This window comes from Cheilinus undulatus, linkage group 9 (genome assembly GCF_018320785.1).
Source record: "Cheilinus undulatus linkage group 9, ASM1832078v1, whole genome shotgun sequence".
NCBI lineage: Eukaryota > Metazoa > Chordata > Actinopteri > Labriformes > Labridae > Cheilinus > Cheilinus undulatus.
This window is the reverse complement of record NC_054873.1, coordinates 11722329-11938687: the sequence shown is the minus strand read 5'-3', so window position 1 is coordinate 11938687 and position 216359 is coordinate 11722329. Positions and strand designations below refer to the sequence as shown.

The window sequence follows — 216359 nt, the reverse complement described above, 5'->3', positions numbered from 1 at the left end:
TTACACCATCAAGCAGTGTCCCTAATGCATTGTGTGCCTTTGGTAGAGTAGTGCGGAGAAAAGATTATCCCAGCAAACCCAACAATTAACACAAACACACACAAAAAATATCTTAATATTAAAAACAATAATAATGATATAAAATGGCTCTGAAACAGGATCCGGATCTTGTTATTTACGTAAAAGAGCCGGCTCTTTGAATCGGCTCATTCATGAGTGACACATCTCTACCACAAAGATAATTTGAAGTGCCAGATTTCACCCCTTGGACTAGTCTTGTTCACACAGTTTTTGATTGGCATGCCCCTTAACTAATTGTTGCATTATGTTGCAGCCTTTGTTTTATCACTCATTTTACATAGTGTATAGGCTATTACAGACATCTAATGTTAACCTGGTCAGACTTCTAATCACCAAAAATAGTAAAAGACCTTGTTAGTGTTTTGTACTTGGAATGCAATCATCATACAACATATTTGGTTCTCACTGAAGGACGAAAATTGGGTTACTTTTAAGATGTGTCATCATCTGTAATTGAAAAGTCAGTCATCTATTACTCATAATATGTGCAACTGATAGTCCTCTGGGATGCCATTGGTATAGAATCAGTTCGGCTGCTAAGGTGGTAAATGTCCAGCAGAGGTCAGTCTTTCCTTTAGGCAAGTGCAACTAACCTTTGTGTTCCTCAGCAAAAGCACCTTAGAAGTTCAGCAAATCTAACCAATCCCTCTGCTTAATTAGAAAGCTCTCGTTTGGCTTTGTCATGTCTTTAGCACATATGCAACTACAAGAACTGAATAACCATTCAAAAGCAAGAAAGAGAGCCATAAATATCTGCTAAATTCAATTAAGCCCTGACTTACCAGTCTGCTGGTAAGATTTTAGAAACAGGAATGATGTTTCCAATTCACAAGAGAAACAGGGATTAACTGCTGTTTAAGCTTTCATTGTCTTGAGTAAATTTAGATAAATTTAACAGGCCCTTATTATTATCTTGCACATTTGCCCTAGATTTGTTTTCTTTTTTTTTTTTTTTTGGATATAAAACATACCCTTGGTTGTTATATACTTGCAGTACACACAAAAGCATGTTCATTTTAACTTGAAACGTGTTACTTATGATTTACAGACATATAAAGTACTCTGGTAAAACTTATCCTGCTGAAATATAGATAACCATGAAACAAAACCCTGCCTATGTTAAAATATTGCCTGTAAGCAGTACAATTATATTTATTGTTTTGTTTTTTTTTCTCACATAAGTCAGTGTAACTTCAGCGCTCATACAATCCTGTTTCATGGGACTGCTCTGATCTTTATAAACATTCCAGATTTGCTCCAACATCCTCTGGTCTACCCCGTCATGTCTAATTCTTGATGTAAACAGCTGAAGTGTGGACAGTAAAGATAAGACTTTGTGTGTTTTGAACTGAAGGCTTACTGTATCTTCACATTTTATCTCTGTTCCTTTATGGAATGCTTGGAGGTTTTTCATCCTCCCTCCCCTGAAACTGTGTGCAACCTGAAACTGATGAAAAGTTTCAAGTTGGTTTAGTTGTCCTGAACTGTTTCTACTTTTTGTGAATTATTGTGAGGCAAGGAGTTGATGTAAAGTTAAAAAACAACCACTCTTCATTCAGAGGAGCCCAGTAGATCTGCAGTAGCTCCTGGGATGAGTAAGAGATTGAACTTACAGGCACTTTCATTTTGTTTTTCTGGCCAGTTATAGTGATATGTGGAGCTAGTGAACACTTATTACACTTACAGTTTGCCTTTTAATAGGAGAGTGGATGGATTAGGGAACCAGGGTGAGGGAGGAGCGGAGAATGACAAGGAGCCAAGAGTTAGGGTAAAAAACCCAGGCCCCCCGCTTCAAAGACTAACTGCTAGACCTATTCTGATGCCTTCAAGAGGGATTTTTTTTTTCAGTGTAAAAAAATCACACATGTAGTACCCTAGAAGGAAAACAAATCTATTTGGATTGTGCAGTGATATGAGAAGCAGAAGTTCTTAGGAGGAAGCTCCCTTTAGATACCTAACTTTTTGAGAAAACTCAAAAAGAGATATTGATTGTTTTCCAGTGCGAACCATCTTCTTTTTGCCTCTGAAACAGATCTCAGTCGGCCCCAGTTACCAATTGCTTCACCTCAAGTCAGGATGAGAATGATGCTTAAAGCTGCAGAAAGAGGATACACATTCAGACGTAGAACAACAGCAAACTGCACCAAGCTTCCAAACTTTCTAGTGTGCTCGTGCTTGAAGATGCTTTATATGCTTTCTTAATCGGATCTTAAAGACCAACGTGAAATCAAAGCTGTGTCTTCATACGCTAGATATATCTGAATGCAGTTGCTCTAAACAGGTGAAAATACCGAGATCTATGTGTCTTAATTACTGATTTAGACCATTGGATGGTTGTTCCCCTCTTTCCTGGCTTGGTTTATTTGAGCAGGGAAAATACAGGAGCCCAAGATGTCATCGGTCTTAATGACCCCGCCCCCCTAAGGTTACAAAGATATAAAATCACAGGGCAGTGTAGTATGTCAATATAGTCTGTTGTTAGCTGATGTCACTGCCTTCACTGGAAGTTAACAGTAATATACATGCAGGGTTTTTGTTTATTGTGAAGTAAATTTACAAAATCTATCAGCTACAGAGGCCTACAGACCACTAAAAGCATCGTAATAGAGGGATTTGTACCAGAAAACAGTAAATGTAATCCCCAACTTCTGTTTCTCTGTCTGGCAGAGAACCATGCAGTTGCACTCTGATAAAAAGCTGTTGTTGTTTTTTTTAATTTGAGAGGATTGTATTTCTCATGAGTGGGTGTGGCTTTGGCTCCTTCAACCAACACGCCCACACCATCCAAGAGGCAGATTTTACTGCCACATGTTACATGATTTTGAAGCTTAACTTTTTTAAACTGTGAGATGTTTTTCATGATTGAAATTTGGTCTGGTGGTTCATAACACAGCGTCCTGGCATACAACAAACCTAAAGTGATGATTTTCCATTGCTTTACAGGGATTTTAAGACAGAGGAGATAGTGGAGCCTTAACGTAGGTGTCACCATAACCCTTTTGTCTTTATTAATAAATGCTTATAAATCCAAATGATGCCATTTGTTTTTGTTTCCACTATGTTTATCACTTACATTGTTGTCTCAATTTAGTCATGAAAAAAGCATTTCAGCTTTTTTTTTTTTTTTTCCTGTCAAAATGTTTGTTTACAGAATCAACACAACAGCGCAGCCTGGTGTCAAAACTAAGTATTTGCCTACAACACAGTCAGGAACACACTCCAAAGTGTGAGCCATGTTTCATTGTATTTTTGTAATTTCTGCAGGCCTATTAAAAATAGACCATGGGCCGTAGTTAGCCCGTGGTCTAACCCTGAACTGAGGTATCAGAGCATGCTCTGCTAGATAATGTATACGTTTCTTAAACCACCAGCATAATCCGAGATGTTAGGTGAATTTTACCACCTAGTTGACTAGGGACTGGATTGAGCTGCAGTAACAGTATTCAACACCAAAAAAATGCCTTAATTTGAGGTTAGTACTTCAAAAGTACAGGGGCATTTTAGTTGGGGCTTGAAGTGACTAACATCCCTGATTTGTTGAGTATATTTGCAGCACTTTTTCCGTAACCATTTTTATAAATCTGCAGAAAACAACTTGAAACTTTTAAGAGATTGTTGTTGTTGCCTTGTGGCACATAATCACACATGGACTTATTTGCCCTAATCTTTGCAGGCATCAAGGATATGCGGTAATTTAAGTTAAAGAAGTTCCTGCTACTTTTGATGGAAACTAGACTTTTTCAAAGATTACAAAAAACTGAAGGGCAACAGTGTAAGTCATGGCATTTTCACTTGGTATTTCAGGTTAATGAAGACAGCAAAATTCCTCTGAATGACATGAAAAGTGTTAGAAAATCTTCCATTATGACCTGTGGACTCCTGTTACTGTATATGGATCAATATCCGTCTTCCAAAGTGGCCTCATTTGGATCAGCTGGCTTCGCCTCTTCAGCTTGTTGCCACAATATGCAACCTGAGGCTCTTCGTCGTGGAAATGACGTGTGCCTCCGCAGGTTTTGGCGAGCCCATAAAGGATGGACTGTCCTCTCTCACTGTCGCACTAAGACGAGAGAGAGCTTTCCAACGGAGAGAGCAAGTGGGGCCAGAGGAGACCAGCGAGACGCACCGGGATAGCAGCCTGTAGAGGAAGATAACAAAACCGTGACATCCCATTTATTGGACTGAAATTTTGGAGGACAAACTAGGAGACCACTCTCTCTCTCTCTCTCCCTCTCTCTGTCTGTGGAAACGGAGCCACTCAGGGGACATACAAATGTGAGCGACGCGCACGAACAAGACTCAGGTGCAGAGAAACCAAACTGGCGGCGCACTTAGGATGCAGAAGTCACCAGTGGAAGATGCCAACTTCCTCTCCAAATTTTTCTTCTGGTAAGTCTGGTCTTCATCTTTTATCTGTGGGGACCTTTGAGCTCAGGTCTCAGGATGGCAAGGTGCAGGCGCAGCAAATTATACCCTGATACTCACATCATAAAGGGGACCGGAAACTGCTGTTAATGCACCAACATGCCATCTGTGTGAACTAATCACTAAAAGTTACATTGTGTGTGATTAGTTTTTTCTTGCCTTGATTATGAAGTGAGTATCCACGCGCACCACAAGGCAGGACGCTGCAGTATGAAACCGTTAAATGTGATTTTCTTCCACATCAAAAGCGTTAATGCTGTCATGCTACGGTCATGTTACTTTTTTCTTTTTTATAAAGATATTACATAAAGGTTCAAATCCATGTATGCCAGAGAGAGTGTGAGACGTCTCCTGTGCCTAATGCGTAAAATGCGCACCTGACAGATTGTAAATGTGCGTGAAATGTGAGTTTTGGTGCAGTCAGATTTGTTCCAGAACTTGCTGTCAGGTGGGAGTTGGGGGGGGGGGGCACTATCGGATTCGCAAAGTAATGTTTCAGGAGCAGAGATACAGTCAGTATATATGTAAATATCTTCTTTCTCTGATTCATCAAATTGCATGCCACTATTCTCAAAATCTTGACTGAAATTTTTGCCAAGGTTCAATGTGCAAAAAAAGAATGAAAAGAAAAATCTGCCTGCTTTTGTAAAACTTTGTTTCTGGCATTTATACTGAAATTTTCACGGATTTAGATTTTAATCAACATTTTGACTTTATCTTTCAAGTTTGGCTTAGTTTTTAAAGGTTTATTCTCCTTTCAACTCAATTTTATTTGTTAAATTTCAACTTTAATCTTGACATTTTAAATTGCTGTTAAATCTACTTTTTGCCAATAGTTGGAACTTTTTATGGCTTTAATTTTGCAGCTTCATTCTTTAACACTTTATTGCAGTGTCTTCCAACCATTTTTCCTCTAAGCCCTCCTACATGCACCTAAGAAAAGTGGAGCCCCCCCCCCCCCCAGGACCCAAGAGAGAAGAAAAAATGACATACTGCTGCCAACAATCAACAGATTTTATTTGTTTCACTGATAAAACCCTAAAACAGGCGTATGCATGCTTTTCTTATCAACATACCTTTGAATAAACTACTTAACTGCTTTATTATGGTTTTAGACTATATTTGCAAATCTTATTTTGGCAACCTCAGAACAGACAAAGCCTCGCGCCCCCCACTAAGATCTTTGGCACCCCTCCATGGGGGGTCCCAGACCCCAGGTTGGAAACCAATGCTTTATTGTATGCCTATATTCATCTTCATTCGTATTATTGGACTTCACTCCTCACATTTATTCGATATTCTTAATTTTATTGTTTTATCTAATCCTCATACAAAAATCTCTTATTTTCCCAACTGCCCCCATATCCCTAAAAAGTCAAACTATTCCTTTCAATAGCCCTTGGTATTTGGTATGGTATGGTACTGTATGGTATGGTATCACTGTAGTTTACTTCTTAGCTGGCAATATCTTTTTGACACGTAATATCCTCAACCTAAAATTACAAACACTACAGGCTCTGTGTCAGTGCTCTCTCCTTGCACTAATGAGAGGTCCTAAAGAAGCAGATGATGTAAACTTCAGTATGTCACCTAGATTGGACAGCCCTTCTTTAAGTTATAGTTAGAGAGAATGGCAAACACCTGACTTAATGTCTCTTCTTTGTCACTAGATGGACTGTTACATCTCAGTGATTACTTATATTACAACCCATGAGTTTACACTAAAGGCTGCAGACTCTACAATCCTGCCATTAATGCCAGAGTTTGATTTTCTAATCACACAAACAAATACATTTGAGGATAAAAGTGTGCTGAGATTCATTCTCTAGGAATTCTATCTTCAAACAGCTGGTATCCAACAATATGTCTAAACTTATCTTTGGTTTTCTTTCAGGTGGACATCACCACTGCTGAGGAAAGGCTTCAGAAAGAAGCTACAGCTTTCAGATGTGTATAAGGCTCCATCTTATGATCTAGCGGACAACCTCTCTGAGAGGCTCGAAAGGTTTGTGATACCTAAGTCGGTAAAAGTTCCAACCTGCTGTGGGTTAATATTGGCAGTTTCTGTAAAGTGTGGAGTGCTTTATATTCTAATTGATAGTAAGCAAATGGTATATAAACACCATTATGTAATAGTGATTTAGATGTAAACACAAGACTGTTATGTGTTTGGTAACAGTCGGAAATACATTAGCAGGTTTTTGTTATAACAAGCATCAACCTTAATCTTGGGCCTGCTGAAGTAATTTAGGGAATTATTACAAACGATATTTGTACTTTAGATATGCAGACCAGCAAAGTAAGTAGAGAGCTAGTTTTAACCTTTACATTTTTTATTGCCCCAAAGTCAGAAAAATGTCTTCTCAACACAGAAACTGGAATGATTAAAGAAGTATGAAAGTGCAACACAAACACAAGAGCAACTGTAAGCATTTTGAAAATATGTGGCAAGAAATCTATGTTATGCTCTTATTTTGAAGGAAATGTCTCGGTGTCTTTTGTCCAATACATCTTTTGCTCCATTTAAAGTCTAATATGTCCCATTGTTTGAAAAATTTGTTTATAATTGAATAAAATGAAATAAAAATCGGGTCATGATTTATCATTAAGGAGGTGTTGGTGGGTCCTGACTCCAAACCAGTTGAGAACCACTGGTTTAAAGAACTTTGTTGTTACGACTCTCTCCATACTTCACAACTATCACCATAGGGCAGTGATCATTAACTGGTGGCCCAGTAGCCATATCAGGACTCCCAGAGCTCCCCATAAGGCCCCCAGAAGATGATAAAGCTACCAAATCAACTCCAGAACAATCAAGAATGCATCAGTTTTATCAGAAGTGACTGAACGTTTGATCCAATTTTTACGGAAATCCACCTGTCAGCCATAGAGTTAGTTCTGATTAAATCTGTAGTTTTCTGACATCTTTTTACTTCAGGCTCTTGGAGAGTGCAATTTTCCTGCCAAAGAATCAAAACAAAACACCTGCTTCCCACTTTTTACCTATTAGGGCACACCACGTTACCGTCATACCCAGCAACGGACAACCTGACAGCTTTAGAAAAAGAAATAAATATCTATTGTATTCTAATTTAGTTAATTTGAAAATCTGGCCCCAAAGAATCTGCCAAGACAAATCTGGCTCTACTACAAATGTAGTTGATGACTCATGCCGTAGGCTGAGAGCTCAACTACTGTACTGTTAGCTAGCTAGCAGGAATGCAAATTTTGCAAGGCATAAACAGAGCTACACAGAAACTGCACGTTGTACGAGTTTTTAAACACGACAGAAAACGTCGCAAAGTCAGTTTAGATATTTTCTTATTTTTTGGAGACCTCCCCAAAACAGAATTCATTTTACTCTAGAGCAGTGATAGTCAACGTGTGGCTCTGGAGCCCCATGTGGCTCTTTAGTGATTATTTGTGGCTCTTTTACGTCTTAATTTTACATATTACTCCCCTAGAAAACCTTGAAAAAGGGAAACTTTTTGCCCTTTTTAACCATTTTTTTGCCACTTTTCACCCATTTAAGTTAACTTTTGTCATTAAATACCACTTTTTTCTACTATTTGCCCATTTTGCCACTTCTTTTTGCCACTTTTTCCCCATTTTTGCCACTTTTTTCCAATTTTTGCCCTTTTTCAGCATTTTTGTCTCGTTTTGCCCATTTAAGCTACATTTTGCCATTAAATACAACTAGTTTCCTATTTTATGCCCATGTTTGCCACTACTTATGGCCAATTTTATCCCATTTTTGCCCTTTTCAACATATTTTGCCCATTTAAGCATCCTTTTACCATTAAATACCATTTGTTTCCTATTTTTTGCCCAATTTGCCAGTCTTGACTGCTTTTTCCCCAGTCTAGTCCCCTTTCACTCATTTTTGTTACTTGTTTTTGCCACCTTTGGACCTTTTTTTGCCCCCTTTAACTCATTTTTTTGTAACTTCTCACCCATTTTTTGCTACTTTCTGACTTTTTCCTCTTTTTCTTCCTAATTTCGCTGATTGTCATCCATTTTTGCCATCTTTAACTTATTTTTATTGCTACTTCAAGCCATTTTTGCCACTTTTCACCACTTAGATTGTGGCTCTTGCAAAGGTATTTTACAACAATTTGGCTCTTTGGTTGAGCTGGGTAAAGTAACACTGCTCTAGAGCGATGCGACTAATATTGTGATATGCAAAAAGCGCGTATGGAAATGCTTTTATTTAGGAAACTATTTATTGTATTGCATACATGAGGTTGAATTTAATCACCTTTATGGAGAATGAAATGGCAGAAAAACACTTAGCTGGAAGCCTGCACCCTTGATGTTTTTTACTTTCGTGCCCTTTCCGTGTGTTTACAGTAGCAGTCCTTCCCTCAGACTGAAGTTTAAATATGGGCTGGCATTTAAATGAGACTTGACATAAACCAAGTGTGTGTGCCAAACAAACACCGAAGCAATGGATGATGGACAAGGTTAACTCTTCTCTCTTCAATTTCATTTTTTTTTTATCTTCATAGGCTCATCTTTCTTTCCTTGTCTATCCCTATCACACAAAACTACTTGCTCTGTCACTTCCTTTCCTTCAAAAATTCATAAACCATAACATTCCAGTTCTTTTTCAATCTCTTTCTCATCTTTGTTTTCTGGTGTTTTGTTCCCTCTGCCACTTTTACCAGCGTAACAATTATTATTTAAACTGCCAAGCAATTACATAGTTCCAAGTTAACGATCTGATGATTCTATTAAACACAAGAAAAAATATACAGTAAATATTTTCTCCTCCATTTTCTTTTTCTTTGGTGTTCTTTTGTAGTCATTTGGGCTGTTGTCTTTTTTCTTCGTCCTCTTCTCTCCCTTTTGACCACCTGCCAGATCTTTGACATATTCATGTTTTCTCGAAAGCAGTAAAGAGTCGGACGGTAAAGCCACAGTTTGAAGACTAATGTGACCTCTTTCTTTATGTAACAACCACCGCCTTGTCCCACATTGGCCTCAACCCTTGGTTACCCAGGGGCCCGTATCACACTGAATGATGCCAACAAGCTAGATAATGTAAACGGGTGCAAAAAGTTGACCTTTAGAAAAGGGCCCTTTGCCCACCGGGTGATGAATGGGCCATGGTGGGTGATTTTAACTTTCATTATTCCAATCAGGCAAACAGTGAGGGGTTTCTGGGAATGTGAACTTTACCTGCCATTAAAACATGCTGTGTACAGTCAGCCCCTTTATCACCCACCAACTCAGGTCATTTCAGTTCACAGAGCTTTTCTTTATTTTGTATTTCCTCTTCTATAAACAGTGCAAATATAGACAGAAACAGGATATACTGTCATATACTGTTCTATACTATACTATTATATGTAACTTGAGGATTAGGGAATAAGGCTACATTTAGAGCTTTGGGATGAACATATACCTTTTTCCTTTAAGTTAGGATGTCAGTAAACTTCTCTAGAAAATTGTATCCCAGTTTGATTGGCTCAGTTTCTGCTCTGTTGCCAAGTTGATTGACTAATTTGGTTCATCCCTGCCTTGATTTATCCTGCAAACAAAATAAAACTTCCCGTTTTTTTTCCCTATCGCTCTTCCCCTAACACTTTTCTTCTTCATTGGACTCTCCTGCGTCATTCTACCTCCTCAGTCATTCCCTTTCTTCCCCAATTTTTCTCCCATCACTCACCAGTGAACTGGTCAGCCAAATCACCCCGGTTATAAATGACTCTTGGAGAACAATGCAGCTACTTACGGTAGCTGTAACTGCTCACAGGGGCAATTGTGGGAAGTTAATCCAAAAGTGTCGTAACAAGGCCAACAAAATCATTGCTACACTTAGTGTTCTGCCCTCAGATAAAAAAAAACTGTTATTACCTGGATGAAATTTTATCAAAGTTGAAAAATAGCAATAACATTTGCCATTCCAATTATGATTAACAAAGTTCCATTAGATAGTCATCACAGTTTTTAAAAGATGATTCTTTTGGCCTTTATGCCTTTATTTGGATAGGACATCTGAAGAGAGAGGAAACATGGGGAGAGAGAGTGGGGGCACACATGCACCAAACAGCCCGGTGCATCGAGGACTATCGCCTCTGTAAATGGATGCCTGTTCTGAGCTAAACCATTGCCATGCAGTCATCTTTTTTTTTTCCCATCAACTTTTATGGTGCTATTGGCTGCTTTAACAACTTTTTGAATATTGTCATCTAATATGTTGCATTTCTCTTTGTCATTTGGTCTTGATATGAAGCACTTTGCGTTGCATTGCTGCTGAAATGTGCTATATACCGTTGCATCTCAGAAAAGTTCATTTTTTCCAGTTATGTAATTCATAAAGTGCAACTTCCATAAATTCTAGATTAATCACACACAGAGCTAAATATTTTAATAATTCTTTTGTTTAGTTTAGTTTTTTCAAGGTAAGATTTTTGTCTTAATATTGATGTTTACAGCTAACAAAATGAAACAAAACACTATCTCAAGACATTAGAATTAGGGCTGATATGATTAATCAGGTTAATCACAGTTAATCATGATCCACAATTACTGCACTATTTAAAAAAAAAAAAGCGATTAATCCCATGCTTTGAATAAACAAGAAAAAAATCCAAGGCACTTTCTACAAGCATTAAAATGCCTTTATTTGCATGGCATAGTCATGTGTAGACCTAAAAACTCACTTAAACGCATTTTGGCATCAAGTGTGTTTTTAGGTCTAGGTTTTTTGGACCATGCCGTGAAAATAAAGGCATTTTGATGCTTGTAGAGAGTGCCTTAGAGTTTTTTCTTGTTTATTTAATGACTGTAAATTCCTTTTCCAAAGAGCAACTCAAACAAACTTTTTATTGAGTCCAAGAAGCGCTCCTTCCTGTAGTTTTTTGTAAAATAGGTCCATTTCCTTTATTTATTTCCTTTTATTATTTTTCCTTTATGTCTCTTTTTACTTTAAGAAAATTACGGACAGCTCAGTGGACAAGTCAAGGTCATACTTTTTTCAATGTACTCTTATTTATTTTTCAATGCATAACAAGTTCCTTTTTCTGCAGTTAGTTCATGTTAAAATCTCTGATCTACCAATAAAAGTAAGTCTGTATCTAAACAGGAAGTCAATAGAAAAATGACACAGAAGCAGTTTGAAATGCAAAACACTGATAACATGACTTTTTAAAGGGTGTGGTTAATTGCAATTAGCTACAGAAATTCTGAGATTAATCACAATTAAATAATGTCATATTTTGACAAACTAATTAGAATATTACAAAAGACCATAAACTGATTATATACTGAAATATCAACCTTCAAAATTCATATACTTTGAAATACTCGATTTTTGATTTTTGTGTGCTGTAGGTCGTAATCATCAAGGTTTAAACATGAAAAAGCTTTGAAATGTTTCACTTTGTGTGTGATAAATCTATAATATAAGGAAGTTTAACTTTTTGAATTAAGTTATGAGGAAAAATGAAATTTTTGTGATATTCTTATTTTCTGAGACACACATGTTAAATAAAACTGGCTTGCCAAAGATGCTTTTCTCTATTAAGGTCTACGTCAGTGGTTCTCATTTGGTGGGTCGGGACCCAAAAGTGGGTCACGAAGCTGTTTCCAGTGGGTGGCGACCAGTGTTTGGGAAAAAACATGGTGGCAAAAGGTCTGAGAAGTACAGCAGTCTTAGTGGACATGCATTCATACATGTTACTTTACTAGGTTTCATCTTAATAAATGTTTTCTCAATATTTCAACTAATTTGTCTCCTGTTCTTGCAAAAACAACGTTGCTTCTCCCATGATAATTAGGTAATTTCTCAAAATCATTTGAAAAAAACCAAAACAAAACATATATTCATGGGGAAAATGGGGTGTAAAACATGTTTAATGTCTCTTTTTTGCAGTCATTTATTTGTTCTATCCAATATTTGTACTGCAAAATTATTTATTTAATAAAGATATGTTTGTTTTGTTTTGGGTCCCAATTTGTCTGTTAGGAAACTGGTGGGTCTCCAGGCTAGACCAGTTGAGAACTACTGTTCTACATGACTCTCCCATTGGTGGCAATGGTATTGTGTTAAATGCACTGCAGTTTCATATTGAGTGAACTTATAACAGGCACAAGTTGAAACTGAACCTTTAAAACTGAAGAGCTGGTAGCTGGTCTGCTTCCAGACTAGTAGTAAACAAACAGCCACAGACAAGTAGAACAGCCAAAGTTTGCTGGCATCTGGCTGCTGTTACTTAACTGAGTTGTAACTGTGTTGTTCTCTTTGCAGAGAATGGGACAGAGAGGTGGTGTCAGCCAAGAAGCAGCCCAAGCTGATGAGAGCGTTGGCCCGCTGCTTCCTGGGCCCTTTCGCCTTCTTTGGGGTCCTCCTCTACCTCGGGGTGAGTCTACCACCTCTGAAAGGAGGCAGATCTGACATAAGCAAGACTTAGGAAGTGTTGAGTTGCAGTTGTTGACTTCTTATCCTTGTACTTTATTGAAGTAATGCTAGGTATCCTTCTTTTGTGGCTATAAAGATGTAGAATAAAGCATTAGTTCATTCAGCTCCATCTGATTGTATACACATGAGCATGTGTTGCGATGGAGGGGATCAGAAGTATAGACTGCACAGCTCAAGTGGCATGTCGCACAAAAATCCCAAGCATGTGGCACCACAGTGTCGCAAAACCACCTTACTGTCCAAGACTTTGTGTTGACAACAGCCGTTGCGTCAGTTGGTACAGTTTGAGGTGGTTGTCATGGTGACAAGAATGCCTGTTAGATGTTAAAGAGGCTGTGTGGAAATACAGAGAGAAGGCTTACAATAGATATATCTAAATCGTTTTTATCTGTGTACATTTGTTTACCTTGTTATTAACACATGTCACAGAGAAACCCAGTTATAATCAGATAAAGTTCTTATTTTACCTTGTCATAATTTGTTTGGTCAGGGATAAAATGTAGTGCCTGTCCCCTTTAGTAGTTTAATCATTTGCGTTGAGCTGAATTACAAAGATAACAAAATTGCACATTTCCACATAACCATATTGAAATTACATAATGTTCTTTTTTATATTTCTAAGCTAAAAAATGTCATTGTTTGTGGTCCATTAACCCAAACAGAAGGGTACCAAAGTCTTTTACCAAGAATATGATTTTTAGACCCTACTGTCATTCTGTTTTATCCTTAGCTTGGATGAATATTTAGCAGAACCTTGCTTAAGGATAAATGCTCAAAGCGACGATATTGGTATTATTGTCTGTCTAGTGAAATTGAACTCAGCTTTCCAAAACTGTGTTTATGTTTTTTTAACAGAAAATTCATTTCATGATTTAATGGGCGGAGAGATTATTTTTTCACATAGGACAATGTTTTTGGATAGCTTTATTTCCTCATTTGAAAACTTAATTTTGTATTTACTTGGGTTATTAGTGGAGATGCTGAGTAATTTTGTCTAATTTCTAATGAGTCAAAAGTCATATTATTTATTCTGCTCATTTCCATGTTTCCTTGTATAGGAGGCTTCAAAGACAGTACAACCTCAGCTTCTGGGTCGTATCATTGCCTCCTTTGACCCTTTTCATGCTCCTGAGCGGAGCCAGGGATACTTCCTGGCCTTGGGTCTCTGCCTCCTCTTCACTGCTCGCTTCCTACTGTTGCAACCTGCCATCTTTGGGCTGCATCACTTGGGCATGCAGATCCGCATCGCCCTCTTCAGTTTAATATACAAGAAGGTGAGGAACTTTTAGAGCTCAGTTATGTGTCATTTAAGCTAAAGGCTTAACGTTGAAGTGAGTAATACTGTTCTTATGGTTACACGTGATTTCAACACTTGCTATAGTCCCCACACTCTCTGCTGTTAGATGGTCAGATTGTATGGTAGCTTTGTGTTTTAACATTTGTCATCTTTTAATCCCTGTATTGTATTAAATTTCTTTCGTTTCCACCCTGTTTAGTATGCATGAATGAACATTCCCGGAAAGTTTCTAACACGTGTCATTCCAGTAGGGGTGAGACACTTGGAGGAGGTGTGGCTGTATTGTTTCAAAGTGTAGCCACGTGTTTCAAGCTTCCTCTGTGTCAATTCACTTTCTCCCTATTGTTCTTCAGCTGACCTCTGATCTCTGACCTTTTCAGACCCTGAAGCTGTCAAGTCGAGTCCTGGATAAAATCAGCACCGGTCAGCTGGTCAGTCTGATGTCAGCCCACCTTAACAAGCTGGATGAGGTGAGGAAATTAAACATTCACTGAACAAATGCAGATATCAGAACTGGATTTTCTCCCAATGGGACTATCTTACAAATCTATTTTGATAAGTTCTGGTAATTTAGATGCTTGAAATACTAATGTAACTTACCTGGCATGCTGTCAAGCTAAGCTTTCTGCCATCAAAAACACAAGGGTTCTGTGAAATCTTTACTTTCCCATTTTGGGTTCATGATTCAGATTAGCTTATCTATTTTTATCTTATCTTATTAGATATTTTTATCTGTCCTCTTGACTTGTTGACAGTTTGTTACTTCCTTGTCCTGCTGGCTTTGCTAAGACATGACTGAATGTTTCAATTGACTCATTTTCAAAACGTTTTGTATTTTCTGCACATGAAAACTCAAAAACAGACACAGACAGAAGCAGAGAACAGTTACAGTAAACACAAAGACTAAGCACACTTTTTATTTATTTTATTTTATTATTATTATTTTTTTTTTTTGTTGTTTTTTTTTTACTGGATAGATCATTTGTTCCCCACCTTTTTTCCTTTTAACCCTACGTACTTGTACCTACAAAGCCCCATTGGGACAAACACAAAAAATAGTGATAATTTGTGGTCAAAATTAACATTGATTTTAATTTTTTTTTTTTTTGTTTGAATCCAAAGAAAATAACCGTAAACACAAATTGTCTTACCCAAAGACCGTTTTATAACCTATTAATAAGTATTTTATCATAATTTTAGTAAATATGTGCAACTCTAGTTTTAACAACCTCAAAGCTGGCAGAGCCCCCCCCCCCGCAATCTACAGCACCCCTCAAGGGGATCCAACTTATATTTTGAAGAGACCAGTTTTAACTAATACAACCACATTCATGCCAAATTCCATGATAATTTGAATTTTACAGTCAATTCCACAATATTTCTTGAAATTCCTTACATGTTTTCCCTTGAACAATGACCTCTTGCTGCTGTGTAAAATGTGTCTAAAATGATCTTCCATGAAACTGACAAAATCTTTCATTTTAAAACCAGTAAGGTCTGAAAATGTGAATTTAGTACACATTTTTGGCTTCAACCAAAGCAAATATGAACCACAAGGTGCAACAGGACCCTGCACACTCACGGAGGTGAATTGTATCCCATTGTTAAGTGCAAAAAACTCTTTTTTAAGTCAAATGAACAACTCAGTAGTTTTCCATTAAAATGAGGCACAGAGATGATGAAGGAAAGGAGGGTTTACCATTTACACCCTCATTCACTTTACTGAATCTGTTTTATTACCCGACACAGAGCTGTGTGTTCTTTATAGTGAAAGACAATCAGAGGACAAAAGATAGGAAACAGTACGGACATTTACAAACAAACACATGCAGTACTTCAGATAAGTAGTTTTTTTTAACTGTGGATATCAGTTTTTTAAAGTCAAAATAACATGATAACAAACACAACATAGCCAGGGGCAGCGTGTCCATATGCATGTGTGCATGTGTAAACTGAACTCAGTCTTGCCTTGGGTCTCGCTGAGGTGTTGAATGTGGAAACACTCTGCTACCTGCTTTGAGACAATTATCACCTGGCTCAGATTTGGCTAGGCTAATGTAACATGTTGTTTTTATAATAACTTATAGGGATTACCTGATCTAGTTGTGTTTGTCTATGTGTGCATTTGAACATTGTAAGTAATGCTGATGAAAGAGATCATTGAAGTAAGAATTGTGAGTATCTTACCTGATGTTCAGCACAGTACTAACTGAATCAAAGTGGATACTCGAGAATAAATATTTTGCTTCTTCAATATGTTAATTTTTTTGTCCTTGTGAAACAAAATGAAAATTTACTTTATAATTTGATTCAGCACTTTCTTATATATCTAGCTCAGACTCTTCACTTCATCTTAAAAGTTCTCTAAAGCCTCTTATCTCACTCTATGAATTGCAATAGCTGTGGAATGAAAATGAATTGATACTTTTGATGTCAGAGTAAACATTGTATCCCACGTATATGATATTCAAAAATATCAATACTTTGACAGCCTTTATCCTATGTGCACCAGATTCATCACTGTGTTCCCTGTCTGTTTACCCCAGAGCTTGGGCCTGGCCCATTTTATATGGATCACCCCCCTGCAGTGTATACTGTGTGTGGGTCTGATCTGGGAGCTGATCGAAGTGAACGGCTTTTGCGCACTTGCAGCTTTGACTCTACTGGGCATCATTCAAGCATGGCTCTCCCAGAAGATGGGTCCTCACCGGTGAGTAATGCCAGGACTATTTGTTACTGTAAGAAAGTAAGTTGTTTTGTGTCTCTAAGTAGTGGCTTTGTCAGCTGAAGATTTGAAATCCTGGAACACACAGGTATGCAGATACAATCATGTACATATGTTTTAGGCAAGTAAGGCACTAAGGATTCATCACAGGGCCCAATGTGCCACAACCTTGGATTGGAAAGGGGGGGTTGGGGCGGCCAGAATCAAGCTCGACACCTTTTGACACACGTGTATTGCTTGATGGCCAAGATCAACCTCGATGGCATCTCTTTTGTCTGGGCCTCTTCACCCATTGTGATACACCTGGAGATTGCCAGTGGTCTTTGGGCCCAGCATGAGCTGGGGCTTGTGGCAACCCTGCTACCTGGCCAGACAGTACTCTATGCCAGTGGTTCTCAATGTGGGGGTCACAAGACACTGGGAGGGGGTCACCAGATGCCTTCCAAAAACAAAGAATACTTATAAATGATTTCATATTGTATATTTTACCCATTTTTAAAGATACATGTATAAATATATGTAAACAATTTGTTAAGTTTTGGCCCAATCATACCTAAAATTTCTGCAAAGTACTGTACACATGATGTACAAATGCAGACTGTGTTCAGTATAGGTGGAAGCAAAAATATGCAGACAAATATATAAGTAAATACTCGCACACTTCAGTCAAAGCTTACAGAAATATTCCTCTATGCCTATGTCATGCTGCTGTGAGTTGGTTTTTTTAAAACTTCATTGTGTTGAAAGGGTGAAGAGAGCAGGGATGATCAACCGCCGCCTGGCTCTCACCACAGAGATTGTTGAGAACATCCACTCAGTGAAGGCGTACGGCTGGGAGGAGGTGATGGAAACCATCATCAAAAACATCAGGCAGTAAGACACCAGTCACACAATCTCTATCACAAAATGAAAAATTCTTACAAACAGTATATTTTCTCTTCATTTATTACCTGTTTTCCTATTTACTGACGTTCAGTCCTCTACACACATATGTAAAAATGTTGATGTCCTGCCACCAACTCAAGACCACAGATTGTATAGCAAATGACCAGTGTGATCTCCATGCATCTAATGAAACTCTTTCTCTGTGATGTGTTTCTATGTCTTTATGTTGATACCAAGAATAAATTGAATAACAGAAACCATGTGGCTCATGCTCAATGAGCAGCTGCCTGAAGCCTTCATTAACAAAGCATAATGTGTTGCTTGAGGTCTTCTGAACCTAGGAAATTTTGACTTAACATCGTCATTCAGTGCTGGATGTGATGGCACACACTCTCCCAGTGTGGCAAGCCTGGCTGTTGTAGCTAACAGCCAATTAGCCTGGTGTCTAGTCATTTGTAGAGGAAAATTTGTGTTGCTGCAGTATTTAACCTTCTTTTTACATAACTATTTCATGACCCATGTCCAACTCCAGACTTTCTGGTATTTGAAGAAACCTGATATAGTCCAATATCTTTGCTTTCTGTCTTGTTGGTAGCCAATAAACTTCCTCACCCAAATAACTGGTAATTTGTTTTGATCTGAGGTGTTTGCTGTATCATGCAGTTCAGCATCTGTTGCCACCTACTGGCAAAGAGCCCCATCCAACAGGAACAGTTGTACACTTTGAGATGTATAAGTTAACAACCAACCCAGAACGATTTCTGGGGCAGTCAAGCTGAAATTTTCAGAAGATTTAGTACAGCTGTTGTTTTGGAAAGCATTATAGAAACCTTTGTTGGGTCTTTTAAACCCTTAAACCTTCTAAATGGCTATAGCTTTCCATACATTTAACAGTATTTTTTTTGTTAAGCGAACTGTTTCCTTTCTTTATATTAGGTATAAATATTATCATATTATCTGTTATATGGTTTATAATTGATCTTGTATTAAGATCAGTAGTTTCCCAGCCCTAACGTATGTTAAGTATGATGGAACTGTAATTCATAGAACAGGGCAGGGAAAGAGGGAAGAAAAAGGCTGAGCACATCACAATTATTGAGCTTTGACTGCAGAATATAAATGGAATCAACCTGGTGCTAAAAATGAGACAGAGATGTTAAAATTTTTGATTAACCAGCAAACCCACACTCCTTTGAATGGTGGCTTTCATTAAACTAGAGTTAAGCTCTTTATCATTGGAAGTGCATCAAATGTAAAGGATGAGTTTTGGTGTCATGGTGTAGAAACATGTCGCGAGCTTACACTGAACCGCCAGGACTTCGCCTTTACCTGATAATAGCAGCATGAAAATCTGACATGCTGTTAGCCCAAACACCTTTTTGGTAATACTCAGTATTCAGAAGCATTGAGTCTGTGTGGTGTTGCTGATGTAAATAATGTGATGTGTATCAGCACTTTTCTGATACAAAGTACAATCTGATAAATGCATGCTAATGGTGTAAATGCCACTTTGAGTCTTTTCAAGGCTAAGTATAACTGAAAATAATGAGATCTAAACAATTATATTGGCATTGATGCATTTACTTAGAACTTTTTTCCCCTCTTTCTCTCCTACTGCCCCACTCGTAAGGGATGAGATGACACTGACAAGGAAGATTGGCTCTCTGCGTTACTTCTACAGTGCTGCGTACTTCTTTTCTGCCATCTTGGTCATTGTGTCAGCCATTGTACCGCACGCGCTCAGTAAGGGTATCATCCTGCGGCGTATCTTCACCACAGCCTCCTACTGCATGGTGCTGCGAATGACACTGACCCGCCAGCTGCCAGGATCCATTCAGATGTGGTACGACACGCTGGCGCTGGTCAAGAAGATCGAGGTGGGTTCAGAAAAAAGGTGGTTTATGTTTGATTGTAATCACTTTGATTTCATTGTGCCTTTGGTCATGAACAGATGGCAGAGTAAGTTTTAGGAGCTGAGAAAAACTGTTTTTTTTCCTGGTTAAAAGGAAGCAGTGGATGTACCTTTCTTACAGTGTACATGTGCCGTGTTCAGACTGGCTTAAGCAAACATTCCCACAACCCACTTTAGGAATTCCAATGCTTGTGTAATTAAGAAGAGACAATTCAATTTTGAACTGAACCTTCACATATGGCATATTGCAATCAAGAGATGCCAAATTCATTCACAATGTTGCCCTTGGAAGATAAACATGAAAACAGGTGTCAGGCTCTGATAAGGTAAATCTGTAGTATAGAATAAGGTGGTTGTGGCCACCACCAAATTTCAAATGCAGGAAAAACCCTCTGTAACAAATATATGTAGATGGGTTAACATCAATTTATCCTGCTGTGTATCTTGCTCTCTAGGAGTTCTTGATGAAGGAGGAATACAGAGTGCTTGAGTACAACCTGACTACAACTGAGCTGGAGCTGGTCAACGTGTCTGCATCCTGGGATGAGGTTTGTGTTGCTATTTGGAAGTCATATTTAATCATTTAAAGGTAACACCTCAAAATAACCAATTAATTTTTCCAGGTTTTAAACAGGAAATTATGGCAGCTGTCTTTACTGCTTACATCGGGACAGTTAGGTATAAGAATTTAGCTATTCATGCTTTCTGTTAAATTGTGGTTTGATTCCTAGTTTCTGCAGTCAATAAATTAAAGTGTCCTTGGGCAAGACACTGAACCCCAAAATTACATCATAGCCAGCAGTGTGTGAATGTTAATGAATGAGATTATTTTAAATTGACAGGCATTTTACATGGCATCTTCTTACATCATTTTGTGAATGAGTTAATGGGACATGGAAAATGGACTTGAGCTTGCATAGCACCTTTCTCTTCCTCTGACTTCTTGTTACACCGTAGGTCACACTTTCACACTCATTCACTCCAGATCCACACACCGATGGCAAAGGCTGCTATGTAAAGTGGCATAACAGTGGGCTATTCTTTTTATGGGGCCCACCCTAATCACTAATCTCTACCAAGAAAAGGTAGATTTTTTTGCATAAGATTATGCTAAGAGTTTTGCATGGCATCACACACTTGGGGCACACTATATCCAAACGCTATATCCTTTTTATAGTGACCTGTAGTATACAGCAATGCTACAGAAAAAATGATACAACATGTAGAGTATTAACTCTGGCAGTTACAAACATTTCACTTGCACTGCACTATCTTGGTCTCTTAAGTAATAACCTCAGTGTATCATCATAGGCAACTTGTAGCCTCTGCAAGCTTGTTTCTTATCATTTGTCCATTAGTGTCCATTATATAACGCAGTTTACTCACCCAAGTTCTGCCAAGTGGAAAAATAGGGCTTTCTTTTTCATTATTAAAAAAAACATTAGAAGTAATCTTCTTGATCTTGATCAATTGTTATCTGACTTATATCCAACATCAACGTCAGTCATACTGTGATGCATAGATTGTAGTATATAGAGACTGACATGTGTAATGACTCAGACAAGCCTTCAACCCACCATATATTACAGGCATAATTGTTTGTTTCTTACCATCATGTTGAGTGGGTAGTAAAATCTTATCTTTAGACAGAGGCTGTAAACTTAGTGAAAACAAGTGTGATTCATTGACCACCCAGTACCGTGAGAAAACAAATATCCACTTGTGGTTTTTCTCTCACTCTCTCTTTGCATAATTAATTATCCGTGTGTTGTCACCAAACTTTGCCTTTGCCGGGAACACTCTGAATCTCCCTTTTGAGATTTGGATTTGTGTTCATCACCTAATTCCTCGATTCTCCTCTTGCCTTCTCCTCTTCCTGGAATGTGCCATGCGTAGATGAATAGGAGGGGTGTTGCTTTTCTTTACAGCTGACAGCACCTACGTCAGCTCATTAGAATGAGAATTACACAGACAAACCTACACAAACCACGGCCAAGTCCCGGCATTAGAGGAACGGTGACCCATAAAATGTCACGGGGGGTCAATGATTAAACCGGCAAGTCAAGCAGAGTTCCCCTTTTCTAACATTGATGTGTCCATCGTTAATCTCCGCAGAAGCGCTGACAGATGAGGTGAAATGAGGCCATTGTGAGACTTTGGGAGGCTTCTTCTTTCTTTGATAAATCTCTTGTTTCTCACAGTAGTTTGGCCTGGTGTCACTGTCTGAAACCACAGCATGATGGACAATCACTCGGCCCTGAAGCTGGAAGTTTACTGGAAGCAAAATATCAAAACAAGGAAATGTTATGCACACATTAGCATAGGATGATGTTATCTATAGTACAGATTTTTAAAGCATTTTAAGTGTACCTTAAAGTACACTAAAGCATTTGGTAGTTTGTTCAATCGTCACTGAACTGATGTTTACTTGTTGAAAGGAAGGTCAAAATTTTTTACTGAAAAATTTTACCATCCATCACAAAACTCATCAACAGATGCTGGATTGGAAAAATAGAAATAGAGGCATACATATTTTACAGTATTTAACCAAACTGTTGCCTTATTATTAGTCTGTGCAATTAGTAACGTCAGATTTTTTATATTTACATTCAACATTACCTTTAATTGTCTAAATATATGATCAACCCAAATGCTCATATCCACTTTGTTGGATATCAACCAAACACTGTGTCATATAATCTAAAATGGACTGCAGCAGAGTTGCATATGCGTTTACAGCAAGTGTATAGAGGGCTATTTGACAAGTTGAACTCTTAAGGAACATTTTTATCTGGAAGTCTTGTTTTCAAGCAAATTGTGTTATTGTGCTTGTCAAAATGCAATACAAAATGGGCAAAGCGAGCTGGGTTTGGACCGTCATGAGACACATTCACGCTTCTGCAACATTCAAAATAAAGGCAAAACACCACAAAGGTGGCTTTAAATGTCACTGTGGTATGGGTTATAAACTGATTTCATTTGGAAAAACAACTAAATGAAAACTGTCAAAATTGAAGGGATGCATGCATATTATCAGTGTTTTCTATTATCTTTAAGCTTTCTTTAGTATTCATTCTGTCCCCAATCAGCAGTGAAGATTCTGATTTTTATTTCTCCTTCAGGGCATCGGTGAACTGTTTGAGAAGATCAAGCAGGAGAACAAAAAAAACGGACACCTTAACGGTGATGCTGGCCTCTTCTTTACCAACCTCTACGTCACACCTGTCCTCAAAAACATCAGCCTGTACCTGGAAAAGGGCAAGATGCTTGCAGTAGCTGGTTCCACTGGCTCAGGAAAGGTAGAACATCTTCATTTGAATCATGGGGGTTTAAAGGGATTTTGATGAATCTGCAAGATGCTTAAACTGAAACATTATATACTGATTTATTGTGAGTTAAGTGATATGACAACATGCTATTTTCTTGTCGTAAAATCTAATAAATTAAGGTGTGTTTTCCTTCTTTACCATCAGAGTTCTTTGCTTATGATGATCCTGGGAGAACTGGTGCCATCAGAAGGTAAAATCAGACACAGCGGTCGAGTCTCTTTCTCACCACAGACTTCCTGGATCATGCCGGGGACAATTCGAGACAACATCCTGTTCGGCTTGACCTATGATGAGTACCGCTATACTTCTGTCATCAAAGCCTGCCAGCTGGAAGAGGTACCTTACTCTTATCCTATTAGTCACCTCTTTGCTTCCCTTTCTGCTGTAGTTTTGTCCTTATAGCTGACTATTATTATTCATGCAAACTAGAAAATAATCTGCACCAAAAATATTAAATGTACTCCTTCAACAGCAGAAGATTTGCACTAAACCTCTATTTCCAAGAGCATAAATCAATGCGGTCAATGCTGTCAACCCAACAGCAATGTTCTACAAAACTCACCTGCACCACATTACCAGATGATGTGGTCAAGCAGCTGCAAACTGTCATATTTTCCCTGAAAATATAAATATTTAATTATTTGCAAAAATGTCATTTAATGTTACTTTGTATACCTTTATTTATTTCTAGTACTTTCTCGACTACTCTCATCCTTTCCTGCCTCTTTCCCAACTCCTCTCTCTTTCTCTGGGCCGATGCTCTGCTGACTTGTCTGTTTGGAGCCTCTGCGAAGCATCAAGAAGTTTCAGATTTCCTCCAATCCACATTTACACCCATTATATCCCTCACATACACACACACACGCGCTTGCACATTCTCTGTCTCTTATACTGATACACACACAGAGTTGAGGTCTCATTAGTCGCAGCGCTGAATGATGGCCCCTCAGCTGAATAATGTCTCCTCTGTTGCCATGGAAGTCTCCAGTTATGTCACTGAGATGGAATATGAGCTCACTGGTTCTCAGTGACAGATGACAAACTGTAAGGACTGTTAAGCCTGTGGGCCAATTTTAAGTTTTATTATCAAGTGATGAGCAGAAACAAATGAGTATTAGTTGTAACAGTTCTTCAGCAAAATAGTTTGTATTTTGAGGAACACTCAAAATGCACTCAGTGCATTCAGAAAGTATTCAGACCCCCTCCACATTTTATTTGATTTTGTTATGTTGCAGTCTGGTGCTGCGGTAAAAAAAAAAAAAAAATGAATAAAAAAAAATCCAAATAATCTCAACAGAGTACCCCATCACAACATAAGGACATCAGAATTTTAGGATTTTTAAAATGTATTAAAAATAAAAAACTAAAAACTAAAATATCAGACCCTGCAAAAATGCTTGGAATTTAGCTGAGGCTCCTCCCGTATCTCTGGATCTTTGCTGAGATGTTTCTACACATTGATTTCAGTCTTGGACATGACACCTGATGGTCACTCTGACTGAGCTCGTGAGATCCTGTGTGGAGATGGGACAAAATTCCAGTAGTGTTCATAACATTGATTTAACAGAGGGCTCTGGGGGGTTACACTTAGAATTCCTGCTTAGTATCATGGGGTCTAGGAATAAGGTGGATCAAAACACTACAACAATCATTATGAAGAATTCATGAGAGCACCTCATTCCTTGAGTGACAGTATCATACATCTTTACCGCCACTCCCCATCTCCTGTGCCACTGACAGTCCGTCACAGGTTTTGACAAAAACACAACATGTTGTCATAGCAAACAAAGCCGGCATGCAATATTGATGTCTCCATCGACTGCAAAAAAACAGCTTCCATTTTGTCTTTGAAGAGAGGCGTTAGACTCTGACATGAGGCGTCAACTAAACTCAAACAACAAAAGAAGTGTGGAGAGGTGTCACATCATCAGTGCTTTTGTGTACTGCACTGTATGGATATAAGAAGAGTGACAGGAAGTCTTACTGTGTGCTTCTATTGAGGGATTTTACTTCCCTCTTAGGTTTTAGTAAATTATCTCTAAAAATGACAAATTGTTAGAAAAGGAGCCCAAACTCAAACGGTGACATATTGTTTGGAGTCTTAAGTTGGGGTTACTAGCTGTGTTAAGTAGTGTGGCTTTTTGGACAAGTCTTAATAGTATAACTCTAGAGTTTCACGTGTTAAGTTTGCTTATGTCTTCCCATGTTATCGAAAAGCATTTTAACACAAAACATATTGTCCTAAAGGTGCACGATTGAGCTTAAGTGTATCCCTTTTTACATCGCTTACAGTCTACAAATGCTTATCTTACCAAAAGATCTTTTATTAAATACAGGACTGTGCAGAACTTTTAGGTGTGTTTGGGCTAAAAATCAAGGCTGAAGTTTGGCATAAATTTAGCATTTAAGCCTCCATAGAATGGGAAAGAGGATAGACACAACCCCAGATATTCTCTGGGTGTCCTTGCATATAACAAGGGGCATGGGAAAATAATTAGTTGAAAAAATAACAAAGTCCGAACCTTTAGGATGGAGTAACGGGTGGATGTCGCGATTAAGCACGGCTTAGGGTACCGTCCAGGTGGGTAGTATGGTGCCACAAGCCCCTGGTCATGCTGTGGATGTCCTAAGGGCCTGACAACTGCCGGCAGTCTCCGGGATATAACCAGAGTCAAAAAGGCCTGGATAAAAGAGCTGCTGTCAAGCTTAACTCTGGCTCCAGCCCCAGGATGTGGCACTTCGGGCCTTGTGATGAACCCTTAGCTCAGACCCTCATGAAATCTTTGATGTCCCCCATAAAGGGTCCCTGACCCCAGGTTGGGAACCGATATCTTACACCAATAGGCAGCCTTTTCATTCGGTTTCTGTTATACTAGAAAACAAAACCGAGGTTCTTAAAAGGCATACAATATTGGCATTTTTATCGGTTACAGTAAAAAAGCACAACCTGTAAACAAAGATCACAATCTCAGGGATGAACTATAAGAAGACAAAAAGGAAACTAGAACTAAATAACAGAAGTGATTTATTAAAAAGTGTATCAAAAGTAACTGTGATTCGTAGGATAGCAATGTGAATAAATGTGAGACAAATTGTCAAGATAAGTATAAAAAAATAATAATGCACAGGATATTGAAAAGTGGCATTGCACACAAGATTGCCAAAGTAATAAAATTATATTGCATAGTACTGAAAAATTGAAAAAACTGATATTTTTCCTCAGAGGAAAAATGTTATTGGGCATGATATTGAAAAAGTAATAAAAACCTACATTACAAACTATATTGAGAAGTTTTACTGACTAACCCCCTTTGAGTTTCTCTTTTAAGTAAAGCCAAAAAAACATCCAAAAATTTGTTACTGAGGAAATAGAGCACGTGATTTTGAAAAAGTAATACTTGATATGATGATTGGATACAAGGGCAAAAGGAAGGACAACACTACTTACCTTTCTAAACCTGTATTTATGATTAAACATTTTATATATATGGGTCTTCCATTCATCTGTTTACGGTTGTAGACAGACTTTTTCAGGGCATCATTAATCTGGAAGACCTGCCAAACAATTTAACAGTGATTTGATTTTAATTTTAAGGATGTCTTATTGGCCTAATTTCATTTACTCAGAGAGTTTTCAAACATCCAAGCATCACTGTAAAAATGCAAATAAAATCACACAAGTTTGTTTGTTAAAGTAGAACTCATAGATCTGTCAAGTTACCCCATAAAATCAACCAACAACTGAAGTACTGCATAACACAGAGAAAAAAACATTTTATACAATGGGATGAAAATACGTCTATGATAATCCATACATAAACACAAGCTATTTTAGTCTTTTCCCCATTGATATAAGGTTAACCTTTAAGAGTGCTCTTCTTCTGTTATATTTGCTGAAGTAAAATGATTGTTAAAAGTGGAGTCCTTTTCTTTTTGTTTTTTGCTTCACATTGTCTTGTCTTATAAGGGGTAAGAAATTACAAAAAATAAGGAAACAATATGGACAGGGTTTTCTAATCGAGGAAAAGTCCCCAAGGCAACCCTAACTCAAAAGAGGAAAAAACTAGAGCAGGTTCCTCCAGACAGAGACGAGGGCTTTAGTGGGCTTCAGACTGTAATTCCTCACTATTGTTACCCCCTGAAGCACCAGACAGACAGACTGCCGTGGGTGGTCTTGCCTCTGTAAACTCATCTTTTCCTCTCCCAGTCTCTAGCTGCTGGCCCGGCAGGTGCTTTTTGTTCACAATGAGACTCACAACATGTCTTTTTACTATGCTGCCTTATTTAACAAGCTGTTAAACAACATGTTAACTTGATTCCCTATGCGCTCCTGTTAGGACGGCGGAAGCTGCCGTTAAAAAGGTAGGAAGTTTTTAACGATGATAAACTTGTGCTGTCACTTCATCCCTATTGGTATGGGCATTTGTTTCCATTATCGATGACCATCTAAAGCACTTCAAGTCTCTATTAGTGACACCCTTCATGTCTTTCCCATCTGTGGTTTGTGCTCTTTGTGTGGTTTGAACAGCTGCCATAAATATATGACCATAACTACATCAATTAATTAGATTTCCTTTAATAGGTACACTTATATAACTGTCTTGGTGATGTTGTGTCAATGGGCTGTAATAATGTTCCAGGAAAAGATTTTTACTATTATGTATAACTTTTTATAGTCCAGCAATAAAAAAAGAAGCCAGCAATTATGCATGCCAATAATGTACTTATTTTATGAAACAACTTATGTACCATGAAAATAGCTTCACAATCAATTTTATCACAAACTTAAATAGTTTTCTGGTTGTTTTTCTGAAGACAGTTAAAGAGAAGTTAATATTTTGGAGTAATATAATTCTTTTATTTCAATTCTGTGCCATTAATAAATTTAAATATCCCTTTTCCATACTTTGCTTTATAGATATAAATAATGGTGTATCAATTTTGAGGTTGTATAATTGTTTATCAAAGGGGACATATTATGCAAAAAACATTTTTCAGGCTTTTCTAACAAAAATATGTCCCTCTGGCCTGTGCACAATTCCCTCATGTACCAGAAAAATCCACCCTACCCCCCTTATCCACCTTTCAGAAAATGTGTGCTGAACAAGCTATTCTCAGATTTTCCCCTCATGATGTCATGTGGCGAGTTAGCCACGCCCCCAGGTTTGGTTGGCCTGCCCCGCTTGGAAGAAAATCCACCCTCCTCTCCTGAGGGGGATCAGGAGAGCCACATCCGTTAAGCCACATCAATTTCCTGAGGGGGGCGTGGTCAGGGGCGGAGTCATACAGCTTTATAACATTAAAAGCCATAGACACAGAGACAGCTTGTTCTGAGCAGGGCTGAAACAGAGGCTTTTTTTAAGCAGCAGCAGACTTCACGAGCATGTTTTGGGGACCTCTGAGACGAATATAAAGTTGTCTTAAAAGGGTAAAATATATCCCCTTTAAGCAATGCATTTTTTCCTATAAGGAAAAAGTGACACTGATAATACCTTACAAAAAGATATTTGGGGAAGTTTAGTTTGAAATAGAGTAAGGATATTAAGATGAATCCAAAATCAATTATTTCATTTTTTATTTATTGTTTTATGATTATCTGCTTTCCTCGCATCTTCACTCCAGTTTAAAATCACCCTCTCTGTTAAACAAAGTGTGATATTTATGTATTTAAACTGATTTGAGAGTGTAAAAATGTTTCACTTAAAATTTTATTGTGAGATACCAAGGTATTGATACAATCAGTGTTTACCAGACGTAGACTGTGCTTGGATGGGCCACCAAGGTATATTTACAGCTACCAAAGTATATTTGCCTGCCATTTTTCCCCCTTTTCTTTTAAACTCATATGATCTGCATGCATGAGAAAGGTGTCAACAAGTAGATCCCTCCCATGAGTGCATTAATATCCTGTACTCCTGTAATCTAGGTTGATGGTTGCAATATGCTACCTCATCAACAATAAACTACTAAAATGGTACAAGATGTTATTTGATCGTTTTTATACAATGTACTGCTGATGAATACTATCGAAAGAGCAGAAACACAAAAAGTTTAACATCAAGTATGAGGCAGGGTGGGATGGTCTTTGCTACAACCCAAGATCAGTGCCATTCTGTGGGAAATGCATGTACATCTACTCATTAGGATCACTAAAATCAGTCTGCCTTTTAGTAACTGCTTTTATCTATTTAGAAAATTGGCACATTCTTGACTGGATTCTGCAAATATTTTATGCTATTTAAAGTTACCCCTGGAGAGCAATTCAGTCAATACTGTTCATTCTGTCAGCCCAGAAGGTGTGGGATTAAATAAGTTTGCACTACTTCCCACCTCTTTTCGAACACGTAATCTCGCTCATTAAGTGTTCTTGTAATTGTTTTGTTTCATCTCTCTCTTAAAAATTTGAATTTGTCTTTTGAAGGTATATGACCATTTTTCATTGTTATGCTTTTTACATGTTTGAAATAAACTTACTAATTAACAGATCACTTTGGAAAAAATTTCCAAGTTGAAAGATCCTGAAATTGACATTTGCATAAACAACATCTTTAAGAATAACTTATCTGCAATAAACAAGATATTAAAATAAAGTTAGCTCCACTTGATGGCCAACTTGTTGAAGCTGAAAAACTTTAAATACGTTGGGCTTGGCACAGTTCTTGCCTGTGTCTCTATCAAATACAGAATTTATTTTCAAGAAATGTCCACAGTGACTTTATCTCCTTAGAAAACTCAGTGGGCTTGGTGTCTGTCCACAGATTTTAGAACGACTATAAATATAATGTGGTCATTTGAGCTGTAGACTTAAAAATAAACTCTCTAAGATTGTGTCAATGGCAGGCGAAATAGTGGGCAAACCACAAAATCCCCATCTCAAATATTTTCTTAAAGGACAAGGAGGCTCTGCCAGGTTGATCCTCTGAACTCAGTGAGGTGTTAGAGGGTCACTTTAGCAACTGAAAATATATTTAAGAAGTAAGTCATATCATGTGATAAACAGTCCTATCCTTGCAAATGATTCACAAGATCCAAACCATTAAACTAGCTGTTTCTGAAGTTTTTAATGTGTAAATTTAGATTTTTGTGTTTGTCTGCCTGAATGATTTATCCTGCTATAATACCCATACCCTACAGAGCCTTTGGCTGATTTTCACCTGTGATTAACAGTCAAGATTTATTTATTTGTTCTATTCTAGCTTTAATAAAACAAGACAAGAGGCTTTTAGTCTTCTTCAGCTCATTAAAAACCTTCAGAAGGCAGGAAGAGTCTCTCTTAGGTCAACTTTATGTTGAAACTTTGTACAAAGACCTTGAGCAAGGCCTTGATACTCATCAAAAGCTCCAGCTAACAAGAGACATAACAACCTTTGGCTTTGCTTTTTTAAAAAGCTGACTTGCATATAGTAGATTTAATATTGAGTCCTTCGATGAGTCACATGCCATGCTTTGAACTTCTTTTTGATGCTTTACTCCAGTAGTCCAGTATTAATGTTGTGTTTTCATTCCAGAGTTATCTGAATTAGGAGATACAGTTTGTTCTTACAGTACATCTTAAAAATCAGTGACCTAGTTTCTGTAACTGTAACATTTAGCGCAAAGGGAGAGCAGCTTCCACCCTGTTTTATTTATACATTCAGCTACTACAGTGCAGGCAGATAAGCATGCGGTATGATAACTGAACAATTGAAGGAATATAACCTTAAAAGAGAGAGATATGTGATCCTTTTTACTTTTATGTAATAGTAAAAGCTTAAATGTAAAAGCTGGATCTTAAACATTTCTTAACATCATAGTTTGACTGCCCCCGTATCTTAATCCATTTCCAACTTTTTATCACATAAGTCCCTTATGTTGTTACTCTAAAGTCAGGCATATACAGTATTTGATGATTTGATGCCCTGTTTTCCTCTCCAGGACTTTGCCTTGCTGCCAGAGAAAGACAAGACGCTCCTCGTTGAAGGAGGGGTGACCCTCAGCGGTGGTCAAAGGGCTCGCCTCGGCCTGGCCAGGTAATTCCTCTCACACCTGAGCATTTCTCAGAATGCATCATTCATTTCCTTTAATCTGTCAGCACGGGACTACCTCTACTGATGAGTGATTACTGCAGTCTTTCCTCCAACCTTGAGGGGAACAGGCTGTTTTACAATGTAGAAAATAGAATTTGGTTTAGGAATTTAGTCACACTTCTTCTTTTTAACGAATTAAGATGTAAATACAGCAAAGCTTTGAGGCATGCATTTTTTGCATTGCTTTTATTTGGTTTGTAGAGATTGCAAAAGTTCATTGTTTCAGTCAGCAGCCTTAACATAGACCGTTATATCTGTGACATAATCTCTGTTGGATATTCATTTAATTATGGTACATTCACTTAAAGTTCTGGTTTTCAGTGCTGACAGGTTCATTTTTTTTTCTTAATGTCTGACTACTTTATGGAATATGTCCCCATGGAGAAATGCTTGATTTTATTTTTGAAATGGAATAGACAGCGTTTACATCACCCTCTTCAAAGCTACTAAAATACTAAATAAATACTTTTACCTCAGAGAACACTAGCTGCTTACTTTGGGCTGCCTAGACTGATAAATTTAGTTGTGAAGTTTTTATCTAAAGTGTTAGAAGTGCTTGGTGGGGCTTAAGGAGATGTTATGTAACGTATACAACCAGAACCACAAGACAACAAAAAAAAACAACTAAAAAGCATTGAAAACAACAGCAGACAAGCTGTCCTTTTTCATATTTTAGAACTTTTTTTTCAATGACCCTCATTGATTTTAAGAGAAATATTTCATAGGGCTGAACGATTTTGGAAAATAAACTGATTGCGATATTCTTCCCCAATATTGCAATTGTGGTCCAAAGTGGGATTATTTTGTAAGTTTCTAATCTTGTGTATTTCTAAACACACAAGAAATAAATCATTGTATTTTATAATAAACACAACATTTGGTAGATTAAACAAAGACTAAACAATTTAATTGTGAACATTTTGAGTCACCAATTTCAACGGGAATAATTATTTTATGTCTCTCTCATTTTGTATCAGACAAACACATACAAAAGAAGGAAAGCAGGAATTTTTGCAAAGTGTTGTATGATGTGTAGAGTAGCATCTCTGCTGCAAAACATTTATTAAACTGTTTTTTAACATACATTTCAGTTCAAAGAAATATTCCAACTTCTGTGTGTAGTATTGTGATTTAATCTAAAATTCGATTTATTGCTCTGCACTTATATTTATTTGCTGTTGCTGTCTTTAAAAAACATCCCATCCAATAAAAACATTAGTTGAATCATTGATATTTTTTTTCTGACCCTAAAACAACAAATTAAGCCTGCTTTTTCTATTTTCTGTATGTGTTTGTCTTCAGATCCCAAAGCTTGTAAAAATAGTAACCTATTCTTTAGGTTATTTCCTTTACTTTGACAGAGATGAAAAGGACTAAAATGCCATCCGTCCTCTAGTCAATCACAGAGCTTCTTATGAAACAGCAGCATTTTTACATTAAAAACCAACATGTTCACTCTTCTTGTCTTTATTGCTGCCTACTCTCTGCAGTTCACTTTGTATTTCTCAGTGAAAACAGTTACAACATGAATTTTTGACCATAAACCAATCAAGGTTACCCGCATCATTCTTCATAGGTCTTCCATGGTTAGCAGTTATACTCCCAGTGAGCAAATAAGATCATGTAATAACTGACATTTACAAGCACTGGAGATTTACTTTATTTGGCGTTGAAAGATACAATATTTGAAAAGAATTAACCCACATGTATATGATCAGAACCATCTGACGCTGAGATCTATCATCCATCATTTTTATCGGTTTCTGTCGACAGAGTAGCTAAATTTTGTGTTTTATGATCTTGTTTGTGAAAAGACTAGTGCTTTCCATGGCCTCAATTCTGCTTTATTACTCTATTAAATCTGTGTGTAGTCAGACACTCTGATCTTCCCATGCAATATTTATTGCTTTATTGTCCTGTCATCAATTATGCACCACTCAGTGGTTTTATACCTTATGCCATCTTTGTAAATATTCACTGAACTGATTTATTCCTCAAGGAACTCAGCTTCCTCATTTACACCTAATTCAAGTTTTATTTCTTTTTGTTTTCAATAACCTTAACATTTTTGTTCTCTCTGTTTCTATTTTTAAAGTCTCTTAGCCTATTTTGTTTTCCCACTCTCAGGGCTGTGTATAAAGATGCAGACCTCTACCTGCTGGATGCACCTTTCACCCACCTGGACATCGTGACGGAGAAAGAGATCTTTGAGAAGTGAGTCTTCAAACAGAGAGTCTTTCATGTAGGAGAAGGAGGTGGGGGTGGTTAAGCCAAAGTTTAAGTTCATGGTCAAGGTTATCTCTTGTTGTCTCAGGCACACCGGGGTTGGCTGTGGTGAGTAACAGCTGTGTCATCACTCTGTAACCTTCAGGAAATGTTTTTAAGTCCAGCCAAAGGGAATTATCATTCTGGAAAAGTCTTTCGAAGAGGATAATCAGAGAAAGTCTTTGTTAGAAAGAACGTTTTGGTTGTGTAGATAAGAAAATGTGTCAAAAGCAGGAGTTACAGTTCAGTATAAAAAACACGTACTGAGATTATGTAAGAAAGCTAAACATGTAAGGGTTTTTAGAAGATTGAATTTTAAGAGAACTGTCAACACATAAAGAACATGCTATCATATTCATTGGATCCAAATCTAGTCATCCATTTTCTTCCTCTTACTCTGGGATGGGTCGAAGTAACCACACACTAATTAAGCTGACCTAGACTCCCCTCCTCCCAGAAATGTTTTCCAGCTCCTTCCCATGGATCCTGAGGCATTCAAAGATTGATGACACCTTTAGCGAGTTGTGGGTCTATCCTGTAGTCTCCTCCTAGTTGAACAGACCTGGAAGACCTCCAAAAAGAAGTGAACTGGAAGGGGAGTTCACATGTCCCTGTAGACCTGGGAGCTGTGTTTTTGGGCATTAGCCTCCCGGGGTAAAGTCCGGAGAAAAAGTTTTTAAAAAATCCACATAAAAGGGCTTAGATGGCCTTGGGTTTAATCACCCCCCATGTACACTGGCTGCTTGGGTTCAAAATCGGCCTAAGGCATCTTTCCTGCATCATCATCCCAGTTTCAAAATCTACAAATTTCTCTATAAATAAAAGTTTAGTACACCAGAAATAAAAAAATAAAAGAATCTACATAAAATGACAGAAGGAAAACACAGTCACAGGAATTACAAAGTGGGCTGGCCCTCATTATCAGTTAGACGAGACAGGCATTGATTACTTTTTATTTATAAAGCTCTGTCTGGACGTCTGCCGTTATACCCCACCTCTTTATTGAACGTGTCCACTACCCATTATCAAATTCGTTCAAGTGACTGGATAATGCTTGACGTTCCAAGAGTAAACATTTAAACTGGAGAAACATCTTTTAGCTTTTGTGCAGCCCACACCTGGAATACTGTACTGCAAACACTACCACTAAGATAAGGTATTAACACAAGACAGTTTCAAAACATGATAAGGAACTACTATGTACATGATTGTAACTGTTTTTAAACTGTGCTCCATTTCCTGTGCCTATTCTTAAGTATCTATATCTATTTGCATTTCATTTTCTTTCTCCTTGCTTACTTATTGTCTTGCATTTATTGTTTTAATGTACTCTTGACGCCATTGCAAATCTCTTCTGGAAGTGAGACACTGGGGCACCCCCTTCAATCCTTTACAGTGAGCGTCTGGTGGCCAGGTTTTTTTCTCCACGGGGTCTGGTCAAGTCCAACGTAAAAGAACAATGGCATGGAGCTGCCACACTATTGTTGGCATGATATCTGTATCAGCAGATGCTAGCTTAAAAAGTTAACTATAGCTATCAGTAGATATGAAAATACCTGTCAGTATTTCTAACCAATATAACGGCTGTACATATCAGCAGTGTCAATCGTATATCAGCGTTAAATACAAATAAAAATACATACGTGTAGCATCAAAAATAGGTGGTTGTCTTGGGTGCCACACACTCAAGGAGGCACTATGCACCCTGAACATTTTAAATGAAGCCCCAGAACTACTAGACTGTCTTCTTCCTTGCTCCTCTCTCAGCTCCACTTGACTCAGTCTGTCTTTGCACTGGAGACCCTTGGTGTTTTTACAATCAATAAGTGTCTATATATCGGTATCATTATGAGCTAAAATGAGTTTGGAAATACATCAGATTGAATCCAATACCTTGCATCCCAGGCCACACTGTCACATAACAACCTACAGGGATGGACATGGGGTTATTTGTGTTGTAGATGGGTAGCAGGTAAAGTTGGTGGGTATGGTGTGCTGGTCCACAGTAAAAGACTGGTTCTCGGCATGTAGAATATTCATTAAATCTGAGAGAAAAATGTTACTTTTTTATGTAACCAAAACTTTGGGATCTGAGCAGACACGCTGGGAAGGGGACTTTCTTGGACTTGTTCCCCCGACTCTTCCCAACTCTCACTTCATCTACACAGTTTTCAAAAAATGCTGGTTCAGTCACTGCACCGAGCCTCTGATGTCTCCTAGTGTCTTAAAAACATTTTACAGTCTGGCATTGCTCCCGCCATCTCCATTACAGAGAGTTCACACATATGTTAGGATTATTTTGGGTCTGTTCCCAGTTATTCTAGGGAGATTTGATACCTCAATATGTCTTAAGTCTACTCCTTTTTATAGTCATAGCTAATCTCTTTGCTTTGGCATAGTCTCACAAAATAAGCATGTTTAAAGTGTATTCATTAGTCATTAGCTGATGTCTTACCACAATGTCCATTTTCTGTATCCCTGCATAGGTGTGTCTGTAAACTCATGGCCTCCAAGACTCGTATTGTTGTCACCAGCAAGTTGGAGCATCTCAAACGGGCAGACAAGATCCTCCTGCTTCACAATGGAGACTGCTACTTTTATGGCACCTTCTCAGAGCTGCAGGCCCAGCGGCCGGACTTCAGCTCCCTCCTCCTCGGCTTGGAAGCTTATGACAACATGAATGCAGAACGACGCAGTTCCATCCTCACAGAAACTCTACGTAGGGTCTCTATAGATGAAACTGCAGGCTTTAGAGGCCCAGAGCCAATGCGTCAGTCTTTCCGCCAACCGCATCCTCCAATAATAGTATCTGGACCCCAAGGCCACCCTGGAGGTGATGGCTACCCTGAAAAACGAAAACAGTCCCTCATCCTCAGTCCCCTCGCTGCCGCCCGCAAATTCTCCTTCATCGGAAACTCGCAGCAGACTGCAAACAATCCCCAGTCCATGATGTCTGAGGACGGAGTTCGGGAACTCTCTGATAGGAAATTCTCCGTAGTGCCTGAAGATGATCAGGTAGAGGAGGTGCTCCCCAGGAGTAACATATACCATCATGGGTTGCCACACCTCCATGGGCAGCGGCGCCAGTCAGTCCTGGCGTTCATCACTCACTCTCAGGGCCAGGAGCGCCGAGATCAGATGCAGTCCTCCTTTAGGAAGAAACTATCCATTACACCGCAGTGTGACCTGGTGACAGAGCTGGACATCTATGCTCGCCGCCTGTCCAAGGACAGCGTTTATGATATTAGTGAAGAAGTGGATGAAGAAGACATGGAGGTAGAATATTACTTTTTCTTTAGCTATGTTTTCAACATCCACATATGTAAACAAGCAATTACAAGGAAGCAAATGTGTCTTTACAGCAATGCTTTGCAGATGAACGACAGAACATCTTTGAAACTACCTCATGGAGCACATATCTGCGCTACATCACCTCCAACAAAAGCTTGGTCTACGTCCTACTTTTCATCATCTTGATCTTCATGATTGAGGTAAAATCCTTACCATTTAAAATTTTGTTTTATCATAAGAATGTTAATATTCATAAGAATCTGAATTTTTAATGGTGTTTGTTTTTCCTCAACACCAACAGGTTGCTGGTTCAGTCATTGGCATTTTCCTCATTACTGAGTAAGTGAAATTTATTGTCATGTTACCTTCGAGCAAGGGTGTCCAAACTATGGCCCAGAGGTCCACTTTTTTTGGCCTGCAGGCAATTTTAAAAATAAAATGCAATATGTCCCACATAAGCAAACAAAACTTTTGCTTGACTTTATTGTACTTCTTAGTTCCAGCACAAGGCAGTGCTGCCATACTAATTTTGTAAACAAACATTTTGATAAGAAGAAGTTATTGATGTGTTTTTTAATTTTTGATTAAACTAAGACGACAATGTAAATGGTAAAAATATTGGCAACCAAAATAAAAACGAAATCCTGATTTATAAAAAGCTGTTTGATTACCACAGCAAATAGCAGTACCATTAGCATTCCAGGTGCATAGACAGTGGTAGCCAGGGCCAACCAGGGTCCCGTGAAATCCGATTGCCCTCCCCAAAATCCTTAAATTGATTGGCTATTTGCCTTTTCTTTATGTGGCCCTCAGTGGAAAAAAGTTTGGACACTCCTGCCTTAGAGTAACAGCAGAAGGCATGAATACCTGTGTTGCCTCTGTCTGTACTAAAACAGCGCTCTGTTGTATTCACTTACTTGTAAATTATTCATGCAGTTATTGTACTAACTTTATTAGATTTAAGGACAGATTGTCAATTTCAAGTCAGCATACATCAGTCAGTCTTTTTTTGAATTGCACCAAATCATAGTCAATGTTATCTCATGACACTTTACAAAGACGGCAGGTTTAGACTGTGCTCTTTGTTTTTGTATTTATAATGACTGACCCAGTATTAATCTACCATCAGCTCAGCACTTATAGACACAAACCCCGACAGGAGAGATGCAGGTCGAAAGAAGAAGTAGATGCAGAAAGTGAGAGAACAAGCAGAACAACAATGAGTAAGATAGATTTTTGCCATAAATCCATTGAGAATCCAGAGGAACCTTAAAGATGTGGGAGCCCAGGAGCTCCCAGGAAGATGAATTAGATAGTGACATACTTATTCAAATAAGAAAAACAACCGTTTCTCCTTAAGTGTGTTGAATAAAACAATTAAAATTAGTTCACTATTTAAGTATTTTGAATTTTGTGCAACATGTGTACCATTGTTTGACATGATTCAAGTTTACTTTATAAAGTATTCCTTAATGGTAAGAGATAAGCAAGTTACTGAACTAAATCACAAAAGAGCAACATAATTCATCTCAGCCACCCAATGGAAGCAACAAAACATCACCTTGTAAGATAAAATGAGTTAAGGCCAATTAATGTCATAAAAAATATCCAGCATAGATCCTCGCAAAGCTTTTATTCTTCAATCTTTGCTTAGTTTGGGTATTTTGTATCAAACTTGCACATCCCTATCAGCTAAATGAAAATTAAAATTATACTTAGGCTGTGCTATTTTAATCTCCTGTTCATCTTTCTGACTGGCAGGGTTACAGGTCTTATTTTTCATTCAGGTTCTGTTTCTTCCTTCTTAATACATAAATTCTGTTTTATTAGTGAAATCTGGAGGGATGGAGCCAACCCTTCTTCTCCCAACTACATCGATGAACAGCACCCAAACGCCTCCTCGCCCCCCGTCCACTTGGCAGTCATTGTGACACCGACCAGTGCTTACTACATCATCTACATTTACGTTGCTACATCTGAGAGCGTGTTGGCTTTGGGATTCTTCAGGGGTCTCCCATTAGTGCACACATTGCTCACTGTGTCCAAAAGGCTACACGAACAGATGCTCAGCGCCGTACTACGAGCCCCCATGGCTGTGCTCAACACTATGAAGACAGGTGACTTCCTAAAAATGTTTTGTTTTGTTTTTTGTTTTGTTTTGTTTTGTTTTGTTTTGTTTTGTTTTGTTTTGTTTTGTTTACGAGCCATGGCAGAGAACATCTTTGTAAATGCTCTTCTTACTTTTTCAGGTCGGATCATGAACAGATTCACAAAGGATATGGCCACGATAGATGACATGCTGCCTTTGGTCCTATTTGACCTCATACAGGTATTTAACCCACATAATGAATCTAATGTAATTTTTTCTGATAACATACAGTCTTCCATAATAAAATTCCCTCCTGTGATGCAAATTTAGTGTGGTTTAAGCCATCAATTAGGAACCATGAAAGAGGAAAGATAAAAAATAAAATATAGGGGTGAACTTAGCTGACATTATATAGAAAAAATGAGACAAAAATGACAAGGATAGAACAAAACAGACACAAGTACTTTATTTTATTCATTCAGACTTTTCATTTGTAGGTATGAGTATTGGTGCATACAAGTTTGCTACTTCTCATCATTTTGTTTTTTCCCCCTCTACCAGCTGACTCTGATTGTCACAGGCGCCATCTTCACTGTGTCCATCATGCGACCTTACATCTTCATCGCTGCAATCCCATTGGCTGTGATCTTTGTGATCCTCAGAAAGTACTTCTTAAGAACAGGACAGCAACTCAAGCTCCTGGAGGCTGAAGGTAGGAGTTAGACAAGTCACGTGTGCACTACAAGACTTTTTGGTCCCTACCAGTCTTGGTGTCTTTCCCATTTTCCATCAGATGCGGTTGTCATGTTCACACCATTGGTCATGTTTTTTAAAAAACTAATGAACTTGTGCTGTTGTTGTGCACCAGGGCATATTTGCTTTTAAATATGGAGTGTATGGGCGAAAAAATGGCACGTTCCTATTTGGGAAGCTCAGAAAATAAATGCGCTTTATACCGTTGCTTCCCAATACGCTGAGGTTGTCAAATTTGGTTTGTATATATTAGCTAAAGACATGATAAAAATTAAATAGTTTATCAGGCTCTTGTAAATGAAACAATTGAAATTACTGTTAATTTTTTTATAGCAGTGTATCACTTCTTTGTAGCGTCTGTCTTAGGGAGGCTCACTTTTTCTTATATATAAATGGGGAGCTTCAAGGAGGAAATGTTGGGAGCCCCCCTCTAGAAAACATAAAATCTAATCTAAACTCTAAAGTCTGTGACACAATATATTATTGAAATTTAAAGGACGTGTTCGAACAATGAAGTTAGGGTTAAGGTTTTTATTTAATCATTTCTGATGTTGTAGGAATACTTCAGAGAAATATAATATAGATCCTAACAGCATACAACATGCAGCACACTGCTTTTACTCTGTGTGTTCATAGCTACAATAAAAGGATAACAGTTTAGAGAGCAAGCCTTTATTTTTTTAACCCTTTATTTTTTAAATAAAAAAAAATGTAAAATCTCCCGTTAAAATATCAATGCACCAGCCAGCAGGTGCAGCTTGCTCTTAAATGGAAAAAGACTGGTTTGAGAGATATTATGTCCTAAACATACGTTTGGATAAACTAGGCAAGTAATCCACCCTTCTTGGTCCCTGCGCCTGGGTTTGCGCCAGGATTGAGCGCCATCTAGATAGAAAAATGTACCTGGACATGCCCCAAATCATTTTGTGCAACACACTTTTTAACAAAGTGCTTTACGCTGTCAGAATAGGGCCCTTCGTGTCATAGCAAAGACAAATTACAAATAACAGGAGAAGTAAAGTAAATGCATTTTGGTAGAGTGGGGTGTTGTGCAAAGAGGCTGATCTTGTGTAAAAGAAAAATGAACACAGGCAAGTTGTAGATCCATCAAGACATATCAAACATAAAAACTTGCTGTGATGTGAATATTGAAAATTTTTTGTAGCTTTGCAGCTCAGAAAAATCAGCCTTTTAAACTAAATTTATTTGCAGATGTACTTTTATTGGTGCAAACAGCATATACAGGGCAAATAAAAGTGAAAACATGCTAGGAAAACCCAATTGAGTGAACAGAGGAAGGGAAACTTGTGGGTAGACGCCACAGTCATCATAACTGACTGTCTGCAGGCAGAGCTGGTGGATGGCCCAGGGCCAAGGGGGCAGAGATCGGGCTGAAGAACAAAAACATGACAGAGTCAGGGTCACAGGAGAGGACAGAAGGGCTGTCTCAGAGGGGCGGGAACAGTGAAAGGAAGTGAGGCGGAGGAAATAACAAATGTTATCGTCCAATCAGCAAAGAGCTTGGTATCCAGTCAAAAGAGTGAGAGCACTTCTAGAAGGCTTTACAGTTGGCACAATTGTTTTTGCTTGCTATTATACTCCCCAAGTGGGAGATTAACTTTAATTGATGTTCTTCTGTATTGCTCAGTCTGCTGTAGTTAATAAACATAATGAGTAACTTAGAACTGTGATCCAACCATTCAGAGCACCAGAATACTTTTTGTGTTTCTAAGGTGACCCAAGGTATCTACAGGATTTTAGTAAATTATTCCTTGCAATTTATTGTATTTTCTCTGCCTTGCATAACACATTAATATACTAAAAATGGGATTGTTACAACAAATGATGCAGTTAGCTGTTTCAGTACAATCAGAAACAGTCTGTTTTGAAGAAGTCAAATGAAGTCAGTGTGTGATAGCTGAAGGGACTGCTACTGCTTTTCACTAAGAGGATAAGAAAACAGGTCACTGGACTGCTTATGAAAAGGCCTTTCTGCGTTCACTGAACTTCCCTTTGATGAAAATGATTCTGTCACCGAATATGTGTTTGGATGATGACGCTGATGTCTAGTTTCCGGAGCTGCTGGTAGCACGTTAGGTCAGAGAGATGAGCTGAGCTGGGATTTCCTCCAACCCCATCCTGGTGTAACAAGTAGCATGTGAGACAGAATGCACTGAATATTATGGTCATTAGTCACACAAATGTATTGTGGAATTCTTTTGGTATTTGTAAGCATTTTTCCATTTACATCACTGAGAGATACCCCCAAGTATTTCCTTAAATGTACAGCAAGAGAGCATTATTCATACCTTTTATGTGACATCACTAACTCATGGAATCACCCCTTAGAAAGCCTCTTTTCCGCTTAACCTTGCGGAGAAGTTGACAGTCTGTGTTACCACCTACGTGTTTCAGTCAGCTAATTATGTTGTTAGAGTAATAGAAAGTTATTGTTCTACTGGACGCAATAACTTATGAGAAGTCAAGTCCAGGTTATACTTCCTCAGAGCCCCATTAGAGAAAGGAAATGAACAGGGGAGTAAATAGCAGACTAATGCTTTAAGACGCTTCCAACTTTTATGGTTTTACTGATTTAATTTAGGGCTGACTGACATGGGTTTTTGGGGGTGGATGCCAATATTAGGGAATAAAAATTTATAAATAACTACTGTATCGACTGGTTAAATTTATACACATTAAAAAATGAATTAATAAATAAAACAAATAGCTAGACTGTCTAAAACCTGATAATTCTTTTATATTTTTCTTATTGAGGTGGCAGTGGAAGTTGGTGTGAGGAGCATCATATTGAAGAGTCTGTGATATTTTTCCAACCCCACTCACATACACTAGATGGTCAAAATATTAGGCACACCTCACCATGATCTCCGTAAAGAAGACTGAATCTACTCCCTGACAGTGTCAACATTTACAAAGTCCCACAATGCAATGCACTGGAAACAACAACAATAACAAAACAGCCAGGTGTGGCTAACCACGCTAAAAAGTGGGTCTTTCATGTTATATCCCATGAAAATACCCACTGTAAACAGTATTTGGGTTTTGTGTTCCCCTCTCATAGTCGACCTAAAGCAGCAACAGGAAACTAGCCTGACTTTTATTCTTTATCATCTGACTTCAGTCTTGCTTCTTACTTCTTACCACTTCTGCAAAGCCAATTCTGTCTTTATGCTTGAACCTCACAAACTCCTATGTTATCTGTTTTGTCTCCTTTTCCTGCAGCTCGTAGCCCCATCTTCTCCCACCTCATAATTTCCCTGAAGGGTTTGTGGACTATTCGAGCCTTTGGCCGTCAGACCTACTTTGAGACGCTCTTCCACAAAGCACTGAACACTCACACAGCTGCCTGGTTCCACTACCTGGCCACACTGCGATGGTTCCTCTTCAGATGTGATATGATCTTTGTCCTGTTTTTCACCGCTGCTGCCTTCATTGCTGTTGGAACTAACCGTGAGTTAAGGAAATCCTGCGTGTAGATCAATGACTGGTTGAATGAATGGATTAAGTGCGCATTTCTGGATTCTCAGGCAATGTTTTTTACACTGAGCATGACTTATATTCAGAGTTTATATAATGTGTTTCAAGGGAGAAATAAATTCAAGAATAGGTGGCTTTAATTAGCCACTAAAAGGCATTTCTAATACTTAAAATTTTATAACTTACAATATTAAAGTACAGTTGTATGTGAGAAACCTTAAAACCAAATTCTAGACAACAACAAATTACACGTATATCCACTTTATTAGATATATGATCAACTGCTCATTAACACAAATATCTAATCAGCCAATTACATGGCAGTTACCAGCGATTTTAGGCATGTAGACGTGGTCAAGACTGTCTGTTTATGTTAAAACCAAGCATCAGAATAGAGAAGAAAGATGACTGAAGTGACCTTAAATGTGCCATGGTTGTTGGTGCCAGACAGGCTGGTCTGAGTATTTCAGAAACTGCTGGCCTATTGGGATTTTCACCTCAACCTTTTAAAGTAAGAGGAGAATGTTTTTGTAGTTTAGTTTATATTTTGTAAAAAATGCTTAGTTTTAGTGTTTTTTTAACCTTTAATATGGTATACTTGTCAGAGAAAAGAGCGAAAAGGATCAAAAAACATCAGCATCATATAATTTACACACAGCCAAGAGAAGTGTGGATATCCTCTCCCTCAGCCTCAAACTTTCAGCAACTGCTAGATTGTTGAGGATGTTGTTGGCGGGCTGAAACTGGCACCAGACATGCAGGGGAATTTCATAATAAAAGCATAGGTTAAAGGTGATGGTGTAGATGGATGCTTTGAATTACTATCGATCTGACCGGATACTTAATAATATACATTAATGGATCATTGCACCTCTTGTAAATACTCACTGTTCACTCATAAGACGGATTTCCAAGTTCTTGAAATAACATAGGCTAAATAATGAAATTGTTATTGGATTTTGTTAAAGAAAAGAACCAATTTCAGACTTCTTCAGTGAACAAGTTAAACCAGAATGTTAGCATCTAATGCAGTTTTAGATGGTTTTTGTAAAGCCTTGTTTTTATGTAAGTTTCAGCTAACAAAAATATTTTTTACATTTTAGGTTTTAGTTATTTTGTTAGTTTTAGTTCATTATTATAGCCCTTATTCCAGCTGAAAGAAAGGCAAAAACAACTCATAAAGTCACTCATTACAATGTAAAGGTATAAAGATGAGCATCTCTCAATGTACAGCACATTGATCCTTGGGCTAAAGCAGCAGAAGACCACATTGGGTGCCACTCCTGTCAGCTAAGAACAGGAAACTGAGGCTACAATTCAAACATGAGCTCATCAAAAAATGAACAATAGAAGATTGGAAAACCTTGCCTGGTCTGATGGGTCTCAGTTTCTGCTTTGTCATTCAACGGTAGGGTAAGGTTTGGTGTAAACACCATGAAAGCCAGCCAGACTAACACAAACCATGGCACATTCAAAGTCACTCAAATCACCTTTGCTCAGAACTTCAGCAGATCGTCTTGACTATGGCTATGTTCCTACATGCATTGCTGCCATGTGATTGGCTGATTGTATTTAGCATTGATGAGCAATGAACTGTGGCTGCAGCAAATCTGTGTAAAGCCTATAAGATACTAAGAGCAGCAGCTGCAGATGTAAATATATGAAGGAGGAACCAGCACAATGAAATTCCTTTAAGATTGTTATTAAACAGCTTATTATTTTCTCTGTACAAAGAGCATGAAGAAGCCTTGGTCTTATCTATCTGGGACAGTGTGCAGAGTCAGATATCAAGATCATAACACACAGTTTGTCTGTGAAACTGATCAAAACCTGCTGGAATGCCTCCGGATGAAATGTCATGTACAGAAGGAAGTGTGTGTGTGTTTGATTAAACAAATGGAAAACACAAGTACACACACAGACATACAAACATGTGTTGCTGCGTCATTGTCTGAGTTTATGTTGAGAGCAGATTAAAGGCTCATTTCACAGCTCATTAGTTTCCAGCAGAGCCTGTAGTAGAGCAGAAAAACCTTGAGTGCTGCTCTGACATCAGAGAGAGCAGCTATGATTGGACAGAACCAATGAGTGTCTTTTGTGTATGTGTCCACAGAGGACAAACCAGGGGAGATTGGCATCATTGTGGCTCTTGCAATGCTCATCCTGGGGACTTTCCAATGGGCTGTCATCACCAGCATCACTGTAGACGGACTGGTATGTGGTTCAATAACACACACTAATCGATCATCACTTGATTCATAGGATGGCCCAATTTTTCTTTTTCCATCAGTATTTTTATTTGACTTTTATACCCTTAGTTACAGCTTCTTATCCAGACACAAAGGTTGTGCTTTTATCAACAAACCACACATAAAAACACGAGTAACCTATGCAACCATGAGTATGGATATGAAATATCTACTGCATATAAAAGTTTTAGGTAAAATAACTTTGTAAAAGTTTGGAAACTACATAAAAATAATCACAATCAAATATTTTTTCAAAATCATGTATTATGTTTGTTATGATAAAGAATGATTTATTTGCTTGTGTTTGTTAAAAATACATGATAAGAAACTTAAGAACTATTTACATCTTGAATCACAATTTCAATATTGGGAAAAAAAATGTAATAGGATTATTTTCTCAAATCGTTCAGCCCTGCTTTGCATAAATGTCCACTCTGACTCAAGGATAAACTGAAGACATTCTAGAGGTCAAAGGTCAAAGACATTGTTCCTCATGAAAATCCCTTGCTTGTTAACTTGATTTTTCAAAAACACAATCATTATTGCATTTGTGATATCTTAAGAACACTCTGAGGGGATTTCTTCAAACTTTGCTAAAATGACCACACTGACTAAAAAAAATAACTAAGAACACATTTAGGAATTTCTATATATACCTCAAAGACATGTCACATTATACTTTAGAATATTAGGACCCCATTAGTTTAATGAGAGAACACAATAAAAAATATATATTTGGTCATAGATTCTCTAAAAAAAATTGAATAAAAGGATGCTACTAAGATCCTTTTTCTGTACAATAAAAACACTGAGAAATAAATCAAACTAATTTCATGTTATAAGTTATAATATCTGAGTAAATAAAAAAAACATCAGGGCTTTTAAATTTTAAATCATCTTTTTTGGCATTTATCTCATGATTTAAATAATAATAATGGTAAAAATAGTAATAGAGTATTGTCTTTGTTATAATATTAATGATTAAACGCTGGTCTATTATAATAGGCCACAACAGGGTGTGCGGTCTTGACCTGACCTCTTTATAAAGAGTCTTGAGATAACTTCGATTTTGAATTGGCGCAATTGATTGATTGATTGATTGGTTAATTAATTGATTTTTGCTCCATTTTGTATTTTTGTACAGTCTTACACTAAGGATAACTGACTTCCTGTTTGGATACAGATGTGCTTTTATTTTGAAAGAATAACAACTTTGGCTAGGTTGACATTATGACAACATAAGCACAGGAAAAGGAACTTTTTTATGGATCGTAAAGAGCATAAGGGAACATTAAACAGTAAATATTTAATAACACAAAGGGAAGATCACTTTTGACTTGTCACTGAGCTGTCTGTGAGTTTTTTATACTGACATGAGGAACTTAGGAGCAGAGGTGGACTAATTTTATATCACTGTGGCTGCAGGGAGACGATGCAGTGACTTAACCAAAGTGTGCTGAAAGGGACAATTAGGCATTCTATTAATGCAATTTTAAAAACCAGTTCATATACTGTGAACCTCAATTGCATCATGATTAATGCAATGTTGCTTAGACCCCTGAAAATATACATTCTTATTTAAAAGAGGAGACAAAATTAGCTGCTCAATAACAGCTCTAGTTTACAATATTTCTGTCTTTGAACACCACAAGCCTGTGTTTTTTTTCTGAAAACAGCTGTGCTAAGAGAAATGTTTTATGTTAACGAAATTAACTCAAGTTACTTGAGAAAAAACCTTCTCAAAATCTCATCAGGGAGCAGTAGTAGACTATATTTTTAAAGAATCAGCTCCAGTTATCTAGAGTCCCTTCTCGTCCTCTCTCTACTCTCAGATGCGTTCAGTGGATCGGGTGTTTAAGTTTATCGACCTGCCATCAGAGGAGCCACAGTGGCCGGGGAAGCCCGGCGGTAAAGGAGGACCTGACCTCGTCATTGACAACCCACACGCCCAAGACTATTGGCCCAACCGTGGTCAGATGGATGTTAAGGGCCTGACTGTTAAATACACAGAGGCTGGACGTGCCGTCCTAAGTGACATCTCCTTCTCAGTGGACGGAGGGCAGAGTGTAAGTTCTGAAGGATGCATAGAGTTTTTATGGAAACTGGACTGAATTTTGTCCACTTTTATATGATAAAAATATTGTGTTGGATTTGAACTTCCTGTAACAACTTGTAACACAATCAGTTTAACAAATCTAGATCTGTATTCTTTGAGGTAAAACCTTTATTAACTGAGTTATGGAAATATTTATTATATAGGAATCCTTTAGTTATTGTTGTCCCCATTCCAATAAGAATTTGACAGAATTAAAAAGCATTTTTACCTTTAGGTGATTAACATCCCAAATTTAGTCAAATTTGTTTAAAAATGGCAAGATTTTCTCCTATGTTTTTGCTTGGTGAAAAGGGTTTTCTGTATAATAATTTCAAACTCATATCTGAAATATCTCCCTTCTTAATATCCGGATTTCAAGTGCTTCATGCCGCTTAGTGGTAATGAGGGCAGAAGAACTCCAGCAGCAGTGGCAGAGAAAGCTTTCTGTCAAAAGAAATATTTGACTCGTGTCTCTGTCTCTCTTTTTGCTCCTGGCTGTAATTGCAGTCAGTATGAGCTCCTTATAATGAATCCTGGAGGATAGCAGAGCTTAGTAAGTGTCTGCACTTTAGCCTCATCACATTAGATTCTCTGAGGTCTCCAGATAACTGGGCTAATTGTAGCTGGGAGGATACAGAGGAAAGGACAGAGAGCTATTAGACTCATACACCTGGATGCAGTGCTCACAGTGTCATGAATATACTGTAGCAGTTTCGTACAGTATGCATTGTATATTGCTCAGTGTGTGAATGTGTGGTAAAATAAACGCACAAAAACTCGGAGATGCAGGGAGTTAAATGAGAAGCTGATAATAGTAAAAAAAGGTTAAATGTGTTTGTTCTGGTCTTGTTTGTTTGTGTGTTTAGATAGGTCTGCTGGGTCGAACAGGTTCAGGAAAGAGCACCCTGCTCTCTGCTCTGCTGCGTCTCGCCTCTACAGACGGCGAAATCTCCATAGATGGGGTCTCCTGGAGCTCCGTCTCCTTGCACACATGGAGAAAGGCTTTTGGAGTGGTGCCGCAGGTTTGTTTATGAATGCTGAGCCAATTTCTAGCTTTGAATATGTGTGGCGAATGCTGCTTTTTTATTGTCAACACTATTATGTAAAGTCAGTGGCTAAAAATAATTGTTTACTTAATGTGTTACTTGCACAAGAGATATAAGAAAGGAAAGTACAGTTTATACTAAATGACCGGCTATTAACCACTTTAGATGAGGCTGGATTATCCTTCAAATTGATTATTTTTTACAGACACACATGTTTGTGAATTAAATATAGATGCTTTTACCAGAATCAGAATTGAGTTTTACTGCCAAGTACATTTTCACATACAAGGAATCTGAAGAAGAATAAAAAATAAGAGGATAACAAAGATATTTAGAGGCTAATAAAAAGCCTCTAAAAAAGACCCTCTTTTTTACCCACCTGTGTGCCTTCACTGTTGAGCAATTGGAAATCTTGCAGAAGTACAAAACTGCCAGGCAGGAAAAAAGTCAACTCTAAATCCACATGAATCATATTTATCACATACTTATTATTCATCATGTTATTATGTATGTGCACTCAGACATATAAGGAGTAAAATAAGCTTTTCTCTGGTCTGCTTTGAACAGAAAGTCTTCATTCTTACCGGAACCTTCCGGATGAATTTGGACCCGTATGGACGTTACAGCGATGAAGAGCTTTGGAGGGTTGCTGAGGAAGTGAGGCTCTGTTTTAGCTTTCTCTTTCAGTATTGCACATTATAACTAGTTCTGCTCTACCTGACAGCTGGATGTTTGATAAAACAAAAGTAGAAGACTTTGTTTTTCCTTTACTATTATATAAAAATACAAGAGATTTATTTAGGTGCTATTTACATTTTTTTCCACTTTTCAATTATTTTGAAATATAACGGTTTTTGCCATCTGAAAGTGTTTATCTAAATCAACCAGCAGTGCCAAAAGAGAGAGACACTGTCTTGTAATCTTAATATGAATGTTTAACGAGTAAAGTGATTTCTAAAACAAGGTATGCCCCACTTTCCCTCTTTAGGTGGGTTTGAAATCAGTGATCGAGCAGTTTCCAGACAAGTTGGACTTCCAGCTGGAGGACGGAGGCAACGTTTTGAGCAACGGACACAAACAGCTGCTGTGTCTTGCCCGCTCTATCCTCAGCAAGGCTCGTATTCTACTGCTGGACGAACCCTCGGCCTACCTTGACCCCATGTCAGTATTAACACCTAACACCTCTGAATTCTCAACGTTTGGTGTGTGTCTATTCACAACATGATAGCCTAGTGTCAGCTTGATCTGCAACCTTAGTTTCCAAACTTTTAAATGGTGCTATTAAGACATTTAAGTGTATTTCAATGTCTATTAATGTCTTAAATGTCTGATAAAAAGGCAACCAGGTATTTTGGACTCTCCAGGGTCCTCCAGAATTCTAAATATTGGTTATTTTAGTAGTAGCTCTTGTAGCTTGTGTATCTAGTAGCTCTTGTTAAAGAACGCTATTCAAAGTGCCAGGACCCTAACTTGGTAGCTCAGCAGTAGGAAGACTTGACCATTAAAGGCTCTGACTCCAATGCTACTTTTGGGTGCCTTTATTCCTGGGGTGTAGTGTCTTTTGGGTTAATAGGGCACTGTGACACGGCTCTGACTGCACAAACACAAACACAGCTGAAATCTGAAAGTGATCAAGGCTCTGTGTGTGTGTTTTCTTTGTGTTTGTGGCACCCAGTGCAGCAGAGGTAAATCAGCATGTGTGGCGTTCCTGTCACTGCATATGGGGACAATCTAGAGTACTTACAGTAAATGTGACCCTATGTGTACGTGTGGGGAGGGGGGTCATTGTAAATGAAGCCTATAATGAGCAATCTAATTTAGCCTGAGGCCCGCTCTTTCATGATTGCCTCAACAGAAGCAGAACGCTAAGCTAATGTTTTAGCAACAGAAAAAGACAGCCTTTGATGGTGATGATGATCTTAATGATGAATGGTTTTGTGTGTCTTTGTGTGTGAGTAGAACGTTACAGGTCCTAAGGAAGACGCTGAAGCAGGCGTTCTCTGGCTGCACCGTCATCCTATCAGAACACAGAGTGGAGCCACTGCTGGAGTGTCAATCATTCCTGGTAAGTTTTGGATTCATTTTGGGATTTTGTTGATTATTTGTTCAGTCACTGAGTTTAAAAATACATTACACCTTAATTGGAGTCCACCTGTGGTAAATTAAATGGATTGGACATGATTTGGAAAGGCTTACACCTCTCTATAGAAGGCCTCATAGCTGAAGCCATGAGGTCAAAGGAAATCCCTGCAGAGCTCAGAGACAGGAATGTTGTAAGGCATAGATCTGGGGAAGGCTTAAAAAAAATCTGTTGAACTGAAGGTTCCCAAGAAGCACAGTAGCCTCCAAATTTTCAAATGGAAGAAGTTATGCATAACCAAGACTCTTCAAAGAGCAGCTTGCCCAGCCAAACTGAGCAATCAGGGGAGAAGTGGCTTAGTTAGAGAGGATACCCAAAACATCATGGTCACTCTGACTGAGCTCCAGAGTTCCTGTGTGGAAATGGGACAAAGTTGTAGAAGGAAGACTATCACTGCTGCCCTCCACCAATCTGGGCTTTTTATAGAGTGAAAGCCAAGTGGGCTCAAGGTGTAGAAACATCTCAGTAACCCTATAGAGAAATGGGAGGCACCTAAGCTGAATTTCAAGGGCTGTCTGAATACTTGTGTCATTACAAAACCATTAACCCATTTGAAATCAAGGAAGCACAGGATCCTACTCACTGAAACCTCTGAAGAGGCAAAGCAAAGTTTTGCAAATGGGCTGAACTGAACCTGCTTTTACATTTCTAATCTGACTTCTCAAAGAAAACAATCTCCCAGCAAAAATTTCTGCCGTGTCATATTACTGATGGCACAAATGAGAACAATACAACCTGTACCACCCACACACAGGCAGAGCTTGGTGTTTTTGTTGTTGGCTGCCGTTGTAAAATGGACCTAATGTAGCTCAATACTAAGGAAAGGTTCACTTTGTTCTGTGCAAAAACATAACCTACAAAGACAAACTCAGTGGTCACATCACAGCCCACGCATACACTGTGTTTTCACAGCTCCTGGGACTTTCAGATAAAGAACATGTTTCATGGTTTTTAAGGGTCATGTTTTCTTTTTTGGTGGTTTAAACAAAGACCAGAAGTTTTTTTTTCCTACCTTTAGCTGCTTTATTTCAATTAGAGAGACATGGTATATTTTAGGAATCATAAGAGACACACCAAATTGACAAAGTTCTCCCTCCCATTCTTGCAGATGATAGAGGGCAGCTCCATGAAAAGCTACGACTCCATCCAGAAGCTTCTAAACGAGACGAGTCACCTGAAACAGGCCATGAGCCCCGCTGACCGGCTCCGCCTCTTCCCCACGCTTCACAGACTTAATTCCAGCAAGAGGGCACCACCGCAGACTGCCAAGATCTCATCTCTGCCAGAGGAAGCTGAGGACGAAGTCCATGACACTCGCCTCTAAAACTGGCCAGGCATACAGACACATTAAACACATATTTACCTGTAACCCGCACAGACAATACCAGGGAATAATGCTGTGTTTAATACTGATTATATGAACTCTAGGGGGATAACTGAGGCATTTTTGATGATAATGAGCTTCATAAATCACTAAAAAAGGGAAAACTAGAATAATTTCCATCATATTAGTGTTAAACAAAATTAACCTGTTTTTAAGTGGTAGGTTTTCAGTTGAACCAGCACACCAATCAGAAGAGATGCATATCAGCTGAAGCAGGGATGACACAGTAAACAGACACAATTCAAACACACCGAAGTGCTCTGATCATTATAGATGTTTTACAGCGTTGAGAGAAAACATTACATGTCTGTAAAAGATTGGAATGTTTCAGTGGTAAGAGCCCTGCACAAAAACCTCAAGACATAAATTATGCATGAGTTTAGATCTCATGTGTTGGGCAATTTATGCATTTGTTTTAAATATAAATCACAAAATATATTTTAAAATATAAAATATGTGCTAGAGAGCAGACGTTACACACAGAAGCATGGCAGAGGAAGTTCTCCAAGTAAGAGGATCCTCTATAAGCAGGGCAAGTTTGCTAAAAGACATGTGCCATTGACATGTAATAACACATGTTAACATCAAGCCCTATAACCTCTGGTTCAGTCTGACTGGACACTGAGCTGATGTTGAACCATTTCAAGTGCCTTTGCAGGGTTTAGTTCATCAGTTGTCTTTTTAAGGACAGGACTACTCAGTTAAAATGCCATAAAATCTAGAATATGGGTGGCATCAATATTTTTTTCAGCATGATGGACCCATTGAAACCATGAAGTCTCTTCCAGCCCTGCAGCAATATTTACAAATATGATAAAGACAGAATAAAAAACATGTCTTAAACAGCTGAAATAATTCCAGATTCATTCATATTCTCACATCCATACTAGCAAGCTTTCGCTTTGGTTAAATGACATTTTAAAGAAGCTGCAATCACTTTTCTTCACATAGCCCAGACACATGCTCCACAAAAACACCATATGATACAAGAGAGAGGAGCCTAATTTAGTGTTGAAATTATTCCACATAATATATGCAGAAACACAAATATCAGTCTGACCCCATTCAGTTACTCTTAACTTCCATCCATCACTTGTCTTCCGCTTATCTGGGGCCGGGTCGTAGTGGTATCAGGCCAATCAAGTCCACCCAGACAGCTGTCTTTCTTGCAACATTTTCCAGCTCCTCTTTGGGGATATTTGGGTGTTCCCTATCCAGAGGAGATATGCCTTAAGCAAATCCTTGGTCTACCCCAGGGTCTTCTTCTAGTTTGACGTGCCCAGAAAACCTCCACAGGGAGGCGACCAGGAGACATCCTGGTCAGATGCCTGGACCACCTCAACTGGCTCTTTTCGAGGCGAAGGAGCAGTGACTCTATTTTGAGCTGCCTCTGGATGTCTGAGCTCCTCAGCCTATCTCTAAGACTGAGCCCAGACTTGTCTGCGCTTAAACCCACGATCTCATTCTTTTGGTCATTACCCAGAGATCTTGACCATATATGAGGGTTGGAACCAAGATTGACCAGTAAATTGAGAGTTCTGCTCTCAAGCTTAGCTCCCTCTTCACAATGACAGTGCAATACTACCTATGTTGGACCAATTGCTGTCGATCTCTATAGTCCATTCTACCCTCACTTGTAAACAAAAGCCCGAGATATTTGAACTCCTGAAACATGGCCTCAGATTTGGGGGTTTTGACCCTCATCCCAACTACTTCACACTTAGCTACCAACAGCCCCCACTCATGCTTCCACAGCTGAGGAAGCCAACAGAACCACATCATCTGCGAAAAGCAGATGGGAAATCCTGCGGTCACCCAACCACAACCTTGCTCACCCTGGCTGCACCTCGAGATCCTGTCCATGAAAATCACCAATATTGGTATTTTTAAAGTGATACAGGTTTGAGATCTTATTGTATGACTTAAGATTTTACACAAGAAAATACATTAGAAGAAGTCTGTTTTCAGGGCTCTCTCAGTAACAAAAGGTTCAAACTGCCTTCCTGCATGGTTTTTCTTTTGCTTTCAGCAAAGTCCACAACATGCAGAATCTGTGCTGCTATGTGGATCTTTTAGCACAATCTGTTCTCTCCATTTAGAGTTTGCACTCCCACTAGTAATGATATTATAGTCCAGCTCTTTACTTGTGATAGTTGTGAAGTTCAGACCCACCGCTCACGAGCCAAGCATCCCACCTCTACTGGTAATTTGTCAATCCACATATTCTGGACAGTATTCTACTGTTTCCTTTACAAGCAGAAAATGACCTATTGAGGGAGAAAAGCTGTTAAAAAGCTGTGTCTTCCCCTGCTGGTATTTGCCTGAAGAAGGCATGCACTACAACATATTAAAAAAAACATACATTTGAATCTGTTTTAATTATGGAACTGCTTTCAAAAAGGAGCTCACAGAGCAGTCACTGTTAAAGTCTATCATGCATAAGGTTGCCATCAGATCTGAGTTTCTGTTTTATTAATTATGATTTTTGCTCCACTATTGTAAAGGTACTTTTTAATAAAATAACTTGAACAACAGACAAAAAAATATTAAAAATGCCATCTAGTTCAAGCACAGAGAAGTTTCTGCTCAGTTATAACTTTCTGCTTCATGTACAGCAGATCATGCTCAGAGGATTGCACAATTTGTGTGCACAGTGCAGAGAGCTCTGAATTTAAACAACTCCATACAGTGTTTTCTCCATAAAATTATTTAAAAATGATTATTTGAATATTGTTGCAGGTGCTGCAATACTGACATGAACATTATGTAAGTGTAGAAATTATTATATTTTAGAAGACAAGAGGATCAGAGCATTGTTGATGAAACCTTTGTAAGCAGCCTTTTGCAGCAGAATATGACTTCTACAGTGGCTTAGCATGAATTATGCAAATCTTTTTGTTCAGTGCAAGATCTTTGGTTTGCTGTGGTCTTCCTGCAGAATCTTAACAGCATCAAGGGCACATACACACAAAAACACAAATATTACACCCCTCCTTACACGAGACGACTCAGATTCCCTTATTTTTCTATGTGAATGCACTTTAGAGACAGCCTGAGGTACTCATCAGCTTCCAAAGCAAGGAAAAAGTACAAAATAAAAGCTGCACAGTTATTTTCCAACTCCTCCATAAAATAAGGTGTAGTTTTAATGCTGTAATAACAAGTGATGCTTTCCACTTTGATTTTTCTGTCTTTTTCTTGATGAATTATTAAGAAAATCAATGATTCATCAAAAAATTCTGAATGAAATGAATTATATTTTTTCAGAGTCGCTGCTGTACAGATGCAAACATTTATTTAGCTTATTCTTTTTTATATAATTTTCCAGATTGTATCTGTTCTTCCCTCAGAAACTGGAACTATTTTAACTCTTGTTATTCACTTTATGTTCTTTGGTTGAGGGAAGCGTGTGTTGCTCCTTTCATAATAGTTTTGTAAAGCGGCGATGCAGAAATTTAGGGTACTGTGGTTTTATGCCTTGATATCTTAACTGTGATGACAGATTTTTTTACAAAGTAAATTAAGAACAAGCTGTTTCTTACTCATAGGAAAGGGACACAATGTCCAAAAATGTATAAATATATTTGTTCAATCAATTATATTTCCAGTAAAACTTCAGATTTTGAGAATCTCAGTGTGATTGTGTCATTTGTAAACTGGAGTCGTATCACTTTGTTCTACTCCCCCCAATCTCTTTTCTTTATAGGGACCAATTATTCCTCTTAGGTGGGAATTCAAAACTTTTGCATGATAAGTTCCTTTTTGTTTGCATTTTGTATCAAGACTCTAATGAAAACTGTTGTGCACACAAACCGTGCTCTCCAAGTTCCACTGCAAAAAATTTGCAATACAGAAAAAAAATGGTCTTATACTGCAAAGACAAAAAGCAGTTATGCTGATATAGTGATTCTTTTACTCAGCAAAAAAAGAAAAATCTGATGAAAAAAATTGACTGAAGTATCTGAGTCAGTGTGCAAACATAATTGACACGATATGAGGTTGTATTTCTTTAAAACAAGTGGTAATTTTGACTAAAAAGAGTGTGGAAAGGCTCCTGACAAACAGCTGCATCGTACAGGCTTGTAGTCATATCAGCCACAAAAATTCAAACCCCATACATTGTTGTTTCAGGGTCACAGCTTCTGATTGGCTGCTTGCTTGCACACTTTTTGTCAGTAAATCTAACTTAAACATGACTATATTTCATTTTATTTCTATAATTGGATGGCGGGCTGCATTTGGCCCCCGAGTCATAGTTTGGACACCCCCTGTGTTAGAAGAAATGTGGCTATACAGCAGATCAGTACAGTTTCTCTGTGTAATTCAGCAAATTTAATGTAAAAAGGTGCCCAAAAAAACAATGCTGTGTTCGGCACTATTTTGCAATGTGAGCTTCAGCTACCACCTATATGCTCTTCTGCCTCAGCATATCTGAACATCTGTTTGAGTCTGCAGGCTTCGTCAGAGGAAAGAACCAGTAACTTAGCTAAAACTAGTTATTTCAGCTCAGTTTTCCACTTTGACAGCTGACTCAGTGTTTTCACAAAGTTCAGCAGATCATACCGACTGTGGCTTGTCTTGTTATCAGCCATTAAAAGAATAAAGCAATGGCCATGAACTTACTTGGATGCCAAATATCCATTCAACCTTTCTGGTTGAGGTCGGTTTTTCCAGTTTATCTCAAAAAAGTTGAAAGAGGTGAAATATTGGCGTTTAGTAAGGCAGGGAACTCTGGATGGTGAGTGATGCAGGCTGCAGGCATCTGTGAGTTGCTATCCTCTGATCAGAAATGTACTAGTAGGTAAGCCAGAAGAAGTTCCTCTGAGTACTCTGGTTGAAGTATCCCCTCGTATCCACAGTAAATGGCACGTCATCATCCCTCGAGTCAAAATCACTCGTTTTAGTGTTGTTTTAGCTTAGCTTGCTGTTGTTTACTTTAGCAAAGCCCACAGACCCAAGCATCTGTTCAGATATGCTGAGGCATAAGAACACATAGCCAGCGGCTGAAGTTTGTATTGTACAAAGGTGTCAAACACAGAGGCTTTCTGGGTGAAAAATAGAATACTTACAAAATTTTGGATATAGAGTACAATTGAGTCAGCATTGTATTTTTGGCCCATTTTTACCTTATACTTGCTAAATCACATGGAGAAACTATACCAATCTGCTACACTTTATTGCTGGGGCTTCTGGTGCTTTAGCAGCCAGCCTCTAGTGGACACTTGAGAAACTGCAGTTTTTTTGTGCTTCAGCACTGGCTTAATTTCAACACCGGAGGTCGCTGCTTGATGAAAATCCTCTTTTGGGCTCAGTAAAAGACACTAAAAACAAATAAACAAATAAAAGAAGCAGAAAAAGGTCAGAGTAGATTTTTATCAGTGTCATTTTTTAATGTTTGTGCTTGAAAGACAATTCTTTAAACCTCAAACAGCTATCGTACAGATCAAAATCATAGGTTGACTAAAATCTCTCCTGTACATATGTATAGATATATTTATATTTATATATAAACAATGTCCGCTTGTAACAACACTTGTCCTTTAAAAGTAAAAACACTTTGAGAAACACAGTGATAATGGAAAGCAAAAAGAAGGAGGATGAGTTACAGCGTCAGGGCTCAGCTGGGGTTGAACAGAACGTGACTCCGGTGGGTTAAAGATGCTTTCTAAAATATTTATTATGGCTTACAGTTGATTGAGGACATCCTGTGTTTATACAGTTCTAGTACTTATTGCCACAGCGCCTTCACTTTGAAACAAGTGATGGGTTCAGAACCAAACTAGTCTTACAAACACTATGTACAAGTTTTCTTTTTTTAACGTCAGCAGTTTCGCTTTAAGGTTTCATCACTGTACAAGCGTCATAACCACGTACACCAATCTATAGAGCATTTAAACTTACTAATTCTTATTTACAAATATATTTGGTAAAACCCTGATTAATTTCAACAGTATTTAAACCAACCTTGCAACTATTTAAAGATTAAACACTTGAATATCTCAAAATACTTAATAGCAAAAACAACATAAAGAAAATAAAACCTGCTCGTCTCTTTCTTTGATCCAAAAACACTTTTAACTAAAAGGTAACACCTGTAAGTACCTTCAGTTACTCTTCAATGGCCTTATACCAGTAAGAGGAGTACAGTATTCACTTTAAGTACATTAAAACACTGTGCCAGTGCTGCTTCTGAGGCAGTTTCCACCACTCAAACACTGTTTTTTAATCATTCTTACACTGTTTATTGTCCCGTCGTTAATGCACTGGAATAAGGCAACAGCAAAGTAACCTGCTGCATTACCTTCTGTTGTTTTTTTTCCCCACATTAAATCCTACCAAAACCAAACAATCAAATACTTCAAATACTGTAATAGAATAAAACTATGGTCCCCAAGTACACAACTGCAGTACAGTGTAACAAGTACAGATAACAAGTACAAATACTAAGAGTCAAAGGTAGTCAGGTACCTAGTCTTTACATCATGGAGAGGGGGGCGTTCACAGCGGAATCATGGGAAGGGACGAGGGGGGAGATGTTTTAGATGTCTATTTGTTGTTGTTGTTTTCATGCAGGTCTCGGTGGAGGATCCAGATGTCCTCGTGCGATTGGTTGTTGTCAATGTTGTTGCGGTAGTAGTTGTTGTTGCTGCTGCCTGATGGAGCAGCCTGTTTCAGTCTGCTGCTGCTGTTGGTGGGGGTTCTGCCGCGGCTTGGGGGCGTCTGGGTTCTGCAGGAGCTACTGCTGCTGCTGTTATTGTTGCTGCTGGTGGCAGCAGGAGAGGCTCGCGTCTGCTGTCCCCTGCTGCTTGGGACAGGGAGCTGCGATTTGGCACGAGAGCCCGAGCGTCGGTCGCTGCTCTGGACGGCTGCCTGGCTGGAGCTGCGGACGGACTGATGAGTGACCGTCTGCGAAAGGCAGTAAAACAGAACAAGTTTGTCAATTTTGGCAAACTTACAAACCAAATTAGCCAACAGTAGAGCCCTGTCTGAGCTGACTGAGTCTATGTGCATGACACAGAAATGCTAAGATGGAAACTTTATTTAAAAAGTTAAGACATTAACATTTAAAGGCTAGCATTAATAAAGCATTGTAAAGCACCAGTAAATCCTAGGGCTGTCAGCATTAATGTATTAACTATGATCAGTTAAGGCCCATATTTATTGCATTTTTTTTTTTTTTGGTTGCATGCTTTTAATACATTTCAGCACACTTTGGTAAAGCCACTGCAGCGTCTCCCTGCAGCCACAGTGATGTAAAGTAAGTCTTCCACTGCTCCTTAAGGTCTCATGCAGGAGCATGTACCTCCTAGGTACATGCTCCTGCATGTACATATTGGCTTCCCTACAATACAGTAATTTCTGCTATTAGAACTATTGAGATAAAATTTTCCAGAATGTCCATTTAATTAAGTTGCTTAAAATGTTGGCAGAATTTGCTATGAAATTTTGAGGAATTTCCATGGAAATTTTAGGGAATTTGTTTGGGTGTTTAGGGAGATTTGATGGTATATCTTAAGCAAGTTCAAGGAAATTTTGAGGTTATGTTTGTATATTTTGAAGAATTTCATAGGAGGTTTGGGGGAAAAGTTGAAAAGGAAATTTATTGGCATTTATATATATATATATATATATATATATATATATATATAATTTGGGAATTTTGTTTTGATATTTGGGAGAATTTGCTTACATTTCTGAAGGTATTTTTATGGAAATGTTGAATATTTATTTGTTAATTTTGTGGAATTAGGGTGGATTTTTCTTGGGGGGTGAAATTTTCAAGAATTTCATGGAAATTTCTAGGAATTTCTTTGGATGTTTTACGAGATTTGCTGGTATTTTCAGGAAAGTTTAAGGAAATTCTGGTAAAATGTTTGTATATTTTTGAAACTTTCGTAGGAAGTTTGGGGGGAAAACCTGCTTCAATTTTTTTTTTCTTTTTTTAATTGTTTTTGGAGTATTTAAATGGGATTTGGGAAATTTGTTTTGATGTTTGGGGGAATTTGCTTTAAATCTTTAGATATTTTGATGAATATTTAATACATTTATTTGTGGTTAAAAATGATTGGGAATTTGTGGGGGGAGGGGGGTCCTTTGAAAATTTCAAAGCGACTTTATTTGGATGTTTTGGGGTTTTTTTTTAAAGAAATTTTAAGGCATTTTCATTTAAAATTTTTATTTAAATGCTTGGGAATTTGATTCAGATTTTTTTGGGTGGTGTCCTTTGAAAAATCCAAGAATTTCATGTAAATTTCAGGGAATTTGATTGACACGCTTGCTTACAATTCTTAAGGTATTTTAATGGAAATTTTGAAAATTTTGTGAAATTTGGGTGGATTTTTTTTGGGGGGTGGTGTCAAGAATTTCATGGAATATCAGGGAATTTGTTTGGATGTTTAAGGGAATGCTTTAATTCATTGTTTTGGAATTTGAAAGGAAAAAAAGAGAAATTTGCTTCAAATTTTTGGGAAAATTGCTTGAAAATTTTTAGGACTTTACATAGAATTTGGGAGGAATTTAGTTTAAATGTTTAGGCTTTATGATCAGGTTTCTCCGCCCAGGTCTCAGGAGGTTATAACAGTTGAAAAAAACCCAACATGGCACAAAAAAGCAGTTTTGAACGTAAAAAAAGAGAAATTTTAAAATGCATTACAAAGGAAGGGATTAATCGCAATTAACAAGAGAAAATTTACGATTAATTGCAATTAAAAAATGTTATCTTTTTACAGCCCTGACAGTCATTTTGAAAGGTGTAAAATAGACAATAATTTATCAATTAAACTGACTTTATTTTAAGGAGAATCATTACCAAAACTTGTAGCACCAAAACAGCAGAAAAAGCTCAAAGTCTGGCTGGTAGAGCTGCTGTACATCAAGAAGAACCTCATCTTACAAGTAAATCTGCAGTAATGACACATTGTACAGCAGTAAAGCACTAAAACTGCTGATAGTGGACAGCTTATTTATGAGGTAATGTCAAATGTACAAGACACATATGATTAAAAGTTTCTCCAAAACAAACACAAACTTTCATTTAGAACTGAGTCACCAGGCTGTGGCTCAGTCAGGTTAATCAATAGTGCTGATAGGAACTGAATGGAGGGGGGGATTTCTCTAAAATAAAAACTGAAAATGTCTACTTTTCTTGTGACGTTAAAATTCTTTTTTGACACTGTCACAAAATTTTTATATTTGCGCAATATTTTAGCTTCTTCTTACCGTCTGAGGTCGCTGCTGGACGGTGGTTCCCTGCTCAGCCTTGCAGGGGGGCGTGGCTTCACTAGGAGGGCTGGAGAACAGGATCAGGTCATCTTTGGTGCGAGAAATCTGCAGTGGAGGATCAAGAGTGAACACAATGAATATTAGTGAAACCAGGGTGCTCCTGCAATGCCAATCTGCACAAAAGGTGTTGGTATTCTAAATAAATCTCTGGCTGGAGATGAGTTTACATTACCTTCAGCGTCATGCAGGGCAGGTTTAACTGCATTTTAAGGTTTACCCAATAACATTTTTAATTGCATTTACCCATCTTTGATCACTACACTGTCCACTGAATGACAGATTCATGGGGTAATTTTCACTGACTGTTGGGAAACAGTAATAGAAATAATTCTTGTCAAGAAATATCTTAAGAATCACAAGTTAAAAGCCAGAATTATTTTGACTTAACGGCCCTGGAGCTACTTGAACAAACTGTAGATATTATTACCATAACAGTGCAGGGACTCTGACACACAGTCTCTATTTTTAGAGGGATGACAGTGAATAATTAAAGAGCGGTGAATGAGTCAAAACATGTGAGCTAAAAGCCAAGTGTTTGGTGTAATTAGGGCCCATGTGGCATCTGAATGGAAAAACGCTTCACTGAGATGTTGATGTTGTATTTTGAAAGACAGAGGCACACAGTTGGAATCCACATTTGCTTGGACTCATCCATCTCTTTATCTTGATCTAGTAATGCTAGATCTGAACATTTTCAGAGGGTTTTTTTCACAAGTTAAGTTCCAGAGCTGGTTTGACATTCTTGCAGCTGCAGGCTTCACTATGCCTGCTTATTTTCGTTCAAAGAAACTGTGTTGTCCCAGGGAACACTCTTAGGAAGTTTAGAATGGGACAAAACCCTGAACATGGATCTTAAGTTCTAATAAATCTCATCTAACAGTCTAACTGACTGTAAGGTGTATATTCCTTGTTTAAGTGTGACTGTACCTTGCTGATGTCTGGCTCAGACTTGCTGGAGCACATCGTCTGCAGCTCTCTGATTAAATCAGTCTCATCATCAGAGAACACAGACAGACCCATAGGCTCCCTACAAACACAACAAAAACACATTTACAGACAAATTTAAGGCTCATAAACAGGTATGTGTAACATCACAACACCTGCTTGCAAAAAAATAAAAAGCACAAAATGCTGTTTCTCAAGCCTTTCATTTTTAGCTGGCTAAAATATCTCCCAAAGTGCTTTATGTCTCTAAGTTCAGAACTACTTTTGTGCCATATAGACTTAAAACAAAGCTGTTTTTTATGATTCATTCTGAGAAATTACAGTTTCAAAGTCTAAACTTGTGGAGAAAGATTTTTTTCAAACATGTCAAGGTACAGATTTAGGACTTTAACCTCAAGTATTCATCTCTACTCAAAGTAAACCCAATGAGAATTATAATAATTTCAATCAGAGGTTAAATGTGCTTAAATTTATAAATGTTTTCTGGAAATAGTGGCTATTGTGATGTGTTTACTATAACCATCAGAGTATGGGTGCTCTCCGGTATCATCCACTAGACAGCTGTACTGCATGATACTATGATTATTTCTCTTCATAATAATCAATAGAAAGACACAAACCTCTGGACTTTGCCATTAGAGATGAAGCTGACATCAGTGCTAGACAGAGAACCTGCAAACACAAAAAAGCACACAATTTAAAAAACAAATAAATACAAATACAATTTAAAATTATTGATATAATTTGCTGGATTTTTTTTAAATTAATATTAAAACCTAATAAATCATTACAATTAATTAAGATGGTTAAGAATTTCATAAAGACCACCATTAAAATAGACCTACCTCTGCAGTTTACCACATTATTTTTAGGTAATGTAGATTTTCAGACAAAAAGCAGTGATAAATACGTATTTGGCATGTTGACCTGTAAAAAAGCTTTTATTAGACGCTGCTTACCTTTGAATTTCTAAAATATATAGAAATTTTCAAGGAATTTGTTCCCATGTTTGGGGGAATTTTTTTTTCATGTGACCTTGTAGGTTTTAGGGAATTTGCTTTGGGATTTTGGTAATTATTGGAAACTTTTCAGGAATTTAAAAAGGATTTGGGGGGAAAGTTTTGAGGCAAAATGATAAAGTTACATTGAAATATTTAAGGAATTTTTGAAGAAATTTTGTGGTACTTTTGTGGGAACCTTTCAAAAAAGGTGTTTAAGAATTTTTCATAGAAATTTTAGGTAGTTTGTTTGAAATTTTAGGGAATTTGTGTTGATATTGGACTTCCTTTTCAAAGTCAAGGCTGAGATTTTAAACTTATCAGGTACTACTAATTCCAAAAAATGGGAGAAAATATAGTTAGCATTTCAATAAAAGCTCAGGTCTCAGGAGGTTATTAACAGTTCAAAAGGAACTTTTAGTTACTAAGGTCTGAGGGTTAAAAAAAGACAATAAAGGCTGAGTTGCAGAGGAAACTCAGCTATTTTTCCACCTATACACTGTTTATTGATGACTGTCTTTCAGAATTAAAAAGAACTGAAAAATAAATAAATAAATATTTTTTTAATTAAGACTAAGCTAAGACAAGACTGAACTTATGGAATTAAGTAGTACATAAAAGTGTTTAACAACCTTTTTTTAAAAGAGCTAACAGACGTAGAGAGCGTCAGGTGTTCTGGTAGATTGTTCAAGGTGAGGAGTGAGGAAATGTCGAGCTGCCTCAGCCTGCTTGGTTCTGGGAACAGTGAGTAAACCCGTCTCAGAGGACCTGACAGGTCTGGATGCCTGATAGGGGACTAAAAGATCAGATAGGTTTTTTGGGCCAAGTCCTCATAGAGAACATGAGAAATTTCTTTAATCCAAAGTTTTGACATTTGGGGGCTACACATGAATAAAGGAAAAGGTTGTTTTTTTTTTTGTTGTCCATTTTTGTTTTTTGTTCATTATTGTGTGTCAAAAGACAGATTATTGCAGCATGCATGTGAAGCCTGTCAAACAACGCCCCCTTGTGGATAATAAGAGCTCAAATAAACCAGTATCCTCTCACTGTGAGTAGCAAACTGATTTTTGAGCCATTTTACAATGACAAATCATCACATTCTGTTTATTTGTATCTAAAGTTGTCTCATAATTGTAGTGTACTTTATATTGTCTCTTCATGTCTTTTATTTGCTGTGAATAGTCGCTGAAATCTTATGATTTATACTCGAAAAGTTCAGGAAAGTTTGTCATGAGTTTCTGTCATGAGTTGGAAAAGCACTTTCCTTTGTGACAGAGGGACACAGCTTTACTGTCCTTTCCTTTCCAATTAAAAGAAAACAGTCCTTAAATAAATCTTTAAAAAATGATAATCACTGGAATTTCACATCCACTTGAATAAGTGGGATCAGAGCAGCCATCTTACCCTCTCTAAAAGAGCCGCCAGAGCTCCAGTTTAAGGCGGGGCCTCCTTTCTTCCGAGGGCTGGTGTTGGATCGTCTCAGTTTGCCAGCGTCCCGTCCTTTCCTCCCTCCACGTCCTCCACTTCCACTGTAGGAACCGATGGCTGACAGAGGGAAGGCCCCGCCTCTAAACTCCAGCAGGTATCTGTCCATCTCTGCAGGAAATTTTGAAAGTGCTCACATCACTCAGTGAGACTGAATAACTGGTAAACATGAATGAACCATGGTCGCCCACTCACCGTGTCGAGGCAGAGGACAGCCTGGGAGAACGGCCTTGTTGACCAGGATGCTGAGGGCGGCCTTCACTACAGCCTGCTGCCCGGCGCTCAGCCCACAGTTGCTGGGAGACAGTCTCTGCAATGATGGAGAGGAGGGAGAGGAAGAGGAGGAGGAGGAGGAACGCTTGGCCGTTACCCGGGAGATGATGGCTTCTTCCACACGGGGGACGACCACGGCGTTCCAGAGCCGAGACAGCCATCTGAACACAGACACGAGGACAAACATTAGGTTTCTCCTGCTGCTCTGACATCATTTTGCTCTCGACACTCGAGCAGCACTTGTCCAATGAGCTGAATAAGAGAGAATTCATTACGAACACATGAGTTTAGAATAATTATTTACTTGTTTAAACCACATGCCGTTAACCTTCTGGCACACTGAGTCTTAACTTCTGGAGAAATGAGCGATTGGCTTTTTATTGAGAGCTTAAGATAGATATTTTAACATGAGTGGGCATTAAATTACAATTTCACACACTTTCTCCAATCCAAGCCCTTTAAAAACCTTGAACAAAACTCTAAAATTTCAAGCACTTTAAAAGATTTCAACAACCTGTGCAAACACTCACACACCAAGACAAGAAGATACACACCTGACGACTGCCTGTGTGTTGTTTGGGACTACAGGACAGGACAGAAAGTGCTGCGGGCCCAGCAGAGCCTCATGGGTGCCGAGACGGGACAAACAGGCATTGAGCTGCTGCCAAACCTGGCTGACCCACAACACCGACCGCTCCATGACGCCCTCAGGTGACCAAACTCCTGTCCCCATCTGAAGGAGAGGTAGGAAGGGATTAAAGCTTGGCCTTAAATGCTCTTTACTCAGTTTTAAAATAGTTTTCAATACATCACTTCACAGTCCTTTATGATTCAGTGCAATTTTATGATTGCTTTTTTAATTTATTTTTTATTTTTAGTGCTTTGCCTCTGTAAAGCACTTTGGATAGCTTTTATTGAATGTGTGTGTCATATAAAAGAATACTGGCCTTGTCTTTTGTCTGAATTATATTAACGTGATGAAAGATGCTGCAACATAAAGAAGGTTTACCTTTGATATTCCTCAGATTTGATTAATTGAAACAGTCGGCATTGCAACATAAAAGCTCTGGTTTAAAGTCAAAGTGCCAAATTATTTATATGGATTTGTTTTGAATAACCTTTATTCAAATTTCGTCACAAAAAAAGGTTTCTCATAATACTTGAGATAAAGAGAGTGTGATATAAAGTGTGATATAAAGTGACCTGAATAAATACTTAACAAAACATGTTAAATTCTTTATGGCAAAGTTTCTAACTTTTATTGAAAATGTTTTTTTTTTTTGTTTTTTTTTGGGGGGGGGTTTGGGTTTTTTTTTTTTTACAAGGATGGGTGAGGATTGTTGGAACTAAACTGCACATGCTGTAAGCTGTACATTAGTTACACTCTAATAACAAATGTTTTGCACAAGGACAGATTCTTCATTATTGAGGATACTGATACACAGCAGTGGGCATATTTTATTCAAAACTACAACTTTATTTATCTGTTCACAAAGACGAGCAGTGAAAACGACATCAACCAGAACAACATCAAGTCTCAGATGAAACTAAAACCTCTCTCTGACCTTGTGAAGCAGCTTCCTGCGGAGGTGCCTTCCCAGCATGCCGTGCAGCGGCTCCTGGTCCCAGCGCAGCGTAACCCAGCGGAAATGCTGCTGGAGGCGGAGCTCTGATCCCTGCAGGCGGGGCTTTGAAAGAGTGCCAATCAGGAAGCTGCCAACACGGAAATGATGGGGACCTGAGGGAGGGATAAGAGCAGTGAAAGAGGGACAGGAAGGAGGATCAGTTTTCATTATCTGTTAGTTATGCAGGTACTGCCTACAATATAACAGAGCGTTATTCAAATGACAGCGTAAGTTCTTAATGCAGGTTCCTTAAAGTTATAGGTATTAGATTTGACACACCATATCAGAAAACGACTAATATTGGCTTATGTCTTGCAGAAAAAATAACAAGCATGACATCATAAGCATGACAAAGATTTTCCAGACAAACTTTATTGTGTAGCTGTTTGTCACGAGGCTAAAGATCTTGGCTCCAAGTCGGTTTAAGGCTGCAGTTTCAACAGCCGTGGATTGGCTAGAGCCCCCTAGAGCAGTGGTTCTCAACCTTTTCAGCCTGCGACCCCAAAAAATAAAGGTGCCAGAGACTGGGGACCCCCACTATACCTAAAGGTGGTTGAACACAGCCATGCACAATTTGGAATAGTCATGTGCAGACAAGGTCGTCCATAAGGGGGATAAATGGGAGAGCTTTTTGGTGCTTAGCCAAACTGGGGGCCAATGGAGGTCAGCAAAACCATGGTCCATTGTAAAGTTAAGCTGTGATATCCATATTTCATATTTAACCTGAAAAAAAACAACTCTTATCAAAGAAAAAAAACTAAGTTTTAAATCATTACTGTAGTAAATAACCTTCTTAAAAACGTAAATCCCCTTTGTTTAAAAAAAAAAAAAATTAAAATGCTTTAAAAATTGCTATAATGGGTAAATAGTGGCAAAAAATGGTGGAAAAGGTGGTGAAATTGGATTTTAAAAGAAGCAGAAATAGAAGTGGCAAAATGGGTTAAAGTGGCAAAAATGGTGATAAATAGTGGTAAAAGGGAGTAAAAAAGGGGCTGAAATGGCTTTGAATTGGCAAAAATGGGTGGAAATTTGGTGAAATGGGATGAAAAATTGATATAAGCTGGCAAAAAAGGGTTAACCAAGAAAGAAAAAATAAGCAGATATTGGAAGAAATTGATTAAACTAGCAAAAATGGGCATATCAAATGGTGAAATGTGGTTAGAATGGGAAAAAATGTGCATAAAAAGTGGTTAAAAGGGGTTAATAGTAGCAATAATGGGTCAACAACGTTAAGCTTTAGTGGCAAGAAAGTGGCAATAAAAAAAGTTGTGGAAAGAATTTAAAACTGTTAAAATTGGTGGGAAAAAATTATGAAAAGGGGTAATGAAATTTGACAAAATTGATGTAAAGTGGCAACAGTGTTATTTGAAAAATATTCTTCATTTTTTAGGGCATCTGGAGACCCCCTCTCAGTGTCTGACAACCCCCAAGGGGGTCCCGACTCTAAGGTTGAGAACCACTGCCCTAGAGTAACTTGATGACTAACATCACTCAGGCTTTGTCAAAAACTTTCTGCAGTCTGTGCCAACCCCAAGTGAAGTTGTGAAAAATACCAAGGGAATAAAATGAATTTCAACCAAAAGTAAATGGTTCTGGTTTTCATGTTGAAGCCTGGCTCCTGTGAGTCGTACCTGTGTTAAGAAGCAGCGGTGAAGCAGGGCTCCTACTGTCCAGACTGTTACAGAGATCTCCCAGCAGGCCTGTCAGAGACGAAGCTTTCTCCAATCCCTCCAGCAGAACAACCACACAGTGACCACCTGGTACCCCAACAACTGAGCCCAACGCTGGCACCAGGAAACCTGAGACAAGGAGGCATGAGGTAACTGTAGGATCACTTCTTACAGTGAAAGTGTTATGAGCAAAGTAAGCATACTGTTTCTTCACTGTAATCATCATTGTTACTTTTAGGATATTCACACCTATTATCAGACATGCTAGTTAGCTTCTGCATATGGGCACTGACAGCCATCTTGTGATAGCTGACTTGCTTTTTGTATCTGTAGCTGAAGTTAAAAATTACCAGGACTAGTTGGCATGTATTTTACTTCGAGTACTTGTACACTTAACATTTTTCATTCTTTATACAATGTTTCTCCTACTTGCATGAGAAATTATGGGAATTTAAAAGATTCTGTTTTTGTTATTGTTAAGTAATCTCTCATTTACTACGTATGCTTATTTTTATCATCATAGGATCAGCCTAATCCTCTCAAACAATTGTCCTTTAATCATGCAAATGTACTGAAAACATCCATCACCATTTCCTTGAATCTGAGGTGACGAGTTAGACAAACTGAACTTAATGATGGGGCATTTATTTCTATTCATATGATCAAGAAAAAACATTTAATTTTCATATTGGAACCAAAATGGATGCTTCTTCTTTGCTGTTAGATTCCTGAGTCAACACTCCAGCTGAAAAGAGCCTGCTGCACCATCTTTTTTCTAGCTTGCCTATCAGAGCAACCGTTACTAAGGGGCGGGACTTTGTATTGATCAGGTTTGGATCAGTTTCAGCTCTGAATGACTGAATGGATACGACTGAGAAATCCAATTTCTGCTCGTGTGTAAGCCTGTATAAGCTGCTCATGCGTGCCTGTTGTATCATGAATGTGCTTACTGTAGCTGAGTGTAATTCTCTGTCAGCGTGTGAGCCATTCATAAATCTGCAGGTCTGTGTCTTTGTGAATACGTTTGTGTCCCTACCACATGTGATGAAAGTGTCCAGCAGCTGCCCTTTGGTCAGGCTCTCCTCCACCTCCACCCGCACCACGTCACAGCCGAGCCCTGCAGCCTCCTGCTTCGACTGGTGGAGAGAAGAGAGAGCGAGGGAGACGATGAGTGAAGAGAGAGGTAAGAAGGGAGCACGTTGTCATGGAAACAAAAGAAATCTACTACTACTATGCGCTGAGAGAAATGGAGCAAGAGCAGAATTTGAATGAGCAGAAAGGGCTTTTCCAGGCACGTCGCTGCTGCTGCTGTGAGTACAGAGAAGATACGGCTGTACAGGAAACGTTATCTTCTTTACTTCTTTGTACATTAAGCATAACGACACCAAACCTGCTGTAAAAGGTATCTGTGTCAAGATTAAAAGCACCAGCGCTGACATATTTCACTACCTGAGTTATCTTTGAGCAGCAGGTTTAGTGAAGCAGCACTGACCTGTCCAGCATGTGTGTAGACTTTTACATCATGTTACACTGACTCACTGTACTGGTTGCTGTTTGCATCCAGTTTCTGTCTCATTGCATCACTCTGTGCAACAAAGCTGCATTGATTTTCACAATTAAAAGGTCAAACTAGTGGAAATATGGAAAATATTTTGATCACAGACACCTGTGTGATGAAAAAAGGGTCCTAATTTAACCTCTCTTGTTGATACGAAGCAAGGCCAATGAATGAATCTGCTTTGATATGACTTTAAAGGACAGGTTTTACCGTGTGAGAGATGACTGACAGCTCTCTGCTCCACTCACACTTACATCACACCTCATGCTCTTTTCACTGATGGTGGGTGCCACACAGTTTTAACATGAAGGCCCCTGAAGTCCTGACTTGAAAGGCTGGAAAAGCCCCATCAACCCTAACATGATTAATGAAAGATGGCTGCCCTGTACAGCAATAGTTGTATTGCTTGATACACTCACACCACTTCATTCAATCCCATAGCAGCCACCAGTGCATGTAGGCATGCAGACATGGTCAAGACAATAAGCTGGTGCACAAACTGAGCATCAGAACGGGGAAGAAAGGTGGTTTAAATGACTTTAAATGTGCCGTGGTAGTCTGGCACACTTTCAAGTTATTTTACACCAAATTCAGAACCTTTCAATCAAAAGTCTCTGCAGAGATTGAGCCTCATCAGACCAGACTAAGCTTTGAGCCTGTGTGAACTGCAGCCTCACTTTCCTGTTCTTAGCCACAGGAGTGTCAACCCAATGTGTTCTGCTGCTGCAGTCCATCTGCTTCGAGATTCGATGTGATGTTTTTCAGCACGGACCAGTCTGGTGATGACCTCTGCCATCAACAAGGCTTTCTGGCCTAGAGAACTGCTGCTCAGTGGAAATTTTCTCTTGTTCAAATCAGTCTCTGTAAACCCTAGAGATGAAAATCTCAGTGCATCAGCAGATAGTAAAACACTCAGACCAGCCTGGCACCAATAATAATTATGTGTTCAGTGTCACTTAAATCACTGCTCTGGTCCACTCAAATGCTTGGTTCAAACTTCAGCATATCGTCTTGACCATATCTACATGCCTAAATGCACTGGTTCTGTCATTTGCTTGGCTAATCAGATATTTGCATTAATAAGAAGTAAAAAGGGTAAACTTAATGCACTGTTAAACCCGATAGCTCTCCAGACCTCAAATAAATTGAGTTAACTTTACTTGACTGTATAAAGTTATTACTAAGTTTTATCAAGTGATGTTTTATTGCAGGGCGAAGAAAAACATTCAACTGTTTTTTAAAGTAAATTCTACTTAAAGTAAGTAAGTAAGATCTAAGGGCTTGGCTGCCAGTTTGCTGATTCACACCACTGTCCAGTAGGTGGAGGTAACCAGGTTAAAGCAATACTCAAACAAGAAAGAAAAGAAAATTTAACAGTCTGAGCTGTCTTAGCTTGTGCTTGAGCCAAGTTTGCCCGTGCTGTACACAGAAGTGAGGACAACACAAAATTCAGTGATTTTGGGTACTTGAGCTCATTATTTTTATCAATTTTAATTAAACTGTTTGACAGTCATCCCTTAAATAACCAAAACAGCCACATCAGCCCGGTTCCTCACAGTTGATAAAACACACTTTTAGTTTTAAGTTAACAGCATTGGATCACTTTAAGTTTTTTTGCATTCTACTTATTTTTTTAACAATCATCTCTTAATTTGCTTAGTTTTCCCCAGAATGCCCTCAGGCATTACACACAAGTACCAAGTACTTAACAAATGCTGTTTTTCAGTGAGTATTACTGGAGTATCTTTAACTTAAGTGCAAAGTGCACAACACTAAAAAAAAGTTGTTTACTTTTGTAAATGCAAGTAACATTATCTAGTTTACTTTACTGAGGTCAAAAAGTTACTTTACTATGTTTTCTTAAGGTGATCTGTTTGCATGAATTTTTAGAGTAATATTTACTAACTTGATTTTACAGTTTAGAGTGATCAGAAACTGTTTATTAACCTTTCTGATTTACTGGGGTGTATATGACTCAGAATTTTATCAGTAAATTTAGATCTACTATGCAAAATAAAGAGGTGTTTATGATTCTTTACAGTTTAGAAAAAAATCTAAATTTTGCACAAGCCTATCCATCTTGTTTCCCCAATGTGTGCTGACAGGCAAAAGTCTGAACATCTAAAAGCTTTAACAGATACAAAAAAAAAAGATAAACAAGAGAAAATACATAGGAAGGAATAAAAATAGAAACAATGGGTCTAAAAAAGCTGTTTAAGTAAAGCGACACCATTGAGGAAGTGAATAGACTAACAATTAAATAAAGCAGTAAACATAATTATAAGACTAGAAAAGCACTCAGAGAGCGCAGACCTCCGCCATTAGCCCTATCTCCCAAAAGTAAAGAATCCTTTAAACAATTCCTAGATCCAGATGGTTAACAAACAAACTAACAAACCCTGCTGATCACATAACCTCCTTGGCGGAGATAATAGGGAGAATCAAAGAAGAATATTTCACATCAGAAGATGTGAAGCATATATACAAAAAAGAAAAAGTAAAAAAAGAAGATAAAACAATAAAGAAAGATAAGAGCAAGAAATCAGATAAATGTCTGCAGACAAAAAGAATAAGGGTGATCCAATCAATGAAGTAAAGGAAAACAATCTTTGAAAATGCTGTTCAATAGAAGGGACTCTATAAAAGTGAATTTTAAGAAGTAAATATTCGAAGAGGTAACTGCTTCCCATGCCTTATCTCCTTTGGAAGGTCATTTTCTAATTCTGCATAACGCTGCAGAAATGTGCATTAAAATGTATGCAGCAAATGTGATCTGTTCAGAGACACAGAACAAAATATGCCATAATGCACCCCTCTAACCCATAGGCAGTCATCTTATGACAATTTAGCTATTATCTATGTCTGTAAACAAACGCATGCTAGTTCAGCTAAAACCTGCTATAAGCAGTCATCTTTCAACACCAGCTCCATTCTCACTCCTTTAGTTCCTCGTCAGACTGTATAAATGGCAATGCGAGGAAAAGAAAGACTTTCCAGGAGGTCCTTTATTACTAACCTCAGGCTACTGACTGTTCTACAATGTGATTGTGATTACAGCTTCCTTGATTGGAGTTTTGCACTTGTGAACGTACCTTGATGCAGCGAGCAACCATGCTAGCAATGTACTCCTGACAGCTGCCCTCAAGCCCCTGAAAGATGAGGTTTCCATACTGTTCCACCTGCACAGAAAGAGTGACAAGGGAGGAATCAGTAAGATCAATGTAAACTGAGAATAAAGTTAATGAAGGTGCAGCTTCGTTTAACCCTCTTCAGCATTGTTTCATATCTTTATAGGCCTTATTTTGGAGTCAGAGAGTTGTGACATCTATAGAGAACAGCCATGTAGTTTAACGACTGCACTCTTTCACAGTCATTGAATAAAGCTACTGAGGAACTTTTAATTTATGACAATGCAGAATGTCTTGTCTCTTTGCTGATCTTGCTCTGACATCTGTACAAAGACATCAGAACTAATTTAGGTTTTCTCATGACAAAAAAAAAATCTCAAAGAGGATTTCAAGAGTAAAAACTCATGAATAAGCAAATACGTCTGAAAGGAGGAAAATACTCCATTCAAATCTCTCCTTTTCCTGAATTTCTTTCTCATAATTTGCTGTGCTTCCTTTTAATGCTTTTCTTTGATTGTCTTTTTGTGTTGTGATATTTACACCTTGCATATTCATAACTCCCAGGCTTCCTATTGCTGTACACTACTGTGAAGTTGCCAGTTTTTTATATTTAGTTGAATAAAAAGGAGTTGTTCAACTGGATGCACTAACTAATGAAGCACAAGCCTGGATTATACTTCTATAATGCCATGAGAGAAGCAGAAGGTGGTTTAATGCTGCTGCAGATGTCTCTGTAGGTTACAGCAGACAAAAGTACTGAATAATAGAAGAATTTTAAGATCAAATATTGTAAAAACCTGAGCAAAACGACTGTCAGAACACAGACTGATAGCTGACAGTGATATTTATACTAGTGTTGATCAGTTTATTAATTTATTTACTTATTTACTCTGCGGGAAAGTGCACATTAATGAACATGGACATGTAAATGTGCCAGATTGTAGCTATAGGCTACTTCCATCTGTAGTCCCTGGCAGGTTGATGGTATACATATTAAAGTGTACATCAAGCATGTGCATGATAAAATTAATAAATATTTATATAATCTGACAACACATGGAGACCAAACAACATAAACAGTACAAAGACCTGCAGATAACAAGACAGAGGGTGGCTATATGACTTTGCTTAAGACTGACCAGGAATAAAGTGACCAGCTCAGTTAAAGTACATAAGATGTGTGGTGGTCCGGAGGGTCTCCATGGATCAGCAGAGTTAAAAACATGACTCGAAACAACTCGTTACCGTCACACTGCACGTTCAATATTTGCAGGGAAGCTCAGACGTTTTTCACGAGTCACATAAGCACACTTTTGTGAAGGTAAGAACAAATAAAAGTTGTTTAGAGTCCCACCTTATAAATAAAGCAACTCCGATCTGACTTCGAGGTGTACAGGTTATGTCCTCACGTCAATGTGCATCACCATAGTAACCAAAAGCATTTAAAGAAACAGCAACAGAGAGGCGATCATTACAGGTGTTGAAGTTTATAAGACAGATGGTAAAGTGTTATAGTGCTGATGTGCTGATGTACTGCACATGGTTATAAATGTGCTTGAGGAAATTGCACGTTTTCCCTCAGCCTGTTTATTTAAAGTGCTGATATGATTGCACATGGCCCTATTGACAGAATGTGCATATATAAACGTGTTCATACATGCATTATTGCACAGGGATGTCATACACAAGTTATCTATGTAATTTTGTACAGAAGATGCATACAAAGTTGTATGCAAGTATGCACGCATAGAGATAGTAAAATGGTTAAACGTGGTCACAATTCTGGTTTGCCCTGAGCCACACTTTCAGATACACCTGAGCTAGTTAATGTTAGCTAATTAGCACTTTGTGATGAAGAATTTCTTGCCCTTCACTTACCAAGCAGCCGCATTATTGACTCGAGAAGACTGTGAATTTATAAAACTGACTATCATCCTGGCATCAGGTTTAAAGAGAGGGATCTCAGGATGCAGATGGCCTATTGGTTTAGAGCAGCCCATGTATGCAGGCGGCCAGGGTTTGAGTCCGGCCGGTGGCACCATTTCCTGCATGTCTCTCCCCCACGCTCTCATCCCTGTTTCCAATTCTATCCACTGTCCTTGTCTATCAATAAAGGCATAAAAAGCCCAAAATATATCTTAAAAGAAGAGAAGGATGTCCACTACTGTAGATATACCAGTAAGTTAACATCACTAAAGTGAAATTCTGGCTGGGACTTCTTTGGTTTTAACACTTAAATGGTGTTCTGGGTGCTGTGCAAAGGTGCAAAGAGCCCAAAACTTAGAATACAGTTTAATATCTGATTTTCTGCAGTTGTCAGGTGATGCAAACATGTGTATTTCTTTTTCAAGAGATGGAGAATTAATACAGTAGCTACTACTGTCTAGCACTTTTTGCACGCACAAAATGGTTTTGCAAAGTTTCTGAATTCTTACGTAATGCATTTTTTTGACTGCAGCATCAGGCTGCAACATTAAAAAAGACAAAAGTGAAGAGGGTGTGAATACTTTCTGAATGCACTGTAACCTGTTAATTCTCTCTCTTTAAAAGCTCTTTTTCTGACTTGATTTAAAAAATGCAGCATTAAAAAACAGCAACACAAAGCTGTATTCTTACTCTTACTTTTGACATTCACTGATTAATGGATTAAAAGGTTAATATTACATGAATTCATCAATATTACAATAGAGGAAGCCTAATTTTCTTTAACTGTGCTGCATGCTGCTGCAGTGATCCAAGCTGTGAAACATCTTTTACTGTACGAATGAAGAGGCTGAGGATTAAAGCTGCGGATCAGTGTCAGAAATGTAAATCAGTTATCAAAAGTGGGATTTAATTTATTTTTACAGACTGCTGGATAAAATCTCATCCCTACGGTTCTCTATGTACACTCTCATTGATGTTTGTCAGTATCTACATGTCCAATCAGGATCTATTGCTCCTAATATGACAATTTAGGGTGACAAAATGTGCCTCGATTTCCTAATGCTCTTGTGTTTTTAATCTCTACACAGCCAGCAGGGGGCGGTATAGCTGTTGGGAACAAATCACCACTTAAATCCTCTGTTTCCTTTCATCTGTCCATCACCTCGTCTCTCTCCTCTTCTCATCTGTACCGCTCTCTCGCTGCGGTCGTCGAGCTTCCTCTCTATTTTCCTACGTCTTACTCATCTAATCCCTCAATCCCTCGCAGTCCTTTGTGTGTGCTTGCATGTGTGTGTTTGTGCATACCAGGCGGACGTAGTTGTGCAGCAGCGGCAGGGGGAAGAGGTATTCCAGAGCCAACTCATCGAGACACGACTCAGACAGACCTGTCAGAGAAACACAAACACGCACACGGAGTGAGTTCTCACAATAAATCCTTGAAATCCGCTCCGGTTTACATGCTCAGTGTCAGCAGCTGTAAGACGCCACAGCTCCACAGTTACATCACACAGCTGAGGGCCTCAAGGTGCCCTTTCTGGTTCAGATTCAGACTGTCCTGAAACTTAAACGCCACAGGTTCAATGCCCACAACATTCAGCAGTACTCTGTCCTCAGCTAAAGGCCTGCCATGAAGAGAAAGTAATCACTATTGTCAGCTAATAAAGCAGACTGAGTGGTCAGACAGTGAGGTTGTTTACTCATTAAATTGCTCTCAGTGCTTCATATCAGAGAGGAGGATGAGTTACAGCTTTGAGAGGTTTTAATCTACTGCCTGAGGAAAAACATGCTAATGCCTGCCTCATATCAAACCTCTTTTAAAGTGATTACAGAGGACATATTTAAAATCATGGAACAAGATCATTAGCATTACATCAGAGGTGTTAATTAACTACATTCTTTGGTGCATGGCAATCAATAAACTCAGTCCAAGCTGTGCTTACTTAAATCTTTTCTTACAGTTTCAATATCAAAATACACATTTGACCAGAGTGCACAAGACAAGATCGAAACAAGACTATGTCCATAAAATCAATTTAAAAAAATCATCACAAGTTCAGACAGTAAAATTTAGTTAACAAATAAATTTGACAGCAAAAAACAACAGGTGTCTGCAACTCTGGTTTCAAAGCACCGCAATGCAAAAATCTCAAATTTATTTAACTGACTTCTAGTCAAAATAAATCCTTGTTTGTACTAAAAAGTCCACTGACAAGTCTGGAATTGTTTTAAATATCTAAAAATTAGATGTTTATCTGAATTTGTCAGATGATTAAGGCCTAAAATAAGAACTGAGAAGCATTTCGGACTAGAAATAGGAGTTGTAGTAGTTTGTTAAGATGAGTTTTTCCAGATGTCTGACACTTGAGACATTTCGATAGATTTCCAAGGAGGCATAACAACCAAGACCTAATGGCAGCTGTTTTAAGTTAACTCTTTAAAGCCTAAAACCTTAAATAATAGCCAGAGAATGTACATTTTTTTTTTAACTGAGATGTTTATTTTACCTTCTACTGAAATCCCAAATAAGAAAAATTTCTGTACAATCTCACATATTTTCTTTTATCACATTTAAGGCATTAGACATTTCTGGAAATTTTCAGAAGCCATTTTTTGATCATTTATCAGATTGTATACAAAGGTTTTTAAGGTAATTATTGATCATATTGATAAGACAGAGGTCTCACAAAAGTGTGTATCAATTGATATGCACTTTTGCACATCATCACATTTAAATATGATACAACTTGTGTAAAAGGGTTAAATTACAACATCAATTAAACAGGAACTGTTTAGCATTGCCTGAACAAAATTCAGTAACAAAATACTCAAAAATCAGAGCTCACCACCATGATTTAACAAACAGGTTTAGTTGCTAAAGACCATAAATATGCCCTCTTAACTCTCAGTAAAAACCCTGTAGCTTGAGACTTTTAAACGCCAGGAGACATCACCATCCCCTCCTCTGCGCTCCGTCTCTAACAGACACTAATGCTTACATTTTAATGTGATGCTAAAGGGACCCAAGACCACATAGGGACTTGATGCTTCAGAGCCACTTCAATACAAACAGTATGCATCATTATGTCAAGTTCAGATTGTTCTCTAAGTCAGTCATTCTCAACTGGTGGGCCACAGAGCTGAATGTGGGAAACAAAATCATCACAGTTTGTGAGGCACGTTTACATTTTTTTCCTGTGGTTCAAATTTTGACAGTAGAAAAGAAACCAAAAAAGTGTTTGACAGAATTTTTATTGTGGAGTAATGTGACATTTTTGGGGAATTTTCCCTGTAAACTGTTATGGGAAATTTAAGTAAGTGCCTCAAAAAGGTTTAAGAATTTTCTCTACATTTCCTGGAGATTCTTGTGGACATTTCCCAAGAAACAATCGGTAATATGCTCTTTACACTTTTCAAGTAAATCTAAGGAGATTTCAAAAAGACAAAGAAACTTCTAAGGGTTTTTAAACAGTAATAATTAATACTTTACACAGAACCATTCGGCAGTGGTTCCAGTAGATTTAAAGGAACATTTTAGGCATTTTTACTGGAAACATTAGGGAAGTTTTGGGAACCTTTACTGGAAACATTTTTTAATTTTATTCGTAATGTGAAACTTTTGGTTTATCTTATATGACACACTTAAGGGTATTTTCTTCAATCTCTTTGTTTTGTACTGTCAAACAGCCCTATGTTTCATTAAATACATCTGGCTGTGACAAAGAGAAAAAAAAAATTGGCTCATGAATGCGCATTGAGGAGTTGGTTGTGGGTTATTTTCAGTGTAACCACTGCGTCACTTTCTGTGCCTCTCTACCTGTACTCCTGAGCGCCTCATTGCTCCTCTCTGTCTCCTGCCGTGCGGCTCATCAGTTAGCTGCATGTTCCCACCATTTTGTTCTCACATACACGCGCAACCTACCAAACAACAAGATCTTTGACGGATGAGAGCTCATCGACCAACTAACCAACTGACCAGCCACGTGGAAGGTGTCAGCCCTCATCATATCATATCATACCATGTGACATAACACGATGCAACCCAATATGATGCAGAACGATGCAACACAGCATGATATGACACAACGGGATACTAAATGATGCAATGTGATGTTCAAAATGAAATGATACACTGCACTACGGTATACATGTGCAATTTCAGGAGATGAAACTACTACCCACTTCATTTACCTTGTTTTTTGTACAGCAATCATGGACCAGAATCATCTTTGGGATTGGTAAATTTCTACTTTATAGTAATACAGTCCTATTCTTTTATTGCCAAAATTAATGAAAAAGGGAAAAATGTGGAGGAGGGATATATGCAGAAAAAAAGACAAAAGTATAAAAGGCGCATCACTGTAGGACACTGGTATTGATGACATCAGAAGAGACACACAAACGATCAAATTATGAAGGAAAAACACACTGGCAACCTCTGATATTTGTCATACTGCAGTATTTCAATAAAAGACACCTACGTCTGCTTGAATGTGTCATCAGTGAATGACGCACATCAGTCTGATCAGCTATTCACTATCACTGTATGTCTTCATACAAATAACTGTTAATTCAAAACAACCCCAATCCAACGCTCAATACTAATGCTGATAAAACTTTCTCTGCTTTATTTCTATTTTAATGTGTCTAATCATGGACCTTCAGGATGTATCAAAATGTTTATAAAATTGCAATATGACCAAACAGCAACCTTAGTGCTGAAAAAGGAAGCCAATGCAGAAGTAGATAGAAGTAGACTGTCTGCTAAAACACAGTCCATGTTAAAATGCAGGTTTTTACATCTTCAATGAACCTGTTTACAGCCAGGTTAAAAAAAAGAGGCTGTGGCAGAATAGTTTCATGGTTTCATGGGTAGACACGGTATAGGGGGGATATTTTTTTTGTATTGTGTTTCAAAAAGAAAAGAGTTATGCATTATTAGGGGCGTAGCTGATATGACCTCAGGTCAGTATAGGGGAGTTGTTTGTCAAGAGGCTGAACCCCTGCCTCAGTTCTGCTTATTTGCATGTTTCTAGACTGAAAGTTAGTTTGAGACATTGCTTTCAGTTGGCTTCAATAACCACATGGCTGACATCATTCAGGCTTTAACCATTATAATCTACAGTCTATTCAGTGCCATTTTTAAAGGGCAAAAGCTGCAATTCAAGAGCTGTGATTCTTCTGGTTAAATATGTAAGAACAAAAACCTTTTATCACTTCTGCCAAGAGATGTTGATTTCTGAGTGTTGATTTGGTACAGATGCTGACAGAGTCAGATCACTGAGGACAGAGTTGCACTGGCATGTATGAACATGCCAATTCAGAGTTCCCATCCTCTTCTTTTTCCAGGACATTTTCAGTGATACTTTAGCTACTTTGATAAGAACACATTGTGCCCATACACCTAAACGTTCCTTTTTGTACAGGTCTAATTCAAAGGCTGTGCAGTCAATGGCTATAACCAGGAACTCAGATATACATTGCCAATAAAAAGTATTCACCCCCTTGGATGTTTAACCCTTTCATTGATTTATAAATCAATCATGGTCAATATAATCTGGCTTCGGGACAAAAAAAATCACTTTAATGCCAAAGTGAAAACAGATTTCTAAAAAGTAATTTCAAAATAATAATATGTCATGTAAAATAAGTGACCACATGAATATTCACCCCCTTTAAGTCAGTGTTTAGCACTTTCACCTCTGGCTGTAATCACAGCACTGAGTCTTTCTGGATAGGTCTCAATCAGGCTTGCACGTCTGGACACTGCAAATCAGCTCCATTCTGCTTTGCAAAACTGCTCAAGCTCTGTCAGGCTTCACAGGGATTGGATTGTTGTCTTTAAACTATTTCTGTGTAGCTTTCGCTATATGCTTCAGGTCATTGTCTTGCAGGAAATCTTCTCCCATAGTTCACTTGCAGACTGAATAAGATTGTCCTCCAGGATTTTTCTAGATTTTGCCGCATTCATTTTAAACTTCTAACTTTACAAGCCTTTCATTGCTGGCTGCTGAGAGGCATCCCCACAGCACGATGCTGCCACTGCATTATTTTATGTCTGCCAAACACAGGGGCAGATCCACTAAGATTTTTTGTTCTATGTCAATAGTGTGAACTTTAACGCCAGAATTGCACCTGCACCTATCTCGTCTTTTGCAACTTATCCACTAAAAAATTAGCACTGATTAAATGTAAAGGAAAAACTGCTACCAAATTTTGATTAATATTTGTTCACTCACTTATTTCAACTTACCTGTTTTTGTTTAATTGATATTACTTTGTAGAAATCTGTCTTCACTTTGACATTAAAGAGGGGATTTTTTTTGTAATTTTCTGGTCAAAAAAGCCAAATCACATTGGCCATGATTGATTTATAAAATAAATTAAAGGGTAAAACATCTACGGGGGTTAATACACACAATAATCTATTGCAGTTAGAAGCCTTTCTTGCTCGCAGGAGGCAGTTCCATAAGTGTGGGACTTACCAGGAAAGCTATGAATAACCCTTGATTATAACAGTAATAGTACTTACAATAATGAATTGGCATTTACAGTCTTTTTAGCCACTTATTTTCTCTGAAATCACTCAAAATCTCACTGTTCTTATATGTATTACCTATGTTGAATATTCTGTGTTCCACAGTGCATGTAAATATCTTTCTTTTTAGAGTAATTAGGGTATTATGCTAAAAAAAATGGTTGACTTTAACATTATTAAGCCCTTTCAATGTCATCTATTTAGGGGAACTCTGATAGGAAATTAGGAAACTGTTTGAGGATTTTTCAGGTCATAACTCTTTTTTCAATGTTATTCCTGATTGGAAAATTGATCAACTGCTTTCTAGGTCTTCCAGGAGATATTTTGCACAGTCATTCTCATAATGTACATGATGTCCTTTCTGAACATTTGAGAAAACTGAGACAAAAAGGGTAAAAAGCACAGAACAAGTAGAACATTCAGGTGTAAAGTATTTTTGGATCATATGTTATTTTTTTCTCCAAGGCCAGTGCTGTGCTGTGAGTGAGAGACAGTTGTACAAGTTGAAGGTGAAAGCTGAAACTCTGTTTTCTGGCTCTGAGCCATCACTGTGATGGTGGGCGGATGGACGGGCAGGTCGATACGGAGCTCTGAGTCAGGACATCACACAAACACACACAAAGATACACACTCATGCACCCCTATCCCTCTCCTATTTGCAAAGCAAGACGGTCAGAAAGACGGAGAAGAAACGAGCAAGTCGCAGAAGACGGAGGAAAATGAAAAAAAGAACAAGAAAAGGCGGGGAGGGGAGAGATGGAGAGTTTGGCTGCAGCTCTGCCTGATCTTCACAGTGCCAGACGATTGTTCACTCTTCTTTTTTTCCTGACTCACTGAGACGAGAAATGCAACCAGATAAAGGAATAGAAGGAGTGGAGGCAGTAACGGCAGACAGTAAGAAAGATTATTCCAATATCTGTGGAGGGCGACAGTCTGCTGCTCGGGGCTGCTGCTGAGACTCATCTATTATCATTAACAGAGCTGTCGGAGGACCTGTTCTGGATCCATGTTCAGCCCTGTTATGGTCCCAGGTAGGGCTTTAAAAACGCTGTAGAACAAAGATTATTTCTGGGTTACCGCTTCGATATCTCATCTCTAAAAAAAGGCCCCTGTTCAACATTGTTGTGGCAACAACACTTAACACCAGCAGTTCAACTGCACTGTAAGAGGAAAAGCTTTTCTATATCTGGGGATGCTTAACTCCAACAATCTCCAACAACACAGAATTTATGTACTTTTCTTTGTTTAAATAATAAAACTGGACCACTAGGCAATGTTCTCCATACACTTACAGAGAGCAGGGGCATAAGTTTTTTGTTGAATAATAATAAGAGCACTGAAAGTCTTTCTTTTTACTCTTTAACACCATGAGTAACCTCTACAGTCTCTGCTGATGACTCTTAAAGCAGGGGTCCTCAAATAGTGGGCTGGGACACGAGAGTTGGGTTCTGCTTTCAGTGGCTTCAAAATATAAACCTGGAGAAGAACTGCTGCAAAAAGTCTGTAAGGTATGGAAGCCCTAAGTTGACATGCATGAATGTATTTTAATTTACTTCACTTTGCTGTGCTAATGCGTACATTTTGGTTGTCCTTCTGGGATTTAGCTATGTTGTTATTTTGAGATAGCAAAGCTGATTTCTTTTGATACTGTGTTAAATTCAAATATTTCTTCAGAAACAACCAAAATGTGCACATTATCATGGGAAATGGAGTCAAAGAAAATGTGCACGTCCTCCATGTTGGTTTGTCTTGTCTCTTTGTTCCCTTTTTGCTCTAAGGTCAATTTTTAAGCAAATAATTCAAAATGGACAGATGCTTTTTAAAGATTTGGGTTGCTAATTCTCATTAAGGATGTGGTGACAACTTTCCTGTTAGCTGTGGCCACAGAAAAACCTCAAACTGAGCAAGTTTATAAAGCCTGGGAGGGTGCTGATGGTCCTTGCTGGACACCATACTGCCTGCAAATCTATCATCACCAAGAAAATTAATGATAGCTAGGGATGGACAATACCAGAAAGGATGCTGATATCAGTATTGGAAGATATTAGCATAAAACATTAAGCAGATATAAAAATGTCTGCCAATATTTACAAATGATATAATTTCTGCAAATATTGGCCATATCTTTGTGGAGTTTAAGCAGGACCTAACCTGACATGCCAGATGGACTGTTTAATCCATTGTGTGGATATATTTCACTTTCATCTCAACTAATTGCTCTCCTTTTCTTGCAATAACAAGAATGATAATGAGGTAATGTCTTAAGAAACTGTCATCATTAAATCATGGGGAAATGGGGTGTAAAATATGTTGATGTCCTGCCTCTTTTTTCACTCATATTTTGTTCCATAGAAGATCTAAACTGCAAAATTATTCATTCAATAAACATGGGTTCTTGATTTTTTTTTCAATGGGTTGTGATTTGTCGTTGAAGAAACTGGTGGGTGCTGAGCTAGACCAGTTGAGAACCAATGCCCTAGGCAGTGTTTCCCAACCATTCTTCCTTGGAGCCTTTCCTTATCATATGTCCAAGCTTAGCGCTACACTGGTGGCAGCCATTGCTATCAACTTACAGTACAAACCTCACCCGTAGCTACAGCCTAGGTCTCCTCAAACAATGCTGATCGGTCTGAACTGTGTTCAGTTCTGCACAAACAATGGATTTGCCTGATGACATCCATCTGCTATGCAAGGTTAACCCTGTCCTACTTCAGATGAAGTTTTCTTTGTTGATCCTTAGTCCTTAAACTTTAAAGTCTGTTCAAAGGACTGAAGTTTCAGGCCTAAGCTACTAATGATAGCACAACTGACTGACCCTACAACCACACAGCCAAAGCAATCAAGTCCATAATATGCCTGTACAATGACCACAACCATGGACAAGAGGATGAATGCCTTCATCAGAGTGTTCATCTACAACCACCTCATGCACAAGATACTGTGTTGATATTCTTGACTAAACTGTGGTCAACGAGGTTGCTGAGTCCTGCTCTCAAGCACAAAGTAAGGAAGGGGGGCAAGGTCAAGTACGAGGAGAGGTAACGACATTTCAGTGAGGAAATTCTAAATATTGTACCTTTAAGATATTCATTTTCATTTAAAGTTTTTTTCAGCCAATAAATAATAATTTTCAGCTTTTTTAAGGTGAAAGGTAAAGAAAGGGAAAGAAAGAGAAAAAAACTCACGGACTTGTCCAAAAGTAAATAAATCACTGATGAGCTAAATTTAATGATAATCAGCCGACTCTGCTAACAGTTTAGAACAGATATATGTCTCTCACTTTTACTAGACCTGTAAGGTATCAGTCCAATTTAAATCTCATCCCTGTTTATCATCATATTACATTAAAGTTTAGTCTTAGACATAAAAAGGAGGATAATTATTACACTCAGAACCTGACAGTGGATGCTAAATCTGATTCTGCCTGATTATCATCCAGTCATAACACTTATTCTGATAACTGTTCTGTCTGAAATGTTCATCATGCCGGGTGTCTCAGTAGGCAGCTCCTGATACATCACTGCCCACACTCCAAATGCTTCCAAACCAATTTGTCACCCTTTCATCCACCAAATGGTAATTGCTATGATCAGTGATGGTGGCTCTGATTTTTCTGGGTTTTGGCTCGGTGCTGCTGAATGAACAAGGACAACGGGTTGCCAGGTTTGTACCTTTGAGGCGGACGGTGATGCACTGGCTCAGAGGCTTTCTGACCAGATCCCAGGGTGAGAAGGGCAGCTCCTGACCTGGCAACCACTCAGTGTCTCCTGGAAGAAAGAAGAGGAGACAGAAAGACGTTGAAATGCAAACTAAAATACATTCAGAGCATACATAATTGATGATATATGCATAAGTTATATGCAGCACCATGTAAAATTTATCAGTCTGTACTTTACAATGTAGGACAAAGCTGTGCTCTAGTTAGTCTTGTTGTGTTTATTTTAGTCTTCCCACTTCAAAACCTTATGTACACATGTAAATAAAGCATAAATAAGTCATAAGTTTAATGAAACAATGTTAATTAAAATGTAAGCAATTTATGGTGCCCTTAAGCTTTGACTGAAGCTTTAGTGGTTTAAAGCTATCTTTTCTACATCAATATTTTCATGCGAACACCTTAAATAGATATTTATTAAACATATGTTTATCTGATCTAAAATGAAGACAACTTAAAGGTCTGCAGATGTAATGAGAGGGCAGCTAAGATATATACTCTGAGAGAGAAATGCTACACAGTCAAGGAATCACCTTTGCTCTTCACTGCACCGCTCAGAGTCATGTCTGTATTTATGAGTGTACTGAGGAAGGGAGAAGGTATTGAGATACTGGAGGAGTCATTGAGAGGGAGAAGAAGCAACCCAGTGCTCAAAATGAGCTTGCATTTTCTCATTCTGATGAGGCTGATCCAACCAGTTTGCCTACATTTAACTAGGCAAAGCCCAAAGGGAGCAGCAGAGGGAGTTCAAATCTAGATTTTACACAAAGAGGAATGGATATTAAATGATGAGACTGTGCTTTTGAGGATAAAACCACATGCTCTGTTGCTGTAAGTTTCCAATAAGTGGCATCTTTATTCACTGCTATCTACAGGCTGAAGCGCATGTGTTTTGCTAAGGCGCCAGAGGATGATTAGCTTCAAAGTTGAGCACCTCATGAGCTTGAAATTTTTGGTGAAATTGAACAAAAAAGCAGCAAATCTTTCTGTACATTAACTGAGGTGTATGAGGATCACTGCATGTCACATTCACATGTTTGAATGGCACTTAAGATTTTATGAAGGCAAAGAGGATTTCCAAGACGATGAATGTTCTGGGCGCCCATGCTCATCAAAAAAAATCTGAAAACGTTCCACGAATTGAACAATTTGTTCAAAATGATCAACGACTCAGAATAATAATGATAGCAGAAATGGTCTCCAAAACTTCTAACCCAAAAAGGAAAATTTGAAGCAAATTTGTGGAGACATTTGGAACAAACTGAAAAGAAAATTCTAGATGTGATTACATGCATTGAAAATTGGATCTTCCAACACAATCCTGAGACAGAACAGCAGGTTCCAGAAGGGTCAATGGTGGATCAACACGATTACAAACAGGTTCTAGGAAAACTGTGAGAGAAAGTCTAAAGAAAGAGACCACAATTGTGGAAATTTTTTTTCCCGTCTTCATCAAGACAACGTGCCAGTTCACACTGCGCTCTCTGCAAAGCAGTTTCTGTCCCAAAAACAAATCACAGTGCTTGATTACCCTCCCTACTCACCTAATCTAGCACCGTGTGACTTTTTCCTAAGATCAAATCTCTGCTCAAAGGTTTAGAGTCTGTGTCAGAAGTTAAGAAAAGAACCACAGAGGTTCTGAGACAACTGTCTGAATAAGACCTACTGCACTGCTTTGATCAGTGGAAGACACTGACAAGTGGTTATGTTCAATAGAATTGTTTTATAGCATTAGTCTTGTTTTTTTAATAGCCACATCACATTAATTAAATTTGATGATAGTTCCAAACTTGAACACCTAACAGTTTAAATTCTCTATTTTCTACTTAAAACTCTAAGAATTTAGCAACTGAAAAGGAAACAATGCACTTGAACGCCAAGCTTGTCTACAGTTGTGGTCTCATTCAGAGCAGAGCAAACAGAGCACAGCAACAGTAGGACAGTTTGGGCTTAATGTTTTTCTTTAAAAGATGTTAAAAGACAACTCTACCAGAAACTCTGCTGACAAGCCTCAGGAGACTCAGCAAGAGAAGAGCCATGACCAGTAACTGCAGGGCTAAAGAAGCTCTAAAATTGGATGATATTTCTAACCTTGAACACCTAAAGAGTTCAAATTAAGCCTTTTTGAATATTCAAGACTTTGTATGGCATTTAAACAACATAAAAGCATTCAAAGGGATGCAAAACAAGAAACTCAACACTAAACAGTAAAGACCAGATTTAATTCCCCTCCACTGACAGTAAAGCTCCTGCAGATTTCTGAAACTGGCCTTAAAGCTGCCAAACAACTGCTGCACTTTTGGTTTATCCCCAAGAGGAATGGCTAAGGCAGAAGTTTCCTCACTAATGAACACCAAACTTTCTAAAAAGTTAATTTTTGTATAAAAATGACAGAACTAACTTTCTTCCTTTATAGCATGTGTGTTCAAAGTGAGAGCGATGTAGGACAAGGACTCAGTTGTTGTTTTTTTATTCCCAAATGGAAGGGGGGCACACAGAGAAGAAATGTCTATGCATACATATCCTTACCATCATTTTAATGATGAACTGAGTGAAACTTTAGTCTGGAAAATAAGAAAAATATCATAATCATAATTTTCCAGAGCTGTCAGCTGTGCTTTTCTCTGACTAACAGTCCAAAACATTAACAGGCAGAGAAGATAGAGAAAACAGCAGCTATTACAAATAACAGGCTGTTAGCAGTGAATTGGATAGAGGCTAATTATTCTCTTCATTATCAACTTTTCTGCCAATAATCTTTGCACAAAATCATTTTTTGTTAAAGCTGCAAAACGCCAAAAACTGAAAGAAAAATCTTTACAATTTGCAGCTCTTTAGCTTGTTTTTGTCACTAAAATCTAAAATAATTCGGCTGATTGTATTGTAACAGCCACAAATAACGTTTATAAAGTGCACCCTTTAAATGTTTGAAATATTAGTTGAAACAGAAACTTCTGGGCAATTTATCATGAACTTCTGCAGCCAATCAACTGACTGTATCAGCTTAGATATGCCATAAAATGCTCTCTGTGCTGTCACTGTATATTGCATAGCATTAATCACAGTAAACTGTTTGACATTGCAGAGAAAAACATATCAAAAACTGCTGCAAACTGTGTCTACAAACCTATCAATTAATTGCCCACAGTGTCAGACTTATTATAAGAAAGCAACCATGTCGGAAGTAAATTGCTATCTCCAGGCTGCCATTATAAATCATAAATCAAATGTGACATCTCATCAAATATGAGCTTCACTGCCACTGAAATAAGAAATGTATGCAGACACACAGAGCTGGGACAAATGAAGCAAGTGTGCAGACACACAGACATAAAAACCAGACACCAAAGAGTGTCTGCATGTCTGCAGTTTGATCCCCTTTGACACAGAAGACAGACATTTTCCCCTAATTTGGCATCTCTCTCCCCTCCCTCCACCCGTCTCATCCATTATGCATCCATCCTCTGCTCCCGCTTTCTTTCATCGCCATGCCCTCAAAACCGCTCACATACCGGTCTCCTTTCTTACAGTGAGGGAAAGACAAAATCAGAGAAGAGGGCGAAACAAAAACGTGTGGCTGGACCGAAGAGGGACTGAGGATGGAGCAGACTTTGCTGTGTGGGGACGACAACTTTGAGTTCTTCTTCATCAGTCACAGACTCAGACAGACTTACACTGAAACACAAAGTCTGAATACACTCAGTCTGAAGACATGTAACTCTAACCCTAAAGTAGAGACACGGCTGAATACAGATGACATCTGATCACCAGGAATAAAAGGCAACATATGCACCGGTAGATTAATTATTAATCAGGACCAAAAAAGAAGAAAGAAAGAAAGAAAGAAAGAAAAAGAAAGAGTATCATGTGTATTTGTGAAACTCTGACCTAGAGCCAAACAAACAATTTCTCCTGTAATACAAAGTTCACTTGAGTAGCTACGATAGAGGTCCCATTTTTACTCCCTTTTTCATGCTGTTCACCTCATAAGAAAAATAATAAAATGCAGAGACTAGAAGTTATAAAACATTCAGAATTGTTCAGGTTTCAAGCATAGAGTCCAAAAACCATGCAAATATCTACCACAAATATGACATTTCTTAGGGACTTTATAGGAATTTTTAATTTCTTTATTATCTTAATTCTTTATTTTTTTATATTTATATTGCATCTTATATTTAAGATTTACCCTTCATGTATTCTGCTTGACAGACTCTGACGGCTAGTAGCTGAGGGCCTCTAATACAGCCCCCACCGCTGACCTTACATGACCTCACACAGTGTTTACATGTTTCATCCATTCATTTAAGAAGTGTTCAATTTACTCTACACAGCCAGGCACCTGCAACATAAACCTGCAGCTAAACCAGGCAAGAGAAAACAAGAGGGAATGGACGACTGCCAACAAAGTACACCTCATCCTACTCCTTATCACATTCAGGCGCTGTAAGCAGCTGTAACTGACTCGTACACCAACAGGTAGAAAAATATGTGCTCAATCACTTAAGGCTCCATCTAATGATGTAGGCGGGAGGGAAGGAAGACAGGCAGAATGAAGGAAAGAAAGAAAAACGGACAGACAGAGGCAGGAAAAAGGACTAAAAAGAAAGGCAGTTAGAGTACCATTTAAGAGGAAGGAACATCAGGAGGAAGATACAAGAAAGTTTCAGAGAAAAAGAAATAAACTAACAGGGAAGGAGGTTAAAAAACAACAACAGATGCCTAAGTGGGTGAGATAGAAAAATAAAGAAATGGACAAACATGAGAAAAGGGACAAAAGGACGGAGAAAAGCTACAGCTATGTGTCTCCTTTACCTATAAGGATGGAGGTGATACTGGCAGGACCAAGTCCTAGTGGTGGCCTTTGGGCCACCTCCTGAGCGGTCTGAGGTTCTCCACAGAGGATCTGGAGGTACGAGGTGAAGGTGTGGCTGAGGGTGGAGCGCAGCTGAGACCAACTCATCGACCGGTCCACTGACACTCTCCCCAGCACCACGGGACTGCTGGTGACGCCCGTTTTCTCCTCCTCCAGGGCCTCCACAGAACACATGGAGCCCGACAGTGCTCCGCACGAAGACTGGAGGCAAACCAGGACCCGATAGGAGTCTGAAGTGAAGAGTCATCAGTGAAGGGTCATCGCAATGTCAGTAATAGATAAAAGCTGAACATTTCAGAATTATATTAAAAAAGTTCAAAGACCTTTCAACAATAGCCTACATGTTACAGTAAAACCTCCTGACCTAACATAAAACCTGATTTACAATCAAAGTCAAAACAACTTAATAATAATTTAAAAAGAAATGTACGGGTGAAATTTTAAACTATTTCAATTTTATAAAGCGCGGATATTTTATGACCACTTAAAAACATGTGAGTAATAATTCTTGTTAGACTGGTCTTACTAAAGACAAATAAAACACACCTCTTCATTTATTAGCTCTCAATTTAGGAATTTACTCTATTCCTATTAGCCTGAAATAAGAAAAACGTTCTTTTAAATAAACTCCATTGAAAAAAATCTTTTGCTGGTAAGTGTAAATTTTTAATTAGTTTTGAAAACAAAAACAGGGTGTGTGACCTCTCAGAAACATTTTTTTAAGACCAAAACTTTAAATTTAGATACCATAGAACTGTGGGGAATCAATTCGCTTCTGATCCTTAATATATTTTCTATTCCCAGCTGTTTTTCAACCCTCTCAGGAGTAGAATGAGTTGGTTTTCCCCTTGAAAACATTCATAGAGACTATAAATACAAAAATATACACTCTATATTTAAACCATCCCACTTGAAGCATGTAACGGGGTCTGGCTCTGCAGACACTCTGCACTTGCTTTTTATTTTCCCTTTTGCTGTGCCCAGGATGTTTCTGGGAGTTGACATTACAAAACATATCAAGAATAACACTACTGATTCAGCATTCAACTGATGAATAATACATTCAAATTAATATGAAAGTTGTAGATTGTCGTTGTTTTTTTTTAAGATTTATTTTCGGGCTTTTTGTGCCTTTATTTGATAGAGGAGGACAGTGGATAGAGTCAGAAACAGGGTCAAGACTGGGGGTGAGACATGCTGTAAGGGTCCTCAGGCCAGATTCAAACCTGGGCTGCCTGCGTACATGGGGAGCGCCTTTAACCACTAGGCCACCTGCTCCCCTGTAGATTGTTGTTTTGACGCTACTATGGACTGAAAAGCTTTTAAAATGGATGTGATAGCTATTTCTGTTTAGTTTAATGAGATCAATTAAGACCACACATGATGACACTGTGCTTGGGTTATAGAGAAGGCCTCCCTGCACGTTTTTAATGTTGAACTATTTTAAGTTTCTGCTATTTTAAAAGTGTTCATAAACAGTAAGTTGTATTAAGACACTCAAATAGCATTATTAGCTTTTGGAAATGAGTACTGACCAATAGCAAAAAGCTGTTTAAAGCTAATTTTAAACATGAGACTTCACACATCAATCGGTGCATCTATGGGAGGGATGTGACACTTGATGTCTTTCCTGCATGTGCAAATAGTGGTGCAATTTTAGAAAAAACAAAAACAAAAAATAAAAAGGTCTGAAAATAAATACCAACACCAGAAGGCTCTCCATCAAAACATTAAAAGGAACCACACATGATCAGACAGATTCATCTTATTGGACAGATAGATATTTGTATCTCTTACATGTATGTTAAACAAAAAAACTTGCAAGAAATCAGCATTTGGAGTAAATCTGAACTTACAAACTCACGAGGAGTCCACCATGTTTTGGTCTTTGGCCTGTACAATCTATGCAGAAACCGGCAGTTTCAGACTGGCAGCATGATTTTGGAGAATTGAGGCCTCACCTTTATTTCCGCCTTTTTAGCGGTAATGGGCCAAATTAGACAGGAAATAGAGACCCACGTCTACCCTGTTGGGGCACATATGTACGTCCGCAATGGTAGAATATGTTTGCAGTTTGTTTCTTGACAACCCTAATGAAATGCATCTGTTTAAGGTGTTCTCTAAACTTAAACAATTTGTAAATATTTCTGTTTCCACCCTGGCACAATTTGTCACAGGAAAGAAAAGCTGTTTTTCGAACTAAAGCCTAGCATTTTTTTTTTCTGAGAAACTACCTTCATTTGTACAGAATGCTTTTATTTTGAAAAAGCCCCCGGCACGGTTTCACTATACATTGAATTAAGTCACCTGTTGGGAGCTTTATTGTGGTAGAACCTATGAAGAATCCCAGGGATTTGACAGCAGGGAGACAGGCAGCACACTTGCGTCTGGTTTGAAAGCTGTGATATTACATGTGGGACACGCACAGCAGATGCAAGCAGAGGGAGTGTTGTGGCCATATGATGTCACATGGCAGTTTCCTGGTGAGTTTATAAGCTAAAATTTACCCAAAATGCAGAAATTTAGTGAGTTTTTTTGTTCAGCATAAACATATATGAGATACAAATATCTATCCAGTTAGATAAATTTGTCTGATCATGTCAGGCTCCTTTTAACAAAAGATGAGTAGAGACAGCACCACTGCTTACTTCTTGTTTTAAACTGAGTACTCTGTCATCTGTAAGGTGTATTTACAAAACAAGGAGCCACCTTTTTTTTTTTCATAGAAGAATTTCACTTAATGAGGGAGAAAAGCTGTTAAAAGTACCTTCCTCATTCACACTGTGAGCTACTCTTGAATCGCTCTGGTATTGCTCAAAGCCTCAACCAAGCAGGCCACTTTTAACAACGTTTCTCCCTCCTTTGATGAAATTCATCAAAAAAATGAAGTCAGGAACCAAGGTGGCAGAGATGAGCATGTGTCTTGGCTTGACTTTGAAATGTCTAGTGGGGCCACAGTGTGACACTACGTGCAGCCAATGGAAGAGACCAACTCTAATCAATCACACAAAACATGAATGAAATACAGCAACAGAACGACGTCCTGTAGCACTCTTTGAGGTAACATCTAGCATTTTCGGGGTGGCCACCATAACAAGACAAGGACAGTTACAACTATGAAAATTAAGAATTTCCTTGGCTTTGAAAATTGTTGGAAATATTTGGAATAATGTCAGTTTGTAATATATCATTTTTTAAGTGGTGTAGACATTTGAACAACATATTTAACAGTTCCTTTTAAGACATGAAACCCAAACGACAGAGAGACAGACTGAGGGACAGACAGACTCACACAGGAGGCCACTCACGGAGGTTTTCAAGTAGATCTTTGCAGTCATCAGTGGCTACATCATGAATCGTGCGATTACACTTATCTCTCCTCTCGATGTCCTGTTCAGTGTGGCTGCACAGCACCTCCAGACACTCCTACACACAAACACACACATCACAAACAAAAACCGATATCATAACACTGCAAAAAAAAAAAAAAAACAATATTTATTTAAAGCAGGACAGGCAGCTCAGCTTTTCGGAGTCCTACTCAAGTGTAGGATATGTATTTGTAGGAAGGTGGGTAAAGTTTGAGTGTGTTTTTAAAGCATCCATCAGCGTGTGGCCCTTGTTTAAATTCAGGTCAGACACTCAGTCTAGTCTGCTCTGGTGTCTCCAGCACTCGTTTGAACCGATTGGGACGTTTCAGCAGCAAGGTCAGCCCTCCCGTTAGCCTGTCAATGCTGAGTCTGGCGCAGGGCCGGACATTAATGGAAGATAAAATGGACTGATTTTAATAAGTGTTGGTAGAGAGTCAGTGAAGTGTACATAAATATTCACAATCAGGGAAACATTTGAATCTGACAATAAAGACAGCAGACAGCGGTAGATTAGATGTGATAGCAAGAGGTCAGGAAAGGCTTTGTTTAATCTGGATTTAAATAGCCTGATGTGTCATTCATTATGTGCTCAGGGATCCTGAGACTAACTGCAAGTAAACTGAATATTTAAACACACCATTTATATGCAAGTAAACTTACCTTGCCGATAAAAGTATACCCCTCATGGTCAGTATAATTTGGCTTTTTTGATTTAAAAAATACAAAAAAATCTGTAATGTCAAAGTGAAAACACTTATACAAAGTAATGCCAATTAAACAATAATATGTAAGGTAAAACAGGTGATTGAGTGACTGACCCTAATTCAACAGAGGTCCAGCAAAGTGGTGCTAGAAGTCTCACAATTAGTGAACTGGGGATCACCTGAGTGCAGTGAAAGTGTCTCTAGTGATTGTAGTAGAAAGACACCTGTGTCAGGAAGGTCCAGTCACTGATTAATAAGTATTCCTGGCTACCATGACACCCTGAAGACAAAAGAACATGCCACGCTACTCAGAGAACGTTTACTAGCTTTATGGGAGAGTTGCAAAGAGAAGGCCATTGTTGGAGAAAGATCATATTAAATTTCGACTAGAGTTCACCAAAAGCCATGAGGGAGACTCCAAGGTTAAGTGGGAGAAAGTTCTTTGGTCTGACAAGACCAAAGTAGTGCTTCTTGCCCATCAGACAAGACCCAAGGCAGACACCAAACACTATTAACACAAACACACCAGCCTCACTGTGAAGCACAGTGGTGGCAGTATCATGCTGTGGGGATGCTTCTCGGCAACCGGCCCTAAAGGGCTTGCAAAGGTAGGCGGTAAAATGACTGCAGCAATATATAGTAAAATCCTGGGGGACAATCTTAATCGGTCTGCAAGAGAACCAAGGCTTTCTTTTCCAGCAAAACAATGACCTGATGCATCCAGCAAAAGCTAAATAGAAATAGGTTGAAGACAACAAGGTGACTGTTCTGGAGTGGCCGAGTCAAAGTCAAGGCTTCAATCTCATAGAGAATTTGTGGCTGGACTAGAAAGTGCTGTTCAAGCGAGCCAAATCATATTGCCAATGATTGATTTCTAAAACCATTAAAAGGGTAAAACATCCAGGGGGCTTTTTATAGACAATGTATCACATTGTACAACAGGCTGGGGAAGTAGATTTCCAGCAGTCCAAGCCTATTTTCAGCAGAGTCTGCTGCCAAAACATGTCAATCCAAATAGAGCAGACTGATCCATACAGGAACAAGAACACAAAAGGAATCTAGACAATTTCAAAATACACAATGAACAGACTCCTGGCGGTAAATCTTACCATTGCCTCTACATTACGTGCCATCTTGTGGCACAAGCCAAGTCATTAGTCAGTCAGAAGTGAAAGAGGTGATACTAGGCCATGGATAAAGAATCCTTTAGGTTACTTGTAGCACCTGATAGGAAATAACTACTCAATTTTAGACAGCAAGGAAGATGCAAGTTTAGAGTTTAGCTTAGTTTTTATATTTGTTGTTGTTAAACAGACATTAAACACCAAAAATGTATCAAATGAGAGGTGTTTGGAAACTGCAAGACGGACTCCTATTACTGAGCTGAGTCAAATGATCAAGATCTCTAAAAAGAGCTGGGATTTCCATGACTACATGCGAGGCTGGGCAGATTTTGGCTGTGGAAAAGCAAGCCAGATCAGGGTTTAGGGTACGAAACCATATCTAAACTGAATCAAACTAGATTGCTTGGTAGAACACACCATCAGATAGGTTACTCATTTTACTCAAACACTTTTAGCTTAGTCATGTTCATCATGCAGCTCATTCTCACCTTGAGGCCCAAGGCAGCAGCCATGTGTGCAGCCGTCCAGCCATCATTGTTGGCCTGGTTCAGCAGGGCGGCAGGCAGTGTCAGGGTGGCAGGGGGGTCAGAGCGCACAGTGGGATTGCCCTGACTCGAGTGGCAGAGGAGGAGACGCAGCGTGTCCACATGTCCTGAACGCACAGCGGCATGGAGAGCCGTGCAGCCGTCCTGCAGAGAAGAGAGAGTGAGTGTACATCACTGTAAACTCTGACCAATGTTTACTCAACCAAAATGAGAGATGTTATACAACAGTTAGTTCCACTTGTACATTCAAATATATATTTCATAAGTGATAATACAGAAACAACATCACAATATGTATCAGTCAAAATTTTTAATTTATACTAACAGAAGACAGTGGTCTTTTCTGTCAATATCATTCTTTAAAATCACACAAAAGACCTGAAATTGTCTAACTTGTTTGCAAGTTAGCCTTACAATCCTGATGTTTTTGGTGCATTTATTTTAAGAATTATTTTTGGGGTTATACCTTTATTTTGGAGGAGGACTGAGTCAGAACTGAGATAAGAGAGGGGCATTGACATGTAGGAAAGGAGCCACAGGTCAGACTATGACCTGGACTGCCCATGTACATGTAGCGCAACTTAGCCATAAAGTCACCAACTCTCTCTTCTAAACATTTCCTGTTCTCCCAAAATTTGTCCCTCATAAGGCAGATGCTCAAGATAGAAAAAACAGTTATTGTATCCATACTACTCATTCAGCTTGTTCTCTCTGACTCAGTTTAGACCTCTACCTCCTCTTTCATGTTAAACCATAAACACACTGGCCAACATTTCCTGCCGTCTAAAAATAAACCTGTGCTGAAGAGGTCAGATATGCTATAGAGACTCTGGCATCTCTGTGGCTCAGCAGGGAAGCCGGGTTAAATGTGGAACAAAGCAGGTAACTAAATATAGGCTCTCATCACATGCTGCCACGGCAACTGACAGAACCCCCTATGGTTGCCATAGGAAACCACGATGGCTATGCATCAATTAGTGTGCACCAATCAAAAGACGAAATTTCAAGATTGTATAATTCCCTCACATGAGACTAGAGAAGTGTGAAACAATGAAGAGTAATGTGACGAGGAAGAGAAGGTGAGAAAATGCAGGTAATGTGAGGAAACAACGAGGACAGATCTACTCGCTTTTGTCAATTTTTCCTCAGATTTTCCTCAGATTTTCTCTGAGTACACTATTAAAATGGGTTTAAGATGGACAACATGGTCAACTGAAAATCACTGATAATAGGAGGGAGGATTTATAAATTCTGAAAGGCGAGCTGTTACCACTTTATATTTATTTAAAAGTATTGCCTGTATCCTATCCCAGAATTCTAAGATTGGAACAAAGAAGATCCCACTATCAGTGTCAAATTAAAATAACATCAAATCAAAATTATGATCCAAATCAACAGATTTTACATCCAGATACATGCGGACCCGGTACCCTTACCATTGTGGTGCATGAGCGATCTGCTCCAGCACTCAGCAGGACCCGAACACAGTCCAGCCTTCCTGCCTCACAGGCCAGAAAGAGGGGAGTTTGTCCCCCTGCTGCCACCGAATCCACAGCAGCTCCTGCAGCCAGCAGCAACTCCACACAGCTGGAAGGAGGACAAACACATGCAGACCAACATACTGTTAAAAAGTGTATAGAACAAACACACATGGGTAAGACATATCCACTTAAATTCATGAAAATAAAAAAATATACATCAAGTTTTTCAAATATGTGAAACATGTTCCCTTAAGTCAAAAAATACTTTTTTAATGATGTGCCTATAAAAAGCATTCATCCCCTTCAATGCTGAAATTTTACTCCATTCGTCTTTGCTAAACTGCTCAAACTCTGTCAGGTTGCACATGAAACAGGCATAAACAGCCCCTTCTCAAGGCCAGCCACAAATTCTCTGTTGGATTCAGATCTGAGCTTTGACTCAGCCACTTCAGAACATTGATCTTGTTGTCTTCAGTCTACTTTAGTGTAGCTTCTGCTGTATGCTCAAGGTCGTTGTCTTTCTGGAAAATAAATCTTCTCCCAGGCTGTAGTTCTCTTGCAGACTAAATAAGATTGCCCTCCAGGATTTTTCTATATTTTGCCACACTCATGCTACTCTCTACCTTTACAAGCTCTCCAGGGTGGGCTACTGAGAAGCATCCCCTGAGCATGATGCTGCCATCACCGTGCTTCACAGTGGGGACGGTTTTCTTCAACAGTGACTTTCTCTTTGCCACTCTACCATAAAGCTTTGACTGGTGAAGAACCCAGGTAACAGTTGTTGTATGCAGAGTCTTTCCATCTCAGTTGCTGAAGCTTGGAACACCTTCAGAGTAGTCATAAATGTCTTGGTGGCCTCTCTCATTAGTCTCCTTCTAGCACGGTCACTTGGTCACACTTCAGTGCCTTGGATTTTTTTTGTACCCATCCCCAGACTTATACTTTTCAATAACCTTTTTTCTGAGATGCTTGAGGTGTTCTTTTGTCTTCATGGTGGAATGGTAGCCAGGAATACTGATTACCCAGTGACTGGACAAGTCATTGATACGCTTTCCATGGTAAGAGAGAAGAGATCATCAGAGAGAAACCGAGCTTGTGTCGTCAACATGACCACTGAGTCACAACCACGGAAAGACTTTTAACTTCATAAAAAAAAAACTCAGTCTGTACGTGTGAGTTTATTATGTGAGTATGAGCATGCCTCCTGCATATCCTTGCTCTATAAATAACGCTGTGATCAGATATTACAACACTGCACATTCCCCAGCTGGTCCTGGGCATCGTGATTTTGGCAAGCACACACACTCACACTCTCCCTGTAGCTGTCTCTTCTGCCTTAAGCTTCAGGGATCACATCAGGATCAATAGAAGTAAACAGTGACAGTGTGTGTAGTGAAGCAGCAGATGTTTCCTTCCTCGTTTATAATTAAAAACAGACGCTCCTGTGATGATTTGGGAGGAGAATCGACCATCGGCAGAAGTGAAATCAAGCTGCAAACAGTGACGACAGCTGCCCAGTCAAAGTCCCAAACAGAGCTTATTACATCTGTGGGCAATCTCCCCATAAAGCAGCGTAAGGCTCAACTTAACAGTCTACTCTGGAGTCCACAAAGCCCCGAGGCCATGCTGATGTGTTGACTGTACCAAGCAGACATGCTGGCACTGCTTTCTGCACAAAACCCAACAGGGTTACTGGGATCAGTCTCGCGGTCGTATTTCACACATTAGAGGTTACAGCTGTGCTAGTCTCACAGCAAAGTCAGTGTGATGACTCATCAATTGAAAACATATAAAGTACTTATGTGGCAGAAAGAGGGAGGTCAAGACCCACAAAGACAAGTCAAAATTAGTGCACGAGCTCTTAGACGACAGTCAACACCCAGAAGATGTCTTCATTTCATTCTCCACAGGTTAACCTTGAATACTGAGATTAAACTTCAGGTCAAATGCAAGCAGACTTTTGGGAAGATTAGATAATGGTTTAGAGCATTTTGATAGAAGCAATTTTAGGACAGGAAACTAGCAATTTTATTTATTTTTTTTAAGATCTCCCCATAGAAATCGGCGTTGTCTACTTCATTAGAGTGGCTGATTGCAGCATGGCATGCCATGGTATGTCCTATCACCAAACTATTGTTCTGTTTTCTTGACCACCAGGAAATTATCCAATTTTTATAAGAAAAAATAGCTCAAGATAATAAGATAATTTATCTACTATAATGAGAAACCAGCATTGCCAGCTCAATATGACAAAAAGAAGTTGAGAACTTGAGAAATTAACTATAAATCACTCATTATAACAAGAAGAAGGAGTGAATAAGCTCCATGGATTCCTCAACTGACTTTCAGCAGGCTAAGAAAGTCCACCCAGACATCCCTCTCCCCATTTTCTGACATTTTCTAGCTATTCCTGAGGCCAGATGGGATACACATTTCCTTCAGCAAGTTCTGGGTCTGCCCGGGGTCTCTACACAGTTAGACCCGCCTGGAAGACCTCCACATGGAGGCACCCAGGAGGCACCCCAATCAGAAGCCAGTCAACTGTCTCCTTTAAATGGAAAAAGAGCAGTGGTTCTACGTCAAGCTCCCATCAGATGTACAAACACCTCCTTGTATGAGTCTCATTACACAAATTTAGAGTTACATGTGGAGATTTTTTGGAAGTCGACACTTTAGGTAAAATTGATTTTATAGACTCAAAAATTAAATGTTTTGGCTCATGTAAATTTACAAGTTTTAAAGTAAAAAAAAAAATTTTTACCCTCATACTTTACAACTTTTTAAAATTGAAAATGTATAGTTTTTTTTCTTGAAAATGAACGGATCCTCTTTATTATTTTTTTAATTTTTAATTTTTTTTTAGAGTGGCCTGGATACACCATCGTTATAATAGTTGATACATCTTTTGTCAAAAACAAGTGTATGCAGGCCTATTATGTAGGCTTAGCATTGATATTAGTAGGGGGACCCTAAAGAAAAAGGGCTGGGAACCACTGGTCTAGAGCACTCATTCCCAAAGTCTGGGTTGGGACCCATGGTTAGGTCGTGGGACATTTTTTCTTGGATTGCCAAATGAGTCTTTAGACTTTCTATGCTACAGTATTTAATGTGAAATTTATGTCTGCTACATTGTAGCTAAATAATGTCACTCACCTTATGACACTCAACCTCTCCACCATAATAAAACACAAAAAAAGGCTCTACCAGCCACTGGATGGCAAAAGAGCTGAAGTCACAGTTATGGATACTAGACTATTAAAAAAGAAATGTTTTTTTCAGACCAGACTGCCACTGAAAGCCCAAGGGGCTGAACATGGGGAGAAATCCTACGTGACCGAGGTTCTTCCAGGCTTGTAAAACAGAAAAACCAGGTCAGGACCAGGGTGAGTCTGGAATTTAACATTTTCCAAGCCAGCACCAGCCATCAGCTCAACCAGCCAGCTGAAGACGGCAAAGAAGGCAGACTTGATAAGCAATAACGTAAAGAAAATAAAGTTGTTGGATCCTGATGGCTTGTACCTTGTACAAAGGGGCTCACCAGTAAAAAAGTTTGGGAAACAGAGACCTAAAGGGTGTGATCTAACACCCAATTTACAACTAGTAGCTCTTTTCCCACATGACATTCCCCACTGTCTCTCTCTCTCTCTCTCCTTGGTTTCTGACTACCCACGGTCCTGTCTCCTAATAAAGCCATAAAAGCCTAAAGATGAAAAACGGTTACCTTACCATGGCTGTGTTGTATCTTTGAGAATGAGCTTAATCTACATTGAATTTGCTGCACATCTCTTCCAGACTGACCTTGATAAAACAGTTTGTTGAGCGCTCAAATCCTCAGAACTTTGTCTGAAGTAATGAATAACTGACAGGGGTTTGAAATCCTTGACAGTGTCAAAACAGCTCCAATAAAAGTGTCTCTTTATTCCTGCTAACTCAACATAATCGTAGGACGACTTTAGAAGACAAGACTGACCCGACTGATGACCATTTTTACTGACTCAGGATTATGTGAGGTGAATTTAAGAACAAACACCTGACAGTTATCAGAACAACTTGAACTTAAGTTCACTTAACTTTTAGCTGCTCTATTTTTCTACCTTTTCTCTGCTTTATCTGTGCTGTAATTTTTTGGAATATAATTTTCCTCTTCCTCATCTTCTTCCCTGTTTCAATCTTGTTTAATAATTACCTGGTTATATTTTCTTGTTTTTAATCAGTAATGTATGAAACATGCTCTATAAATAAAGTTTATTAACACTAAGTGTAGTGTTCCAGGCAGACCAGGATTTAAAAAATTACAAAAGCCGGAAAAGTGTTTCCCACTCACCTGCTGTGGCCGTGGGCAGCAGCAAAATGTAAAGGCATAAATCCATTTTCATCAGATACATCAGCAGGCGCTCCTGAAGACAGCAGCATCTTCACACACTCTGAATAGAAAAATAAAGCGAAAAAAGACACGATCATGTAAAAGACACGCAAAAAGTTGTCACTAAAAACATCACAGGGTAGCTTGTGTTTATCTTCTACTAATTTGTTTTCAGATTCCTTAACCTTGAACCTTTTCCTTCAATCTTAACCCTCTTTCACTTTCTATGTGTCTGTGAAAAATGTATAAATGTGGCAGGATGAAAGAAATATGTAATGAAACTTGATGACATCTGTGTGAAAACCTGCAATAAAGTACAAAAGATTAATATTAAAGTTATTGGCAACAATCAAAAGTAGCAACTTCCACAGGAATTCATCCACTTTTTTGCCTTTGTCTTTTAGAACAAATCACTTGTAATGAATTTAAGAAAGATATCTTTTTTTTACTCAGTTGGTAGCACAGTTTTTATTCACTAGTTTCAACTAGAAAATTGATTTTCTCATCAAAAACATCTCACAGGATACCACAATGACAATTTTGTTCAGTTGTTAGGTTTGGAAAGGGCTTAAGCGCATGAGTAAAGTGAATTCATTCAAACATCGAGCTTATGGCGTTAATTCAGGCAGGCTACAGAGTCAAGCACTGCCATACAAACGAGATCAGCTGATCACATGCAAGCCCTTATCAGCTGATGGCCAGCAGATTCACTCTGAACATGTTATTGGCTAATCGCACTCATGCTACCATGTTTAAGTTGCTCTAGCCAAGCCACTCTGCAAGCTGCTTTTTTGCAACCATCCTCCACCCCAGCTCCTCCATTATGCTGCTTCTGACTAAATCAATGTCATTCTGTTGTCACTGATGCCTGCTCCTCCACCCCAGCTCCTCCTCTGTTCTGCTCCTGCCTCAGGTTTTCCTTGTAGACACAAGAATGGCAGAGCCATGCGCTGTTCCTGTTTGATGCAGGCTGGTGGAAGGACAGGGTGATCCCACAGCAGCCATACTGCAAGTTGGTTTAGGCAACAATACCTCACAATTTTTGAAGTTTGCTTTGCAGTTTTAGCTTTTGATTGTAATAATGTTTACCCGCTTAGCTACCCTTAAACAAAATGAACAAAGCACAGCAAACTCAAAGTGCCTGAAACCAGCTTTATGTGATTACCAAGACCTTCTTCTATTTTTTACATCAAGTCTTTTATCTTTTAACTTTACTGAAATGACAAGTCGTCAAATTTTCATCCTTGAATGATATCATTGCGCACCAATTTATCTAAGTACAAGAGCAGAAATCCCCAGGAATACGTTTACTTCCTCTCTGTGATGGATAACAGAAACCTTTTATGAGATACTACGCTCAACATTTCAAAGGCAGAGGAACAGCATTTAAAGCAGAAGTGGGTCAGGACTTCAGCTCTCTCTGCATGTGACATCAGCCTATACAAAAATAGTCACATATGTATTTATATATCAGTGAGCAGCAGGGGAGAGGGGTGCTGCTGTGAAAGCCAAGTCATTGCAACTGGATGTGACGTCAAAGATCTACTATGCTGCTAAAAATACTACAAGGGCAATTAACGGCTTTCTCTTATCTTTTGATTTTTGTTTGAAGCAAACAGAAGTCACTTAAAGTATAAGCTATCAGTAAAGACCTCCTTGAGTATATGCTCTGATGTTTGCCTCCACAAGTCAAGCATGCAGACTGATGGGCAGCACTTCTCCAGACTTGTAAAGTAGGTACCCCTATTCACAGGTATCAAAGGTGCCAAATATCACCAGTACAAGGCAGGAGTCATAATAGAGGCACACTAAAGGACTAGATACTGGAGGCAGAAGCAGACAAGAAAGCCAAAAGAGCCAAGGGGCTCTAAAAGTGGTCTTTGAAAATGATTCAAAAAGTGTCAAATGTTAAGAAAAGCTGTCTTTATCTAAAGTGATTCACTACTTTTGCTCATGTATGGTTTATAGTAAATAAATATCTGAGCCTTTAAGTGGTAAAAACAAATTTTCCTTTATACTGCAGCCAAAACAGACAACCTTAGACTGCCAATTGGCTGCCATTTCAAATATCTGGAGGAATTTCTGTGACATAAGATTTTAAAAAAATGCAGGAATTCCCTTTGAATGTGCAGCAAAAATTGAAGAAAAAAGAGGGAAATCAGATCATGTGCATATCAGGTGTTCTGTCCACACCAAAAAATCTAAAATAGCAAAGCTTAAATTAAAAATCAGAGCACTTTACTCTGTAATCATGGCGGGTTTCTAGCATGTCATGGGTGCGTACTGTACGGGCGCGTGCTCTCTGTGTAGGTCCACCTCTAAGCCCTCAGCACAGCTGTCCTTCAGCTGCTTTAGTCGTGTTCATGGATCAGCGCTCCTCCCCTGACAGAGCGTTACAAAACATCTCAGCAGGGAGCTAACCTTGATGGACCTGATGTGTGTCTAAGTGTGTGTTTATCTCCGTGTGCATATCGCTCTAAACGCATCAGATATTCTGCATGTGTGACCGCCTGTGTGGGTAATTTTGTGTGTTTGTGTGAGATGAACGAGCACACGGTTGACATCCTCGCTGAGGTTACAGCCCTGACATGACGGTCCATCTCATTTAATGGAAGACTACATAATGGGCTTATAGCAGCAGCTCACACAATTACAGGATTTACAGCCGAGTGTTTATCAGCAGCAGCTCTTTGTCCTCCCAAAGCATCTTTATCTACCCAGAAAAGGCTTATCCATGTAACCCTGCAGTATTGTTACCTTAAGTCTTCAGGTGTTAATATTATTTAACAAATAGCTATTTAATCCCTTTAGCCATTAGGAGGCACAGGAAACTCAAGAAGATGAAAAACAGGTAAAACAAAAAGAGGTCAAAGCAAATTTTATGATTATCAGTCAAACTGACCTCATGTTGTGTTTGCATTTCAGTTACAGTAAGTGTTTAATTATTTACTGTGAATTTAACCATAAGCTTCTTAAAAATATGATGTTATGTGGCCAAATATTAACACATCTATGACTGATTCTGTCGTCACACCATGAAAAGAAAAATCATTGTACAAAAAAGCTAGGACACTCTTGTTTACTTATATGAAGAGAGATGGAGTGTAAAGCCGATATGAATATTAAATCTTTATTCTCCTGAGGTCTGAGCGCTTGTTTAGAAAGCAGTTTTAGTTTCTACCACTTGGTAGGACATGATGAGTTTAAAAGCTCAAGCTTGTCTTTGAACAGGATAATTTTTTTAACCACATATGATATCCACAAATCTCCTGAAGGTCCTGTTTCTACAGAAAATGCAGCACTGGATCGATTTTTGAGCAAATATTTATGCTGTGTCATCCAGTTGGATCTTCAGTGAGTCAGAAATGGAGTCAGTCATTCAGAGAGGTATCAGGTCATTTTTCTTGTTTTTTTTTTTCATTATGGGCCACTAGGATTTGTAAAGGCCAAGCATGAACAAAATTTCCTATAAAAGTTCTGAATTTATTTGAAATGTGCCTTTCCCAAATCCACACAAATTCCCTAAAATTTCAAAGAAATTACCTAAACTTTTTGTGAAAATTTGTACACATATTTTAAAACTATCTCATAAAAAAGTGCCACAAAAACTCCTTCACACAATCCCCGAATGTTCAGTGAAACTTTATCATGAAGCCTAAATATTCATCTAATGAAACCCAAAAAATTCTCTGTGAATTCCTGAACTTTACAAGAAAATTCTCTGAAATTTTAAAACAAATTGTCCCTCAAAAATTCTCATCAAATTTCTAAAAACATACATTTCCCCGAATTATATGAAAAACAGAAACAAAAAAATTACACATAAATTCCTCTAACTGCCATGAAACTGTCCAAAATATACAAACATATCCTCAAAAATTCCAGGAAAAATGCTTGAAAATGTCCAAACAAATTCCTCAAAATATCAAAATTAATTCCCAGAAATATAAAGGCTCACCCAGAACATCTCATAACAAACCTTTTCAACATTTCAAACAAATTATTCATCAACAGGCATTCTGGAAAATTATCTAAAAAAAATCTAACAGCAGAAAGCTCAGTCTGAGTCTATTTATCAGCAAGTTTCACTTTCACACTAAAGAGCAGTCAGATAGCCAAAGGTCACCTGTTTGTGTCTGTGTGATAGTATGAAACACAGCAAAAAGAAAACAACTGTACTTTTTCCCCCTTAAGTTTTTTATCAGTAATAACAGAAACATGAAGTGAGTGTCTGTTTTGCACAGCATCTTCATTGGCCTGACTGGGGCTGGAGACAGTTTGTCTTTAGCCCAGGGCTGAAACGACTCATATTACAACAACTTAAAACAAGTGTTTAAAGATGTGTTTTTATAAACTGATGATTTTCTTGTTTTAAGTCCATGATGATTCAAACAAGCAGGCTGTGGAGGTAAACGAGGTCAGAGAAGCAGCTGTAGACTCTGCAGTAGCTAAACTTTGCTGGCTCTACTGCTAAATAGAAGTTAAAGCAATGACAAACATGGTACCGTCGACAAATCCTTCACAATAAAAGTTTGTTTTTCCCCAAAGTGCTGTTGTTTTGAAGGCCGTCATCAGGAAACGTGGTGTTGTCCCTAGCAGTTTGACACGCCTCGGGCAATGAGGAGTGAAACGTAAACTACAGGTTCAGTTTTAAAGACGTGAACAAAGAGAGTAATATAAACCTCTGTTGTGATCTTAAGCATCGATATGACTTAAATATGCCATCACAGGGTTGTTATAGAGGGAGAAGGGGGCTGTAATCCCTGAATGCATTTAAATGCATTACCTCTCCTTATTTTGTAATACAGGATATAATACTGTTACCATGATTGGCAAAAACAGTACCGTGATATGACATTAAGGCCATATCACCCAGGCCTTTCATAAGATGCATTCTTGTGAATTCTTCGGTGAGCTGTCTACGAGATTTTAAAAGTGAAAGATGACTTGTAAAGGCAAAGCAGTGTCCTTATATTCCTGATTATAAGAGAAGAACTGTGGTTAAACTACAGAGCACCTGAAAGGACAAAATAGCATGCAGTTAATGCAACTCAAAAATGTAATGTGTTACTTTAAGGCCTTCTTTGCATCCTGATAAAAATGTCAACACTAACAGCTCTAATTGAATTAGAAAGTAGAATTAAACAGTTTTCAATATGATCATACGGCAGTTGAGCTGCAGAACCAAAATCTTAAATTTGATAAAACTGCAACTTTACTCTATCTTTTGTCGAGCAAAAAAGAAAAAAAAAATCATTTCAGCTTCCTGGGTGTAAATTTTGTTGCTTTTTTATTGTCATCTTTGCTTCTTTAGTGTTTTCAGTAATGCTGTAATGATATTTGGAACATAATCTCTGACGGCGTGATACTACATGTCCCCCGTCTCTCAGCTCATGGTGCTTTTTGGCTTTGCAGGTGTAAGCAGCACGGCACAGCAGGAGCCCCACATACAAGCACACACAGCACCGCCCTCCCCTGCTAGCTCACAGGATCCTTTTTCCGGCTCCTCTACACCTCTGTTGCTTCTCTGAAGACGGCACAGAGAGGGATTGCTTTGTCCCCCATTATGTTTACAGCTCTGTTCATTGTCAAGGTGAAATCTCACATGGCTTTAAACATCACTGTTACAAGGCTTTTCTGATTACATAACCATCAAAGATCAAATTCACAGATCTCCCTTTTTGCTCAGTTAAAATGTGACAAGCATTAATCATTATGCTGTGATTTTAAATACTATAGTCCTGACTGCAAAAAGAGAGAAGTTGTCAGTTATGGCCCTTGTAAAGCCATCATCTGATTATTCTGATGACCTGCTATGTAGATGAAATCAGCTTGTTGATCTTTATTATTTGCTCTCCAGCTGTGCTGAGACCTGATTGTTTAAGAAGCTTCATTTGTCTAGTTATTTCTGTACTCTACCCGGTTGTTTTTTCATGATACACAGAACATCAGATGCTGAACTTTCTCAGAACTTTGGCCTGGTTTTTCTTCACTTTATGTGAAGCTGCATGAAAAATCGCATCTTTTATTTAAACTGACGTCAAAGTTAGCATCTCATTACTTTTTACCAAAGGCCTGTACAACACAAAATCATGTTTAATGTATCCTGAATCATGATCAAAGGCTGACACTTTCACTTATGCTGAGAAATACAGAAGAAAGGAAAGTTTTTGGTTTCAAAATGTTGCAGCTTTAATGCGTCTGTCTTTACGCTCTACCTTCTGAGATTTTCTTCATCAGCAAAATTAAAACCTGCAACCTTCAGGTGTAAGTCACACGGAACAACAGTGATAATCCACTTATAGTATTCTGTAGATTCCTCCTATTTTGCCCTTTCTATTATTGATGTACTCTTCATACCTGCTTTTCTGTTAACAGGAAGTCATATCCTTGTTTCCATTACTTGAAAACGGCCTTGTTCAATTTGCACTTTGACAGGGAAAACCATTTATGAGATGGTGTTAATAATAAATTTAATCTCAATTTACACTTATGAGGCTCTACTAAAGCTTCAAAATGAGAAGAATGATGGCAGAAAAAAAGAAACTCATTAGGTCAAATTAAAAAGGAAAAACAATCTAGTTAATAACTAGTGATGCAAAGATTTACTGATGTTATTACCAAACAATATCCTGACTGTTTCTTTGTTAATAAGCTTAATGTTTTAATCAATACTACAAAGTAATTTTGCCAATGAAGCCTTCCAGATGAATTAAACTGCTGTGTAAAATGGTTTACAAGAGAGTGATCGACAAAGAGTAGCTTTAAGGACGTAGAGACTGATAAAAACTCCAATTATCAGTCAGTTAAACAACATGAAGAAAAATCCATGTTTAAGACGATGGAATCAATATTTGACTTAATTCAGCTAAATTATACTTTAATTATCAAAATAAAACCTAGCACAAAAGAGTAAGGAAATTTGTTTGGTAGATAATTTCTTTGTTGTGACAATAACATCCATATGTGCCAAATCTTCTCTGCCAATGTCAAATAGCTTGTCTGCCATTGACTCTGTCAGTGGAGGCAGAGTGATGGTGGGGAACGGCATCTCCCTCACTGGAAAGACCAGGCTTGTCATCACTGGAGGCAATCTCAATGCAGAGAGATATCGAGATGAGATTCTGCAACCAGTGGCAGTCCCATGTTTCCACAGTGTGGGTCTGAACTCTGTCCTCCATGGTGACAACTCTCGCCCTCACAGAGCGGGGTTTATCAGAGACTACCTACACAATCTGGGAGTGGAGAGGATGGAATGGCAGCCAGCAGTCCTGACTTTAACCCCATTGAACACTTGTGGGATCAGCTTGGATGTGCTGTTCGTGCCAGAGTGACCGGTTGTAGAATAGGATGCCATCTCACAGCAGTGTGTGACCAGTCTGGTGACCAGCATGAGGAGGAGGTACCAGGCTTTTGTGGCTATATATGGTTCTTCCACATACCACTTAGGCTCCTGTTTGTTTAACGAATACACTGTTTGGCATTGGCAGAGAAAATCTGGCACATTTTCATGGGTGCAGCCCACATACTCAGCTCTGCTGCTCATCCCACAAATGCATGTTCCTTACAAAGGCGGCACCATTTAAAAGGAAAATAAACAGGCTTTCCAACAGTATGAGATTTATTGCCAAGAAGCATTGTTACAACTTAGAAATGACCTACAAAAGACAAATTTCCTTACTTTTTGTGCTAGGTTTAGTTTGTGATTAAATGGTTAACAATTATCTCATTGCATTTTACTACAGTGCTATTTGAATGCAGAAAAAAGGAACCATGAGTGTGTGTTTGCATACTTTCTGCTCATACATTGGGCATATTTTATAAATTATGCATTCACGGATTAACTTTTTATCACAACTTGGGCAGTGTTTTATAATACATTGTAAAACTGTATGTTGCATGGATCCAATGCTCATAAAACAATCGATCCTGTGCAAAGCCTTTGTTTGTATCTTAATGTAACGTCCTGTCTTCATCAGTCAATACTAATCAATAAGGGCCTTGAGGACTTCTCTTAAAATCAATCAACTGGTCAACCACTGACCAAAACTGTAGACACTGATCTTAACCTCAACGGCTTCACCTCAACTTTTAAATATTCATGCAGTAATGTCTATGGCCATGGTTTTTTAAGGCAATGAATTATACTACTTTTTTAAAAATAATAAAGGTGCAAGGAATTACTTTGATTTCAGCGCAAATCTCATCAAATTAATATTACATTTAACTAATTTCATGCATATATTTTCATCAAAAATTGGTCAAATATACAAAACATTCCTTGTTTCTAGAAGGCATCTGGCGACCCCCTCTCAGTGTCTCATGACCCTGAGGGGGGGGGGGGGGGGGGCTTGAATCCCAGGTTGAGAACCACTGCCTTAAATAAATCAACCTAAACGAGGATTAAAGGTCAAACATGTTACCTGTGTGTCCATTCTGAGCAGCAGCAAACAAGGCAGAGGTTTGGTTGAGGTTGTGGTAGAGGTGGTGGTCTTGGTCAAGTAGATTGGGCTTGTTGTCCGTTGAGTTGGTGGTAGAGTTGGTGGACGTGGAGGTGGTTGTAGTAGTGGTGGTGATGGTGTTGGTGGTCAGGTCTGGTTGGTTAAGCAGCATTGACAATAAAGTGACATTTCCCTGGGAAGCAGCTTGGGGTAGCAGGGGGCGCCCGCCGTCCAGGGCAGCAGGCCCACCGCCACTTAGAGAGGAGACTACGGAGGGACACCAGCCTGCAGGGGGGGAAGGAGGAGCAAGGAGCAGCACAGGTTAAACTAGGAAGAGGAAGAGCAGGAGGAAGAGGAAGCTTCTAGAAGTGCTGAGCATGGGAGAGCAAAGGTGCAAGTATTTGGACGAGTTGGAGAGGACGGAGAAAACACACTTCAGTTTAGCACACACTACGATACAGTCTCTTTTGTCCAAGCAGCAGCCAGTGAGGCAGTGCACCCATCCCACAGGTGGAAACAAAAGCAGTGGCTGTATTAACCTCAGCAGATGGCTGCTTGTTAACAGGCCAGTTAGCACAAGCTCGTGTCGTGCAGCAAACATACTGCTCAAAATCCTTGTACCTTTATTTAACTTTAAACAGAGTAGGTCTAAAATAAGGTAAGTCAGGAAAATTGGGCCTTCTTCTATATTTAACCTTTCTGTCTAAAATGTGACAGGGTAGCCATAACCAACAGAACAAAGAGTCTGTGGTTGGATCTTACCATCATATATTCATGAACATTGATGCTAAATACAAGCAAATGCACTTTGTAAAGAATAATAACGTCAGGGTGTGGAGCAAGAGTAATTTATGAACAACCTCAAATATATGAAGGCTGACTGTTTCAGTTGCATTTTCACACCAGGCAGAAACACGATGTCCACTGCAGCGTCCACTGCTTGCTTCTTATCTTGATTTAAAGAGTCTTTATAATAAAACTCAACTCAGTAAGAGGAGAACAAACAGTAAAGTTTTCTCTGTATGGATGAAGCAACACATTAAGGGAGAAAAGCTGTTTTGAAATGATGCCCCCAAGATATGATAGCTCACAGAGACAAGCACTTTTCAACAGTTATCCCCATCATTGTGTCAAAATTAATCATTTAAAGTAAACATTGATTCACCATTTTGTAAATTTATCATGTGAGGTGTGAAGCTATTTAGATTTAATAAGAAACCCTCAGCCCCAAAAGGTTTAGGGCTAAACATGACATATCAGTGTTGTCTTTAGCTCTTTTTAAAGAAAGACAAAAACAATTAAAATTTCATTATGCTTTCAAGCTTGTTTCAGCTGCACACATTCTGGATTTAGTGGGAAATAAAAGGGAAGGTTTAGACTAGCCGTTCTGCTAGTAGTGAGGGTAGGTGCTTTTTTCATTAACCACAAAATCAAATAACCTCTAAAAAAGAGGCTATCCGGTGAACTTCTGCAGCCCAAAGCTATTCTTGGCACAATCCCGTGTGGAGGAACGTTATTTTATGAACAAATCAGTGGGATTATGCATGGATTATAGTGGGATTAAGGGGATGCAGGTTATGCTACATACTAGGGTTTTGTTTTATCCTTAGCTGGAGCTCATCCAGTCAAACTGTAGTTAGGGCTTATGTTACTTAACTCCACCTGTAAGATCATCTTTCCTTCATATCTGCTACGGGAAGTGTGTTAAACTAAAGCTGTGTAAAATTTAAAGCTTGAAAGTAATAAGAGATTACAATTCCTTTAACCTCCTTAAATGTATAACTTTTTAAACTACAGCAAGCTAACTAAATTTTTTTCAGGTGTCTAGCTTTGCAGAAACTGTACACAGAATGCAGAATAATTTCTTCTGTATTGCATCACTTCACCATTTATTTACTGTATGGTTTTTCTTATCAAAAAAGTTAATTACACTAAATTGACCACATTTAACAGTTTGATTTGATCACAAATATGTACTGTATTGTGCTTTTTGTATGAGTGGGTCTCAACTGTAGGGTTGGCCTTTATTAGACATGCATCCACATATTTTATCTGTGATAACAGGTATATTTTGATGGTTTTGTCCACTTATTTATCTTGTAATCTTGGCATATTAAAACTGTTTTTCCAAGCTTAAGTATTCATTTCTTCATATTTCTAGAAAGCAACCAAAATTTGCAATATTATCAAAGGAAATGATACACCAGATTGACTGTTTTGCATACATTTCATTGGATATATTTCACATCCCTCCAGGCAACAGCCATTGCTGGTGTTTTGGAAGAACCTTTAAAAGCTCTTAAAGGATGACTGGATAAATTCCCGTCTGTCACGTTCATTACAGAGCAACAAAACATATGACACTGTAGGCGTGTGCAGCCGCCAAGGAGGAAACCACATAATGCATGCTTGGCAGATCCAAATTGAGGCATTTTTTGTTAAATGAATTTGAATGGTTGAAAATTTGGGAAAACTGGGTTGCCGTTTCTCATTGAGGAGATCCCGGCAGCTCCTGAGGCTAGACTAGTAAAGAACCACTGTGTTATGTTGTGCACATTTCCTGATAATTCTGCCTGACATTGCTGGCATTTTTGGAAACTTGGAGATCCCCACTAAAATCTTCAGTCTCTTGACAACAGTGTTTTTGCTGCACAGCCAAAGCTTTAAAATACCAAAAGTACCACAAGATTTCAGAGTTAAAAGTTAATCAAACGTTTCCTCTTGAAATTACACACCTATTTAAACGTCAAAGTGGCATACATCTATATATGCATCTCAAACATTAAAAATATCATGAAAAAGTTCATTTTTCCCTGTGATTTAATTCAGGAAGTGAAACTTCCTAGAGCCATCATTACAAAGGGAAAGACATTTTTTGTTTAAATCTTGATGATTATGGCTTACAGCTCAAAAAAATCAAAAATCCACCCTCAAAATATTAGAATATCACAAAACATCAATCCAAAAATGGGTTTATAATACAGAAATGTTGACCTTCTGGAGAATGATGCTCATTTATGCACTCTGTATTTGACTGGAGCTCCTTTTACACGAGTGACTGCATCAATGCAGTGTGGCATGGAGCCAATCAGTCCATGGCACTGCTGAGGTGTTATGAAGCCCTGGTTGCTCTAAAAGAAGCCTTCAGCTTGTCTGGATTGTTGAGTCTGGTATCTCTCATCTTCCTCTTAACAATATTCCAGAGATTCTGGGGTTCAGGTCAGACCAGTTGGCTGGCTAATCAAACGCAGTAATACCATGGTCAGCAAACCAGTTTCTGGTAGTTTTAGTTGACTCTGGACTTGATAAAGCACAGTGAAACAACAGCAGCAGATGACATGGCACCTCAAACCATCACTACTGTGGAAACTGAAAACACTGGACTTCAAGGACCTTGAATTCTGTGCCTCTCTGATTTTCCTCCAGACTCTGGAACCTTGATTTCCAAATGAAATGCAAAATTAACTTTTATCTGAAAAGAGGACTTTGGATCATTGAGCAACGGTCCAGTTCTTTTTCTCCTTAGCCCAGATGTGATGCCTAACACATCTGGTTCAGGAGCGGCTCAACACTATGAACATGACACTTGTGGTCCATTTCCTGGACCCGTCTGTGTGTGGTGGCCATGATCCACTGTCTCCGGCCTCAATCCACTCCTTGTGAATTTCTCCTAAGTTCTTGAATCTGCTGTTTGACAATCCTCTGAAGACTGAGCGCATCCCTGTTGCTTGTGCATAAATATGCTTTGATACAGCCTCTGAGAACAGCCTGCCCTTTCAGCAGTGACCTTCTGTGGCTTACCCTCCTTTTAAAAAGTGACGATGATTGCCCTCTGAACAAAAATCAGGTCAGCAGTCTTCCCCACAATTGCAGTTGTGTGTACTGAACAAGACTGAGAAAATGAAATCTCAGGAAACCTTTAAAAATCACTTTTCCACATTATTCTAACATTTAAGACAGTGGATTTTAGATGTTTGAGAGCCGTAATCATCAAGATTAAAAAAAATGTTTTGAACTATTTCACTTTGTATGGAGTGATTATAGAACATATGGAAGTTAACCTTTTACATGATATTCTGATTGTTTGAGATGCACCTGTACGTTGCTTTTACTTTTCCAGGAGATTAAATCAACAAATGAAGTTTGTTGCAGCCTGGACAAAAGAGTCTGTCAGTGATCAGACTAATGGCAACCTGATAGACAGCATTCATCTTTTTAGGACAATCACTCATCCACTGCAATCACAAATAGGACAGTTAAATCATAAATATTACTTAGAAAGGCGTTGCTGGAATTTAAAAGCATTATAAGAACATTTAGATGAAGAACAGAAACAAAAGCAATTACTAAACAAAACACCTTTTCTAAAACTACATACAGCTCTACCGATGCATGAGAAACTAAAGACTACATGGGTTTACATGGCTGATGTGTGCTGGAAAAGGTAAGAGAAGGGTTAGAAAAGGCAGACTGGAGAATTTCAGTGCAGAAAATGAGGAGAAATTTGTCTCACAGATTTGAGAGAGATAGGCCAACACAGTGAGGGTAAAAAGCAGCAGAGAACCTCAAGGATGGAGATAACGGTAATATTTCAGCCATTGTGGTTGCATTTTCTGTCTGGGTGGATAGTTGCAGGGAAAACGAAGAGTGTTAAAGGTCTTTAAGCCATCTCTTCCAGCTGACGGGTGAGATTGCGGACCTGTATTTGACACTGTGATAAATCTGTCAAGGACATCGCAGAATTTTCTGAAAGTTCTCCACACATAAAAGCTGGAGATCCATCACTTGCATTAAAATGGAAAGGTTGGAGGCACTGGTGTGACCCAGTTTTTACTGGAGAGCGCTGTGTAATAACTAAGATATTATGCATTTAAATTTACATAAGCCTGCATCTGCCCTTTAAAATGTCAGTGAATAACATATAGAGGAGCGCTCTTCTGGGACCGCTCAACATTTTCTTTGATGGGTGCATCAGCTGAGAAGCAACCGTATGACAATGAATAAAACACCAGATTAGTCTCAAGCGTTTTAACGGAAGAGGAACTCACTTTGTAGTTATTCAGGGTCTGAATGACAAATATTTACAAAAGGTTTTGGTATTTCTCCAGTACTTTTCAGCAGCTGACAAAGGTCTATCCACTATCCTCTAATGTGCTCCCTTTGTACATCTGAAAAAGTGTGTTTTTTAACAAACAAGCTTGTGTTAATACTCAAATCATCTAAAAACATCAGTGAGAAGATCTCTATAGAGACAAACATGTTTTGGATCTTTAAAGATATCAGTAAAATTCTAAAGATTATTTTGTAGAGGGAGTGGTGAACATGCATCTTGGATGTTTAAAGCTGTTAAGTTTCTGTTATTTTTCAGTTAGTGCCTTTAAAGAAAGCTTTAAAAGGGTCTTACCTCAACATAAGAGCTCTATACCTAAAGGAATACTTTACTGGCACTAATAATTACAATCTGAGCCTGCCAGAAGAACTTTAAGTGGACTCGCTTTAATGGGGGGCATTTCCCTTAAGGTTAACACTGTAGACAGAGCAAGGTTTATGCAGCAACTCGCTCAAGCAATGTACCGGAGAAATTCCTGAAGCTGTTGCACGCTTTTGTCATTTTCTCACTAAAATGTATAAAATTTATGTCCAGGCTTGATTAAGCAGGCTTTTACTTTGAAAAGGGCAGATTGGAAGTGATCTTCCCTGCCACATATTCTACAGATGTGGAAAAAGAAAGCTTTGTCGGCAGTGGAATTTTGGAGAACAACTTTAAGAGACCAATGCATTTCAGCTCTGGGCTTTCATCAGCGTCAGGGAGAAACACAGCACAAACATAATCTACTGATATGGATGTACACTTCTGCTAATCAGAGGTAAATATTACTTTTCATAATTTTGTCGTCTATTTTGTCAGAGATAAGCCTGCTGGCTGTTGACCTCACAAGACACATCTTTTATAATCTGATTTTATGCACCCTTACATGTGTGCTGAATAAATAAATACATAGAGAAATATTTGGCTTGCAGAAAGATAGATGACCTTTAATTCTCTAGATCCTTGTTCTCAAATGCTAGGTCAAGACCCAAAAGGGGGTCGCAAAGCCACAATGGAAAAAGACATGTGGCAAAAAGTCTACGACATGCTTTTATTTTGAAGGATATGTCTACCTCTCTTTGTTCCCTTGCATCTTTCGCTTTGTTTTAAATCACAACTGCACCATTTTTCATCCAAAACGTGATTTTGTGATTAAGAAATCTGGGTCGTGATGTTACATCAAGGAGGTGGTAATGGGTCCTGACTCTAGACCATTGGTGCCCAACCTGGGGCCTAAGATCTTGGGGGGGGGGGGGGGGGGGGGGCGGGTGTGCAAGGCTTTGTCTGCTCTGAGGCTGCCAAAATTAGGTTTGCAAATATTGACTAAAACCACAATAAAGCAGTTATTAAGTAGTTTATACAAAGGTCGTTTGATAAGAAACGCATGCACAGGCTTTTTAGGGGATTAATCAATGAAACAATTAAAATCTATGTTGATTTTTATTGGCAGTGTATCAATATTTTGTCTCGCTTGTGTCCGGGGGGTCTCCACCTTTCTTAGGTACATGTAGATGGGGCTCAAAGGAAAAAATGTTTGGGAAACACTGCTCTAGATTCTTCAGGCGTGAGACGCAGTGGACACACGAGCAGTCTGAAAGCCAAGCAAACCAAAAATCAAAATCAAGCCATAACGATGGCAAGACATAGTGACAATGCTCCCAGTCTGAAACGGGCTTTTGTCCTTATTTTCTTACAAGTAGGTCAGTAGGTAGGCATTCAGATTGTGAAAATTAGTTCAATACTGATATTCAGAATAACAATTTAGCTGACTGTTCGACTGATGTTTTTCCACGACTTCCTTTGGTGCTACACCCCCACTTTGCAAGCATTTTCCCTTCTGTAGAGTTATTCCAGCGGATGATTTCTTCTTCTAATCTCTTATTTGATCATAGTACCAAATGGCAGCTTCAAACTGACTGAACCCAACACATAAACATTGACAACTGATGTCTGTCCAGACGGCTGATGTTTGTAAACAGGGCAGATATCAGCTGATACCAGTGTTAAACAGATGCATCGGCGCGCCCCTATCAGTACGGGACCTGGGCAGTGTGGGAAAGAAATAAAAGCAGCAAGAGAATCAGACAGGTTTAAAATAACCCAAGAGTTAAGTTCAATTATTTTGACAAAATTTACTTTAATGTTGAGCTGAGCTATGGATGGGCAGTGTATGCTTTTTTTGAAAATGACAGAAGTTAACAGCTGTTTGCTTTCATAGGAGTTTGACTGACCTGGTGGGTTGTTTCTGTTTTACTAGACCCTGGAATAAACTTGTAATTCCTTAAATCATTAGAGCTAGAAATTAAAGAGAAACTCTGAAAATAAGACCAAAGCTTTCATAAGCTGTAAACTCTCCAGCACTTCTCAAAGCCCAGCACTAAAAGCACATCAAAAAAGCAAATATACTTAAAGTCATATCAAAGTATCTAATACACAAACAGAGTTGTTGATGACAAGCAGCGTAGACAGGAGGCCAGTGGGACGAGTTAATAGAAACAGGAAGAGTGCAGGCAGTAAAAGAGCGATCATGGCATGCTACATGAGGATGGAAAAGTGGGGGAAGGGGAGGAGAGAGCAACCTCTGGCATCAGCTTCAGAGAGGATAGGGGTTACTGGTAGGAAGACCTACAAACCCATCCGAATACAAGAGAGGTGAGACGTCTGGTGGTTTGCCTCAGTTCACCCTGACATGCTCCTGCTGTACCAAAGCTAACTTTTTAGTCTTTGGAGGACAGTAAGGCACATGTTAGCGACATGTTGTCAGTGTTCGCTGCTGGAGCTAGAACAGATGGAGCTAATGTGACAACATGTGAGGAAAAAGGTGTCCAAAAGATGGAAATATTAAGGGCAAAGAAAAGTAGAAAAAGGCAGTAACAATAAGAGGAAATTTATGGTTAAAGGGTCATACACTGAATTAGCCCATGTGCTAAAGAGGGTATGCACTGACGTCACTTACAGTGTGGGACTGCTGGGTTGAGTGGCAAAACATTCTAAAACATGACTGCTGAGCAATGGGAGATGGATGATAGGACTAATATCCACTTGAAACAGTGGTATTTGGACTCTAGAGAGAGCCATACTCTTTATTTAAGACCTAGTGGACCATGGACATTGATAAATTACACGTGTTATCTTGACATTAATATGGAGCTTTTCTGAAGTACTGAAAGCAGAGCCTGGAGGCACACATCAGTTAATCAGTGATGGATGTAAACTAAACTAATGTCAAAGATTTGTTTATGCCAAGCTTTAGACCAGTTGTTTCCCTGTATTTCAGGTGTTTGTTTATGTCCTTTTTCTTTAGTTAATCTGTATTAAGATCACTCTGTGGTTGTCAAATCGGTTTACTTCAAAACAAGATCAACATAACCCAACTGTCTTTAATAATCTTGTTAAATTTTAACACCAGCTAAACCACCTGTTTATGTCTGTAAAATTCATACAGTACAGCTTTAACTTTAATATGATGTAGTATAAGCTGTTATAGCATCGGATACACTTCATAAAATGTTAAGAAAAAAAAATCCCGTATTTAATCAAACAGAAATCACATTAATCTACACAGGCTACTTTATTAAACCCTCTGAGCCCTGAGCTATTGTTTTAACCATTGTGTCTCACCTAGACTTATTCTCTTAAAAAGCTTGTAAAACATCACCTGTGGTGCCCAGTCAAGCTCTGAACATTTTTTCAGGACAACCTGGGCATTAAGTGCATGTGGGCTGCAGTAATGTCACTTGAATTTTTAAAAAGTCAAGGGACAATAAAGAGTGGGAATTAAAACTGTCACTTCATGGGTGACACAGTAAACAATAATGGCTTTTTTTTTGCACAAGCTTGATCTCCCATCTCTTGGGGACCAAAAAGTGAAAAACATAATCATTCTGTGACAAAAAAGTCTTAAAAATATTCACATATTTTAAGAAAAAGTCCTTGCGCTTCATTGTATTGGCTGTTTTGAGCCATTAGCCAAAGCATTTTATATCTGCTGAGACAGAGAGGGCCACATCACGGGCTCTCTGTCTCTCCTTTACTCCATTATGAGCTATTCAGACCGTCTCCTCCAGGATCTAAGAGTACAGAAATGCACTGTTTGGCAAAGTATCATGTGACAACGGTACAGCCTGCTATTGGTTGTCATAGTCCTTTTGACAACCATTGTGGCAAAACAATACGAAGGCTGATGTTAAGCTAGCAGCAGAAATAATCATAAATGGATTAAAGAGTTGATAAAATAAGTGCAGTACTCTGAGTTATTGGTGTGAATTTAATCTTTAAATCACCTATAACCTGTGTCTCTTCTTGATGTATACGACTTGTCTTGTGGCTTTATCAATATAGCATTATATCTAAAGATATTTCTATGAACCTTGTTCATCAACTAAGGATCTGTACTGCCCTCGTTGAACACCATCAGGATATATTTATCAAAATGGCGTCTCCTTTCAGCAAAAATAAAGAAGCCGTTTCATGCTTACACCCTACTGGTTTCTGTCACCAGTCTGAAAATTCTGCCACTCAGCGCCTGGAACAGCAGAGACTCGCAACGCCAGTGATGTCACATGCATACCCTCTTTTTTGTAATGCATCTCTTTTATAAACCAGTTTCCCTGTCCCTGATTCCTAGTCTTCGCTATGCTATGCCGGCACCATGGAAAGACAGTTGAGGTGAAGTGGGGAGAAACTGGAGAGAGATGGAGTATGGAGGAGCCCCTTTACCTGATGCTGTTGCCAGGGGGCTGCCTGCTGAGGCACGGGGGCTACAGGAGGATGGAGCACTAATGGAGGAGGAGGTGGAGGGGGGGTTTATGGAGGAGGGGCTACTGACAGTGATGGCAGGGCTGATGACTGGGGGACACTCTGCACATGCTGCAGCCGGCTGCCGCTGAGGGCCCCGGCCAGGCCCCTGGGAGCGAGACGGGGGGCAGGCACCCACCTGAGAGGCCGTCAGGGCTGGGACCAGGTCCAGGGCGGGTTTGGGCGGCAGCTGGGGCGTGGCCGGTTTCAGCCCTGCCCCAGGGGAGCGGCTGCTGTCCCCCACCACCTTGATAGGTGGGTGAGGAGGAGAGGGGGTCTGGGAAAGCCCTGGCTTTTTGGGAGGGATAGGGGGAGGGTTTCCCCGGTCGATCCTGGCCACCGTGGGCGACTTCAGGCCAATGGGATGGCTCAGGCGGCCGGGAAAAGGGCCCCCCTCTGAGGCAGAGTGAGGCAGGCCTGGACGCAGGGGTCCAGCTCCTCCTGCAGGAGGGCTGGTGAAGCGTGAGAGGACCTGTGTGACGGTGTGGCGTGCTTGCTGCTTGGCGGCAAAGTTATCACGGTTGGTGGGGGAGAGGTCACGGGCCGGAGGACTCTGGGATGCTGTGCCATTTTGGTCCTGTTCCTGGAACTTATAGCGGGCCGCCTGAACGCGGGGGCTGACTCCGCTGGGTAAGCCATGAGGGGCTTGTCCCTCTGAGCCATTCTCTGTCTGTGCCAGTCCTCCTGAGCTGCTGTGGACGATCCCCCGACCAGCGGTCTTTGGCAGACTTAGGCCCACATAGTTGGCAGGGGTTGGTTTGACGGGTATGGTGAGGGGGGTCTTCTTGGGACCCTCCACCTCAGTGGGGGGAAGGTCTGTTTGGCAGGCCGCTGTTCGAGAGCTGATGGGCTCAGTCCCTACAGAAACAGAGGTCAGAGCTTTAGGTTTGAGTGGTGGGCTGGTGACAGCAGGAGGTTCTGCACCAGCAGCAGAGGCTCCATCCTTCCCATCACCCTGTTCAGTCCTGAGCCGCTCCACCTGCTGCCGCAAACTGTGGCTCTCGGTCTCCTCGCGGCCCAGCCTGGCCCGCAGCTGCTCCCGCTCTGTGTCGAACTCTGACAGCTGCTTCTCCATCTTTGCCTCCATCTGTTGGCTCCGCTGCCGTTCAGAGCTCAGCTCCTCCTGCAGCCGGCCAGAGGTGCGACTCTCCTCGTCCAGACGGGCCTGGAGCTCGTCGAAGCGCTGCGATTCCTCTACTACCCGTGTGGCGAGCTGCTTACACTCACGCACCAGCATCATGACAATGTGCTTGTTCTTCTCACGCTCGTCCTTCAGCTGCGCCGTCAGCTTGCGATGCTCCTGCTCTAGACTCTGGAGCTGCAGCTTCTCCATCTCAAGCTGGGGGAAGAAACACACAGAGTCAGAAAAAATGACTTCAAGTGTAACAAATCCACAGCTAATGGGTACTTAAAGATCATGACATTTTGGATTTTAGATATATTTAAGTTAATTCAACACTGAGCACTGACATTAAGTTATACATTTTAATCTAGGATTCTTTTCTTGAGTCATTTATATGAAAAAATGTTAAAGAAGCCAAATTTCTACAATCAGATACTTTTTTTAATTGCAAAAAGGACCTTTTCCAGCTTTTGGCTTTAATTTAAGGGCTTTCACAAAAATATAGCATTGACATTTAGTAACTAGTCATTTTATTCAGAGTACCTCCACTACCAGGGGCTCAAAAGTGTTTTCGGCAATTAACTGACAAGCACTGTCACGGCCTGGTGCATGACAAATGAGGCCGATAAAAGGTCTGAAGATGATTTCAACTGTTGAATTGGCATTTCTTAGCTGTTTGACTGCAGCTATCAATATGAAGTCCAAGAAAGAATCAATGCAAGTAAGGAGGCTGCAATTAGGCTGAATATAAACGAATCAGATCCATAGCACAGATTTGAGGGGTTTCCAAATCAACAATTTAGTTCATTCCTAAAAAGAAAAAAAATGCACTACCAGGCTCAGTGACATCACAGAAGACAAGTACAACAAATAATCACAGAATCCTTTAATTGTTGAAAAAAGATCATTATAAGTTTAATATATATAAAGAACAACACAAATGAAATTAGCAGCTAATACTGTACACATTTTGCTTGTAAAAATTATCATCATATTAACAGTAAACATAAACAGTATCAAATGTGCATTATCAAGGGTACATTGTTAACAAGGTTTGTCAGAATACTTTTTTACTACTGTGATACCAGGTCCTTTAAACAACACAATGTCTGTTCAGTCCAGGGCTCCTGATTGATCTAAGCCCTTATTAATAACAACAAATTTGACCAAATTTCTAGTCAAAACTGAGTTTTCATTTCACAGAGCGAAGACTGTAGCTTCCAGCACCTGGAATGAAATCACCCAAGTATGATGGAAGCAGATTAACTAAAGAGGCCAGAGGCCATTAGGCCTGTTTGCGCTGGTGCTGGCAACACGTGCACTGGAACCTGACTGGGTGAAGGAACGTTATCTTCAGTGATGAGTCCAGATTCTACCTACGACAGTTGGATCATAGGGTCAAAGTGCTGAAAAGACACAGAGAATGCTATGCTGACTGCTGCACCGATAGAGCAACATCTCCCTCACTGGAGAAACGAGACTTGTCCTCACTGGAAGCAATCTCAATGCAGAGAGCTATCACAATGAGATTCTGCAACCACTGGCAATCCCAAATCTCCAGCTCTATCCTCCATGATGACAAAACTCACCCCGACAGAATGGGGTTTATCAGAGTCTATACCTCCAGAGTCTGGGAGTGGAGAGGATGGAGAGGCCTGAGCAGTCCTGACCTCAACCACATTGAACACTTGTGGATCAGCTTGGGCGAGCTGTTCATGCCAGAGTGACCAACACAACCACGTTGGCTGACTTGTGGCAAATACTGGTTGAAAAATGGGATGTCATCCTGCAGCAGTGTGTGACCAGGCTGGTGACCAGTATGAGGAGGAGGTGCCAGGCTGCTGTGGCTTTGTATGGTTCTTATACACGCCACTGAGGCTCCTGTTTGTTCAATGAATTATTAAATTTCTGACATGCCTTGTTTCTTCGGACTTTAATTATCCAAACCACCAAACAACACCAAGCAAGAGTCAATAGCAGAATCAGCTGTTAGGCATCGGCAGAGAAGATTTGGCAAATTTTTCATGGGCACAACCCACATACTCAGCTCTGCTGCTCATCCCGAAAATGCATGTTCCTTACAAATGTGGCACCATTTAAAAGGAAAATAAACATGCTTTCCAAAAGTATAAGAGCTATTGCCAAAGCATTGTTACAACAAAGAAATGACCTACCAAACACAAATGTCCTTACTTTTATTCTAAGATCATCTATACTTTTCTCAAATTCAGCCAAATGCTGCAAAACTGATAGGTCGGCATTTTACAGTGCAGATGGATAATGACCCAAAGCAAAAGTAACCCAAGAGTTTCTGATGGTAAAGAAATTGAATATTCTTCAGTGGCCAAGTCAATCACCTGATCTCAGCCCAATAGATGTCCATGGGCTCCAGACTTAAGGACTGTCAATTCCTAAACAATAAATAACTTACTTCTGTGAAACCCCTTACATTAAAACAGAAAGTCTACACTTCAGTCACATCTTGGTTATTTTATTTCAAATCCATTTTGTTGCTGAATAGAAGCAAAATGATAAAATTATGTCCTGTCTAAATACTTACAGACTTATTTGTACCTCAGATGAATCAAAACAAGTATCCGTCACAGACATTTCACACAAACATCATCTGCAACCTTCATACCACCTGTCTATCCTGCAGTCCATCTGGGACATACTGCTAATCTTAGCATAGTGGACGTCAAAGGCATTCAGGAAAATATCATAAATCACCTGAATAACAGAAAAGTTTGAGGTCAAACAGAGTTTTTATTTAATCTGCGATTGAGGGTTGAGAGAATACATACGGGTTTTATTTCAGGGGTAATGTGACCATCCAAATCCTAACACTGAGTCACCCGTTAGTCACGAAGCTAAAATGAGGCGGAAAGATTTTCCTCGAGAAGAGCAGAGATTAATCAAATGAGCCAGACAAAATAGCTTGATTAAATAGACAGGCAAGATTATGGATGGGTGAGTGGATATTTACACAAATAGATGCTTTCTAAGTCCATGGAGTGGGTTTGGGATGGTCTTATTTATCCATTCAGAGAGACACATTGTCTGTGCATACGCTTGAATTTCGATGACTTGTCAAAGCCCTGGCCTCTAAATCTGGAGCATTGCTGCTATTGTTAGCTCGGAGTCTGTTCCACAGAGGGTGACAAGGCTTAACCGGGGCTCTCCACCCAATCGCTGAGACACAATCGCTCTAACAGGCCTCAAACAAAAGAGCTGACACCCTGAGACCTGTGTCCCAAGCTAGACCCCCTCCCTTTCCCCGATGTCCTCAGCTTCTACTGTTTGAAACCATCAGGGATTATGTATCACAACCAGCTGAGGCAGACGAGGAGCGAGGGGTTAATAAGCAATGGGGAGCGCAAAGGGAACTCCAGTTGCCGCTCAAAAGGAGGTGCTATGACTAGCTGCTAATTGGGTGAGGATTATGTCTGCTGTAAGTCGGCCTAATGCCTCTGAAGAGCAAATTTAGGGAAGCTGTGAAGGTGGCGACACTCCAGGCAGCATAGATAAAGATTAAGAAATGTTTGAAATATGTTTCTCAATGAGCAAAGAAACCATCCCAAATGTTGAGGTTAGGACCCAAATGCACTGCTGGGAAAGTAATTCTAAACATTTCAAAGTCTTAAGCTCTTAAAAGGCTTATGTGGTTGGACTGAAACTAGTTGGATGGTCAAAAAATGTTTAAAAACTGTCCACACAGTTGTGATACTGAAAATTCAGGGAGCTATGTCAACATATACTCCCTTGGTATGCTTGTCAGAGGCTAGGCAATAAAAGAAAAAGGTGTGTGCACCCCTCTACACATAGAAACACAATGTAAACATATTCTACTGATGTGGGTATGCATATCTGTTAAAACAGGGTAAATACAACTCTATCATTTTCTTGTCTAGTTTGGCTGAGAGGTGCACACAGCTTGTGGAAAAAATAGGCAAGCCTTTAGGAGACTGAATGTTTGCAATTGACTTTTTCATGGTAAAGTAAATAAGAACATGCAATCTCCCTATGTACGTCAATAAGATAGCTTCATTCTCTCATTTTTTGAAATGCAGTCAAAGATAGATTTTGCTACTTTTGGGGGTTTTGCACAAACAAAAATCATGATTCCTAGGCTGCATTAATCTAGCAGTAATAGTAATCATCATAAACCTTCAATTACAAAACACTTATATGCGTGTTGCCATAAAAAGAAGCAGTGTTCACTGATTAACTGCAGTCTTTCTGCACTATAGAAAGGGAAAAACACAGATATTAACAAAGTTTGTTATGAAAAAGAGGTTATAGTGTTATAGTGGAATACACAAAAAATCACGATAACACAAGGGTTGAAGGTAGTGCATGAGATAAGAGGAAGTCATAGAAAAAGAGTTTTTAAGTAAAGGAAAATCATAACAATACATATAGATGACTATCTTTTTAAAAACACTTTGGTATTGCTGTGCATTTTTCATCCATCCATCCATCCATTCACCCATTCATCTGATTGTCCATCCATCCATCCATCCATCCATTGATTCATCTGATTGTCCATCCATCCATCCATTCATCTGATTTTCCATCCATCCATCCATCCCTCCATCATCCATCTATCCATCCATTTATCCAATTGTCCATCCATCCACCCATCCATCCATTCATTCATCTGATTGTCCATCCATCCATCCATCCCTCCATCCATCCATCTATCCATCCATTTATCCAATTGTTCATCCATCCATCCATCCATTCATCCATCCATCCATTCATCCATTCATCCAGAAGAGCGACAGCATCGTTTTCTGTCACAGAAAGCTTTCCGAGTTGCTCTCAGCGCTAACTGTGATGAAGAAATGTGCTGGTCTGGCTAAGGCAGAGCTAACGTTCAGCTAGCAGCCGTTGTATATAAGCACAAAAAGTAACACTTTCCTCCTTTAACTATCACACACTCACGCTGAAGCTGTTTGGCAGAAGAGCAAAAACACCCTTTCTGTTACAGAAAGCTTTTTGTTTCGCTTTCTTCGCTTGTTTTAATTAAAAACTGTCCAGTTTTGACAAAGTACTGCTGTGACTAATTCAGGGCTAATCGCTCCATGAGCAGCCACTGAGCAGCATTCACACAAGTTGCCCTTTCCCCCTCAACTGTCACAGTCATGCCAAAGCAGGTCAGCAGAGGAGTGAAAACATCTTTCCCAACATGAAAAGCTTATAGGATTGTTTTTATTCTTTGTCATACAGAAACGTGGTCCAGTTCTGGTGAAACAGAGGCTAAAGCTAAATCTGAGCACTACGAGCAGTGGAGGCAGCCATTAGAGGGCTTTCAGCACAAGTAAACCCCGCCCATAGTACAACTCTCTATGTATGGCTCTAGTTAACACAGTGGAGGCAGACATTACTGACAGCATTCAGTCCAAGTAAACCCAACTCTGTCATGTTAGGGCCCTCAAAGTAGCATCACTCAGTCAGTCACTCCATCAGTCAGACAGGGACAGACCCATCTGTAGGACCGACCCCAGCGGTCAGTCAAAAAGTGGTGCTTTTTATCATCATTCAAGGACATACCAACAGGACACAGTTGCTAGCACCTGAAAAAAGTAGCTTCCTTAAAAGGGTGATTGCACAAGAAGTTTGCTCCCCCTCATTCGAAGACAGGGGTCTTAAAGGTGAACTCAGTGGAAAGACTTTCCATTAGGACTTGTCCAGCACATCATCCAGCTGTTTTCTTTTCTTCCTTAAACTCCGAGGTTTTTACTGATGATTCAATTTCTTCGTCATGTGAAGTGTTGTTTGGTAAACTGTTAACTTTGCATATGATCAAAGCTGAAAGAGAATCTACCTGGTTCTACTTTCTGCTGTAGAAACATTTGAGCTAGGTTCTGCATTTCTGTTAGATGAACTTCTTTTAATTATAATTACTGGAGGACTCGATTGAAGCAGCCACCCTGTGGTGCCAAAACAGTGGGCTCATTAAAATGGAGCAGAAGACAACACTGTTAAAAAGCAGTGTTTTTGTGAGTATGAATACAGAGTGAGAGTCCCACTCAATTTGATTTTGCAGAGAAAAATCTCTCCTGAGACTGTTTTTGCTGTTTGATATGATTAATACAACATAATAAAGCAGTTGACCTTCTTTATTGAGTGCATTCAATGATAAAACAATCAGAGTATGTTCAAACTTGTTATCAATATGCATGAGATGAATCCATAATCAACAGAGTGAAATGATAATGAGATAAACTGGAATTTTATTAAGACACCTTAAGGGCATGTCAGGTAGCTCTCCTGCTGCCTGGACCTGAGATCCCCTGCTGCTCAATGAAATATTTAAGCAAGGCTTACAAGTTGAGTCTTTGCTCAAAGGTCTAATGTTACACCTGAAAGGCTGCAGGACTGAAGGATCGGCTAGCATTGAGCTAGCATTGAGCTGCAGCTGAGGAATGGGGATGAGAGAGAGATGAACCAGAGGGAGGAGGCCTTAGGTCTATTTTCAGCACCTGCGGTCATGACCTAACCTCCAAATTCAGCTTCAAAACAAACATCAGCAACCCTTTGGCAGCGTGTTTACCCACAAAACCTGACAATTAGCATGTATGCATGTGTGTAGCATGTGGGGGTTCCTTCATTATGCCTATAAAGCGATTCAGAGCAGGTTACGTATAACCGCCTGCCCCGCCTGCAGCCTGCCTAAGACCTCATGGATAATTCAACGACCTACTCGCAGGAGAACGACAAGAGTGGAAGCGGATGGAGAGGATAAAGATAGCATTGGTGAGATTCACTTTACCCAGCAACCAGAAGATCCCTCTGAGAACACTGAGCCCCCGTCGGTTTGTTGTCTGGCCATTCCAAAGCTTCCAACTAAACCATTCATCCCAGCCTGTCAGGTCTGCTTCCTGTTGTTGACAATTTGGGTGCAAGCGTGCAATCACCGTGACATGGTGATTCATTCTGTGCTAAAAAAAAAAAGAAGGGTAGACTGCAGTTTTGTGGTGGCTCCCTCTTCTTTTACAAACATTTTGTGGATCAAATGAAGCAAAAGCTCGTGAGGTCAAAGTCATCCTGTAGTTTCTGTCAGTGCTCAGGATGGTTATAGGGAAACTGACACAACAGTAAAGCTGACAAATTTTAGATCCTTGAAAATTCCCCTTATTTTGGTTTGCACTAGTGCTCTAAATTTACAGAGGAACAGCTGAAAGTGAGATAAAGATGTACGGCAAGCAAAAGGACAGTCAACAACTTTCACAAGATAGTGTGCAAGTGTTGACTCTGACTGATCACCGTGGTTACCAGCGGGAAAGGGGAGACGTTTGTATTGTTTTTCTTATTAAAGTGGGAGCTATAGAAGCAGAAATAGAAAATCCTGCAGTGGACAGATCCTCCTGTTCACAGTTTAATCTGATCCTGAGGCTTTTTAAGGTCAAGCTTCTGTTCAGCTGAAAGCTCAATACCAAAATGTATTTGGGAGCTTCTGGATTAAAGCTTTTATTTTCTATTCCCTCTAATTTTAAAATACCACTGAAATGTTTCTGTTTCTGCTGATGTTTCCTGAAACCTCCATCAAACACAAACTGATATCACTGATATATGACTGGTGATCTTATATTTGTCCTTTACTAAATAAGGATGTTCCTAAGCATCTACTTCCCTATTCAGTTCATTTAAATTTGTTTAACCGACTAGTCTAAAGAGGAGAAAATCCCTAGAAAACAGTCAAATTCCTTACAGGGTCATTGTGTCAGCAGGTGTGATGTTAGCCTGACATACTCTCTACAGCATGGCTGTGGGGCGTGAGGTTGGCGAGCTCAATCCTCAACAGCCTACATACCACTTTATTTCCATTTACTACTTAAAAAAACGGTCACACCGTGCTGTTCCTGCTAACTGCTAAGCCACCACTGACCTTCTCATATTTACACTTACAAATGCCAGACAGGAAGGCAGCGGTTATTTACTGAAGCTACAGCGGCCTCTAGTGGCGGGAGCTTCATTACAGTTTAAAAGAGCTTTACAGACTGGGATTTCAAGCCTGTGTTTATAAAAAATGATAGGCGATTAGTTTAACTGACTCATCAATCCCGCACCGGCTAATTTGATAAACAAATTTAACCGTTCAATCCTAGTTATAACCATGTCACTGCTGCAGATGTGGAAAAAATGTAGTACACAACACTTGTTAATTATCAAACTCAGGTGTATCAATTAGACCTGTTGCCTCAGGTGTATGAAATCAAGCCCCTAGCCATGTCAAAATGAGTCATTCTGACGAGCGTAAAAGTTGACAATACTCTGCTGATTCCATAGCTGTAGAGTTCTGATCCTCCTCTAGCATTGATGTTAGCACATTCACTTTGTGGCGGGAGCTTCATGGAATGGGTTTCCAAAGCTGAGCAGTTGCATGCAAGCCTCACATCACCAAGTCCAATGCCAAGTGTTGGATTGAGAGGTGCAAAGCAAACCAAGACTGGATTGTGGAGCAGAGGAAACCAGCTGTGTTGAGAGATGAATCATGCTTCTATGTGTGGCAGTCAGGTTGGGGAGTCTGGGTTTGGTGGATTCTGGGAGAAAGTTAGCCTGACTGTATCGTGCCAACTGTGAAGTTTGGTGGAGTAGGGATAATAGTATGGGGCTGTTTCCATGGTTTGGGATAGGCCCCTTATCTCCAGTGATGGACAATCTTCATGCTTCAGCATACCGAGACATTTTGGACAATTCTTTACTTCCAATTATGTGGCAACAGTTTGGGGAAGGCTCTTTTCTATTCTAACATGACTGTGATCCAGAGCACAAAGCAAGGACTAGAAAGACATGGTTTGATGAGTTTGGTGTGTAAGAACCGAGCCCTGACTCAACCCCATCGGGCACCTTTGGGATGAATTGAAACAGAGATTTCGAGCCAGGTCTTCTGGTCCAACATCAGTCCCTGACCTCATAAATGCTCTACAATCTTGTGGAAAGCCTTTCAAGAAGAGTGAAAGCTGTTATAGCTGTGTTTGAATACAATGTTATTACAGTCCCTGATGGTGTAATGGCCAGGAAGCTGAATACTTTTGTCCATTTAGTGTTAATATGTATGTAACGACACTTTTTGTCATTTTCAGCCACATTTCACAAAGAAAACTTATCTTCAAAGATAAACTGGGCAAATTTACTTTAATGAAAACGGAATTTAACGTTCCCAAACTAAAGACACCAGAATATTTTAGTACTGGTACCCAGCAGCTCTAATGAAGTCCCAGGCTACAGTGATATAAGGCTGGGGCTCACTATAATAAGACTATATTGTTTCTCACGAGTAAATGCTCACCAAATCATAGCCACAAAATCCATTCAACCAACTTCCCTGTCAAAACAGCCAATTCCCATACCTCTCCCTTCCTTCCTCTCCTTTTTTTCCAAACCTCGTCTTCATCTGCGTATGTGTCTGCTTGTTTTTCCACTGGGCTATAAACTACATCATCTCTGTTATTTTTACTGAGTTCAGGGATGGGACAGACACACATAAACATTCACAAAGTATTTTCTTTATTACTCACCCACATTCACTTTGCCAGTCTCTCACCCACACACTCTCACATCCATATTCCTAAACTCAGATGGGGGGAGGGGGAGAAAATGGGGCATGGCCACCGCAGACATCTGGCTGCCCGGTTAATCAGGACCACATAATCCTAAAGAGACCAGGGACAGAGACTCGCTCATATATATACACACTCAGTCAAACATCACAAACAGAACTGACACACCAGGAGAGAAGTTCTCTCTGCATACACACACTGCTATTCCAATCTCCCAAATTTAAATGATCCCCATGCATACAGAGAAAACATTAACGCATAGAGACAAGCGTGCAATTTTCTCTCTTCCCCTCGCTCTCTGCAGGATTTCAGCCACAGAGATTAGAGTCAGGAGTAAATAAACACAATCTGTGGTCAAACAGAAGAAATCTCCCGTCCACATCTGCTCATGTAAACACTGCCATCTTATTTTCATTCACCTTTATTCAAATGGGACAACAGATGCACAGCAATTAAACTGAGCCACCAGGAATGATGCACAAAACTTACTGGAGGATATTTTTACAGCTTAGCTGAAGATGGGGATGGTCTTTAATCTGGAGCAACTAAAATTAATATCAGTGAATCTACACTAATTGAAACTCTTGGAGAAGATTATGATTTAAAGAAAATTATGTTTGTGTTTTGGTTTACAATAAATATTTCCTCTTGTGCAACAAGTCTACTGAACTGAGTGACAGTCATCTGATGAGACAGTTCAGTGTTTTTTTTTTAAATCTATCCCTGCTTAAATAACACAATTGAAACTCTGTTCATTTAAAGAGATCTCCTTTTTTGTAATGCATCAAATCCAGAAGCACTTTTAGTACCTATTTTTCACACAACACAGACATCCTCTACGAAAAGGGCCAGAGTCATCTGCACCTGCTGACGAGACTGAGGTCCTCTGGAGCGTGCAGGACTCTGTTGTGGACTCTTTATGACACCGCGGCAGCTTGCTGGGGACGAGGGGGGAAAATGAGGGAAAAAAGAGACTTAATAAACTGGTCAGAGGGGCCAGTTCTGTCCTCTCCTGGACTCTGTGGAGGAAGTGGTTGAGAGGAGGATGTTGGCTTAGCTGACATCTATCACGGCCAACCCCTCTCACCCTCTGCATGGCACAGTGGGGGGCCCTGAGCAGCTCCTTCAGCAGCAGACTGTTACACCCACCCTGCAAGAAGGAGCGCTAGCACAGATCTTTTATTTCAGCTGCAATCAGAATTTAACTCAGCCATGTACATTTTTTACTGCACCTCATATGGACATCGATCACCCCAGGCTTAGAGCTCAACGACCATACTGCTAGCTTGCTAGCTAGCAGAGGTGTAAATACTCAAAAGCAAAATTGATGGCAATCATCATGCAGGGAGTCAGTTTAAATATTTTTTCCTCCATGTATAACACTTACTACACTTCAGGATTTCGGCAACTGCTTATCCACAGGAGGGCATTTTTTTCATTTATCAGATTGTATTCCAATTTTTTTAAGTCATTTATTGATCGTGTTGATTAAATAGAGGTCTCATGAAAGTATCTATCAAATATGACACAAAAGGCTTTAAAGAGTTAATGTTTTATTATTCAATTTTCAAAAGTTAATCTTTTTTAAAAGAGATTTTTTAAAATGTATTTTTTCCCAGCAGCATACAATTAGAATTCAAATAAAAAATAATGAGAAAAATATGGACATATCTCACACTTTTACAGTATCTGTTTAACTCACTTTTAACCCATTTTGCCACTTTATGTCAATTGTTGCCACTGTTTTTGCCACTTTTCACCATTTTTTTCCCACTTCTTTTTGGCTTCATCCCAATTTTTTGCCACTTTAATGAGCAAAATATGCACATATTTCATATTTTTACAGTCCAAAAAAAGCTAATACTGAAACATAATTCCATCTCAATCTTCAGTAGGACTGGGCATTTAACTGAAATTTAGATTAAATGGAAATATCTCACTTCAATTTTTAAATGGAAGAAAATGCAACTTTTCTTTGACCTGACCCTGTAGCCGAGATGTTAAACTCCACTCATCAAGTGTTTTTTTATTCTAGAAGAGCTTGGAAAAAATCTATTTTTTCTTGTTTTTAAATGCTTGTCTTATTGAAAATTAGAATGGCATAAAATCGATCATCACCTTCAATACAAAATAATTGCAATTAGATGTTTTTTTCTAAATTGTTTACCTTAGTTTAATTTAATAAATACATTATATAATATTATATTATAACGTTATATTCTTAATAATCTTAAATGATCTATTGCTTGTTGGCTGAGAAATACATGAGATGAGGAAATTAGAGAATTATTGCATGTTAAATTACAATATTGGGGGGAAAAAATCCCAATTAGATTATTTTCCCAAATAGTTCAGCGCTAATATTCAGTATCATTTCTATATTAAAATCTTAAAATTATGTTGTGAAGGGATCATACTGTAAACCAAGCAGAGTAGTAGTAGTCCTGATTTCAAAGTTCCCAATAAAAAGTGATGTTTGTCCATGGCAGGAATGTTATTTTGGACTTTTCAGACATCCTTATCACTGAGTCTTCAATTTTACAGTTGAATTGTTTGTAATTTTTTCTAAACATGCATGTTATGGCAACTGTTTGCAGAAATTGATAAAAGATACACCTGCAGAGCCAACAAGCACCACAGACAAAAAAGACAGCAAAATTTGTCTTTATAATCTGTAGAATTATGTTTTTAATCAAGCACAACAGTAAAGTTTCAGTGTTATGTGAAGGGTATCTTCTATAAACTACAGTACGATAGTTGATGTGGCATACAGTCATCGACCCCTGGGCCTTTTCCAATTCCTACATTGTGAATTAAACGCACCCCTCCTTCCCAACCATTGCCCTTCGTAATTTTTTTTTTCCATTTAGTTCATCACCACACTAGACTCCTGTGTGAGCATTTATCTGAAATTCTTACAAAACAGTCTGATTTCAACTGCTTGATATGCTATCCCTCATCTGAGGCACCCAACGGAGAACAGACCACAGAAATCACAGCAGAACACTGCGTCTCACAGGACATCAGTGTTAGCTGTGACATAATATACAGCTCAATGGTTTAAAATTGGTTTATCTGACTTCACTGTCGGTCTCGACTAAAGCAAAGAGTATCAGAGCAGCAGCGAGACTGGAGTCGCATTTCCCTTCCTCTCACTGACCTCCATTTTTCTCTGCGTCCATCATTTGTGTGGTTTTCATTGAATTGAAGACTCAGTTTGAAATGTTTTTAGCCAGTTATCTGTTTACAATGACAGCTTGAAAATCCAAAGTGATCAGCTATTAAAATCTATCTCTGAAAAGACAAACAGATTCTCTTCAGGAGAAAGCATGACTTACCAGTTGACAACTGGCAAATCAAAGTCATAATAAGCAACATTTAGATGAGACTACAACTCAGAGAAAATGGCAATAAGGGTTTAAGGACAGAAATGAAACCATCAGCCGAGCCATGGCTCTGCACTGAAAACAAAAACCCTGATTTAACATCCCTCCTCGTGGAGTCTTACCCTCTTCTGACGGCTCTCTGCGGCTGCCAGCTGGGCTGACATGCGTTCCTGCATCTTCCTGCAGTGGGCCATGACGGCCTCCAGGACTGAGATGGGGCTGGAGCCCAGGGGCCGCCGCTCCTTGTCTCCTCCAGGGACCCCGCATTCAAAGTCCCTCTGAAGAGCGAGGAAGGGGTCTGTCAGACTGTAGTGACCGTATCGCTCCTGGAGGAACACCTCTTTCCTCTGAGCCTGGAGAAAGACAGAGAGGGGAGAAAACGTTACTTCACATGCTCAGTACACTGAATCTTAAAATTGAGTTTCCCCACATTAGAACAGTTTTATCCCCTACACATTTTAAAACCAGTATGTGGCAGTCAATTTTCAATACAGCTGAATAATCAGTAGACATCCATGCATCTATCTGCTGACCTTAAACAATGTTAGTGTTTTACCACTGAGCAGAAATAGCCAACAAAAGGGTGTTCATTAAAACTGAGTTTACACTTCTCACTGAAATGATTTCAAAGCTATAGAGGTGTAAAAACTATGCAGATAATCATGAAAAGAAAAATCTCTCCACGGCTGCTCTGCTCACAACTGATTAAGACATATAACGCTGATGCAATTTTAAAGCCCCTGAAAACTCATTTCTTGTCATAAAATATTCATGATTGAATAAAAACATCCCTAAGTACATCTTATTCAAAGGAATTCTTTACGCATTTGTTTCACATTGGTGTCCAATGAGTGCTGAGGGTTGTTTTAGTCACTTGAACACAATAAAGTCTTGCGTCAGTGCATCTTTGGCTGATAGATAACTTTTCCTACTCTCAGAGCTGTGCAGGCTTTGCCAACATGTTCCAGGATGCACTGCACCGCTGCAGAAAAGCCTCTGCCTCACTCCTCTGAATAACTGTAAACTCTGGTACAAAGAAACATGGCCAATCATCTCAGAAGACAGAAAACATTCAAATGTGTCCTTGTCCACAACAACCTTTGTACTGATAGTCTGGGTTGTGCAGCATAGATGTAAAGCTAGTGGTAATAATAAGCCAAGATGGACTTAAACAGCCTGCAGACTTTCAGGCAACAAAGTTAAAAGAGATTTGCAACTGAGCCCCAGAGAGATGACGAACATTAACAACAAATGCAGTCTTTTCCTCACAAACCATAAGCAGACCTACTCATGTTAAAAAAGCCAAAACTGTTTGAACTGAAACTGAGACCTAAGATTTGATGGCTGCTATAGAAAGGAATTTATTCATATAGAGTGAATGAAGCAACCATTCATTAGACCAGACCTGCTCACAGAGTGGTCCTGGCCCCTGAAGAACCCTAAAAAAGAGCCCTCCCTGATTGGGAAGCATTGATAGCATCAACGCATGTGTTTTGGATCAGTAGCTTTGGTGCCGGTGTCCTGGCTAACATTCGGTTCATTTTGGAGCATGTAAAGCTACTATTGGGTTCGGATGTTCATGTTTTCCACCCATTGTGCGTCTTCTTTTCATCACTTTTAACTCATATTTGCTGTTTGGTGTGGCTTTTTGCTATTTTTGCCACAATTATTTCCCGTTGTTAGCCATTGTGGTTTTCCATTCATTCTTTCTGCATTGCATTTGTGCTGCTTTTTTGCCAACTTTTGCCTCTATCAACCCATTTTTGCTGCTATTCAACTTTTTTAGCTACTTTTTTGCCACTTTTTGCCCATGTTTGCCAGTTCTTTTTGCAACTCTCAAAGCATTTCTGGTGTTTTTGCCATTCTTTGCCCATCTTTGCCACGTCATACCCATTACTGCTGCTTTATTGCCACTTTTTACCAATTTTGCCAATTCTTTTTGGCACATTTTCCCCTGTTCTAGACCCACTTATGCTGCTTTTTTCCCCCTGTTGCTATGGTTATTGCCACTTGATACCCATTTTTTGCAATTTCCATGATTTGTGCTGTTTAACGCCCATTTTAGCCATGTTTGACTAATTTTGCTGATATTCAAATTTTTGAGCTACTTTATTGCCACTTTTTTTGCCAATGTTTGCCACTTCTTTTTGACACTTTTATCCATGTTTCTGCTCATTTATGCTGCTTTTTGTCCCCTTGGCTACTATTATTGCCAGTTGTAACCCATTTTTTCTCAATTTTATTGTTTTTTTTAACACTTAAACCCATTTGTGCTGCCGTTCTGCCCATGTTTGCCTATTTCTTTGTCACTTTGATCACAATTTTGCTGTTTCAACCCCTTTTTTGCTTGCTTTTTTAACCAATCTTAGCCACTTCATGCCCATTATTGCCACTTTTCACCAAGTTTTGCCGCTTTGTCCCTTTTGCTACAGTTATTGCCACCTGTTTGCCATTTTCCATTCTTTTTGTTGCCACTTCAAAGCCATTTGTGCTGTTTCTTGCCCGTTATTGTCACTTTTTTGCCTCTTTTTTGCCACTTTTTCCCCAAGTTTGCCTCTTCTCTTTGCCTGTATGAACCCATTTTTGCTGATCTTCACCCTCTTTTGTTACTTTGCCACTTGTTGCCCATGTTTGCCACTTCTTTTTGCCACTACTAACCTATTTTTGCTGCTTTTTGCTATTAATCCTCACCTTTCACATTTATGTAATCATTTTACATAAAATTAATCTCAATCTTTTCTACTTTATTTTCTGGCATCCTGATTTTTTTTTTTGCACATCATGGCTTAGCTGCAAAGTCTGACATTACATTCTTAACCATTTAGTTCAGCGTCCTCATCCAAATTGTTAAGAATGAAAAGTAATGTTGTTTTAAGACATGTTTAAAATGTTATATTGTACTGCACAATAAATTACTTTTTTGTTACTTTGATAAGACTGGTGTTTATCCAAATTAAAAATTAAAAAATTCAGGGCTAACTCAAGCGAAGGTGTACTTAAACAAACAAACAGCACATATAGGATGACAATAGGAAGATAGACAAAGTACTTTTCAGTTCCTGCTTCTTATCAAGTCATTCCCCAGCTTCAAACTACAATCTATTCTGGCTTTCAAATGCACAGCTGCTCTACATTACACCCAAGCTGCATCTGCACCCTGCCCAGGTTTCACCCTCCTCCCCCCGGACCTCAACTCTGTGGTTTCAGGACAAAGTCCGATCCATCAAGCATGTCAGATAGAGTCAACCATAAAAACCCCAACAACCGCCACTCATCCCTGACCGCTGTGAGCCCGCCTACATGACTCCACAACCACCCAGCACCTCAGGAGGCTCGGCTGTTCTCAGGTTACAATGACAGATGTGAGACAGAGTCCTTGGAGGTTTCCAGAGGTAGAGCGATATCAGAAAAATGTAAAACCGTGTCATAACAAGAGTCACTATTTTCACACAGCACTTCAAGTGAACAATCCTGCCAAATAATAGAGTGAAGATGAGGGATTCTGGGTGATTTAATACTGTAAGAGGGAAGTCGACTGGCTATAAATGACAGAAATACTTCAGCTTCACAGCTGCAGCCTCTAATGTTTATCATTTATCTTCAAGCTTTGACTTTCAGGAGAATGTAAACAGAGCGATGCTCAGCTGAAGCCCAAAGATGGCAAGATCTGTAATGAGCACATGAGCAAAGCAGCGTTTTTATGTAATTTCTAAGAACTTTAGAATAGATCCAAACGTTTTCATGCATTTATACACCTTTAAATCTACTAGCCCAGTTTCTCTTATGTTGAAACAGGTTACATGTCCAGCTTTTCTGTTAAAATGACACCACAGGCTCAGATTCCCCCTCTGCCATGTTTCTGGAAAGGTAAATGATGTTAAATCAGACTTTTGGCTTAATGAAAAGCTGCCCTGAGGTCTGGTGTCACCTGAACTAGTGCTAGAATAAGAAGCTGTCATCAGTTGGGGTCTGGTTCTGTAACACAAGCTCCGTTAAACTTGTTCTTAATCAAATGGACCACAACCAGATGACCACACACAGAAATCCAACGCTCTAATAAAACCCAACCAAAACCCACTTGGCTTCAGCTCAGCAGCTGCAAAGAGACCAAACCCTCTGACCATAAGTGCTGCTGATGGATTAATGGCACGGAAACATCTAGAGAGAAACTCACACCAACAGAATCAGAATCCAGAGTATAGGAGGGTTATTAGGATCATAACTGTAGCAGAAATACACGGTTAATTTTATCTCCCGCAGTGTCAACGACAGGCACGGATAAAAGAGTGTTTAAAGATTTCAAAGAGTTATGATTCATACCCAGAAGGCTGGCGAGGGAGGAATCTTTAATAAATGAAATGTGGAGGCGAGAAAAAGACAAAGAGCCGCAGTGTGAGAGACCGAGGAACAGACAGCAGGGACACAAGGGAACAAAAGGCAGGACGGCGTTTGAGACGCTTCGCCAAAGAAGGAGAAGGAGTTTTGTAGAGTAAGACAACAACAACACACACGTAGGCACACTCGAACACAGAAGGGACCAGACTGACGGTGGATCCTGTGGGTAGCAACGCTGTAAACAGCTGAAAAAGAGCAGAGCAATGTAAACAGAGCACAGAGGCAAGGCAGGTGTTAGCGTCTTTTAAGGAGATGGATCACAGAAAGTTTGTAGAAAAAGACATTTTTATATGAGGGACAGACACAGTAAAGTATAAATATTCACCCCCCTTTAAAGTGACTGACTTAAGTCAACAGAGGTCAAACCAATCTATGCTAAAAGTCTCACAACTGTGAGTGCAGTGAATGAGTTTTAAGTGACTGTAGTATAAAGACACCTGTGTCTGGAAGCCCCAGTCACTGGTTAATCAGTATTCCTGGCTACCATTACACCATTAGGACAAAGAAAACTCCACCAGCAACTGATATTGAAGAGACTGCATGTAGCAACTGCCCCCTGTGTTCTTCAACAGTCAAAGCTTTGGGAGACTGGCAAAGAGAAAGCCACTGTTGAAGAAAAATCCTTAAATCTGGACTACAGGTAGCCAAAGAGCATGTAGGAGACTCCATGGTCAAGTGAGAGAAAGGTCTTTGGTCTGATGAGACCAAAACGGTGCTTTTTGGCCATCAGACCAGAAGCTATGTTTGTAGGACTTTATCACAAGCACACTGTCTCCACTGTGAAGCACAGTGGTGGCAGCATCACACTGTGGGGATGCTTCTTGGCAGTTTGGCTCTCTCCATTTTGCTCCTTAATGTAGATGGAAAAATAAATGTGCCAAAAATATTGGAAAATCCTGAAGGACAATCTTAGTCAGTCTGCAAGAGAGCATGGCTTGGGAGAAGTTTTATTTTCTAGAAAGACGATGATCCGAAACGTACAGAGAAAGCTAAACACGATATATGAGTTGCATACAGTTTCGGCACTTTTCCAATATCATACTCAAGACTTTTTAAGGCATTTTAATACCCATAAAGAACACTAAATACCATTATGATGATTCAATGATTTCAAGTTTTGCATGTAAAAAATATAGCAGTCCCTTGCTCTGTATTAAATTGCCGAAGGGGATTCATGTGCTTCAGTTTCTTCTTTGGATTTGCCTGTGAGATGAAGTCCATTGAATCATCTTTAAAAGGTCGAAGGTGATTTGCTGAGAGAAGTTGACTTCCATCTGTGGAGGGTCTGAATGACAAGAGACCCTGTTAAAACACTTTCTCACTGCATATCCTGTGCTATACAGATTATATCAGGCCCTCAACACCTTGTCTAAAGTTTAAAAGCTTCATTGCATATCTTACAGGCTGCTTCATTATTCTCTCATTTCCTGTATTTTCCCCCTTTAAGCCAAATCTCCATAAACCTGCACATCCTCATCTTCTTCTCGTTCTCTCTGGTGTTCATTGTTTGTTATTGCATACGTACTACACTGCTGTAAATGCTTTTAAATAGTGAATATTTGATATAACATCTTAGTGAAATGCAATCAAAGTTTAAGACAGTTTGCTTGTAATACTAAGGCGTTTTCAGATATTTCGCAAAATCCCATTTAAGACTTTTAAACGATCCATGGGAATTCTGAAGTGCCCAAATTCTGCTCTGCAGATTAATAAAACATTTCTGACTCCTGACAGAAAGAGGCCTCGGCTCTGAAGCTGTAACATCCTGCAGCAGTGAGGGGAATCCTCTGCAGACCTCCACAGAGTAAATAATAGAGAGTGTTGGGACAGCGTCTTTAAACTGGCCTTTAACACCCAGATCTTCCTGTAAATATTTACACAGAGCCGCGGAGCGTTAGCGCTCTCGGACAGCTGGCTGCTCTTCACTGACACATTAGGACCGGCCCTTATCTGACTGAAGGTTTAGGCTTGTTTAGCACTGTGCAGCATCACCCTGCAATATTTCAGCTAGTCTCAGTCGTATCAGTGCGTGACTGGGAAAAAGAAATTAGCCCTTACTATTTACCAGGGAAGGAAAGGGTGTGATTTAAACCCTTCTTTGCTGTGAGCTGCTGTTATAAGAAATTTCGCTCTCATTTTCCCTAATCTTACTTTTAAAGCAGCAATGTCACCGATGCTTAAACCTCCATTCCGACAGAAAAACAGAACATCCAGTGACTTAACCCCCCCTCTTTGAGCCCAGCGTGCTCCTCTCCCTGTTTCAGTCTGTGGAAAGGTTAATCAATTTTTCCTGGTTGTGAGGTTCAGGGTCATAGGTCACTCTATTACAGCCTTTGCGTTAAGGCTAAATCCTCTGAGATCTCATCAGCTGTCGAACGCTGAGCTCCCCTGAGGCGCTATTGATCCCACACACATCAGCCGTCTCTAGTGGAAAGCTGGAGTATACAGTGGATTTCATCTATAGCTGCTGTAGGATCGTACCGATCAGTTTCTGAGCTACCAGAGAAAATGCTCCACACTTTTTGTTCTATACCTTTATATGTCAATAATTCAGCTGTTTAGTGTTGCTGGAGAGAAAACTCAGAAATCTAAGCAACCTTCAGAATATGTGAATCTGTGCTGCCTTAAACTGAGTAATCTTTTCAGTCAAACCAGGACTTCACAAGTTATTTTGTTGTTTTACTTTAATGCACAAATAAACTGATGAGGGACGTCCCACTTTTTATAATAATGGTATTAAAGTTGTGGCTACAAGTCCAAGTCCCCAACGTAGTCTTGTTTTGCCTTTAGCCAGAAGAATGTTCCAACAAATATCTAGTTGTGATGATTTTGACTCATATTGCAAATTTGATATCAACTGCTGTATTGAAGAGGATGATCATTTTTTATATCAATCTGGTTTTAAATTAAAAAAACATATTCATCAGTAAAACAGGGATCTCTATTCTAAAAAAAACCTAAATGTTTGCATAATGTGCATTACATTTCTGCGGCAAACAAAATAAGTAATTGGTAGTCTGACACATTTCAAGAAATATGTAACCTGTAACCTTGCATGCTTGATTAGCAAGATCATGCAAGTTCACAAGATGAGGCCTCTTATCCTCCATGTAACCCACCACAAACAACTTCACTCATTCCTCCTACCATCACACGCTACATGCAGTTCTTTGATTGAGTTCTGGGTGATGTTTCATGACAGGGAGTGACAGAAGAAGATGGCTTGTCTTGTTTGTCCTGATTTAAACTGCAGGAGAGGCACACCATGTAAGTAAGGATGTATCTGGAACAGTTCACAACAGAGCCTTCACATTCTCAGTCTGAAATATTCATCATGGTTCAGTCAGACAGAGGATTCAAACTTCACATTTTAGTGTTTCAAAGTGTAAACAGCAAGGCCTCTGAGGCCACTGAACAAGGTTTAGATGTTTATCTTGGACTTTAAAGGGATGTAGTGTATTTACAAGAGGAGCAGCAGCAGTACTGTAGTATTACTGTATTATTTACAAGTACAGCAGTGGTGTAGGGCTCAAAGTGAGACTTCAGTATTATTAGCATCAACCTTTACAGGCATGCTGTACACTGTGTGAGAGGGTTCAGGGAACACAGCCAGACAGAAAGACAGGAGGACATTGATCACTGCAGGAAAGATGGAAGAAAGAGGAAGAGGATGAAAGAGAGAACAGCAAACGCTGCGAGGAAGGACGATAAAAGATATAAAATCAGAGAGAAGAGATGAAACAATGAAGAAACAAAGAACCTAAAAAGACATGGATGGCACTTCTAACTTTACATACTTGAGAAAAGAGCAGCGTTGATTCAAGGGTTTGCTTCATTCACGATCGTGTGAATGTAAAGTCAGTGGCCGTCTGCCAATCCAGCTCTGACACAAAAATGATCGGGTCCAACAGAGGAGCTGTTCATGTCCGGGAAAAACACAAGATAGTGCTGAGGAGGTTGCTGGAGGGCGCTTGATTCAAGTATCTGATGCTCGGGATGCTCGGCTTAGTGTCTCATAGAAGAGGGCCTGAGAAAGGGCTGGAAAATTTGGAGAACAACTTGACAACACCGAACAAAACGAACCAGAAGAGGCAGAGCAAAAAGACACTGGAGCCAATGTTAAGCTCATTTAGTAGAGAAATGCATACTAATTACAAAAGAAGTCTTTAAAATCAGCCAGGTTATCTCTTTAATTTCAAAGTGGTTATGAAATTTGACTTGCTGTGTTTGCAAATATTCATCAACAAGTCCTGCTGGATGCATTAAAAGAGTTCTTTTGGAATGAATTAGTCTAAAAGATGTGTCATCCTTTGCAGACACTGATTTATCACGCCTCCTCCAGCAGCCAGCTGTTCATCCCAGCATGGTTTTAATTTTCCAACAAGTCCAAAAATGAACCAAACATGCATGAAAGCTCACATGGTGATAGATCTATGAAGAGGAGAGTCATCCAGGTCCTTAAAATACATCAACCTTTCAATGATTTCACTGTACTTCAGAATCTTTGAGCAGAGTTCTTTGACTTATCATCAATGTTGTATGTCTTTTTGTGGATGTATAGCTCCAACCTTTTAGATCGGTACCCCTACAAAATGGTGCCAAAGTGGGACAATTTGGGTCGGTTGCTTTTTATAATCAAAACACAGATAAATGCATACTAAGCCCTAAATATTGTCAGTAGAAATGCACCATAAATGGTCTACATAAACCTTAATTAGCACTAATGGTGGTTTGGGAAGGGAGGATACGTATTTTGGAGTTCTTTCTTTTAAGTACTACAGTGCCTATAAAAAAAAATTTAAAAATTAAAAAGTATTCACCTCTTTGATGTTTTTTCCTTTTACTGATTTTATAAATCGTTCAATGTCAATATAATTTGGCTTTCTGACCAAAAAGCCCTCTTTAATGCCAAAAGGGAAAACAGATTTCTACACAGTAATGTCAGTGAAGTAAAATTATTTTTGGTAAAATAAGTTCCATTCCCTTTTTACAAAACAAGCTCAGTCAGATTGTACAGGGATCAGGCATGAACAGCCATTACTAGACCAGCCACAAATTCTCCATTTGATTGAGGTCTGAGTTTTGACTCAGCCACTCCAGAATATTTACCTTGCTGCTTTAAACCATTCCTGTGTAGCTTTTACTGTATGCTTTGGGTCATTGTCTTGCTGGAAAATAAATCCTCTCCAGCCATAGTTCTCTAGCATCCTCCTTCAAGATTTTCAGGGCAGACTGCCAGGAAGCATCCCCACAGCATGATGCTGCCACCACCGTGCTTCAAAGTCGGAATGTGGTGTTTGTCCAGTGTCTGATGGCCAAAAAGCTTAATTTTTGTCTCCTCAGACCACAGAACTTTCTCTCACTTGACCATGGATTCTCCCACATGCCTCTAGGCGAACTCTAGTACAGATTTAAATTAGTTTTCTTCAACAGTGTCTTTCTCTTTGCTACTACCATCTCAGCTGCTGAAGCTTATAACTCCCTCAGAGTAGTCATAGGTGTCTTGGTGGCCTCGCTCACTAGTCTCCTTCTTGCACGGTCACTCAGTTTGTGAAGACGGTCTGATCTAGGCAGATTTACACATGTGCCATATTCCTTCCATTTCTTGATGATGGATTTACCTGAACTCCAGGGGTGTTCAGTGCCTTGGATTTTTTTTTTGTATCCATCCTCTGACTCAAACTTTTCAATAACCTTAACTGTGAGCTTGGAGTGTTCTTTTGTATTCATGGTGTAATGGTAGCCAAGAATACTGATTAAGCAATGTCCTTCCAGACACAGGTGTCTTTATACTACAATCACTTGAGACACATTCACTGCACTGAGGTGATCCCCATTCCAATAACTGTGAGACTACTAGGAGTATTTCTATTTGTCAAAAAAAGCACAATTTGATTGACTATGATTGATTTATAAAATCAGTAAAAGGGTTAAACATCCAAAGGGGTGAATACTGGTAATAGGCACTTTATAGCTGTTGGCAACACGTTTCTCCTGAATCCAAAATACATTCACCAGCCACTTCATTAGGAACACCTGTTCAACTCTAAATTAGCCAAAATTTCGAATCAGTCAATCAGATGACAGTAACTCATGCGTACATGTAGACATGGTCAAGACGATCTGCTGAAGTCCAAAACTGACAATCAGCATGAGGAAGAAATGGTGGTTTAAGGGACATGCTGTGGAAATATATCTAACAAGAAAAGAGCCTTGAGGAGCATAAAATCACAAAGCCTTAAACTCCATATCATCAGAATAGTGCTTTACAGAGCCTCCCTGCTGCTCCTGGCTTTAAAATCAACATTTCCTGTCAGAGGCTGTGCTGCCGGTCATGCCTGCTCCACGGCTCACCAGGAGGACAGCCACATCAATAAATCGATCTTTCCCTCTGCGGGTTCTGGTTTCAGACTCACGGGGCCAGGTCATTGTGATGAGTGTGTCGACTACATCCTGCTCACCCTTTGCTGAACAGCAAGAGCAGCTCCCACAACAGTGTTGTTTTTCTGTCAGGTATTGTAATTTCAAAAGTAACACTGTATGTTACTCTGTTTTCCCATAATAATGAGTCATAGTCAGGTATTTTCTTAATGTGAAAACCAGCAGTCTTATCCCAAGATAAAAAGATAAGTATATGTGAGAGTTTCTGAGTTTATAAGAAGGTTAGTAGGTTACTGAATAACTTCCTGCTCTTAAAAATCTCTTATAAAGAAAGTGCAATAATGTGCCTAATCTAGTTACATGGGGAAATTCAGTGCACACTGCATCCATTCACTGTAACTTCAGAGTTCCTCCTTGCCTTCAGCTTTCTTTCAAAGTCTGGCAAAGAGAAATCTGTGCCACAGTGAGGGTAAAACATTTCAGGGCTCAAATGTGAGAAATTACACCTCGGAGCATCGACGAGTCTGCAGCTTCTCTGCATGATAAGCGACCTGATTTATCTTCCACTCCTGAGGTGGCTCCTCATTGACTCCAATCGAGATTTGGTTTTCTAGGTCAGAGCGATGACGAGCTGAGAGACATCATCGAGGAAGGGGAGAATTAGGATTGGCTGGGGGGGTGAACTTTTTGGATCCATTTCTGCTCCCTGGAGATACAGAAGCCTCTGAAATGTTTGAGTCTGTGTGTGTATATGCATGAGTGTGGGCGGTGGGTGATGGTCCCTGGGGAAACGCTGACCCTGAGGGTGATGGCGGCGATCTTGAAGCCCATCTGTCATTCACACACAAGCAGACCCACCAATTAAACCATCTCTGCTTCAAAGCGCTTCCTACCACATTATCACTGAGCTGTGAGTCTGCAGCGGCATTTAAACCCAATCATAGTGAAACATAAAACAAACCTCTGACAAGTAATGGCCTACAGCTCAGACGGTAAAAGATGGAGCTTAAAGGTCACATAACAATAAGGTTTGGGATTTTACATGAAGAAATTGTAACACTAAGCACCATCTTTCTGCCAAAAAGCTTGGCTAGCATTGCCTCAGTTTAAACTTGTACTTTTGGGTGTTAACTGGCATACAACCTGTGTAAAAAAAGACAGAAAATAGTGCAAGATAATCTAATTAAGATGTTCTGCTCACCATTATGGTCTTTAACACTCATTTGATGGTATTATAAATATATATTCAGCTCCATGTAGCATTGACATACAGGCTAAAGGCCCCAGAGATTTTTTCAATGTTCACCAAAACCTGCTGATTGAGGAGACAATGCCATTCATACACAAACAGATCTCTTCCGAATATAACTACTGCTCCTCGCCTCCAGATTCAGCATTCATTTGCATTGTATAGAGGTTTACTGTTTATAGAGATTGGGTCATCTGTGGGAGCAAAGCTCTTTGAGCAAGTTTTAAATGTGAAGGATGCCTCTCAAGCACATCATCAATCAGGACACAGCATGATGACGGCTGGCGGTTACCTTAACACTGAATCAGATCAGTCTCAGCAGTGAGAGAGAGACACTCACTGACCTGCCATCACTGGGGATTTCACTTTGCCAGGGGGATCAATACATGCAAAAAGGATTTGATTTGACAAAGAGGAAACAGATCCAGTAAGGACGGGGGAGGAGGAGCAGGTACAGTGTAAATTAGATTGAAGTAAAGGGGAAGAACAGAGAGAAGAAGAAAGGGCAAATGAGGAAAAAGCCCCAAGAGCGTGTTGAAAAGACAAAGGGTGGATGAAAGTGAAAGATGAGGGCGAGTGAGAACGAGGCGATCGGGCGATGATTGCCTCCTCTGCCAGGCTGTGTTCACTTACAGCAACGACCCCTCAGTGTTATGTAACATGTTGACAGTTTAAAGTGTCACTGGGCCTGAACGGCATCATCATTTATCACCCAAACTCATCAAAAACAGAAATCATGTGTCATTTCACTTTGTGGGATTGGCCGCAGTCCAAATGTTAACATCAGGAACTACTGAGCTCGGCTACACATTCACTCAGCTACAGGGCAGCAAGCAATATATTATTACTGCACAAGCCATGTGAAAAGGCTCATTTTGAGTGCCCACAGTTGATGCATTTAAATCACAGCAAGTTTAAAATCTGAGTAAACAAGATGTCAGATGTGCTCTGGTTTAGTTTGCAGCCTTGAACAATCACATTTGAGTAGGGGACATTATTTACAGTAGAGCCAATTCTACTGCAACAATGATAATCCTCTGACAGTGATGTTTAATGTCTATAAAAAGATATGATTATTAGATTAGATTAGATAAAATAAGACATAATACTCATCAGACAGTAGATGATGATCAGCACACAATGAATGATCTTGAACCAAATATACATCATCAGCTATTTCATCCACTAGCTATGACTAAAGCTGCTGCACATAGGATGATTTCTAGTACTGAACAATGTCAAAAATATGGAAGACCACAGACATGAAGATGGTTTTAACTGGCTTTTAACATTATAATCCTATAAGCACACTCAAGACCATTCTGCTGAACCACAAGACCAGACACATGACATTTGCATTTCACAGTGGAGACTTCAGAAGAAGAGATACAGATGATAGTTACGAGCAAAGTTATGAATGGAAAGCTGTTCCCTAAGACATTAACCACGCATGGAAACACTGTATGAGTAAATTAACAGCCTCATTCAACAACATTCATTTATCAATGTAAAGTAAAAGGGGTTGTTCTTAAACTACAACATTTAGAATTTTTACAATTCTACAGGATGTCTTTGTGAAAGAAACAATGACTCACATGTTTTGAATATTTAAAGAAGACATATTATACCCTTTTAAGACAAGCTTAAATTGGTCTCAGAGGTCCCCAAAACATGCCTGTGAAGTTTGTTGCTGAAAAAACAATCCAGTTTTGGATTTTTGTACCTTTAAAACCTCCTCTATTTCAGCCTCTCTCAGAGCCATTTCTGTGTCTGTAGTGTTAAATGGTAACTAGCTGTCTGACTCCGCCCCTCTCAGGAAATGGATGCAGTACTCCTGGTACTACAGACACTTTTATCCAAAGTTTAGACTGGGATTTGAACCATCAACCTTCCAGACCGTAGTCAGCAGGATAACCCACTGAGCTATCCAGCATCTCAGCTGGTAGTTGAGAGGATCAGTAGAGGAGGGAAGAACTTTCCTCCAAGTGGGGGAGGGCAAACCAAACCTTTAGCTCCTGGTAAGGTCACCAGGAGCTAAATCTGAGAACAGCTTGTTTCAGCACACATTTTCTGAAAGGTGGAGAAAGAGAGGGGGAGAGGGAATGGATTTTTCTGGTAATTGAGGGGATTGTGGACAGGCCAGGAGCACATATTTGTGTTAGGAAAGCCTGAAAAAGTGATTTTTGCGTAATATGTCTCCTTTAAAATCAAGCCCTACATGTGCTCAACACTGTGGCCCTGAAATGCATTTTTACGATAAATATTCCCTCTGGTGCAGTTAACAGAAATGCCAGTAGGTGGAAGCGAACAGTTAACTGCATGCTGCAGCTTACGCTTCAGATCAAAACAAACTACCGGTACTATGGATGAGAAAGTCTATTGGCTGTAAACAAGATAGAATGCAAAGATACTGGATACTGTTGGACATGAGTCCTATAATATGCTAGCTGTGCAAAAAAACAAGGTAAAATACTGCAGCAACACCAATCTTCATCTACACATGACAATACACCAGCGACATCAGCTACATCAGCTCGGTGCGTGACGTTACATCCAGCGTTAAATGACGCAGTAAAATCTAAATTTTTCTTCACTTCTAAAAGGGACCTGAACAACACAAGCAGCACTTTTATGTTTTATTCATAAAGGCTTGAGCCGTACAGCGTAGCTGATAAAGAGGACTTCAGGCAGCTTCTTACTGAGTGTGAGTCATGCTGTTTAATCCCCGCTCATTAGTTCATTACAGAAACTTTGGTGCATTTTTATGAAGATATAAAGCAAAAAGACGTTCCTGCAAAAACAAGTGAGCTCATGGTAGAAATCAGAATGTTTCTGTATGAGCATAACAAAACAGCAAAAAAGGGAGCATCATTTCAAGTTTAGACAGTGAAATACTAGTGCATTTTGAAAAGATTTTTATCTACCAAACAAAGGCCCAACAGAAAAAGTTTGGGCTTCCTCATGGCAGTTCCCTTAAATTAACAGATGGAGATTGACCCTGGCAAAACAGCAATTCAGAAATGTCATGCAGTGCTCTTGAAAACCAAGGAGCCATTCATTTTACCATTTCTGATATTTATTCACTATATTTTTTGTCAGAGATAAAACAATAATTGGTTGAACCCCCCCAGGGCTAAAGGTATTGAAAGCTGGATCTTTTATCTTGTGAACTGCATTATCTTTATGTCACTGTAGCTCATCAGAATAGAGAGAAATTAAACTCAGCTGTACACTGGGGGTATTTCACAGACATTTTTGCACCTCTCTCAGTTTCTGGTGTGCAGCACTGACAGACAACACAGAAATTTCTCAGTGGCAGAGGAAAAGGGGGTTTGGCGGATCAACAACAGTGAGTGACTGACCTTTCTGGACAGAGAAATGTTCACAGCAAGTGTTCAGGTGATGAGATGTAGCACTCTGAAGACTTTTCTAAAGCTGTATCAATGTAGAAATGGAAATACCAAAGACACAAACACAAAAAGTTTGTTGGTTCAAGTTTATGGTCCTGCAGAACTCCAGAAATATTACGAATGAAGCCAAAAGTTGCTGTTTTTCTGACCAATCATGATTGATTTTCCTTCGCATTAGTGGTCACACTCCACAAACTAAAACCCCCGGTGCCTGCTTGTGGCCTCACGTCTGACCCACCAGAGGAAGCGATTCCAAAATCCATCAGTCATTTTTCTCTTTGTGGTTGGTTGATGCAGAGGGGAGGGGAGGGGTAGTGTTAGTTGTAGTGTAGCCCCTGGAGGCACTGGTGCTGTCAGTAGAGGCACAGAGCTGACATCACTGTGACATCAGTGAGGAACCAGGCCATTCTTATATAATCAACCCACCAACAGGCAGAACAGCTCGCTCCGGGTGATTCCTGTTGAAATGCAGCATCCGAGGTCAACAAAGAGCACGACCTTCAAAATAATGAGGCGATGACGCATGGTGCATTACAATTGGGTTGATTTGGGGAAACAGATTAGGTTTTTTGGGTGAAATTAAATTAGGCAGTGCTCTTTGTTCTCTCAGAGCTCGGCTGATTATATTCCTAATCAGATAAAAAGAGATTTTCTTCCATTCAGGAAATAAGTTCACCATGTTGCAGCAAATACTTCAAGGAAAATCACAAACATTTCATCTGTTATAAAACTCATTAGTAGGGTTGTTAATTGCCAAGTGATTGAGGTTTTAAAATCAATGCATCGATGTTTTTTAAACTGCATGCTAATTTGTCCCTAAAGGTACACCGTAGTTCAGCTACCATAGCAGGGCAGCATCTGGATGCTGCTACCCTTAGTGACTTACTTAAAAAAAACCTGCTGACAGATTATTTTAACATTTCTCTTAGCTATTTTGATTTACTTTTCTCTCTATAGCAAGTTCTTTTTTCTGTGTTAAAGCTAATATCGTAACTCTTGATCCAACAGAAGTCTTTCAAAATAAAAGCTTTTTTAACTTTTGTTCCTTGAGTTTATAGTAACTGGAAACATGGTCAACTCACATTTAATGCTTTCTTAGCTCTGATATCCATAATAAATGGAAGCCATAAGAAAAGAACCCTTAACAGTGAAAATAGCCAATTAAAATGATAATTGGATTTGAGTGAGCCATTTTGTAGATGTGCTCCTATATATTTCTTTCTGTATTAAAGTGTTAAACTCTGTATTTCACAGATTAAGTGTTTTGAAGCTCTCCCCTACCTTTAAGTCATAGTTTCAGGCCGCATTGGTGTAGCAGAGCAGCATGGATTCCTGTAAAGTGCTAAAAAAACAACATATTTTGGGTTTTTGTACAATAGGCCTCTGTGATATGAACCACCAGGCCAAATTTCAGTCATGAAAAACTGAGCTGAAGCCACACCCAGTCCCGAGAAAAAGGATCCTCTCAAGCTTTAAAAAATGCTACACCCTGATTGGAGGACTTAGCATCTGCACTACTGGACCCATCAGCTCTCTGTGTCAGCCACCAGAGAAACAATCACATTTACAACATGACAGATTGGTAATTTAGCGCTAAATGTCTCCGTTTCATTTCCTCATCCTGTATTTAGCTCTTCAGGCATTCCTTGTATGTTATTTTCTGAGTTATGTGAAGTTATGCAAACAAGTACTTAGTTTTCTTATTCGATGACAGTAAGATTCCAACAAAGAGTTGCTCCCAGTTAAAAGTAAAGTTTGGCCCAAATATTTGTTAATTCTTTATGACTATCATGCCAGAACCTGTTGACTTTGGGACAAACCCAAAACAGACAAAAAATGATTGGCTTCTGGAAACCACAGTTCCTCCCAACATCTGGAAAAGCCTGAATGGTGAAGCTTCTGTGCAGGTGTGATAAAATATCAAATAAAACTCTTCCAGCCAAATGCTAGACCTCAGTGTTTTTCACATGTTTACAGCAGCCTTATTCCAACATATCTAGTGTGTTTGGACACAAAATTTTTATATCACTTTACAGGAACTTTAAATAACAATCCAGACACCATCATTATTACACACTTCTCAAAAATGTGAAAGTTTAATGAGTTTCTATCTTTTTATAATGTTTTAGAAATATGTGTACTTTTCTCTTTATCAGAATGTCAATGCTAAAGTAATTCCTCTACATATATTTAACATGTTATATTTTAATTTCATTGAGAAATTTGCTCAGGTGTAAAAATTTTAGATATTTTTCCATCCATTTTTTTCTACTTATCCAGGGTTGAGTCACTGTGACAGCAGGGTAAGCAAGTCAACCCAGACATCTCATCCCCCAGCAACATGTTCCAACTCCTCCTGTGGAAAACCTCCACAGGGAGGCAACCAGGAGGCATCCTAATCAGATGCCTGAACCACCTCAACTGGCTCCTTTGGACGCGATGGGGCAGCGGCTCTACTTCAAGACACTTCCTGTTGTCGAAGCTCCCCACCCTATCTCTAAGGCTGAGCTCAGACACCCAATCTTGTTCTTTCAGTCATTACCCAGAGTTCAAGACCATAGGTGAAGGCTGGGACGAAGATCAGTCAGTAAATAGAGTTTTGCCATCCGGCTCAGCTCCCTCCTCACCACGACGGTGGGGTACAATGTCTGCAATGCCGCAGATGCTGCACTGATCCACCTAACAATCTCACTTTTCCTTCTACCATCATGAACAAGACCTTGAAGTACTTGAACTCCTTCACTTGGGGCAAAGACATCCTCCCCACCCAGAGGAAGCAACCCACCATTTTCCAGCAGTGAACCATGACCTCGGACTTAGAGGTGCTGACCTTTATCCCGACCGCTTCGCACTCAGCCACAAACCGTCCCAGTGCCTGCTGGAGGTCCCCCGGCTGAAGAGGCCAACCCCACGTCTAATTCTTTTGGTCATTACCCAGAATTCATGACCATAGGTCAGGGTTGGGACAAAATCAGCTGGAAAATAGAGACTTTTACCTTCCAGCTCAGCTCCCTCTTCACCATGACAGTGGGGTACAACGTCTGCAATACCGCAGATGCGGCACTGATCCACCTAACAATCTCACTGTTCCTTTTATCCTCACCAAAGAACGAGACCCCAAGGTACTTGAACTCCTTCACTTGGGGCAAAGACATCATCCCCAACCAGAGGGAGCAACCCACCGCTTCGCATTCAGCCACAAACCGTCCCAGTGCCTGCTGGAGGTCCCCGACTGAAGAGGCCAACAGAACCATATCATCTGCAAAAAAAAAAAAGCAGCGATGGAATTCTGCAATCACCCAACCAAAAACCCTCCTGTCCCTGGCTGTGCCTTAAGATGCTGTCCATAAAAATCACAAACAGAATCAGAGACAAGGGGCAGATATTTTTACCCTTTTTAATCCCCTGTGTTGTAAAATGATACAATTCCTGTTATCTTATTGCTTAAGAACTAAAAAAGGAGACACAACTACATCTGCTTCATACAACAGGAGCACAGGAGAGTAATAAGTCCATTAAACTAAAAAAAAACCTCTGTTCACTATTAAAATAGCATATCAATAGCTTAATTTTACTAGTAATATATCAACATTGAAATCCTGATATCGTGACACCCTACACACACTCTGTCTGTGTGTTACTAAGCAGACTGCAGGCTGAAGGAGTCCTAACATGATGATATTTTTACCCAGAATCCCACGCGGTGGTAGGATCCACTCATGTTTAATGAGCTCAGCTGACAGCCTCAATGAAAGTTTGATGAAGTCCCAGATACTGTATGCCCACACAACACAAACGCACACACAAACACACACACACACACATACACGGAGAAAAACTAACATGGAAGAAAACCTAATAAAAGACAAAAAGACACACAGAGGAGAGAAAACAAACACACACAGTCTATGGAGCCATATTCTGGAGGCTGAGTTATCTGCTGTGTGATAAAGTAGCTTACGATCTAATGATAAGTAATCCTCATGTGAATGAGCACAGAGACCCACTTTAAACCGTCACATGATGTTTCATCACTGAACAGTAAGCCTCTCTCCCTCCCCATCTCTCTCTCTCCTACACGCAGCAACCGATGAAATCTTGATTCAACGTTCCCAGGGCTTCCTAACCCTCCTGTCCTAAATCTCTCGCTCACATGCGCACACAATGCAACACTCACAATACAGCAACCACAATAAATAGGAGCAGTTTCAGGCTCCTATGAGACTCTGGATATCAGCCAATCGCCCACTGAACAAGAAGGAGGTTCCTCCTCCACAGCAGCTTAAGGAGAATTTAAAACCTGCAATCAAATTTAATTTACTGAAGAATTCTTTTAACAGTGCATTTATTTAAATTGTCTTTCTTTCTTAAGAAGCGAGGGAATCTTTGAGTAGTCTGAATGCTGGTTGGAGCCTTTATAAAGTGCTGAAGTGAAGCCAGAGCTGAAGGAAACTTTATTGAGAAGACAGTAGATGACGACATGCAGCAAAGTGCCAGGGGATGTAGCTGAACCCAGGCTACCCAACTGGATGATGACAGCCTGTACATGGGGGTAGCCCCCAAGAAGAAATGTACTTGACTGAATAAACATGGATCTACTTACTGGAAGGACAGTAAATTTAGCTTACAGCAAAACAAAAAAATCTGAACTGAAAACTAAAGTGGAATTAGGCCAGCACAATGTGAAAAAAAATGTGCATTTACAATGTTCCATATTTCAATAATTATATGTTATATACAATAAAAGCTACAGAGTGCAGAAATACTCAAGTGCATTCAGAAAGTATTCAGACCCCCTTCACTTTTCAATTTTGATATGTTGCAGCCTGATGCTACAGTCAAAAAAATTCATTTTTATTCACTGTAATCTACACTTAGAAACCCATCATGACAAAGTGAAAACAGAATATTTGAAATTTTTGCAAATTAATTAAAAATAAAGAATTGATATATCACATTTATATAATCATTGAGACCCTTTGCAAAAACACTTGGAATTCAGCTCAGGTTGCTCCTATTTCTCTTGACCCTTGCTGAGATGTTTTAACACCTTGATTGGTAAATTACATTGATTGGACATGATTTGGAAAAGAACACCTCTCTATAGAAGGCCTCACAGCTGACAATACATATCAGAGCAAAAACCAAGCCATGAGGTCAAAAGAACTGCCTGCAGAGATCAGAGACAGGATTGTTGCAAGGCACAGATCTGGGGAAGGCTACAACAGCAACTACACTGCTGCTGCACTGAAGGTTCCCAAGAGCGCAGTGGCCTCCATAATTCTCAACTAGGACTAGGGATGAGTATCGAAATCCAGTGCCAACACAGTACCAAGACTAACTCCCCACCTTGAGGGCAGTCTACTGTTTACCGGCAGAGGACCATAACCTCGGACTTGGAGGTCATTATTCCGCTTCGCACTCAGTTGCAAACTGTCCCAGTGCCGGCTGGAGGTCCCCAGCCTAGGAAGCTAGCAGAACCACATCATCTGCAAACAGAAAAGAATGAAATTCTGAGCCCCCCAAACCAGGACCCTCCTCCCCCAATTGCACCTTAAGATCCTGTCCATGCAAGTCACAAACAGAATAGGGGGACAAGGGGCAGCTGTGAACATAGCACTCACTTTGGTCACACAGAGACCTGATGGCTCCCCGGTACCCCAACGTTCCCTCAGTAGCCCCCACATGACCCCTACCCCCCCGGAGTGCACCAATAATAAGTGGTAGCAAAACCATAATGGTATCAATAAGTCAGTAATGCCAATTTATTTGAGTAATTCAGACAGTATGCAAGACTTTTCTTGCCAATATTTAAAAATCAAAAATAAGGAAATTAGCCAGTGCTAGGTTCCTGGGACTTCTGTTTTTGTTGCTGTGGTATCAAAACAGTTTATCCTCCAATTTTATCAAAGTCTATAATTCTGTTATCATGACATGCCTTGTATAAATGCTTCATGTAAAAAAAACTGCATGATCACATTAGAAAATAAATCCTACAAATTGGGATGCATTCAGACTGGGTTTGAATCTACTGTACAGTTCATTATGAATCCTCTTATCACCATACTAATTAAATTGCATCTAATTACACATTTGAACCGACTCCAAATAAAAATCAAAACAGCTGAAATTAAATAAACAATAATGAAATGTCAGACTCTGACAAATCAACCCACTCAAACACATTCAGAGCCCACAAACTTCTCCATCCCTGAGCTATATTCCACTGTTGTTTTAAAAACATAATGCAGAAAACTAAATTTTAAAAAACATACTGAGGCAAACGCTTCAGAGTAAAACACACAACTTGGTCAATGCACACTAACACACACACACAGCATGACTTGCAGCTGCGGGCCGGGCTGTGCTGCCCAGTAGAGTCAGCTCCTTGCAGCCTATTTTTATCCTTAATGCCACAGTAAACCACCACAGGCCTGCTGCTTGATTAAACCTCACACTCCCTGTGGGCAGAGGCACAAAAAGAACCCCCCACTCAACATCTGATAGGGGCACAAGTGTGTTATTAGTTACTGTGTGTACATATGTGTGTGTCTGTATTGGAGTTTGTGGTGCAGTCATGTGCGTGCATATCTATTTTTTCTGATTAAATGTGTGTCAGCATTTTATATCCGGCTGATTTAACGCCATGTTGGAGAAAAAATATCCTGCCAGCAATATGAACTCACACACATTACACTCATTTACAGGAACACACAAATCTGGATTCCCCTGTTCAGCATCAGAAAGAGCACTCGGAAGTATACAAATATAGAAATTGGGCTAATCCAAGAAAGACAGAATGTTTGTTGGCTTTTCTGTGAATAAATATGAAGTTTAAGCTAAGAGGCTAAACCAGCACAGAAAGAGGGCTGGGTAATTAAAAATTCGTCAGTTTTGATGAAATGGTCAAGACATATCCAGATAATCCAGCTCCAAAAAGCAAGGATGTGACTGTTGAGCCCTGAAGCCAGGCATACACTGTGCAATTTCAAGCCGACTCTACAACAGTCACAGTGGAAAGTCAGCTCATACTGTGCGACTTAGGCCCTGTTTACACGACAACGTTTTGCTTCGTTTTCCGTTTTCGTTTCCAAAAAGTTCCACGTTCAGACAGCAACATTTTCAAAATGATCTCCGTTCACAAGAGACCACAGGAAACATCAAAAATGATGTAGTATACATGCCAGGCCAGTAGATGGCGGTGTGATTCTGCAATGAACCAAAATAAGCACATGCACACAGACACTTCCGTCCTCTAAACATAAGTAGGAGTGCAGCACTATCCCCCTACACTGGTGTCGGCCATCTTTGTTTTGTTCTGGACTTCCCATCCTTGCATGTGTTATAAGCCTACTCACGTATGGATATTTACTGCAGCTGCAGTGAGCATGTCTGTTTTCAGAAAGTGCCGTTTTCCCTGTTTACATAGAGACAGAGACGAGGGCGTTTTGAAAAATGTCCACTTTGGAGCCCGTTTCCAAAAAGTTCAGTTTTCAGGCACCAAAACGCCGTCGCCGTGTAAACGGACAGCCAAAACGCTACAAAACCTTTGCGTTTTCACTCGAAAACGTTGTCGTGTAAACGGGGCCTTAATTCCTGCTGATGACGTAGTGATTTAGGGCGTTATCTGACAGTTTTCAAAGGAGCCCCCATACCCCAAACTCCTGCTCAAGGCTCTGCTTTCGCTGCCGGCAGTGCAGGGAGTCCTAAGGCAAAAATATCAAACATGCCAGAAATCCATCAAACCAACATCAGGAGCAGCTGGTTGGGGCGTAGTCAGGTCATGGTCGGCCATTATATCCCCCCATTCACTGCATGACAAACGACACAAAAACCAACTGAAAGTCGGAGCTACTTCCCAGTGAGTCGTGCATCTCAAAATGTCTAGATCAGGTGAAATTTGCACAGCGTACACCTGGCTTAAAGAAATCCAAAGGCTTAGGCATGGGAGGGGGGTCGCAGTAGGGGAGGAAAGGTTAGGCTGAGGCACAGAGTCGGGGGTGGCAGTAGGGGAGGGATGTTATGCTTAGGCATCAGTTGGGGTGAGGAAGGTTAAGCTAATTCATGAGTGCCAGACGGCATTGGAGGAGGGTAGTTTAGGCTTAGACATGGGTTGGGGAGAAGTAGTAGGCAAGGGATGGTTAGGCGTAGGCATGGAGTGGGGGTCCTCAGTAGGGGAGGAATGCTAAAGCTTAGACGTGGAGTGGCGGTGGCAGTAAGGTTAGGCTTAGGCATGGGCTAGGGAGAAGTAGCAGGCAAGGGAGGGGCTAGGGTTAGGGGCTGAGGCAAGGGGCAGGGAAGGTTGGGCTTATTAATAGGGTGGGAGGAGGCAGTAGGGGAGCGATGGTTTGGGTTAGTCTTAGAGGACTAGGGTAAAATACAACCTCATTACCAGAGAATTGCCAAAATGTGACAAGAATTACTTGACAACCAATACATTATTAATAGGTGAATACTTCCTGAATATTACCAAGTTTTTTTGGTAAAACGACATCTTATTATAAGTTACTGGGTAATTAGGAAATAATGCAAAGTTGGTTTGAAGAAAGAGGCTGATGTTTGGTGATGCTGTTCACTGGCAGTCTTCGATATTCTTTGCAGGCTAACATCCCCATTCCTGTGTTGAATGATGCCCCTAATAATTCAGTAAATGCGACTTTAAGCTGCCACAGCCTACTGTATTTTCAAGATCAAAACAGTTCAACTGCTGTTACTGTGAGATGCTATCAATGCTATCAGTTTACCATTGTTTATATTGCGTTAAAGAGCAATACGGCAGCATGAAAGGAGCCATTAACTGGAGCTACAGTAGATACTTGTGGCTGGCAGCTTTGTAACAGTTAAGACATCAGTATTTAGACTGGGATCTTAGGCCTAAAATGATAAAAATGATCAAGATGTAGGTAAGCATTATATAAAGTGATGCATTTCTTTTTAAGATATATCTATGGGCTGTTTATTTAGAGAGGAGGATCATGTATAGGGTCAGAAACAGGGATAAGAGAGTGGGGCAGAGACATGCAGGAAAGGAGCTGCAGCCCAGACTTGAACCTGGGCCATCCGTGTACATGAGGTGCGACCTCACTGAGGGCCACCTGCACCACTATAAAGTGACACATCTCAATATTAAAGAGTCACATAAACAGGCCCACAAACATTTTTTTCACCCTGTCATACATATACACACTTCAGCATACACATGGTGCATGTAAACACTCACATGGTGAACTTGAATGTGTGTTTTACCGCCAGCTTGGCATCAGAGGTGAGATGAAAAAGGGCGAAGAACAAGCCAGAGGGCTGCTTTCCAACAGCTCCTCTGATATCACACATCGGTAAAAAAATCACAGAGCTCAGCAACCCTGGACACCTGACCACGAACACACACACTGGCTTATCACACACAAAGACAAATATAGACAGGAAAATGACACCATGACACTCCAGGCAGGAAATGAACGTGTTTGTCAGAAGGCCACAAAATGCCAGTCAATGCTTAAGTTTCAGGATTTTACCTCAAGTACACTGGTAGAAAAAGAGTACATCTTAAGGAAGGGTTATCGCCCAAAGACGGGAAAACAAAATGGCACAAAAATCTTTTGTTAGACATTTTGGTTGTGGTTGTTGGCCATTTATTAAATGGGAAAAAAACACTGTGACTGCAATCTAAGGAGGGGGGCATGATGGAAACAAGATGCACAAAGATGGTGGACAAAACAGAGTCTGATGACAAATTTTATCAATGTGCAATCAGCAAGCATGAAGTCCTGCCCTCCAACACCATGAGCCAATCACATTTCTTGCAGCTGCACAATGCACTAAGACATCTGGCTCATGAATCTCCATAGAACAGCATTGCACATTTTTATTTCCTGCAGTTTCAGTGAAATTTATACCATTATAACTTGTGCATGGGTTTGGTTTGGTTTACTTTTGTTATGCTGCTAGGTCTGCCTTCTCCTTTGACTCAAGTCATAGCCAATTAATACTGCAGCCTGCTTTCCATTTTCCTGTTGCGCTGTAACCTGACACACCAGATAGACTGTTTCATATATCAATTGCATGGGATACATTTTGCATTCAGCTGGAAAAGCTCCCAAACAAAGTGTCTGGGAAGGGCAGGACTTTTCTGAGGGTGACTGGACAAACTGTTTTTGGAAAGGGATGATATTTGGTAATGGGGGCGGGCAAGGGGGAGGGAAAGTTGGGCTTAAGGATGGGGTAGGAGGAAAGGGGACAAACTATCTGTCTGTTACATTTATTTTAGGTAGTCCAAGAAGAGCAACAAGACAAATGAGGTAGCTCTGGTAAGTAGTGGAGCTCAGCAGGCAGGCGAGGTCGTAGTTTTTGAGCTGTGAAACTTGTTGGTTGGTAAAACACATGTCGAAGCAGGCTGGGAGAAGAGCAAAAACATCTTTGCCAAAAAAGGCTTTCAGTGAGGTTCTTTGCTCCTCTTGCAATAAAGAAGTGCGGTCCAGATCTAACAAAAGTGCCACTAAAGCAACATCCGAGCTTTTTTTGCCTTAATTCAGATAGGACAGCTAAAAGAAAGACAGAAAATACAGGGCAAGAGAGTGGGGGAAGACATGACCCAAACAGCGCTGGGACCAAGAATCAATCCTGCGGCCAGTATGTCGCAGACTACAGCCTCTGTATAAAGGCGCCTGCTCTAACAACTGAGTTAAACCGGCTCCAAACTACCGGTATTGTTGCTCTTTGACAATCTGACATTAGCGTTAACTTTAATGTGTCATCTCCAGGCCTGCTCACAGAAATGTTTTGGCCCCTGAATAGCTCACAGAACAGGCTCTATCCAGATGTGATTTATCAGTGTTGGATCAGTAGATTTGGGGCACCTCCTGGACCATATTTTTTTTTTAGCTCTATACTCCCACCAGGCAGCTGGGCTCCAGAAAGTTCTCCCCTTTTACCCCCCGTATGGCAGCCTTGTTAGGCCATATTTACAGTCTGAACAAAAGAGCAGAGAAGAAAATGAGGTACTTTCATTGTATGCACAAAAATTGCAGTGATCATATTCCTATATCCTCATACCCTGACTTGCTGCAGAAATTTTCCAAGGAGGCTGGCATGAAAATGTCCGAAAAAGACAGAATCAAAGTTGGCAGCACAATCTAAATATTTCAGGACATTTTCAGGAGTTGTGTGCAAAGGGATAGGGCTATAAGAGGAAATGATTAGTCATCTTCAAAGAAAACATTAAGCTATTTAGAGAAAACGAGCAGAAGCTTGTACTATTGCATGGTTTGTTTCTCTTTTCTTTGCATTGCTTTTATATTTGCATTGTGTGGGTTTTCAGTGCAGTTTTTTTCTAGCTTTTTGCAGCCTGTATCTGTCCTTGTATTTGAACTTTTCGTGTGTTCTTGAATTTGCATAATTTCTGAATAGGAAACCAATCACTTAATGAAAACCTTTCTGTCCTCTGATGTGCAATTCCCTCGGTCTGCCACTGCATAGCAAGGTCTGATAAAACACAAATTTGATCTGAATGCAGAGGTTGGCAGCAAAGTCAGAAGGTGTGGGAAGAAAAGGTGCAGAAAAAAGGTTGTCAAGGCAAAGACTGTGATTCAGAGGGAGGATTGAGACTCACTGAAGAACTACGCACTAAGAGAAAGACAGAAAAGAGAAGGAGGTTGGCATGGAGTCTGATCAGTCCCTCGCAGCGATCAGCCGTGATCTGTCTGCAGCAACGGGTGTGGGCTCCTACTGAAGTTCCCAAAGACTAACAGCCCTGAGCAGACACCAACTCCACACATCCTGCCTCTACGCCTGCTCTCATGTGGACTGACAGGATAATCCACCAGCCTTTTACATCACTGCCTTTTCACTGCTTTTATTTAAAGTGACTCACGGGGGAAGACGACGGAAAGAATTCAGATTATTTGCACAGAGAAGTTTCTAGCTCTCGGGTCTGTTGGAATGAAGTCATATCAGTCTTGCTGACGGATCATTAAAGTGCCTGTTAAACACAGTCAATGAGTTACAAGGAGGAGAAAAGAGCAGCAGCATATCGTGGGCAGAGATAATGACTGAAATCCCGGAGACTTTTTGAACTCAACGTCTCTGTAGCCGTCTGCCCACTCGGATGAAAGAAAACAGTGGATTATGTGGTGGAACATTCACAATTTACAAACATAACAAAAATAACACTTCAAAGATAACCAGCTTTAAACGTAGAATCCTCAGTCCCCTATTGGTCCCAAAATACACATTTTTATCAGCACTCCTCAAGTGAAATTTCACTACTGTGCTAGAGCTGCAATTCATTAAAGCACATATTAGTGATTGACCTGAATTAAGATGGACAATTAAAACATTATTGCTCAATTAGACTTGCCAAGCAAGGCAGATTTCCGTTGCTGTGTGAGTAACTAAAAGGAATGAGAAAATGGCTTTAGATTTCTACTATCAGGATGTTGTTGTTTGGCCAGGATAATCCTGACATGACATTTTCATACCATCACTTTAGAACATCATCCTTAACCTGACGAAAATACTACATCATTACTTCAACAGTGCCTATAAAAAGTACGCACCCCCCTTAAAGGTCCAGTCACTGGATAATCAGTATTCCTGGCTACCATTACACCATGAATGCAAAACAACACTCCTGGCAACTCAGAGAAAATGTTATTGAAAAGGTTAGTCAGGGGATAGGTACAAAAAATGTCCAAGGCACTGAACATCACCCAGAGTTCAGTTAAAGTCATCATTAAGAAATGAAAGGAATATGGCACACGTGTAAATCTGCCTAAGTCAGGCCGTTCCTACAAACTGAGTGACCGTGCAAGAAGGAGACTAGTGAGAGAGGCCACCAAGACACCAATGACTACTCTAAAGGGGATCCAAGCTTCAGCAGCTGAGATGAGAGAGACTGCATACGACAAATGTTGCCCAGGTTCTTCACCAGTCACAGCTTAATGGGAGACTGGCAAAGAAAAAGCCACTGTTGAAGAAAACTTAGATTAAATCTCAACTACAGTTCGCCAAAAGGCATGTGGGAGACTCCATGGTCAACTGGAAAAAATTTCTTTGGTCTGATGAGACCAAAAGGGTACTTTTTGGCCACCAGTTTAGCAGACAAGGGACACCACAAACACACCATCCCCACTGAGAAGCACGGTGGTGGCAGCATCATGCTGTGGGGATGTTTATTGGCAGTCTGTCCTGGAAGGCTTGTAAACGTAGATGGTAAAATGAATGGGGTCAAATATCGGAAAATCCTGGAGGACAATCTTATTCAGTCTGCAAGAGAACTTCGGCTTGGGAGAAGCATACAGCAAAAGCTACGCAGAAGAAAACAGGGTGAATGTTCTGAAGTGGCCGAGTCAAAGCCCAGATCTCAATCCAATGGAGAATTTGTGGCTGGACTTGAGATTGCTGTTCATGCCCAATCCCCACGCAACCTGACTGAGCTTGAGCAATAAAATTGCAATGTGAAAGCCTAACTGAGATCTATCCACAGAGACTCAGTGCTGTGATTGCAGCCAAATGTGCATCTACTTAACACTGACTTGACGGGGGGTGAATATTTATGCAGTAACTTAATTTACATTACAAATTTTATTTAATTGACATTACTTTGGAGAAATCTGTTTTCACGTTGACATTCAAAAGGTGTTTTTGTAATTACTTTGTCAAAAAAGATAAATTAGTTGACCACAAATGATTTATAAAATCACTAAAAGGGTAAAACATCCAAGGGGGTGAATACTTTTCATAGGCACTGTATGTACCTCTGCATGTTCATAACATCACAGTTTGCCTTCAAGCTGCTCAGGAAATATAACACACTCTGGAAATACACCACCATACCATAGACTGGCCTGAGGATGCCTACTAATGCCACTAAGCAGAGAGGAGGAGTATTTCTATACACAGTCTCTAAAGTAAAACATTAATTGGTGAAAGTCGATCAAAGGATGGCTCCATCCAACAACCACCCCCCATTTTAACTCTTTCAACACTCTGCAAAATGCCTTCAGTCTGCACGCTGAAACCTAAACTCTTATCACAAGCATGTACAAGCAACCCTTAGTAACTCAACAGCATCAGCTCAGCATAAACATCCCCGGCCCCCTTCCAAAGCCTCCTCCCCTCAGAGTACCTCTTATGCACATACCAGGACTTTCCATAAAGAGACCACGCTGTAATGATGCTGCTCCTCCTGGCACTGTTAAAAACAACATCATGTCACTGAGCTGAATTAAAAACAGGCTGTGAAGGCCAGAATTAAACCAACCACAAAGATGCAGGCTTGTGGTGTAAACAAAGCAGTAAAAGGCCTAATCATAACCTGTTTAAAGGTCTTGTCCATTATTAGCATGATGGAAAACTATTAAATACGGGAAAAGCTTCATTAAATCTAAATATGATGTAGGGTTTCAAATTAATACAGCTAAAATCGAAAATACCAGATATTCTTAGAAATGTTGTTCAACATGCTGTTCTTCCACATTAAGAATCACTGATCAGTGCATCCTGTAATTTGTCTGCACCAAGTGAAGGTGTTCTGAAGTTATTACAAGACAAATATACAAAATCATTACTCTAGGGGAAAAAATGTAGCTATATCTGACAGGATGTCTTTAACTTCCTTCTAACCCTACCTTGCATGGGCCTGAGATAAGGGGTGGTATTCCTGGCTGGACAAGATTCTGGGCCACAGGCCATGTCAAGCCAGTCTCCAGCTTGGGCTGGCTTAATGTTGTCTTGGGCATTGATAGATCTCCATTTATAAAGTCAAAAATCTAGACTAACCTTCCTGTCTTTTGATCTCGAAGGATGGGTTGCACAACCTGTGTTTGTTTGACGCAAGTCCAAACTGAGTTGGGAAAGAAGGCTTTTAGTTTTTCTGCACCTTTTGCATGGAACAATCTGCAGACTGATTTTAACCAGCAAAACTTAGTGACTCTGAATGGTTTTAAATCTTTAGTGAAAACTCTTGAATCCAAACTCTCCAAATGCTGCTGTTTTAACTGATTAATCATTGTTGCTAACAGCTATTGTGTACCGTATGAGCTTGAGTGTATTTGTTGTTGAAAGTGTGTGCTGCTGCCATTCTTGCATTGCCTTAACTTGAAATATGTCAAAATACCAGTTTAATACATTAATTTTTTGCAGCAGCAGAGATTTTATGCACATTTTACAAACATCCAACTGTCATTTTTTTTATAAAATGGTTTACAGGGAAAAAACATTGGGAACCACTGCAATAGAGTATGTTAAGATATGATCAAGGGATGCACAATATTAGATTTTTGCAGATATCCAATATGTCAATGTTTCTGGATTTATTCAGGCTGATGCTGATACATGGAGAACACCAAGTGTCTCCTGTGCAAAGAAAGGCTGTCTGAGCGAAGCTAAGAGAGGAGCAGGGAAATAGACAGTCTGGTGGTTGTTTCACATTCAAAATGTTCCGGGCTCATTGAACCATCTATACCTTATGAATGATTTGTACATTTACAACCAAAGACTCAAAAGGAACTCCTGCACACTGTCCAACCTGCATGGAAAGTCCTTGATTTGCAGTGTTTTGGAACAGGACCTTCATCAGGTTGGATACACTTCTCTCCGACGCACCTGTCTTAAGAAATAGAAGTGCAAAGCAATTTTTCCTCTTTATTTTGTCAGTGTGTAAGGCAGATAAATGCTTTTTATGGCTGATATATGAGTGGTAAATAATGGCCAAAATGTTTTACATCTGCCAACACAAAAACTTAAGTTTTAAGCTAAAGTCTGCTGATACCCATATCATGCTGATACTATTGTGCATCCACAGTTTTATTCAATGCAATTTGATGGATATAATATAGGGATATAACAGGATATAATAAAATAGGATATACAATATTAAATGAAATACACTTTATTGACCATTTGGGGAAATTTGTTTTTGACATGCTTAGGCTGCTCCACAGTACCAATAAACAATAATAAAACCAAACATTGTTCCAAATACGACCGGAGGAGGACGTAGCAATGACAACCAATCAGCTGATCCTTGATTCTTGATTTTCTCTCATCAACCTCAATAATTCAGCATGACTGTTCACGTGTACTTTCCAGTGATTTATAGCACTGTATTTCCAGTTGATAGCCGATGCCAACCAGTCCATTAAATCCAGATAACTGGTGCCAATAATACTGTGAAACACTGAAATTATCCAAGATTAAAGTCAGCAAAAATCTTAAAATGCTTATGGTTCCTAGCAGCAAATCTATTATGTGTACTCTCTACTGTTGTTCAGCCAAGAAGTGTTTTAAAGTGTATTACTAAAACAAAAAACTGTCACATCTTAATTTTGGAGTTACGCTCCTTTTTCCACTTAGACTATAATTTTATGGGGTGAAGCTCTCAGTCCATAACAATGTAACCGAGTAATTATTTCTGCAGGATAGAGCTTTACTCACTCTACGCTCCACTGCTAGGAACTGGATGTCCAAACCAGCTCTGGCACACAGTCCGGTGCTGCCATGCGGCCGGTTGGCGAGGCGAGAAGCAGCTCTGGTGTGAAACGGAGGGTCACTGGCACACAGGCAGGGCAGAGCAGCAGGTACGCCCTTTACACCACGTCTGTCGTACAATGAAGAGCTGGCACTTCCTCCAAACAGTTATTCTGTGCCATTAAGGCCGCAGAGTCTGCAGGTTTTCATTCCAACAAAGCACCACGTGGCTGATTCGGCTGATTAGACGGTCTTCATCCAGAGAGGAGGAACTCATTAGTGAAATGAGCTGGATGGACTAAATGTCTGCTCACAGACAGGCCATAAATGTTACTGTCAGGATGACAACTACTGAGTCCATCCAACTCTGGATATTTCAATCATATATGTCATATTAGACGCCAAATAATTTACTAAAGAAGAACTTTTTTGACTTGTCATTATGCAGAAAGTGTCTTCAAATCTGCTTTTAGCATTACTGTTTACAGATGGAAGTACAACTGAGCCAAACATCCTTGTCATTTTGTTGTCATTTTAAGCAGCACATTTGCTCCACATGCTTTTTAAGGAGCCCCTCTCACTCAGTTTCCCCTCCTTAATCCTTATGCAACCAGGGACACCTGCATACTCTGTCTATTCTGTTTTTAATGCTGTGAACTTGTTAGAAATTGACTCTTGACAACATATCACTCTCTTTCCTTTCCAGTGCTTTTCTTTCACTTGCAGCAGATTTGGTTATGACTGAAGATCTGCAGAGTTTGTCAACGCTTGAGCAGTTTTTGATGCCATCGATCATGACATGCACCATCTCCCAATGCCCAGTAGTTCCTAGAAAACCATGATCTGGATTAGCTGATATGTCAGTGTTTCACTTTTTATGCTGAAGCCTTAAGCCTGTGATTTAGTATATTTCAGTGCTTTCGTGATAGTTTTAATGCTAGCAACCTGCTCAGGACTGCAGATTCAATCATTTTGAATGGACAAAATGGGCACATTTACATAATGGGCCCAAGCTTTCATATCATTTTTGTGCATTGTCCCTTCTTGAATGACTAAACACAGAAATAATGCATTAAAGCACCGAAACAAAGCGTCGGAGTCCAATACCTGCACAAATAGAGCAGGGCAGCTGTCTATTTACTTGAATTTGTATGAGATAGTTTGTTTTGGATATCTAACTCTGATCCATGCTGTCCAGCAGGTGTGACCCACTGTTCCCTGTCTGATATAAAATGCCCTCAGGATGAGCAGCTACCAGATGTAAGAGTCCATTTTCCCCACACAGAAACCTTGTTTTCTGCCTATATGATTAGAAACCGCCATCGAGGGTGAGAACAGAGCCGCCAGTGTTTCCAAAACTCAACGTCTAGACAAAGCCGTAGCTGTGTGGAAGCAGTGCTCACAAGCCCCTCGACGGCACTTTCTCCTCCCACATCAGTCACGACCTCCCACCTCCTCCCGGGACGGAGCACTCAGCCTCACCCCAAACAGACCAGCTGTGAGGATCACACCACAAGGAGAAATAAAAGTGAAGATGGAGAGTGGAGACAACAGGCTCTTGTCAAAAAAGCTGTTGTCTCGGAGAGGAACGGCGGACATGAGAGCAAAAAAACTCAGACGGAGTGCTGCAGTAGCTGCTGAATGCTTGTAAATTTAATTGCTTTCGCTACGATGCATTACTGTGAAACCAACAGGGAGAGTAAGTCGTGATGCAGAGAGGTGTAATCGATTAATGGCTGCAACTGAAAAGGAGGCAGAGGCCCTTATTCCCACACCGAGGCCGATAAAAACCTCCAGCACTCAGGAAAAATCAGGATTTGATGGTTAAAACAACTGAACTAGGCTGTTTTCCATAAGTTAATTAATGATTCACTTTGGACCATTCATTTGTTTATTAAGCTCCTTAATTAATTTATGTGAACAAGTGGATCCTTGCAAAAAGAGACAGCACTTAGTCAAGGCTTCGCTCCAGTGTCTCTTTGCATTGTGGGAACTGGAACAAAGATAAGTGCCGAGTAAATTTCATGGGAACTGCAGATAAAATCATGGGATTTAAGGGACTCTGTTTCTGATGAGAATAGAGGGAATGAAAAAGTGCTTAACCGAACATCTATTTTAAGAAATGATAAAATAAGACGAGTTGCATCAAGGGTGTCACAATACTCAAACTTTAACTTCATGCTGCAGTGATGGTTGTCCTTCTGGAACTGGCCTATCTCCACACAGGAGCTCTTGAGCTCAGCCAGAATGACCATCAGGTTCTTGGTCACCTCTCTTACTAGGGTCCGTCTCCCTGACCAGCGACCAGCTCTTGGGGGAGTCCTGCTTGTGCCAGACTTCTTCCATTTGAGATTATGGAGGCCACTGTGCTCTTAAGAACCTTCAGTGCAGCAGAAAGTTTTCTGTAGCCTTCCCTAAATCTTTACCTTGCAACAATCCTGTCTCTGAGCTCTGCAGGCAGTTCCTTTGACCTCATGGTTTGGTTTTTGCTCTGGTTTGCATTGTCAGCTGTACGTAACATATGCAATATGTCAAAACACCAGTTAAATACATTAATTTTTTGCAGCAGCAGAGATTTTATGCACATTTTACAAACATCGAACTGTCATCTTTTTCTAAAATGGTTTACAAAAATAGACCATTTTGTGTTTTATGTACGTTTTTCGTAATTACAACGAGGGACATGAAAACGATAATCCCCATTCAATAAAGCAATTGATATCAAATTTGCAATATAAGCAAAAATAATTGCAGTTAGATATATGTTTTTAACCATTCTGCCCTAGTTCATTCTATCTAATATTAATCAAGCTTAGCGTTAGTTCACATAAGTCATACCCCAAGCTGGGATTGGCTGATAGCCAGCTGACACCAATTACTGCCTCCTAGCTCCCACAGCCAATCACAGCTATTTCCCTGAAACACAGCGGCCCATTTAAAGATGGCGTACTGCTAACTCATAGCTGCTTACATCGATGCTGTTGGCAAAGCTGCCCCTCCTCCACCCCAGCTTCCTCCTTTATAGCATAAAGCTGGTTGCTCCTTCCTATTTAGATCCTCTGACTATGGATTAATTCCTTTGAACAATTTTTATTGTTTTCAATGCACATTGTCATAAATGCATCTATCCATATGGGGGGCAAATCGATCAGCCCTAACTCTAATCAAGGTACAGAAACATCTCAGTGAAGATCAAGGGAAACACAAGGAACCTGAGCTAAAATTCAAGTGTTTAGCCAAGGGTCTGATTACTTGTGTCAATGTGATATCTCAGTTTTTTATTTTTTATAAATTTGCAAAATTTTCTACAATTATGATTTCACTTTGTCATGATGGGGTACTGAGTGTTGATTAATGAGAATAAATTTTTAATTTTTTTTTTCAACTGTAGCATCAGGCTGCAACATAAAATTGATAAAAGTGAAGGGGGGTCTGAATACTGAATGCACTGTATATTACTGTATATTACATTTTTTGTGAGTTTTGACGTTGGGATCGTCAATAACACCAGATTTAAACTAAGGTATGACAGTAGCAGAAATCCAACAATATCAATACTTGTTTTAATACTATAGAAACAAAAATAGCAGTGTAAGACATCAATATTTGGCAATATCTTGATCATATTACCAAAACTTGCAACAACTTTAAGCAATTTAGATAGTGCTCTCTTTCGGTGCTTTTTTCATGCAGGGCAGCTTTTGGTAAAAAATAAAAAAATTCCTTCAAATAACCTCATCCTAAACTAAAATCTTTATACCAGAATTAACAGTCCAGGATGCCAACATTGATCATAACACACATTCTGATAATTAAGTCAGGATTGGAAAGGTGCACACTCCCCCATACACAATGTCTGATCTAATATTCTTAAAGGTTTTCTCAGTCCAGACCACAGTATCGAACTGCTGGCATGGCTCGCATAATTCCTGCTGTCCCTCCAGAGCTCTCCTGGCATGGTCCCACAATCCCTCGCCATCGCCACCTCACCCTGATCGGCTCTGTGCTCAGTAATGACTGAGAGTCCTTCTTTGACATTTAGATTGAAGCGTCTCTTCCACTCACAGCCTCTCACACTCCTCCACCCGTCGATTCACACGTGTTGGGAGCTCGGCCGCTATCTCTCTGTCACCATCTCGCATACACGCACTCCAAGAAATCCGCTTCCTGGCAAACCGCTCTGTGACACACATACAGAACATTCACCTGAGGTGTTAGACCGCACCGAGAGCTGCCGGGAGCTTCTCCCTGCAGCAGGTGGGTGGTTTGGATCATTTTGCTCAAGGGCACTTCAGCACGTAAAAGACTGAGTGTTTAAACGTGAGCCAGAACAGCTGCAGGCTGACGAGAGAGAACCTGGAGTGTCTGTTTCAAAGGTTTCGCTCTTCTGTTTATCCACTTATATCTAAGAAAAAAGTAATGATACTGGCTAAAAATAACTGTTTTAAAATTCTGAGGATTAGGGATTGAAAGATGCAATGAAACAAGAAGAATCAGCTGCTTATTTAGTTTTGCAAAAAAGGGCAGCAGCACTGAGAAGGTTAAGGCTGTAAAAGCTGTAAAAGCAGCTCTGGTAGTTTCTGTGAGCCGCTCATAAAGCTTTCTGTGATTGCTTGCATGACTTTGATTTAGAAACATTAACAAAGTATTATTTGAGATATCCAGAAAATTACATGGACATGCACTTTTGTTTAAAAGTTCAGGATGCATGCGTAGGGCTGGGCAATTAATCTCAAATTAGATTAAACTGCAATATGGACTGCTGCAATTTCCAAATCGCAGAAGGTGCAAATTTTTTTTTACCTGAAATTTGTGTCAAAATACCAGTTTAAAACTTTCTTTTTTGCAGCAGAGACATTAGGCATTGCATATCATGCAATCATGAAAGCGGCATATTTTTGGAATAGTGTACAAAAAAACATTTTTCCTTCATTTTTGTATGTTTTCTTGTTAAAAATAAGAAGTATATAAAATTATTATTCCCTTTAATTCAACAGTTCATATCAAATTTGCAAAATGAGTCAAAATCATCACAATTTTTCAAAATTGTTCAGCCCTAGTTTAATCTAATATTGTGTTGGCTATAGTTTAGAATTAATTATTGTTTATGTTTGTTTGAAAATACATGGGATGAGGAATTTAAGAAATAATCGCATACTAAATCACAGTCGCAATATTGGGTAAAAAAAAGCGCAATTAGATTATCTTCCCATATTGTTTAGCCTTAATGCATGGTCATGTCAAGAAAGTGCAGGGACCCATAGGGCAAAAAGAGTTTAGGACAGTACAACATAGGGGTGCACGGTATATGCGGTAGACGGTATAAATGATATAAATTTGGCCTACGGTAGAGATCTAGACTCTACCGACCTATCGTGATAACGCTTGTTAAAGACGTCATCGTATCTGCCTCAGTGTAAGTTAGCAGGCAAAAACACATGTTTTTTTTCCTCTCAAAGTCTGATGGCTGTACCGCAACTAAGTCAGTGTGCTGTCTCTGTCAGCCTGCCTGGGGCTGTAACACAAGCTAAGTGCTGCTTTGGCTGGTCTCAGAGCCCAGCACTGAAGCTCTTCCTCTTACAATGGCATAAACAACCGTTTAAAAGTGTATTTTAACTTATGACTTTCTTTTCTAAGTCCACAGTGAGTCAAAGATCCAGGCTGCGATGTTAAATGAGGTCAGAAAAGCTGCTGTAAACTAGCCGTATTCCCCGGTACGGCTGCCAAAGCTAAGCTAACTCAATGCTAAACACAATACTTCCATCACGCTCTTCAAAATAAATATTTTGAAGAAATGAAGAATTTTTCTGAAATTCTTTTATTGTGAACGCCTTCACTAGGAAACAAGCCCAAGTCATTAGCAGTTTAACCCACCTCATTAGGTTAGAGATGAAATGCGAAACTTGGAGTGCAGTTAGACAGAAGTCAACCTAGAGATACTTAAAAAAAAAATAAAACATGTTTTCTGTGTTCCTACACTTGGAGATAAGTTGAGTATGTCAGGCATACTCAAGGCTTGTTTTAAGGGGAGAAGGGGGTTAATAACAGTTGAATTTGGATTAAAAAGCATTATCTCTTTTTAATTTTGTAATACTGTGATATAATACCGTTACCGTCAAAGGCAAGGAAAATACTAATATGATTTTTAGGCCATATCGCCCAGGCCTAGTACATCAGTACAGGAATTTGAATTTCCTCTCTTTTCTAAATCATCTGACAACCACAGAAGACTGAGATAATTATATAAGCTGTAATTTTTGTCACACTGGAGCCTTAAACAGCACGTGGGACACTATTTGAATCACTAAACCAGAAAAGTTCTAGCCTGAACTTAGCTCTAGTGATGTTTACAAAATCCAACCACTGTTTTCAGTTCAGCCTCTTGTCAATTTTTGATTATACACTGTTCTAAGTTTTAAAAACTGTAATGTCAGAATTAAAGTTCTTTTAAGCTGTGAAATTACTTTTTTTTTTTAACATGGATTTACAACTTTTTAAACAGGTTTTCTCAGTTTGTTTTCTTGTCAATATCAATTTCAATATTTCACAGTTTAATATTTTTCCCCCGAAGAAAAATTGACTTTTTTCTCAAATAGAGCTCTGCACATCAAAAGGCTTGTCTATTCATCAGTTAGTATATCCAGTTGAACAACAACCTACTTTCATTAAGAGAGATAAATAAAACTGGCTAACACTTACAGGTTGCAACCTAGACCATAAACTTCCCTATAGAGTGAAGCAGTAGGGAGCTGTTCTCGCCTACAGGGGTCGGTTCCATGAAAATGATTTGAAATGAGTTTTATTTTGTTTTAGATCCATGTAAACAGAACCTACCATCTGCTCCCATATAGCAGCCACCTACACAGTCAGCCTGTTTGTCACGGCACGTAACCCAACTTCATGATGTCGTCATCAACATGTGATGATGCAAAAGACGGAAACCTTAGCTTTCTGCTGCAAATGTCCAACATGTTTTCAGAGGGCTAAATTATGTCCAATTATAATGGCAACACTGGCAGAAGAAATCAGCTTACATCAGCTCTCCCTCTTATTCTAATTAGCCTAATAATCATCATAGAATCATTTTAAGTGGATTTAAATCCATCTGGGAAAGGTGTTAATACATAAACACATTTATACTGAAGGCTTGACATTCAGCATGGCTTTGAAAAATCATTAAAGATTCGATTACAGCATCGTAGGTGCATTCATCTTCCTTTCAGAGTGACAACACTGGAGATAAAACATTGCTGTGGGTGTTATTCTTTGATTGTTCAATAATTGTACATATTCTTACTGCAACCAGTGCTAATGGGGGCTACGTTTCTATCTGCTGTGTCCTCTTTGAGCCTCTCGTCCTCTCCAGCTGCAGCTGGAAAACTCCCACGCTCCTCTCTGTCGCCTCTGGCTACATCAGCGGTGGCAGCAGGAGCAGGAGGACGAGAGAAGCAGGTCAGCAGGCCGAACACACGTCCACAAATATTATTTCATGTAGGGGAATATAAAGGAGAAGAAGAGAGGAGAGCACAAATGAACAAATTCAAAAAATACAAGGTCCTCCAGTATTTTTAGTCCCCCTCATCCTCTCTCTCTCTCTGGTAACCTGAAGTCGGCCACTCACAGCTGCTGCTCTCATTCTGCTCCAGCTGAACACCCACACTCTATTACATTGTGTGAGAGAGAGACACACACTCCTAAAGGCACTGAGTGTGCTGGAGTGAAAGAGTGAGTGTAAATGGATGACAGAGAGAGAGAGAGGGAGAGAGAAATGTGCATTAACATTATGCCTGTATTTAATAAGTCCAACATTATGTGGGTCAATTTGATTCATACTTCGCTGTGACTGTAAAAGACTCACAGTTGCGTCAGTTGAACCAAATTTGCAGAGCTGGGCACTCGTCTGGTGTGCTTTAATCATTCAGCATCAGCGATAAGGTTTTTAGCCTGGTTTTAGCATAGATGTTCATTTGAAAAAGGATCACTGAAACATTTAACTTCTGTTAAATTCAGTTATCAGTCACATCATTTTCTGAGAAAGAGTAAAACACTTCCTGTCCTTCAGAGAAATTTTAGAATAACCAGCTTGTCTCTGCTTTGGACACTTTTATTGTGAAATGATGCATGACCTAGATAAAGTTATGTACTTTCTGAGCTCCTCTGGAGTGTGACTATGTCAAAAAAGTTTATTGTGTTTAAGCATTTTAGACTTAATTGTTGGATCTTTATAAATGTAATGTATTTGGATTCAACCTTCAATTGATTTGGATTGTGGGACCTTTTCTGATGCAGTGAGATTATTTTAATGGAATACAATGATCCTGAGAGTAAAAAGGAGCTTCTAATGGTCAGTTTAACACTCCCTCTTTGTTGTAAGGATCAAATTATAATACAGTGAGGTTCGGTTAAAAGCCCTCTTCAGGTCCCTGAGCTCGCCAGCAAAACTCTAAATGTACTCTTTCCTTTGGAGAGTGTATGAATTTGTCGACAATTTGTATATCACAAGTGCAAACAATACATATCTGAAAAAATAATTTTTTGCAGTCAGCAGTCTGAAGGATGTGTTGACTGTAGCTGCTGTCTTTCTTGGGTTTTAAATGGTTCACATGGCTGGAATAACAACAATCAGAACCTTCTTAAAGGATACACCGAGTATAGACCATGTTGGCTCTGCTGACAAGCATCGGCCACCAACAAATACATGCCATGAATCAATAGAGATGTGAATCTTTAAAGATCTCACTCTCCGGTTATGATTCAGGGGTGACGATTCAGGCAATTGCAGGAAATTCCTGCATCACAAGTGTCAGACTTGTTACGAGAATTTAATAATTTGTGCACAATTGCTGCAACCTCGCACCAAAATTCCACCCATGTTTAACTATCTCGGATGTAAAACAAGTGAGACATTGGTTCAAACAAAACTTTAGCAGATGAACCACTTTGAGTGGAGAACTCTCTCTCATGGTACCGAGTCAAAGTATCGCAGCACACCTGACACACCTATTGTGATAATCCGGTTCGGGTGGTGCTGCCCTGCTTGCAACCTGGACTCCTGCTGCTGCTGCTGCTTTTAGCATTGTGGCAGACACCAGGATCCACCACCTCCTCCTTAAGAAAACTCCTAAAGAAAACTCTTGAAACCAAACTGTCTGTATTCCACTGTTTTAGCTGATGTTTTATTATTGAACTGTGTGAGTGTGTTTGATATTTGAAACTGTACTGCTGCCATTTTTTGACAGGTCTCCCTTAAGAAGACATCTTTGATCTCAGTGGGACTTACCTGGTTAAATAAAGGTTAAATCAAGCTAAGAGAAATCGCAACCCAAAATTTAGAAAAATGTTCAACCAATCAAATATATCTAATAAGAAATTAGCAGGTTGGACCCTAAATGGAACACAACCAATCAAAGAGCCAGGCCAAAATAAGCACTTTTAAAATAACATCATTACTGAAGGAAATGCATGCATGCATTTAATTTTACCTCATCTTCCCAAGACAGTATAGAAATTTGGTAATTTCATAAGGAATTTCGTTCATCAGCATAGGAAAACCTATAGAATACATGCATGTATGTGCCCTAAGGGCTTCCATATAATAAACTTTTTGCTTGATTTTTTTTCCTAGCACACATTTCACAACCTACCTGAAAGAGCTTCACAACCCACTTTTGGGTCCCAACCCACCAGCTCAGAACCACTGCTTTCCACGTCTGTGATGTTCACAATGAAGTGAAACATCTGACACGCTCTGAAACGGCAGTGAGAATGAGTCAAAAGAGTTACAAAGAAGTAATAAAAAATAAATCGATCTAAATTGTGGTACAAACAATGGTTTCTGTTCATATCTAGTTTCAAGAACTTCACTGTCGTCTTTAACTCATTTATAACCTGAATGTCCGATTTTTGACGGATTAGTCACAGCTAACGCTAGCAGCAGTGACACAGATTCTTGACTTCGCTCTTCAGTTAATTTGTTTTGCAGAGGAGGACACCTCTGTGAGTAGCAGAGTTCATGACGCTTTCAGTCCACATCAAAGAGCAGCCATGTCATCTACTCAGCTAACCAAGAGACAGGAACGGACACAGAGGCTCAGACTGATGGAGAGAGAGAGGCAGAGGGTAGAGAGTAACGCCAGGACTATAAGGAGTGGAACAGAGAGATTCTACACCACCACTTCATGAAACACTTTCATAGACCAGAAAAGTTAGAGTTAAGAAGTTAAGAAGGTTTAAATCAATCCTTTATACATTGTAACACTCTAGAACAGGGGTCGGCAATCTTAGGCACAGGCACTTGACAAATGGCACACTGGCAATATGTCTGAAAATTGATTTTGGGAATATTTAAATGCCCTTTAATTTACTGTTTGTTATTTACCTTCTGGTAATAAAATTTCCTGACCGTTTTGAACACATCCCATTAGGACCCACCCTACCCCGCCTCTTACCTCATAAAGTGCAGTTGGGAAATAAACAAACCGTTCTCACCAGAGCTCAACCTCAAACTACAAGGTGCAGGCAAAACTGTTTTGGACATGTACAATACATGGGCGATTTTTATCGGAAAGCTGACAACGTTGTCAAGCGACGTTGCTACTAACACTTTCTGCAACTTCGAACACCTCAAGCAGCTGTCGGTGCAGTGCAGTATCTGCACCGCTGAAATATGTAACTACATTGGAGGGCTTAGAGTCGGAGTTCTGACAAGATTCCAGGAATTTCAGCTGTATGGACCCATGTTTGCTTTCCAGTTCATCATGAACTGGATTTATCAGAGCTGGGCTGGCTGGACACACAGGACATGGCACTGCAGCTGATTGAGTTGAAAACTTCAACACTTTGGGTTGCAGAATTTGCAGAGCTATGGAAACAGCTGGAAAGTACAGCGGTGCATGATCACAGCGCCAACATCTCTGCAGGAGAAGTTTGCCCGAAGAACATTGCTCTGGCCTTGCTGACGGCGTTTGGCTCAATATAGCCCCTCCTGCATCCACTTGACAACCGACCACTCAGAAGCATGTGTGCAACTTAAGGAATGACTCCTAGACATCGATGCTCAGCAAAAGAAAGCCGTGCCAGGGATCAGATTGACGGGTAGGCTTCTGTTGAAATGTGCAGCATAAAACATTTTGAATAAGGTGATCTTTCTGGCTTATATTTTCAAATGCCAGACACTTATGTTTTCAAAAAGGTGGCAGGATTTTGTTTTGTGCTCACAGACTTGTTTGTTACACTTTATTCACCCCTTTTGACATATTCTGCCATCATAACAAGTTGTAAATGAGGGAATGTTGTAAAGCAGTGTGAAATGTTACCTGCATTATTTGCAAACTCTTGAGGAGAAGAGGAAAGTTTTAAGTTTATTGCTGTTTAATGGAATTCAAAATCCAACTCACATGAAAATAAAGATTGTTGCATTTATGTATGGTGCTGATCTCAATTTTGACTCCAAATTATTACCAGCAATGATTATTTATTGCTGGTAAAAAATGTTCATATTCAACTCAGCTAAATAGTTTTCCTAAGAATAAGACAGTTTGACATGAAGTGTGAAAGTAATTGCTGATTTCAGAAGGATGTAATGCTGAGGGGTATGCTAAAAATGTTACTGTGCATGTTGCCTTTATACAATGAATAAATAACAGTCGTTGGAGATTTGCTGTGGTTTTGTTATTAAAATTGACACTAACTCCCATGTTGATGTGGCACACTGAGCAGGAAAACTTTTTTTTGTGGCAATTCATATCGAAAAGGTTGCCGACCCCTGCTCTGGAACAAGAAAAACACAGTACAAAGGGAAAAAGTATAAGAAGCTTCAGCAGCTGAGATGGGAGAGGCTCTGCGTACAACAACTGTTGTTCAGGTTCTTCAAAGCTTTATGGGAGGGTGACAAAGAGAGAGACACTGCTGAAGAAAACTCGGATTAAATATGGACTAGATACTCCAAAAGACGTGTGGGAGACTCCATGGTCAAATGGATGACAGTTCTTTGGTCTGATGAGGCCAAAATGGTGCTTTTCATCAGAGATGACACTATGTTTGGTGCACACCACCACAAACACACCATCTTCAATGTGAAGCACAGTGGTGGCAGCATCATGCTGTGGGGATGCTTCTTGGCAGCCGGCCGTGGAAAAGCTGGTAAAGGTAGAGGGTAAAATGAATGTAGCAAAATATCAGACAATCCTGGAGACCAATCTTATTCAGTCTGCAAAAGGCAAATTATATTATGAGCACTGTATGTCAATTATCAAAAGGTACTGAGGACATTCATTTTTGCCAAATTCTCATTATGGGTATTTTGAGATTTTGAATTGATTGTAAAAACATTGAAAACAGAAGAAAATGTAAATTCTAAGCTTCCAAAAAATGTAGAAGGACAACAATTTGTCAGATTCCCTCCATTTACACAACTTGTGTCCTGCAGCACAGCAGTATGACAGCAACATTTACCACCCAGAGCATGATGTCTGAGCAAAATGTCCCCGATGAAAATACATGGACTTGATTATGACCGAAACTGACAGTTTTAGCCCTAAATTTAACAAATCACATCTCTTCTTCCTTCCATCTTCACACCCACACAGCAAATATCTAACAGACAGAAAAACTGACACTCCGTTCCTCCCATGCATAATTTTATTCCTGACCCAGAAACACAAAAACATACAGTACAGTCAGGTGTCCGACTTCACAGGAACATCCCACGTTTCTCTCGCGATGAAAACGAACAGAGCGGAGCATCATTATCAGGGTCTGAGGTTCGATTCCCACTGGGGCGACTGATGCCACAGACAGTCGGAGCGCCAAGCACTTAAGATAAAAGCCTCGACCCCTCAGCGCATGTTATATAATTGTGTCAAGAAGGAGGAGAGAGAGGGAGAGGCGGTTGTAGAGTGAAATATAGGCCTAAAAAAGAGAAGGGGGGGGTTACAGTTGGAGGAAGAGGATTAACAGAGGAAGAGAGTGAGAGGGATGGTTGCTATGACCTACTTCCTAAGCACTTCACCAAACGCTTTGTTTAACTGTGAAGATTTCTGCATGCACGGGACACACACACAGAGAACACACAAACAAGGGTGCTGTAAGAAGACAGAAGGTACAGAACAATGAGAAAACAGGTGAATTTAGTGGCAAAATAATGCTAACCCCATAAAACCTTTACAAAAATGAACCACAGACTACAAAAAAATCATCAAGCAGGGTTAAAAAGAGCAGGGAAAAAAAGAGTTAATTATGCAAATACATTTTTTAGTTGGGTATGTTGATGAATTATGCGTGCAAGTTTGGAGCTGAAAGGATCTCAGAAGAAAGCCATTAAAACAGATGGCATGGCCGTGATGAACGCCGCAAGGATACAAGAGGTACAGCTTTTATACACAAGGAATGTGAAGACTAAAGGGTTAAATGTCTTCACTTGTGCTAGCCTGCACCAGATTTACTCGTCAATTAGACGCCTTATAGGTGTTTTCTATGTTGGACCCTGCACCGGTCAAATATTGTACACAAACTGTAACAGCTAACGGCAAATTAGCCAGGGCTGCAGCCATAGGCCCCATTTACCTTTAGCACCAGAGATGTTTTTGGGTCATCTGAATACCATGTGGCTGCACTTCAGCACGCAAGTCCACATTAAGCATAGCGCAGTACATCTTCAGTTATAACCTGATATGGGAGCTCAGTTGCTGCCTCTTATGCAAACAACAGCAAACACATCTCTTCTGTGACTTGCAATTCCTGCATACTGTGTGCAGGGAGGTTGCTGGGGATACAAATGAACTGGGTCGAAATAGCCACAAGCTGAGTAGCTAGCTGTTCCTCTGTAACAGCTTTTATCGCTAAAACTTAAAGTTTGTTTATCAAATCAGCCAGTGCAGGATTTACGAGTTGGTTAAACAAATTACCCATCATTCTTATAAAAACAGGCTTAAAATCCTGGTCTGTAACGCTCTTTTAAACAGTAATGAACCTCCCGCCACTGGAGACTGCTGTAGCTTCCGTTAATTGCTGCTGCCTTCCTGTCTGGCACTTCACGGATGTAAACATGAGAAGCTCAGCAGTGGCTTAGCAGTTAGCGTGTAGTAGGAACAGCGCGATATCGAAGTTTTTAAAGTAGTAAATGGAAATTAAGTGGTAAGTAGGCTGTAACGGGTTGAACTCACGTATAACTTCCACCTGGAGTGAAAAGAGGCCACATTTCAAAGCATGATATTAATCTCCAAAGAGGAATGAAAGCTGGTGGTGCTAGCTTGTAATGTTAGCTTTGCTTTAGAGAATATATCAGGCTAACGTCAAATCCGCTGACACTATGACCTCGTGAAGAAGTTGTCGGTTTTTTACGGATTTTCTCCTCTTTAGACTGGTCGGTGAAAAGAAATTTAAATGAGCGTTTAGCCGAATATAGAAATAGACGCTTAGGAACATCTTTACTAAAGGCATAAAATCCCTTTAATTTAGGAGGCAGTGGATACTATTAGCATATAAAATTTGGTGGACTAGTTCAGGAGTCATGATGTGTGGTTTGTGGACAAGCCAGTTCTTACGCCTAACTTCCACAATTTACACTGATTTCCTGCTGAAATGTCATATATTATGCTCAAATCTTTAAGGTTTTCTTTCCTCAGTCACCTAGGAACATCCCTGAGATACACGCAGCAGGAGCCTCACAAAACACCCAGTCATGCACACACAGTGCTGTTCCACCCTGCTGGCTATGTCCCCCTATTACTCCTCTGCCTCTGCTACCTTCAATGGTGGCTCAAGGACATAACAACTCCACCCCACCATTCTGCCTCAGCCTACGTTTAACAGAGGCATAAATATTCACTTCCACTTTCTTCAGTGCCGTTTTAAAGAAGATCTTGAAGCTTTTTCCTCCAAATGAAATCTTACTTTTCTTCAAAGAACACAAGAATTCTAATAGATCTGATGCTGCTAATGGTAGCTCATTTTCAGCAGGTGTTTCTAGGCTGCCATACTGAGGACCTGGTAGGGCCTCAATCTTCTCTCACAGCTGTGTGCCTCTGTTTGAGATGCTGGAATAAATTAGTTGTCCTGATGCTTTTTGTTTCCACAGACTTCAGGGAAATGACACAGCTGACAGTGTTTTTCAGAACCAAAACACTTCCAGACAACTGTGGGGTCTTTCTTCATAACCTTTTTGCACTGTAGTGCATGCTGACATTTTGACACTCTGAGGGCATTCATGTTATTAGGAGCTACAGCTACAGCCCAAGGGAACCACTGGTATAGTCAATGACATCTCAGCAATTTAACTGTCCATTTCAAATACACTAAGTAAGGGGCTTCATGTTGTTACGTTTCATGTTGTCTGTCTGAATACAGCTTGAGTTCTGAAATATCACTAACTCCTTGATATTAATACTATCAACATTTTTCAACAAGTTATTTAAATTTCAAGCAAAACTGTCATACCAGGATCACTGGTTTAGCTCTGTCAGGTACTTTATATACTCAGGCTACAGTCCTGGACCACCAGCCCCAGGTTTGACTTCAGACCTCGGCCACCACTCACTCTCACTTTCACCCTGCAATTCCACCCTGTTTATAATTTTCATGAACATCTATTTGGGCATTTGGACACAAAGTTGGCTGCAATTCAAAGTGTACATTCACACAAGGCGTCTACAAAACATACACTGTGACAACCTACAATCTGAACTCACCTCTTAAGCATATGTCCCCCCATACATCATTTCTAAGGCTCTTACCATGGCTTGGTATCCCTGCCTGCTATATGCAGTGAGGCTTTTGGCAATACAAATGAATGGGGTCAAATAAGCCACAAGGTAAGGCTAAAAGAGCCTTTTTAACAGCTTTTCTCCCTTGTTTTGTCAGAAAGGTGCTTTGAAAGGACACAGTGATGCACTTGTAAGAGTTCCATTTTTGTTGTTTTAATAACAGAAAATGTCTAAATGGTACCAAATAAAGAGTCATTTGACCGCCAAAAGAACAGTTCCTATAACTGAGCAGGATCTCTACAAAGAGCCAGAATTTCAGTCTCTACAAGCAAGGCTTGAATCCAGCCTGTGCACTTTTCTGCATGTCTCTTCCCAGCTCTGTTGTCCCTGTTTCTCATTCTATCCACTGTTCTACTCTATCAATAAAGAAATAAAAAGACCAAAAATAAATCTAAAAGATAATTTAAAAAAAAATGGGCCAGTACACATAACATCTACACCACCAAACTAATCCACGTGAAGACGTACAAGACCACCTCCAAGACCCCATATGATGTCTGAGCTATAATATATAATATGCATATTATATATTATAATATATAATAATGTAACAATTCTCAATACAGTGTAAACATTTGGTGTAATAATAATTCAATCAGCACATGTGTATTGTGAATTTTCCAGTTTGACATATAACTTCCGCCCCTGTATTCAATATTTCTTTGAATTGTCTCTGTTTGTGTGTGCCTGTGAGTCCATGCACTGGGAAAAATAAGGTGAAACCAGCCAAACCATGACCAGTTACTGTGGTACAAATTAAGCATGGGCTGGCTGTATGGTTGCATCTCTAGTATGTTGACACCTTGCATTAAAGATTGCCCACTGTTATTATTCGTACAAGGAATAAATGGGCCCCTCCTGTCTCTCATCAGCTGTCCACTCATCACGCATCATGTGCCAAAGCAAAACTTTATTTTTTCAGATATATTATTTTCAAATCTTGATACTTATGAGACAAATATCATAATCAATTTATTTAAAATAACTGACAGACTTGTATAAAACAGCTATACATACATACTGTACATTATACATGCAAACACATACAAACAGACTCAGACATGCTCTTTCAGCTTTGAGACGGTCCATCCCCTGGGACCGGATCTGTCTTGTTCACTGACTGACAGCCCTTCAAAAACCCGGCCCACCCAGAAGATTAATAAAAAAAAAAAAAGAAAAAAATCCTCTGTCATAAGAAATTGTTCCTCCAGAGACGACCACAAGCAGGTCGTACCACTTCCTCTGATTTGGGGGGGGGTTGCTATGATGGTGGTGTTGCCGGCTTGAGACTGTGAATTTCTGTAGCCTCATTCCTGAGTGTCATGTCAGTGGGTGGCAGTGAAACACGAGCCTGGGAGCTTGTGAAGAAGGGTCCCGGTTGGAGGGGGGGGGGGGGGGCTCTGGTTGCTAGGCAGCCAACCGATCAGAACAGGATGCTGATTGGCTTGTGTGTGTATCTGGAGAGAGGGTTAACCCGAGAAGTGTAGACCTGATTTTGGAGCATGGAGAAGAGAGGAAGATGAGCTTTAAAGGGTGTCATACAAATCTGAATTAGGGATATTTTGCACTGAATTTGCATATTCACCCTCAAAGGGCCCAGTTTTTAATGTGGCTACACTTCAATGAGATCTCACACTTACATGAGTCATTTTCCCACTTCATTCAAAAGCAAACAGCTCAATTTAAGAGCAGACAGGTATTGACATCTTTAAGGTTGTCTTTTTAATTTTCAACATAACTTATCTTTTATTCTTGTTGCTCTAAATAAACTACGTGATATCTAGGATCTTAATCAAAGACACTGAATTATGTAGGGGCTGGGTAGTGGACTGCCAACCTTTGGACCTTTACAATACAACCCTGCCATTTTACAACCATCATTTCCCCAAAAATGTTAAATAATCAGCAACATCAGTTGGATAAAAGTACTATTGCAGCATTTCTGACACTCAAAAAGACGTCTTTGTTGTAATCTGGTCAGCCCACCTACTCTTTTGTGTACAGCTCCCTGAAAAAAGGCTTTGTCTCCTGCAGTGAACACTGGAAAATTCCAACTGTTTATCAACTGTAATTATGTGGGAGGATCAAGCCAAAAACTTGAACTCACATTGTCTTTGTTGCTCTTAATGATTCGTGGTATGCCAGGATCTAGATCAGTGCAAAACCTGTAGGTTCCATAGAGACAGGTTGAGCTAGGGAAGCCATTTTTATGAATATTTCCAATCAGAAGTGGGTGGAAAACAGCACCAGAGATCACACTGGTCTCACCAATATGAGGTACATTTTTAAGTGACGGTAACTGACAGCGCCTGGTATTTTCAATACAATGCTTAAATCTTTTAAGCCTCTGCACTGACAATAGCCAAGGCCGGAGGCATTATGTTTCAGGTTGTCTCTGTACGTCCATCCATTCAGGCCGTTCTTCTGAATATCTCAATAATTCTTTGAGGGATTTTCTTCAAACTTTGCAAACAGTCCACTCAGACTCACGGATGAACTGATTAGGGATTGGAAGGCAAAAGTCAAGATCACTGGCTCTCATGTTCATCTCTTCCTTGTGAACACATTACTTTTCTGCCAACACATTAAGGGATGTTCTTCAAACTTTGCACAAATGTCCGATCTGATTTAAGATTTTGGAGGTCAAACTTCAAGGTCATCGGGTCTTATCTCAAGAACAATTTGAGAGATTTCCTCAAACTTTGTAAATCCATGCACTCTAACTTAAGGATAAACTGAGTATACTTTAAAGTTACAAGGTCTGTGACCTAAAATGTATTGAATATAGCATTTCAAGAATGCATGCAGCTTGCAAAATTGTAAAACTTGATAAAATATAATCCCTAGCCCTGGGTTAAAATACATTGCCTATCATCCCTTTGAGTGTTTTACCCTTTAATTGATTTTATAAATTACCTACTAATAATTGAAAAGTATAAGGCATGTGTGAGACTCTATGGTCATGTTTGGTGGGCACCAATCACTGCACATCACCACAAAAACACTATCCCCACTCTAAGACACTGTGGTGGCAGCATCATGCTGCGGGGATGCTTCTCGGCAGCCAGCCCTGGAAGGCTTGAAAAGGTAGAGGGTAGAAATAATTTAGAAAAAAATAGAGAAAATCCTGAAGGACAGTCTTATTCAGTCTGCAAGTGAACTACAGCTTTGGAGAAGATTTATTTTCCAGCAAGATGATGACCGTAAACATAGAGTGAGTGGTTGAGTCAAAACGCGGACCTCAATCCTAGATGGAACTTGTGGCTAGCCTTGAAAATGGCTGTTCATGCTTTAGTGCAAGAAGACAGAGCTTGAGCAGTTTTGCAGAGACAATGGTGCCAAATTGTAGTCTCCAGATGTGAAAGCCTGATGAGACCTATCGACACAGATCCAGTGCCATGACAGCAGCCAAAGGTGCATCTACTAAATACTGACTTCAAGGGGGAGAATATGTATGCATGTATTTTAGACCAGTAGTTCTCAACTGGTCTGGCCTCAGGACCCACCAGTCTGTCTTACGACAGATTGTGACCCAAGTTTCCAAAAAATGTTCAACAACTCATGTTTAGTTAATTGAATATGTTGCAGTTTGGAGCATGATTGGACCAAAACACCTGATATAAAAAAGAAAAGGGACAAAAATGACACATTTTAAACCCTCTTTCCCCATCATTATTTGTCAATTTTTGCAAATTTTCCAGAGAACTTGAGGAATTTCTTCATTATCATGGGAAAAGTAGCCATTCATTGCAAGAAGAGGAGATAAAATAGTTGAAATATTGATCAAACATTTAAAACAGGGCAAAATTAAAGGTATCAATGCATGTCCAATAATGACTTCAGGACTTTTGCCACCATTTTTTTTCTTTTTTCAGAAACCAGTCGTGACCCACTGAAAACTGCTCGGCGACCCACTTTTGGGTCAAGACCCACCAGTTGAACTGCTGTTTTAAATGACATATTTTATTAAATTGACATTACTTTGTAGACATCTGTTTTCACTTCAACATTAAAGCGATATTTTGTCATTTATTTTGTCAAAAATGTAATCTACAGAGGGCTTTGTGATCTGCTGGGTTAAAATTAATATATACTGATAGGTGGGAGCCCTTTGCCAAAGGGGGTTTCACAGCAAACCTGCCTTAGCAACAGTAGTTTCAAATGTGCCAACACATTCTGAACAGATCCTGACATTAAAAGTTCTTGGTTTAAGGGATTTTCTCTTCCAGCTAAATCTACAAAAAACCCAAAACAAACAGCATCAGGTGGAGATCATTTCTGTGTATTTTTAGTTTTGAATATAATAAAAGATTATTCCCACTGGTCTGTGGGAACATGGTTTTAGCACAGCAAAATGATTGAACTTGGAGCTTTCTAGAGCATCCTCCTCTATGTGGGAGGGGGGAAATGGCATCTTTTTATGGTTCATGCTGATTTTTAATATATTTCGGATTAAGACTCCAGCCTAGAGTAGAGGGGAATGATACAGCGAGAGAAAGACAGACTTGCAAAAGATGCAAGAAAGACGGTAATTATGAGCAACCAGCTGCCAAACTGTCTGTCCAGAGAGATAAGAAGACAAAGAGACGAAAAAGAGAGCGGGAACTACTGCTAAAAAACAAAGACTTACAGGAACAAAAGGAGATGAACAGAGATGTAGAACAAGACAAATGTTGCTGTGTGTGTGTGTTTGTGTATGGGGGGGGGCTGGAAAAGCCCAGCAACAGGGCATGCCTTAAATAGCTAGATGGTCGGAGATAACGTGACGCTGGAGAAAGCCTGATGGCCTGGGGCATGTGCTGTGTTGTGCTAAGCATGTATAGCACTGTGCTGACAGCAGCTCCATGAGCTCTTAGTCATATGGGAGATCACATGACCACCCCTGGAAGCTTGTCTGCATGACGCCGGACGCTGCTGGGCACAAACGCAGACCACCCATCTGGATTCCCAAACACGGCGGCATCTGTGGGGATGTTACCCCGCTCTACCTCGAGAACAGCAGGCAGTCATTGAAACAGAGAGACACAATCTGTTTGTGGTTTATTCAGCAGTGAAAGCACTGCAGGTTTCTGCATGCAGCTGCTCTAAAGAAGAACCACCAACACTGACACTGATGCATCACTATATTTCTAAGTTCTGTTGGCACATTTACCCCCAGAACACTTCATGATACCACTATCTCTACTTGCTTTTTTAAACGTAATTCCTTGATTTATTTTAAATTGCTTAATCACCTTTTATTATCTAGAATCACTGCAACAGAAAAGATTATGTAAGTCAACAAACAAACAACAAATTCTGCCCTAAATCTACAAATGAATACTGAGACTGTTTTCACTTGTTCTCACAGTCGCTCCATGCCTCAGGAGTTATTCCAGCAAGTCACAAAACTCATGAGCCTGAACCTCAAATCTCAGCATTTCTTTCAGCTCAGTTGTTTCCCACTGCACAAAAGGTCATGATCCAAAAGGTGGAAACTTTAAAGATGTCCAGCTGTAAAGGACTGCTGACTTAAGAGTTCATGCATGAGAGTTAATATACCAGGATTTTTCGCTCTTTTTTAAAGTGACCTTGATTTTTTATGACTCCGTGGCATTAATGTGAGCACAAAATTTCAAGAACACTTTGAGGGATTTTCCTCAAACTCTGCACAGATGTTCGCCTAGACTCAGTGATGAACTGAATACAATTTGAAGATAAAAGGGCAAGGTCAAAAACCACCCAAGCCCTCCTTCCTGACCCCAAAAACTTCCTGGTACTTACATACAGTGTCGTGAAAAAGTATTTGCCCCCTTTCTGATTCCTGAGTTTTTGCATATTTATCACACTTAAATGTTTTGAATCATCAAACCAATTTTTATATCAACCTAAGTAAATAGAAAATGCAGTTTTTAAATGATGATTTTATTTATTAAGGGGAAAAAGCATATCTGTAGTGTGGCACAGATGATGGTTCTTGAAGGACTGTTACAGGCCCGCCTGAGGGTTGAAAATGCCTATTATAGAATGATGGATGTACATGGACCATAAGGGGAACTTTGTGCTCTGTTGGAGGGGGTGGAGAGCTTACTGTCACCTGTTAAGCTTGTTGACAGTTACAGAGCTCCTGGAATTGTAATGGTCTTTTTCTCTTTTTGCCCCTGAATGATGATGTACACGTTGTGCCCTGTTAGTTGGTCAATAAAGGGTCTCTGAAACCCAAAATCTAATGGCGATACTCTAGACCTGTGCCAGGCCCATGCCCTATCCCTCCAGGTATCCTTCCATCATCACATCGTCTGGACCAGCCAACGGGATCAGGCCAGGTGCCTGCAAAAGCCCAGCTGCCGTTCCCTTATCAGGCAGCTGACCCCTTCATTTGTTGGTCTTTCAGTCTTTATTTGGATAGGACAGCAGACGGAGTAGAAATCAGTTGAAGAGTGGTTGGAATAGACTTGCAGGAAAGGAACCACCAGATTCAAACCCAGGCTGCCAATTTGGAGGACCACTAGGACATCTGCACCCCAAAACAATCACTATTTTAAACTGGGGTTAAGGCGCTATAATTACGAGACCAATCTAACACCATAGCCAGCCAACCCTGCAAAGTTTTGTACTCTAGATACTACATTACTTGACCTAAACTGCACACCAGAACACGCAGAGAGAAGATGACAGAGATGAGGCTAGAGTGGTGACGAACCCTCACCAGGAACCATTTCAGGCATGCCAAGCTAGACAACATAACTAACATATCTTCCCAGAAGGCACAAAGTGGAAAGCTAAAAGGACTAGCAAGTAAATGTGAACATCCAGCTGCTGTTTCTCTTAAAATCAAAGACTAATATCACCTACGTTTCACCTTCAATGATAATCAGTCGATTGCTGACCATTTACTTCTCTTGGCTGTACAAAGTTCTGTCTTTGAAATATTGTAGACAAAAAAGCCCTTGAGTCTTACTCCTTTCATTCTCTATACAGTATCAGCACTGAATAGGCAGCACAATGGTGTCTTTGTCAAACTTTTTCTTTGAGTAAAGTGGCCAATTACTGCTGGCTGTTCGCCAAAGACGTAAATCTTTCTGATCCTCAGCCTGGCCAGTTTATCCACTTTAATTCAGGCAGCTACTCCATCAACCAACAACAAAATCCACCGTTTGTGAAACAGTGAAAGCAACTTCATCAGTTGGAAATACTCTTACACTTCTGAGTTGCCAACACAAATAAAAGAGTTTATTTCTTTCTCTGAGGGCCGGGTCTCTGAAAGGCTCTTGGCGCTGAAGAATGGGTGACTTGTGTAGCCGTTGGCTACGGTAATCATGTGATATCGCTGTCGTTTGGCTAATCTCCTTACAGCCCCCTTTTCTTTTTGAAACCTGATACGCCAGCTCAGCCAGCTTTAGCCACACGCTAATTAATCTGAGGCACCAAAGACTCCTAATAATACCCAAACGCCACAAACAATCAGTGTAGTCGTGCCAAGCTTTGGAAGTTTGGCCAAAGCGTTTGGTGAGGGGGCAGCTAAGTGGTACGGTGGGGGATTTGGTGGTCTAGAGATACAGGACCTGGACTAAAGCTGCCAAGGCTGAGGGTTCAGGTCCCCGCTTTGTAGCTTTGCCAATGCTATGCACTTTGGTGATACTCACTACAACAGCTGATTGGCTCGATTTAGGATCTGATTTTTTTCAACAGCCATCATTGTCCAGTTTCATTGATAACTGTGCAGCTGGTGGCCAGATGATGCTTTTCTTTTGGCTATTTCATGGGGGGGGGGGGGGGTTTGTGTAGAGAATTGGAAAGCAAGTGGATGGTGGAGTTGGCTTAATCCTCTCTGTCACACTGTCCCGCTTTGTCAGAGTCGATGTCAGGCCTCCATTTTTCACTGTATATCAAGCAGCCTGAATCCTCTTCCCTGTGATTCGAACCGACGAACTGGGCTTCCTGCTCTAGATATATCTCTCTTAACTGCGTCTCTCCTTCATTTGTCTCTCCCTCCTTCATTCTCTGTCTGCCTCGGTCTCTGTCTCTCTCTAGGATGTGGCTTATCTGTGACAGAACAAACAGGTCCATTGTGTTTTTGGAGAGCTGAGACGGGGCTTATTTCATTGAACCTGGGTAGGATATCCATTCACAGGGGAGATGAGGGCCTGCAGGGATTCTTAATGTTAGCTGGAATGCCTGGGTGAAGTGGTGCACTGCAAAGACCAATACCAGAGGCACAATGAGACTGAGGAGAGGGGACAGTAGAGCACAGGGTGTCCTAAAGTTTCAAAAAAAGGAGGCAGGAAATAAAAAAGACTAACACGGCAGACACCTAAATCACAAGAGGAGACAAAGAAGATTGCAAAAAGTTCAAAACAAAAGCTGAAATTACTGGTTGAGGATCCAATATGTAGAAAAGGTAAGTAAGGAAGTAGAGACATCCTCCCAACCTTAAAAATTAAAGCGTAGCATTAAGAGCATCCTTCACTTCTTGTAGTCCCAACACTGTGAATGTGTTGCACAACAGCCAATCAAAAAAGGCTGCCAAGGCTGTAAAAGTAGAACATGGCCAAACTAAGTAGAGATCTTGACCTATATACAGAGCTACAGAGAGAGGGAGAGAGAGAGAGAGAGAGGATGGGTTTGTTCACAGATAACTCGGCATCCCTGCCCCTACAGAGGATCTACAACCCGTGACAGTGGGACAGACGTGTTCTTCAGAGATGAAATCTGCAGCAACAGTAATCAGACAGTCAGCACAAATCCATTCAAATTCACCACAGCATTATCTCTCTACCAATGTATGGGCTGTACAACACACAAGCAAATACTGTCAGTCACTAAGACTAGGACTGTCAAAATGTTAAATACTTTACTTTTCCTACCATGTGATTAAAATGAGAGATTTGGCATTATTCAGTGATAAAAAGAAGGTAAGCATGATGTGATATAAACAAATATTTCCAAACTCATTTTAGCCGATAAATGCACATTGCATACACACATCAGTCCTAATAACACACTTCAAGGTTTAAGGAATAGGGTTTGTTCAAATACGCCGCAAGATGACTCCGAGGTAACAGGGGCAGTAACGCAACACGTCGCTAAAGACATGAGCCCAGTGTTGTTGAAAAGACACTTAACCCAGAATACGAGATTTACCTGGGCGCAAGCATTTTACTGAAAACTCCCTGCCAGAGTCGTAAACTTAGAGAGAAAACCGCCCAGCAGCGGAAAAATGTGATCCACATCTCCTCAACTACGGAGCCTTATCTCAGCCTTACAGTTCAAAACACTAACAACAAGAAGTTAAAATGTTCCTGCCTCCAGACAAGCTTGTTTTACCCCATGATCACATAGGACAGTTTCATGAATAAGGACTAAAGACGCTCTCATGTTATGAACTTGTCAGAAACTGGTCCAGCGTTCATCAGCACAGATAACGGACTAATATAATCACAGCTGTGAGCCTGAATGGAGGACTAGACTACAGGGTTTTGGCCGTTTACTGCATGAATGATTGATGAGTTTTGTGTAGGTTGGCTTCACCCTTAATGAGGAAAATAATCATTGTATAGTCAGCAACAGAAAACACAGAAAACATTTCAGGACTTTCCATACACTGTAAAAGACATAGTATTTCAAGGTTTATGTATTTTTGATTTATTAGTAAAAGATTGAATGAAGTCCTTTTCAAAATAAAAAATTTAAACTTGACTTTATATTGATTTTTCCTTTCTGCAAACAATTTTATAAAAAATCCAATAGAAAAGTCTATTTTTATCACCAAACTAGTGTCATTTGGGGCTAAATTAAACATTACACAGCTGCTGAGAGGCCATTTCAAAATATCGCGATATATATCATGTATCGGAATATAGTAAAAATATATCGGGATAACAATTTTAGGCCATATCGCCCAGCCCTATGTATGGTCATATGTATATACTCTTGAGTAGATGTGTATATTTACATATATTTTTGTTTAACTATTTTTTTTTTATCTGTTTTGTTTTTATCTACCCCATACGGAATAGATTAATGTGATGGATACAAATGCTTATACAGCTGGAAATGAGGGAAATATCTGCATTGTACTGTTGATGATTGAAAAATGAATAAAAAAATAAGTAAAAAAAAAAAAAAAAAATCAAAAATCAAAATATTAAAATATCACAAAATATCAGTCCAAAGAAAAGGATTTATAATACAGAAATGCTGACCATCTGAAAAACTATGCTTATTTATGCACTCAGTAATGGTTGGAGCTCCTTTCGCACACATTTCTGCATCTATGTGATGTGGTATGGACGTCAATCAGTCCGTGGCACTGCTGGGGTGTTATTAAGCCTGGGTTGCTCTGACAGCAGCCTTCAGCTCATCTGTATTGTTGAGTCTTTCATCTTCCTTTTGACATTCCCCCAGATATTCTCTATGGGGTTCAAGTCAGACCAGTAAATACCATGGTGAGCAAACCAGTTTCTGGTAGTTTGGCTTCACTGTGGGCAGGTGCCAAGTCCTGCTGGAAAAGGAAATCAGTATCTCCACAAAGATTCCTTAGCAGATGAAAGCATGAAGTGCTCTAAAATCTCCTTGTAGATGGCTGACAGTGTTGACTCTGGAAACTGAAAACAAAGGACTTCAAACACCTTGGATTCTGTGCCTCTCCAATCTTCCTCTGGCCTCCCCACAGTATCCACACCTCTATCCAGGTGCTGTTAATGCTCTTAATTGTTTGCTTACTGCTTTTCAACAACAAATGCAGAAGAAGCAGACACTGCAAAACACACAAAGAAGAAATTCAGCTGCAATTAGCAAGAAGACACAGTGGTGCTTTGAGACTCCACTACTAAAAACACCATCTCAAACTAACTTAGATCAATCTCGTAACATACAAAGAGGTGAGGCTGAGGCAGGTCTCAAGCCTCCTCATTAACATTGTGCTGGCTTGCAGTCATATCATCCTATAACTCCATACCCTTAATTAAACAAAAATGGACATGTTATTAAGAACTTCCTGTGCCATGTATGCCCATAAATGCATCAACTACTCCAACCAAAACTGTTTTAGAATCAGTGGTAAACATGCCTATTTTTGATGTGAAAATGGGGTTGTAAACATGGGCTGTGTATAAGAGTTCCTGTGCTTCTGCAGCCACCTCCAACTGGACACTCAAGGATTTGCAGGCTTTCTGCACTACATGCATCTTTGGTATTGTCACTGATTTGTTGCCAGTGCATGTGAAAGAACAAAACCACAACTAGCTACCAGGGTGATTTATCCAACTAAAGGAAGAGGAATCTGGATATCACATTGTTTAAACAAAAAGTCAGTCTTAAGTACCCATTTCTTGATAGCAAACAAGCCTCTAGAAAACAGAGTAATCCTTCAAGTTCAAGTTTCATCATCATAATGTTTTGAAATAGAAAAAAAAGTAAGAAAGTGGTTGAATAGACGTACTAACCAACTTAATGGCATTTTAAATACATTCTAGTTTAGCAGAGTTTACTAAATGTCAGTCCTGGGGATGTCCTTAGGCTCAAACTTCCTTCAGATCTTCCCGGCAAACTTCTGTTTTTCTGTAGTTTGAGAACAACACGAGCCAGAACAGTGACTTCTGTCATCTGTTTTTTGTCTGCTGGTTTAGCAGGTGGTGCTCGGTTTTCACACGGACTTGATCACACCGGCCTCTCTGGCAGGGAGTGCAGTGCTAACCAGTAGCCCGGCCAGCTCCCATTCAACAAAGAAAGGCAATTAGTGAGCCTGCTTATCAGCGGGTAATAACAAAAGAAAAGAGAGGAACAGTGGGGCAGACTGTTTCATTGTGGTCCCACACGTGTTCAACAAATTCATGGGAAAAAAGCCAGAGACTCTGATTTAGTGATAGGGCATTCATGACCATTCATCATTCATTAAACCATCAACTCAACTCAGGGTCACAATTACAGCATATCATCTCATCTCAAGTCTCGCACACAAAGGCAGTCTGCTGTGAATGGGTGCCGTTCGATTTAACCCCACGGTGGCTAAGACGGCAGAGGCTTAGCTAATGAGTACACCACTGGGTTAGTGTGTTAACTGGACTCACCCTGAGGGCCTCTATGACCAGGTCGCGGGCCTCCAGCTCCCCCTCCATGATGCTCAGCAGGGTGAGCAGCTCCGGCTTGCTCAGGTTATCCATGTTGAACTCACATTTCTGCAACACAACGAAGACACAAAACATCAGTGTAATGGCTTAAAATGATCCATGAGAAAGTATCAGATCCTAACTCCTTTATGCATCACCCAAGTTCCTGAATTTCCTCTTTTAGGTTTATTTCTGATGATAGGAAGTTTCATTACTTTCACTACTTGTCTGTTCTCCTCTTATATGGCATGATTCTTTACCAGGTCTTTCACTGAAACATAAAAGATATTAAAGTTATTATAAATACCTAAAAAAATCATGAGAATGACATTCAAAAGCTGCTTTTATATTATCTTTGTCTAGATTTTGAAATAATTCTTACAAACGTTAAATGTCAACAACTTTCTAGAGCATGTAGCTTCTTTTCCTGCTAATAATAAAAGCTTCATTTATAGATGTGACTAATATATCAGAAGGAAATGCTGAGATCTGCTGTCATCATTGCAAGTGCAACCACATCACAGACTGCATGCAACCTGATGCCATTAATAATTTGCCCCAGTTCACTGTGTGCTGCAAGCAGTCGCTACACTGCTCTCAACAAGGAACAAGACAGACCAGACAGGCAGGATCGGTGCTACTTTTTACCAACTTTTCTCCCTCATAAGGTCATAATCCTGCATACAAAGACAACAGAGATATACTGGTTATTGTCAGCATGATATGTGTATTGGCAGGTAAGAACATTTTTGCAGATATTTACAGACAAGTGCCTAAGTTTTAGGCATTTGGGGCGTTAAGGATTCAACCCGGTGCCTGATGTGCCACGACCCAGGACAAGAGCTGGGAAGGGGGTGGCCAGAGTGAAGCTCAACACATGTCAACACACTCATATAATGCACTGAAGCCGGGGTCAAGCTCGACGGCATTTCTACTGTCTGAGCCGTATCCCCCCTGGTGATACCCCCGGAGACCACCAGCAGTTTTCGGGCCTGGGGCCATCCACAGCAGAACCAGTGGCAGCCCTACTACCCACTTTGACCCTACTCTAGGCTGTACTCACTCACCACATCCACCCTTATTCTACCCTAAAGGCCTGGACTCTATTATTTTTCAGCAGATTATTCTCACATCCCCTTGGTGATATACAAGGACATCCAGAGCGTGACCTGGGTTATGTCAATCCTCCCTCCTGCCCAAGAGTGCCCTCAGGTGGGCTTCCTCACCACTAAACCACAGACATCATGATGTTTATTTTTTGTGAGATTTATTGGCTGTTTTAATCACTTTTTTATTTTTCTAAATGTTTTTGACAAGTTTTTTTCCCCTTTATTACTCTTTTTTAAGTCTTGTGTCTTGTTTGATCTGCCTTGTTTTTGAAATGTGCCATGAAAATAAACTTGCTTTACCTTACATGCGTTACTTCAGCCTCAGATTTTGGCCCAAATATGCCTAGAAGTTCTTCACAGTACTGTACAGTATAACCGGTCCATCGGCTTTAAATATCAGCCATAGATGCAAACAGTCTGTGGAGTTTTAGGGAGGTCTAACAGATCTCTGACAGCTGTAGTCTTTTCTTTGTTAATCTTCATTCCTAGCACTTTAAAATGTGCTTTAAGGGCTGAAGTTTTAGGTCTGCTATTATATATTGGTATCGAAATCAGCATTGGCTAAATAAGTTTGGAAATATTGGCAAATCAGATATCAGCAAAAATCCATTAGGCAGATGGTCAGTCTTAAGCAGTCGTTCAGCCACCTTCTGTATTGTTATATGTTGGTCTTCATCATATTGTTTTAATGTATATACATATATATATATATATATATATATATTTTTTTTTTTTTTTTTTTAAATTATGGACATGTTTAATGTACACTTTTATATGCATGCCATCAACCTGCTGGGGTCTACGGATGAAAATTAGTCTGTGGCTACAATCTGGCACATTTACATGCCCATGATCATGAATGTGCACTGTTCCCTACATTAAATAAATAAATAAATAACAGTGCTATGTTGATGTATAAAAACTGTATGCTGTGGAATTTGCAAAATATAACTGAAAATGTCATGCAGGAAAACAATTTGAACCTGTTTCCCCCTGAAGGACCCCAAAAGACCAACTGCGTCTTATATATTCATTTTCTGGATTTTACATATAAAACTGTGGTTGCATTCGATGTCCACACCGCAGTCCAGGCTGTAATCCAAAGTCTGATCCAAAGGGGCAACTGGACCTTGGTAAAGGTTATTGACAATGTTTTGCTTCTCCAAAAAACATTATCTGTTCTTTAAAACGGTTTTTAAAGGTGAGGTGAAATGTCTTCGAGAAATTTAACCAACGCCAGTTAACACTTTGGATCATGCTTTGGATAACCATAGAACATGGAAGTGAGTTTAGTTAGATTTTTAAGAAATGAAGGAAGAACTATTTTATCAGTAAGAAGATGACAATGTCATTGTACTTCTAGAACTGTAACTACAGCAGAATGCGACTACTTGCTGTGAAAAACAGGTTTGACTCAAAACTCTTGATGCTTCTGTTGTAGAAAATGTTGCAGAAACCTGCAATGAGTCTGCACATATTTCAAGAAAACATCTACAAGCTAAAGCAAACACCTCATTGCCATTGTGATGTTGGCATGCTTTGGACGCATTTTCTTTCATTAAAACATTTAAAAACATTTTAAACTGTTAGTATCTCTAGGCATAGGTAACTCTCCATCATCTTCCAGTACTACTGACCAAAATTTAAGGCAATTTGTTGAATAGTTTTAAAGACAGATCACTTTTGTAAAACCTCCAAAATACCTTCGTTCCAACCACCAACTTCATAATCAACCAAGAAGAATGCAGCTGTGAAACCTGATGAAAAGATCATAACTTGCCAAATATCAAAAAGTCTCAACCCTCTGATTTCAAATATCCAGTCCAAACTTTTCATCATCTCCACTGTACATGAAACTAAAATGATTGCTTATGGTGCTATTAAAAAAAAAAAGCTTGTATAATAACTGCACCACTTCCTACCCATCTCCAACTGGTCTCATCAGGCTCAGACCTCAAATTAGTCTCCATGTCTCGACCTACCTCGAAGCTATTAAGGCCTAATTACATTTAGCTAGGTCATTAAGCACCTATTTGGTCAGCAGCGACCGCAGGGCTAGTGGGTGGAGGGTGGGGATGACTGTAATTGGGAGTGACCGGACCACGTCTTGCTTCTCCACAAGTCCATTAAAAGCTTTTCTTTGCTACTTAGAAGAGGCAGAGGAGTTGTGTTTAGCTTTTTAAAATATGATTATTGGAAGATGGGATGACTTGGGTAAACTCCATTTAATGTCCAACTTTAGTACTTCTAACTTTAACTGTTGACTTTGCAATGACAAATTAAAGTGAATGTTTTAAGAGTTAGCTGTATTTGGGTGAGTAGAAAGCAAATAAAGAGCCAAGTGAGTTTACTTTAATGACCTAGACCATTTAAAAACAATCCAATTTCTCCAGTCTCTTAACTCTAAATGGTTTCCATTAAAAGGACCTTTTATTTGTCTTTTAGTCACTTTTCATTAGCTATGATGTCTGTAAGGACAATGTGTAATACGGCATGTGGAATCTAGATCAACAGCAATTCTACAGATTTAGATTTCATGTATTAAACATCAACTCAGCTAAAAGTTGGTGCCTAAATGTGGCTTTACCAAGCAAAAATATAACAAGCAGTAAGAGCACAATCCTTCAAGAACAACTGCATTTAAAGAAATGTTGCTTGTATGAAGATGCAGCTGTTTATGATCTATGTGAATGGCTCCTGGCTAAATGAAGATATTGCAGCTAGGGATGCACAGATGCATTTAAGATCACTATCAGCCAACACCAACCCCGTTGACAATCCCCATTCGCCATCAGCATATAATGCGGCATGAGCAAATATCAGCAGCCAGAGTTTATCTGTTGTGTCCATCAGTTTCATGCTGACATCTAGTCTGCCTAACTGTTGACTCAGAGGAGAGTTTTTCCTTTTAGTAGGCAGAAGAAGCCGCATGTTAGGCTCTGATCTGTGTTCATGGTCAAACTTCAGTCGCAGTTTCATTAAAAAAAAAAAAAAATCCAAAGATGTCAAAAATGTCAGCATCTGCGTCAGCTGGAATCCTTTTTAAAAAAGATTTTTCTTAGGGCTTTGTGAGTGTTTACTGTATAGAGAAGGCTAGTGGGAGTCAAAAACAGGGATGAGAGAGAGGGGATGGACACATGCTGGAAAGAGGCCACAGGCCCGACTCATACCCATGCTACCTGGGTTAGGCCAGCTGCACCTGCACCCACACATATTCTTAAAGCACAGGTTGTCATGAAAAAAAGAGTATTTAGAGCCGATGTGAAATTCAACAACAATGAAGAATACAATGTTTTTCAAGGGAATAAAATGCATCCATTTGTCTGTGACTCCTCAGCAGCTTTAAAACTGATTTACCTTGTGCTAAGTAGAACATTGAATGGATATATAAGGAGCTCAACAGATAACAACAAAGCAACATGACATGCAAAATTCCAGTTACAGTGTCAGCAACCACTGTAGCCATCTGCTGAGACATCCAGCTGCATAACCAATATCTGGAAGCATTTCACCAGGCTGTTTGTCCAATAAAACCTTAATAGACCGCAGACAGGAGAGGCAAATGGAGGAAGAGAAAGCGCGAACCAGCCCCTGGCGCACATCAGCCGGATTGCTACCTGCTCATTCGGGTGTCATTCACTTTGTCGGCCAGCCATTTAGATCTGATTTACAAGCCGACATCAAAACCTCAGCCAAGATTTTTCCATTTCATCAAAGAGTCGCATGTCTCCAGAAGTCCTTCACATTGAAATGACTTTGAAAAGGCCGATGTGAGGGTACTAGGAGCTGCTGCCTTCTCTGTGTCCTTTATGCTCTCCTGAGACAATGTTTGTTTCACTCTGAGGGGGAAAAAGTTCATGTTAAAACAATGAGAACAAAGGCAAAATATCCATGTGAATGTATTGTCTTCTTTAAAGGTTTGCAGGGATTTTGAAGTAGGGAAAGCTTTGGAGACATGTGCTGAGAAATCAAGAGATTTAAAATAAAGACTTGCAACCTTTCTCTCCTGAGAACAAGGAGCTGGAAAGTCTTACATCAATCACATGTTTTTTTCAAGTCAAACCACATTTCTTTTAATCTAAACCCATCCTGCCAGCCTGGAAATAAAAGCAGGAGAGATTCCAAGGGATTGATTCATTCACATCTAGCAGTCCAATCGATCCCCAAGCTCCCTTTCTTCCCGGCAGCTGTTTCACCACTCAGAGAATTGGACGACTCAGGGAGGCCTGATGGACAGTAACCCTGAGCCACGCTGTCCTGTCACGGGGGGCTGTGAGTGGTGATGGAGGGGGGATGTGCGAGGTAAGGTGAGGTGAGGTGAGATTTCTGCACAGCGAGCAGGTGAGGGAAGGGAGGACTAATTTGTTCCATGAGCCGTGTGCTGTGTGCCAAGGGCACGAGCCGACACTCGGAGGCCTTGCTGTTAGCTCCTAGCCCCGGTCCACTTAATAAAGCCTGTGTCATTTCACTCAGAGCCACAAGAGAGAGGAACCACTCGCTCTGTGCAACTTCCTCCACTCTGTTCTGCTGGCAAAAGCGTTTTCCCACAGACTCATGTCGCGAGCACAGAGCTGTGTGATATGACAGCCCGGAAAAAGGAGCCTGTGAGAGGTTGCCAATGGTTATGAGGAAAATGGAACAAATCTGGAAGAATCAAAGTGAATTAAAGACTCAGTTAAACTCAATTAATATGAAATAGATCTTCTGGTTTTATCAATAATGCAGACTTTATTTAATGGATCCAGATTGCCACGCAAATAAAGATAAGCAGCAAATCCTACTGATTAAGAGGCTCATCTGAGGGAAAATGTTAATGGGAATGTGTAAGCGTAAAGTTCCATTAGCATTGTCACAGAGAGAAGCTGCACAGTTAAAAACTGTGTGCATCACGTCACAGGAGCATGCATTCGTTCAGGTAGCGATGCAGAAAATGTTAACCCACTTTTCTCTCTCCTCTTGGTTTTCCTTTTCTGCTTCAGGAGATGTAACATGGTACATTTTCCACAGCTTATCATACATGCACAGAAGAGAATGATGGGAGATACAGCCGCCACAATTCTCTTTGGAACAGGTTTCAATGATCGGTCATTGTTTCATGACAAATCCATTTTACAAGGAGAGTTCTGCAGCCATGATGCAGATTACTGAATTGATTTGTCCGTAGGTATTTATCACACACAGTATCACATTTATGAATACATTTTCTAGTGATAGGGCAAAAAAAGCAACAGGTCTGACCTGAATTCAGATCCAGACAATAATGTTAAAATCATGTAGGGCTGGGCGATGTGGCCTAAATACCAAACTGGGTGTACAGGTTTAATTGATTTAAATTCCTGCTTAATATTACAACATGCAAGTAAGGAGAAAAGCAGATATGGTTGACTGTGCACCACTGATTACAGAAAGCAACCTTATGTGAAAGAAAATAAAAATGTGGGCTCAGATAGCTCAGCGAGTATGCAGGCAACCCAGGTTTAGATCTGGCCTGTGGCTCCTTTCTTGCATGTCATTCCCCATTCTGTAGTCACTACATCTAACCCATTCCTCTGTCCTCTGATATAACAAAGAAAAAAATAAAGCCTCAGAATAAATCTTGAAACAGTCAGCAGACATACCAAATAGAGATGGGCCAGACTGGAAACAGTATCAGTATCAGGTCTGATATTTACAACATTTTTATATCGGTCAGACAGCGCCTTCCACGTCATTGTTCCCACTGGGCCATGAATGTCCTGTGCGTCACACTTTGTGCACAGCTAGCTTAAGACAGAGTTATGTGAGAGACAGCGGCTCTGTCTGAATCCATTCATCATCATATTTCACTCCAACACTTAACAGCAGTCAGATAACAACCCAAACGACCCATTTGTGTCCATGTGATTAATGTGAAGCACGGTTTACTCTGTCATCCTGTCCGTGGCTTTAATGTGAGCTGCAGCAACACATATTACAACGGCTTAAACATCTGCTTAAAGGTGTTTTAACCGTACAAGAGAGGCAGCGATGCGGACTGCTAGAAACACGGTGGCCACTGCTAAAGCTAAGTTAAATCAATGATAAATGTCATACTTCTGGCAAATCCTTCACAATAAAAGTTTCATTGAAGGCTTTTATTGTGAACACCCGTGTCAGTAAATATGTTTGAAGCAGCAGCTTGCCTTTTATATCAATTTTTAGTTTGAAAACTTCACATCTGTTGCTCTCTGCTGCAACAGTCCCTAGATATATCCTGCTTAGTTGAATGTAGAGATGTAACTATATTAAAATTTGTTTAAGACAATCATGACCTAAAATATCACGGTTATCAGTACTATTGCAGTAGTGATAAAATCTGCTGTAAACATAAAAATTGACATTATTTTGTATTTAAAAAAACACTATAAATCAAATGTACAGCACAGGAAATTTGTACCTTTTTGTGAAAACATAAAATCAAACAAGTAAAATTAAACTGAAAACATATTCACAGTTTATATTTATCTACAGCTGCAAGAGAAGTATGAGAACCCTTTGGGATTTCTTGGATTTCTGCATAAATTGGTCATAAAAAGTGTTCTGATCTTCATCTAAGTCTCAACAATAGACAAACACAGTCTGTTTAAACTAATACTGCACAAAAAATGATATGTTTTCATGTTTTTATTGAACAAAACATGTAAACATTCACAGTGAAGGGTGGAAAAAGTATGTGAACCTTTGGATTTAATGACTGGTTGACCCTCCTTTAGCAGCATTAACCTCAACCAAACGTTTCCTGTAGTTGCAGATCAGACCTGCACAATGGTCAGGAGGATTGTTTGGACAATTCCTCTTTACAAAACTGTTTCAGTTCAGCAATATTCTTGGGATGTCTGGTGTGAATCACTCTCTTGAGGTCATGCCACAGCATGTCAATCGAGTTGAGGTCAGGATTCTGACTGGGCCACTCCAGAAAGCGTATTTTCTTCTGTTGAAGCCATTCTGTTGTTGATTTACTTCTATTCTTTGGGTCATTGTCCTGTTGCATCATCCATCCTCTGTTGAGCTTCAGTCAGCAGACAGATGGTCTTAAGTTTTCCTGCAAAATGTATTGATAAACTTGGGAATTCATTTTTCCGTCAATGACAGCAATCCGTCCAGGCCCTGATGCAGCAAAGCAGCCCCAAACCATGACGGGCCCTCCACCATATTTCACAGTTGGGGTGAGGTTTTGATGTTGGTGTGCTGTGCCTTTCGTTCTCCACACGTAGCGTTGTGTGTTCCTTCCAAACAACTCAATTTTGGTTTCATCTGTCCACAGGATATTTTGCCAGTAGTGCTGTGGAACATCCAGGTGCTCTTTTGCAAACTTCAAACGTGCAGCAATGTGTTTTTTGGACAGCAGTGGCTTCCTCTGTGGTGTCCTCCCATGAACTCCATTCTTGTTTAATGTTTTACTTATTGTAGATTTGTCAACACAAATGTTAACATGTGCCAGAGACTTCTGTAAGTCTTTAGCTGACACTCTAGGATTCTTCTTCTCCTCATTGAGCATTCTGCGCTGTGCTCTTGCAGTCATCTTTACAGGACAACCACACCCAGGGACAGTAGCAACAGTGCTGAACTTTCTCCATATGTAGACAGTCTGTCTTACCATGGACACATGAACATCAAGGCTTTTAGAGATACTTTTGGAACCCTTTCCAGCTTCGTGCAAGTCAACAATTCTTGATCGTAGGTCTTCTGAGAGCTCTTTTGTGCCAGGCATGGTTCACATCAGGCAATGCTTCTTGAGAACAGCAAATTCAAAACTGGTGTGTGTTTTTTATAGGGCAGAGCAGCTTTAACCAACACATCCAATCTCATCACATTGATTGGACTCCAGGTTGGCTGACTTCTTGCTCCAATAAGCTCTTGGAGAAGTCATTAGCCTAGGGATTCACATACTTTTTCCACCCTGCACTGTGAATGTTTACATGTTTTGTTCAATAAAAACATGAAAATATATCAGTTTTTGTGCAGTATTACTTTAAACAGACTGTGTTTGTCTATTGTTGAGACTTAGATGAAGATCAGAACACATTTTATGACCAATTTATGCAGAAATCCAAGAAATCCAAGGGTCCACATACTTTTTCTTGCAAATGTATTTAGCGTTATGCTGCAAAGTGAAAGACATCTGATGCTGCAGTCTCATACCCACAAAAAAGAATATAGGTGATTAATTCAACACTGGTATCAGACCAGATCGGTATCAACAGATGCCCAAACCTCAGGAATCGTTGCAGCATCAGAGCTTAAATAGCTGAGTTGTTGCATCACCAGAAATGAAAAAAAAAAAACAATTCACATTTTAAAATGCCTCCTATTTCTGTGAACCTGTACAAAGCCTGAAGCAGAATGCTTGAGCTAACTGCTGATCAACTATCCTTGTTATTTCTGACTGGAGCTTCAGGTTTAGTCAAGCTAGTTTATGCAAAGAAAGTTTTGGTATGTGGAATTTGCTTTGTAATACACCATCTAAAGGACTGGTGTTGAACTAAGTCTCATAAGTAAATAGATGAATGCGATTTGCAGATGAAAAGCTCATGGATCATTCATAAGAATTTCATAGATGATCTGATTTAAGTCAGGCTCAGCACTGATGCTAATCCATTTAATAGATGCATCTGGAAGGCAAGCAAACTGAAACAAAACCCAGCTCCACTATTCCACAGTGTTTATATGGCCACATAATCTCTGAGACACCTACATAAATCAGACCTGAAGAGCATGGTAAAAAGGAACTGAGGTAACTACGCAGATTTATATTCTTGTCATTTAAGTGAACTGACCCTTTAAATACTTTGTACTTAATTATCCTCTGTGACTTCTCCAACTTGTTTACATGGTCATTTGAACCCTCCTGATTCACAAGACAGATATTTTGTTGTTGGGAAGAAGAAGAAGTAATGGCATTGCAGATACTCATGTTAATGGAACCCCTCCAACATGGCTGCATAGTCCACATAACCACTGCTGACCACTCTGGAACCATGATTAAACAGTGCTGCCAGACTTTGAAACAAGGTTCTGGATGCTGCTGAGTTGATCTTATTTTCTCATTTTAACCATCATTTACACCTTTTACAATAACATTTCTAGATACAGCTCAATTTCTTTATATAAGATAGTAAGAAAGTTGAGCATTCAGAGAATCAGACCAGTTTTGTCAAACTTATCGAAATGTAAAATGGAGAAGGTGCATGAAAACTGTCAAAATCACAACTGTCCTCCGTCACCTCGTCCCAGTACTTGTTAACCCTATGAGACTGACGTTGTTGTATATGACAAGAAGAGACAGTTTACTAAAGGTTAAAAAATGGCTGAACCATAAAATGTATCCAATGATGCTCTCTATGCCTGTATAGCCCCAACAAAAGTTTTTCTAGTGAGCCAGGAAATTCAGTGACTATCCTGGGTCATAAAATTAAATCCAATCCAATTCAATCAAATTTAATCCGATATTGAACATCTTTTTTCAATTTTTAAATCAATGTTTCCAACATTTACGCAGCTAGTGGCTAATGCAATCAGACACATTGTCTGTTTTGTATCCCACTATGGCAGCCAACCAATGGCGGCTTGTTCCATCGTCAGGTCATGCTTTGTCAAACTGCACATAGAGGAGATGTCCAGAACAGCTCATAATGGAGAGAAAGAGAGACAGAGAGCCGGTGGCGTAGCCCTCTGTGTCACTGCAGACAGGAACTGCTTTGAATAGTAGCACAAAAAAAGCAAACACAAAACAGAATAAGGACTTTTTTGTAAAAATATGAATATTTGAAGACATAGAATGATTTTTTTCCACTTTTTGGTCCCCAAGAGATGGGAAAAGAAGTTTGTGCTGATTGTTCACTCAAATATAAGACAACACTCTTGGGGGGTGGTAAGGTTGGCCAGATGTAACTTTGAAAGTTGTTTAAATGGGTGATGGCATTCAATGAGATAATTGTAAAGTTTATGAGGAAACTAGTCACTCTGTCCAGTCACCTGTTTTGTCTCTTTTGGTGTCAGCGCTTCTGTCAGAGGGCTGCACAGGGCATGAGTTTTGGAACCTTAAACTCTATTAATTATCCATATTTTCTAGTTTAAAAACTTGCAGTCCATATGGCAAAAAATGTCACCTTTTCCAATATTGTTCATCCCTAATATGAAAATTTCCAAGGTAATGAAACCAGATTTGAATTCTGACAAATGCTGTGACGGTATTGTGACTCCCTATTGACAAAATTCAAAAACTGTACATCCATATTTTGGTCCTATTGGCTGTAACTGAACTCTACATGGGCCTTTTGGGTGATTATCTTAGATTTAGCAAGGCTCAGCCAGTTAGCCAATAAACGACTGTAAGAATCACAACTGCAACACTTGACCCTGAGCTTATCTGGATGCCTTGTGCTTTCACTATTTTATTGAAAACATGTGCCTCCATGTGTTAAAGGTACATCTCAGTCCTGTAATTCACACACAGGTGAGTCCAAATTCTAAAAAGTCCTGCTAGAGTTTGTAGAATGCATGTCCATATCCACAAAGCCTTTCTTTGGGGCACAAGGCAGCCATTGAAAAACAGACAGGACTAAGGACGCTCAGACGTCTGGACTGAGTTTCAGTTTTCTTTGTTACTAACCAACCAACAAAAGCTCAATAGAATCTCTCCTCAACTGTTTGGCTGACTATGAAAAAGAGACCCGCAAAAGAACGAAAATAAGGCCTTTGCTGTTTCTCTGTAACTTTGATAAAACAGACTGCTTCACGCCACACAAACATGAATTCTGGTAAGTGGGTGGGAGGTGAGTAGCAGTGAGCCTTTAATTGACCTCTGACCCCTTTTCTTGACCAGGAGGGCCGATCCTTCAGAGTCCTCACAAATGACAAACTTCCCCCACCTCAGGCCAACAACACAGAGTCTGACAGGGGTGAGCAAAGAGCAAAGTGCTTTATTTAACCACAGCAGGCATGATGGCGGAGGGGAGGAGGGGGGGTGGAGATGAAAGCGGAAGCCCCCTTTCGTTGGCTCGATCCAGCAGAAGGAAGAGTGCTTGGCAGAGCGGCGGGTGAGCTAAGGAGGCTGCCCGGCTCCCATGTCTCTGAAGCACCTGTTCACCTCAACGCTAAATGTAAAGTAGCCTCGAGGCAGTTCTGAGCGCGCTCAGAGAGGGGGGGGGGGGTGGCTGGCTGACACGGTACTCCCAGCTATGCCAGCTGAGTCACTGAAATTAAGACCAATTTAGAAAGGTGTCTGGTGAACAGGGCCTCCACCCCCTTTCCCTCTGCCCTCCATCCACCCCCGCAGCTCTTCTCCCACTTCTCTCTCCCGTCTCCTTAGCTCGCCCCCAACTCAACTCCCACACTACCACCCACCAACCCACCACAGGGACTGTGGCTGTTTTTCTAGTCCAGCAAATCCACATATTTGCACTGGCCTACTTCAGTATTCAAACTTACATCCAAATAGGTGCTTTACTGCTTGTGACAGAGATGTTATTGTCAGTAAAACCTAAAATCTGAAGTGTCAAAAGCATCAGTGCAAATTTTTGCATTCAAATGACAACAATCTGACAGGTTGCATCCCAGAGAAGGTGCAACAGTTTGATCAATGTGCACAAAGATGCAACATGACAGTGCATTTATACCCACTTCTTCATAAAGAGAATACCCAAAAAAGAGTTTATACATCAGGATTATGCCTATTTCTGCACAGACCACTGCACACAGTAGCCTAAGCTGCAACCTGCAGAAAGGCAAGTGAGATAAATCACAACCAGGTGTGTGTAAACAGGAAGCTTAGTCCTAGTTAGGGGCTACTTTTAAAGAAAATCCTCGTCTTGCTTCACTTGTCTCTGGTCTGACAACCGGTGTTAACCTGAGGAGAGAGACTGCTACAAACTATGGAAGCCCGTGAGGATTCAGGTATTGAGAATACAGCCCATTTTAATGGAACAATCTGCTTATCAGACCACAGTATGATAAGAAGAAGAAAAAGAGGGATGAACGCGATGCTTCCAGGGAACAAATCCACCACCAGCCTCCATAAATCTTCTATATTTATTCCTTTTCAGGCAGCCAGGCAGCTCGCTTTACGTCTCTGCGTATTAGCCCATTTAATGTAATATAGAGTAGAGCTACAACCTGTGTATCCAGTGACGATTTCTCTTCGATACAGACGCAGGATAATGTTACAACGGCGGGATAAATGTGTATAACAGACGGTGGGGACGAACAAAATAATTCACTGCTGTGGTCATTTCTAAGAAAACACACTATTCTCTCTGTTTGAGAAGATTTCTGAGTCATAAATCACCCCGAAAGAAACACGAACCCCTTGTTTTTCTCCAGACAACGTCGCGAGGCTCCCTCTGGCCACCGCTGTTGCTTCACGAGCGCTGTATGAAATAGATGCGCACTGCATTTCTCCCGTTTCTCCTCGTGACTGCTCAAACGCCACAATGGTACAAAAACAAAAACACCCATTAAGGTTTCTCTATGTGCTAAATCCTCGTGTCTTACCGTGTCGACACTCCCCAGCACGGCGGTTGCCAGTGTTTGTACCGGAGGAGGCTGCTCCCCGCTGGCTCCCTCCGACGCCATCTTCGTACTGTAGCGGTCTGCTGGAGTGAGGGCGCATCCGGCACTCATTAACTATTGCGCTGCTGAATGCAAATCACGCCACGCGCGGCCATTGAAAAGAAAGAGAGGGGTAAGATTTGACAAATAGACGGAGCTGTAAAAGGGGGAGAGAGGACGACAGGTCTCCGCTGCTGTAAAAGCCCACAGTCGAGTGAGAGAGCGGGCTGCTGCGGGGGAGGGAGGAGGGAGGAGGGCAGTCCTGTAGGCGTGGTGCACCGACGGACCGACGCGTAACATCCAGATGCGAGGTCCCGGTGCGCTCCCAACTGGATAGAAAGTGCGTCCCTACCCTACAGGCTGATTGACAACAACATTTGTAGGCCTAGTGGCAACAAAATAAAGTCGGTGAGTGGTACCCAAACTGCGGCTCTGGGAGTGGGGCTGTAATATAAAATAATTTTCAAAATAAGTAACTTTTCTTTTTTTTTCCTTTATCAAATTATATTTCTTTTTTAAATTAACCCTTTTTCCCCTTATTTTCTTTTCATTGATTCATTCATTTTCAGTAGGCTACATTTATGTTTGTTTCTTGATCTTTCTCCTTTATTTCTTTTTAATTCGTTCAATATTTATCCATTGCAATATAGGTAATTTTCCTTCTTTTGTTTTTGTTTTTGCTTGTATTTTATTCTATTTCATTTTTTAATTTTCTTTCAGCTTTTTTTTTCTGACAACTGATTCATTATTTTTTAATTAAATTATTAGCTTTATTTGATATTTATTTTCTTATTTATTTATTTATACTTTTCTCTTTTATTCATTTCCATTTTCTGTCTTTTCTCTTTTTTTCTATTTATTGATTCATTCATTTTCTAACAAATTTCTTAACTTTCTTGGTCTTTCTTTATTTCTTTCTAATTTATTTAGCTATTTTAAAACGTTTATTTCTAAATAGGTGACTTTCCTTTCTTTTTTCTTATCCCATTTATTGTTTTCTGTATCTTAATTTTTATCTTATTTTTTTCAGAATTGTCTCCTTTTTCTTTTATATATGTATATATTGATTCATTATTTAGCATTAACTCTCTCCAATTTTTAATATATTTATTCATTATATTTAATCAATCTATCTGTGTATTGGTCCTTTGTTTTTATTTTATCATTTATTTTTTTAAATTTCCTTTTTTAAATAATGTATCTATATTTTTTTTCATTTAAAATCCAATAATTTAGAGTTGGTATTTTTTCATTTTTTTTTTCTTCATTTCTGTCGTCATTCTCTCTGTCTTTCTTCATAATTTTCTAGGCTTGCCTCTGTAAATCCCCAATTATCTTTTCTATCCCCTTTTTCTACCTTTTTCAGTTTTTTATTTTTATATATACTGTATATTGTTTGTCATTTGATCTCCCACATTTTATGATTTTTCCTTATTATGATTATCACCACCTAAATAAAATCTAATGTCTCTGAGGATGAAGGGAAATGACAATTATAATTTCAGTTCATAGTAAATAGAAGGACAATGTGGCCTATAGTCTAATATTTTTCCCAACATGAAACAAAAAGCATTGCATCTGTCAAAAATCATTGAACAATCTTATTTGCAGTTCATTATGTTTGTCATCTGATATGTTAAAACTGTCGTTGGAACAAAAAGCCCAGTGTTAATCTGACAACATGCTCTGGGTTTAAATCTCTCAGCTCTGGATGCAGAGAAAAAGGATCGAGGCGCCTCCAGCTCCCAGATGTGGCATTTAGGATTAGTGGACGCTGATCCAGCCTGGTCATCCAGAATGAGGTTAATAAGTCCTCAAATGTGGGTCAAATGTTGCACGATCAACATGCACGGGTAACAATGAGAGACTCCAGCCATGTGCTGGTTTATGGGATCTGTGGTTTGCTCCTGTGGTCGACTCAGGAGCTTTTCAGGTCAATCACTGTACTGTAGAGGAGGCTCTTTGGCTGAAACTGATTCGCTGCTTCTCAGAGTTTGATGAAAACATTTTTTCCCTCAAAATGTTTCAAATTTGGTTAAATGGTTTTAAAAAATGAAAATTTGTTAAAGCTCAGGGCAAAACCTTTTGCTGCATTATCTGCGTATTATTGTCACGGCAATGTAAGAAAACAAACAAAATTGTTTGAATAAGCCTGTTTTGCTTTAATTTTGGCAGCAACTAACCTGAAAAATATATAAAAGGTTTCCTTTTTCATGCCACGGTGCTTTGAATGTCTTTTTTTAAGGTATTCTACTTTCCCTTGATCCCACAAAGACGCACAAATTGCAAAGAAAGCTGTAACTGTTTCCTGTTATCCAAAGGGGATTTCAGATGCGAATTCCTGTCTTTTCCACAGAGATCCTTTTTTTCTCACTGTTTTGTCATGTGTCAAATCCCAAACCCGTGTTTACACTTGAGGCAGATCAGCAGAGATGGAGCTGTCATATGAAGATAATCCCTCCTACCTCTGAAAGGAAGCTCGCCATTAGCAGCGATTATGGGGGCTCCAGAAATGGGGCTTGCATGGAAAGAACCAGAAGGCCCCTAACCAATATGACGTGTTCTGCCCTGCCCCCTCTTCATCTCTGTTCAAGTTTACTGTTTATATGAAAAGCAACCTGTTTATCTGCTCAAATAGCACAGTGACAGTCATGCTGTTTTATTGACTGAAACATTTATTTTATTTTATTTATTTATTTAAAGGGATAGAGAATGTTTGTGAATATAAGCCCAAAAAGACAAATGGAAACATGCTGGAGTTAGCAAAACTGCTCATTTACATCTGTGCTGAATAAAGTGCGTGGTATAAAGTGCTATTTCAAGTGCAATGAGTAGTTTTTACACATGCCTGGACTAAATTGATGGTGCCCCTAGAAAAGATGTAAAATGATTTGACATGTTAAACCAATGTGTGTCCTGTATTTCACATCACAGGTTTCTTCAAAGTTAAAGAGGGAAACATAGTCACTGTGCTGTTTGGTTTCATGGTGTGTACAACACTGAACACAGACCACAGAAAGCTAAGGAGACAGTTGTCCCAGATTAGAAAGAAAAATATAGACAAGCATGTTAGGTAAAGGCTATAAGGCATCTCCAAACAGCTGCACATACCATTCAGAAGTTTATGGTCCATGAGACTGTAGCCAACCTCCCCGGGTGGAAAAGAGGAAAATTGATGACAAATTGAAGAGATGGATAACTCGAATGGCAGCCGAAGAGCCCAAAACAACTTCCAAAGAGATTAGAGTTTAACTTCAAGGCCAGTGTTAGAACACTGTCTGTCACTGTTTGAGCCAAAGTGGACTTAATGGAAGATGACCGAGGAAGACTCTACTGTTTAAAGTAAATCATAAAAACACGAGCATGCAATTTGCATATTGACAAGCCACAAAGCTTCTGGGAGAATGTTTTTGGAGAAATGAGATCAAAATGAGTTTTTTTGGAAAGTCACACCAGCTCTATGTGTTCACAGATACAAAAATTAATCATACAAAGAAAAGAAGACTGTAGCTACTGTGAAACACGGAGGAGGCTTGGTTATGTTCTGGGGCTGCTTTGCTGCATCTGGCACAGGGTGTCTCGAATCTGTGCACAGTACAATGAAATTAAAAAACTATCAAGACATTCTGGAGCCAAATGTGCTGCCCAGTGTCAGACAGCTTGGTCTTGGTCGCAACAGGATAATGAGCCAAAACACAGCTAAAAACATCTAAGAGTGGACTATTCTGAAGTGGCCTTTACTCACTGTCATGATGCCTGCTCTGCTTTCATTTTTTTTTTTTTTTTTTGCTGCTTCTCTCCCTGCCCCAGACTTTCCTTGTAGGCACAGAAAAGGCATGAACATGTGATGTTCCTGCTTGATGCTTTCCATGTAGGCTTGTGAAATGGCAGGGGGATCTCAAAACAGTAAAAGCAATGAGTGAAAATTTAAAACTGCTAATGAAGACATCAATTTATAACCACACATCAAGTGTGTTTCTTGGCAAAAAGGTCCTGACTGAACTTAAGTTATTGTGTAGTTGTAGTTATTGCTTATGGTTGTACATATTCCCACGGCACACCAAGACACAAGTGTGCCTCACCACACTATTTGAGAACCACTACTGAAGAATATTCTCCGTCAGACAACTATCATCATTCAATGTAGATATGCTTTCAAACATTAATGAATATACCATGTAGGTATTTTAAACAGACCAACATTTACTTTCGTCAGCTGTAATTCCATGTGACATCACATTAAAGTTTCCTTAAAGTGAGTCAGTTGACAGTGGTGTGGGTCCAAGCCTAAAGTCTGATTTATGCTGTTTTGCGCCGTCGTTGACCTGTGTCAAGGGAACGCATTGCTCTGCAATTCACCGCCATGCCGCTGTGTGTGGCTGTGTGTGTGTGTGTGTTCAGAGGGGTCACACCCGAATCCTTTGGTGTTTCTCAATATGCATACTTCAGCGTACTTCTGGACTGACTGACATGTGATACGTCATCAATCAAAGCCAAAGTTCTGTTCCAATTCAAAGTCCGCATCGAAACAAGTTCTGTCGAAGTACCTGGATGTGGACTCGACCTGCCCCTTTTTCCGAGTCTGCTGCTGGTCATAACTTGAGCGGACTTTTCACAGTTACAATCCCACAATGCAATTCGCGCCGTCCAGCGGGAAACTCAAACACTGGTGGAGGAGAGGTCACACAATTGTAAGTAACCATTGCTGCCGCATAAAATATAAATTAATTGCTTGTTTGTGATAGAATTATGTTTGAAACCCAGAAACGTTGGATAAAATTCATCCTTGATAAATTCTAAATGGACGATGTCGGTGTTTTTGGAAACGCTAGCAATGGGACAACCGGATGTGACGTGTAGGTATGTAGAAGGGGACGCTAGCAAGTCCGCTGCTGTTCCAATAGTAGTAGGATCGTTCGGTGGACTCCCGTACCCCTGAAGTCCAAACTCTGGAACGAGCTTGCCAAGTCCAAACTTCCAGAGAATGCAAGTTCAAACTTGTGAACTTTGAATTGAGAAACGGTTCTTGTTTATCTGCCGGTCACAGTGAACAATGGCGACCGAGGTGGAGCAGGTGTGTTTGGAGCACAGATATTATATACGTAGACGCCTCATTGACCATGTTTGCCCGCTGCCACTATACGTTAATGTGTCCACCGTATTACCAGACAATGTCAATGTCAATGAGGGATGAAGGGTTTTGTGATTAAAAACACACAAGTTTCCATTTAAGTGGTGGTTATGAGTCATTTGTATATAACGTGGAATACCTCTGTCAAGATGGCTGCGGCGTTGACATACGGCCCACTGGCCAATGAGGCGTCTACGTATATGTCTATGTGTTTTGAGTTGGAGCTCATTGATATCAACGAACAAATTCTTTTGTTGCAAATGTTGAAGTGCAGACGACAGGGAAGACGTTTGCGGAGGTGGTCTGTACGACCACTAAACGTGTTAAGGCTGAGAACGGGTGAATTTACCACACTGGTTCGCCCACTGTGGGACCTGGATGATGTTTTGAGTGGACCAATCACAGCCCTTGCAGTCCGCTTCGCCGCAACGCGTAGTTAGGATTTTTTGAATGTGCACGTCAGGCTACGGCGTAGGGGTCCGCGTCAACGCAGAGGGCTACGCGTAGCTACGCCGTCGATGTGAAGCAGAAGCATAAATCCGGCTTATTAATCAGACTTAATTAGAAGCTCTTCACCTCCACTAGTAATGTTTTCCCTTCAGAAACCATGAAAGCAGTGTTAACTTGTGAAGAGTATCTTAATGAACTTAACGTGTTGGTTTCATAAACTTTTTTTTTGCCACACACCTTATTTACAGCAACAATCCAAAAACCCATGGAAAATGAAAAATCCCACAGACCTTTAGTCTATGGAGCCCATCATGTTGGCTTACAAAAGTACTGATTCCTGCAGCACTTTCACAGCTATACTGTACTTACTACACATCTTACCATGAATGTGTATCTTCTTTTGCATTTGCATCAACTGTGTCCAAAATTTCTGTAGAAATGCTCCCATTTTTGTGTTACCTATAAATACTGACTTCTTTTAACTGTAAATATTCCTATTTGGCAGCATTTTATGTTGAACCTGGCTGAACTGTTCTCCAGTACGGCTGAGGTGACACTTGACTGACACTTTTATTTTCTCTACCTGCCCCGTCCTGTTCACACAGCCACTGGGCTGAAGCCAACCGTGACAATCATGACAGATGCTCATGCGCACAGATAGAAGGAGCAGATTAATGGTTGCAGCGTGTGTAAGTCTGTAATCCACCCTTTTTTATCTTTGGACTGAGGACGAAAGTTTGGTATTCCAGAAGAGAAACACTGGAAGTTGACACGAAACCAGTAATGCTGAATAATTTTGATGCAAGGACAGGGCTTTGGGGTTTGTTATGCTGAAAGGTGGAAATTGGGGAAGAGACTAAAGACAGCATTGCCAGTTCCTTGGCCTCTTGAAGCTGGTTCTAACAACGTGTCAGACAATCTTAGACCACACGTAACAGTGCTAAACTGTAACGCAGAACTTTAAATATCTATAGCTTATAAAGTAAAGTCTTTTTTATCATTTTACCATGCCTGACACATGTTCCTCATCTGGCTGACTTGCTGAACTTGATGTTGCCACTTTTGAAGAGCTGATGATTCTTATCATCTATGATCATATTTTTGCATCAATTAGTGGATATGTTACCTTTAGCTCATCTGTTTCCCACTGACATAGTTGATCCCCTGAAAGGCCCTATAAATGGTCCTCCTTGGTAGTTTTTAATATTGATAATTAATGCACATTTGATAGGTTGCATTGGCACTAGCCCCCTGACTAATATTTGCCTTCTCATCCTGGCACTAGTCCAATCAGCTTTTGCTGACATGTGAATAAAATGTCTTTCAAGTCCTGACATGGAAACCCCTTTCAACCAGCGCTTAAGTTAAGTTAGGTTTAACTTGCCTACCTTTTCCTTTTTGAAACAAATAAACAAAGCATCCTAATACAGCTCATCATGGGCGTAGCTCAGGGGGGGGAAGGGTACCGATTACTCGGACCCACAGTAGGGAGGGGCCCTTGAGGAGCCTGCAATGAAAAGTGTGTTTTTATTTCATTTTTTCTTAGTAATTAGTGTCATTATTGAATCAAAAGCAACTATTGGGAGGCCTCTGCTCCCTCCTTAGAAATGTCTAAATGGTATAGTCCAGTGCTGCGAAACAATGCAAGTAAATTCAATTTAATAGAACAGGTGAATGAGTCCGCACACCAGAAGCTGCTCCAAGGGCTATTTAATGAAGATTATCACCACATGTGGCATTTCGGGCCTAAGCCCTTCATCAGACAAATGTAAAAGTAAATTCAATTTAGCCATAGTAAAAATATTGTTCATAAAAGGAGAAACTGTGGTTCAAAAATAAATTAAAATGCATAGATATTGGTAAAAAATTTTGCAACATTTGTTGCTTGGCTAGCCAGTTAAGGGGGGGCTGTGTAATATCCTTTCTGGGGGCTCAAAATCTCTAGCTATGCCCCTGCAATTCATACTACTTTAAGATAAAGGGGTTTACATTTGGAACCAGACAACAATGTGTAGTTTTTTTTTTGTTGTTTTTTTTTTAATACCCTGATATCACAGTAATGGAAGTGCCTCGGTGTAGTCCCAAACATGTGACTGTTTCAAACGGTCTTCAAGCCAAAAGTGTTTTTTTGTTTTTTGTCAAATAGAGTGAAGGGAAGTACCCATCATCCTTTGTGCTCCACCCGGCTTGATCGAATGGCACGAAATGGTAGATACTACAAGTGGTGAGGGAAGATCGGTCTTTGGGGAGACCTGAGCGATTGATTTTTGAGATTGTGGAGGCTCCGGTGACTTTTAAATCTGACATGTTGAAGCATTTCGGTTTCCCGTTGTCAATAAATGAGAAAGGAGAAAAGGTGAGGTACAAACAAAAACAGACATTGCCAGACTGAGGTCACACACTTGATAGGGAATAAGAATAACACGAGGAGCCACTGGACAAATCATCACCCCTAAAAGATGCACGGAGAAGTGAGGAGCAGAATTTGTCCAGGTCAAAAGACTCTTGGGGAATCCCTCTTCACCACAACAGCACGAGAGCTCAACAGATCACAGGGTGTATCAAAGAATATATCTGCAAAAACCCACTACAGTTTTCAGTGGACATGAAGGGTTTAGAAGGTTAGTAAACACTGGAACCAAAGAGTATATTTATAAACCTAAAATAATACTGTATGTTTTTGTTATATATTGTATTGTATTAAGTGCAACTGTTGTTTAAAGACCTGATAAAGTGAAATCCAAAATTTGTGTCTTATCACACTAGATATGTTGGAATGTGGTCGCTGTAAACATGTGGAAATACTGAGATCTACATGTGACTGAATTCTGGATTTGGACTGTTGGAAGGTTTTTCACCTCTTTCCTGGCTTGGTTTAATTTGGACGGGGTAAATATCTGGGCTCATGATGTCACAAGCCTACAGTGGGGAATGACCCAGAGCAGTTCATCTCAGTACAGTCTGTTGTTAGCTGATGTCACTGCCTTTATTGAAAGTTAGCAGTCAGTTAAATGCTGTTTTTCTGTTCATTGTGAGGTAGATTTGCCAAATCTAGCAGCCACAGTGGTCTATAGATCATTTAAAGCATCATAACAGAGATTTGAGCCAGAAAACGGACTTTGTCTCTTCTTCTTCTAAGGTCAACAAAAGGTCAAGAGGCAGGCTAATGGTGTGAATTCTTTCCTCAATTCAGATTGTAGCATTATTTCTAAATTTGAAAGGACTTAGCTCAGTTAACAGACATGCCCACACCATCCTAGAGCAGATTTTACTGCCTCATTTTTCATGATTTTGAAACTTAATTTTATGAACTTGGAGATGTTTGATTTGACTGAAATTTAACCTGAGGGTTCATAACACAGTGACCTATCATCAAACAAACCTAA

General features: G+C 39.7%; 2 protein-coding genes across 2 annotated transcripts; one reads left to right on the top strand and one right to left on the bottom strand.

Moving 5' to 3' along the window:
- The first annotated feature begins 4158 nt into the window (after nt 1-4158).
- Nucleotides 4159-55581, top strand: cftr (CF transmembrane conductance regulator). The gene is made up of 27 exons (XM_041795777.1): nt 4159-4470; nt 6401-6511; nt 12761-12872; nt 13990-14205; nt 14609-14698; nt 16775-16938; nt 17701-17826; nt 19469-19715; nt 20206-20298; nt 22873-23049; nt 23224-23415; nt 30994-31088; nt 33273-33359; nt 35897-36686; nt 36773-36901; nt 37003-37040; nt 38532-38818; nt 38951-39030; nt 39352-39502; nt 42787-43014; nt 45155-45255; nt 47123-47356; nt 48252-48407; nt 48999-49088; nt 49420-49592; nt 50391-50496; nt 51680-55581. Exons 1-27 carry the CDS (start codon nt 4418-4420, stop codon nt 51893-51895), a joined length of 4542 nt encoding a protein of 1513 aa, XP_041651711.1. The 5' UTR covers nt 4159-4417; the 3' UTR covers nt 51896-55581.
- Nucleotides 55582-57320: 1739 nt separating this feature from the next.
- cttnbp2 (cortactin binding protein 2) lies at nt 57321-207613 on the bottom strand. Its single transcript, XM_041795646.1, has 23 exons — nt 207336-207613; nt 193678-193785; nt 134087-134317; nt 119809-121225; nt 109983-110285; nt 101521-101620; nt 97152-97302; nt 95659-95859; nt 93280-93397; nt 89911-90201; nt 85052-85147; nt 76151-76230; nt 72884-72970; nt 69270-69369; nt 68195-68362; nt 66504-66676; nt 65493-65671; nt 64861-65099; nt 64585-64776; nt 62803-62854; nt 62165-62264; nt 61175-61282; nt 57321-58861 (listed from the first exon to the last, which is right to left on the bottom strand). The coding sequence occupies exons 1-23, from the start codon at nt 207462-207464 to the stop codon at nt 58502-58504; spliced, it is 4983 nt and encodes a 1660-aa protein (XP_041651580.1). The 5' UTR covers nt 207465-207613; the 3' UTR covers nt 57321-58501.
- Between the last annotated feature and the right edge of the window lie 8746 nt (nt 207614-216359).

Bases quoted from the DNA above. Each gene is read 5' to 3' on its own strand.
- cftr (XM_041795777.1), top strand. From the start codon at position 4,418: ATGCAGAAGTCACCAGTGGAAGATGCCAACTTCCTCTCCAAATTTTTC. The intron at 19,716-20,205 runs GTGGGTTCAGAA...CTTGCTCTCTAG, and splicing joins CGCTGGTCAAGAAGATCGAG to GAGTTCTTGATGAAGGAGGA. The intron at 39,503-42,786 runs GTAGGAGTTAGA...CTTTTCCTGCAG, and splicing joins CAAGCTCCTGGAGGCTGAAG to CTCGTAGCCCCATCTTCTCC.
- cttnbp2 (XM_041795646.1), bottom strand. From the start codon at position 207,464: ATGAGTGCCGGATGCGCCCTCACTCCAGCAGACCGCTACAGTACGAAG. The intron at 68,363-69,269 runs GTAGGGACACAA...TCCTTGTCTCAG, and splicing joins GGACACTTTCATCACATGTG to GTTTCCTGGTGCCAGCGTTG. The intron at 65,100-65,492 runs GTGTGTATCTTC...GTCTGTGTTCAG, and splicing joins AACACACAGGCAGTCGTCAG to ATGGCTGTCTCGGCTCTGGA.